The 288,358-nt window shown below is 41.1% G+C and overlaps 11 protein-coding genes and 1 long non-coding RNA gene across 22 annotated transcripts; 6 read left to right on the top strand and 6 right to left on the bottom strand.

Moving 5' to 3' along the window:
* Positions 1 to 9,477: 9,477 nt before the first annotated feature.
* On the top strand, positions 9,478 to 36,927 carry LOC146560973 (gamma-adducin-like). 2 transcript variants are annotated; one of them, XM_085296620.1, is made up of 15 exons: positions 9,478 to 9,956; positions 20,112 to 20,342; positions 21,485 to 21,629; positions 22,289 to 22,440; positions 23,688 to 23,768; positions 25,703 to 25,852; positions 26,189 to 26,332; positions 27,519 to 27,617; positions 28,241 to 28,414; positions 30,050 to 30,310; positions 30,521 to 30,637; positions 30,810 to 30,899; positions 32,701 to 32,824; positions 34,959 to 35,054; positions 35,176 to 36,927. In XM_085296620.1, the coding sequence occupies exons 2-15, from the start codon at positions 20,142 to 20,144 to the stop codon at positions 35,424 to 35,426; spliced, it is 2,085 nt and encodes a 694-aa protein (XP_085152746.1). In that variant the 5' UTR covers positions 9,478 to 9,956; positions 20,112 to 20,141; the 3' UTR covers positions 35,427 to 36,927. The 2 variants fall into 2 exon arrangements, with proteins under 2 accessions (XP_085152746.1, XP_085152745.1); XM_085296619.1 differs by lacking the exon at positions 9,478 to 9,956 and adding an exon at positions 15,118 to 15,347.
* Positions 36,928 to 41,612: 4,685 nt separating this feature from the next.
* LOC146560972 (max-interacting protein 1-like) lies at positions 41,613 to 49,353 on the top strand. Its single transcript, XM_085296617.1, has 6 exons — positions 41,613 to 42,018; positions 43,033 to 43,135; positions 43,239 to 43,268; positions 44,507 to 44,621; positions 47,197 to 47,368; positions 47,464 to 49,353. The coding sequence occupies exons 1-6, from the start codon at positions 41,790 to 41,792 to the stop codon at positions 47,625 to 47,627; spliced, it is 813 nt and encodes a 270-aa protein (XP_085152743.1). The 5' UTR covers positions 41,613 to 41,789; the 3' UTR covers positions 47,628 to 49,353.
* A 306-nt stretch (positions 49,354 to 49,659) lies between these two features.
* On the bottom strand, positions 49,660 to 55,522 carry LOC146560971 (survival of motor neuron-related-splicing factor 30-like). The gene is made up of 6 exons (XM_085296618.1): positions 55,375 to 55,522; positions 54,902 to 55,021; positions 53,794 to 53,936; positions 53,171 to 53,332; positions 50,472 to 50,625; positions 49,660 to 50,296 (listed from the first exon to the last, which is right to left on the bottom strand). Exons 2-6 carry the CDS (start codon positions 55,019 to 55,021, stop codon positions 50,159 to 50,161), a joined length of 717 nt encoding a protein of 238 aa, XP_085152744.1. The 5' UTR covers positions 55,375 to 55,522; the 3' UTR covers positions 49,660 to 50,158.
* A 4,011-nt stretch (positions 55,523 to 59,533) lies between these two features.
* Positions 59,534 to 71,585, top strand: LOC146560970 (uncharacterized). Of its 2 annotated transcripts, XM_085243211.1 has the most exons (3): positions 59,534 to 59,577; positions 59,895 to 61,199; positions 70,135 to 71,585. In XM_085243211.1, exon 2 carries the CDS (start codon positions 60,320 to 60,322, stop codon positions 61,154 to 61,156), a length of 837 nt encoding a protein of 278 aa, XP_085099337.1. In that variant the 5' UTR covers positions 59,534 to 59,577; positions 59,895 to 60,319; the 3' UTR covers positions 61,157 to 61,199; positions 70,135 to 71,585. The 2 variants fall into 2 exon arrangements, with proteins under 2 accessions (XP_085099337.1, XP_085099336.1); XM_085243210.1 differs by lacking the exon at positions 70,135 to 71,585 and having other exon boundaries at positions 59,895 to 61,934.
* A 1,255-nt stretch (positions 71,586 to 72,840) lies between these two features.
* LOC146560969 (alpha-2A adrenergic receptor-like) lies at positions 72,841 to 78,059 on the top strand. The gene is made up of 2 exons (XM_085243209.1): positions 72,841 to 73,308; positions 73,501 to 78,059. Exons 1-2 carry the CDS (start codon positions 73,219 to 73,221, stop codon positions 74,413 to 74,415), a joined length of 1,005 nt encoding a protein of 334 aa, XP_085099335.1. The 5' UTR covers positions 72,841 to 73,218; the 3' UTR covers positions 74,416 to 78,059.
* A 4,026-nt stretch (positions 78,060 to 82,085) lies between these two features.
* bnip3 (BCL2 interacting protein 3) lies at positions 82,086 to 85,711 on the top strand. Its single transcript, XM_085296616.1, has 6 exons — positions 82,086 to 82,283; positions 82,684 to 82,855; positions 82,992 to 83,052; positions 83,321 to 83,427; positions 83,621 to 83,770; positions 85,195 to 85,711. Exons 1-6 carry the CDS (start codon positions 82,241 to 82,243, stop codon positions 85,229 to 85,231), a joined length of 570 nt encoding a protein of 189 aa, XP_085152742.1. The 5' UTR covers positions 82,086 to 82,240; the 3' UTR covers positions 85,232 to 85,711.
* Positions 85,712 to 86,515: 804 nt separating this feature from the next.
* LOC146560967 (serine/threonine-protein phosphatase 2A 55 kDa regulatory subunit B delta isoform) lies at positions 86,516 to 91,934 on the bottom strand. Its single transcript, XM_085296614.1, has 10 exons — positions 91,751 to 91,934; positions 91,479 to 91,553; positions 90,874 to 90,971; positions 89,191 to 89,356; positions 88,993 to 89,105; positions 88,728 to 88,905; positions 88,445 to 88,609; positions 88,025 to 88,194; positions 87,604 to 87,695; positions 86,516 to 87,445 (listed from the first exon to the last, which is right to left on the bottom strand). The coding sequence occupies exons 1-10, from the start codon at positions 91,755 to 91,757 to the stop codon at positions 87,166 to 87,168; spliced, it is 1,344 nt and encodes a 447-aa protein (XP_085152740.1). The 5' UTR covers positions 91,758 to 91,934; the 3' UTR covers positions 86,516 to 87,165.
* Positions 91,935 to 97,294: 5,360 nt separating this feature from the next.
* Positions 97,295 to 104,041, bottom strand: LOC146560966 (uncharacterized). The gene is made up of 3 exons (XR_014894825.1): positions 103,821 to 104,041; positions 102,082 to 102,217; positions 97,295 to 99,592 (listed from the first exon to the last, which is right to left on the bottom strand). It is a non-coding gene; the product is annotated as an uncharacterized LOC146560966 (long non-coding RNA).
* A 578-nt stretch (positions 104,042 to 104,619) lies between these two features.
* Positions 104,620 to 171,641, top strand: LOC146560965 (transcription factor COE3). Of its 8 annotated transcripts, none has more exons than XM_085296612.1 (16): positions 104,620 to 104,750; positions 105,040 to 105,196; positions 105,506 to 105,569; positions 105,841 to 105,896; positions 107,798 to 107,871; positions 109,549 to 109,617; positions 143,764 to 143,845; positions 145,847 to 145,964; positions 150,725 to 150,855; positions 151,000 to 151,126; positions 161,592 to 161,680; positions 166,716 to 166,781; positions 167,009 to 167,180; positions 167,549 to 167,734; positions 168,157 to 168,246; positions 169,590 to 171,641. In XM_085296612.1, the coding sequence occupies exons 1-16, from the start codon at positions 104,620 to 104,622 to the stop codon at positions 169,619 to 169,621; spliced, it is 1,644 nt and encodes a 547-aa protein (XP_085152738.1). In that variant the 3' UTR covers positions 169,622 to 171,641. The 8 variants fall into 8 exon arrangements, with proteins under 8 accessions (XP_085152738.1, XP_085152735.1, XP_085152737.1 ...); XM_085296609.1 differs by having other exon boundaries at positions 168,157 to 168,324; XM_085296611.1 differs by having other exon boundaries at positions 150,722 to 150,855.
* Positions 171,642 to 179,167: 7,526 nt separating this feature from the next.
* LOC146560964 (methylated-DNA--protein-cysteine methyltransferase-like) lies at positions 179,168 to 198,467 on the bottom strand. Of its 2 annotated transcripts, none has more exons than XM_085296604.1 (6): positions 198,373 to 198,467; positions 195,983 to 196,131; positions 187,027 to 187,187; positions 182,468 to 182,607; positions 179,850 to 180,005; positions 179,168 to 179,745 (listed from the first exon to the last, which is right to left on the bottom strand). In XM_085296604.1, the coding sequence occupies exons 1-5, from the start codon at positions 198,388 to 198,390 to the stop codon at positions 179,877 to 179,879; spliced, it is 597 nt and encodes a 198-aa protein (XP_085152730.1). In that variant the 5' UTR covers positions 198,391 to 198,467; the 3' UTR covers positions 179,168 to 179,745; positions 179,850 to 179,876. The 2 variants fall into 2 exon arrangements, with proteins under 2 accessions (XP_085152730.1, XP_085152731.1); XM_085296605.1 differs by having other exon boundaries at positions 195,983 to 196,128; positions 198,373 to 198,462.
* Positions 198,468 to 261,526: 63,059 nt separating this feature from the next.
* gnrh3 (gonadotropin-releasing hormone 3) lies at positions 261,527 to 262,625 on the bottom strand. Its single transcript, XM_085243208.1, has 4 exons — positions 262,618 to 262,625; positions 262,273 to 262,415; positions 262,054 to 262,134; positions 261,527 to 261,719 (listed from the first exon to the last, which is right to left on the bottom strand). Exons 2-4 carry the CDS (start codon positions 262,408 to 262,410, stop codon positions 261,666 to 261,668), a joined length of 273 nt encoding a protein of 90 aa, XP_085099334.1. The 5' UTR covers positions 262,411 to 262,415; positions 262,618 to 262,625; the 3' UTR covers positions 261,527 to 261,665.
* Positions 262,626 to 264,377: 1,752 nt separating this feature from the next.
* On the bottom strand, positions 264,378 to 287,915 carry LOC146560962 (receptor-type tyrosine-protein phosphatase epsilon-like). The gene is made up of 21 exons (XM_085296603.1): positions 287,662 to 287,915; positions 281,549 to 281,780; positions 274,482 to 274,553; positions 273,132 to 273,228; positions 272,646 to 272,719; positions 272,090 to 272,226; positions 271,847 to 271,937; positions 271,613 to 271,689; positions 271,488 to 271,524; positions 271,307 to 271,404; positions 270,612 to 270,731; positions 269,057 to 269,220; positions 268,228 to 268,363; positions 267,893 to 268,042; positions 267,336 to 267,429; positions 266,888 to 266,964; positions 266,615 to 266,749; positions 266,265 to 266,390; positions 265,935 to 266,086; positions 264,883 to 265,018; positions 264,378 to 264,785 (listed from the first exon to the last, which is right to left on the bottom strand). The coding sequence occupies exons 3-21, from the start codon at positions 274,546 to 274,548 to the stop codon at positions 264,711 to 264,713; spliced, it is 2,043 nt and encodes a 680-aa protein (XP_085152729.1). The 5' UTR covers positions 274,549 to 274,553; positions 281,549 to 281,780; positions 287,662 to 287,915; the 3' UTR covers positions 264,378 to 264,710.
* Between the last annotated feature and the right edge of the window lie 443 nt (positions 287,916 to 288,358).

Below are 288,358 nucleotides of genomic sequence, written 5' to 3'. Positions count from 1 at the left end.
GAGTATTTTTGGAAGTCTCAGTTTTGGCTGTTAGGGTGATAACACCGATGCTTTATTTAACTCCATGACTTCATCATTATTTGTTGTGAAAAGACTGAAATAAGAAACATGTCACAAATGAGGTACAAGCGTCTCACATGGGAGACTATCAGAGTTCAGTGGCTGCTCAGAACATTTTTGATGTGACAGCATTGGAAATATTGCTGGCATCAAAGCTCCAAATTTTGGGGCAAACTCTTCCTAACGATGAATTCCAGCATTATGTTTTCATAATTCTCTTCAGCTTCATACAGCATTTGTGGACAGTGGGGGGACAAAAAGCACATGTGATTTAAAAAAAAAGTGCATCTCCTCATAACAAATTCACAAGCATGCATCTGTTTCAATTTACTCCCTAATTCCAGGAGCTCTAATCTGATCTTTAATCCAGTTGCATGTCCTCAGAGATCTGTTAGCAGCGGGTTTTTATAAAAGAAAGTACTGCAGAGTGTGACTTTGAAGAAGCCATTTGCCCCTGCAGTGAAAACACTACTATTTTTTTCCCCTTTTGCAGGAAATGTACTTTGTTGGAGGGGAGGAAAAGTTAGCATTTCATAACTTAGCTTGTATCTAATAAAGCAAGAATGAAAACCAAAAGAAAAGCCAGACTGATATAGTTGCTGGAGAACTGCCAGTCTTTCTCATATGTTTTATGAATGGGGTTAGAAGGTCTGGAAGGGGACATACCCTCAGAATGCACCAAGAAATATCCCCATTTTTGGACACGGAGCGAATGTTTTAAAACTTTTAATGTGAAATGAAATAATTGAAGACAACATGTCTGAACTCTCCACGCTGAAAGGAGCTGAAACTTTTATGAGCGCCATCCAGTTTTTTTGAAGCCTGACGTAGCAAGCTGAGCCTTCTCTGTGGCACACTTTTCAGACTTTATGAATAAAATATGACATTCACATGGGTGTGCTTAAGCAACAAAAAGAAATACTCTCTGGGTTGTTCTACAGTGATTTCAAGAAGATCTTTTGTGAGGGGGGTGGGGGGCGGTGAGAGGCACAAACAAACCCACTGTCACTTTCAAAGTATGTAGCCTTTTGATGATCAAAGCATCTGCAGGCATATTACCCTCATGTAAAGAAATGAATAAAAAGTGAAGATTTATATGGTTCTTGTGCTTTTGCATATTAGAGCCAGAGCAGTGGTTTAGGAAGACTTGATTCACTTGTTAGATTCGAGGCATGTGGTGATTTATAGGACATGAATTATGCTCATAGATATTTCGGTCATAGCGGCCTTCAGACATTATAATAATTGCATGACTAGCATGAGGCTAACTGAGTGCTGCTTAAGGACCAGTTTTTGTTAACTATGATTAAGATTAAATCCTGCTATCACAATCAAAGCTGACATGGTAAAACACTAAATGATAAACATCAGCACTACTGTGCCTAACAACAGCCTCACAGATCCATTAGCTCTAACGCATTATTCAAATGAAGGGACAATAGGTACACCCTGCTGAAACTGCTTGTCAGATAGTACCTCCCCTTTCCCTCCCTCTCTTTTTGAGACTTGTGGCGACCCAACATTCAGACCCGCTTCACGCAGTGATTAGTCAGCTGTGCAGAGGTGGAAAAAGAGCCAGGTTTTGATCACTATTCTCATCCGGAGACACAATTACTTCTGTCACTTTTTATGTGAACAACGGAGTCTGATGCGATCAATCGGACCAGGAGAGAGTGTGTATGAGAGGATCTATTTAACCAATATCACATCTGCACTGCATCAGCTGGGTTTTTTTCACTCCTTCTTTTAAACAGGCACCAGTTAAACATCATCTCACAGAAGCTACTACTGCACCAGGCCTTAGTCTTGTTATGGACACATGACTGTTAAACACGATTGATTGAAAACCATCATTTTCGCTAACCTCAACTGAAGTACTTTTGTTGCGTAAACCCACATGCAAGCCATGTGCTGTGTTTGTGCCGCACAGCCACCACCCTGAGAGGAAGCTTTAACTGTGTTGGAAAATCTGTTGTGTGTAAACATGACTCAAATGCAGCGTGAACCGTTCTTAAAAACATGTTTAACCAAACAAAGTGGCTATAGGTATAAATTTAATTCTAGGAACCCTGCTTTTACAGACTTTTAGACTATGCTGAGCCCATGTAACATACGATTTACTCCACATAAGTTCATTGTTGAGGGCATTATCGTACATACCTCCACTGACCTTTTCCCCCCCACCTTTTCACCCAGTAGAGCTGTGTGGTGTTTGAGTACCACTGGGGATCCTGCAGAATATCTGTCAAGTTTTGATTGCCTCTGAGGAGCAGGGAGGAGACGTGCCTCGTTAAAAATGAATGTATCAGAGGAGAAAAATCGATGGTTACAACAACGGAATATATTTAGTGGAGACCCCACCATGACATCAGGGACATCTCAGTCTGCAATGATATGATGAACTCATTAAAATGATTGAAGCTGGTCTTCAAAGAGCCACCTTTCAAATCCCTGATCAGCAGGCTAACATGAATCAGAGCCAAGATACTGAAATCATGACCTTAATTCTTTCATTTAACAGTGTTCTTCTTTGATAACGGCAATGCTGAGCAGCAGCACCTGATATGGCTCCCAACCCTTGGTTATATTTCATGAACCTAAAGGACTTTAATTTAACCTGTTACATTAATTATGGTGAATTATAGGTTAACAAATATATCGTCTGGTTCTTGTAGGGTCTTTTTTCTTTTTCACTTTTCCTTTTTCTGGAGAGCTCCAAGCACAGAATGGCAAGGTGGAAGGCAAGCAGAGAGGCGAGGTAAATATAAAGTTTAATTCATTTCTGCAGCACCTTTCTAAGGATAGTCAATAAAAAAACAAGAGACACACTGCACACAGTGATGCACACAATGTCAATGAAAGTCCAGCTGGTACAAGCAGGGTTTCAAATGTCGATTAAAAAGTATTTACCCCGTTGACCAGCCCAATATCAATCGGAAAACTTGCTCAAGGTCTGAAACTTTCCCTTCTTTAAACCTGAACTTTAACCGCCTGTAGTATTTCTCATATCACAAATGAGGAAAAGAATCCAAGCAAGTGTTAAGTGGTTTGAAGGTATGGAAATTAGCAAATGTAAGAAAAGTTCATTTGTGTGGCACCTTTTGCTACAACCCAAGTGACATTTTGTTTTTAAAAAGAGGAAAACAGGGCTGAAAGCAGCGGCAAAAGAAAAGTAATTTAAAAATGGAGAGTTGGAGTGAGGCTCAGGCTTTCTGGAAGTTTATCCCAGTCTGTGATTCACAGAAACTAAACTCAGCTTCATGTTTTCTTTTCACTTTGGGAACTGTCAGCAGGCCTGGATGGTGCATAAAATATCAGCAGACCCGAAACTTATTTTGGCCCTAAACCATTTAGTGCTTTACAAAACCAGTAGCACTGTTTGAAAAATCAATTCACAGGAAGTCAGTACAAAGGAGCGAGAAGTGGAGTTAGAGTAAGTATTGCACTTGTCTTTTAAGACTCCAGCAGCAGCGTTTTGAACAAGCTGCAGCTGTGTGATCGACTTGTTTTTGAAAGACCTGTGGCAAAGCTATCCGACTTACAGCTTGTAGTTTTTGTTGAATGCGCTTGTACACCGAGCATCCCTAATTTAATAGTAGAATAAGCAGCAGATTTGTAGACATTCTCTTAAGTATAACAGTATAGCTGACAAATATTCACGACACACAGCAGTGCATACAGCCGGGACAGAATTTCATTACAAGTTGAAATGATGGAAAACAATTTTAAAAGTGTATTTTCTTCAAATACAATATCTGAAACACCGACATGCACAAAAAGACTGGTAATGTGCCGCAAGGCAGATAGGTGTTGTTAAAAGATGATTGAGCTTTGTGTGATAATGCACCTCAAACATCTATTCACAGTTGGTTTAAATAGATTCTCTGTGTTTGGGGGGAAAAAAGTACCTCACGATATATTTTGCCACAGTAAAAATAACCTCATGTCCACTTCTTTATATTGTTTGAAAAGGCAGTTCTTTCACCTCAGCAGCTGCTTTGTGAATAATGAAAATCTCCCGAATATTGATATTGAATGGTTTCGCACTAGGTTTAACAAACCTTTCAAAAGTTGGGGGGGGGGGGAAAATCAAATTAAGCATGTTCTATATTTTCCACTCGAGTGTGAATACTGCGCAGCCAGAGATGAATTGTATCTGCAAATCTGAACTGTCAGTTAAGCCCGAGACTCTGGCTTTTGCTGCATTCTGCAATGATGGGCCTATTCTCTGCTCGAAAAAGTATACGACTCTCTCTTCCTCCTTTCATCATTAAAGTTTCATAAGCAATAACAGCACACTAGACAGTCAGTCAGCGGATCAAAAATTTCACTTTCCTACTGAAATATCTTTATTCAGTGAACATGATGGATTGGCACGCACTATTTTCTTAATTTAATTTAGTCTGGTAACTTTTCCTCTAAAGGCACAATTTGATTCACGTTTTAGTTTTTAATTAAATGTCAAATGTTGAATGGATCGGCCCTGAAATTTGGCAGATATTCATGCATCCTGCTGAGTAAATTCTAACTGTTAGTGCTAATTAAATGTTTGCACAAGCGCACGTGAAATTCAAATGAGAAACTTGGTGTAACTGCGTTGCGACCTAACGTGTTGGTTGCATTTACCTCAAAGAACCTCATAGAAAACTCTCACTAAATGCCAGAACAAGGGGTGGCGAAGCTAAAATTTAGATAAGCTTTATGTGCCTATGCTCCCTCACGAAATCCAAACCAGATGCTCTTCCAGTAATATTATTTCCTCTAGCACTGTTAAAAGCTTGAAGTATTCAATAACAATTAGATCGAGGGCCACGCTGGGATCAAGTTTAGGCGCAAATCACACGCACTGTGATTAGCTGGATGGTCTGAACTCCATCTTCAAGGACTTTGGAGAGAAAATAAGCAATTGCAGAGAGAAATGCGCTCGTGTCATTGCTTCTGCAAGAACTTTAATCTAATCTAAGAAGAACGGATGTGTTTATTGGAATCTTAGGAGAACTTTGTGCTCCAAAGAAGTCTAAAATATTCTTTTTTTTTCTCCCTGTCAGTCGAAACTCATCAAAAAGGATTTTTTTGATCTCTTAGATCTAAATCCAGATGACCGGGTTTGTTATATGAATAACACAGCATGGAATTTAAGATCACAAATACTTTTGTTCCTTTGAAAAAGCCCATGAAGATCAAACAAATAATCGAGCTCTCTGGGGATAGCGAAAAGGTAACAAATGATGCTGTCTGTGAGGGGGAAACCGGCTTTTCGCGTCCTAACATTAAATTTCTTTTTGACATTGTTTTACATTAGAAAGTTCTTGTACCACTCTTACGGCAAACTTATATAACATATCCGAGCATTACAGCTCTCAGTGGACTCATCATCCACATCATCATCGCAGTCATTAAAAGTCAGTGAAAGTAACTTTTAATGACATGTTCCCTTGTTATTCTACAAGAAATAACCAGAAATAATTATGTTTTAAAAGCAAATGGTAGAAACTGACCTAGAAAATAGGCAAAGTTTTTCAGCAAGTGCTCTCAAATCAACTCTCCCATCACCTGCGCTAACAAGGTTATGTCTTTGCCTCTTCTTATTACCATTATCATGTTCTGTCTGATATCTTAAAAGATATGAATGGATATATGTGATATTAGTTGGGGAGGTGAGCATTGAGCCAAAGAACAATTGATTACATCTTGGGAGTGCTCCAGGTCTGGGATTTCCATCATTAGACAGTTATTATTTTTAATCCATAACTATGCGTTTAAGGTAGATAGAGGATTGATTCCAAATTCAGAGGGTGTCAGGGTCAAAGAACCAATTTATAAACAATGTGATAGTACCGATGTCTTTAGCAGGCAGGTTTTGGCTTAGCTTCAGTCTTAAGTTTTATTGTGCTAAATCTGATGTTTCTGCAAACCTGGGCTTCAGCCAGGTTTAGAGAACCGCAGGACAAGAAAATGATGATCACAGGAGGGGATATGCCTTTAATGCTTTTCATTTTAATGAAGTTTGCTTTCCTTTCTTTACTTCTGTCTACTTATTCTTTGCAGAAGTAGTAATTGCCTTACAGGGATTCTGAGGCAGCGCGGTACTCAGTAAGACGTTGTCTTAGATATCCATCTATGCCTCTGTTCCTGGGGTAATTAAGGTTTGGAGTCACCTAAGGAGATATTGTGGCTCCTCAAACTAGCTAGCACGGGCAATCTGTGTCACAGCGTGGGGAGTAATATATGCATGAGAATATGTGTGTGTGTGTGTGTGTGTGTGTGTGTGTGTGTGTGTGTGTGTGTGTGTGTGTTGTGAAGGTAAGGCCTTCTATTAAATGAGGGGAGTTTGAGGGCAGCTCCTGATGTGAAGTGGGTGATAAAATGAAGAGCCATTTTTACAAAGTTCAACAACAGGCTAAACCTGGAAGGCTAGACTGAGGTAAAGTGCCTCATTTCCCTTTGAGTGAGTCTGTTTGTGTCCTTTGCTATTGTTTGGCATGACTGAGACATAATTGTTTAACGAATGGAAACAGCACTGTCTTTATTATGGTGCTGTGGAAGGAAACAACTCTATATACTGAACAGCTTATAGCCTACTTTGGGTCACTTTAGTGGATCCCCCACTATTATATACATATTGATGTAATAAGCCTACCCATTGTCAAGCAAATTACCTGAATACAAACGTAATGAATCCCATTACACAAGTGACTGAAAGAGATTTTTGTTTTCCCAAATATTTCAAGATAATCATGAAAGAAGCAGCAAAAAAGAAAAAGAGGCTGAGCATTGTGCCACCAGTTATGATTATATCAATAAAGAATAAAATCCATCTATAATTAAGGAAGCAGCGCATCCCCAGTTGGCTCCATCACAACCACAGCAACAGTTAATTGCTTTGTGCCTGAGACAGCTTCTTCAAGTACTTGGGAATCTGGTCTGACAGCACCCTGTCCTTCTTCCAACATAAAGTGAAGCCCCAGCTGGGGCTTTGCCTTTAAGATCAGAGCTATTCTTCTTTGCCTCCGCGGTGAGCCAGGCAGGCACTGAGCTCTGGTTAGGAGGTGCAGAGAGCCAAGATCGGTCCACCCAATCGATACGGGGGAGTGTGCTTAACATTTTTATCCCGTCTGCATTTCCTTCGAAGGAGCTGTTGATGTAAATTACCAAAGCAAACTTTGTGGCGAGCGCTCGACTCGACTAGAGCGTAGAATGGCACGCTGCAAAGATTCTTGAATACAAAGACCCACAACTCCGTAGCCCCAAGAGAGAAGCTTTGATTTATTTCCAAACTGTTGGGCTCTGTGATAAGTAACAGCAGCTGAGTCAAAAACTGGTGGTGCACGCTCATGTTGGTGCCAAACTGAAAGCTCAGGAAACAACCAGAACTCTCATCTTTGATGTTTTATTTTTCTCTTGACACCAAACAGCTCATTTGTCCCAGACTTTTCCTGCCACTGCCATCAGATGATCATCCACTCACTGCTAGATCAAGGCTTTTCAAAGTGTGTGTGTGATTGGGTACATATTTTGAGGTGATGCCAAGGTTTCTGATGCCAGTGTTTCTGAAAAGTCAGAGTTACAAGTACAAATGTTTTCCTCTGTAAAGAATTTCCTAAAAAATACTGTCTTGCACTCGTCTGTTAACTCCTCCTTCCTTTCTTTTGTTTTAGTAATGCAGCACTGTGCATTTTGCCAGTAATAATACCTCAGTGCAGCATTATTCAGAAAAATCTCCTTTCCATTTAAAGCTTTGGGATTCAGCTTTATAACAGTCTGTTAACTAGAAACTGATTTAAACTTAAGCCACTTTTAACATTTCTTTCAGGCACGTCAGTGTCTGTGGGAGATGAAAACTATCTGGTTTTGTTTTTGCCATTCAGTCAGCGTACCTGACATGTGCAAGTATATCTCCATAATTTTCTGTTCTAGTTCATTTTTGTGATCATGTCACCACTTTTTTCTATGACCTGAAGACGATCCTTCAAATACTGAAGTCATGTTTACGCTGAAATACTCATGAATGTGATATTGAGTGAAAGGTTGCTGCAGAAAAAGCTTCCAGCTTCCTTTTTTATCAGCTAAATCAACCACCGTAATCACCTTTTTTTATATACACACACACATACAAATATATATACATATATATCCTTTTTAAATTGGTCGCAATTTCTCGAGCAACCTCACAACACAAACACTGTTCTACAAACATCAAGGTGTTTCACCCAAATCTGAAGCACAAATCTCAGAGCCCAGAGCTACCAGCTACAGAGTGATGTTTTATTTTCTTCCACCGCTTTCAGTTTCTTGTTTTCTTGATTTTCCAGATAGCTGGTTTAACATGCACCAAAAAAAGAGCACGAGAGAGAGAGAGAAATACACCGTGTGTCACTAGAAAACAGGGGAGGAGAGGAGACGTATATTACTGTCATTATGTTTGCCAAGTCTTCACTAGATGGCAGTGTAGTGTAGCGATATTGCTTGACAAGTTTTATCACACATGGAATCATTTTAGAAACTTTCTAGGGCCTCCTTTCTCCCTTTTCCTTAGTCTCTCTGTTTCAGTGTCTCCATGAGTGTGTCTGTGCAGGTAGGATAGAAAATCAATGACTCCTCTGAAGGAACTTTCTGAGCCGCACAATATAGATGTTTATTTTAATAACTTGCTTACTTCATCCGACTGCGACCTTTGACTGGGGCCGTCCTGTGGGTGTGGCTCTGCGATTGCAGAAAGCTCAGGAAATTAATGTTTTATCAGCCTGCGCAAAGACAACAACAGCAGCGTAGTGGGTGGGAAAGAGAAACGTCTAAATTTAACTCATCAGCTGATGCCAAGCCAAATAAAATAAAAAGCGGACAGTTTCCTCTTGGTTTCTCTTCCAAAACATCTGGAATTTCATTGGGGCAGATCATATCAATGTTTGGTGGGAGTGTAAAAGTTATAAATGCCATGTTATTGCTATCACAGCAGAGGCTTGTTGACATTCTAGAAAATGGATTTTTGCACATGAAGTTAACATATTTCACGCTCCTTGTGTTTCGTGATGTGTTCCTAGTGTTCTTATCATTTTGATAAGATAAACTGTACCCAGACCCACAGATCACAGGCATGCATGGTTCGCTGTCTACCACATACGCTGTTTGATCGTCTGCCATCACGGTGCATTTGTTGCTCAGTCAAAACGGTTATTCGCAGTCTAAAGCTTGTAATTACCTTGCATTTCTACCTTCTTCACAGCGATAGAATGCACTCTTCAAATGCCTGATGTATTCAGGTGGTGGTGCAGTACAGAGGGAGAGCAACACATCCTACTCACTCACTGTGAGAGAGTATGTGGGAGGAGGTGAAAGCATGCAGGCAAGAATTCACTGTGTGCAATGCCCTCCTCGAAAGCAAAATTTAGAACATGAGGCACACTCAATATGCAGAGGAAAAATATGCCTGGCAGGAGATTGCTGCAGTTTTTCTCCATTTATGGTTAGATACAAATGCAACATGTAATTCCTGCATGATAAAAAAGCCTTTAAAAATAATGAAGAAAATCATACGTACTTTAGAGAAACTAGTTGGTGTAATATACAGATATAGATATATATATATATCTATATATGTATGCCGGGGTGGAAGCTTGTCCCTCCCATTTTTTTTTTCAGTGCAGTCCAGTCCATTCAAAATGCTTGGTCAAGTTTTCTTCCATTCCTTTTGAGAATAGACAGCCGCTGTGACAAGAGGAGCCGAGGGAGTTCAGGAGATCAGAGGCAAAGCAGCAGTTTCCTCTCTTCTGGGAAACCAGATGACCTTCTTCAAAGTGATAATGTAAACAGCTATCCAACAACGGCTGGAATCGTGGGAGTTTGAAATAAAACGTGAAGAATTCTGCTGCAGGATAAGTGTAGAGACAGCAATCAATGTAAGTTGTGTTCATTTACTTTTTCCTTTTTTTTTTTTTTTTTACCTTTTTATCCATGAGAGCAGGCATTTACTAGAGCTAAGATCAAAGCAAATAAGTTACATGGCAGGATGATTTTTTTTTAATTATTTTTTTTCTATGCAAGCTTTGAAGCTTTTGGAAAGGAAAGTGTATGTTTTTAGTACACTAATAACAGATAAAGGACACCTTATGGCCCAGGAGAATGGGATTTCTTACAGCAACAGATTGTGATACATCCTTTGTGGAGTGATTTTTTTGTAAAAACCATATGAAATTTCAGTTACAGCAAACCTGTAAATAGTTTCTGAGTTGCTGCTTTTTACAGAGAGACTGTGTTGCATCTCTATTTACTGCTTTTTCTAGATTTAACATGGTAGTCGTCTGTCACTGCCTAACTGGCCTGTTTGCTGCGGCAGGGTTACCTCCAGCTGCAGAGGCTTCAAACAGATGTTTTCAATTAGCATCACTCTCCAGAAACATTACTCCGAACAAGCATTTGTTGACTTTAGATGTGGAGCTAGGGCAGCACGGGATTTCATAATGTGTGTGCCTGGTGATGCGAGTTATAGACGGCCATAAAACCCAAAAGCAGGTCATGACCCAAACCCTATCAACCATGCAATCAATTGTTCCTGTTGCCGTTTACACTTAGACACAGTTTTCATTTTATGACGTTTTCACGTTAGATTAAGTTTTACGCTGTCATCATCTCCTTGCTAAATTAATTTGATAATAAATGGCTTTTACTGCACTGCATGTAGGTACTTTGTCAGTTTATAGTAAATGTCAGGTTTTTGCACAAATGTGAGAGGTTTATGGAAAATTTACCACATTACCACCTCATTTTTTCGTAGTTGTGATTTGAATGTGACAACATGCAAGGATCTGTTAGCCAGGCCACCACCTCAGCCTCAATTAAAGTGAACCACACAAAACCGCTAGATCTCCAACATGGAGGCCATCCAAAGACAACCGCAGTAGGGACTACAGCCAGCTCTTCCCCTTAGGTAAACAAAGTCTGTCTCTTTCCATAGTGCTGCGACGTGTGTGTGTTTGAATATGTCTCCGGCAGTGTGTGATCATGCGTGTGCCGACGCAGTTCTACACGTAAATGCAGCGAAGGCACCGATCCAACTATAACAATGTAAATTGTTTCAGGTTCAAAGTGCGCTCTGTTGTTGCCACCCACCCTGCTGAGTGGGAGTAGCACGACCAATTTTAGCAAGACGTGGAGTGATATATATTTATGTGAAGTTACCAAAACAATGGCATTGTTTTGTAGTAGAAATTTTAAAGAAAATTTAAAAGGTTTCCTCTCCAAAACGTCTGTGTCTGAGTTTTTCTACAAACTAAGGTGTATTTTATTTATCAGAAAGATGTCAGTAGGAATGTTCTTGTTTCTATTTGGGACCTTTCATTTGATCAAAGTTTAAAGGACCTTGTTTAAAGGAATATGTTTTAGAAACTGACCATTTAAAGAAGTCACTGACATAAAGAAGGCTCTGATGAGTCTCTCAGCTTAAAAAATGTGAATTAAATAGAGTGCAGGACACTGGCTATCTTTCTGGCAACCAGTGCAGGTAGTACTCAACCTTTTGCCCTATGACAGCTGGGATAGGCTCCAGCATCCTTGCAACATTGAATTAGATAAGTGAAAGAAAATGAATGAAAGGATGGAGAGAGGGATGGATGGAGTTAATTCAGACAGGCCGTGAAGTCAAGTAGTAGCAGAACTCATTAATCCCTATTTACTGATCTCAGTGACAGCCCATATCAATGCATCTAGTTGGCAAATCTCAAAGAGCACCTGCTTTACTTTGCCTGTAGATGTTTCCCATCTGTAAGCCACTTTGCAACCCACTTTCATCCCATCTCCTCCTCTTCATGTTGTATCTGATTTAATGCCATGTGCAGTGGTCATAAAACAGAGCCATACCATGCAAATAGACAAAACTGAAAGAAATTAGACACAAATAAATTAAAAAAAAAAATTCTTATTCATAATGTCTGCAAAACAGAATCACAAAATAGAAAGGGGGAAATAAGCAAAACTCTCTATAGTGTGTGCCTCTGTGTTCAGAGGCTAAATGTCTGGCTGAGTGAGTGCAACGTAATGGTTACGACTAATATTTCAAACATGTCTGAAAGTCAGAGCTATGATTTAAGTCTTCAAGGTAATCAGCACAGAATGCTTTTGGCTAAAAGAGAAATACAACAGGTCTTTACCCTGTGGCTTAATTATAAAGAAGATCCATCAGTCATGCAGACGGGGTAATCAGGGTTATATTTATGAGATGATTAGTTCGACTCTGTGTATTTCTGTGAAACGGTACAGTTTGTGTCGATTTCTAATCTTTCTTCTTGATGCCATGTTATCTGGCACCCATTCTCTCTTTCCCTTACTAATTTTGCCTCACACAGCATAAGCATTGGTTACCAAGGCAACCATGCTTGCAAGGACCTGAAATAAAGTTGACATCTCTCTCTCTCTCGATCGAAATTAGTCATCATGATAATGTTCAGTGCTAAATACTAGCAGTTTCTGACTGCTAAGGAAAAAGAAAACACTGATGATGACTTGAAAAAATAAGGAAGGAATGCTCTAAAAAATAGCACAGCAGTTGCATTATGGGAAATGTATTATCTCATATTTTTGGCATTTGATATACAGAAACTCGAGATATTTTTACCTCATGTTGATCTAACTGTTTGGAAGAATTTTACAGGCATTAATTATTAAATTTTTAATCAACATATTAGTCATTTATTAATCATAAATCAGACTTCATTGATGAATTTGGTTTGAATAATTGCTTGCACACTTAAACACTCAGCATTCAAACTATATATATATATATATATATATATATATATATATAATTTCACAATAGCAGAAATTGTTCTTTGTTGTGTAATAAGTAGTTTCTTACCTTTTCTGTCATCTATAGGAAACTATTTAAACTACAACTCTACGTGATGCCTATACTGAACAATCTCCATGCTGTGTTACGTACCTGTTAAAGAACAGAGATCCCTCTGTCAGCTTTTCCCTACAGAGAAAAGAGATAAAGCACTAGCACTGGTGTGATCATAACCCCCCAAGAAACCCATCAAGGGCAGAGATAAAAGATAAATCCACAGGTCAAAAGGTGGCTACACACATCCCAACACGCTGTGCCTTCCACAGGGCCAGATATCTTTCTTAAGTTCAACCATGACATGACACTGATCACCATTCCCTGTGCCTATGTCTCCCGGGTTTTACTTTGGGTTTACTCCAGTTCACACGCTGGTCCCTCATCTAGCATGACACCCTGAAAGCTTTCGCCTACTCTTCTCTAAGCCTTTAGAAAAGAAAGTCAGCTGTGACTTTTTGGTGTCATGCTTTGCAGTTTTTCTTGAGTTTATTGTTCACTCTGAAATGGAGTTTGCTGTGTTTGCTTTACTTTCTGAGTTTTATTTTATTTTTCACTTTTCACCACACAGTTAGTGGTTATAACTTAACTCTAACTATACCAAATCTCACCAATATGTTCTGCAGGAATGGTTTTACTTAGAGCAACAATTCTGCATCGGTATTTATATTGCATCTCTTTGATTAATCTTATAAGGAATTATACGATTATTTCCCAGAGTTTTACTCTACTGTAGGCTACATGCTTTCATTTGATCTATCCAGGCAGTATTTGTGTGTCTGATTTCAATGTCACATCCAGCAGAGCAGTAGTAGGTTTTTGACAAGAAAAAGGTGGGATTCCAGTAGCGGACATCAGTATCCTCAACAGTAATCTGTATGAATGAGTCGTCAAGTAATAACACCTGACATTTGGTGAGTTGCTTTCAGGATAGGCTGGCCTCACTGAAAAGTTTAAATAGCCAGCAAGAATGTGGTGCTTGGAAGGTGGGAGGATGTTGTGCGCAGACATTTAAGCTTGCTTGTGGTTTCTGGTGGGAACCCTGCCAGTAACAGGGAGGCAGGGTTCCGAGCGGAGGGGGGAGTTTAGGGGGTCACGCTGCTCCAGAGTGAGAAAGTTCTGCTTTTCATTACATCAACCCATATGTCCACATATCTGCCCCGCCTCCAAGACTCCACTGTGTTTCCTGCAATTGTTGTGTCAGTCAGTGATCTAATCCTTCTCTCTCTTACATCTCAAAATCAAGATTTTGGTACGAGTGTGCCCGATTGTGCGTGAATAAAAGCGGTAATACATCTGTGGGCTGACGGAAGCCGTACTGAGAAAATTGGAAATTCCAGACTTGCATTCATTTAACAAGGAGTGCATTTGAATATTGCTACACTACAGCTCGTAGAGGGTGACCAGCAAAGCAGAAAAGAGTAGAGAGGTGGCTGCTCTTTTTAACACAAATCTGCACAGCCTTGCATTCAGTTGTACTTTGATCTTATTCCTTATTTCTGTTGAGAGAACCATCTTATTTCACTTAAAGAAAAGCAGCGTGTCTAAAAGAACCTTGCACAACAATGTGGCCGTTCAAAAAATATGATTTGTGCAGCCAGCACATTAAGTGGTGGTCTTTTTTTACTTTACAAGTGAAGTGGGCATGCTGTGCTTGTGAATTCGGGAAAAGTAAGTGTGATGTGAATAAAATAATGAGAATTGTTATAGTTTCTCGTCTTTGAGACACTTTATGAATTGCTTTCTGTAAGCAAATATGCTATATTGTGGAAAACTTTTTTTTTTTTTGGGGGGGGGGGGGCACTTATTCTGGCTTTGAAATATTCTGTTTTTGTATGATTGAGGCATACAGCTTTGATGTAAACCTCCTCGGAGCTGCAGTTGGATCACAGGCGTCTCAGTTATTTATGATATGAAGTGGCAGGAGTTAATGAATCACACACTGAGAGACAGAGAGCAGGAGAGAAGAGTAATTTAAAAAACACACACAGACACACAAACTTTACTTCAAATCCTCACCAAAAATTATTGCAAGCCTGTAAGATATTCCCTGGGGGGGATTTTAAGAATAAGGTTTATTAAGTAATATTACAGGAAAGCTACAGTGTGGTTGTGAAAAACTAAGCTCTGAGTGGCCATGCTTTTGTCCCGCTCAATACAAACGCTCTAGTGGGTGGATAAGTGAAGTCACATGGTCACTTTTCCTCTTTCCCACACCAACACACCCACACCCTCCTCCATGCAGCCAATCTTCACTCTTCAACTCACTACTTACCCGCAGCGGGCAGCCTGCTGCTTCGTCTGGATACTGTAGCAGCACAAGTTGCAAGCCTGTTTTCCCCCAAAACCATGCATCCGAACTGGGAATAATATCCGCGTGGCTCACCTTTATCCACGTTTCAGGAGATATTCGACGTCACGTCGCCCGGAGGTAGTTAGGAGAACTTTGCTTCAGGTAATTTTCAACTTGCAGTAACAGTTTTACTTTTGGGTTCATGTGCTCGCTTTGATTTTTTTTCTTCTTCAGCTCGTACCTCTAGCTTTGGCTAATACATCCCCCTCTGCGTTACTTTTCGTTGCAGTAACGGTTAAAAGTTGTAATTTGATGCCACGCATCGAGTGGTTGATTACAGGCTGCCATGAAAACAGCTGTGAGAGTGTTATTTCTGCTTTAGTGGAGTGAAATTGTTGCGTTTCCCGGCCTAATGTGAAGTAGACCTAGCTGTATCTCCCTCCACCCCCACATCAGGTAACACTGCAGCATCAAAGGCGCACGCTGCTTTTCAAAATATCTCATTTGCATGAGGCGACCAGGGCCGGCTGTAGCCTTTGGATTCGGTGCCCCTCGCCCCCCCCCCCCCTCTTTTTTTTTAACAAAAAAAATGTTTTGGTTGAACGGCCTGCTCTTTTCTCCCAAAACAGCTAAGATTATTATAATTAATTATAAACTCAAATCTACTGCCTGTCTTTACAAAAATGTTTAATTAGTAGATTCATTATTTTAGACTTAACTACGTCTGTGTGCATTTCCAATGCTTCTGGGCTATTTGCTGTCATATTTCAAGTTAGTTACTTTATCAATAGTAAAGTTGCATCCTATGTAGTTATTGGAACTGTCAATAATGATGACTTAAATGTAGGCGGGTACATGACAAGAATGTTTAAATAAAGCTGTTTGACTGTTTTTGATTTGAATAAACCAGTCACATTTGTATTAACAGTAAAATAAAAATGTCTGGAAGGCAGATGTCAACAGTTGATTGAACAGTAAAGCCGGGGCTCTCTGTGTGACACCTCATTTGTTTGAGGTTAGGAAAAACAGATTTATTTAGTTATTTACGTGTCTTTTAAACAAACAAAGATACCACTGTGGTGTAAATTTGCCTGCAACTTTCTGCCTGTGGGGACACAAGTAGATGCTGTAGGTAACCCTGTGAAAGTTAATAAACTCAGAGGAAAGACAAACACAACTTTAGCTCCTGTTTGTTTTGTTAAATCGAGATTATTGGCAAACCTCTGTAACATCTTACGAACAAGTGCGTGTGCATAACTTTGGAAATTTGTAAGTAGGGCTGGGCGATATGACCCAAAATTCATATCTCGATATTTTTTAGCTGGATGGCGATATAAGATATATATCTCGATATATTTTTTTAAAGCCATAAAGTAAGAACAAAAAGAGAGTTCTTAGTCAAAGCTGTGTCCCAGATGTCACACTGGCACTTTTATTAACATAGAGCAGATGTACATAAAATTTACTCAAAAATAAATTATGAGCATTTATTAAATAATAATGCTCCATAAATAAAAGAAAACAATGTTGTTTTTGTGCATAACAAAAAGCTCACAATTGTGCAGTCAAAATGTAAACTAAAAGACGCTGAGCACAATAACAAAGACAGATTTCACAGCTGCTCTGTTCCCGACTTGTACTGCGTGACTGACAGCCTGGAGTTTGAAATCCGCTTCGCAACCACGTCTCTTAACAGGTGCCATTTATGGTCCTTATACACAGTAGGGTAATATTACGTTGAAGCAGAGTACGTATCACTCCGCGAGGCTCAGCCGTAATGCTCCGACAATCCATCAAGCTGTGCAGCTCCGTAGCTTACTAAAGTCGTACTAAAACATTTTTTGACAGATTGCTGAGCGCTGTGTTCCACATAAAATCGGTTCGCGGCCATCAAGCACAACCAGAATTCATACATAAGGCGCGCTGTCAACTTTTGAGAAAATGAAAGGATTTTAGTCCGTGCAGCCCCTCTGGGCTGCATGGCGTTAGCGTGGTTAGCTCGTTAGCGTGGTTAGCTAGCTAACACGTTGAAGCCGTCCAGCCCCACGCACGGGGCGATGCGCAGTAACTCGTTAACGGAGATTTGCCGTGTCCATCTTGTCGCTTCCTGCAGGTGAAGCGATGGGGGAGGAGGGGGAGTTGTGTTCAGTGAAGGAGAGGCGAGGCCGAGTAACGTTGCGTAAAGACGAAAGTGGACGAAAGAGAGGCAAACTTGCGGCTCCACAAGTATAATTATAACGTAACATAGACTATATCGATATAAAGGATATTGTCACATCTTATATCTCGTATAAAAATATATCGATATTTTTTAAAAACTCGATATATCGCCCAGCTCTATTTCTAAGTATGTAGATTGGTTCTGTTGCTGAAATCTTATCATCTTATCATAAAGTCTTATTATTTAGATTTCGTCCTGTCGACGAAAAAGGCTGTTCACCGATATCATTCTTTTCATAAACAAGGAGCTTTAAGGCTTCCTCTAATTTGGCCTGAGATTAGTTTGGGCAGTTTGGATTGTAGGGATGCTATCATGCACTGGTTACATGGATGGTTACCTCATGATGTCAGCCGCTGTTTATTCCATCATCTTGTCAACAGTTCAGGGGATGGAGTTTGTGTTATTGTAGTTAAAAGACTGTTTTTGTTAATAAACTTGTTGCTGTAATCATGATTTAACCCAAAAAAAAAGAAAAAGAAAAGAAAGCCTGGCGTGCCAGTTCCCCCCTGATATTATGCACCCTAGGCAACCACCTAAGCCCTTCATGCCTGGCTCTGCTGCTGGCCATGCTTTATAGCTTCTTGATGAACAGAAGAGTTGAAGCTGTTGCTACTTTCCTCTCACAGTGTATAAATTGGCCTCAGTCTGTGTGGAGAGGAAGGAGATGTTGAAGTTTGGTGCTGAAACCCACTAAGTAACAGAAAACTGGAAATACTGCCTTTCAGTTGTATTTGTCTGCCAACCCGTAAGGCTGCAGTTTATATCCATGTCTGTCCGGACTTATACAACATTCGTTGTGAAGAATCTGAAAGAATCCACAATGGTGTCACCAATTTAATATCAAACCAAATGTGAAATAGTCACAATGTTGTCTGTTCTTTAGACATGGTGTTGAATAATTGTCTCTGTTAAAAATGCTAATGACACAGTGAAGATGACCTAACTTAACCAAAAACTCCTTTTATCCCTGCACCGCAGCATTTCGCGCCTTTCAGGTTGTTGCGTGCTGTGTCAACCTGACGTGTAGTTACATTTCTCGGGCTGTGCACGTCAGGTTACGTAGAAGGTTACGGCGAACAGTTAAAAGGAGATCCCGGTAACAACACAAGTTACCGAGTGATTTCCTGCTGAAATGAAATTCATGCCTAAGGCTTAGAATAACTTGATGGTTAGATAAACTGTCGTTTCTGTCAGCAAACAATAAAACAGTGTTTACCTAAGTGTGAATCAATGGATTGTAAACAATCTGTAAGTATTATTTAGCTGTTTAACAGTAAAGTTGCAACAAATATTTCTAAAACTTTGGTAAGTACTGTTTTGTTATGCAAACGAATGACCAGTTGACATAAACATTATTACCGTAATTGTCGGGCTGTAAGCCGCTACTTTTTGCACAAGCTTTGAACCCTGCGGCTTTTAGTCAGGTGCGGCTTTTCTATGGATTGTCCATGATTTTTGTGATATCATAAGACGATTTGTTTTGTTTGTTCCGCTGTTGTACGGCACTACGTTGCCTGGCGGAAGGATCGGGGTTCAAGAGTGGTATGTTAGTCACATGTCCGTCCGCCAGGCAACGTAGTGCCGTACGAACTAGCGCGAAAAACAAACTTCAAAGTAGCGCTACGCATTCAGCGGGAGGCGTGGATGACGAGCGGCGATAAACTTGCGAAAAGCAAGTTATGCCCAACTCCACCGGTGGATTCTGACAGCGTGGAAAAGTGCGAAAACATCCACGATCACCAACGGATTTTGAAGGGCTGGACTGCTGCATGATGGAGAGGAGGACACCGCCACGGCCCTTCTGAGGGTGTTCGACTCTGACACTGACAACGAGGATTTCTTTGGTTTTGAAAGTGACAACGAAGGAGAGAAGCGGAGAGTGGATGACGAAGCCATCCTGAGCCTGTTCGTATCCGACACTGGAGAAGAGGACTTTGGTGGTTTTAGTGCGCAGGAAGAAGAGAAAGATGGTGAATGACTGACTTTTCTTCTTGTTAAAGCCGTGTCACTGCACCTGAGCCTAAAAGGTAGTCCGAATCTATTTTTCTGGTGTGCTGTAGGTTACTGTTATGTACTACATGTGCAAATATAACTTGTTTTTCAAAATATTAATAAAAGGGGTGTGTCTCCAAACAGCCATCTCTTTCCTGACAATTCCCTTTGTGCATATTCTCTTACATATGATAAGTCAACATTGAAACACCTGCGGCTTTTAGTCAGGTGCGGCTAATGTATGTACAAAACAGGATTTTCCCCTGATTTTAGCTTGTGCGGCTAATATTCAGGTGCGCTTTGTAGTCCGGGAAATACGGTAATCATTTACTGTTGGCAGTGATTATTACAAAGTGTTGCCAGTGTTCTCTGATAAAACATAATATACCGCTGAGGAATGATAGAGACAGAAATGTGTTGGTTCTGTGCGTGTTTGTGGGGAAAAGTAAGTAAAATGTACTGATCGCAATAAAACAAAAATGCTATTATATTCACAGTAGCTGTGACTAACTTGTCATTTTTTCAAAGCACCAGCTTTTGTCCTTTCCAAGCAGCACCAGTCACATAACAATAATCACCTCTCTTTTATCTCCTTCTCTGTAATTACATTAGTCACTATTGAACCCATCCAGCATCTTTTCTGTTAAAACAACATCAGTTGCCTTGACAGCCTGAATGCGAAATGAGCTGTGATGTTTTCTCCTTTCTTCCAGAGGAAGAGTGGGAGGCCTTGCGGTGAGGATATGAGTTTGGTGGATGTGAGGCAGACGGTGGGGTCTCTGACCCTGGCCTTGTCCAGCAACGACTCCAAGGAGCGCTACTTTGACCGCGTGGATGAGAGCGACCCTGAGTATCTCCGGAGCAAGAATATGTCACCGGACCTGAGGCAGGACTTTAACATGATGGAGCAGAAGAAGAGGGTCACCCAGATCCTGCAGAGTCCAGTATGTAGCAAGAGGCTTCATACAAATAGCCTCCTACACACAAGCTTTCACTGTGTATGAGTAATAAACAGAGCTTTAAACCCCAGAGAGATACACTCTACCCTTTACTCAATGCTGATTGTAGTGCATGTATTTTTTACTTGTTTATGTGCACATCATTTAATATACTGCATTCTATTTTAATATGGGTTAGCTTTAGCTTACAGAATTAAGTGTAAATGGTTCTACCATTGTTACTGTCCAGATTATTAATATTATTATTATCATCATTACTTTACAAAGGGGGTTAGTGTTAGTCTGCTTCTTTTTCTGTGTATCAGTGACTCATTTTTAAAGTTAAACTACACTTGGAGGCATTTTTCACTATTTTCCTTAAAATCCTAATTGTAGCACTTCTTGTTGTCCTTAAGCCTGTGTCAGTTTATTAGGTACATTTCAGTTAAGTTAATAATAAGACAGCACAGCAAAAACTCAGCCTAAATAATGTAGAGATTCACCCTAGGATATAATTTGCATCATTTAGAGATCTGTTCTATTATGCGATCTGCTCTCGTTGACAAAAGACAGAATAATATAAACACCAGTGCATATAATACACAGTACTGCTTCAGTAAAAAATTGATAAAATGGAGAGCAAATGGAGGAGACAGCACACAGTCAGTGTAAGTACAGGGATGTGAAATAAGTACACACCAATGAAGTGCATGGAAATAAGACGAGCCCACACTCATCTGTGATTGCATAACCCACCAAACAAGTGGAGCTCATCACATCACCATGGGAACCGTGGTCGGATGAAGCAGAATGCCTGAGCTTAGTTGCAGCTCAGGAGAAAATGATGTCGTTTCAAGATTCACAGGCTACACTTGACGCAGAAATTGATGGTCAAGTTTAATGCCAGCTCCTTCTTCTAGTGAACCCCCTTTTCACAGATGTACACAAAGAGCTTTTTTTTAGTGGTCTGGTGATTTGTGTATAGTTGTTATAAGGAGCATCTGAAAGCTCGCTGTGCTTCCCCACACATCCTGTGAAGGTGTTGGAAGTAGGACAAAGATAGGCTGCGTGTACATGAGTTGCTAGGTTTTAGCTTCTTTGTACCACATCTCCTACTATAAAAAAGTTTTATTTGGTTTTGTTTGCAGGTGTTTAAAGATGAATTAGAAGGTCTGATTCAGGACCAGCTGACTAAGGGCAACAACCCTACAGGTCTCATGGCACTGAGGCAGATTGCTGACCTGGTCATGGCCAGCACCACGGGAGGGGCAGGCCCCTTGACTGCTCCCATCAGTGAGTGGCCTCGTGTGCTCGTGTGTGCGTCTGAATGTATCCATTTATGTCCCTTTCGGCCTGTTTGTCATTCAACGTGTATCCTGCGTCAGTGTGCATCAGCCAGACTGAATATCTTCATTGTTGGAGGCTGAATTCCCCAACTCCTGTGACACTCAACAACCCTGAAACAGCATAAAATGCTCAATAGTGCTTTTATTAAGTAACTCTCATGACCAGTCTGAGTAATCAAGTATAGCAGTTTGCAGTGTTCATTATACTGGCCTGACCTTTTACCCCTGTGTTTCAGTGGGAGGTCACAGAGCTGACACTGGGAAGTTATAGTTTTAGACAGTTTAATGATCAAAACTGTAAATGTTTGGAAAATGTAAGAACATGCTTTGAAGAGTTGAGGCAGACCTGCGCCTTTAAAAAGCCAAAGTGGCTATAAAAGTTAATGCCCTGTATCATTAATGGCCTTATATGGTATTACATCCCCAAAATACCCTCAGATACACTTTGGGAATTCTGAGTAGGGCCCTTTTTTCAATCTTCAGCTGAGGAGACTCATGTTCCCCGGGATGTTTGACTTTACATACTGTGGAAACAAATCATGTAAACATGCTTGTACATTTTTCGGATGCACTGCAATGTACAGATGATGTTATGTGCTGTGGCAGGCATCGGGATGGTGACCCCAGTCAATGACTTGTATGGCGTAGAGTCTCCCTCCTTTGCCAAAGGGGAGAAACAGAGTCGCTGCAAGCTGGCCAGCCTCTACAGGCTCGTTGACCTCTTCAGCTGGGCTCGCTTTACAAGCTCCTACATTACTGTGAGTACAACTTCACAATCATGCTCCAGTGCACACCTGCTTATGTATGCAGCACGAGGTTTGTGTTTCTTTATGTGTGCTCCTTGTTCTCTGGCACCTGGAAGGCTTAAAGGGGAATACCACTTTATTTTCAGAAACTATATATTATTTATGGCATAGAAAAGTAAGGTTTGTGAATATGAAGCAAGAATTCACAACCATACATCTGATGTACACCTTGGAGAACATCAGAATGTTAGGTTCTGATATTCCCCAAAGACAAAGCAAAGACAGACACATTTTTGAGTTTTTCTAAGTTAAAAAAAAAGCTTTTGTCTGTGGTTCAGAGTTTCTTTACCCTTGACTTGGGAAAATGTGTCTTCCTTCTCTTAGACAGTGTTAACCCCTATTGAAAAGAAAAAAAAAACATTGTAAATGTAGAGATTTCATTCCTCATGGCAGCAGCAGTGGTGGTTGTTTTTTTTTTTTACTCAGACAAATGTTTAAAAATGCTGCCTCAAAGCTTTTACATCAGTTAATTTATATTAAAGGATAGTCACAGGATATGCAGTGTATAAAGCCTCCGTCACATGGGCCTGGTCACCAGTGGACAATGCTTTTCCAACCATCAGTTGCTAGGAAAAAATGTGTATTCCCCAACGGTTTGGAAAAGGCTGCTGAGGTTTGCTGGCAGTAGGTAGGTGAGACTGGTTGCAAAGAGTCGTATGGTGCTACATAAAAAAACCATTGTCACCTATAGTTTGTATGGAAGATGATGATTTGACTGCCCCGCCACTCAGTGAGCAGTGGCGAAACCGAAAAGTGTGATAAATACAAAGGTGAAGCACCCTCTGTGTGACTGATTTCACCCAGTAACAGCCAGCAAGCACTTACCAACCAGCTGGGGAATACACATTCTTACCTGGCAACTTGAGGTTGCCAAGCGGTCAATGATTTGTATCACCTGGGTCTGTGTGAGTGAGGCTTTATCTCTCACTGCTAACATTTATCTGCAAAACAAAACCAAAGCAATTTTTAAGCATTTTCTGCCAGTGAGTTTGAAATATTCCAAAGAGTAATGAAACCAGAAAGGGCAGCCACATTGATGCTACATGAAGATACATGTAGACTATATAAAAACAGACATAGCTCTTTTTGGGACTCTTGTTCTGAAGCCCCTGTTTTGCATTTAAGCCACTGTCCTCTTGATTTTTGTACATCAAACTTGAGCTTTTCGCCACTTTACTCATGTGTTCATTTTGTCATAGGTACGTGTCAGTAAAGAGCAGGACCACATTCTCATCAGTCCACGAGGTCTTTCTTTTGCTGAAGTGACGGCAGCAAATTTGGTAAGGAAAGTAGTTGAGTGTGTTATTTTTAGTTGGGAATATAGTTTTAGTACTACAGATGGCAGTTTATTTGGCCAATTCTGATTCCCATTTATTTGTAATACCAGTTTCTGTTGATTTCGATTTTCTTTCTGAGAACTAACTAAAAGCATATACAGACAAAAAAGTAACTTTTCATTAACGCCAAATATTATTTTCATGATTAAAAGAAATGATTAAACTTTACAATTTTCCTCAAACTATAAGTTTCAGGATCTTATTTAGAACAAGTGAAAATAAAGTGCTTTGCTACTGGAAAGCGGGACAAATAGTTAACTGAAAATTAGTTGCTGCTCACTCACCTTTACCATATACATATTTTGCCTTCCAAACAAAAGCAGTTGCATCAGCTTCATATAACAAAACAAACATCCGGTACTTAAATCGTTTCTAGTATTCCAGTATTTTATTGTAGGATCTCTACCTTAAAATATAAAACGTCTTGAGGCAACTGCAGTAAAACTGTACTGAATTAGCAGGATATTGACTATTTTCTTTTGTTCACTTATCTCCATTTTCCTCACGAATGCTTTGATCTGTTGCTCACGCCAGGCTGAGATCTGATTAGCTTTAGCTTTAGCCACTTGGCCTTTGTTAGCTTCTTTAAAATGTCCATGTTCAGCTGGGTGAAAATGATTTAAGTGCCTCATTAAGACCAACCGTGGTTTATTTTGGTGAACCTTGTGTCTTCACTCACAGTGATGTGTTTCCACACTAACATCATTTTAGTGTGTGGCTGTGAGTGTGCTGCATGTTGTATATGCATGAAACGGACCAGTTTGTAATTGAACATATGGTAGGCTGACCGGCTTTTCACTGGTCAATACGTACATCTCTATTTACGACATGTACCTGGCAACAGATGTGAATTAATAATGATTGGACTGAATGTAAAGTACACAAAATCATTCTGCAGTCACAAGAAAGGGCATTCACACACTCCTCCTGCAGCTGACAGGTGAACAGGTACCACCCCAATAATGTGACCAGCCGTAAAGTTTTACAAAATGATTTTAAGCAGATACACAGACGCTTTAAACATCAGAAATCACACAGTTAACAACAGCATAAAATCTGTGTTTGTGTTCTGTTATGACCGGAAGGGTCAGTCAGCTGTAAATTTACATTATTGCCAGTTGGCTCGTTCTCTTTCATGCAGTGGTCTTACACTTCCTGACAGCTGACGCACTCTAAAAGCATACGTTTTTCCTTAATGTTAGCTTTTGGTTTTTGCAGTTGTCATTCTAAAAATGAAAAATCGTCAAGAGCTCAGATCCTAATAGGATTTTTATTTGATTTACTTAAAGTAAACCAGTGTTAAATGAAGTCAAGTTCATTAAAAATGAATCCGAAACCAGTCGCAGTCTTGGGGAAATTTGTTAATTTAATTAACTGTTTGATTTTGAGACAATGGCATATCAAAGAAAGGATATGAAAAGTATCCGACACACAAGTGTGGTTCTGTGCTGTTTGCTGTCATCCACCTCACACTGTTTCACTGCTCGACAGGTTACAGAAGTAGTCATATTGCCCCCGCAAAAATAAAGGAAAGAAAAACAACACTGCATATTCTATATACTATTAAAAGAAATGCACTTCTAAGGAGAAGAAAACATTCTGCTAGACCTTAAGCATGCACATAATGTGTACTTGTAATTAACAATTGTAAACATGACCTTGTTTAGACACAAACTCCACAGGGTACCTTTAATGGTTCAGTCACGCTGCAGGCAATTATTACCTTAAGGTTTATAGTGTTATTAAAAAAAAGCAAACCAGAGTTGGGTATTCTTTTAAAGTACTACGCCTACAACTACTGCTGACAATACTAAACAGCCAGCTCCCATTTCTCACAAATCTCTGCTTGTTGTTTGTTTGTTTTCTCCAATATTTAGGTGAAGGTCAACATAATTGGTGAGGTTGTAGACCAGGGTTCTACTGATCTGGGCATCGACCAGTTTGGATTTGCTCCCCATTCTGCCATTTATTCAATGCGCCCTGATGTGAGATGCATCATCCATGCACACACCGCAGTTACAGCCGCTGTAAGTACGCTCGGGGCAAATATTAAATGAGCTTCATTTTAATCAAAGCTGCTGCTAAATACTACTTTGGTATCACACGAAGAAGGCTGAGTTAAAGGCAGCCCCCTGCATGTCTAGTTATTTTAGATGCTGGCAGTCTGTAATGCAGTTTCTGTTTTCTCTCTCTCTTTTTTCTTTTTTTTCTTTTTTTTTTTTTAACCATTTTCTTTGAAGCTTTGCTATAAAATGCACAGCACATGATGTGTGCACCATTTTAATTGTGCCCGACAGCGAAAAAGGCGCCTCTGTTTATGCTGGTGTGTCACACGCTTAGTTGTTTTTATCCCATGCTAACAGGTGTCCTCGATGAAATGTGGAATCTTGCCCATTTCCCAAGAGGCTTTGCTTCTGGGAGACGTGAGGTGCTTTGGTTACCATGGCAGCCTGGATGATAAAGAGACAAAGGTGGAGTTTCAGAAAGCTTTGGGCCCGACTGCCAAGGTACTGTCAAAGCAAGGCACTCCATTAGTGGCAAGCTCACGTTCACGTGGGACAGAGTGGGCTTATTATGTTGTACTGTATGCACATGTGCTGGGGGTATTTGTACCACTGGTTGGTAACTGTAAATAGCTGAGTACACTAGAATATTTAGTTTGTTTAGATATGGAGTGTAGGTACAACAAATAGTCTTAAGCAGTTTGTTTAGCGTGTTTACCCATTTTAATAATAAATAAATAAAATAATAAAAATTAATAAATATTAGAACCACCTATTTAGGGACTACTCTGACATTTAAAGTAAAGTTAGATGAGACGATACCGCTCTCATGTCTGCCACGCAATCATTGCAAGCAGATGAGCAAATTTAAAGAGGTAGAGGCTGCTTAAACCAGCTGATCTAAGATTGTTCTAGGGCTCCCAGCCCAGAAATAGTCTGGTCTACCAAAGTGTTTTTCCTTGAAGCCTGCTTATTTATTCTTTTTTTCACCCCCAGTGGTAGTCCCATATATTTAGACTATGCTGAAAACTACAGCTCTGTGACTCATTTTTATTTATTTCTTTATTTTGGATCTCTGATAGCTGAAGAATGCTGCATATCACTGCCATTTTTTTCACCCACCATCTAGAGTTAGGCAGTTTTATAAATATATCACCAAATGTTAAATCATTACTCAAAAACAACACAAACTGAATCGTCACCACCAGCTTCTTAATGTGCTGAACAATGACTACAAAGAGAGAAAGTTAGAAATGCTTTAATATCCTTGTCTGTACCAGATGGCATCCCTGGATTGCCACAATATTAGTGTGAAATGTAATGCTGAGAGCAATATTTGACTTGGGTCGACCAGCTAAGCAGCAGTCACAACATATTAATACTGCAGATATCTCATATATTAGTAACAAAAGATCCATAATGTGCATGAACGTAAACTCTAAAAGTGCAAAAAGAAGCTTTAATAGGCAGATTTGTTACTGTTGGACAGAACGAGGCTACTGTACTGCAGTCGTTATTTTATTTTAGCTGTAGCCTTGTATGGAACAGACAAATGTGAGAATGTCATTGAGCTTCTGGTCTAATAAATGCGTTCTTAAAAGAAATGTCTAATTAAACTTTTAATCATAGCCATATATTTTTCATTAATGCACATTCAGGATGTACTAATGTGGCAGTTTGTGTTTTTCAGCTGATGATCCTGAGGAATCACGGGCTTCTGGCTTTGGGAGAAACAGTAGAAGAAGCTTTCCACTATATGTACCACTCACAGCTCGCCTGTGAGATCCAGGTATAAAAATCGTTATTCTTGATCCTACCTGCCCTTGGTAATGGAGTGTAATTGCGCCATTCCGGTCAAAGCAATTGGTTAACTTCGATGTGGCCTTTCTTCACACTTCATAAGTCAGTTTTATGCGTGTGAGTCACTGATATTATTTTCCAGCTTTTATTTGTTGAAATGTTTTTCCCCTCTGTCTACAAATGAGTCAGACACATAAAACAGAGCAGTGCCTGAAATGGAGGCAAAGCTAATATCAAGCGTGCTGCTTGCTTGAGTAAAGCTGATTCAAATATGTGTCAGTGATCTCTGTTTACAGACAGGTGGAACCCTGCAGTGTTCCTGAAACACTCCTGTTGCTTTGTGCAAGAGATCCTTTTGCAGCGATTTTTTTGTTTTCTCGACTGTGTTGGTTTTTCCGTCGTTTTTGACGTGTTCAGAGTTCACCTCACTTGCAATTGTTTAATTATATAATTCTATGATGGATTGTTTTGAAATTAAAATGATGTGTCTCAGAAAAGAAAGTTTTAGAATTAATCTCCAATTTTTATGAGTGAAATCCTCAGTAACTGCACCAAATGCCAAGTGAAAATTGTATTAACACAATCTTCGATGGTACAAATGGCTTTGTTTAGGTGAACGCTATGAGATGTTCAGGCGGCGCGGACAACCTCGTTCTCCTGGACAGGGATAAGTTTAAGCCCCTGACCCAGGGAGTGGCCGCTGCCGGTGTCGTCATAGACAACGAGGTCAAGTGGAAAATAGGCGAGGCAGAGTTCGAGTCTCTTATGAGGATGCTAGACAACCTGGTGAGTGAACCCTGACCTGTGCCTTTTACCCACGATGCTTTGAGTTTCCTGTCTCACATGCTTCCTCGGGAAGTTGCTGACTAGAGGACACAATGAAACTTCATGTGTTTTTTTGTTTATCTAATCTTAAATTGATTTTTTTGTAATTGGCTCATATTGTTTTATGATATTTGCAGATTTCATTTCCTAATATTCAGGATACTGTTGTTCTAGCTGTGAGAACAGAACTCCTTCTGCTGGGCTTTGTAAAAGCATACACCCTGATTTTTATTTTATTTTTTTTAAGCCTCGCTGATAATGCCCAGGCCCTGACATGTTTTGTGGACACAGAAGATGTCAGACTGTCTGCTCGAGTCGCCTTCCTGCTAACAGCTCCGGCTGGAACAGACTGCAGCTGTGTTAGCTCTGTGTGATCAGAGATCGCCCACCCTCTCAAACATAGCTTCCAGATGGTGAGCCGTGCTGCGGGCAGTTACAGCCACACGGACCACACAGCCACTTAGTGCAATAACTCCCGTGTACTCAATTTGGAAATAGGATTTGGCATTTTCTTCCAGACTGTTGAGTATACCACAGGGCGAAAATGCCAGCGCAGTCGTTGCAACTGGACGCCTGACCTTCCCTGACAGAGGGTGGAGTTTGATTGTTGCCGTGTCAGAGATGATTCCCAAACAAAGACAACAAAAAAGCTGAGCTGCGCTAAAGGTCACAGCTAATGATGAAGGAATGGTATCTGACAGAAGGTGATTTAGAAATTGCATTGCATGGTTTTAAAAACGATTTAAAAAGAAAAATGCTCAAAGGAAAGACTTCTCTAAACCAAGCAATGAGATGGAAAGGTGAAACAGATTAGGGGTGTGGATGAGGAGTTGGCCTTTTAAAGTACCTGCTTAATTAAAAATATCCTCCTATCTGTCCGTTCACCTTTTCATTATATTAGATTCTGTCACACATGTTGGCAATAGTTACTGTAGCTCTTGCACTCCTTTGTACAGTTTGTGCAGAAATTTATGATGATGAATGCTACGACTGATACGCCCTGAATTGTATTTGTTTACTGTGTTTCAGTCACACTTAAAGCATTTTGAAACTGAGCTTTAGTTTCCACTGAACGGCTCTGTGAAAAATGGCTTGCTGGCACTGCGACGATCAAAGCTCAATGCAGAGGGGATTTTTATTTTTTTTGTGGCAAACTTGTCAAATTGCCTGTGCAGAAATGCCAGTTTTGATTGTTTTTAATGTAGCGTTACACTGCTTTTCTTCAGACCACACTTTTCTACATACTGCAAGGACCCATCACTAGTTTTCTAGTTGTCTCTCTCCGTCTTTGATGTATTGTTAACAACACACTCCTTCAAACCAAAGTTGTGTCTTCTCCCTTTCAAACTGGAGGCGTCTGCAAAAATGCTGTTTGTATATATTGCGTTTAAATATTTAAAAGTATTGTGTAAGTGGATTCTGGGTGGCCTGTGAATCATTTGAATTGTGGGGGGTTTGGAGTTTTGGGTTAATATTTCTTATTTATCCCATGAGCAGAGAAGAATAGTGCAAAATATTTCAAAGACTAACTTCTGGCAAAGGGAAACTCTCGGTGCGTGTGCCGCAATAATATTTTCTCCTTGTGTAACGTGCTAGGGATACAGAACGGGCCATTCTTACCGGAACCCCATTGTCCGTGAAAAACCCCGGTCTAAGAACGACGTCGAAATCCCCGCCACAGTGTCGGCTATGCCGCCAGAAGACTGTGAGCTTGGCCTGCGGAGCCCCTTCAAGTTTATGGCGCAGAAACAACAGAGAGAAAGGACCCGGTGGCTTAATTCACCCAACAGCTACTTGAAGGTCAATGTTCCTGAACAGTCACCCAGCGGGGACGTGAGCCCGAGGACAAAAACCATGGTGTGTTGATTTTATTGTCAAAGTGTAAGAGGAAATGAAACGATTTGATCCTATCGGCTTTGGTGTCCTGAGCAAGCTCGTCTTTTGAGGTGCCCATTTTTATCTGTGTTAGCCTGCCCTCTTGTGGCAAGTTTTTTAAATGCACTTTTTTATATTCTGAATTCTTGCTATTAATCTATGTGTGTGTTTGCTTCATTTAAATTCTCTCAGTGGATGAAGTCCTCGCAGCCAGGCTACAGCGTTGGCACCCCAATAAAGATTGAAGACCCTAACCAGTTTGTCCCACTCAACACTGACCCCACTGAGGTTTTGGATAAGAGGAACCGGGTCAGTTGAAAAATGATCACATTTTCCACAAGATTGGTCCCAGATGTTACAAACCTGGGCGGTAGAAATGCACAAAGATTGGAACAGCTACACTGTCATTTGAATGTCAGTCATAGCATCTAATAACCAAAATCCTAAAGCTGAGATTCCTTTGTTGAATATGTTTGTTCAGATAAAAGAGCAACACAGAGGTGACCAGATGACCCCGGGACCTAAATCTCAGTTACTGGCAGGCATTGTTGTGGACACCATACCAGGACCAGTAAGTTTATGTATCATTTGTAAAAAAAAAAAAATTGCAACATTAGCAGCCGGATTTCATGATGCAGTGTGTGTTATGGTATTTTAGTGTGTTTTGCATTTGCCTAAGCACGTCTGAAAATAACGCACAACTCAACCCACATACTAAATTGCTGCTCAACTCATGAAGACATTTTTCTTACAAATGTGTCTTTCCAACGGACGGGATTTATTGCTAACAATCATTGTTAAAACAAAGATAATTAACTAAACACAAATTTGTGGCCTTGGAGTGAAGTCCATATACAAGGTCTAACATTAGATTATAGCTTGTTGTTTACACACCTATGTTTCTTAAACCGTTCAGTTACGAGTTGGTGATCCAGGAATTTTGAATCAGTCATCTCTCCACAAATTAGTATCAGGTGTAGTTCCCCTGGTCTTACTTAGTTTAAACAGTGTTTCAGACTGCAACACACACAGCAGCATTGTTCATCAGGATCATGTGACACGACTAAAACAAGAGTTGTTCAGGAATGGTTTGAGGAATTTGAGTCCATTGATCTACAGATCTTTCAGCTTTGGAGGCTGATAAATGTCAAGATTACAAAAAAAATATGTAGCCAAAAAGCCCGAACACACAGAAGTAAAAGCATAGCACACTAAAATATTCTGTCTGTCGTGTTTATTGAAATTTGAAAAAGGTCACACATTCTTGTAGATTTTGATTGCGGAGGTTAACGCAGTGTTTACATTTATTTCCTTATGAAAGCAACCAAAAATGCAAATATAAAGAGGAACTAGATTTTTAATTATGTAGATTGTGCCAATTAAACACATGTAGCAACAGTCATGATCCTTCCATAAATCCTAATTGGAACACCTTCACAAAAAGACTGTGATTATTTGTTATTTTATTTTGTAAGTAAATAAAATATAATGCAAAGAAAGTTTCTAGCTATAAACATGCAAAGAATTTGAAGATTTTACCATCTATGGTATGCGATAGGATTAAAAGATTCAGGAAATCCACAGAAATCTCTGCATGCTAGCAGCAGTGCTGAAAGCCAGTAATAAATCATATCTTGATCTTTACATCCTCAGGCAGTAGTTGTGTAGTGGAAACGAGTGCACGGGCTTAGGAGCACATCAGAAAACCACTCCGTTGCATTCAGAAATGGAAGCTGAATGGAGTTGGTGCAACTTGCTCATGTGAAGGCACCATTAATAATGAATGATATTTGGGTTTTAGAGCAACATGTACTGCTATCCAGATGCTGCATTTGGTTTTTTTTTTGTTTCATAAGGGACGCCTTTCCTTATTTAAGCAAGAGATTTCTGTGCGTGTGATATCAGCGTGGCTCCATCATGAAAGGGTCTGGGTGCTAAACAGCCATGTCTGCAGTTCAGTCGGTTACCAGTTGAACATTTGTCACTTAACGAAAAAACAAAGTAGAAAAAAGAAGTCCTTCTATATTGGAGCAGCTGAAATCCTTCACCATGTAAGAAGGGGGGTGGGGGGAGGTGTTGTGCTTTGATAACTGTACAACAATTTATGTCAGAGCTCAAATGTTTACAGACGGTTTTAAAAGAAGAGGTGATGCAACACTGTGGTAAACATTCCCCTGACCCATTTTTGCTTTTAAGAAAAGGAGTTACCATTATTACATTTATAAAGCCCCAATATATTAAAATAAATAAATAAAACAAACAAAAGTTTTTACTTTCAACATTTGACATTCAACAAACTGTTTCAACCTTTTGGAAATAATATTGTGCATCAGCTGACTGCAACGGCATCTTATGTTTTCCCGTGTCTTTAGGCTTTCATCATTGAGGATGAAGAACAGACCCGCTCTCTTCCTCCCAATCCTTTCAATGATCTCACAGAGAAGGCGCTGGAAGAATACAAGAGCATGGTAGAAAGAAAGCAGCAAGGCCAAGAAGGTACTGTTCCCTATCCTTTATACATTAGTCAGACGCTTTACTGAGTTTGCTGTGGTTATTGTTGCCACACAAGAATTGTGCCATTAGGTTACGCTCAAGGCAGTTAATTAGCGCCAGCTTGTCCTGGGTGGAGGAAAGTTTGTACAGGAGGAAAGTTTCCTACTACTTCCTACTGGTGAGAGATGAGCTGTAGAGACACTCGCCGTGTCAAACTCCTTTTGTCTCATTGTGACTGTAAACAAAGGGAAATCTGTGTATAGGAAGGAAACATCTGTGCATCAAAGTAACTCCTTTGTTATTCTCCATCACAGAAATGCTTTACTATTGGAACATGTGAGCTAAGAAACCTATGGAATAAAGTTGTTAAAATGTGCTTGTGTTCAATACTTTTAGTTTGCATTTTGCATGCTGGCAGCATGAGTGTAGTGAGGTTTTTGGTAGAGTTGGGGATGTAAGTATTTGGTATACATGGTTAAGCAATGCTATGGCATAAACATGTATGGTTGCCAGTGGAACTGGGCCACTAGTGTTTAATGATGATGTAACTGCTGATAGAAGCGGTAGGATGACTTCTGAAGTGTACAGGGCTGAACTCTGCTTAGATTCAGCCAAATGCTGTAAAACTAATCGAAGCGTGCTTCACAGTGCAAATGGATAACGACCCATAGCATACTGCAAAAGCAACCCGAGAGTTTATAAAGGTAAAGAAATGAGATGTTCTTCAATGGCCGAGTCAGCCAGCTGATATAAACTAAATAGGGCGTGCTTTTCAGTTACTGAAGACCAAGCTGAATGCAGAAAGACCCACAAACAAGGAGCAACTGAACGTGGTTGCAGTGAGGCCCTGGCAGAGCATCTCAAGGGAGAAAACACAGGATTTAGTGATGTCCACGAGATCTAGACTTCGGGCAGTCATTGACTGCACACGAGTTTCATCATTGGTTTGTCCAATTATGTTTGACCCGTATTGTGTATAAAAATGATGGCAATTTTCAAACAGTTAATGCAATACTTTAGTTAAACCCCTTGCCTTAAAGATCAAAGTCTGCAATTAAATCACATACTGAATGTTTGAGTTAAAATCCACTCGGGTAGTATACGGAAACAAAATTACAAAGGTTTTGTCAGTGCCTAAATAATTATGGGAATGCTGGGATGCTATCTGGTCAATCTTAACATTGACCAGACAGAAAAAGGACATCTCCTAACCTTTAAGCTTGTGCTACCATAAGATTTTACAAACACTTTTCATGGTAGATATTAGTGGCGTCCCTGCTAATTCCTAACACAGTTGAAAATGATGACCAATCAGGTGCACTGTTCATACCTTTGTATGTGGAAAGAGGGGTAGAGCTAGTTGCTTTTAAAAATACTACAGAGGAAGGATACAAATATTATCTGGGCTAGTAATATGGCGTAATTGTCGTTGAAGGTAAAACCAGTATAACCAGTCATGGTGGTAGAAAACAAAACAAATATTGCAAGATATTTGAGCGGTCCCCAGGGCGTTATCCATCACTAGAAACAGCTGTGGTGATGAGGAAGGAGAGCCCAAACAGAAAAGATAAAGTCATAACAGGTATAATAGCTTACTTTTATAACTGATACGGTCTGATCAAGAAGTCAGTGTGGTTTTCTGCCTCATTGATTCCACAGCCTCAACATCCACACAGTACAATAAAGCCTGGTATTAGATATTTCAAGTTTTCAAACTAAAACTGGGTCGGCAGCATTTCCAAAAGTCTCTCTTTTTGGTTTCCTAAAACGTGGGAATGTTGTGGACATCGAGATGTTGCTAAAGTAAAAGATATTAGTGTAGATGTGCTTTTGATCTTGGCTCTGGATGCATAAAGGGAAGTCTGAAGAGTGCAGTGCTGTTGTCAGTTATACATCCATACCTTCTTTGCTGTAAGATTGCAAAATGTGTGCTGCCGGGGAAAATTTCTACTGATTGATTCCTGGGACATTTGTTCCAACATTCCCGTTCTCCCTCTGAATGAATTGTGTAACCCTGTTAGCTGTTTGTAGAGTGCCGACATCAGCTTGGGATTTTATTTGTTCATATAATAGCCTAAGCTGACTCATACCTGCTTTGTTAGATGACTGACCCCTATGAGCTTCAATCCTTTTACAGAAGATGATGATGCCACTGATGCAGATGAGATGACCACATTTGATGGCTCGACTATCTCCCTCTCCCTCTCTCCCATAATGACGCCAGCTAAACAAGGTAATTAGCAAGTGAATGGGTGTTTCAGTTAGTGAAAAAGGACAAGAAATGCCTCAAATGAAATGGATAATTTAACGTGTTTTTATTCGCATCCCTCTCCGTTGGCTTCATCTCATGACAGACACAATACCCAATGGGAAAGACCACTTGGCAGAGATGGAGGAGGATCTGAGCATCGAGGTATCCAAGCTGAGCGTGAGCACTTCAGAAACGGTGGAAATCTCCATAACAACGAAGGAAAAGACGGGGGAGCCTCAGACCCCGGAGAGCCAAACCAAGTCTCCCAAGAAAAAGAAAAAGAAGTTCCGCACACCTTCATTCTTGAAGAAGAGCAAGAAAAAGAAGGAGGAGAAAGAGAAACTAGAAGCATGAGCGAATGAACCCGAAAAGCAATGAAAACGTCTGAATTGCCTTCCTAATTTTCAGTTTGTTGAAGGGAAGTGAAATAAGCCCCCCAGGACATTGTTGTATTTGAACACCCAGTTCCCCACATTCACAGCTATTATTCAATGTGAAAGTTTTTCAGAGATGTGCCAGTAGATGGTAATGCGGAAGGTTTAATTTCCTGTGAGATTTCATTTGACCACTGAGGGCTCAGCGGAGTTTCATCAAATCAAAATGCAATGCAGGACTGTTTTTGTTTTGGTTCTTTGTTCTCACCCATATTTTTTAACGAGTTTTAGAAATGGGTATCAAAGGAGACGGGGGTGACTCAGAGCCCTGGAGAGCCAAACGCAGGCCAAAGCTTTGAAGTTAATGCATCCGATCGGACGTGTTACATATTTGTGAATTTTTTTTTTTCCCCCCTTTTTGCACAAGTTCATTGTTGAATGTATACTGACAGCTAAGAAAATTGTTTAGCAATTTAAAAAAAATGTAACTTCCATACCAGTAGTGTAACAGCGGCTGAAGATATTCAAATTATATGACGGTTAGACTTATAAGAAGTACGAGTTGTAACTGAACATAGTCATAGTTCTACTACCTTGTAATAATATATGTCGGTTTATATTATAGGTATTAACATTATAGTGTTTGAGAGATGATTTCTTTGTCTATTTACATACTAACTCTTATACTTAACACGCAGTGATTGATAATTCAGTAATAATTCATGTAGTTTTTAACACGTGATATTGTTCCCATGGTTGCTGCTTTATTGTAATTGTGACAAGGAATTGACTGTGACTATCAGAAAGAGCTCAGCAAAGCGAGGATTGCCGCACGTTGTTTAGGAGTAACAAAGAGTGACTTTTTACAGAACTGACGGGGAAATCGCTTCATTGGATGAAAGTGGCACGTCTGCGCTGCAGAAAGTGAAATGAATGTGACGGATGCTGATGGCAGATTTTGGCTAAGTAGCTGGCTGATGGAAAGCTTTTCTTTGTAGCCACTGTTAGTTTGATATAAAGTATATTAGAGGGCCATATATTTACATCCCAGTCAATAATGTGAATGATTTGTTTAAACCCAAAGGGAGTGAATTCTTTGCCTTTGTAAATAGTTTTCTTTTTTCTTTTTTTTGTGAAGTTCTTTTGTTACGCTAAACCAAATGTTAAACAATGAAATATAGAGATGTGACAGTACAATCAAATAACAATATTTTAACACTTCCTCTGTTGTTTTTGGGGGTTTTTACCCACCTTAATTAAGCTCCTTATTTACTGAACATGCAGAGCGCTTTGTGTTTACAAACTGTATTACTTGTGTAATTAGTGTGCTTAATGCTGTTCTTCCTCTGTTGTTTACATTGCTGTTTGTATCACCTTTTTTTTTTTTTTTTTTCTTCAGTCGCCTTGCTTCAAAGTCAGCCTTTTAACAATGCCTTGATTTAATGACCTGATTTAATAAAAGCTGGGATATGTTTCCATAACTGTTCTGTTTCTGTCTCGGTTATTAGCTGAAGGATGCTCGATCATTTAAAGCAGTGGTTCCCGATCTTTTTGCACGCAGAATTGTTATACAGTCAAAATTTTACATGAACTGTTTTCGTCATTAAATCGCTTTATTTGAACTCATCTTAAACTAGATCTGTTTGATGTTTAAACTGAGATATCTACAACTTTAAACTATTCACCAACTGCATTTAGCTATGACTGTTTAACAGTCATTTATTTCATGACTTGGTGACAAATTTAAACGGTTAATCCGCTTTGTAACATTTTACACACACTTGTGGTAAAAGGTGCACCATTTGCCACTTCTAAAGTATTACATATCAGGACATTATCTAGTCCTTATTAGACCTTAAAATTAAGTAAATGCAACTTCAAATGAGCAACAACATGAGATTTATTATACTGCATCACTATTTTTTTTTTTTAACTGAGCAAAATGCAGAAGCAGTGTGTGCAAAAGTAAGTACTTCCTATGATTCAACGCCTTCAGCAGCAAAACTTGTAATTGTTTCCTGCATGACTTTAGTCTCTGAAATTGCTGAGGAATTTAAGCGTACTCTTCTTTGGGTCTGCAGCCATTCTGTTGTAGATTTGCTGCAGTGGGATCATTGTCCTGTTGTACGACTCTGAGTTTTAGCAGTTGAACAGATGGCCTCACATTTGACTCTAGAATATTTTGGTATACAAAGGAGTCCATGGCTGACACAATGACTGTAAGGTGCCCAGATCATCTGACTTCAAAACAAGCCCCGATCATCACCCCTCCACCACCTTGCTGTTTTGGTTCTCTCCAAGTGTCGAGCTGCGCAATAACCACATAACTCCACCTTGTTGTTGTGTATCCAAAAGCCATTGTTCCAGACATCTTATGAGTTGCTGACATGCAACTTTTTTAAAGGGTAGAGGCGTTCTCCTGGGAACTCCATAGCTTTTCATACAAACCACACTTTCATTTGTTTTCTTTTTGTACTTTCATGATCTTTAACATTTAACATGCTAACTGAAGCCTGCAGTGTAACTGAGTCCGAAATACACCTCTTGGGTTTTTGTTAGTTGTCTTGAAATTGTCTTATAACCCATCGGAGATTGTTCAGCGGCAACAATTGCTTCTCTAAGATCGTTAGCAACACAACCGACTGCTCCAGACCGTCAAACTGCCAAAACCGACTGTTTTTAGTGGAGGTGTTCATACTTACTAATTAGCAGCAGATAGCTCCTACTTTTAATTCCTATGGAAGAAGTAGGGGTGTGTTTAGTTTTTCATCAGTGCTAAATTTCAGCTCAGTTTTTGATAAATAAATAATTACAAGCCATAATATGTAATGTGTTGTTGTTCATGTGAGACTACATTGATCACATTATAAGATCTGTTAAAAGCCAAGATATTTTCATGTCTCATTTAAAAGAGGTTGTACTTTCTTAATATGATTACTGCAGTTTATACTGTTAGCCAATTCTTCAAAAGTTAATCCATGTCTTTATACATCTGTTATCCATACTATTGGCTAACAATTTTAACTGTTTATCAATACTCTTATTCAAACTGTGACTCTATAGCATTTAGCTAGCACTATAGAGTTTTGTTTTTATTATTTTATTTAGCCACATATGATTTTTATGTATTTATATTTTTGTTTATTAATTGCTCTAATAAAAGTATTTTCTAAATTTTGGATAAAGCATTTCTTTCTTTTAACTTTACTTTCACAGTTTCAACAGTTTATCCATGCTAATATTTTGCTATTTTAACTGGTTAGCCAAGATTTTTAGCAAACCATTTTAAATGCCTGGTTTACTTTTGGGAAACAATGTCAGGAACTTATTTATACTAGTGAACAATCTTAGCTAGTTATCCATAGTTTTAGCTTGCCATTTCATTTTTAAAAAATGTATTACTTATTTGTTTTTATGATTTCAGTCTTACTTTTAGCTGTTTCCTGGTTGCTTTTGTTAATTATGACCTTGATGCACAAACTTGTCTAGATCTACTTAATTCTATGATTAAATTGTAATTTTATGTTGTCTTTTAGTTAGCTGATCGCCTCTTCACAAACCTACTGGCTACTGCAGAAGTATGCACAAATACCCTGTGGAGTACTTACATGGGAATCAGTTAAACATGAGGAGATTTTTGATGTTGTTGGACAGTGATGCATCACAAAACTTGAACCATTTTCACCAGATGGAGTAACACCTCTTATATTAAATACATCTTGGGAACTGTTTACACAGCCTCTGCATCTAATTTCAAAAAACAAAAAGCGAGCTCCCCTAAAACAATATATTCTATTCAGAGATAATTGTGTGAAGCTGTATAATCAGCATTCAGCCATGATATGAATGGGCGTTGTCATAGTAATCCACTGAGAGGGGGGAGATGCAGAGACAAAGAGAGGATTTGGTGTCTCCAACAGGTGTTCATGTTGGGGGGGAGTGACAGGATCTGAACCTCCACCAAACCCCAAACCACACACACACACATCTCACCTTCTATGAGATGTAATAGGGAGAAAAGTTTTAAGGCAGTGCATTTAACTGTGTAAAACCACCAACAACAACAATAAAATTAGATAATTAAGAAAACATAAACATGATTTTAAGTTTAATGTAAAAACAAAGACTGATGGTTATTAAGAATAAATAAGGGGGGGAAAAGCTTGCCGCTGACCTCATCCACATCCCGACAGTGCTAAGGAGAGGACGGAGCAGGTGACACACGTCTGGTCTGCTTTATTGTCCTACTGTGACCTCGGGGCAAAGTGCAGCTATTGTTTTGAAACAACGGGAGACTGCTGTGGTACAATGGATAGTCTGAAAACATCATCTTAGCAGGGTAACATCAAATAGAGTCCCCTGCATTTAAAAAAAATATATATATATATTTGCCTTTTTGACAACACCCAGAATGGATTATTCTCCCTTATGTGTGATTTTTGTCATGTTCTTTTTCATAAAAGCAAGCCTATACACACTCCAGCACTGTGTGACTTTGCCTCCTCTGTGACAACTGAGCCACTGGTGTAATCCTCAGGCTTTTCAGATTACTCCAGTTGGGGTCACATTCTACACCAACCTACAGCGGGTCAGCTTTCCACAGTCGCTATCAGTGTGCAGCACGCAGAATCAGTCTGCACACAAGCCTCACAGCACAGATGAGTCTTTTCCTGGTAAAATGCTGTCAGTTTCCATCCCCCACTGAACTCTCTGTCCATGTCTCACTCTATTTGTGTGTCCTTTTGAGCATGTGCGTAGCAGTAGATGATGTCTGAGTGCACACTGGCGTTGTTGTTTTATATGCTAAACATGCTCCAGTAACAAAAGCCTTATTGCATATTAGGAGAGAAATATGCAGTGCCTATGAGTCAAAACAGACCTGTATTTGCAAGAATATGTGTCCCTGAAGTGTGCGTCACTGTTTCAGTGTCTATGTGAGAGGCCTCGCCAGGCTTATTAAAGCCTCTATGGGATGGTGTACTCTCTCACAGGCGTCCGTTACAGGCCAGACCACATCTGCAGCGGGCCAGCCATCTGCACCCATTGTCTCAGAGGCACAACACAGCCCTGCACGCATGGCTGGCCTTGTAAAGGCAGTCCCTTTCCCCCCTCTGTTCTCTTCCATTCCTCCCAGTGTGGGGCAAAATGACTTCTTAATCTCTCAAAAGGGACAACAGAAGTGGAGCATCAAGCTCGAAAAAGGTTCAATTTCAAGGTTAATTTTTGAAAATGGCAGATAACTTTAAAGTTTAGTAAAGTAAAGACATTTCTACACAAGGATTGGCTGTGCCTGTTCCTAAAAATCCTTTCACTTGTTTGCAACTTTCCTTTTAATCTCGATGTGAGTTTAGACTGCTTTGGAACCAGGAAAAGACACACAGAGGGGCTGAGGGGGGCAAACAATGAGATTATTAAATGCAAATAATGGCAAACAAACTGCACCTGAACTAATATGAGTTCATTTGATTTACGCCAAGAATCCCCCTCCCCACCTGCACTCCCCTGACAAAACTCAATTTTCCAATCCAGCAGGAAGTAAACGAATCACCTAAAATTATCACATCAAACACCTGAGTTGTACTGCATTCAATCGGCTTTCAAATGTCGCACAGGTATCTGTTTTTTGTGAGGATGGGATGACAACGCGGTGCAACATGAAAGCGACACAAGTAGCTCTCTAAACTGCTATCCCAGTGTACAAATGTGTAAAGATGTTAATTACAGAGCACATTTAAAAGCATGTGGGAATAGAGTGCGGTTCCAGCATTGAAGCAGGACCATGTGGGGCCCTTTAACAACACAAAAGCCCCAAGTGATTACATATTTATAACCAAGACCAACCCTGGCAGTTGTCCCCGGTATCCAGGTTGAACTATTGATTAGATCTGCCGTTTGATCTTAATGCTTTTTCACTTTTAAACTCTGTTCACATACATATTTAGAGATAACTGAATGCACATGGGAAAAGGAGCATTCGTCATAATTATCCAGTTTATGGCAGCTAAAATAATGCAGCTTTATTACAAATGAAAGCAGTCATTATTGCAGAATGTCACTGGACACAAGTGTGCTATTTGTTACTCTCTTGCAGTATTGATAATGAGGATTTATTATGGCACGGTTGACAATGAATGCAATGTGCATGCGTTAGTGGGAGGGATTATCCACCAAGTAGGGCAAGTGGCTGAGGCTAAGGACTGCAATTCCATCCAGCCTAGTTCATTTCAGTCATCCGCTCAGCGCACAGACGGAACAAGGAGAGCAATTTCAGCGCTGCGTATTTGTCAAAGCCCCCCCAAAAGCCTAAAGTTTAAAAAAAAGAAACAAAGAAAGAACAGAAAAAATGGTAAAGTACATGAGACATCACAGCGAGCTGAAACCCGAAGAGGTCATGTCGGAGTCTGATGCGTCCATGGACCAGCAGGATTTCGGAGAGATGTCCGACTATTCTTTCAGCGACGTTATATACTCCAAATGTTCCGCAATGGACCAAATCGGCACTTTTATGAAGAACGTGCAAGTGCTGCTCGATGCAGCCAATTACATTGAAAACATTGAGAAGAACAACGGAAGTAAGTAAACACGGGCTGCAGGGGATATTAACACGTAATGCGCCGAGCAGACAACAATAGAGGCGAAGGCGACAAAAGACGCGCAGCCCGACAGCAGCCCGTCATGTTTTACCTGCTACTGGGAAACCGTGCCGTCTCAATCGGCCTCACTCTTATCCTGCGTAATATGACCACTCGAAGAACTCCAGAAATCACCGAAATTTGGAAGTCGGGAAACAATCGCATAGCGGAGACAGCCTCGCAACAATAGCCTTGCAGCGATCCGCTCCCATTAAAACCGGTGTTTTTGCAGACCGTGGGAGACGCAGCCCGGCTCATAACGCACGGTTCAGTGTATTCATTATATGAACTAGCACAGCCATGCATGTGTGCGCATTTACGTTCATACATGTAGACGTTTATGACACGAGACATCCAGTTTATACTTCTTTTTTTCTATCATTCCCTCACAGCTAATTTTAAGATTGCGCTCCTAAAATATCATATCCACTCGGAAATCTCGCATTTACGCCCTCTCTGATCTAGACTGCAATGTGGGTTTTTTAATTTCCAATGAAAATTCCTAATTCGAAATCCAACTGCGGGTTTGCTCGGCCAGCATCTGCTTCCTTGTATGTGTTGTTCACATGGTTTCCACATGGAACAAATTGCAAAGTTCTCATTGGTCAGGATCCATGTTTCCAACGCGAGTGTCACTGCAGTTGACCAATCGCGTGCAGGATTTTGTCTGGCGAGGTTTCTGGGAACAGTAGTTCTTGTGTGATTTGTTAAATTCTTCTCGCTTGAGAGCTGTTTCCAAGCGTTTGCTCTTCAGTCTGGACTGTTCTTGATAAGTTTAAATTGACTTGCTCTAAATGAAACTATATGTATATATGCATGGACATTTTTTAAGGTGTGCTTGTGCATTGCACCGAATTTTAGTCATTCCAAGGATGTGTTGCCATTGCTCAAATCCAACCATCTTCTTCCTTGTAGCATATTTAATCCTCTTTATCTTTTTTCTTCTATCACCAGAATGTGAGCACGGGTATGCTTCAACATACCCCGCAACCCAGATTTCACTTCAACAGAAACAACGCAAATTAAAGAACAGGAAACTGGACAATATTCACAATAGGTAGGTTAAAGTCTGGAAATATATTTATATGCATATGCTGTATTTTGCATATTTAAGCCATGTGACCGTTCTGGTTATATATTTATATACCTATTTTCAACAGGTCGGCACACAATGAACTGGAAAAGAACAGGTGAGTGAAAAATCACAGAGGAGGTCACTTATATGCATGTTTAGGTTATAAACACATAATGCAGACAGGTGAAGACTGCACTAAAGAGGGTAAAATAAAGACAATGAAATATTGCGAGTCATACTTCCTTCGTTGCTACCTATGCATAACAAGTTGACTGTGAGGATGAAGGATGGAAAAAAACTCAACAACACGCCCATAGTTGTTAATCGTCTGTGGCAGTTTATCTCAACAGTCGGTTGTTTCGAAATGGAGCTTCAAACTGTTTGCATATCTAAGTCATATGCTAAATATGTTGGCCATGCATTTTCAACATGACTCGCACCAGAGTTCTATAAGTCAGCATGGTATCATCATGGGATTATAAAAAAAGACCTTTTTATCAACAACTCTGATATTTCATGAGTTGTGTGTGATAGGAGAGTGCGTTTTGCGAGGCAAATATAAGGGAGATGTAAGCAGCACTGTTCCTAGAGGACGTGCAGACATTTCCCCAGTCAGCAAATGGGAACCGTCTGTTTCCAGACAACAGGGCTCCTTCGTGAGAGATTCTCAGCTGCAGGTCTAACTGCAGCTTGCGTCTGTAGCTCCAGGATGAGGCAGCCTCTGCTCTGAAACAAATGTCAGGACACATTTATCCTAAAATTAAATGCCCAGCCATGTGTGACATATTCTCACTTTAAATGATAAATGAAAAGAGGAAGAGAGCATCTTCAAGAAGGCTCATAAAGGACTGTTTTCTATTACAAAATGGTGGCCAATGCAGAAGAAAAGAGATGACATCATGACTTGACCTACATTTTACACCATTTTTTTGAAAGGATAGTGAGTGTCCTTTGCCAGTTTTTGCATTCATTCAGACCACAGGCTCAGAGGCTTTGGTGGATCAGAAATAGAATATCAGGCTGACCTCGGCAGTTTTTAAATCTGGGACCAGACAGATCCATATTTAATTGTAAGGGAGTCAGATGGCATAGCTTATGAGCAAAAGGGATAAACAGATAAAGTGCCAGGATCCATTAACACTTACATCACTCATCATCCTGAATAGAATTGATGAGGAACAATCAAGTAGTTTTTGCTTTTTCTAATAAGATACAAATCAAATTGGATGAGGAGGTAATAATCTGACCGGATGAGGATCAGTGCAAATGAATAGATTACTGTGCAAATTCATCAGTCAGTTTTCTGTTCATGTATTATGTTGAATAATGCAGATTGCTCTATGTCATTTACAGGCGAGCACATCTTCGTCTGTGCTTGGAGAGGTTGAAGTCCCTCATTCCTCTGGGACCAGACTGCAGTCGGCATACCACTCTGGGACTGCTCAACAAGGCCAAAGCACATATCAAGGTGTGGTAGTCTAAGGGAGGAGTGTGGCGCTGTAATGGGACTAAGAGCTGATTTCCTCTCAAAAGTAGTAATGCAACCATACTGACATCAAGCTTTTTCTGCCTGACTGCCGACGTGTTAATAGTTTGGTTAATATCGTTTTGGGAAAGCAGCAGCAACAAGATAACCGTTTAGTCAACATGCCGAAAAAGGCCTTATTCACAGCAGGGGCTTTGACTTGTCGTAGCACGAAAAACACAGGTGATACTAATAACATAATGTGTCCCAGCAAGCCATAGCGGTGTGACGGCGAGCCAGCATGAACTGGCCTGAAATCAAACAGAACTGTCTGCTGTGTTTCTGCAAAGTGGTGAGATTCAAAGGCCTGGATACAGGCAAAGCGTGACTAAGAGCAGGACCCTGAAACCAAAGCAACTAAATTCAGTCATGGGTAATTATCAGTAAAAAAAAAGAATAATAAAAGAAAAAGAAAAGGCCTGTTGCTGTCAACAGCAGTGCCGGCATTCTGTTTACAGCAAATTGCTTTGTATATTGGCTCAAACAGGGGGAGAGAGCTGTGTTATTTCCAGCAGCCGCTGCAGGATGAAAAGGTTTGATTTTAATTGTAACTGACTCAGTTCAAACACTAGGAAAGGAGAAGATACGACTAGATAAACACAACATTTATCATAAACTGGCAATAAAGCAACGCTAAATGCTTGCGCGCTTATGGTTTACATGTAAAGTAGGGATTTTTCAAGCAGAGTCACTTTTCCCAGAACCCCGAGATGATTGGACCTTAAGGCAGCTGCTGTGTGGTTGTTTGAGTTTTTCTTCCCCTTTGAAAAAATCTCCCTGGGGATGTTTGCAGGGCTCACTTTTGCAAGGTTTTGAGCCTTGGTAAGTCTTTGATTAGAACTTGTGTCTTTAACACTGCAGGATAACATCAGAATGGGACACTTAACCTTGGACTTAGGAGCACTGCAGCTATCCTGCTATTAAAACTAGTTGACTGACTGAACTAAAAGAGACTTAAAGATTTCAAACATTCAATGCAATGGCTCCCCTGAGTACAGCAAGCAAACTCAGATCAAACTTTGGTGGAAAGATTGGTGCTGTTTTTTTGCCCCGTCTGTACAGTTTCCAGCTGTGAGCAACAGCTAAAGAATGACTAAAGGCTACAATATGAAAGCAATCCTGGCTTGGCAACAGACTCTGAGAGTTTATCACAGTCGGGGTTAGTGAGTAAAGTACCTAAGATGTCAGCTGTTGACTTTGGACTTGCCTGTTTCACATCCAGGAAATGAGGCTTTTGAATGCTGCTGCTTTGTATTTTTGGAACCAGGGGTTGTGCAGTACAATAAAAGGTGGAGCAGGTGCAGCCAATAATAAGCTCTGTTGAGCTGCAGAGAGAAAGGCTAGCACTACTGTCACTTATGTGGAGGCTCCATTATACCAAATTCAATTATACAAACACACAAGTCTATTTAAACGTTACTCAGAACTAGCAGGTCAAAAGTCTTACCCTTCATAATATAATACCACAAATACATTTTTGTCATATTTATGTAAAATGAAGCAGGTGTCACAGCCAAATAAATCTTTATTTATATTTCAAGCTAATATGTCCCAAATGCTTATTATCTTAACAATATAATAGGGGACATTACATGAAATGTAATACACAGCTTTTGCCAATAGGAAAAGCAGTCCTTTTTCAATGAATTACTTTCCCCCAAAATCACTGTTCATTTTACACATTCTGCCACTTGGAACTATAAATGTGCAGCTGTGGAGAAATTACATTAGTTTCAATGTACACATAAGCAGCAAATCTTGTTCAACTGCTGGTTTGTGTGCAAATTATCCAGACTGTGCTGCTATAGTTCCATACATGAGCTTTGATTCATGGGACAACTGGGCGTAATGACCGGGATTATGTGATCTTATATCCGTATAATTACAGAGGTTCATAATTGAATTTCAGGACTTTGGTTATTTCTTAGCTTAACAGCTACAATTGCAGTAAACAACTTAAAGTACACACATCCAACAAAAACTACTGGAAATCATAAGTGGACCTAAACTGGACTGGAGTCCAAGTTGGCGAAGGTTAAATGCATAAATTAAAACTAAGAGGGCCAAAAGCAAAACACTCTTGTCCAAAGCAGGACGGGGTGACCTTTAGATTCATTTGTATAGCGAAGCTCATAAAATGAATTCTCTTCCTTCTCCATCCAGCCATATTTCACTTTTATCCACCACACACAGGCACCATCTATTCCCTTAGATCCCATCCAGCAACTTGCTGTCACTGTGTTAAATAATTTATTGGAAATATCGCATTTTACAGCAGCCATATATATGTACATATTACCACATTATCAACTCGCTGCATACATGAGAATTCTGCCATGCTTTCCATATTATGTTAAACATGAGGAACATTTACAGAGGTGTAGTGATAACGATATCTTTGAAAATGCTTTTTGAAAACACTGACTGGGATGGTTAAGAACCTCACAGATCGCCTGACATTGTTGTTAGGTTTCTGCATAATGCAGTGCTTTTAATTCTTACTCGTGCCACTTTTTAGAAACTTGAAGAGATAGACCGGAGGAGTCAGCACCAGCTGGAGACCTTAGAGAGGGAGCAAAGGCACCTGCAGAGGCAGCTAGCTCTGCTGCAGACCCACGGAGAGTGGGAGCGCGTTCGTACGGACAGCCTGGGTTCCCGCATGGACTCTGATCGCTCAGAGTCTGACAGAGGTTAGTACTTGCACTAAAGGCTTCATTTCATTTCAAATGCAGAGACTGATTTGTATTCATTGGCTTTTTTTATGTGTCTGTGTGTGTTTGAGCAGAGGAAATTGAAGTTGATGTGGAAAGCACTGAGTTCTCCCATGGAGAAATGGACAGTGTAAGCACCAGTGGTGCAAGCGACCTGGATGACCATAGCAGCCGGCAGAGCTCCGCCAGTGATGAGGGCTACTCCACTTGCAGCCTGAAACTGGCCTTTTCTGCTTAAAGCACCAGCCTATACTTTCATTAAGCTGCAGTCTTTTATGGCTTTTACCTGTCAAAGTACCAGCCTACAGCTCCAGTCTCCCTTACCGTTTAGCTAATCTGTCATCAGAAGAACCAGCCCCTATCCTATCTTTACCTGACAAATGAAACATCTCCACCCAAGAACCAGCCTTAAGTTCAGCTCAAGTCTGAAAGTCTAAAACAGTCTCCTTCCAAAAACCAAGCGGCTCCAATTTACACAACCACAAATCTCCAGCAATATACGGTTTCCTTACTTTAAAAGATGACTTAATCAATCACCCGAATGTCCCTTTACCCATTACCAGCTTGAAGCCGCCATACCTGCACTTGATAGTGATCCTTTAGAGGACCCATGAATGCACCTGTGTCAAACACTAAAGGCTAAACTGTACCTTTAGTGAAGTTGATCCTCAGAAACCAGCAAAACAGACAAAAAATCCCAAATACCAGCTAGAAACTCACCATTGGGAACGTTCGCTCCATTGCCTTGTAAAAACAAAAAAAACATGGCCCTTTTTCTTTGGATAATGTATCCAGATAGCACTTCTTGTCAGTGTCCAAGTCAGAGGAAAGGGCTAAAATGTCTGCATTCCAAAATGTTTATCATACTTCTATAACCTCTGCTTTAGGACCCACCAACATCATCGATCCATGTGGCGTCCCTCTTCTTAAGTGACATACAGTCAGATACAGAGAGGTGGTGCAGTCCACCCTTGTTATTCTAATTTATTTTGCATATAATATTTATTTTTGGTATATTTAATTGTACTGTAGCTAGGTCTTGGTCATGCTTGAATGGGAAAAAAAACCCTTGCTGTTAAATTCTTTTATTATTTTCTGTTTCTAAATGTTTACCAAACTTACATGATGTAAAATCCCCACTGAAGCAGTGCTAGTTTAATGCATTACTCGAAATGCTTTCACACTGTGCGTGAATTAAATTTTTTTTAGACAGTAATAAGCTATCCCGCACTTGTCCAAGCACAAAGCTCAAGCAATAATGCCTCTAGTTTTAATAGATCTTCAGTGTTGGCTGGGTTTAGCACATTATTCTGTCCGTCCAACTCCAAATTATAGTTTTCCACTTGCTCCAGCGGTAGTACCAGCTATTCATAATCAACAGTGAAATGATTGTAATGGACTCGAAACGCTATGGTGCATGTGTATTTGAATGTAGCCTTTCTAATCATGTTGTAATGTGCTTTGGATTGAGTCTTACAACCATGTGTGTAGCATGAACCACATAAACACCACAGATTTTGGTTTGTACTTCATTGTTTAACTTTTTTGTTTGTATCGTAGCAGAAAAAGCTAAAATCCTTGAAATCTGGAGACTTGATAATTTGATGTGTATTTGACGCAAAGAATTGCACTGCTGAGCTATTCAAATCCATGAAACCAAATGAGACCATTTATCTGCATTCTTCTGATCCAGTTTCTAAGTAGATCACCACCAAATTGTGTCTTAAAGTGGGTATATGACTCTTGCACCTGTAACCCCCAACATGTTTGGGAAACTATAAAATGCACTATGAAAATGACTTTTGTTAAGGAAGTACGTTGAAGCACACCCCCAGAATGTTTTTCTTGTGCTTAATCAGCCATCCAAGGTGACTTTTTTGCAAAACATGTGCTGCTGGTCCCCTGCTTTGTTACAGTTCCTGATAACTACCCTTGAAATCTTAATAAACCTCTACACAGAAAAACCCCAATCCTGTCTATTTTAATCCCTACTTTTAACGTTCAATAAAGTCATAAGAGTTGTATTAGAACAGAGCAAGTTTCACATGCAAGTCAGGTCTGTGGTGTAGCCAGTTTGCCAATGTTGAGCATCTAACATGAGAAAAGAGAAAAAAATAAAAAAAAATCATGTTACTCAAATGAGAAAATCGGTTGTATTCACAGCTGCAACCTGATGTTGACGACATCGCTTTGCCACCACCTACAGGACCTGACGGGGCCACGACTAAAATACACTGCTGAGATGGTGAAATGATGTAAAGGATCAAATCTTTAAAAACTGAAAACAATGTTTATTTCACTGTTATATGTACATGAGGGAAAACTTAAATTCAGCCAACTCAAAATCAACACCATTATTAATTCAGACTTTCCTAGAACACGTTAATGTTTAAAATCCAGCCTCAAATGCAAAAACCACATCTACAGGCGCATGTTTATAAATAAAACAGATGGTATTTGGCCTCAGTGGACAAACCGCAAACTCTATGGCTTTTCTAAAACACCATTTCCTTTTCTTACATAATAGATGACCTTGCTCCAATGGAGGGCAAGTCCCTCATATGGATTGTATTTGTTGTGCCTAACAATAATAATAATAATAATAATAATATATATATATGAAACTACAACAATATTTCAAAACATTGGTGTGCAAGCACTTACTTTCAAAGCTTACTTTACTCGAGAAACTTAAATCATGTATAAACACAATGGAAAGCACTGATACAGCTAGTATACAGTGGACTATTATGTACAGGTCATATCAGGTCATTGTGGCATTAGATGTCTGACATTGTATTTGGACGTGTCATGGTACTGGGTCATAGGCTTGTCTGCAATACCACACGTTCCCACTCCCACCTTGCCGTTGACGCTTTCTGGAGATGCAAATATGCTCCTCTTCACCTAGAATAAACAAAAGCACATGGAAATCAACATTAGTAGCTGTTGCAACAATGTAGTACTGGAAAATTTGTATTAATTATGCATTACAAAGAACTTAACAGTAACCTATGGACACATGTCACTAGTTTCAAGCCGATATCTTGGTTTTCTAACACTAGCCTTAAAAATAACTTACCTGGCCTTTCTTGTTCTTTGAGTAGGCTTTGTTGTTGAACTGCTGCCACTTTGACTTTTGCTCCTCTCGTTCTTGCTCCAGCTCCTTCATCCTCTGTACCTTCTTCTGAGCTTTCTTCTTTTTATACTCCCTCTGCTCTGCTATCTGCTCTTTCCTAGAGAGAGAGAGAGAGAGAGAGAGAGAGAGAGAGAGAGAGAGAGAGAGAGAGAGAGAGTCTAATTTTCTTTCTCAGAATTGTAACTGACAGCATTTACACAGCTTATTAGATGGGGAGAATTTTCCTTTAACTGCTGTAAATTAAGGGTTGTTTTCTCACTTTATTGAAAATAAAGTGCTCTGCTACTGGAAAGCGGTACAAAAAGAATTAACTGTGTGTTGCTGTACACCCAACTGAATCTGACAGATTTTACCTTACCAGCCAAAAGCAGGTGCAGCAGATCTATTCAGCAAAAGACTTTCAGATACTTGCATCATTTTACAATGTGCCTATAAATTTGCCTGGTAGCAGGACACTGTCCCTTTTCTTGTTTATATTCATCTCCACCATTTTCCTTTTAACAGCTTAAATCCCTTGCTCTTGCTGAGACTGCTGTCTTGTGGCTGGCTTTGAGTCCTTGATACTTTGAGCTACTTTCCCTCTGTTAATTTCTTTAGTGTCCACATTTAGCTGTCTGATTAGGTTTGTTGTTACAAAGGTTTTCACAGCGGTCTTTGGCAAACTTACTTCCAAGCTTTGTTAGCATATGGCTGTGACTGCAGAAGTGACTATTTGTCTGCGCTGCTGTGCGCAAGTTGTGTATGATTGAAGCAGACCAGTTCTTAATCAGCCATATGACCAATTAATGACGACTCCAGAACAAGAATACTGGAAATTTGCCAGTTCCGGTCCCTCGAATTTTAGCCCTCGTTTATAGAAACAATCTTATTTTTCTACTTTCTTCTTTATTAGTAGAGATTGATGTGTTTCTACTAATAAAGCTAATTGCTACAGATATATGCACTGTTTTAAACTGATGGTTAAATAAGAAACTTTTTTTCATGGATAATAGTAGAATTTCCTATTGTCTTCTTATAATAATAATAATGATAATAATAATAATAATAATAATGGTTTGCATTTATATAGCGCTTCTCTAGACACTCAAAGTGCTTTACAATTCCACTATTCATTCACTCTCACATTCACACACTGATGGAGGCAAACCACAGTTGTAGCCACAGCTGCCCTGGGGCAGACTGACAGAAGTGAGGCTGCTATATCGCGTCATCGGCCCCTCTGGCCAACACCAGTAGGCGGTAGGGTGAAGTGTCTTGCCCAAGGACACAACAACCAGCTACAGACAGAGTTTGGGATCGAACCGGCAACCTTCCGGTTACAAGATGAGCTTCCAGACCCAACCCCCTGAACCACGGTCATTATCAGGGAATGATAATTCCCTGAACCACGGTCACCCCCGTCATCATCATCATCATCATCATCATTATTATCATCATCATCATCATCAATAATTAATTTTATCTGAAAAGGTAACATGTACAATATTAACAAAATGTTGCCATTCCAGGCATTGTACCAGAGTTAGCTTAAGCTAATTTGCATATGTAGTCCCACTTTACCCATTTTATAGACTAATTAGTGTGCGCAGGCCTCTGCTACCGATTTGTACTTGCACTTGTTTCTCATCCTGCCTTCAAAAACAACTGACTGGACCGCTTCAGTCCCACGGTCCAGTCAAGCGTCAACACTAATTGCCGCAGCTGCTTTAGGGCTGCTAAGCTATCATTTTAGGTTCCTATAATTTACTGTTAGCAGTTTGCTGCCCTTTTTCATTGCTCTGTACGGTTGATGCAAAAGTTACCCATAGCTTGATAGTAAAATTCTATTTTGTTTTTTCCTAACAAACTTTTTTTCTAATGGCGCTACATCCTTTTGTGTTAAGTAGCATGCAGTTAAGTTTAATTTTGTTATTTTCTTTTAATAAGATTAGCTAAACCAGACCTTCCCAAAGTGTGGGGCCCGGCGTGGTATGAAAAGGAAAAAAAACAAAACAACGCTTGGACACTGCTAGTACGGGGCGCCCACAGAAACGCAAAGCAGGAGATGAAGCATCGCTGAATATGTTTCCAAACCAACTTCATTCTTAGCCAAAGACTAGAAAATATGGTGAAGCATATCTACCCTTTCGTTTCACCTGCACAAGTGCTAAGGTAGGTCTCAACGGCAGAATTGGTTTCCCTTGCGTCGGGAGCACGCGCTGGGCTCTTCAAATCACAGACAAACAGTATCCCACATTCTTGATTTTTAGTTCACAAACACTTGTTGTAATGACTAACTACTCTGGACATTTTGGAGATGTTAGCTCTTTATACAGTAAAGTTACAGCGGGATACAAATAATATCAGGCTCATCCTGCCACAATTTGTTCCCCCTGTCTATTCTTGTAAAACAAAGGGGGGCCCAGCAAAAAAAAGTTTGGGAACCACTGAGCTAAGCTAAGTTCGGCTTCAATCACTTTGAGTTATGCAGCACCAATTCTTCAAAGTTCTTGTGTTGTTAGTTCTAAAGCTTTAAATCATTTAATTGTGTCTCAATTGTCCGTATGGTTGATTACAGTTGTTCCCATTCCTGTCCTTGATTTAAGTTCAGTTTTATATGCACAGAGTTTCATTGAGTGAGTTAGAGAAGAGTTTGTTCATACCTCGACTTTGGCTTCATACTCCCATCCTCCTCCAAAAGCTTTCCTTCCTCTACTGCCTTGAGGTTCTGTAGAGGAATCACTTCAGCATTCCCATATCCAGTGAAGGTAACGGCTGCAGTGCCGTTGTCTCGGTCTATCTCCTCAATCTCCGCTTCATAAATCCTGCAAAAAAATCCCGTCTGTAAGCAGGTGAGTATGAGCCAAATACGCCAGGTCTACTTTATAAGTAAAGCCTAAAACTAACATATAATCTGTCTGTTAAATACAACTACACATCTTACACCATTTTCCATTTTTACAATATATATTTATAAAAAAAAACTGTACACTTGTTTCCTTGAACATGGCTAAATGTGTGGATTTAAATCTAAAATTGTTGCTTATAATATTGTTTTTACAATGCTGTCCCATATCAGTATAAATAATCTCATTTCCTTGACTCACTGAACAAGTACAGTTGGAAATGTAGGTATTTGACATGTGCGACTAACATGCATCTACAAAAATAATAAAGTAAATAATAAAACAGCTACTACAAATCAGATGAGGGTTTAAATTGCAGCGCTATAAAAAGTATGTGGACACACATAATGTTTTCATTTAAAGAGGCTGCTGACACTCACTGTCCGTCCTGACTCCACATAGCCAGACACTTGTCTCCCACTTTCCAGCCATGCTTCACAGGAACTGTGTCCGAGCCACTTGTTTTGGCAACAGTCTCTGCCGGCTGTGAGGTCAGGAGGTCTTTTGTCAAATCAATGACTTCCTGCAAAATACATAAAAGGAAATCAGATTTTCATTCTCCATCAGAAAATATAGTTAACAGTAACAAGTCGCTGCAGTTGTAACAATAAAAAGAGAGTGACAGAAAGTGCAAAAGTATCATAATATAAATCACTGTGGCACGCCCCACAATTAAGGTTTAAAACATTAATCAGTTAAGGAAATCAAGCTCAACTGTAAAGACAGTCAGACAGAACTTTAAAACATTAAAATAGGAATAACACAAAATATTGTCTTTTGAAACATTTCAGTTTCCTACAAGTTGGAATGCATGCTATTGGTGTAATTTGTTAAATGGGATATTCTCCACATAGGATAAAACCTTATCAGGAGATCATCGGTTCTTTTCCACAACACAACATCAGTCCACACACTAGGGAGCGTCAAATTATTTTATATATATATCCGATGTTATTCCCGGGATCTGCTGGAGCCACTCGCCTAGCTTGGGAGTATGTATGTATGTGTATATATATATGTATATATATATATATATATATATATATATATATATATATATATATATATATATATGTATGTATGTGTGTGTATGTATGTATGTATGTATATATATATATATATATATATATATGTGTGTGTGTGTGTGTGTGTGTGTGTGTGTATGTATGTATGTATGTATGTGTGTATGTGTGTGTGTGTGTGTATATATATAGTAAGTATTATTGTAAGTATTTAAACTGTTGTAAATGACTTGTTGAACTATAATCTGTGAAACATCTCTCCTGAATGATAGCAAATAATTTTGAGTCAGAAACAACATTATATAAATTATTTTTTTTACACAGTGTTTTTTTTTTTCATTTATTCAAAACTTATAAATAATTCATTTATGTTTTCGTTGTGTTACTTTAAAAGTAACAGCAACACATCACTTGCTCACCTTGCTTTAAAAGAAGCAATTGTCTACTATGAGTAAATTAAACAAACCTGTAAGTCTTTTTGGAGTTTAAGAAGGTCTTCATTGTCTGGATCAGTAGATAGAGCGACTTCAACTTGCTGCAGCTGGGCTTTGTAGTTGCTCAACTGTTTAACCAAGTCCTCCGACATCTGTGTTGACAAAACAGGGAAAATGGCTACTTGCGTTAGCACAAATCCTATAATTCAGTGACAAACGGAATAAATATGCGTGCTAGCCTGGATTAGGCATATGCCGAATGTACAAACTTCTAACGTAGGCTGTGTAAAACCCGTAACGAGTGAAAGCTGTGTCACAAAAATACTAAAGACCATGATTTACGTTTTGTCTCATATAGCATCCGCGCTAACATGGCGCTAAACGATTAGCAAGCAGGGTTCCCTTGGCCCTAAAATTGCGTAAATTTAACGTACGTCGGCTAATGCTAACTATAAGCGGCACACTGGTTGAGAGACAAAAATAACAGATTACTGTGTAATCTTACCTCAATATCAATACTCTTTGCCGATAAATATAGTAAGCATTCAACTCTAAACCTGATATCTTTGTTCAAAATGCCTGCTTAAAAAGAAAGAACAGTCCACTCTCTGTACTTCCGTCGCGGACAACCAGCCGGAAACACATTGAACACGCTCTCGCGATAACAGATGGGCTCTGATGTCGCCAGCGCCCCTGACGGTGGTAATAATATTGTCTCTTTGCATATTACAAGTGAACCATACCCTTATCCTATAGGATGAAGATTATAAAATAAAAGCTTAAATATTTTGGAGACTCCAAGGGTAAAACGATAAATCAAAAGATTGTTTAATTCAAATACGAATCAGGTCCACAACAGAAAAACTGAACTTCCTACAACTCACATACTATGTATTATGTAGGGATGCATTTTTGTAAAAAGTTTATATATGCTCATAATGGGCATGAATGTCACGATAATTTGTGGCTTTAAATCTTTGATATCTTTGATCAGTCCTTTTTCCAGAGTGGAATGATTCTGTTGATCCTAAAGACTTTAAAAAACAAAAACAATAATTGGCTGCACAAGTTTGAATTTCTCACATTCTTACAGCATTTCTCTAAACCAAATGGGGTCAAGATTATACACCCAGATTCAAAAATACAAGCAAACTCATTTAAATCCTTTAATAAGTGGTGCTCTGTTCTACAATATATTTTAACTTGACAAGGCCAAGCCCTATTAACCTTTTATTAGTGATCATGATTGACTAAAACTTGGTAGTTTCTGTTTGCCAGCATAAAAAGGATTTGTTTGACAGCATTCATTGGACAGAGCAATACTCAGAACAATGGTAAAGTCCAAGAAACTCAGTAAAGATCTAAGAAGGAGAATTGTAGATTTTTGCAAGTTGGGAAAGTCTCTTGGAGCCATTTGTAAATAACTGCAGATTTCAAGATCATCAATTCAGACAATTTTACAATTTTAAGTACAAGTTATTCAGCTCATGACCACTTTGCCAAGGTGTGGAAAATGGTTCAAATTGTCACCTCAGATGAGAGGAAATTGGTTAGACTGTTCAGGAATGACCCAGGAATCACCAAAGTTCAAGCCATGAGGTCAAACCTAAGAAAACTGTACCAGCTGTCAAGCATGGTGGTGTTACCATCATGCTCTGGGATAGTTTTGCTGCCAGTGGTAATGGTATATTGTGACTGGAATAATAAAAATGGGGACTACTTCCAAATTCTACAACTTTACCTCAAACCAACAGCTAGAGCGTTGAAACTTGGGCACAATTTGAGGGTTCCAAAAGGACAATGATCCCAAATACACATCAAAACTGGTTTAGATTGAGAATAGAATAGAATAGAATAGAATAGAATAGAATAGAATAGTCATTGAAGATGTACAACAAAATTGTGGGTGCTTTACACCAACTCTGATGAAACAAAATAAAGCTGGCTTCATTATTCTGACCTTCCCAAAGCCTATGGCTTTGGCTACTAAAAGCATCTGGTCGAGGTGCAACATCCTAAGAGACATTTAACCAGATATTAGACCATCATAGACGTTATGACGATGCAGATGTTAAATATTAATATTAACAATAATTCAGTGTCCAACAACCCTGTTAACAACCCTCAGGTCAGTGGATCAGAGTTTAATGGCCCATGTACATATTTATTGGCTTTTGAAAAAAAAGCTTGTATTTCTATATTTTTAAATATGAATGCAGTTTAGTTAACACAATATTTGATACTATTTCACTTTCATTGTGAGAAATGTTATGAACGCCTTGAGATTAATATGGTCTAATACAGTGGTTCTCAAACTGGTGGTGCTTGGGCTCTCTCTAATGGTATGCGGAAAAATCTCCAAAAAGAATTTTAAGATTAATTAAGGCATTGCACAACACACAAGAGTTCCTGAGGCTCTTCTGGGAGTCGACCAGAAAAACGTCTCCCCTCCCAGAGCGTGAGTCCTCTGTGAAGAGCACCCTTTCCTTATTGCCAGTGATCGTCTCTGCTACAGAGCGCTGGCAGGCTCATTTCCCTGTTTTAACCATCATTTTTAAATGGACAAAACTTCAGTCAAGAGAACTACTGATATAATCCATCCACAACACGAGGTTAATCATTAATATACTGCTGCATGGGCTGTAGTTACATTACAGGTTTTAAAAACTGAGCTTTAAAATGAATAGTGGTAATAAAAACCGAGAGAGGCCGACAGTGATCACTGATTGTTCAGATTAAATAGAAAAAGATACAAAGCATTAAAACATGTTAAAAACACAACAGCCTTAATAAACACAGAGCAGCTCGGACCCGCAAGCAGGTTTCATCACGTCATTGCTTAAAGATTGGATAACCCACCTGCTGTGAATGTTTTAATATTGTTGTTATTATTATCACTTGTCACGTCCTGTTTATGAAGGTTAAAATAATAACATTCATATAAGAAATATAACTGTCTCGTGTAAACTGTATATGGTGATAAATAAATAGGTCTATACTACTATACTACATATATTTTATGAGGTGGTACTCATTGTGAAAAGTTTGAGAACCACTGGTCTAATACACCCCATGCCCCCCTTTAGACTTACCCCTGTTTGCTGCAGGTATTGCTTCCATGGAAAATAGGAAGGCTACTGTATCATTTAAGCACCAGCCTGTTATCAGACTAAGTTAACAGTTCATGTGCATATTTTAATAACTGGAGGCTGCAGATTTTTCTCAGTGTAAAACAAAAGGAGCAGCTTTAAGTTTGTTGCTTTAAGTTTGTGCTTTGATGAAAGACTCCCGCTAGCTTTTTCCCAGTAAACGTTTTTATTGGTGATTACAGGAACTGCGTCGCTGTTTTGCAACTTTACAAACACGTTTTCTTTCACTCGACCTGAGCTCACCGTCTTGGTACCGGCCCCGCCCCTTTGCTCTTCGCGGTGTGTAAACAAACGCCAGCTCCACGTTCAACACGTTAAACTGTGCCAACGTCATCGTCACTGCTGCCGTTGTGTTATGAGTGTTTCGGTTAAAAACTGGCGGTTGTGTGGGCTTAATGCAGTCAGACCTTTTATTCACACGCTGCTCTTAACTACGTTTCTATTACAGCTCTGTTTTTAGTTACAAATGTCCCTGAAACGTTCGCGGTCGAGTTCCCATGGTAACAGTGGCGCGCTACCGAGCCGTGCATTAAACGAAGCAAAGAATTTGTGTGGACATTTCTTTACAATCGAATTATTCGAATTACTCGATGGACCGTTGCAGCCATAGTTCTTTTGTTTGCCATTTAACCGTCATTGAGTGGATTTTGTTTTTGTTGCACAATTCAGATCAGCTATGGTTGCAGACCATCTCCCTACAGTTGTATTTTTCAAAATCAAATCAAAATCAAATCACTTTTATTGTCACAGCACATGTGGAGGTACACTGGTACAGTACATGTGAGTGAAATTCTTGTGTGCGAGCTTCACCAGCAACAGAGGTGTGCAAAAACACAATAACATAAGAACAATCGAAATATAAGAATGGCCAAATATGAGAGTAATATGAATAAATATATGTAGCCCTGGCTATATAAGTAGCTCATTATTTAAATTTGTTCATTAATATTGATAGTTAATTGCAAATGTTTAATGTGTTCAAGAATGTATACAAATGCCTGCAAAGTATGTGATGTGTGTTAGTTAAATGCACAACCTTTTTATTTGTATTTTGAGGTTTATGTCATTATTTTTGATATGGTATTGATATGTACTACAGCTCCAGTGAACCCTGAAGTAGTCTCAGATAGAGGGGTGGAAGTAAGTGGGGAGCCTTGTGCACTCTGCAGGAAGCGAGAGAGACGAGAGCTGAACAGTGTCGAGTGAACGCGGAGTTTAACAAAACACCATATTTCTGTCATTATTTTAAGGATGTGGAAATGTACATACATTCAATATCAGACTCCACCAAAAAAAAAAGGCTCTCAAAACAATTTATGTATGTGAATTTTTGCGTGTATTCTTATAATTGTTACCTTTTTCTTTTACCCCTGGTTTTGTGTGTTCATGTTCTGTTGTTTTGTATACTTCATCTGTTCGTATGTTGTATACTCATTGTTTGTTAAATAAAATTTATAAAAAAAAAAAACTGAACGCAGAGTTCATAGAAGGGCGACCGACGTATTTTCGGGTTGACGGATAGTTAACCGGAGTCGAGAACTGTTGTACCCTACTGTGAGGTAAATGTGAATTTTGTCTGACACTTGAACCCAATGTTATTGTGTAAAACGGGCTAACTGCTAACCGCGACTAGCCGCTAACACAGCCACTAGCACAACTGCTAACATAGCCGCTAGCGTAGCCTAGCATATTCGCTAAGCTCTTGTTCTGCTCATCTAGGGTTTGAGAGTAACGAAATTTCTATTCTCTGTATGTCCTGTACATGTGGCAGAATTGACAAATAAAGTTGACTTGCTCTGTTTTTATTTATTAAGCTAATGCTAAGATTGAATGTTATCGCATGTGAACTGGCATTTAGCGGGGTTGTGTGATTCAGTAGGAGGAGACGGACGTCTTGCTGGCGTGTCAGAGAGGTCCCTTCTGCTGGTGTGCTGAAGTTATGTGTTCACGTGGGAGCACGTGGAAAGGACGACTGTGAGTGCTGCTGCCGCGGCCTGCTGGTAGCCGTGACCCAGTTTCCCCGCTATCCCCTTGAACTGCCTGGAGGTGTGAGTACTGTTGTTTGCACGTGCTTTTTATTTTTACTGCTTGGCAACAAGTGAAGCGACCGGGGAGAGAAAGATGGCGGAATAAGCGGTTGTACAATCTGCGGGTCTGATTAAGAAACGTGATTTTGATGTCCTGTAAAATACTTTACTGACAAACTGTTACTCCAAAGGAAGTAGAACGCAAGCGAAACCCCCTGGAAGTTACTTTGACAGACCTTCAGGCAGACACAAAGATAAACTTAGAGCGATAAAAATGGCTAACCCCAAGCTAACAGGTAGCCTCTCCGACCATGATTACAACCTTGCTGCTATGCGGGAAGCATGTGAGGATGAAGATATAGAAGAGATGGAACTTCAGAAAGAGATCGGAAGACCCATAGGTGACCACACTCCGTTACCAAGTCCCAATCCCAAAAAAATGAAAAGCAAAATAACTGAGAAGCAGGTGAGCATCAAGAATGTATATGAAGTTTTACTTGGCTTCACAAAGAGATGCGAGGAAAGGTTTGATTCGCTTGAAAAGAAGTTGGAAGCCTTCGAACAACGCATTGAAGTAAATACACAGGCGACCCACAAAAACAGAGAGGAAATTGACAAGCTGACGACGAAGGTGGAGTCGCTGATGAAGGAAAACAAAGAATTAAAGGAGAGCTGTCGGGAGAGTGCACGTTACCGCAGAAGATGGGACCTCAGAATTTTAGGTCTGACAGAGAAGGACAACGAGAATACACGTGAAACAGTGATCGGCATTCTAACAAGAGTGGTTCCTGTATCAGTGGAAAAACTACAGCTCATGGTTGATACAGTACACCGACTGGGGAAGAAAGACAATGCAGTGAGCAACAAGGTGCCAAGACCAATCACCATACAGTTCAGCATGAGGACGGCAAGGGATGAAGTATGGAGGAAATCCAAAGAGGCCAGGGTCTGCAAAGAACTGAACATAAAATTTAAAGAAGACTTCTCCAAAGAAGACCGTGAAGCTCGGATCAAGCTGTGGCCCAAGGTGCAGGAAGCTCGAAACAACGGCAAAAGAGCATTCCTAAAGGAGGGTTATGCAATAATAGACGGTAAAAGGATCGATCTGTGAGATGCACTTGAAGAAGTCACTACAAGTTAACCATAAAATGTGGGTATGTATGTGTGTATATATATGTTTATATATACATATCTGTTAAAAATACACAAATAAAAAATAGGAGAGGGTCAAAAAGCAAAGTCGTAGTTAAATGTGAGCTATACAGAGCTAAATTGCCGCATATAGAAAGGGGTAGTACTGTGATAGGGTCGGAGTACTGTTATGATTACATAGGTAGGACACTAGGCTTATTCCCGCTTCAAGCACTTTTTTTTCTTCTAGTAAGTGCCAAGGAAGCCGTTACTGTTCTTGTTTTGTATTTTGTTCTTGCGTTTTTTGTTTTTGTTTTTTGTTTATCTTATAGATGGCTGTTCTATTAAGTTCCTTAAATGTTCGAGGCTTAAAAAACAATGTCAAACGTAAGGCCATGTTTTTATTCTGCAAGGAAATTAAGGCAAACATTTTGTTTTTACAAGAAACACATTCTGGTAAGGAAGAGGAAACATTTTGGAAACATCAATGGGGAGATAGTATTCTTTATTCACATGGTACTACTCACTCAGCAGGAGTAATGATCTTATTCAACAAATTTGCAGGGAGAGTTATTGATCATAAAAGCGACGGAATGGGGCATTGGATCATGGTGTTGGTAGAAGTCTGTGAACAGAAAATTATTCTTATTAACGTGTATGGATACAATAACAGGTCGCTAAATAGAAATATGATGTCTAACTTAAGTAAATTAATTGCAAAGTGGAGTACTACATATGGTTCTACCCAGGTGATAATTGGAGGCGATTTTAACCTGGCTCCTAACTCATGGCTTGACAGACAACCACAAAGAGGAAATCAACCAGAACACGAAAGCATTATTTGTGACTTATGTACGACAACCAATATGATCGATTATTGGAGGATGACAAACCCAAATACGAAGAAATATACTTGGTTTAGTCCATCAAATAAAAACGTATGTTCAAGATTAGATTATTGGCTTGTCTCCCAAACAGTATCATCATATGTTACGAAATGTGAGACCCAGTCAACCCTGATCATTGTCTGATAAGTCTCTTATTATCTCTACGTAAACAACAATGATCTGACAACATATGGAAATTTAACAATAGTTTATTATAAAACGAAGACTTCTGTAAACAAGTTAAAGAACTTAAATCAGAAATTAACAATATGAGCATGACTAATGTCAGTAAATGGGAATGGTTTAAATATAGTGTGAAACAATTAGCTATAGAAACGGGAAAGAAAGTGTCTGCCCTACGCGTATGTGAACAGAAAAATCTAATTGAACAAATTCATTTATTATGTGGTAAACCCTGTATGACTGCGGAAGAGTCAGAACGCTTACAATCTTTACAAAATAAGCTAGATGAGGTGTACTTGATTAAAGCTAAAGGAGCATATGTAAGGTCTAGAGCCAAGTGGATTGAGCATGGAGAAAAAAATTCATCTTATTTCTATAGTCTAGAGAAGCGTAGACAAACAAAGAAAAAAATAACTAAATTGAGTAAGGATGGTACTATAATTGAGGAACCAAACAAAATAAGTGAGGAAATTAACATGTTCTATAGTAATCTGTATAAATCAAGAACTGAAAAAGAAAATGCAGATATCTTTTTTGATATGATTAAAGATCAGGTTAAAAAATTGGAAGAGGATGATAAAACATGGTTAGAAGAAGATTTGAAAATATCCGAATTAGATACAGCTCTAAAACAAATGAAAAATGGAAAATCGCCTGGAATTGATGGTTTAACGATTGAATTTTATAAAACCTTTTGGCAAGACATTAAAGATTTGTTATTTAATGGCTTTTTGGATTGTTTAAAAAATGAAGAACTATCCCCAACAATGAAAACAGGATTAATAACCTTATTACCCAAACCAAACAAAGATTTACAAATGCTAGACAATTGGAGACCCATAACACTTTTATGTAACGACTACAAATTATTAGCCTATGCAAATAGGCTTAAAAGCGTCTTAACCAAATTGATTGATGAGTGCCAATCAGCGTTTATCAAAGGAAGGCAGATTTATAATAACATAAGATTAATATTAGATATGATTGACTATCGATCCTTTATTAATTCAGAAAGTTTAATACTATTTATTGACTTTTTTAAAGCATTTGATTCAATAGACCATAATTTTTGATTTAGATCTTTAGAACTTTTTGGATTTGGAAACAAATTTTGCAAAGTGATCAAACTGTTCTACAAGCAAATTTATAGTTATGTTTCGCTCAATCCAGGCATAACATCTAGGATAGACATATTCTGTGGAATTCGACAGGGTTGCCCAATTTCTCCAAAATTATTTATTCTTTGCACTCAATTAATGGCTTACCTCATTGTGAACCATTCAGACATCGAAGGAATAAACATTTTTGATATTGAACTGAAAATAAGTCAGTTTGCAGACGACACAGTAATATTTTTAAAGGATAAATCAATACTCGAGAAAGCATTGAATGTCATTTCAATTTTTTCTAAAGCTTCAGGCTTGTGTCTGAACCTAAAGAAGTGTGAACTTTTGCCACTTTATGATTGTTTGGAAAATAGCATGAGGACGATTCCAGTGAAAAATGAAGTTAAGTATCTAGGCATCTATTTAGACAAAGACATCAACACTAGAGAATCAAAAAACCTGAAAGACAAAATTGATGGCATGTCCAAAACACTAAATCATTGGTTGACGAGAGATATTAAAATTTTTGGACGCAATCTATTATCCAAATCAGAGGGCGTCTCAAAGATGGTTTATCCAGCATACTCACTATACATTACCCCGAAAAGTATTAAAAAGATTAACTCTATAATCTATCAATTCATTTGGCGCAATAAAACACATTACATTAAAAAATCACAACTTGTCAAAGATTACGCTAAAGGTGGTATAAAGTCAACTGATTTTCAATCAATGGTTGGAGTATTTAAAATAAACTGGATAAAAGCCTTCCTCTTGAAACCTGACTCCATATGGTTCCATATCCCAAAAAATATTTTCAAAAAGGTGGGAGGGTTGGATTTTCTCCTGAAATGTGATTTTGATATATTGAAGTTGCCTGTGAAACTGTCAGAATATCATAAGCAGGTCTTGTCTTATTGGAAGATGGTGTTTGCCCATAACTTTTCACCACATTGCTCCACCTTGTGGAATAACAGAACAATTACAATTAATAAGAAGTCATTGTTTATTAAAGAGTGGTTTGAAAAAAACACAATCTTCATAACAGACTTACTTGATGAAAGGGGTCAGTTTCTCTCAGTGGGTGTTTTTAAGGCTAAGTTTAACATTCAGTGTTCCCTTAGAGAATATGACAAGGTTTGTAAGGCAATCCCCTTACCTCTGTTGAGTTTGATTCAAGGTTATTTGTATTACTCTAAGGCACGAATTAGTCTACCTTCTTTACATCTAAACCAGATTCTTTTGCCGGATAAAAACTGTAATAATAAAACCATGAACAAGATATTTAAAAACAAATTATTTCACGACTTTAACAGTAACACAAAACTAAAAGGGAGTAATATTAAAATAACGAACAAATATACGCACTTTTTAAAATGGCCTATCCCCCCCAAAGTCAAAGAAATGCAATTTAAAATAATTAATGGATATTACCCAGCAGCTGAAATGCTTAAAAAAAGGTTTGGGTTTGAGGTAGAGCCATGTGGATTTTGTTCACAAAATGTGGAAAGTATTGATCATTTGTTTTTTTCCTGCTCAGTAACAACTGACTTTTGGCAAGATCTAGTAGACTGGTCGAGTATAAGAATAGAGGGGATGACCCCACTGACTCTAACACAAGTTTTATATAATAATGGTGATCCATCTAAGGAACTGTCCATGCTACACAAGGTGGTGATAATTATGGGCAAATACCACATACACAAATGCAAATGGCAAAGTAAAAGACCTTCCCTAACTGTATTGAAAATTGAATTAAAATCTTTTTTGTCATCTTTAGAATTACTGAGGGATTCATGTAAAGAGGCTGCTTTGATATGCGACAATGGGACTCAATCTCTATCCTTTTAATGATTGTGTTTTTGGTGTACTAAGTAAGCCACATGTATGTTAAAGTGTTCGCAGAAAGGAAACTGTTATATGTCATAAAAATGGCCTTCATATATTTATGTATATGTATATATGTGTTTTTTTGTTTTTTTTTTTGTTTTTTTCCGTTTGGTTTCTTATTCAACCTTTTCAAGATGTTGTTGCACTAATGTTGTCTCCCAATGAGAGATTGTAATATGTGCATAAATTTAATTAAAGTATGAAAAAACAAAACAAACAAAAAAAAAACAAAAAAACAAGTGAAGCGACCATATTGTTTTAGGTCCAAACGCACCCTGTCACTACCCGATCCGTACCGGAAACCCGATCCGTACCCCGCATGCGCGAAAGGTCTCTACTTCCGGTCGTAGCGTTTTACGATAGTTATGGGTCAGAGTATCTGTTAAGATGTTAAGAATAACAAGTATATCTTAAAATGTTTGCAATAATGAAGCATTTCAGTACAATGTAGACAAAAACGAAAAATAAAAAGAAAGTTACGGATCAGGACTCTCCGATCCTTACTGCGCATGTGTAAAGTCTGACCGTACAAATCGGGTCTACCCGATCCGTACCGCGCATGTGCAGATGTTTTCTTCTTCTTCTGTATTTAGTATTTATTTATTTATTGTCATTGTCAAGAACAATGAAATTGCGTTTGGGGCTTCCATACAACCCAAAAAAAAGAAGAAAATAATAAATACCCCTTAAAACCCAAGTGTACATATTTAACCCAGTGTGACTCCAATGCAATAAGACAATCCTTAGCAATAATGTTCGTAGAAATTCAGACAAAGACCTGAGAAACATGACAAAATACAACAATGCAACCCATTCAATATTATTGTACTGTGAGATATGATATCAGATATGATAGTTATCTATTTAAGAAAGAGGGGGGGGGGGGGGGCAGGAGGGGGAAGAGAATAAAGATATGATGCACCAATGCAGACCAGTTCATTGCTATTAAGAAGTTGGATATGGTTATTGTCCGTGAGAGGGGGGCAGAGAGTTCAGGAGCCTCACAGCCTGTGGATACAGGCTGTTGGCCAGTCTGGATGTTCTGGCCTGTATAGACCTGTACCTTCTCCCTGAGGGCAGCAGATGGAAAAGGTGGCGCGCAGGGTGATGTTGGTCCCGCAGGATACTGTGCACCCTCCTCAGACAGCGAGTGGGGAAGATATTACTGATCTCTGGCAGACTTGTTCCAATAATTCTGCCAGCTTCTTTCACCACCCGCTGGAGTGCTTGCTGATCGGCCTTGGTGCAGCTGGGGAACCACACTAGAAATCCATACGTCAGAACGCTGCTGATGGCACAGTTGTAGAAGTTCAACATCAGAGATCTGGGAATGTGTGCGCTCCGCAGTCTCCTCAGGTAGTAGAGGCGCTGTTGGGCCTTCCGTACAACTGAGGTGATATGGTTGCCCCAGGACAGGTCCTCGGTCACAATTACCCCCAAGAATTTAAAACTGCTCACCCTCTCCACCGCCTCACTGCCAATGAAGAGAGGCAGATGGTTGTTATGACCCCTCTTCTGGAAATCTACAATGATCTCCTTGGTCTTTTTGGTGTTTAAGACCAAGTTATTGTCATGGCACCATGACTCTAGTTGTTGCACCTCTGTCCTATAGTTTGTCTCATCATTGTTGGATATAAGTCCGAGCACTGTGGTGTCATCTGCAAACTTAACAATGAGATTGGACGCGCAGGAGGAAATACAGTCATGGGTGAAGAGAGTGTATAGCAGAGGGCTCAGAACACACCCCTGAGGGGCACCGGTGTTGACCACAAGGGTGGAAGAGGTGTTCTTACCCACTCTGACACTCTGTCTACGGTTAGTGAGGAAGTCCACAATCCAGTTGCACAGAGAGGAGTTAAGTCCCAGTTGGTGGAGTTTGGGACGGAGTTTGTATGGCCGGATGGTATTAAAAGCCGAGCTGTAGTCTACAAAGAGGAGCCGTGCATAGGTGTTCCTGTGTTCCAAGTGCTTCAGTAATGTGTGCAGCACTGTGGCGATCGCATCCTCGGTTGACCGGTTCTCCCTGTATGCAAACTGGTGCGAGTCCAGGGATGGTGGAAAAGCAGCTCTGATGTGTTTAATGACCAGTCTCTCCAGGCATTTGGCGGGAATGGGGGTGAGTGCCACAGGTCTGAAATCGTTCAGACATGTGACATTTGACTGTTTTGGGATGGGAACGATGGTTGCTGCTTTGAAACAGGATGGTACCAGTGAACAGGACAGCGAGGTGTTATATATAGAGGTGAAGACGTCCGCCAGGTCCGCAGCACAGTCTTTTAGCACCCGGCCCAGCACTCCATCCGGCCCGGCCGCCTTCCTGGTGTTAATGCTCCGGAACACACGCCTCAGCTCATGAGTGCTCAGGACCGGAGCAGGGTCGGTTGAGGGGAGAGGGGACAGGACAGGGTCGGTGTTCTCCCTATCAAAACGGGCATAAAAGAGATTTAGATCCTCAGCCAGAGTAGAACTGTCGGCTGAGGGTGATGGTGTTCTTCTTTTGTAGTCCGTGATAGCCCTGATGCCCTCCCAGACCTGCCTTGGGTTTGTGTTGTTCTCAAACCTGGCCTCGATACGCCTCCTGTGCTGCTGCTTGGCAGTCTTGATGCCTCTTCTCAGGTTGGCCCTGGCAGCAGTGTATGCCTCCTGGTCCCCGGATTTGAAAGCGTTGTTCCTTGTTCGAATAAGTTGTTGAACTCCGTGTGTCATCCAGGGTGGATTATTAGGGAACACACGGAATCGTTTCCAAGTTGTTACATTGTCCACACAGAAACAGATGTAGTCCAAGACAGTGGAGGTGTAACTGTCCAATGCGACACGATTGTCAGTGTCCTGCACCTTGAATACATCCCAGTCTGTGCAGTGGAAACAGTCCTGAAGCATCGGAATAGCATCCTGCGGCCATGTTCTCACGGTTTTGGTTGTAATCCCAGTGCTCTTGATCTTTTGTGTGTATATTGGGTGTAGCAGAAGGGAGAGATGGTCTGACAGACCCAGGTGGGGATAAGCCTGGGCTCTGTACGCATTCGCCATGTTGGTGTACACCTGGTCCAACGTTCTATCTCCTCTGGTAGCACACTTCACATTACGGTGGAAATTGTGAAGTACAGATTTCAGGTCCGCGTGGTTAAAATCCCCAGCCGCAATAAAGACACTGTCCGGGTGTGCTACCAGGCTGTTATTGATGCTGCTGCTCAATTGTGCTAACGCTAGCTTAGCATTAGCATCTGGTGGAATGTAAACAGCGCAGATGTAAACGGCAGAAAATTCCCGAGGGAGATAGAATGGACGGCACTTTAACACCAACAGTTCTACCTCTGTACTGCACAGTCTTTCCGTTACCGTGACGTTCGTGCACCAAAGGTTGTTAATATAGATGCACAGCCCCCCGCCAGTCTTCTTACCCGAGTCCGCAGACCTGTCGGCTCGATAGGCGGTGCGGCCTGCTAGATCGATAGCCGCATCGGGAATGGCGCTGTCCAGCCAGGTTTCAGTGAAAATCATGCACGAACAGTTATTAAAAGTCCGTCGAGTGGCGATCTGCAGTCGTATTTCATCCAGTTTGTAACGGATTGAACGGGCGTTGGAGAGGAATATGATCGGGAGTGGTGGTTTAAACGGACTAGTCTTTAGCCGTGCCCACAGGCCTCCCCGCTTGCCTCTCTTCTGCCTCCGATCGCAACGTCTCCTCCTGCGGCTTGCTGTTGCGGGTAGCCCCGGGGGTTGCTTAACGATCTCCGGGGGGATGAGATACTCGGATGTTAGTTGAAGATCTCCACGGCTTAGTTGTAGTAGATCATCTCTGTTGTATTGAAGTAACCCCAGACTGTGTGAAATAATACACAGTACCACCAAAAGTGCAAAAGTGTAGGAGCTCCGGGCCGCTGCGTCTGTGCGCGCCGCCATCTTAAGCAATCTGTTCGTTTAATGGCAGTTTACTCCCCAGTGTACGAGGATACCGCCACCTGCTGACCGAGCGAATAAACCCTATTATAAACTGAATTATCGTCATTACAAACGTGTGTTAAATCTGATTTAGCGATAGTCGAGTGTGTTTATGCTTGTCTGTGAGGAGAGGATTGTTGGAATAGTGATGATGATGTGCGCTATCACTGTCAGTAAACACTTAATCTGGCTGATGAATCTACACGTGAGATATTACAAAGTCTGCATTATTAACTCTGTAATTAGGCGCCATTCTTCTTATTTTACGGCGCTGTTGCTCAATCGGGGGACGCTCTCTGTTGAGGAGAAAAGCATGAATTTCTTTGTATACGGATTATCCATTGTTTAAATGTCCCGGGCAGTCGAAAAGAAGGCAGAGCTGTTGAGAAATGCTAGGAGCTAACTGGGCGCTAACCGCATCATTCAAATATATTGAATGTCGCAAAGAGAGGAAGTGACGTAAGATTTGCGCATGCGGGGTACCGATCGGGTTTCCGGTACGGATCGGGTAGTGACACACCCGAGCCACGACTGCAACGAGGGGTTTGCTAGCAGAAAGACTGTAGCACTTGAGGTGTGTGTGTGTGTTTGGTGAGAGTGCGTGTGGGCCCACAATATTAGTTGATTATTTTGTTTCTGTTGAGGTAGATACCTTACCATTGTTTAACAAACTTTATTGATTTTACTTATTTTCTTTTGTGTTGTTAATTAAGCATTCACTAAAGTGGAGTTAACTTTATAATTGACCTGCTTGTGTGTGATTTATTTCCATATAGTGTAGTTTTATTGCATATTTAATACCATAAGCATTAAAAAGGGAGTATCAATAGGAAAGTAACAACAGGAACCCAGGGCCCCTCTCAATAGAACGTGGGAGGGGTGTTACATATATGTACATTATAAGAGTGTATGCATTACTAAATGTGTATATGTATATCTACGTGTGTCAGCAGTCTGATGGCCTGATGGAAAAAGCTGTCTCTCAGTCTGCTGGTTCGGGACCGGATGCTGCAGAACCTCCTTCCCAATGGAAGTAGTCTGAACTGAAGGGAAGGGACCTTTGAGAAGACTTTCTGAGTGTGACATTTGACACTTTTGGAGCAAAATGGCAAGATGAGACAGTGGAAAACACAGGACAAAGCTGGAAGAGAACTGACTGCCACTGGTCTGACAATGAGTGGGGAGAGGAGTCCATAGTGGGGCAGGAGGATGCATGGAGGAAGGCTGTTTTAGTGTGGGAAACTGAAATTTGGGTTTAGGAAACTGGGAAGAAAAAACGACTGCCTTGCGTGGAGAATTGAAAAGTGTCTGGAGCACTGCAAAGAGGAGAGCAGGCCTGTACGATTGGAATTGAAAGCGCTACACAACACTTCGTCGGGAAACGATTGCAAGTGAGCTTCTCCACATTAAATGGGCTCTGGAAAAAGCCACTCATTTGGGACACAAAAGGTTCAGCGAGGTAATCCAGTCTAAATTCTTCTTTTTCTTTTTTTTGAAATGGCATCATATTGCTGGCACTAGAAACTTAATGTGACATGAGAGGTTCTGCTATCAGCAATTAAAAGAAAAAAAGGGGAACTGACTGGACTGACAAAAGCTTGACTGACTTGACACCAATGTGCAAGATTGCACCTCCACCCAGACAGTGACAATAGGGTGGATGTATGTATGTATGTTTCTTTTTCACAGGAGCAGAACTGTGACAGCAACATCCTTGGTAAATCCTAGGAACTCTGGGCCATGCCGACTTAACCTTTTAAATGCCACTTTCTGTGTCTTTGTGAATTTATCAGCAGTGTGTTATTCATGACCTTGTATTGCTTGCAATGCAGAGGTCACTGTGAGAAAGTGTGCATACAGATGCGCAGAGGAAGATCAGGGTTGGAATTAGGACTCTGTAAATGGCACAGACACCAGGAGCCATGACCGTGACTGGGGAATGACTGACAACAAAATGCTGTTTCACTCTGCCATGCATACTTTGATATTCTGGAGAGGGCCTTTCCTCTGTATCATTGTTGTTTCCATTTGCATGTGAGAGCTTAGATTGTGAGCATGATTAAAGATGACCAAAGGGTGGTGAGAGAACAGTGAAGTGAGGATACACAGTGTGAAACTCCTTTAAGTGTACAATAATGTTGATGTGATATACAGAATGTCAGGAAAGAAATTCTGTTATTAATGTGATTCTTAAGGTTTGATTTAAGAATCAAAGGGTGGGATTGTATACGAATTTCGTTTATTTATGTGTTAATCACATTATTTTTATTGTATAATGCCTTGGTGCCACTGAAATTTAGCATGTCTCACACTCGTGCAGTTAGACAGGGAGTGGGGGTCTGGTAAGGAAGTTGGGGGAAGCAGACAACTCCATGGGAAGAGTCTTTTGTCCCCTGTGGACTGTGGGAGGTAGCAAGGGAGTGTGAACCTTAAGGTGTGAAACAGCTGTGTACTGCCTTTTGTTCCTGAAGAAGGAGAGAGCAGTGGCTGACCGTCTGCCCCGCGATGATGCAGGTTCTCCACCAAGCTTGGTTTTCTATTCTTTGTGTTGATTAAAGAATGTTAGCTACCACTCACCGCTTGTCTGCAGGCTTTATTTAAATGGAAAAACTTCCACAACACCCCTCAACATTCAAACACATTTTAAATGTCTTCCTGAAAGCCTGACGAGCTAATCTTGAAGACTGCTTAAAGAAGAAAATTTGGAGAAAGTTTATTTTGTGTTGAAGAGCAAAAGTGGTCATACCAAAGATTGATTTTCATGCTCTTTAATTTATCTGTTTTTCCTTTAATGTTTTATTTTCATTTATAGCTACATGTTTCATTAAATGTCTGCATCTATTTCCCAAGCAAAACATCAGGAAGTGAGTGATGGCTCAAGACTTATCCATATCACAGGATAAAGAATTTAGCTGACAAACCTGCTTTTTGACATTTAACTATTGAAGCTGTTTAATCCAATCTAATGCCATGAATTACCTTGGGTTTGTGTGCACTTTTGTTTTCGAAAAACATAGCGAACTAAAAGTGAAACAAGTAATGCAGCTTGGTGAGCATGCTTGTGACTTAGTAAAGTAGTGCATACAGGTAGTGGGTAAAACCTGAACATAATCATCACATCAGTGTATCCTACCTGGTACACATAGGTTTAATAATTTATTAGACTGGGCTTGAAAATGTAGTGCTATTAGAAGAAAGTTACAAAAGGTTAAGCATTTAAGCTTTTTTCCTCAGCTCATTCACTCTGATTTTGATATCTTGTCATTATATATTTGAAAAAGAAAAAAAAAGATTCTATAAGCAGCTTTAATCGTCTCTAACAATCCAGATATTTTTCCTTTAAAACATCTCACCATCTGTTCATGGAACAGAAATGAAAAACCCAGTGTGTACTTTTAATCCATTCTAATTTAATTTAATAGACTACATATATTGTTTCTATAAATCAACAATATTATTATTGTCACGATCAGCCAGTGGTTTCATGGTCTTAGAACAACCCCCAATCTCTTGTTAAATGTCCAGTGTGAGATGAGCCCCGCCCATTCCAGCATCACAGATCCCCAGCGTCAGATAAGCCTATATAAAAGATGAGCTCCTCTTCAGCAGCACTAGACGAAAAGATCTGCCTGCAATATAAGTCTGTTTTACAAAACCTTCCAGGGGATTTAGCAGAAGCTTTTATTCTTGAAGGTTAGTGGATAAAGATTTTTTTTTAGTACTCTTAAAACTATCTTATGTGAAAAACGGAATAAATAGGTTCCCTTTATTTCTTTTACTGCTTGTTTGTCTTTTTAGTTTATATTAAAAAAAAAACCCAATTCTTGCTTTTTTTGGTCTCTATTTTTTAATTGACAAAGAGAAAAGAAGAATAGATATCTTTGAAGGAAACTCTTCCAGTGAACAAAATGAAAAGCCTCAACTCTGTGCCGTGTTCTTGAATGGATGCAATTAATAGACTGCTGGAGCACAGCTTCCAAGCCTCCTGACAGAGCCCCGTTCAGACCATACCATCGACACCACAGCTCACTCTGATGGGTTGTTTTATCTTCAACAGTGGAAATGTGACTTTGCCTGGGAGGAACCCTTATACTGTGCAGACCTCTGTGCCTCTAACAATCCTGGTGGGTATCCTTATCCTGCTAACACTGTTTGGTAATGTCATGGTAGTAATTGCTGTGATGACAAGCCGTGTCCTGAGAGCACCTCAGAACTTATTTTTAGTCTCTCTAGCATGTGCAGACATCCTGGTTGCCACTTTAGTGATGCCATTCTCTTTAGCGAATGAACTAATGGGTTATTGGTTCTTTGGGAAGGTATGGTGTGGAATCTACCTGGCTTTGGATGTTCTTTTCTGCACATCATCCATTGTTCATCTGTGTGCAATAAGCCTGGACAGATACTGGTCTGTCACACAAGCCATTGAGTATAACCTGAGAAGGACACCACTCAGGATTAAAGGCAAAGTCTGCTTAGTTTGGATACTGGCAGCTCTCATTTCATTTCCTCCGCTTATCACAGCGAAAAAGGACAAAACAGACAGTCTTGAATGTGACATTAATGGTGAGAAATGGTACATCATATTCTCCAGTTGTGCCTCCTTCTTTGTACCCTGTGTCATTATGATTACGGTGTATGTTAGAATCTACCAGATTGCCAAGAAAAGAACAAGAGCCCCACCTGGAGAAAGGCAAAGACACAATGGGAACTCAGAAGACCCAAAGTTCGGTTTGGACACGCTGGAGAGAAAAGACAGAGAACAGAGGGAGGTGAGAGGAGAAGACGGTAAAGAGGCTAATGAGCTTGATGTGGAGGAAGAACCCTCCTCTTCCGATGGGAATGAAACAATCCTATGTTCACTTACAAAGAAGAAGGCTATGAAAACAGCAAAAGTGACTCAGGTGAATCCCGGAGAAAGCGCTTCAAAACCACAGCCGGAGTCCCGCGAGAGAGGGAGAAGGTGGAAAGGAAGGCAGTACAGAGAGAGGCGCTTTACATTTGTTCTGGCTGTAGTCATGGGAGTGTTTGTTCTCTGCTGGTTCCCCTTTTTTTTCACATACACGCTCACCGCTGTGTGTGACAAGTGCTGTGTGCCAGAGACCCTGTTCAAAATGTTCTTCTGGTTAGGTTACTGCAATAGCTCACTAAACCCCGTCATATACACTGTATTCAATAATGACTTCAGGAAATCTTTTAAAAAGATCCTTTGTAAAAGGGACAGAAGAGTGTAATAAATAGTTTTATGCATTCATTTCGAACACTAAAGGGCGTTTGGTCATACATTTATCTGTAATTGTAACCTTTGAAAATATTAGACAATATTGAATATTTGAAAAAGAAAAGGGCATTTTTTCTGTTATATATTAATGTTTTATTGATACTAAGTGTTAGTTTTTGCGATATTAAATCATACTTAAATCCATGATGTGCATTTGCTACACAGCTCGTATTATATTTGGACAACCTGTGAGTTAAAGCTTTGATATTGTGAAGTTGTATCAATGTTGATGATGCACATTTTCTACGTGTGTATGCTGGTATACAGTATTTAAACTGATATCCTGTGTTTGTTTTTAGCTTCAAAGTTAATAGCTTGTAGAAGACAGCAGAAGCATATTGCAACAGAGTCTGCTCAACATATGCAAAATTGTCCATGTTGGTAATACAAAGGCAGACATTTGGCTTAGACGTTACCACAATAAACATGCCACGGCTTCATCAACGTGACTGTTCATGGAGTAGCTGAAGAAAATGATTACTAGTGAAAATTATACATTACTGTAAATCCACAAGAATGTCAAAGGAGTTTAAATAAGCATATAAGTATTATGTTTGAACCTTAGTGATGCGCTCACAGCAGGCTGAAGGAATGCCACATCGATGCACATAAGCTTCTCTGTCTATGCCAATTGAATTAAAAACATAAACACATTTAAGAAATGTAGATAACTGTAAATGCTACAATATTGCCAATAAAAAAATGCATACTTTGTATAGTGCAATCAATAGCAGGAAGTCATAATAACAAGTTGCACCCAAAGGACGCTATCCCCACAGCACCAACTATTCTCAAACAACAAATGCATGAACAAGACAATTATATGAAGAGAAAATGATGCCTTGGAGGTACGGGTGGCAAAACAATATCTAATTCAGTTCATTGTGAATTATAGTCCTTCATATCAGGATATCATTAAATCCTTCCCCTGAGTCAAACAGAAGTCATGGAGCAATAGAAATATGATTGGCTCCTGCAAACACTGTGAAGTTAATATCCACACATGCTTATCAATGCGTTGTTATCCTACTTGGTGTGTTATCACCATTCATTGTCTTGTCGCTATTTAACCACACTTTTCAGAACAGTAAAACCTTTATTTATAGTTCTAATTCCAAGCCACTATCAGCCTGTGAACCTGACATAAAGTAAATAAGCCATCCATAATTGTTTTAACTTAGCAAACATTTCCACCCCCAGCCACCTCTCATACAACAGAGTGATTCCCATGGCTTGTTCTTTGGGACTCTGGTGTTTTGAGATTCCTGTGGTACACATGTGTGGGTTCAGCCATGTCTCAGAGTCTTAAAATACAGCATCCATTAGGAATGGCAAACTATCGACCTGACTGTCGAATGTTCCCACGAACAATTTGTCAAAAGGAATAAAATAAAAATACACTGTAATGGAAGCTTTGTGGTAATGAGGGTTTATTCGATATAAATCATAATTTCTAAAGGGTCTGCTATAACAGCCCTAATAAGAATAGATTATCTTTTGAAACATTTTGACAGGTATCTGCTTGTATTAGTAATACAAATAAACATAAAAAACTATTTAGTACTATAAAGTATTCAAAACAAATATTTCTACTGCTGCACATCAGTATGGTTTGAACGATGAAACTGCAGTGATTGCCGTCTGAATTCATCCTTTAATTAAAATAACAATTCTCCTGGAGTCTGCTGCTATGCTTGAGCAGCAGGATGCATAAATTACATTTTTAACACACTCACCAAGCAACAGAGAAATTAAATGCCAAGAGGCCCATAACATTACTAGGCCAAAAGATTAATGCAAAAGTAGAAGTCGTGAAGTATAACAAGAGTTATATGTAAATCACAAAAATACAGACAAATGTTGACTGCGTCAAATATATCTGGATGTTTTTTCAACGTGCTGTGGGACTGACGGTTGGTTAGATAAATAAGCACTTACATTAGCTAATCTCAGTGTATGCACACAGAAGACCACTTGCACGGTCTGCAGAGAGAATGATTTATTTCCCTCTCTACAGGCCACAGAGCACCGCGATTTATGCATCTGACATCCTTTATAAGCTGCTTCTGGCGAAAGTTCTTACAACTTTCACGCAGCTCTCTGCTCAGCTTCCATCATTTTATTCTAATTTCTCCCCACTTACAACTCAATAAGTGCTCTTTAAAGCTGCTGGCCATGTATCTCAAAGGGGTCTAACTTAGAGACAATTAAAGAGCACTGAGAAAAGTGTGCATCTTGGATAAACAAGGACTGCCAAGGCAGGATTGCACAGAGTCAGAGAAACATCAAGGTCACACTAACAAGTTTAAATCATAGCTGGTGATGAATAGAGTGTTTTTAATTGAATGTTGGGTCATTCATTATGGTTTGAGCACAATGCATCATGCACACTGGGGCATATAATACTTCCTCCCCCCTGAATTGATAAGGATGCAAGACAATCAAATTAGATTCTCTGGGATGTAAGCAGCAGGAGCCTCCTGTTTAATTTGCCTCATGATCTCACTGTGCTCACATTGCATCCAAAATAAATATTTCAGTCCCTAGTTTTCTGAATGTGTTTAATATTTTTAAGCATAATATTTCTAGCTGTCTAATTATGCAGAAGATGGCTGCATTTTTCTTTGCGAGAAATTATAAAATGATAACCCAACATAGTAGGAGGAAAATCAAAAATATGGACGTTTCTGCAATAGCTTTGCAGCCCAGTGTTTTCTGTTTTCCAAGACTGGTGTAATTAGAGACTATTTTTGATCTCCAGAAGAAAACCCCAGGGAAAAGAGGACCTCAACGAGGAATAAAGACAGCCAAAGTGCATGGATAATGTGAAGTTGAATAAATATTTCAAATATGGCAACAAATCAAAGTTCATTCTTTAGGTCGGCCAGCACAGTCTTTACTAATTCATGCTTTACTTTAATCATATTTACCTCCTGTTTGTATTGAGCTGCAGCAGAAAATCCCTGCTTAATTATTCATCAAAACCATCAGCAAATTCAGTTAATGCGAGTTTATTTCACAGTACCTGATGGTTAGATTGTAGTTACACAAAAGATACCTTATGCAAGTGCTACTTGAATGAGAAATATGAAAGCAGTCCTGCTTTTAACATTTATCTATTCAATTCAATTCAGTTTTATTTATACTGCGCCAAAAAACAACAACAGTTATCTCAAGGTCATTTATATTTTACAACAACGCAAATAAAACAGAGAAAACCCCAACAATCATGTGACCCCCTATGAGCAAATGATTTGGCGACAGTGGGAAGTGCTCTTTAACAGGACGAAACCTTCAATAGAACCAGGCTCAAGAAGTGGCCCCTATGTTAGCATTTATCTCTGCATAAATGCTAAAAGCAGAGTATAGGTGAACACTTACTGCCAACACAATATGATGAGTAGAACTGTAGTTATACAGCAGTTTGTAAATGAGTCACATTTTTTGGGTCAACTCTTTGTCTTTCTTGGATAATAAAGAGCAACTTATTTTATTTTATGAACAACATGTGCTTGAAAGTACACTCTGAAGGAACTCTTTGGGTATGAGTGCGTGTGTGTGAGAGAGGATAAGAAGGGCAAATTGATGGAAAAGGTGAAAGAGTGAGCTTTTTAGGTCCTATTGTTCTGACAAATTTGTGACCTCATAAATGAGAAATAATTTAATAAAAGTCTGAGTCTGAAAACAAGTTTGATTCTTTTGGTCAAGTCAAGCTGCTCTGCCTGCTGGGAAAGTGCCATCACCGTCTGCAGCACACCTTCATTGATACCGAGTGTAGCTCTTGCAAATTTCCTACTCCGGACATCATAATTCTTCCTGAGGCATCTTGTCCTGTCTGTAGTATTGATTGTATTCAATCCTTGTCTTCCGCCAGCACCATCATATGCTCCCGGATGATGTCATCAAACACACCCACAAACATATAAGTGAACTATGCAAACACCAACTCCCGATCAAGCTTGCAATAATTTCTGTCCTCATCACTCAGACACCCAACAATTAATCTCTGAATATGCTTCCAGTTACCATACACCAATACACTGGCATAACAAGGTGGATAGATGTGTGGCTTTATAGGCAAAGTCTCAGTCTCTACCTCATCTCTTTTTAAAAGGCTCTAAGACGACGAAGCAAACTGGCCACTTTATTACTTACACCTTACCAGTACTTGACTGGAGCCCCTTTTTGCCTTAAATCATTGTGGCACAGATTCAGCAAGGTGTTGTAAAGATTCCTCAGAATATTTGAGTTAATTTTGAAATTAGAGCATTGGGCAGTTGCTACAAATTTGCTAACTGGACATCCATGCTACAAATTTCCCACATAATTTCCGCCACATCCTAAAGCCACTCTTTTGGAGATCTGGTGACAGTGGAGGCCATTTGAGCAGTGTAAACAAATTGTCATGTTCAGGAAACCAGTCTAAGATGATATGAGCATTGTGACATGATGCATTATCCTGTTGGAAGCAGTCATTAGAAAATGAATGCACTGTGGTCATAAAGTGATGGACATTGTCACAAACAATACGCAGATATTCTTTGGTGTCACTGACAAGGCATTTTCACTCAGAAAACTAAAGCTCACTGGGAATTTTCTCTTTCAGACAATTCTCTGTGACCCTTAGAGATGGTTGTGTTGGAAAATCCCAGGAGATCAACCTGTTTCTGAAACACTCAGCTCAGCTGTCTTGCAACTTTCTCTGTTCAGTGTCACTTAAATCACCCTTCTTCCCCATCCTGATGCTTGGTTTAAGTTTAAGAGTTGCTTGATTTGCTACCTAGATAAAGAGCCATTGAGCGGGTGCACCTAATTGTTTAGTCTAAGTAAGTAATTTAGTGTAAATTACAGTATCTAATTGTGAAATAAAAACATGACAACATGCAGACAGAATGATGGCAATATCAGACAATAAAAATAATTGCCAAGGATCTCACGTAATATTTGAAGATTAGGTCCAAGTTCAATCCAGTTAAATATTAATGTCATTTACTAAAAATATTTTAAAGATAAAGCAAGAATAAAGCAAAATTTAATTCCAATTAGCTGAAATGTTTTTCCAGATGCTTTTTTCAAAATGTAACATTTATATGAAAAATAATGAATCTCTTCAACAGGATGTTGGAGTGGTCCATGCCTCGTCCAGTTATGAAGAGCTACTTTAATCTGTCTAAAAAGAACATCATTGCTTTACTTTGACTGCTGCATAACAACACATTTGTAGTAAGTTATTACCACTGCAGTAATTTGTTAATACCATGTGACGTGGAATCAAATGAGCTAGTCTACTGGTCCCAGAGTAACTCCTGAGGATATTGAGATGAGTTTCATTCTCATTTCTCAAGCTTGGAAAAATCTAGACTGTACACTAAATATCTCTTAGATTCCAGAAAAGGTAAGGCATTGTGTTGAAGTATGTTTGGGAATTTTTAATATATATATACAAAATAACAAACAAAAAACAGTTAGAGTGGTGTTAGACGCAGCTGAACTCTTATGCTAACTAAGTAGCTAGCTAAATGCTGTGCGTAATGTAGGTATTTGGCTACAGCCTAAGATTTATAATGGGATATTTGTAAGTGCAAATCTGATACGAATGGATAAAGAAAATTATAGTTTCAGTCTGTAAAAAGCATGCATGGCTAACTCAATGAAAAGGCTTGTCTGTTTTGTTGTTGTTGTTGTTTTTTTTCAATTAAAGGATAACATAATATGCTATCTATATTAGATGCAATAGTTTTATTAATGTTTATAAATGTTTGCAATGCAAAGTATTGATTACAGAAAACTGTTTGGATAGTTTACATGGCAAAATTAGAAAAAAATGAACACACATTTATTTATTTATTTATTTATATGAAGTACAGTGTCTCACATTTTCAGGTCTCTTTAGTCTCTGAAAACGTTGCTTTGGCTTGTACAGCCTTAGAGTCTAATACAGTGTCTGTGGCCTGCAGTGTTGATAGCTGCTCTCCTTGATGGCAACAGTGGATCTCACAGGTACGTCTACAATAAACAGTTGTGTAGAGACTGTCTATTGGCTTGCAACCTGAGTGGAACGATGTGTTCCCTGTTTTTGTGCCACCAGGTATTATTGTTCATGCACTAGTGATAGGTTTTCTTATACCACAATTTATTAATACATTTGCAGTCTAGTTAATGCAAACAGGAATTTGGCTTTCTTCTACCCGGAAAGCAGTCCGTCTGATAGAAATGGCAGATTATCTACACAGATTAGTGATAGGTTTCCAGATACAAATTTCTGGTTTAATCGAATACCCAAAATTGGGACTTCCTTCCTCGGCTCTTTTGTGAATATTCCTTATATCTGTCTGTACACATTAGCTGATAAATCCAATTTATGCACTTTAATTTGGAAATATGTTTGAACTGAGTTTGAGGTTTGAGATATTTTTCTGTACTTTTAGCTGACATCTACATCTAGTAGAGCTCAATGTTAAAAAGATAAAAGGTGGAACATCACGAGCACCACAAACTGAAGCACCACTCACTGCATGCTTTTGCAAACTTCATTTCTCATAAGATATCAACTGTTTGGTAACATTTTTTAACAAAGTATTTTATCCGTGTTTTAAAATGATGTGGTAAACTGTGTAAACCTTTGCCTGCGAGGAAGCAGTACACTACCCATAATAATAAGCCCCCACAGTAATGCAATTTAGGAAGAATAATGAGCCAAACTAATTTCCATGTCCACAAACATAATTGTATTTGCAAGTCCCAAATTTGAGATTACAGATTTGGACTAGCCGGTTGAAGAAATTGTGAACAATACAGTATAATATATGTCTAGCTGTTCCCAAACAGCATGTTGTTATTCAGTTCTTGGTTGAAAGAAAAACTGTACAAACGAGTAAGCATTAATTTAATTAGGTTGCTAGACTATGGAACTGACACATAGTCATGCAAGAGTAAAGATCATTGATTATGAGTTTTACACTATGAAGTTGTGTAACTTTCAAGTTAGAATCTGACAACCTCCTACGAGCAGGTTAGCGACAGTGGGAAGGAAAAACTCCCATTTGGCAGGAACCGGCTGAGGGAGGGGGAGTCATCTGCCACGAGCAGTAGAGGGTGAGGGAAGGGAGACAAAACAAAAGGCATCCTATAGAAGAAAGCCGTAGACTAATTATAAAATGCAGATTGGTGTAGAAACACCTTCTGCAAAGCATGTGACTTTTTGGTGACTTGTAATTTTCCCTTTTGAGTATGGCATTATACCAGATGACCTTCTTCTGACTATAATAAAAAAGCCTTCACTTCATATACAAAGGGTAAAAGCCAGACTTTAGAAAAGTGCATATCCTGCAGAACAAGTCAAAATGTGGGACATTGTCTGAAGCTGTGGGATGGGGGGGGGGATCTGGTCATCCTAGTTATGACTGCCCTCTGCAGACAGATGTGTATAACTGCTGCAGTGAAGGTTAAACCAAAAATGTGAGACACAGTCAGCTGACATAAGCACATTTTCTCTGTAGCGCTGCTTGCATAACATTTTCACAAATAACTCGGATACGTGTTTATCGTGGTGGGTCATAAATCGTGTCCTTGTATGCGGGCGTGAACGCGCATGAGCAACACGCAGGGAGAGCATGGCGCGCGTGCTCTCCTTTCCAAGCCAATCACATTTTAGATAAACACAATGTTGCGTCATTGTTATTGTGGTAGTTGGAGCTCCAGCTGCTTGCAGGCATTTCGCCACCATTTCGCTGATATATAGGCCTTTAAATCTGCGGAGACTGCATTATACCGCTGCAATGTCACTACCGGTGGACGCTTCCTCTGACGAAAGTCTGCAAGGTGAAGTATTTACGTCAAATATATATTTGCCAGTGTTGTTGTTAGCGGTAGACGATAGTTAAACACCACGACTAAAAACGTCACCTAGCCTGACCACGTGAAAAGCCAGTCGATAGGGGTGTTTGGCTAAATAGCGAGATTGAATCTCAACTCCACATTGATTTATATACCTATAAGACGTGTAGACACAGCTATACAGGGTAGGCCATGGTTCTAGTTAGTTATTAAGGCTAATCTGCAGTGTTGCCACGATGAAAATGCCTTCAAGCTAAAAACAGTCCTCATTTGTTTATTGTTCCTCTATGCGCAGAGACTGCATTCCTATCCTAGCCGAGATTGGCCTGTGATGTAGTACTGGATAACCAGGATTCATGTTTAAAGACTTTGCATTTGATTTAAGGTTCCTGGGTTGAGCTGCATTTCAGTGGGAATGGCTCCCAAAGTGCCAGTCAACAAGGAAGCCAGGAGCAAATTCCCTCATCCAGCCTGGCAGCTGACATGGAGAAAATGTTGCTAGAAGCACAGCACGAATCAGGCAGGAGCAGCTCCAGAGGAAGCTCTCAGTGCAACAGGTTGGTGGGGGTGGGCAGAAGGGGGAAGAGCAGTTCATGTTTTTCCTCTGTTTGTTGAGTAATATGAAGAAGTCGTGAGCTGAGTTTCCCTTATGTGTTTTCTTCTCCTTCTCCTTCTTGTTCTTCTTCACAACAGCCCACGCAGAGCACAGACCCCGCTTCTTCTGTGGAAAGGCTCAGAGGGGAATAGCTCACAGGTACATTAAGCCTTTCTCACAGCAGAAATTTGGACATGTTATAGCAGGCAAGGGAAAGTATTCTTAATTATTAAGGTCGTTCCACTTGAAGAGGTCCTTACTTAACAGCTGAGTCGGGCTTTTCCTGCTTAGACAAGTTGAAAACAATCTGTTTTCTTTATATATAGTTTTATGTTTATGCATTATTCATAACCTTGTTAAAGCTAAATGTATTGTGACATAATTTTATTATTATTATTATTTTAAATTATTTTTTCCCCCCTTTTAGTCAGATGAAGATTTCCAAGAGAGAATACGGGAAGTTGAGAACCTGATGAAGAAAAATGCTGACTGGATCTGGGACTGGTCTAGCCGACCTGAGAACAGTCCACCAAAGTAAGTAGTCATTTCACAATTAGAGATAATCTTTTACCCCAACTATAATTATTACATGCCATGATTTGTAATTGTGATTCATAGAATTTGGAATGATGTCTGTGTGAGCAAAGGTGCTGGTGTGACATTAAACTGGCACTCACTTGATTTTAATGTATTCAGAACAATGAAAAATTAATGTGTCGCTCTGTAGGGAGTTCCTGCTGAAGCACCCTAAGCGCTCAACCTCTCTCAGCATCAGGAAAAGCAGCGTCATGAAGAAGGGAGGCTTTCTCTCTTCTGACTTTCTGAAGCTTTTCCTTCCATCATTTATCATTTCCCACATACTCGCTGTTGGCTTAGGGTAAGCAGCATCATTTAATCTTTAACTCAGGCAGTATGCAAAAACTAAAAACACTGTACGGGAACCTCTTGAGTTGCTGCAGAAACTGTTGACCCACTAGACCTGATGTTTTCTATTTTCACATAAATATTGGGATGATTTTACATGCACTTAAAAATGGTATTTGTAAATTAAATAATGACCAATCAATAATCTCTTAACATTTGCAGGATTTGCAGGGTAGAAAAACGACAGTGTCCTCACAACAAAACACTGAAATATATGTAAAAATAAAACAAACATAATGATGTTTAGAACAATGCCTGACTGGATAAACAGCAGTCCTGTTCAGTGTCTGACATTTAATAGGTTTAGGTAAGATACTCCCTGAAGTATATCAACTTCAGAATGACAGAGAATATAATTGTCTTTATTTAGGAGCCTGTGGTTATTATTCTATAGAGCATTATTTCAACACATCTTATTTTGGACTTTTATATTTAAAAAACGACCACATAAACTCACTGGCCACCTCATTAGTTACACCTTAAACAAATTGGTGGAAATGTTCTTCAGAGATTTTGGTCCATATCAGTGATGCTTCGCTGGTATGAAGGGGCCCAAAGTGTGCCAAGAAAATATCCACCATGCCATCACACTGCCACCACCACCAGCCTGAAAACTACAGGGTGGATCTTTCATGTTGTTTATAGCAAATTCTGTTTTATAACAAATGTTTTTCCAATTTCATTTTAATGTCCAGTTTTGATGAGCAAATGCAAATTAGCTGGAGAAGCAGCGCTTCTGCATACCTTGCTTGTAATGAGTTGCTATTTGAGTTACTGTTGCCTCGCCATCAGCTTGAGGCAGTTTGGCCATACTCCTCTGGCATCAATAAGGCATATTCAACCAGAGAACTGCTGTTCAAGTTTCTCTTTTTCAGGCCGTTTTCTGTAAACCCTAGAGATGGCTGTGTTGGAAAATCCTACTTGATCAGCAGAATATGAAACATTTAGATCAGCCTATCTGGCACCAATAGCCATGCCACGTTCAAATTCCTTTGAGTCACCTTCTCCATTCTGTTGCTCGATTTGAAATTCAGCAGGTCATCTGGACCATGTCTGCATGCCTTAAGCTAATCTGATGAACTCAGACTGCAATTCTAAAGTAAAAAAATAAATAAATGTTTGGAAAGTTTGGCTATATTCTATTCAACACAGTGAAAATGGCTTGAAATTAAAAAACGCTGTGGATGAAAAATGGCTCCAGGTAGCCCAGAGGGTTAATGCTTTGAGTTGCTGCCATTGGCTGAAAAGTTGTACCTAATTTGGTGGTCATTGAGTTTGCATTTTACCCGGTTAAAAAACTATTTCAGTAGATACATCTAGTTGTGTTTATGTTTTAAAGCAGCATCTTAATTTCTCTGTTTTCTTCTTTCCTGGTAGGATATATATTGGAAGGCGCCTAACACATCCTAAATAGGATCGTGGCGCTTGGCACTACCACATCAACGTCATGCAACCATCTTGGCATGAAAACGGGACCTTCTAATGATCAAAGGAAATATAGTAGCCATGTGACGTGGTCCTGTTGAATTCAGTGTTCCACATTTCCCACAGCAGTGTGGAGAGTTGAGGGATCAGTTATTGCTGTTTTTTGGGTGTAAAGCTCTGAACACAGCAGTGGCGTTTTCTTTTGATTGAACTCAAATCACTTTTTAAAATAAATAAATAAATAAATAAATAATGCAAGCAGTTTTTTAGAGGCAGATGGCTCAAAGAAATTTAACTTGACTGTTTTATTTGTTTTGGGGAATCTTTAGATTAGTTGATGGCACTCGTTACTGATTGCTTAGTTGTGCAATGATAAATTGTGATTTTCAAAAAAGAACAAACAGCATAGAAATGGCACATGTTCATCATCAAAAAACATTAAAAGTGTGAAACGTATGCATGACCTTAACTGTGTTACAGTTGATTTAATTCACAATGATGCAGAGCAGGCGAACAGCAGATGAACACAATTAAAATTTTATTGAACTTTGGTCAAAATAATAAACAAGTGAATACATTGCCACCATGTTAGGAATCAATGGACAAAGACAATGCATTATGTGTTTGTTTTAATTCATCAGTATATTTTGTGTAGTCAACCTTCATTTCTGCGTTCACAACTACAGAGATAAGATCCACATTTGCAATATGCAGTTCAAATTTGGGTGACATCCCTAATAAATGAGTAAGGGCACATGTATGAGGCCTGTCTTAATGTCCTACTTATCTCATGATCCGGAGGCACTATCACAAACTGTATGGTGTGCAATTTCCTCCTCGGTGTTTTCATAGACAGCCACGTGTAGCAGCAGTATATGAGGACATAACTATAAAATAGGATTTACAAATAATGCACATGAGGTTTGTAAAACATTGGGGGACATAACTTGTAGCTGTCACTGATAGAAGTAGGTATTAAGGCTGCAGATTCCCTTTGTCCTGGACCCCATCTTGTGCAGTGTAGTTTCCAGCCTGCATCCTAAACATGAGCAAAAACTAGAACTTGAATCTCTTGACACAAACACGTTATAGGTTGTCTCCAACAGTGGTTCTCAAACTGGTAGCCCCGAATGGTATTTCCTTAACAAGGTTTTCTTGAGATCTGCTCAATAGACAGTGGTGTGACTGGAGATTTTTCCACCTCTCTACAACATAAAAACATGCAAAGCAATAAACATGTTTTAATACATACTTCTAAATTTAAAAACACGTCTGTAGATTTAGTTTCTTTTATTATGTGGATGACAAGGTGTACTTGAGTAGATACAGTCAGTGAAATTATGTCACCGTATTGACTGGGGTAAAATAAGAGAAGGGGGTGGGGTTTGGGGGGAGAAACATGTCCACTTTTCCAAATTCATGGCCTTTTCCACCAGTTGTGTGGCCTGAATACATGACCAATGGGGGAATGTTACAGTTAGGCTTATTGGCCATTCATCCGTGCTTCAGAGGGCCCAAAAACTTTGAATTGATGATACAACCTTGACAAGACGTCATTTTTAAGTACTTCCAAGAGTTCTGTCATTAAATTGTGAAATGAAGGCTTAAAATGTCAACACAAACACCAACGTTCAAGAGTTTGACCTCTAGGGAGTGCCGTTCTGTCAATTAGACCCGAACTGGGCTTTCTGGGTCAGGGGGGCATGTCGATTGCCCTGGTGCCAAAGGCAAAAACAACCTAAGCTCAGACTCAAAATAAAACAGGCCTATGGATCAACCTCCTGTGGCAAAAAAAGTAGACACGTGCTTTCAAATTCTTCACCAGGAGGACAACAAGGCTGTTTCTTCTTATACAGATAGACAAGTAGTAGGCTTAACTACACAGGTACGGTAAAAGCCCTATCCTCTGGAGCCCCAAATCTTCTAGTTGATTTTGTCCTGGAAAATGTACAAGTTGTTGGTGGCTGCCACAGCTATCACGTTATCTTTGGGGTGCCAGGCAGTGTGGAGGATCTTCTTGTTGAAGTCCAGGCTGTCCACGCTGATCTCGTCCTTCTTCCTCTTGCCACCGGTGGACACTTTACGTGGTTTAAGTGTGGCCCGTGGTTTGCTGCTCTCTCGGGATGCCTCCAGTGTGATGTCCCGCCGGGTGTTCCGGTCAAACATTCGAAAGAAGTTGTTGTAGGAGCCTGTCATGATGGCACTGCCGAAGAGAGTAAAAAAATAAACTCAATGTTTGAATTTGTTGCAGTAACACCAAAAGTTTGACCACCGATTGATATAACTTATAAGCCGGGAACAACATTTATAAAAACAGTAGTGAGTGAAATGCTTGTTCTTTGCAGCAGGAAGGATACATACCTGTCACTGCCATTCCAGCAGCACTCAAACTTGTCAAAGATGCAGTCGTTTTCATACAAAGAGCAAAGCTTACTGCGAAGATATTCATGGACCTGAAATGAAACAATGTAAAGGGAACTGTTCAAATCTTTATCTTACATAAAACATAGCCTTCTGCATATTTAATCCATGTTGCGAGGCTAACCGGTACCTATCAGCCTCCATTAGGAGTTTGCCTGTCATTTCTTGATAGACCATATCCCTATTTGGTTATTACTGACTTTAGGAAGTCTGAGTAAAATTCTGACGTATATCTGAAAAAGCACTATTTCAAGCCTTAATCAAAGTTGACTTTAAAAAAAAATAAAAACCAAGTCCCAGAAAAGATCACAAGTGTTAATGTGATTTAAAATTGAATCCCCAGAAAAGCATGTTTAAGCACCTGATACGTCTCCACTGGCCTGTTCTCCATGTTGAGGTCCCAAACTTTGACGGAGAGGTAGTCACGTGTCATCATATAGCGTCCGCTGTGACTGAACTTCACGTCTGAGATGGAGGAGATGATCTCAGAAAAAAAGGATCGGCTGCTGGGATCCTCTGGTTCCTCAAAGACTTAGAAAATAAAGGGAAAGGGCAAAGGGGGAAATCCTCAAATTCTTGTATAAATCTTATTAGCTCTTAATTGAATTACAGATCACGACAAAGAAATTAGATTAACAGGTAACAGATGCATCTTTGAAAAAACAAAAAAAACCTAGACAAATTGTCAGACTAAGGTTAATTTCAGAAATCGCTGCACTTTCGAATTCTCTATTTTCCAGACAGACCGATGGCTTCACTACAATACGGTAGAAGTACTTACACTTTGAGTGCCTATCACAGAGCGCTGCCGCTCGCATGTCACACAGGCGGATGGTTCCTTTGCTACTGCTGTACACAAATACATTGCATTGATGTGGATGGCACTCAGCAGCTGTGATTACTTCTGTCAGTTCCTCCATGTTGGCGGGCTTGATGTCTACAATATCTGTTAGCACACTGTTAAGGAGCTAGCAGTCTTATATTTTACATTGATGCAATGCTATTAAAACTTTAAGACACATCTAAAAATCAGCTTTCTGATATATATATAAAAAAAAGGATACTAAAACTTCTGTCTGTGATTTCCAAGTGCCATAGATTTATTCTTAGGTCATCTGCAGAGAGGTAAGTTTCATGATCACTATTTACAGAAATGGAATTAATGTGATAGGTGTGCGCATTTGCAAAGATCCTCCGTGGGCTTGCTTCTACCATGAGATCCATTGGCATCAGTACTGGTACCTGAAATGTACAACAATCAATTTTAGAAAAGTTATCACATAGAGTCATGCTCAGAATGAGGCAGGTCTGAGGGACGGCTAAACACACCCGTAAAGAGGTGATTCTAAAGGGGTCTCTGAGTCGTCCGTCTTCGTCTTTCAGATTGTAACCTTCTGCTCGTTTATCTCTTTCACTAATTTTCCACAATTTGATAGTTTTATCTGGGGGGAAAAAGGAAAGGCTTTAGGAGAGGGAACATAGCGCTTCATTATCAACAAATAAGAAAAACAGAAAAAAAGCTCTTACCGTTTGTTGAAAGTAGAAAGTGAGCAGCATTTTGTTGTGGTAGCCATCTTATTTTATTAATTTTTTCCTCGATTTCTAAACTTTTCAAATAATCAAATTCTGGCTCGTGACTCTGAAAAGTGCTATAGACGTTGTACTCCCCACGCAGGTGTGGACGATTCTTAGACTGAGGGGGAAAAGGCAACAAAAACAACACTGTAATCATGGTATTGTTTCTGGCATTAAAAAAATCCCCAAAACAACAGCAAAAAACCAAAAACAAACAAGATTTCATCATTACCTGTTCATATTTTTGCATAAATATGTAAAAGAAAGCTCATTACAGAAAATAGCACAATCAACAACAAGCAAAATAAATAAACAAAAAATACATTTTCGGCCACTCAGTTATTTACAAGTGGGTAACTCCTTATATTTGATTCTGCATAGTAGACATTAGTTGGTCTTCCTGAGACAACCCCAAAAACCCATAGACCAAGTACATGTATAAACTACTACACTGTGGAGCCACATGTAGATTTTTCACAACAGTTCCATTATGGAGTACTGATGTAAAACACTATGATCATGGCATTGTGCTTTTTGAAATGCCCTAAACAATGTTTAATAGCACATTTTCATTGTAACTTTACCATATTTTCCATAAATGTACACTCATCCCCCCTCCGATGCTGACGGTGGATCAAGGAGACCAGCGCTTATGCTGCAGGCCTGGATGTACTGTCTACATTGGCTGTCTCTCACCCTTTACCCACCCCTGTTGCTTGTCATGTGTTTCTTTGGTGTATTAAGAGTTTTTTCATGTGCTATGTGCAGAGGTGTTTTTTTCTGTTCTCAAACTGATCTCCCTGTTGGAGCTCAGTCTGGGGGGAGTTATTTTTTTCTCCTTATCTTTCCTTGTGTTGTGCATTTTCCATTGTTATACCTCTCTGGCCTATCTTCCCCATGTGATGTTTGTGTAATGTATGTATGGTCAGAAGGGTAAGACGGCGCTGGCAAAGGTCGTCAGCCTTAACCCAATTTCCTTCGGGGTCAACCTTCAGGATCAATAAAATCAATTCAATTTTATTGAATTGAATAAATATATGATTAAACTGAGAAAAACTAAGATAACACCTTCCCATGATAGTCTAGTACCTTAATATTTAACCTTAAAACCAAAATAAATATAATATCCAGTTTGAATACCACTCACACTTTGTTCCTAGCCAGTGTTTCTGCCAACTGTTTACTTCCTAAAATATGCATGCAGCCTTCAGTTCTTACATGTAGTTTTATTCCACATTACATTGTTCTGTGCTGTACGATGATGAATGCATCTTATGGTAAATGTGAGCATAACAAGACAAATTCATAGAAATTGTATTGTTGAAATGGATACAATAAACTTGGTCTTTTAGATGTAGTGTATCCCAGAGAGCTCATTCTGCTCATTTGGATGTTGCGTTTTCAGTGGGAGGCATTCATCCAAATGACTTCCTCAGTCTTAGCTGAGTGCAGGTTTCCCCAACCTTACAAACACTACATTTGCATGATGATCTAAACTGGTGCCACTGACTAACAATCCGCTGTAAGGTCAGTTTTATGATCATTAATATGCAAATACTGCTCAGAGAATATTTAATATCTATATACAACAACAGCTTCACTTCTGGAATGGTGTTACTGCTGTGTGATCCTTACCTCTTGTTCATGCTGAAATATCACTACTCTGCCTCCCTTGTCTCCAGTTGCCAGTAGCTCTCCAGAATAGTTGAACTCAACTGTTGAGATTATGTCAGCTGAAAAGACACAAATCGGTGTGAATCAGACCTCACAGCTCAGCTTCCGCACTGTAGTTGGGATGGCAGCTAGAATGCTACTGTGATGGGCTGCAGGCTAAGTCTGGTCCCACTGTTCTTATAGAAAATGTAAAATACCGATAACCACATAATATCACGTAGACCCATTAAGGTATGAATGAAAACAAGCATGATGTCACTCGACAATTTATGGACGCAGCACATTGACGTCACGGGCACGGTCGCTCCCCCTTTAATAGTTTAGCCACCAGCTAGCTCATAGCGAGCTAGCGACACACAGCAATCTACAAGGAAAGGGCGTTTGTGCAACTGATCCACAAACAGGTCTACACTAATCACGAGAGCAGTCTTGCAAAAAAGCACGCGCGTCCATCCGCCGTCAGCTCTCGTGCACCTCAAGTGAATCCCACAGAGAACCATCATCAGACCACCTAGCTAGCTGCCCACCACTGTAGCCTAGCCGCCGAGCTAACGTTAGCCACATACCTTCCGCAACATCTTCATCTATCGCTCCTTTTACTTGAGAGAAACACCACTGAAAATCATTTCCTCCTGCAACTCCTGCAAAAAGAAACCAGGGTTAGTGTGATTCCGGCTCGCCCTTCATCGGGCGGTAATAATGACCTGACAGTGACACAGTTTGACAACTAGCAACTTAGCTTGCCAGCGCTAACGCTGGTTAGCCAAGTTGCAGATTCAGGCCATCACACACACCAAGTGAGGTGGATCCTTTTCCCTTCCTTTAAAAAGTAGCTTACCCGCCATTGCTTCATTTAGCAGCTCTTGTTGTACACAGCTTCCAATGCCTTATCAACCAGTGCGGCGCGCTCGGGGAGATAGATAGCATCCACAATCAGTGTGAAGACTCGGGTCCAGATCTGTCAAGACCACGGAAATTATCCGTGATTTTTTTTCTTCCAAAATGGCGCACAGTACATGGAGAAATGACGTCATGCACACATGCCACATCCTGACTCCATCCATCCTCCTGAGCATCATATCAGTAAATGTGCATTTTCACTGGATTTTATATCCACCCAGCTTTGTTTCGATGAATTGCATGTTTTACATATATGGTTATTGAGGAGTTTAAATTCTATTTAGCTGCCCACTAATAAGCAGGACAAATACAATTTACACATCCCCGCCTGGTTATTTTCACTGTGACTGAAATAAACAGCTACACATGCAAAAACAACTAAGAAAATCTACATTTTTTTCAGGCATATATCCACAGAGCAAATATGTTTAATTAAAATGATTTGCATAGCAGCCCATGAATAAGAGTTAAACACATTTTGTTTGCATGTTAAACGTTTTTTGACATTTAAATTTTTTTTTTAATTTTTCATATTTTACATGCAAAGTGTGATTTTGAGTAAAGCGTCACTTTGAATTATAGTGACAACATGTAGCACCTCAGCCTGTATTGGATGGTCAATCGGTGACATCTAGCGGCAAAACTGAGAAAATTCAGTTTACTTCGCATCCACTATATAGTTTTCAGTCTTTATTTTAGTCTGTATCCTTTTCTATTGTTATATTTCTTCACGAAGATAAAGGTAAAAAGAGTCTGACAAGTCCAGTGAAAACAAATGCAAGCCAGTGTTATTAGAAAGAAGCCTGCCACTCAAAGAATCCAGAATTTAAATCTATGAGAGAATTTCACAACAATGTAAGTGAGCTTTTAAAATTAGTTTTATTGGCTAAAACTGGTAATTCTGCACATGCAATTTCAGTTTTCTATGACCAAACAAAGGTAACTTAGATAATGGTTCAAAGTATATTAGGTTAATTTGATATTATTTCAAATACTCAGTGTGATTTTTTCAAGCTACAAAATAATGTTTTAGGTATTTTACACAGAACCAACAAAAAAATATGCTGTGTATTTATTTTTTAAATAGATTGTCTGCAGTGTGATGTAGTGCATACAGAAAAAACTGCCGTAGATGATGTATTTTTTTTTTAATTAAATACATATGGTGATATATATACACAGTTCAGTGGATAAATGCCAATAAGCAGATATGAAAAAGCATAGTCTAAAGCTTGTTTTTATTCAGCTATCATAGCGTGTGTTTTTGAAGCCAACTCATCACTTGCACTGACTTGAAGTTTGATTATATATATATATATATATGTATTTTCCCCATAGTTTATATTTGGTTTTTGCAGCTGCACATTGTCCAGGAGGTGGCAAGAGAATAAAAACGATGTACCCTCGAAGACCTGGGCCAAATCCCACCAAAACCTTCTCCCAAGCTACACATCGTCTCATCACTCACGCAGAGTCCCACGGGAAGAAGCAGAGCAGAGGCCTGGAGGTTAGGAAGACTCTCTCACTCCCTCACTCTCTTTCTCAGTACACCTATATATCTATATTTAACTATCTATACAGGTACAGACATATCTATATATTTGTCTGTAGAGATATTTATACAGATATAGCATAAAATTAAATGTTCTTATAAGGTGTTGGGTCAACACCTGCCACCAGAACAACTGCAGTACTCCTTGGCATTGATTCTGAAAGTTTCTGGAACGCTACCAGAGGAAATACTTTGATCTATCTATCTATCTATCTATCTATCTATCTATCTATCTATCTATCTATCTATCTATCTATCTATCTATCTATCTATCTATCTATCTATCTATCTATCTATCTATCTATCTATCTATCTATCTATCTATCTATCTATCTATCTATCTATCTATCTATCTATCTATCTATCTATCTATCTATCTACAAGGACTGCATTGCACTTTTCTTGCTCACTCAGTTTAACATTATTCATACATATGAATACATAATGGGTGTAATTTATGCATTTTCTGAAAGTGCTGTCTGAAATGCAGTTGACTAATGTCAGTTTACCAGAGAAACTCTACAGCACCAGCTTGTGTATTGATCTCATTTGCAGTTAGTAGATGTGAGGGCATTTAGCTTTAAATTAACAAAAGATGGTCCACCAGTGTTTCATAAAACCATCATTATTTTAACAACCGCTTAAACCTTTTAAAACACCCTTGACTTCTACGTGTCGAGCCCTGTGCACCAAATGGGTTTGTTGTGTTTTGTACTTTGATTGCTTAAATGTTTGACTAAGTGGACCACTGTGTCAGTCATTACTTTGTGAATACAGTACAAACACATCATGATTTGAAAGCAGTAGGTGTTTGGGTGTAGACGCCACACTGATGTCCAAATCAGAATGAAAAATAGGGCTTTTAAAAAATTAAAGAAAATGCTGAATGGCGATTTTTCGTTAATTTAAAATGTCTCTTTATAACGTGTTATACATTGAATTAAACAAAACTGCTGTCCCGATAAGACTGCATTATTAAAAGCAAGCAGTTTCTGTTCACCATCATTGCGTGAACATGTAATGCCCGAATGCAGCCTAATTTATGATTTAATAAACTGTACAGCTTAATCGTTGTGTGCATTCGAAATGTTCACGTTTGTACGAGTCGAGCGTTGTGGCTGTGACTATGTGTGTGAGTGTGCTGCCGTGCCGTAGCTTCATCAGGTATAAGGAGAGGTGTTGACTTTATTCCGAGCCTCCAGTAACACCACTGACTCTGATAGTTCCCCATCCCTGTGGGAATTCATTATAAGACAGCTAGAGGCTGCTTGTGGATGGTTACTGTGCTGCCCGTATGTTAACTTGTCGCTATCGCGCAAGGCAAACATGTGGTGCAGCTGCTTTCTCTGGCTGTGGGCAACCTGGAGAGATTGATTGGTGAGCCTTCTGTTTTATCCAGGATCAGGGCCACATTCAGTAGACATGGTGCCTCCGGAGAAGCAGCCATTTTCCCCAGAAAATATGGCTCATTACCAGCACAGACAAAATGAAGGTATATTGACTTTTTAACATCTTACAACACACCTATTCCTGGCCCGTTTAACAAAAAGCGTTTGTTATCCTGGAAATCTTTACTTCATCTTATTCCCATGTTACTGAATACAAAACCAGCGCTGATTTCAACATGAGCTAATCATGCCCAGGTTTAGTTTGCCAAAAATCACACACATCGCAGCTACTATCCTCACCTATTTCTCTTTGAATTTACACACACAGTCATGAACATAAATACCCATGCACATTCATTTTTGCCCGGCACGCACAAACATACCCTTCCCCCACATTTGGTCAATCAGACAGTTTTTAACACAAACCATTGGCCAGTGGATGTGTCTGCTCTGCTCAGGGGCATAAGCTCTGTCCAGACCCTGAGTCCTAACACACACACACTCTCGCTCTCACTCAAACACACACTCTCACACACAAACAGCAAAAGACAAACACAATCAATTATTCAAGACTCTTGTTTTGGCTCATGTGTTTTTTCTTATTATTTCTGTTCTGTTGTCTCTATAGTATCCTCTGGCAACCTAACAGCCAGGAGGCCAGATGAGTGAGATATGTGGCCTGATGACTTGAGGTCTGTGTATGTCTTTGTAATTTAGATGGCAGAGTATAATTTGCATGCACAGCCTTCAACATCGTCTCATTGTCTGAAGGAGATTATCCTTGCGGCTTGCCACAGCCGCGGGTTGTCAAAGACCTGGCTTCTAAGACAAACCTTTGTCTCCTTGTTTATTTCCCCTATGAGTGGAAATTTTCAGTGTGGTCATTTAGTGTAGCTGAAACTCACACTGAAGCACACAAGCGATCAGTGAAAACAGTACACCATCCTTTATCATAATCACAAGTAGCCCTTAAGCCCTGTACCTTTGCATGTACGCTGCAGTATGTAGTGTATGTTTTACATACAGGGACTGTCATTCTTCAGTGTGCAAATTTGTGCACTAGATGGCACTATGGCACTTATTATTCAGTGCCAACAGATCATTTCCATTTTGGAGGGGGTGTGTGTGCGTGTGCGTTGGTGACAAAAGTGATGATCACAAACAGCTTGTTTTCCCAGACACGATGTTAATGCTATCATTAAGAACCCCATACCCACTCTTTTTTATTTATTAACTCTTTTGACCTTTAAGCAGAAAACACTTGTTGTTGTGCATAAATCTTATGTGAAGTATTTTTGAAAAATACAAAACCGGACTAGTGTTGTTGACTAAAGTTTGTGTCTGCTCTAACTTGACACATTCAGAGATTTTTTTTCTTCTTAGGGCTCAATTGAGCGTCAAACAACTCTCCTGAAACAATCAAAACAGGAAAGAAGCACATTGTAGAGATGTATTATATGTGAATCCTTGCTGCGATGATGTCCTTGTAAGAGATCGTATTGTAAATAAGATGGGTTAAATTGCACTTGTAGCTTCCTTTCAAATAGTCAGGCTACTCTCGAGGGGAGACAAGAGAGCGCTGCAGACTCTACCTCTAATAACGCTAGACAATGAGATCCCAGCTCATAACATAGGCCTCCACTATATAGAACAAGTAGTGGGGGCTTAGCAGCTAATAAAGTGGCAAGTCTTCAAATCCATGTCAGAAGAGCAGAGTGCCACGGGGACCTTTCATAACACTTGTATGTGCAGGTTCCAGTGCAGTGTAAAGGTTACACATCCACATTGTACTGATCTAACCTGATGAATTGCCTTAAGCCTCACAAATTTCAAGGCTGTGTTTTTTATTTAAAGAAGCAGAACTGAATAATTCTCCCACTCTCTAAAAGCTGACAGGTGAAGACAAGAGTGCGGAATGAATGTTTGAGATGCAATACAAAATCGACTGTGTGCACTCTTCCTTATTAAAGCGCACGAAGCAGCAACACATTTAAAACTGTTCAGTTTAATTTGAATTTGCTTTTGTTTTATATCTGATAAGCGTGTTGTCGACAGAGGTAATTTTGCTTTTCAGAATTATAATACACATCGGTTTTGTTAATTGAATCATGCTGCCCTTTGAGTTCACAAAACACGGGCTCAGTAATTAGCCTTGATTGCCTGGTCTGTGTTTCAGAAATTGTCGCTCCCGCTTTCTCTCTAGTGAACCTGTCCTTCACTTGAGCACAGACACTCCTTCAGCATTTCCACCCACTTTGTTTGTGAGTCTTTGATCCACAGTATTCCAGTTAAAGTTACACCCATGTGCTGCAAGTTGAAACTTTCAGTATTGTTGCTCAGGGGAACCTTATACCCGTGGCGCCTTCTGCTTTTGTCCTTCCCTTTAGCAACAGAACTCTCCTATGGTCCTGGACAAAAGACTACTCACGACACCATTTTATGATCTCTGTGATGATACTGTTTCCTTCTCCTGCTTGCACGTTGGCTTGGTCTGCGCATTATAATCCAAAATGTTTATGTCAGGAAACATCATTTGGGACTCTCCCGAGAGACAATTGTTGATTTGGAGTAAGGGATGAGAAACTATAAAAGAGACGCCCTTTATTCTGAGATGCGACAAGAAAACCAATCAGTATTTTCTCCATATTCACAATAACATAAAAGTATGAAAAAACAGATGCTGCCAAGTTCATAATTGAATCATAAAACCAAAACTCTAATTTATGTTTTTCTCTTTTTTCCAATTATATTGCTTCAGCTGGACTACACTATACAGCAATTATCAGACTGAGGATGATTGCGTTTGTGCACATACGTAGCATGCATATGAATTTACTTTTGTGTCGAGTTACACATGCATGCTAAGTATAATTGACGCAACATTAAAAAACATTTTCCATAACAACAACACAATCTGGCGCGTGAAACACTTAAAGGCAAGACCAACAAATACAGTATATGAAAGTAGAGAGTAAAGTGCTGCGATGTCTTGCCTCTCCAGTCTGTCTAATCACTATGTGAGTGAAACATTCATGGTACACTAGATCAGTTCAATATTTAATTTCTCAACAAAGACTACATGATGGAACAGATGCTCAAACTTTGTATGTTTCTCAGGAGAGCAAAACTCACTTTCATGCAGCTATTGAGTACAGAGATTCTGATTGTGTACAGGCTTTGTGTTGACTTCTTTTGGGCTCTTCACCTATGCACTAAATGTACAGTGATGGCTAAGAAGATGCTCAAACATATTAAGTGTGCACAGTGAGTCAGTGTTCAAACCACAGACTGAATACATCAATTGTTTACATCCAGGGGCACTGGAAAACTCATGCGTGGAAGCACATTAGCGATGCACCAAGGTTGCCCTTTGCCTTTATGTCACATTTCAAGTGAAAATTTGACTTGGCATGTTTACATAGGATTTCTTCATCTCCCTTTTAAACCCCTATGGGCAAGCTGAAGGTGAGGGGAACTAAGATTATTATCCCCCGTTTCTCTGAGGAGCTTTTCTTTATGCACACCCTCACAGATGTCGACATTTGGTTAGGCGGTGTACATAGAAGCCCCAGATTATCTAGCGCTCCAGGAAGTCTGTTTAGCTAAAGTTAGGAGTGGTTACTTTCCTGCACCTTTTTAATTTGCTCTGGTGTTTTGTAAGCTAGAGACCCCGCTACTTAGTCATACATCTGTGTTAAACGGGATTCAGGAGAAAAATATCGGTGATTGAAAATTGCTGTCCATTCAAAAACCAGGTCTTAGTTGTACTGATGTTCACATCAATAAGCTCCACTTGTGCAGATGTAGACCTAGTCACGGGAAGCGTAACAGATGGTGTACTATATGTCATAATGCTATAAAATCCAACAGGAATTGACAATTGAAATCCCACCCCAGAGTTTGCCTCTTTTAGCTTTGGCATAATCTTCTCAGGATTTCAATTGCAAAGTCAAAGAGAATAGTCTAGCACATGGGGACTAGTTATCTGGGGCAAATACGGTCTAAGGTTGACAATGCAAAGGCTATGTTTATGTGCATCACACTTGCTATACTGAATGTTTCCCAGAGTGCAAGAACATCCTCCCCTGAATTCTATTCCTCTTCCCACGTCCCAGTGCTGCCGTGGAAAGTAGGCCAAGTGAGCACCAGGGCGTTGCTTTTTTAAGATGATCAGTTTGTCAGTGTGTTTTTGTGTGTGCTCAGGACGGCTATTCATGTGGCTTGACTCTGTAGAACAAAGACCAGCATTATACAATTTGCAGCACTTCCAATAGCAAGGAAAAGGGAGAGGTTGGAAAATAGGGACAGGACAAGTGTGGATGAAACAAAGACAAAATCTGGCTTGTACTCTAATTCATTTACTTCCTCTTTTCCACCTCTTTGTTGCAGCAAAAAGGTCCCTTGCCAGTAACACTCCTCTGCAGGATCATACTGTACTCTGGCTGGCATGGATTATTTTTAGCTATTGCTGTGCAGCTTTCACCTTGACTCCCTCTGTCTTGACATCATAATTAACATTTCTGTTAATAGTAACACAGTCCGATATTAATAATCTGACTAAAATCAAAATGCATTTGTAGACTTGCCAGTTGCCATCAAATATGTATCTCCTTTATAATGGCAGCCCCTAAAGGAGAAAAACGAATTAGAGGCACTGATGCAACATGTTGAAAATATATATTTTGATGTAAGTAACTTGAGAATTATTAGTCTCTTGTGGGTGAGGTAGTATCACTGTGAGTTGGCAACACCTCCATCCTGGGGTCAACAGGCAAATTAAAGGTCTCTGGAGTACTGAGGGAAAGGCTGCTGCCTCTTTGGTCATGCATGCACAGGCGCTCTAAAAAAAATAAGAAAAAAAAGGAACAAGGTTAAAGCTGATGCCTCCTCTTTTGGAGGCCACTTTCCCCGATGCAACATGTGCCCACATCATACTTACTGATGAGGGTTTTTTTTTTTTAAACTGACCTTTAAAGTCGGATTTTTGCACCCATTTTTCTGAGTGTCACAGTCTGTTTGGCAGTAGGGCGCCTATATATTAAGTTAATATGTTCCGATTTAGAGCTGAATAATCAAATTTGCCTCACTTCCATCATCGCCACTGAGAAATGTGAGGCGGCGTGATAACTTTTTTTTTTTAAATAAAGAATTTTAGATAGGCCTACAAAACAGTGATGGACACAATCAAGACCAGGGCTGTGTTAAGAGCGAAGGTATCCTGGGTATTTGGTCATGTGTATTTTGGTCTAAATTTCCAGGGGATATTTTAGATGTTAATAGCCCTGAAGTGGTCTCGGTTTCTTATTTAATTTCTCTCGCCTTCTTTAAATGTAATTCGCCCACAGACTGCGCCGCGAGGCTCTAAACCGCGCAGAAACTCTCTCATCATTTCCACAGCAGAATGGAAATGCAAATTGTGCGCACGGGCAATGCCCTTGACAGAACTCACCACTGCACACAATTAACATGAACACTCTGACAGAAGTTAGTGACGAAACGTGAGGTCACACCAGCACATTGTCAAATAATGTTTATTTCAGACACACAATAAACACATCAGAAATAATAATAATAATAATAATAATAATAATAATAATAATAATAATAATAATAATACATAAAAAACGTTCTTTCCTTAATTTTTTTAGCCCTTCAAATATCTGTTATTTTTTCTTATTCTAGTGTGCGAGATGACAAAGAAAAATAAAAAAATTTTTTTTTATTATTTTAAAAATAATTCTGTTGCTTTTTAAAATAGTACCTGAATTTGAAAAAAGAAAATGTAGCTCGTGGGGCAGTGGGGAAGCAGTTACATATAAACCAAACTTGAGATTTTGCTATCTTGTCACTGAACAACACAGCTGCCTCATATCGACTCCATGATCTCAAGTGTAACCAACGAGGGGCGCTGTCCGTCTATTAGCTCCAACTTGACACGAACAGCCTTCATGATTGATCTCATCACTCTTGGCCGTTTGATTTTTTTTCTAACTACAATAATTAAAAAATATCGTGAAAACCATGTTTTAATATGAGATATCGAATTTTAGGCGTGCATTTATTAGGCCGATAAGTTGTAATAACTAAAGTTTGCACTGAAGGTTTTTTTTTTATATATATATGTGATGCGGAATCAAGCTATTTGGTAATTTAATTAAAACTGATGGGGGAAACTGATATAAGTGATGTGTATTTTTTTCCTCCCTACTCATGAGAAAATTGTCAACGCACAAGCATCAGCTGGAGTTAATCTTTTCTAATTCAGCTACAAGTGACAGAAATTTTAAACAAAGGCTGTAGGCTGAAGCTCCCTAAATTAGTTTTCTTTGCGCGGTGTAACTTAAATTTCAACTTCAAATATTTTCACAAAATATTGTAGCTCTAAACAACGGAACAGGCGATGTTAGCTGTAAACAGTAAGTGGGCTGATTGCCTATTTGTTCCGTATGGAATTTGGAATAATGCCTAACTGTGGGCGTACTTGATAAATATTTAATCGAAAAAAAGAAGAAGAAGGAGAAGGGGGAAAAAGATCACTTTAAAACAACCTCTGCGATAAAGCCGTGAGGAAACTTGCTTGGTGGGTGCTAATAAAATTTCCTTCACTTCGCTTTTTACCAATCAATCCATTAGGAAACAATGCAGGTGAGCATAATGAAAGTGTTGTCCCAATAAAGTGCATCGATGGACAGCTGGGCAGCGGCCGGCTGATTGACTTTGCCTTGACATCTGGGAGGCCCGCTGGCCCCTGGCACGCGTATAGGCTGATGTCGCCATTTACATGCAAATTTAAGGAGATCATGAGGGCCTCGCCCCGTAAATTCACACACACACACATAGACACACGCACACAAAAAAGAAGACGTCACCCTCGTCCCGTCGAGACGGGAGGTCTTCTAAAGTCACCCTGTAACATTTTTTTTTGAGTGGAAACCACGCGTCCCGAGGAGTTTGGTTTTATATCAGTGGTCAGGTCCAAATCTTTGGGGGTTCACTCATTGTGATCACTGAATAGAAAGAGTGAGATAACAGGGCCCCCGTGTTATCAGCCGGTCATTTATACGAGCATTCAGGCTGGCTTAATGCGGCCAAGATGAAATAGTTTGCAATTGTTTCCCCTTCTCTGTCACCCATCACTTACCTCTAGCACGCTGTTGAAAAAAGTGGATTTAAAAAAAATCTCTTAAGGAGAGTGGGGGAGGGGGTGGGTAATAAAAAGAAAATGTGACTGAGATGGTCTAATTCCACGCCCGTGCAAAGTTTTCATGCATGCAACCACTAAAACAAACGGGGATCAACATTTCTTTTATTTTGATGCTAACATTTCACCTAATGATGGAGAGCGCATTTTCCACGGTGTAAGCCCACCACGCAGATGATCCCACAGAATGAGCTGAGACGGATTCAGGCTCCGCGCCTCAGTGTGTGGAGCAGCTGACTCCCTCTCTCCACGTCCAGATGGCTCCTGCACACAGATTTGCATTCATTTTCCTTTAATATCTTCTGAAATAGCGGGGCAGCTGCATTTGTTGTCAAATACGGTTTAAAACTCCCTTTCAGGACAGCATCGTTACCTACGTGACGGGTGTGGAGATCCATTTTCCCTCTCCAGTCAACAGTATCAGATCTAAGAGGATTTGTCTCAAAGTCTCCTAATTTGATAATCAGATTTAAATCGCCTCGGTGCGTGTAATCAGGGGTTAAGTTCTAATAAGCGACTTGAAACTGTGCAAAAAGCACAGTGAGTTCTGTGCAAAAAAGATATTTGCAATCTCGGTAGAACAGACAAAACATTTGCAGCACGCGTCTCGATTTGTTTCATCTAAGGGGGAAAAATACAATTAACAAAGAGCACCCATTTGATTTCATTCTCATATCCTCCCCTCCCCACAAATTTAAACTTTGAGTTCTCTAAAAAAAATAAAAAATAAAAACAAAAATAAAAAGTTTAAAAAAAAATCTACAACCTGGTTTTGTAACTGGGCAATTTGGCAATAGATTGTGTAGAGGTGAAAGCAACAGCTTATAATTCACTTATCTTTGGCAGCAGCTATTAACCCTCTGCACCAGCTAGATAGATTGCTCAGGATATAGCACACATCTCTCTTCCTCGCACCCTCCCCTCTCTCCTTCATCCTCTCCCCCCTTTCACCACTAATGAACCGAATTGCTTGCTTGTCCCTCTCGGACGGACTCGGACATGTAGGCAGTTGGCTCTTTAAAAATGATTAAGATGTTTCTGATTATTAGGTACATGGCGTGCATTAAATGCGGAAGACATAGAACCATGGATTTCCCGAAGTTTGTTTAATGTCATGAGACACCGACTCTGATTTTTAATCTATAAAAGAGGTCAAAAGACCTGACTTTATCTGCAGTAAATGGTACCGCGATGTGACTGATTTGTTTTGACATTAATAACAAAGATGCTGAAAAACTCCGTCTGATTTCCAAACTTTGCTCCCTTTTTTGGATTTTGTGCGCAAAAACTAAAACATAAAAAAAAAAAAACCCTGCCCGACTGCCCCAGCGAAACAAATGAGTCAAATACCTGTTGTTAAAAAAAATGATCAATGAAAAGTTAATGTAAATTAAAATATTTATAATCATGTGTGATTTTATGATTTCCGCGTTGTGTTAATTACACCTTAATTACAATAACATAACCCACAGCACGCGATCACAATACGAAATAGAATATATATCAATTTTATGAAGAAACATAATCTGCTCTTATTGAAATATGATTTATGGCCTTTAATCTCACAGACACTGAGATGCTTTCGATACGTCAGTGAACAAACAGTCTCATCAAGTCAATTTGTAATGGTGTTAACAAATTTAATCGAATAAATATATGAAATGCTATTAATTTTAATCCATTATAATAAAACTAATCACGGAAATTGCAATCGGTAGGCCAGCTAAAAATAATAAGCACTGAATTCCGAATAATTGTTATGTATTATTATTATGATTCTTTTATTATTATTATTATTTTCCTCCTCATTATGTGTGATGGTTACACCCGGTTGAATTTTCCATATCATTAAAAAAATCAAACTCACCACATATAGGGCCTAAGCAAGAGGAAAAGTGGAGCGAATGAGTGTTCTCAAGCTGCTGCACTATAGGGCTGTACCCGTACAGTGGAGCGCCACTGCCTGACAGGAACCGTCAGAGCTCCATATATGGTCAAAACCACGCCCCTTCAGCGTCATATTCTGACAGCGCCTCTCCCGTGGGTTTAGAGTTTTGGCTCCCGGGAAAGATTTCAGTCCTCGGGGAAAGAGGGCTTAGTTTTGCATGTTCCCATCCATCCTGCACGACGCGAAAGGGCCCCTTATCCACCTCTCCTGTGTACTAGGAACACCTCCACTGGTGATCAGCCTTTGCCTGTGTTTGTCTTGTGGAGAAGCAGCAGCACCTTTTCAGGAGTGGGTTTTTTATTCAACAAGAAGTCCTGAAGGTTTTGGATGCGGTGCTTCAGGGATGTGGGCACTTTGAGAGCAGCATCACCCACAAACACAAACAACTGCCATCGATTTTTCTGTGAATAGCACAAAAAAAAAAAGAAAAAGAAAAAAAAACAGAGGAACAATAGCAACACAAAAAAATCTTGTCTATTGAACAATTCACTTTTCCAGTCTGTGGATACCGCTCTAACTAAGTACAGCACTTTGAGAATTGTTCACATCGGACGGACTGAAGAGGGAGGCAAGACCTGTGGACCGGGTTTTCCCTCGCAAGTCTGAATCGGCTCTCGCTACTTATCCCGTGAAAAAAAAAAAACCCTGAAGGATAACACGCTTGGACGTTTATTTGCCTAATTTCGCAGGAGGCTCTTTTTCACGCAAATTGTCCTAAATGTTTGGGATTCAGGAAACTATACCGCGGGGTGGGACGACGATGAAGGAGGAACCGCTGGGTGGACTGAACTCGGTCCGCTCCTGGATGCACACAGCTGGGGTGGTGGATGCAAACACAGCCGCCCAAAGGTACGCATGCCAAAAAGCATCTGATTTTTCTCACGCATTCCCTCCTCATCATATCGACCCCTCAATCCCCTGAATACTCTGTATCAATTACGGTCTCCCAATAAATGCCCCCCCTTCGGCTTTCCCTTCTTTCATTACATCAGATTACCCATTATTGTGACAAATCAAGAAATCTCCCCCGTACTCAAGCGTGCTTCTGCATCTCCAATGTTTCCATCAGCTTCTCCATCATCTAGTATCCCCGGTGTCCGGTGCTTAACCGAGATGGTCTCTTGTTTTCTCCCCGCAGCGGTGTCGGCTTGGCACGGGCACATTATGAAAAGCAGCCCCCTTCCAACCTCAGAAAATCCAATTTTTTCCATTTCGTCCTGGCGCTGTATGACAGACAGGGTCAGCCCGTGGAGATCGAAAGGACAGCTTTTGTGGACTTTGTGGAGAAAGAAAAAGTAAGCGGTGTATTTTAGAATACATGCACCTCTCTACATAATCAGCACATGTATCGAAATTATGTACTCAGAAATGGGCAATGGGTTACTAAGGGGAAGTCACGTGTAATATTGATTTTCTTTAAAAAGAAAAAAAGGAAAAAAGGAAAAATTCAATTCCTTGATGACAGAGGGTCATTTTAGCATCTAAAGCCGTTTCTCTTCTTTAGCACCAAAACTCTGAATTTATTTTTAAACGCATAGACATGTGGTGGTGATGGGCAGTTGTTTTTCTGATTGCTGATTTTCACAAACTGTCGTTTTCTGCAGGAACCAACCAGTGAAAAAACTAACAATGGGATACATTACAAACTACAGTTATTGTACAGTAACGGTGAGTGAAACTGTCTTTAATATTTTTAAAAACATGTGAAAATCTATCAGTGAGTTTGTCTGTGTGCGTAAAACCACATGTAATAATAATAATAATAATAATAATAATAATATTATAAAATTATAATCACTATCTGAACTCTTAGATTTTAATGAAAAGTTTTTTTTTCTTTTTTCTCTTTTTTTGAGGGTTTTATTATTATTTATTTTCATAAATTCATTACCCACAATTCCTTAAAAATGTAAAAGTGCTCCTCTTTTTCTCTCCCCAGGCGTCAGAACAGAACAGGATCTTTACATACGGTTAATCGATTCCATGACGAAGCAGGTAAGCTGCTGCTGTTACACTTGTTTCTGCGCACAGTGCAAACTCCACGGTTCACAAGTGGGGGAGGAAAAAAACATTTAAAAAAAAGCCAAACAAAATCTTAACATGGCGTGTAAATCGTCACCCCTGAGATACATAGACACACTTCTCGGTTTTCTAAAAAGAAAAAAGAAAAAAAATCTGCTTGCAAAATGCAGTTGTGGCACAAAATAAAAATCAAATTACAGATGGAATCAGAAGAGACAGCTTCCATTTTGACTGTTTACGTTTGACCATATCATATTGCAAGACCCTAAAGTCAATTTCTCTTCGCCAGAGTTGAGTCTTTTTTTTTGTAGGTTCAGTTTGTCCAGCATTAAAATTTAAACACTACCTCTGCTCCATATGATCCGATTTGACTTTTCCTGCAAAGAGTCAGAGGTGACGGTCTAAACATTTTTTTAAAAAAAAATTGCTTTAAATGTTATATTTATAAAAATAGACATTTAAAAAATTCTGCTCAGGTGTAAACACGTGAATGGCTTTCATAGCGTAAAAATAAACCCCCAAAAATGCTTATGATTATTTTTTTTGTTTTTTTTTAGATTACCGAACTTAATTATGATTAGGGAAAATAAAATTAGACGCCACGCTTTCGTCTCTCCATATCGTGTTTTATTATTAAACAGAGGATTTAGCTAGAGCCTCAGCCTCCTGAATAGAGCCGTGAAGCCTGGACCACTGGTCACAGACAACATTCCTGTGCGAATGATCCGAGTCAATGACGCAGAACAAGCAATTTATGGATTTCTGTTTCTACAGCTGCAAATAGCTACATAAATCAAACCAATATAGATAATCGCCTGGTTCCCCCGAAAAAAAGAAGAGAGGGGAGGAAAAAAACCCCACAGCAGGTCAAGTAGGACAGCTTTTAGAAGCGAGAGAGAGTGATGCGACCTGGTTCAGATATGTCACTTTTTCAAAGTCATTCTTTCCTGTTGGCATAAAGAGAGTCAGGGGCAAAAAATACAAATTTCATTCTAGGCAAACAGAACGTAAAAATTAAATGCAACCTATCAGGTTTTTTTATTATATATATATATATATATATGTAGATTTTTTTGGCATTATGTGCAATATTTTCTTTATAATTTGTTGCTTTGCTTTGCATTTACACTCGGTGCCGGTTCAGCGTACGAGGGAGTAAAGTGTCTATCCTTAGAAATGGTAGAAGGAGGGAGGGATCGAGGGAGGGAGAGAAGAGCGGCAGAACTGATAGCTCCACGCCATCTGTTTCAGCCAATGCTCAAAAATTACTCAACCGTACCGCCAGACACCGCTTTTTATCCACAGAAAGATCATTGTTAGCGGCTCAAAATAAACAACAGATTGCCCATTAACACTTTCCCCCAAATATCCCCAGATTATAAGCATATTGATGACACTTCTATTGGATCTCTCCTTATGAAAATCCCTCTGTCTCCCCCCCCCTCTCTCTTCCTCTGTCTGTCTGTGCCACATATTATCCAGATTAATAAAAAATACAGTTTATGATTATTATTAAATATATGGATTGCTACTTTTATTTTTATATAAATTTTTACTATTGCTGCCACAAAAATGTAGAAGCAGTTGATATTTGTGCATTTTTTAAGAGTTAAATTTAGACAGTCATTTATGTTTATAGAAATCAGTATAATTTACAGCACAGGGGAATGCTGGGATTATTTGAACCACATTTCCTATTCAGTATTTGGTCTCATCTGTTATATTGTGTTGCTCTAACATCACGTGTGTTCATGCCCTGATTTATTTTGTTAAACAGTAGCCTAATTATTTGCCAGTTCAAGAGTTTTCTTGATGTGTGTGTTGAAAACGACGGCTGTGTTTTCACTTTATTTCCATCTCATTTTGTTTCAAAGGCCATAGTTTATGAGGGTCAAGACAAGAATCCAGAAATGTGCAGAGTTCTTCTTACTCATGAAATTATGTGCAGGTAAGCGTTATTTTCCTGCTCTGTCCATTTTGCAGATTCAAGCAAAAAGTAATTCCCTCCCCTTCAATAAGTTTTGACACTCATGATGTGATGCAGCGAGCCAAAACTGTCCTGTGGTCCTTCAGCAGCCACAGAGCGAGAGAGAGCTGCTGTCATTTCTAACTTTGATATGATGTGATTCAACTTTGATATGAATATGACAGTGAAAATGAACTGTCTTTTCCAGTGAAGGGGAACTGAATGTGTAATAAACACTCAGTGACAAAGTACATAAGTTGTGGTTTTGTTTTTTTTAATCTTTTAGTTTGTTTTTATATTTTAAGAATTATATATCAGCATGCCAGGGACAATGTGTCTTCTGTTATGCATTAATGCTGCATGCTATGCATCTTTTTTTTTTTTGTACTCAATTCTCAGTTGATCCCACCTGTCAACAATGATCAGCAAGCCTTTTAGTGTCATTTAACCACATAAATCTCCACTCATATTGCGCTGCTATTCAGCGGTGTCATTGATACTAAAAGGAAAAACGCCTTTTGTTGTTATTGTTGAGCTCAGCATGAGCTTTGTGAACATTGAATTCGGATACTGTCGGTTAACCGCTCCTTTGTTGCACCGGTGCATTGTTCAAGTTACTGGTTGAGAGCAAGTGCAGCATGAGAGCTGAGAATGATTTGTCTTTTTCCATGCATAAACTCATCACTCACGCTCAATTTATACAAGCATCCATCACTTATTTGTGACACATTGAATATGGTCGTGCTCGAGAGGTAATATATTTTTTTTTCCAAAGGGAAGTGCATTTTGCTGCTGAATAAAACAACTACTACAACTGCTGCCTATTATCACATAAGAAGATATACATAACGAGAATATTCTTTTGATATATTATCTAATTAAAGCATATTTTATTTTAGCCGTGTAATAAACTAGTTTTTGAATTATATATTTTTTCTCAGTACTTTGCAGCCATAAAACACTTTTTTATTATTGCTTCTAGAAAGTCATGTAAATCAGGGATATTTAAATAGCGTGTGCTTGACTGACAGTAGCTTTGCACAAAATCTTTGTTTTCCCTTTCTGCACCATATGGCATAAATCAATCTTATTCACATATGTTTATATGTTTTCATTTCAAATGGAAGCTGGGATGATGTATTTGTTTATTTTTGCTGTTTTTTTTTTATTCCAGTCCCAATCAAAGAAGTGAAAGGCAGCTAGCTATAGGCTTAGGGAGGAGATGGTTGAAACATGTGGTGGAAGATAGATTAGTGCTTTTGAGGCCATAATTGATAAATGCCCCGCAGAAATATTGGTTGAGGGTGGCACCTTGCATCTCCCTCAGAAATAGCAGCTTGGCAATTAGAGGTAAACAAAAGCTGAAGCTGTGAAAAGTGACTCCCCTGCCTCCTGGCCCAATCCCCACTCCCCTCCCCTCCAACACTAAGCCAAACAACACAACATGTTGTTTTCACCATTTTTATCAGCCATCAGCATCAATGGAAAGGATAGATTGAGTGAAGGAAATCTCATGGTAATTTTTACCCCCCATATCAAAAGCACTCAGATACGCGTAATACATGCATGTTTTTTTTTTTTTTGTGCATTATTTATTTATTTGTATTTATTGTGCAAAGTATCGCTTGCCCTGTAACACACTTTTCTATGTTTTTGTAGCCGATGCTGTGACAAGAAAAGCTGTGGAAACAGGAACGAGACTCCCTCAGACCCAGTGATCATTGACAGGTAGGCCGTGTGCAGCTTTTTCCTTTTCTGTGTTTGCGAACAGGGAATGAGTAAGTGAATGAGTGAGCGTCAGACTGACTAAATGCATGAGTGACTGAGTGGATGAGCAGGCACACGGATGAGCTAGTGAACAAATTAGTCCCCTCCCGCTGTACCAGACGGCCCAGTTGGGCTGACTTGCATCTTACAGCCCACAGTGTGGGAACTGTGGGTGACTCTGTGTGAGTGGCTGAGGGGTGTCTTTCCCAAGTACCTGTGCACTGAGGGGCGGTCACCACCTGGATAGGGTTTGTTCAGTCACAGGTGGTTCAATCACTAGAGGATCATGCTGGGAATACACCTAATTAGCTTAGGCAACTTCGCATTTATTTGGCTGGCTTCCTTTCTTTGTTTATGACAGTGATGCTTACACTGTCAATAGTTGTTTTTCATTGACTGTTTCCTTCGTTCAAGTTAGCTGTGAGCTAGGTGCCATTAAAGCTTTGTTTTAGGAGGGATAAACATTTTATGTCTGCTGTTTTGTTCTGCACCTTCAGGCTAGTTATCTGCCACTTTTATATTACCTTCATCACTTTATAAAGTGGGAGAATAAATGGCCTTCTTCCAGGCGTTGACATTTTCCCTCACACTGTGAAACTATAGGTCTTGGTCAATGTGAATATGTTTAGGTTGGTGGTACGAGGGTGTGCGCGCTTATGTGCTTATGTGTGTTCGGTGGCTATAGAGGTGAGGTAGGGGGTGTAGTTTGAGCGTCGATCTCAATGTAACTCTCACCACGTAGTAGGGAGAGACAGCAATGCTAATGTTTGACTAGCTGGAATCACTGTTTGCTTAGTGGAGAATGCCTGGTATCTGACAGAGGGGACAACTCTCTTATTAGTAATCAAATAGGGCTGAGCAGTTGTTGCTGCCACTCCACTCCAGCGGCTTCTCATGCATCAGGAAGTAGGAGCTGGCTGCCCTGGGAGCCTGGATGGATTACCAGAGCTACTGCTGTCTGAAGTCAAGCTCACAAAGACACACATGTAGATAAACGCAGATGCACACTCAGACAAGGACACAAACGCAGACAGACAGACACCCACACACACGCATGCACATCCTCAAACACACACGCGTGCTGCTTGTATGTCGTTCATGCTGTTGCTGTGGCTGAATGTATCTCAATGCAAGTACAAGAAAACTATTGAGGGTTTTTTTAGGGCATCGTAAGAGTATAGCTTTTTCCTCTTTTTTTCTCGCCGGATTGCAAGGATTTCTTAATTCATTAGTCAGGTGCATTTGTTCCTTACAATAGTGACAGCGATAGTGCAAACATTAACATATAACTTGAGACGTCTACGTCTCCTGATTTCCGCCGCTTTCATGTTTGCTTTGTGCTGCTCTGCTGCCTTTTACTGTTTAGAGTTTCGCACGCCATTGTTCTTCAATCTGCGGGACAAAACATGTAACTTAAGTACAATAAGCAAAATGAATGCATGGAGAATTAAAGTCAAGAAGAGGGGTGGGAAAAAAAGAACAGGGAAGAAAGAAGCGGATGGATATTGTAAGCTCAACTGGCTCAGGGAGGGCTCGGATTTTCATTGTGACGAGTCTGAATAGGAGTAGAGTATCCCTTTCCTTGCACAATGAGCAGCTCTGTTGAAACACAAAAGCATATGTTCCTCATTAGACCCTCCCATTGTCTCCATGTCGTAACTATGAGCCCGTCAGCTCACCCTAACAGACCCACACAGGTTCCCAGTGACTGAAGGAGGCTCGCAGAGAGGGGTGCTTGTGAAAGGTTGCAGGGTTTAGCAAGAGTTACGGACACGGCCAGAGCACACTGTAGGCTTGCTATGTAAGCTTATTTACTGCAATTACTTGACTTTTCCCGCTGTGCATATGGGTAAGCTTTTCTGTTAAAGCTTCCATGTTTTACAGCCATTTCTGTTACATCTGTCATTTTCTCATGCACATCATTACAGGCACCTGTGCTGCGGTCGCTGCTGGCAGAAACTGATTATTTCCAATTGAGTAGAACATAGTTGAGTGACATAAACCTAGAGGAGAGGTTTGATTGTTGAATCAGGCACGTCTCATCTGTCTACAATTACAGTATGAAAACCAGCTAGCACTGCCACATTTCCCAGAGAAACAGTAGCATGGCCGAACCTTAAGAAACAGATTTGGAGTGAATCATTGATGGCGTTCATTCTCTGTAACATTTTCCCAGATGGTAAGAGGGGAAAGCGCACACAGCTAGCTGGCATCTAGCAAGACATTAACTGGCATTCCCATGGATCTGGCATATCCAACGGAGTTTGGGAAACTTATCATTCCAAATGTGTCCTATTTTCCTGCGGTCAAGCCAGACATCTGTTTACCCTATTTTCTCTCAGAGTTTTGATACAGATTTTCACTCAGATTTTTGAAGAGGAAGGATTCTCTTTAAAAAAAAAAAAAAAAGTTGGTTAGATATAGGCCCAACAGCTGTCACAAAGTTTCAGCACTGCTTGGTCTTTAAATATTTCAGCACTTACATTTGATGCCCTTGCATAATTCATATTAATTTTTGGATGAAGAAAGGCCCTATTTTTGCTGCATTTGGGTGGGTTTATATGTGCTACTAAAGTTTCAGTGTCTTTTGCAAAAGTCAGTTTGTATTTTGCTCTACAAAAAAGTCGATTCACTGTTAAGAGCATGAGCACTCTTTTTCCTTTCTTCAGACATCAAACCAGAAACTAAAAAAAAAAAAAAAAGTAAGTCAGTCCGTGCTTGTTAAATAAAGGAAACAGCCACTAATTGTAGCATTGTTGCTATGATTGCATAGCTGTACACTTTGCTATGTCTCATTTATAAATCCAGCAGTGCTACAGTTGTCACATTTATAAGTTAATGGTCCTTTAAAGTAAGTGGGAGTGTAGGCTGATTTAACTGGTAATTTAAGTCTTTAGAAATATAGTGATGAGGCACCCAATATCTGATTAGATGGTTTTCCCATTTACAGTACACATATAGCCAAACATAACTCAATTTACGGTGACTCCTCTGGTTGGGTATCTGCCTTCACTCTCTTGCATATTGACTTTGTCCTCTCTTGTGTGAAAGATTAGATACATTGTTCCGGCTTACACATGGATTTTGTAATAAGACGGCACATGTTGTTGAAAGAGGAGAGAAAATGACTCATTCTGACTGTCAGGGTTCAAAGGTCACATTTTACACAGGGATCTCGAGCAATTTATGCAAGTAGCATTGAAACAGACAAGCGGCAAATGTGTGTATGAATTTGGATTTTTTTTAAGGTGTGTGAGTTTACGCTGCCATTCACCAACAGATTCTGGACCATATCTAAACATGTCAGCTTCATTTATTCCAGCGGCTACGGCCCTCCCTTTCACTTCCTGTCACAAAGGTCAAAGAGCACTGACCTTTGGAGTGCAGCCCAGCCACTGAATAATTCATGACATTGACTTGTTTTTTCCCCTTATTTTTCCCCTTGTCTCTTTCTTTCTCTCTCTTTTTTTTTTGGTCAGCACACATGGTTGTGCTGTGGGAGGCTTTTATTCATTTAGCTCATTTATAAAGGCCTCACCGCACCTGTTCGTGTGTTAATGCAATTAAATTTTTGCCTAATGTAGATTTTGCTTAGCTTTCTGTTATGTCCCTCATTAGTGAGCCTGTATTTTCTAAATGACTTTGCGTTATCGTTCATTTGTGGAACACCTACGAGGTCATTTCCCAGAGTGCACTTGACTTGTTGTCAAGTTGTTTACCAGAAACAAAAGACCGCAGCCTTAGAACGTCTCGCATGTGGTTCCCTCGGCCTTCTAAGAAACAAATCGGAAAATTTGTGCGCTCCCATCTGGTTTGTGCAAAACCGTGATTACCTCCAAAAGCTGAACAAATGCCAGTATTTATAAGGTCAGCCCTTTATGTGGAAATGTGATGTAAATGAGAATCAGCGAAAGGGGACATTAAGCAAAATTAAATTCATTGTCTCCTTTAATGTCATTTACATTTTTGGCTAAGCCCTGGACTGTCAAAGAGGATTTCTAAAACCATTTTAATTGCACATCAGCATTGGAAAAGAGGGTGTGTTTTCACTGAGCGGCTGACTTGATAACCTGCAAAGAGAAGTCTGTTTATGAAGTGCCTAAATGACATGTTTTCACTGCATCTGCAGAGGGGCAATTAAGATGGCACTCGGTAGGTAGTGTTAATCTAACACCATCCCACCATCCATAATGAAAATGATGCAGTGGATAGGGTCACTGTTGTTTTGATTTAGAGTTGATTGCTGCAGGTGTTACTTTTATTTCTCTTTTTAACATTATACCACTGAGCTGTGGGCTCTTTAGATTTTACAGTGAGTCATTTAAAGCTGTTAACATGTATAGGAAATGCTCTGTTATTATATTTACACACGCATGCAAACACCTGCAAATGTCTTAGTATTTGCGGCTTAATAAAATATCCATCTTGCTGTTGGATTTATGGCTGTGTTTGGTGTAATTCGTGTGACAGATGTGAGTTTTTCACGCCCATTGAGAAATGGGAGAATAAACTGGCCACCCCTGCCTAAGTCGACGTGATGTTTGAGTGAAGCCTGTCTCCTCCCGAGCCAGAGTAGGAAGAGCAGGAAGTGTTGAGAGTGAAAGCTGTACTTGGCAGCCCTCCTTTGGCTTGCACTTGCCGAGAAATGAAACCCAGACCCTCTCTGCAGCCCCAGAGCCAGAACCTCCTTCCCAGTGCTCCAACATCCAGGATTGGGTAATACTGTTCACTAAGCAAAACATTACCTCAAATTATACTCGCCCTGTTTTCTATTCCCTCCTCCCTCATGTCGGTTTTATCGCAGTTTGTAAATGTCAAGACACGTACAAAGACGCACAGTATAAATGATATTTTCCAAATTATGCTCACATGTTTGGGTTCACATGAGTGGCGGCTGAATGTAACGTGGTGCCTGACGTTCCCGAGGGAGACCCACCTCACTAGGGTAGGATTCCCCAGTGGCATCAGCTAATGGCAAGACTTGACAACAGCAGAGAAGCCGGGGGTGTTGTGTTTTACTAGCGCTGAGCAGGGGTGATGACTTTAACATGTGTGCAGAGAAAGACGGAGATGTTTGTGTGGCGTGTGTGCATGTGTTTTGTGTGTGTACCTGCATCTCTGAGTGTGTGCACACACTCGCGTGTGTGTGTGTGTGTGTGTGTGTGTGTGTGCTGTGCTAAAGAGAGAGGTGTGCAGTACGAAAGTGGCGCGGGCCAACAGAGCGACGGATTCGGCTCCAGCTTGACGGCAGTGAAAGACGAAACATGGTTCCACATGTGTTGAGAAAGAGCAGTCCATCTGTCCATTGAGACAACCCCTCCCCCCCTCCAACCCCACCCCCCTTCTCTTTCCCTCTTTCCTTCTCTTCCTCTCTCCTTCTCTAGCTGCCCGAACCACCCACCCCCTCCACTTTTTACTCCCCTGGTTCACTGCTGACAGAAACAAGGCCAGAGCTGGGGTGATGGGATGAATGCTGGGCCAAGAGCAACACTGGACCTTGTATACACACAGTTACACACACACACACACACACACACACACACACACACACACACACACAAGCCGAAGAGGAGTAAGAAAAGGTTATCAAAGATTTTATATTTATTTATTCACTTGTTTTTTTGTTTTTTTTTTGGTGTATGTCTTTATATGTTGTTAAAGTTTGCCATCTTTATTCGCCGACTTGTTTTTCCATAGTTTTCATGTCCAGCTGCGGAGCGATCATTTATTTTGATATTATGAGCGAAAACACTCTATCGAGATTTATTCACTGTTCCCCGACACACTGCTGCAATAAGCCACCGTGGTGAAAATCCTACATTATTGAAATTAAATCTGAGGTAAATAAAACATGCCACTCTTTCTCAAATATTTAGCAGCTCTCCTTTATAATTAAACTTTGTAGCTGTTGTGATGATGTTGTTTGGTTCCTTAAAGCATTAATGACGCAAGATCTTTGTCGAACAGCTCCCGATTCTGTGAATCACATTTAGGTCACTCAGACCTATGTGTGTGTGTTTTTTTTTCTTTTTCCTTTTTTGTGCTATTTTTTCAGTTGAAAAAGAGTCTCCTTTCTTTCTCTTGGCATGTTCTTACTCCCATTCAATCCTTATTAGGTTTCCCCTAATTGTCAAACAAACTGTTGGGTCAACCTCAGTCGTATCTGGCCGTAAAACAGCACATTAGGCCCTGGTGAGGGATATATGTGGTATTTCATTGGAGACGGAGTAATGCTGGGGTTTTATGGTTAAGTACCAGTTCACGCCCACGCCATTTGTTTCGCATTAGAGTGGAGGTTTTGTAAATCAGATCAATATGTTCGCTGAGATGTGATTCCATGTTGGGATCTCCCGAGTCGTTCTTTCCTCAAGTATTTTTCTTAGGGGACTGGTTGTCGATGCACACTCCTCTGCTCCCCCTCCCTGCCCATCCTTCCTTTTTTCCCTACCTCTGTCAGTCCCTCCCTCCACCACCGCCGCAATCTTTTTCCATTTTCTGAATGTAGCAATTTGTAGTGTGACACAGGCTAGATTAGGATGGGAAGCAGTCTGAAGATTTCATCGGACATGGTCCTGCTCCCGCTGGTGTGAGGTCACAGGACAAAGATGGGGGGAATTCAGGGATAGGGTCATCAGTTACCTCGGGGAAACGAGCTGGTCTGCTGGCTGCTCTGTTGGCCCCAGGGGTGCCTGGGATGTATCGGAGGAGAAGCCCCAGAGAAAGAACCCTGAACCAGTGTCATTTATTAAAAGTGACAAGTTATTTCTAACTATAGCTCTGTTTTTATTGTTTTACAATGCTGTCATTTGGAACAGTGCCTCTCTGTTCAGGAATCACAAACAAGTGATGAATGAACCAGGTGACCAGCTTTTTTACCATACACACATGCTCGATGCTCCTCTGCAACACACGCGCGCTGTTAAATGATATTTTGTGTCTCATTTCTGTGGTAAATTAAACAAATGTGCAGGTTTAATAAAGATCGACCCCGTGATAAGTGTACTAAAAACATTTCACCATGCACCAGATTTTCCTGCAGGACATTTGTTCAGTAAATTAATAACAGCTTACAGTATGCATCTCAGCTTGACCTCTGCATAATCAGTACCAGGAGTTCTGCAGAATATGACCACACTGTGGTGTGTGTGTGTGCACAGAGAGTAGATATTCAGCTTTTACTGTTTCAGTTGTTTTTCTATTCTGGGTTTTATTTATAAAAATCATAAAGTTCACAGTAATAATGGCATATTTTTTTAGTGTTTGACCAAAGCTCTTCATTGAGGGTCACTGAGGTACTCTGCTCCCCATCTTTTTTTTTACTGCCTGCCCCAACTGCGTTAATGATATATGACAGAAATTTCCTTGTGCTGGTTCAGTGGCAAGAAAGGTCCTGGCTAGTCTATATCAATCCATCTGACTTATGTTCCCATGTCTTGAATTACCGCTTGATGGAAACCTGCTGTGGGCTTCTCTTGCCAATTGAAATCAGATCTCCTCCACAGCCTGGTGTGATATTGATCCATATTCAACACCCAGGCTGCAGATCGATCAGTATTGATTTACAATAAAAAACACTCCTCTGCTTGTTCAGCACTGCGATCGATACTTTAAAGTAAAGGGGGGGAAAAAAATTTAAAAAGAAGAAAAACAGGGCTGTTCTTTCTACCATGCAGCGACCAGCTGGAATATATTAAAAAATATATATGAAGAGATGTTTCATTTCATTAGAGGAGTGCGAGTTTAAGTGACCAAACCTTGACCACGCCAGCAACCGGCAACCACGTCTGCAGTGAACAATGATCCTCTCCTGCTCATGTGAGACAAACCAATAAAAATGGTTTAACAGGATGACACTTCTATAAGGACTCATTTATTGAAGGAGGTGTGTCTGTTTCTGAATTAGTGGCACATCTGCACTGCAGTGGGGAGTGCTAAAACTGTCATATCAAATCTTTCAGAAAATTGAAATGGAATGCTAAAAGTGGTGGATCGCTTGAGCTTGATTTCAGCGTGTTAACACGATGACATGATTTCCTGCGGTTTGATATTAATTCATGTCTCATTCTCTATCCCACCCGCACACACACGCTGGGCCCCTGCCTTCCACACGGTCATCATTAGGACCCAATACAACACCGAACACACTGGAACAGACTAACAGGACCTATTGAGCTCCATCCAGATCCACTTTCCTCCCTGTCACATCTTAGTCCTAATCTCTCGGACTTCCTCTTCTCTGCCAAATAACTGTTCCCATCCAGCAGGTCCCAGCTTTGGCCCGGGCTGCCAACATCTGAAAGTTATTATCCCCAATCTCTGACATCCAGGAGTTTACAGTTATATAATGATGGGGAAAACCACATGTCCCCAGAGGCAGAGAACATTTTTGAGATGCCTCCCCATCTGTTTTGGGGGAGCTGCCCATTTTGGGCCAAACTCAGAATGGCAAGCAGGCAGATATTTTTTGTAATCTTTTATTTTCGACCACTGGAACAGGCCAGTCTGGGAGTCATTATATGGGGTGATAAAGCAAATCCAATTGGGTCAGGTTCCCCTCCACACAGTGCTGGTGGCACCAGCTCTCCCTGCCTCACTGCTCGTCTGACTGTGTAAGTGGTGGTTGTTTGTTTGTCCTAGGGAGGCTGGGCTGGGGACTAATGCAAGCCCCGGGGCCAGCCAGGTCGGAGGCGACGGTAAACCCGAGCTGCCTGGTGCAGCAGTGCTCCCTCGCTGCTGGCTCGGCCTTGTTTGGACTGCAGCTCCGGTTTGCTTTCTTAGAGGGAAGTTGAGCCTCCGTAATCACTGAACCTTTCGCTCGGGTGGGGAGTGTAGCTGAGACCAGAGGGAGCGATGACATAGGTCCACAGAGGCCCGGCCTGGTCCACCCCTGCTGCTCTTAGCATATTTATTTTCTCTTCTCATTGTATGGTTTAAGTCACACATATTATGTTCGGACTTTATGCACGTGCATAGGCACTCAGATGGGATAAGGTGCATAGTGCAAAGCTGTAGGCTTTGTTTTTACTAATAATGCCAGGGATTAGTGACTTGCTGACCTCAGTGTAATCTTTATTAGTCTATTAACCGCATAGTCTAGCTATGAAGCCTGATTGGAGAAGAGCCGTACTGACATACAGCTCAGGCTAGCAAGAATCACCTGCTATTCTTAAGTTGACACTATTTTAGATTATAGCTACATAAATGTATGTGTCTGCTAAAGTGTTTCAAAATTTTACAGATTTAGCTCATTTAAGACCTCCACACTGCCCCCTGGGCACCCCTCAAAAATGTTTTATTCAGCATCACCACTCTGTTCTGTTTTGTTACGTTATTGAAATGGGTTGTCGAGTCGAATAGAGTCAACCTGGTGCGCCAATCTCATTGTAGCCAGTGGAGAGTGAAAGCCATCTCTGCAGCGTAGGCTCACCAGAACACACACAGAGATTGGACAAGGGGGGCAGCGAGAGCGAGAGTGCGTCCTCCAGATGGAGATCCCAGATATGGGGGAAAATGTCCGGGCCATTTTCCAGGGTTTCCATAATGGGAATCTACCCCTTGCTTGGTTATTAAGTTGTGCACACAAGGCAGAGAGAGATGGAGAGGAGAGGAGATAAGGGCAGGCGAGACGAGAGATGGACAACCTGCGTGCCGTCACCTCTCTATTGTAAGTGTCAAGCAGACCCTGTTGGAGAAATCGCAGGTCATGTGGACAGATGATTGTCAAAGCTCCACGTTGATATAAAGCTTTGCGATTTTCTTTGAGCAGCTAAGGTGCATTAGATTTGTTTTTGTTTTTTGGGGGGGGAGAGGGAGAAAGTACGAGGTTCAGGTCAGGAAGGTCAGATCTGGGGGTCAAAGGGTCACAGCCTGTTTGGTACCTGAGTAACCTCACATGGCTAAGCCATTTCTCAAGCTCCCTGAAATGATGGCGGGGTGCAGAGAGGAGGGGTAAGTTGAAGGGGTGGGCAGGAGAGTGATCTATCAGCGGCAGCAGGAGACATGCAGACAGCATGGCAGCTACTGCAGCTAAACAGAGTGAGACAGATAGGCAGAAGTCTCTCATACGTAACACCAGGAGCTTTAAGAAGACAGCACTGAGTGTTATGGATGCTTGACATTGACCTCTTATACACAGAGTGTGTATTTATCAAGGTTGTAGGACAACGGTGTATTTGTTTGTAAATTATTTAGTTCACTGGGTGAAATGCTGTTTTCCTCACATAAAACTTGCCACTTTTGTAAGATAAGAACAATCGGTTTCTAGCCTCCCTTTTGTGCTTCTTGTCAACCTTTTTTTCTACAAGGCTTAGAATTTAGGTGATCATATTTTGAACACTGTCACTTCTATCAAGTCAAATCTACTTTAAAAAGAGGGGAGGAGAAAAAAAAAAGCTCTGAAGCTTACATTTTTCTCGAAGAGAAATATTTGTGTACAGATAGGCCTGTCATTCTGTGAAACAGCATTCATGATTCTTTTATTGGTGCTCAGCCATCACCCCCTCTCTTCCTCAGTGGAAAAAAGGCTAGTCTACAAAGTGGCTTTTTGTCGTTTGAGAGAAGTAAACTTCATCAGGTCGACGGCGAGGTGTGCTTCACATGTCACTCAGTCGAGCTCCCTCCTAATGAAATGCTGCATACAGATTTCTGCCTGCGGGCTCAGGGGGATAAGACCGTGGTAACAGAATGAAACAAACCCCTTCCCATTCCCTTCACTCACACACAAACACAGACACACATGCAAAACACACATCCGCAAACACACATTCATGCCGTCGTATACACACACACACACTCTTGCTGGAGAGCATCCATGTGAGGAGATCCAAATCTGCAATTTATTCAAATATTGATATTTCTACTTGTCAGGAGAAAGGTGCCTTGAAATTTCCTCTGAGTACTCCTGTCAAAAAAATAGCAGGAAATATGTCAGATAATTCATAAATGGAGTTCAGCGCTGCAAAGTCAGTTGGGAACAGCAAAATATATATATGCTTGTCAATGAAGAATAGGAGCAATATTACAGAGCCTGCTGCTCATTCTTCCATCATGTCAAGCAAACAGCTTTTGCAGGCCCAAGTGTATGTTTCACAGTCTGTGTGTGTATTTGTGTATATGCATGTATATTTGTATATGTCCTCGTGTACGTACATGTGTATGTATATTTATGCATGTGAATGTGTTTGTGCTTAGGCTGTGTTGTGACTCCCACTTAGATCTGTTTGTTATCTTTTTCCATCAAGACACTCCATTTCCCGCCCTGATGCAGCCAATGGGAATATGTCCTTTTTTTTCTCTCGCAGAGGTCCGTAACCGGACGCTGGCCTCCATGTGGTTTGAATTAGGGCCCCCGAAACTGTGAAGGACGCCTCGAATGACGTGAGGCACTTGCAGACCAAATTCCATTCTGCTGAATGGTGGAGAAAAGAACTCTCCGGAATCCTCCGAGATTTTTTGGCTCGGGCACGTCAGCGATTAAAACAGGGCGGAAACCAATAACTCAATGAATCATGGGGCAACGTCCCATGAAATCTTTCACTGCTCTGTCACACCCTCGTGCAAACCCGAATCAACTCAAACTCTGCTGATTAGTCGTTTTTTTTTCTTAAGTGGAAAAAAAAATAGACAAAAGTCTTGTTCTTTTCTTCTGCTCACTGAACAGAACTTCGACAGTTTGAGCAGAAAAGGCACGTCTCTCCCTTGCCTCCCTTTTTTCCTTCACCTTCGTCCCATTTTTTGACAAAGTGTGTGCTCACCGATGATGCATCGCTTGACCACGTTGTGCCAAGGCAAGACAGAATAGGACTCCACATATCTCCTGTGGTCATGTGATGCCATAGTTCATAGCAGTTGATGAGATGCAGTTTGGCACAGCTTGGGACCCATCTGGGAGATGCAGATACGCAGACATGAGAAGTATTTTACAGCAATGCATCTGCGCGCTTGAAGAGCTATTTAGCATATGCTGCTATACAAGAGAATTTGCTTTGCTGTTGCCAGCTGCAGATTAGTCCTCATTTCTCAAAAATCCGACAGAACAGCTGATCCGTAGTCACAAACAGCATTGAGTGCTGTCCAAAAACTAATACATGTTAATATTTTGCTTAACTACATCAGTGCTGTCTCCAATCATAAAATAAATCAAGGAAAAGCAAAGTGTAATTTCGGTTTTCCTCGTATCAACAATAACAGTGTCAAGCGGTGCAGTAGTGCTGCTGCCTGCACTGGCCGTTTTGTTTCTGTTAGCTCCAGCAGAAGTCAGAGCCCATGCTGCTGCTCTAACTCAAGTGGCTGATATGTTAGGCCATCTAGGGCATGGCAGGCGGTTGACAGTCCATGCAGCCTGTCTACCCACAGGACATCTCCACATAGTGTGTCCACAGTGGGGCCAGTGCTGTCATCTGGGCCCACTATGGACCACTGCTCTGCTGACAGTGAGAGGGTAAACGTTTACCACCTCAATCCCCCATTAACTCGGTGAAGGCACTTCGATCCTCTGTGAAAATAATGATATTGATTGGAGCTTGGCTCTACAAACGAAACGGTTGCAACTAAAAGAGGGATGGGCCCTTGCATTAGAATATGGGATTTTCGAGGATAAAAGAGTGTTTGGATCTTGTTATATTTTTCCTCTCCTCCATCTCCCTCAAGCTTTCCCCCCACCTCCTCGTCTCCTCTCTTTCTGCATTTTTATGTGTGTGCATGTAGTGTGAGAGCCTGTGCGTCTCCTAAGATTACCCTCCGCTATCCCCGCAATCAAACAACAAATGACAACATCATTGCTCAGGCCTTTCAAAATACAACACAAAAAGTGTGTTGTAGCTACATTAACTTGCAACAACCCCCTAATAGACCCTTGTGGGTTTTGTATCTCTCCCCCTTCTCTCTCCTCTCTTCTCTCTGCTAGGCTGTCACATATCCACCCCCCTCACAGTGTGAGCCTCCGAGCCCCGGTGGAGATCAGGAGCTCCCTGTCGGAGGTGCTTTGTCACGTAGCCCAGGGAGCGTGGAACTCACCCAGAGCTGTTGAACAAACACAAGCACAGGGGCTGTCAATAGCAGCTCCGCAAACTAATTGCCTGTCAAATGAACCACCCTCGTTAAGCTGCCCTCACACACACACACGCATATGCACACACTTGCGTGCGCTGTGACATTCATGCGCTCACACACGCATGCACACACACCCGCACACAAAGCCGATTTGATTCAAAGAGTAGTGATACCTTGTTAGAAGAAAAGACACACGAGTGGCACTTCTCTGTTTGCCGTCTTGTTTCTTCAATCGTTACCAGCGTGTGTAGTGCAGTCACCGTGAGATTGCCTTTTTGTTATTATTAAAGGGAACATAGCATTGTATAGTATAGCTGATGTAATCCGAAGGCATTCCACGCACCCTACAGTATATCAGCTGGTGTAATATTTCTGTTTTTTAAACCACTCATTAGATGGTAGCAGAGCTCCATACGCCAAATGTTATTGTTTTTGTGTTTGTTTTGCTTCTTTTTTTTTTTTTTTTCTGTAGTCATTAGGCGGTAGCAGTGGAGTGCCCAGCGCCTTGTCTGGGTGCCTGTAACAGTGCTGTCGGATTGACACAGCTGGGGAGAGCAGCTTGAGGCTGCACGCTCAGGAATACACAGGGGTGTTCAAAGCCCCTCTCTGAATCCTGATCAGAGCGCTGCCCCGGCCAACTGATGGCCTATTAAATATACATGCGCAGAGGTCAGAGCTGGAGGTCCCGGCTTCCTCCCAGCCATGTGCACTTAAGCGGAAGGGCTGGGCAACAATAAAAACCTCCTCTCTCTCCAGCGAGCTCTCCCCTGACACCCTCACCTCCAGTGTGTACGTCAAGTACAGTGCTCACCTAGCGCTATATTACAACTGCCTTTGTGAAAAGGCCAAATGATGCATTTTTTACATGGTTATTATATATTTATATTCAATAACACCAAGGACCACTCTTGTGTCTGTCTGTCTCCTGTTATTTTTCCATTGTCACTGATAAATAGCCTTGCTCACTACAAGCATACAGACAGTCGGAAGTGATTCCATATCCACGGTCTTTGTAGACTGAGACAAGGAGGTAGAGGGAAGAGCCCCGTAATGGCTAGTCATGATTAACATATTCAGAGTGACACTCTCTCTGTGTTCGTTCGTTAAGCCTGGTCTGTCTGACTAATGAAGTGGAGCGGCAGTTTATCAATTAATCCAGCGCTGAGCCATTTGTGCTGGGGATATTGCTCGTGCTGGGCGTCACAGTGATCCAGTTTGGTGCCCTTTAACCCCTGTGAGTGTCCAACAAGGCAGGACTGCGCGACAATGACAGCAAGACACACAAGTCCACAACTGGAGGTCTTCTAAACAGGATTTGTGCCTGCTGCTTGTCAGCAAAATGCAGAGGAGCGAGTGTGGATTTATTGGGTAATAGGATCATGAAAACAGATCTCTACAAACTAACAGTGGAGGTTTTCAGCATTCTCAGACTTCGCATAGATCATAGCAAACAACTTAGTGCTGTCTCTATTAAAGCAAGCCCTCCCCTGCCATTATCTTTCCCCCCACTGCTCCTTCCTCCATTTCACATTGTTTGTGTTCATTAAGACATGGGCGACCTGCCTTATCCACACATCAGACCAAGCTCTCAAGAGTAATTGCAATGGTCTCGCAGAGGATAATGTGGTTTAAACTCAGTATAGCCTGTCTATTAGGAGAGACATGATGGCAACCACAAATAATAAAGAACTATTTATTCCTCTCTCTGTGACGCTAACTAGGTAACATATCAAGCCAGCGCCGCTAAGGGTCTCTCTTACTGTCAGAAATGGCACCCTTCATCCATTCCCAGTGGCCCTCGCCTCGACATCTCTGCTCTTCATTTTCTACATGAGCTTGGTCATAAATGCACACACACCTCATATATATTTGATAGTTAATATTTATCCTCACTAGGGAAGTGCACTTTACATGTGGTAACATACGATTACCTGCAATTCTTATAGCAAAGCAACAAAATCGATATGGATATATAATTCATGACACAGAGGCTATCAGTTTTTATGGCTCTCTATCCAGGCTCATTAAAGTTTTATCGTAATTGACTGCAAGCAAGAGTTTTTAAGGCATGTTTCTCCCTCACTTTCTAACTTTAATAATTAAGTAAAGTTTAATTGGTTGTATTTTGAAGCACCTAGTGGATGATAGGAGTCTCCCAAATTCAGAAGCATGAATTATAGAGTGATATGTTATGCATTAACCTGTCAGTTAGTTCATTTGTTAAGGCAGAAAAGTATGGTCCCAACCCCCCGAATCACATCCAGAAATCGAATAACTGGCTGGGCCCTTCAAAAAATTCCTTTTTATGTCTCTCATTGCTGTGTTAATGTAGTGACATGATGCTGTCACTCAGAATGCTCCCATCAACCGCCAGCCCCGAATCGACTCCCCTGATTGGTGGTCAACTTGTTCTCTTGAAGGGAGATTGACAGACGGAAAATTGCACTCTCAGATTTCACCCTTCATTCGTTGCAGTTGTTCTTCCACTCGTCAACTCTCCGCCATGCCTGAGACAGACAGAGGCTTTATCCATTAGCTGCTGGCTTGGCGGGTGGGTGGGCAGATTGAGGCGGGATGGAGGAGGAGATGGGGGTAGGAAGACAATCCTACATTTGAGCACTCTGAGGGAAAATCAATCATGTCATCATAAGTGAGAAGTATGGATGAATTTCATCAGCTGGTTCCTGTCCTGTTCACGCCGCTGGCTTTCTGACTGGCCTGTCCCTCTGATTGGCTTTCTCAGTGACCCTTAAATCCGAAAAGGGAGAAGATTTTGAAAACACTTTAATAAGAGAAATCGGACAGCAGTTTCAGGGTTACAATTTCCCACTTTGCCTGCTGCTACACTGTGGGAAACCTCAAGTGGTTTCTCTTGACAAAGTGGTAATAGATTTACCATATGATTCTGGGCCAAACCAGCATTAGGCAGTTGTGTAAGAAAATGTTTCTCAACTATTTTCCGTCCACAGCAGATATGATGAAGTGTTACAAAGGGCACCGTCACTCTGCCACTGAAAATGTATTTTATAATTTCCCCCATCATCTCGCAAGGTCACCGATGAGCACTAAAAGCACCATAGGTACAGGGTGTGAAGCAATCAAAAATGGATGAAAATGAAGACATGGGAATCACAGATGAGAAATTGACAGCCGTTTACAGCCTTGTTGTTGATGTGAGTGACAGAGTGAGGGAGAAAGTGAGAGGGAAAGAGTGAGAAGGAGTGAGGGGGGAAAGGGAGAGTTAAAGTGGTGATAAATTTAATGGAAAAATCAAATACAAAACAAATTCATTCCTCTAAACTTGATGCTTCACTCGTTCTTTTCTTGGCCTGTGCTAAGCCTTAGAATAAACTGTCACTCCTTATCGATCGCATCTGAATTGTTACCGAGATTTCTGAAAAGTAGTCTTGACACACACCCCGCGAATAGTAATCTTGGGAGATGAGAACATCCAGAGTGAACAGCTAACACCCCTGACTTAAAATAAAAGAGGCTTTTCTTTTCTCCCCTCTTCAAATCCGAGCTAATACACTTTGGTGAATTACAAATTCAGTGATAAATATGCTCCGGTGAAAGAGGTGCCCTTACTGGATTTTATTGTCTTTGCCGGTAACTCGGAATGCCAGGGGTAGAGGGGGCGGGGTAGGGGGGGGTGGAGGCTTGCTATTTTGTCATGGGGGTTGTTTATGAACAGCAACTGAGCATGAAATGTTTGTACACGATTTGTTTGCCATTTGTGATGGAGATGACATGATCAAAAAATCAATTCACTTCACATTTGATTTCCAGCGCGCGGTTAAATGACTGCTGTCGACAGCATCCACTGAAATTCATGTATCATGGTATGGTTCATTATATTCTGATGGTGTATTAATTATGGCTATAGATAGAGAGCTCTGCTGTGAGCGGTAGCCTAGCTGCTGTGTGCCAGGGGGAGCTAGCCTGAGGAGGAAAGCTACGCTTGTATCCACTCATCCCTCAGCTGACAGGCCTGCTCCAGGAGAAAAGGATTTCTCCGGATTGAGTGCCATTTTCTCTTCTTTAACAAGGAAATTAGTGTGTAAAGGAGATCTGTCAGGATAAAGTGCAGCTTGACTGCTGCCGCCCTCCCCTCCTCTCTGTCTTCCTTTCGCGCCCTCCTCTCTCTTTTTCCTCCATCCTGTAGCTTGCTCTCCACCTCTCTCTTGCTTTCCCTCTTTCTTTCTGCCTCAATCCCGTCTTTCTTTTTCTTTTCCTTCTCCCCCACTCAATGGCTCCCTCAGGGGATCTTCCTTGAGCATTAGCAGAACACATCCAATGTCCCAGCTACATGATTTCATGATATGATTTGTACCGGGGATTTGCAATAATCCGCAAATAAAGTTGAAAGTGAATGACTCAATAAGAGACGCAGACAAGCAAAACCAAACCTTTTAAGATTTTCTTTATCTTTAATGGCATGAAAAATGAATTTGTTTTACATTAGATCACAACAATTTAGCAGTGGCCCGGGTATATTGTTTTGTCTTTGGCTTTTATGATCATGATTAATTCCCGCGCAGAAATCTCAGTGATATACAGAATACATTATTCGCTCATTTAAATGTGCAGCTCCTCTGCAGCTGCAGAAAACTCGGTAGCTCATTACACATTACCAATGTATGCCTGGGAGTTGGAGTAGGCATGTTTCTCACTTGTAGTCAAAGATGTGGTATCTGGCGCTTCAGCGGGATGTCATGAATTGACGATGCGAATAAACTCTGGTGTCATCTCCACAACACCTGCTTCATTCAACTCTTGTTAGTCCATTCGACATTAGTGAGAACTAACTTTTTTACCTTGAGTAGATGGACAGGGATGAGCCCCACTGGCACATTTTAATAAGTCTGCTTCAAAGGTGTAGGGTGTGAAAAAAAATCAAAACATCCTGGGTTAATTTGAAATGTATTCTGCATCTGTGATGGGAAACAGCCTCACAGGTAAGTAAGGGAGACAATTAGGGAATATCCGTAAGTGCAGGCGCTGCATACTAAAAAACGCAAATCACTATTTCCCCATCTGGCCCCTACTGTGCCGAGAACTGCAGCTGAGGTCCGATTTCACCCGTCAATCACGGCCTCCTCGCTGTGGGGTGTGTGTCCTGGTGAGAGAGCCTACCCCCAAGTCATTAGCACACACAGTCAAACTGTACTGAGAACTGCCCTGCACCGCTCTGCTCTGCACCACGGTTTAAATATCCCCAGCCTGTGACAGGATCAGTTTAGCGATCTGTAGGATTGATCTCCTCTTTAAAGTTTTGCCTGAGGCGACTCTAATTGGGAACGAGGCTGCCTCCCACTCCCCTCACTCCCTTAACTGTCAGTCTTGGCTTTGTTTACTGAGGACATGCCCAAACCTATTTACTCAATAATGAGGAGACGTGGTGGGGATGCTGCTGATCACATTGAGGCCCCCAGCGGGACTTCTGCATGCTGGGAAGGGCGGGAACATCAGTTTAGACTTTTTGAGCTAGTAAAAGTTAGCCTACGCCGTCACTATAATGTAGTATAGTGGATATTTTTTCATCTCTTGTTTTCTCATCTGGCGCTCATTCCTTGATTTGCAAAGCACTTGTCTACCTTTGGGAATTTATTGTTTTTTCCCTGTCATGCCATGCAGATAGCTAAAATAGAACTGCATTTAAAAGGCCTGAGCACATAAGTGGTACCATTTCAGACTTATATAGTGATCACCATATGTTTTCTGCCATCTAGAAAGGATTAAAGCAGGCCAAAAGCCCACTCGAAACATATGAGGTATCGCCTGTGTCTTACCGTGGCGGAGACTATTCATGATTGGAGTGCTCTGGCCCATTGGGCCTTTTCCCCATCTCTTGTAGTGGATTCCTTAGATTCTCTCTCTCATTTAGGTTGTTTTCATTTGCAATGAATGACAAAGGCTTTGGTGTGGATGGCGAGGCCATGGAGTCCATTGATGCCCATTGGGATTATGAATGATGAAGTGGAGAAGCTGCCGCTATCAGAGGGACACAACACTGCTCTTAATAGAAAAGCATTTAGAAAGGCAGCAGGGAGGAGGTGGTGGTGCTGGGGGCTTTCTGACACTCCACTGATAAGAGGCAGCTCTTCAGAGGTGGTAGTGTGTACAATGAAACACGCTGATGGGGATACAATGACACACATGTTGCGTCTGACAGGCGCATGATTTAGACGTGGTACTAAGAGGAAAAAACAAACAAACCCCGGACCACACAACAGAGAGTTTCATGACGTGACACCGGCGGCACAGACTTTTCTTGCGAGTCTGCCTGTGCGTGTTTCTACTTATTGGTTTGATTTGAGAGAAAACGCATTGTCATTACTCATAGCCGAACTTGACAGATTGAAGAGGGACATGGAAAGGAAGAGAGGAGTTAGTAGTGTAGTGGCACGGGAGTGAAAGAGAGATATGCAGAAAGGGAGAGCTGTCAGTTTGAGGAATGAGCTTGATAAGAGGAAGGGACTCGGCAGATGGGCAGAAGAAACCAGCAGCACACTTCTCAATTAAACATGTAAATACCAAAAGCAGGCAGCGACGGAGAAGGGAAAGTTAAATAAACACAGCACCGTGCTGTGATTACAAGCTCAAAACACCACCACCTTTGCCACTTTTTCAGTTCTTGCAACTCCAGGGAACTCTTTAATCCCGCTAAACTTCTGCTTTAACATGTTATATATTTCCTCCTTCTCCCCCCCCCCCCCCCCCTCCTTTTCGGTTTTATCACCTCCTGTGGCTAAATTGATTCATGCAGAGTCAAATTCTTTGGGAAGTTGCACGCCCACCAGGAAATCATGATATAGATCTAATTGAGCTATTCATCCATTTACTTTGCCCTTTGTTATAATTTCTCTATTTTAATATTTTTCTAATAATCTTTGTCCATTATTTTTACATACATGCCCCCCTCTCCAACTCCTCCCCCGGTGCGCACCCTGCTGCGAACTACAGGGAGTATTTTAAATACTTCTGTAGGCAGTGTCCCTGACATTAATAACAATGAGCTTGGCATAACCACAGTACATTCTTAGGGTAGATTCACAGTTTGACATTCAGTCCAGATGCTATCGCGGGAGCCTTAGTGTTTAAGACCGCAGCAAAGACAGACATCTGTCACTTGTTACCTTTGAAGTGAATAAGAGAGGGATGCAGAAAAACACAGTGGACAAAAGGCCATTCTGACCACAGACCCTCAGTGTTTACAAACGGAAAGAGAGAGTGACAGGAGAAACTCAAGATGAATGGATCACTGCTGTTGATCTCTCCTCCTCATTCCATGTGCTAAGTTATTCCGTGGCTGCTACCCCAGTGGGGGGTGTAGGGAAACAGGAAGTTGAGAGAGGCAGGCAGAGGCAGACAGAATGCCTCAAGGACTCTGGAGGAGCAGAGCTCTTCTGCCTGCATGGGAAAAAAAACTCCCTAACAACTTACTGTACACTTCTCTAACCTGAGGTACCTAACATTACAAATGTGAACATAATCCACATTTTAATGAGTAGATGATGCTATATTAAGGCAATATTTGCAATAGTGTTGATGTTGAAACAAGCACGTCTATTGCATTAGCTGTTACTTGTGTTGGGGCTAAGATTTAAAGTGTAAAGAAATGTATTTCTACAATTATTAGAACAATGGCCGTATTCATTTATCTTCTGTCATGTCTCCTTAGACCTGTTTCTATTTCAGGTTGCACGTCAAGTGAGAGCAGCTATATCTGGCTGGCAATTAAGCTGGTCCTGCCTCCCCTTGATGCTTGATTAGTCCGATTGATGGAGGAGGCCATATGTGGCGGTGTCAAAACTTGGCAGCCGGTCTCCATCCTCTCAAATGAGAGGCAGGCAATAAAGAGGCAGGCTGCCCAGAGTGGGTGCATGTATGCGAGGCCTGCAGCGCCATGATTTGGGCCCCCTGATATGTAGTATTTTCTCCGGAGGTCTTCGGGGCGCTGACCACTCCAGCCAAGTTCTCGTCGGGGCAGAGGTGGCCACCGGCTAGGCGTGTCACTGTACCGAGCCCTCTGGGGGCACAAGCTCCAGGCAAAGTGTGGGGGGTGTTGTGTGTGGGGTGGAGAGGAGTGGTAGATTGTGGGGGGGTTAGAAAGCTGAAAGATATGGCCCTCTTCCCAATCTCGCTCGGAGACAACAAAAAGGGAATGCTTGAGAAGGGGAAGCAGCGGGAGGAGAGCACAAAGACAAAGGCGCGGGCAAGGTCAGTCTAGCTAATGGGCCTGAGCCGTAGGCTGCCTGGGGCTAGGCACACTTCTGTTCTCTCTCACACACTGGGCCTTCAAAGACCCTTCAGTCCACCCCTCTCCTTCTCTCCTCTCCCTTCCCTCCATCTCTTCCACTCCTCTTTTTCTCGTTTCCCCACTTCCACTGGTGACAATTCCTCCCTTCAAAAGGTTCTGCACAGGTGCCTTTTAAGACACATTATCCACGAAACACCTCGGAAATACTCGCTTACATGCCGTATCAACAATTGTGATGTTAATGAGTGACATTTCCCCAATTAGAAATAATTTCACAAGGCCAATCCAAAATGACGGAGAAGGCGTTTTCTTTGTAAGCTAAGAAGATGCGTAATTCTCCGAGTGTATCCGCTGTCACCGGGCGTCATTAGATCCAAGGTGGGTCCCTGGAAGTGCTAAGAGGAACTGTTGGAAATGAGGAGGAGGTGGAGTGTTGTTGTCAGGTTGGCTGGCTGGCGTTGCTTGGCTCCACTCGAGGGCTCCTTTAATGTGCAGCGGAGTAGAATAAGTGAGTGGCTGTGGGCACCAGCTGAGCTCACTCTCGTCTTCGCCTGGTAGCTGAGGGGTGAGCCGCTGCCACCTGACACTGGGCACACGGCTCAGGGCTCCTCTTGGCAACGTGGCACAGCACACATGTCCCCTCATTTGGATGGAGATTCAGACACAACACACAAAAGCTTTACCCCCCCGGCCCTCCTCCTCCTCCTCCCTTCCCTCCCTCGCTCACTCACACAGTCTCTCTTTTCCCCTCCTGTTTTTTTTTCTCCCCTTCCTTTAGTTTTTGACAGCATCGTAATAATCTGGGTATCTTCTTGATCATGCCCCATGTTTTTTTTTCCCTTTCCTCCTCATCTTCTCAGAGACGAGTTTGAAATTGCCTGCGTCAGGACTTTGCTAATTAAAGTCATACTTTCAAAAATGCCATAATAACTGTTAATTAGCTTGATGCTATTTTCAGCATAATTTGCTAATTAGTGGAAAACCTGTACAGCGTTTCTCTCTAATTACAGTATGGCTCCGCACGGCGCATCTGTGCCTTGACTCCAAATGATACCATTACAAAGTCCCGTATTACGCATTCTCTCAAAACAGTTAATTGCCTCCACAGATAGTGAGATACTTCAGTCAGCTGATTTTTATGGTAATAAATGGACAGGCACAGACACAAACCACCCTGGTTCATATTTATGAAATATGAAAAAGGAAAACAACCTCCTTATGAGATGCATGGTGTTACTTTGGAATATAATCTGGCTGGTTCTGTGATGATTTTGTGCGCTCATGCGTTGAGTTGCTGAGACTTTTAATGAAGTTTGATTTATTCTTTATTATAATCTTGTGAACAAGTAAGTCATAACATTGTCATTAAAGCAAAATATGTAGCGGGTAACAGCATAAACAATATGTAAGGTAATGACAATGGCTCTGATGGATTGTACTTTCCATGTAAATACTAGAAGCAACATAATGTGGCCATGCCACAGCTTATTACTGAGAATGTAAGTACCTTGTCGTCCCGCCACTTATTTTCATGTAGCCTAGCAAGGGGAGAGAATTATGGACATGACCACAGGTTGACCCTAATACATGTGTATACCAGACACAAATTATGACTCATTAAGTGTGGTGAGGAGCATGATTGGCATGACCTCTGAACTCAGGACGTCAGCTGTGCCCATCCTCCGCTTTGCCCTGCTTTTGACAGCCACCAGTCTGACAGGGCTAGCAGCGGAGCTGGCTAATTAATGCACCACTTCAGAGACCCTTTCATTTATGGCTTCTGAAAGGCATTATTAAATTAATTAAACCACCAAGAGTTAGTCATTATGAAATCAGGAGGTTTACATGGATGACAGCGTTTATGAATTAAACATCCCCAAAGTTCCTCGCAGGAGATACCCCGAGCTGCATGCGGGTACCTAGCGCGACAGATGTTTGCCCCCCTTCTCCTCAAGCTAACCTGTATTGCAAGCGATTTAGGTCTCATTTGGGGGTTTGAAAACTAAAGGCAGGAGAGAAAGAGGTTCAGGATAGCTAATGAGCAGAGAAAGAGAGGGGAAAAGGAGGTCACTAGCTCTGTTCATCTGTAGACAGTACAGATGGTTGTTTTTTATACAATACAACAATGGCGTACATCAATTTGTTGATCGCTAATAGATAGCTACTCTCAGATGAATTGCAGACTGGAATCAGTTGTCTGTGGGCTTTAGCTGTGAACTCAACATTTATAGCCTCAAAACATTTAGAAAAGCTGTATGCTGTTTTTAACTCATCATGTGATGTGAAAACTACAAATGGTTCACGAGATAAATCCCATAAACTTGGGCTTAGCTGGAGAGCAGAGGGCAGAGATGAGTAGCTCACTCAGGAGCCTTGACGATAGACTCCTTTTCATCTGCGGACTGAGATTCACAGATTATCTCAAGAGGCTCTCTATCTCTGTCCTCGTCTCTATTTCTCTTTTTCTGTTGCACCCTCCCCTTCTCGCCCCTCGATTCAGGAAGTTTGCCAGCTACTGTCTTTGTTTACAATGCCAAGGGAAAATGTCAGAGCCGTTGAGAAAAATATCCTTAGAATCTTTTTTTTTTCATCTTCTTAATCTAACAGTTTACTGAACTTGATAAGTGTCCTATCAACATGCTAATCAAATTACTTCGGAACCAAAATTGACAGTTTTCATTAATTATACAAGATTATTCTAATTGCAATTCAAATTTATTCATTCCGAACAGAAGGTATTCAGTAATATTTTACAAAATTTGCATATTAAATGGAGGGAGTTGTGCATTATGCATGGTAATGTATGCACAGTTTCTTATTTTTAACTTCACGGCCATATGTGGTGTCGTTGTAGGAGCAGGTGAAAAGTCTAAGTGTGTTTAATTTGCTTGACAAACATTCGGCTGGAGCTTGTCAAGGGGAGTATTGTGAATGCCAATCTTTATTCCCTCTTTATTGATTACCCCAAACTCTAAACATCTGGAGGTAAATGGCACTGAGAGAGATGAACTGAATCATGGGATTAGTACCTTCAATGACTGAATCACTATCAATTACTTCAATAGCATAATTCAAGTGTACTGCATAAAAGCCACAGTACCTTGGTTTGAGCCAGGATTAATATTGCAATTTAACGTAACAATGGAAGCATGGGAATGATATGGATGGCATCCAACTTTTTTACATTGATGTCATAAAGCTAATGCCGTTATCTAAATACCAATGTATTTAATTCCTAATTTAGGCTTTGTTTGTAGAATGAAAAGGCTCAACGCATTAGGCGCATGTTTTAAAAAGGTAATGGATTCTGTGAGTAAAACAACCTTATTTATTCACTGAGACGCAAAACCCCCAATTTGCTCTTTGTTTTTATTTCCTAGAGCGGGCAGTGAAGTGCAAACAGCTTACTGGGAAGCTGTTTACTACTGTATATGACAAAGAGTGCGTGTGCATGTGTGTGCGCGCGAGCGTGTGTGTGTGTTAGTTTACGGGGAAGGGGGTGGCTCTTCCAACTCCACAGGCAAGGTCTTGTGTTGTAATGTAAGCGTAATAATTATCAAACAGCATCGGGGGCTCTGGGTATGGGCTTTAGCAGGGGGAGAGCATGTTTGATATGTAGAATCAGCTCATAGTGCATCCATAGAGGGTGACTAAATCGCACGGTTCATGGATCACATTAGTATTGCTCTGCATCCACCCTCGCACTATAGGTGATTTCCATTTAGACACACATTTCCACATGAAGATAAATATGACTTGAATCGTAATTTCCCTGAAGTAAATATAATACAAATACAACATAATACAGTGTCAGGCCAGGCAGGCTAATAGATTACTAGCGTGTTTTCCATTTGTATGGTAAGTGGTGAACCTAGGTGGTGGTCTGGCGAGTAACAAATTGAATGTTTAATCCATCTCAGTGCAGATTGAGGGTATCAGAAAGATCGGTAGTCGTGCGAGTTCTCTCGTGACTGCTAGTATATTAGATATTTTTACTCTTTAGGGGTTTTAGGAATGTTGTTGGATTAACAAAAGGTGTAAAGTGGTAGATAAATTCAATTTCTTATCTTTTCTGAAGTCATCTGTTATTTTTCAAACGGGTATTTGGATTTGACATGCAGTCTTGCAGTCACTCACTGGTGTAATCTCTGATGTTGGATTGCAATAACACTAGCTCTGTTTGAGTTAAATACTTATACGCTTTTTTATGACTTTCAATTACAGAATTTAATATTGCACTTTATGTGGAGCATTGAATTATTAACTGAAACCTCTCTTACCACTTGACACTCACTATTCAGGCTTCTTCCTTATATGCTATCGAGATCTTTGCGGGGAAACCGTGACAAATATGTGAAAGATACACGCCCTTAATGTTACCAAACATTCTCTGAGTACATATTTAATTCTTTAATAAATGTTTGCTCTGGCATTTTGGAGAAGCTAGATTAGCGTCGACTGCACGGCGTCTCATATAAGTGTGACAAATTGATATTTTTATATAGCTTAATCTGTTTACTATGATGTTTATGCGAGGAATTATTACAAACTAATTAAAGAAATCACTTTGATATAATTAGTCAGATTTCAGGAAGCTCATTAGTAGTAATTTGCATGAAAAATAAGCCCTGTAGTGGTGCTTAGACCCAGCTATCCGATCTGTGTTTTATCTGGTTACACATCAACCCCCATTGTTTGTTGTTTGAGGCTGTCTGAAGTGGCCCACAATATTTTCAGTCATTGCCCTGAGAAGCGGTGGGGTATCTTTCAACAAATTCCTCCCCTAAAGCAAGTCAACCTGTATGTGGAAGCAGACACACGCCTCTGTGTACATAAGGCAGGAGGAGTGAGCGGCAAAACACTGTCTATTTATCTGTCAGGTTCCTGACAAAGAACTGAGCTGACAAGTATGGGTTTCCCTCAGCAGAGCAGGGGGGCTTTATTCACCGTACTTACATGCCCAGTCTATGCCCAGAGACTCATGTTATTTGCAAATCACACTCTTTGAAAATTCACAAACGGGGCGAGACATGCCACGCTATGAGTTTGTCAGCTGCCTTCACAACAGCTAGCTATATCGCTAACAGTGTGCGTTTCGGTAAGGAAGCAGCTTTCTCTTAGCATTTGCCTCGCTGTCACTTTTTCCAACACATGCGTTCCTTGTGTCTTCATGCTTGGGGTCTCTCCTCCCTCAGAGGGTTGCCATCTTCCCTTTGGACTGACAAAACGCCCACGCTGAAATATGAAAAAAAAAAGAGAGGGAGGAAAAAGGAAAAGAGATTCCTGGAATTACATCATTTTCTGCTGAAGCAGTTTCTCCACAAACCTGTGTGCAGATTTCCTCACATTTAAAGGATGATTAAGAAAAAAAAGTTGCCTTAATTTTTTCTTCCTCCTTTAAAAGATACCTGGCCTATCTTAGGCTTTGGGGTTGAAAATGCTGATACAAAAACAGGACCTGTTTATTCTTTATACCCTTTTCCCACCATCGGCGAAATCCTTCCCTAAACATCCGGACAGAGAAGCACTTGTGTGGCGCTGATGTCACAGACCTACCTGGCCTCCCTCTCACAAAAGCTAAGGTATCATTAGCTAGGCCCACACAATGGCCATTCAACCAAGCCACTGTGGTCCTCAGGACTCTGGAACAATGTTATTTTTTGTCTCAGAATTATAAGGACAGAGTTTTGCAGGAAACCTGACAGACAAAACCTTTTAGAGGTAAATGCTCCAGGCGGCTTTTGGGTTTAATCTTTTTCCATTAGCATTTTACCCCCCCCCCCCCCCCCACACACACTCACACACACACACACATACACACCACCACCACCACCTCCACCCCCTCTATGCTCACACACAAAGACCATATTTACAGGGTCAAAAGTAAAGGCTCTGGGTCTCTGGAGACTGCTTTTTCTGTAGATCTTTCCTATATATTTGCAACACTTTTTAGAATTTATTTAGCTAATGGATTTTACTCGGGCTCCTGGGTAGCTCACTAAAATCTTAAATGTGTATTTGTTTGTGGTGAATTGTTTTTTTCTTTTCCATAACAGAATAAGAACACGGATAAATGAATATAACACACCCCTTAACTAAATATCGTGCCAAATTTTACACATGCGCACGAGAATATTAAAAATTATTAAGCCATAAAAGCGGGGGTTTATATAATAGAATTGTTTTTTGTCAACAATGCAACAGCTATGCCATGGGTTCATATGTGCTACCTTTGTGTGTGTGTGTGTTTGGTCTCATGTGTGCGCGTGTGCACATTCACTTACGCTCGTGTGTGCACGTGTGAGTGTGTATGTGTGTGTGACTCCATGTGTGTGATTCATTCCAGGGCAGTTTTAGTCCTTATAAAATATTCATTTTGGTTGTGCAGGGCCCTGTAATTGCCATCTCTCACCCTGAATTATTTATACCTCGCACAGACTGACAAAGCTTTGCCATACGGCCCCAGATGAATCAGAAAGCAGCCATCTCTGCTGCCAACAGCACTGGGCTTTCACACAAATATGGCAGCCACGTCTCTCTGCCTGGCCTCTCTTAATTTGACATTTTCTTTTTCCCCCTGCCTTTGTCCTAGGTGCACAGAAAGGTTACCTGTTAGCTTTAAGCACCGACCCGCTCTCTGTCTTTCTATCTTTATACCCCCCACCACCTACATGACAGTCCACAGTGGGTGTTTTTTTTTAAACTCTTCTGAGAATGCGTTAATGTGGTGCCGATGTCGCAGCCTCATGTTTCATGATGGCTTACCAGTTTTGACAGCCACTTTAGATGTATGTATTATACATTAGTAATAATACAATGCCGAAATACACTTGCATACATTTGAGCATGCATGGGCAGACAGCAAAACCACTGACTCACTGACCTATATGTTACACACAAACAAACGCTCATATACATACGCATGCAAATTAGCCCCTGCTGGCCTGCTGGGTCCAGCAAGGCTTTCTGTAAATGGTCAAAGCCCCCCTGCCGGCCTTGCCTGTACAGATGTGTTCCTCTCCGTCTTGCCTGGGTCTGATCACTCCAAGGTGCCACAGGAGAGAGACGGCGGCGGTGTATGGCTCTCATTGTAAACCCGCTCTGGGGCCTTCCAGAACCCCACGTCCAACACCCTAAATACTACTATTCACCCTGGCCAGTTACTCCAACATATGCTTATCTTCCATCTCACTAGTGCAGGGAGGTGCTGACTGGTATTTCCTCAAGGCCTCAAGCTCCAACGCTGACCAGTAATCAAAGCACCATATTTCTCCTCCTGCAGAAAAATAACCTGGAGATACCTCTATGCCGTCCAGCTGGTGAGCAGAGTAAATATTCCTCAGGGCTGTATTGTGGATGTACGTGATTATTTTTGTAATGTCAGCCACCTCATGAGGAACACTCAGACTGTCACGGTCATTATCAGTAATCATCATCACATTTCTGTGGTGCTTATGATTAAGTAAAATCTAGGAGTTCCAGTTTGGATGTAGATGATGCCGGCACTATAGCAGCAACCAGTGTTTTATTCGTTTTTACAACAGGGCCGTGCAAGACAAAACAACGCAGAATTATTTATGTTTTGTGTCTTATTATATTGTGTTCAAAGTCCTAGTAGAGAAAAAGCTGTATTCAGAGTAAAACAAAGAACAGCGTGCAACAGTACACAGCCTCAGCAGTATCTTGATGTGAGGGGATGGGAGAGGCAGAGAGAAAGCTTGGGGCTAAACATGCAGTATGTGGCGGGCTGGAGCTAAAAGCTGCATAAAGCACACAGCCTTAGTCCACTGTTAGCAAGTGATGGATAGTTAGCAGGAGCTTCGAGTCTTCGTCTAATCTGTTACAGTAAACCTGTGCCAAAGCCTGAAGGGAATCAGTGGGGGCTGGCTAGGAGTGGGTTTGACGTGAAACCATTTGTGAAGACGAGCGATTCTCTTAAGTAAGAAACTAACAGTGTCCAGTGAGGGAGAGGGATAGTTAGAGAGCGAGAGAGACAGGAGGTGAGGAGAATGAGTGAGAGTGCGAGAGAGGGAGAGAAGGAGGAAGAGATACAATAATGAGTCCTGTAGCCATGGAGTAAATGAAGAGGGATTGACAGAGTGAGGGATCCTCAAGTGAAATAATGTCAATGCCACTCTGCCCATTAGAGAGAAAGGGGGATGGTGGAGGAGAGGGTAAAGAGGGATGAATGGAGGGACACAGCTACATCTTACGGTGCAGAGGAAGCACATAAATTATTTGTGACACCCTCACAACACACATACCACCAACAAAAATATGAAATATGAAACAACAAAATGAACTGACAATAGCAGCAGGAAAAAATAAAGAAATGAAAACAAAAAAGGCCTTGGAAATACCCAATAAATTCTTTGAGACACGTTGTTGGGATATTTGATGCCGAACAATAATAATCACAGTGACATCTGCCTTGCTGCTCTCGGAGGAGACGGGCAGAGCCCGTGAGTGGAAGGGGTTAATCTTCCAAACCCAATAAGGTTGGATAGTGAGGCACTTGTTCCCCGATAAAGAAGTGATAGGATCTGTGGGTCTGGTCCCTTGGCGCTTGTACAGGGGTAGAGCAAATATTGTTAATGTGCTGTGGTTTACTTCAGCTAAGGCGAGAAAAACAGCTCTGCTTGACGAGAGAAGACAGTGGCAAACATGAATACGACGGGAATGGCCACGGAGCTCAGTTCACCCTCCCAGGGACTTAACTGGCACATATATCCAAGCCCACTCAGTTGCATAAATAAGTGTTCGGGAAGATTAAGATCTATAAGTGTCTCTATTTCTCGTTTTACCTGCTCCGCCTTGTCACAACAGGGATCTGAATGCAGTTCAGTGAAGTGCCTAATAACTGGAGCAGTAGGTAGGGAAGGCAGGAGGCTTGACATTAAGACCCTGGCGTTTTGGAAATCCGATACGCTATTGACCCGTGTACTACTATCTCAGCGTAGAGATCTGGTGTCAGCAGATTGTAGTCTGGTGTTGGGAACCGTTTTCTTACAGGGCTCCTGTAACAGGGGCCCATTGAGTCTGGGAGGCAGCTGGGGCCTGATGGGCTGGAGCTGGGTGGTGATCGATACTCACCGCCCTGCAACGGATGACCTCACTGTCATGGCTGCCGGCTGTGGACACTGCATGCTAGTCATTAGTGCCGGGGCACCAATCAGGAGCTTAGAGTTGTCAATACCTGACTCTTACAGAAACCATGGCCATCTGTCAGTGTATTGTGTAGCAGCCTAAGTAAATATGGGCAAGCTCTTTTGAACAATAAGAACAAGGTGTACTATTAGAGAACGGAAAATATATCCTCATGTAAGCAACTAAAGAAACTGGTGGGTGAAAACACGTTTTAAAAAAAGCTGACTTTTTTTTGTAAGTCATAAAAAAATCCGAAAAAGAAATGGATGAAAAAAATGTGAATGAAATTGACAGGACAGCGAGCCTCCACTGTCGATAGAGCCTTCTTAATAATATAACATTATCCTTATTTGCCCTCTTCACTCAAATCAAAGGAATGGACATTTATGCATGAGTGACATCAACCCGGCAATTAAGTTGGTCATTTAAACGAGAGAGGGCCTTCCTCACCTCGCCTGTTTGTTTTTTTCCCCCCTCTCCCTCTCTTCTTTTTTTCCTATTCCTCTTCTGTTTGATGATGGGAGAGGGTGAGCTAGAATTAGGGCGATGGGTCTTCCTTTGAGTGTCAGCCTAAAATGATCAGAGTAAAGATAAGAGGGTCTAGCAGCCCTCAAATCAGTCAAAGTGCCAAAGTCGGCCTTTTTCTCCTCAATTACCGGGTCTGTGAAGCCAGGGAGTGGAAGGCGCAGAGCCTGCTGCATTACTAAAGAGACAATCTATTTCCCCTTTGACCAGAGGGAGAGAAATCATTATGGCATGATTAGTAGCTTCAGCAGTGGGCGAGCATGGAGGTACTACAGGAGAATCGTATTAATTGCCTTAGACCAAGGCATGAGCAGGATTGTTTTAATGTTGATTTGTGGACCTGTATGACTAGCTGTCGGAGATAAAAGCTGATGTCAGGTCTTAGTTATACTGGCAGACTTCGAGCATGCAGACAGAGAGGGTTGATGTCAGAATGAGCTTCTGTGGCTACACTGAAAGTCTTTCTCTATATGCCTGTCAATGTCTTCCTCTTTGTCTTCCTTCACACTTCGCAGTTTTCCTCTACGCCTCCCTCTTTCCTTCCCTCTACTCCTCTCTTTCTCTCAGATGGACTACACCCCAGCCCACCCCACCCCTTCCCATACACCCTTTCTCTCTCTCGCTCTCCTCCAACTGATAGCTGCCTTGGCCGATTATTTCATCCAGTGCGGTCCACTGAGAGCCTCCTCTCCCGGCTTTGGAAGAGCTTTAATTAGCCATGTTAATATCCCCTTCATTGGCCTTAATATCACTCAACACCTTCCTCCATCTCAGCGGCCACCAGGGTCCCCCTGTCCTGTCAGAACAGCTGATTATTGAGAAGGATAGCTTTAATCAAACCTAATTGCAGTTCATTCTTTCTCTCTATCCCCCTTTGCCCTCCATTGCCAACATCTAATGGCAGCGACGACTTGATATCCCATTAAAAAACAATTAAACAACCTCCTTTTGTCTCTGTGCGTGCCAAAACACCAGCACAAACTTCTGTAGATATTTAAGAAGTAAAAGAGAGAGAGAGGGGCCTTGTCTTAATTGCTCTCCTTTTCACCAAGGACCAATTTGCACTGTGCTCATGGAGAATCTTAACCAACTCAAATGTAATGGATGCTATAGCGCTGCCACTGCTGTGGACTATGAAAATTAAGCTTATCTTTTTAGGAGAGAAATTGTGCTTAATTGCCTTCATAACAGTAAACATAAAGGAGCTACTTTATGATAGCGTGGGCACTCAATTTCTTGTGTTTATTGTTTCTTAACTTTTGGTTTTGCTGTAGTGGGAACAGTATGTAAAAGCATTAAAGTATCCCAGAAAAGAGACAAGACTAACTCTGAAAGTAATGTGTTTCTTTTATGAAGTCAATGCATTGCTTGGGAAATATATTCTATCTCTTGCTTTGACATAAATTGTTTACCAACCGGTGATGGATGTACGTGCGCATGCCTGCACGCACATATGCATGTAGATGTGTGCACACGCGCACACAAATATGCACCACCCGCCTTGCCCAATCTATATGAGAGGCGACAGACAAATAAAAGTCGTATTTCAGGTCTGCTTTCCGCAGATGTCTGCTGCTCTACATTATGGCTCTTTGGGGAAATAAAAACAGGGTCAGGGAATTAGAGTACATAATGGTCATTTTGATGATCAGCCAACAGATGCAACCCGAAAACACAGTGAACACAATCAAGCGAAATGCACTAATGACAAGTCAGGTTTTTTATGGCCTCACCACACACCGACAGGCAATCAGCATTCTGGCATGGGTTAAAACGTCTTTTATTGATGTCCAAGCCAAAGCTTCTTGGATGTGGAGTGAAAATATTTTCTCACCTCTCCTCTCCCTCCTGGGCCCTCCGCGAAGCACAAGGTATAGGAGTCTATCGAAGAACGCTTCTAAATGACCAGTGCATGTGTTAATGTGGCCGGGGTTAGAAGGGTCATTTCAGACTCTGATTTATGGCTTGGCCAGGATCCCACTGGGCGAACGAGAAGTCTTAAGTGTTGTGAAAGCGTCCTCGCAGGCCACACAAGCCACTGTATTTAGCTGAATGAAATGTCCGTGCAATCTATGGTGCAATCTATGGTAATCCAATGAGCTGCTGCAATTCTGTGAGTCAAGTTAGTATTACAATGAAAACCGCAGTATTGCATATAGTAATGCTAGTGCAATGTGATGAAAAATAAATATCACAGCACTGTATTTATAAAGAATCGGAGAAAGCAAAGGCGCAATCAGTCATGATTCTGTGGGGAGAATTTGCAAAAACAACAAGTCGATTTCATTGTTTATTCTGTGTGGTTGTGTGGGATTTTACACAATGGGCTACATCTGAGATAATTTCTCTTATTGGTCTTGTTTTTAGTTTTCCTCTCTTTAACTATTTGATGTCTGTAAAGCCTCATCTGATATAGAACTCTCAGTACGAGGGCTTATCAATAAATTCAGCAAGACCTGAGAAGGCGGCTTACAAACTAAGCAAGCCCAGATCTCACTCAGACGTGACATTTGTTCAGAGACGATTAGCCAGGTTGTAATTTGTGGCATAATTGCCTCACCCACCCACAAGAACATGGGTGTGTGTATGCGTTATGTGTGTGTATGTGTGTCTGTCTGTGCGCGTGTGTGTGTGTGTGGCATACGGTGGTCCCAGGAGTGTCCGCCTAATTGCCTGACAGGACTATAAGTTTTGTGGCGCGCTCTCACCTTGTTAGGTCCTTTATCCCTGATGCTCTTCAAACAAGACCTGGTCACAGGTGGGCCTCATTTGCTTCCCTATTGAACAGGAGAACTTTAATTGCACAGGGGGTGTCCTGGGATTAAAGCGGTGGGTGGAATATCAAGTGACTTCCTATATGTTAGTGGCAGATGGGAGTTGGGAAAGACCCGTGAACTCAGGTGAGAGGATGAGATCACAAACAGCTCTAGATTTTGAAAGAATAATAAAGAGTGCGACTTCTCAAACCGAGATACCGTGATGCTCACACGGTGAATGAATGAATGTGGAAAATGGGTGTGCTTGAGAAATCCTGTTGAAATATTCTGTCACCTCGCCAGCTAAAATTCCAGCTTCAAAAGTATAATTAATATTTTTGCTTTTTCTTTTCTGCTCTCTCACAGATTCTTCCTAAAGTTCTTTCTCAAGTGCAATCAGAACTGTCTGAAGAATGCAGGGAATCCACGAGACATGCGCAGATTCCAGGTGACTGAAATCTATTTCACACATATGCTCTATTTCTGTCCCTGTCTTTCACTGTCTCGCTCTCTTTTTGCAGACACGCACGCTCTCACACACACAGGTGTGCAAATGCACAGCCACAGCTGCTCCACTATACTAAGTCACACTGACACAGATTCACATATGAATACATTTTTATTATTGGCACTGAAGGAGGCAAAAACCAGGCAAAGAGAGAGAGAGAGGGATTTTGTGTCCTGTGTGCTCTTGGACAGAATATTTATTAGGGAATACCATCTGACACAAATAAGGATATAGGATTTAAGAGTGCCATCAATTGTGTCCCTGACAGCTTTCTGAGCCTCTGCACAGAGGGGAGGACGATCCAACCAAATGTAACAACAGTGTTAACTCACGAACTGTCTGGCAGCGGAAACGCATACCTTCTTGCACACGCATATCTGCAAGCACGCCCACAGGCAGACACACACACATAGACATATAGATAGATAGATGGGATACACGCTAGGAACCCTTGCATATATGTTTATCCACATATGCATGTACTTTATGTCAAAACCATGCTTTTAAAAAAAATAAGAAAACATTATTGTAAGCTAACAAAATACTGCCAGTTAAAATACATTTTTACCATCTCTTAACTCAGTCTTATCTAAAGTGTCAAATAGTTAAGCCTTCAAATGATTGACTCCCTGTTGTTCCATTTGTCTACCTATCCTACTCAGCAGCCCACATCACCACAAGCAGCCCACTAGGTCAAGGTGAGACAGTGAGAGTTTAGTGTGATTTGTCCTATCAGGGTAACGACAGCCTACAGGAGGGCGGCCGTCACTGGCAGCACTGTTTTGTGATAGACACATAAGCCAGCATCCTCCAGGAGGAAGCCCAGATATGAAACAGACAAGACAGGGTGTCCCCTCCTGATGTCACTACCATCAGACCTCCCCTGCCTCTTCAAATCTTCCCTCAGGCTGAATGTGGACTGATGCGTGACAGCCACCAAGGGCTTTCACCTCTCACTCCTATATGTCAAAAGGAATGCAAGAACTTTTTGCATCACTCTTTTTGTGTAACTATATTATTTTCCCAAAACAGAAGATGTTTTTACTTTTTATTATCATCGATTGCCTTTATTCCAGCAGTTAGTATGTCATTTGCCCTAAATAGATTTCCCAGATGTGCCACCGTAGGTGTTTCTCTGGCTAAAGTTGTGTATTCTGCATGCCTTCCACTCTTCTTATTACCCCAAAACCAGCTGGAGGCCAGAAAGGGCCCAATCCATCATCCTCAGCTTGGCCCAGCTCTGAACCTGCTCACAAGAATGGAGCTCTTTCACTTCCCCTTCTCTCCCCTCCTCTCCCTATACCCCCACCTACCCCAAACCAACCAAAAAAAGCACCCCCCTAAATTCCACTGCTACACCGAGGTCACTTACCGGCGAAGCAAACCTGAGAGGGGCTCTCTGTTTCCGGCTCAAAAACACTTTGGCCATTCACATGTGGCTCACTGTTTGGAATGTGGTAGCCAAAAAAACAACAACAAAAATAAGCATTATGAAATATGGAGTATGGCTTGGAATTTGATCCTAGTAAAATGTTTGCTGAGAGATGGGATAGAGCACTGTTCAGTTGCTAATGACTCCAGTAATATTTTAAAAGGGAGGCCTTCCATCCTCAAAGAGATGGACAAGCTGATCAATAATACCGAGCTTCGCCTATGATGACAGTTGGTAGAGTGGGTAAACGGAAATGGTATTTTAGTGATTGAAATGTCAATTAGCTGTACACAAATGCACGACAGTAAAAAGAAAAAAGGAAATGGCAGGGAGGGGAGGTTGATGTAATGTGATCTGTCCAAAGAGGACAACCAATTCATGAGCTTTAGCACCTGGACACAACAAACTATTCATACATCCCTCAGAATGTCCCTAAACCTTTACCAAAATGTACTATTATCACCTTCAAACTTGCTCAATGACATGTTTTGCTTTAATTCCTCTCGCAGGTTGTCGTATCGACGACCGTCAATGTGGACGGCCATGTCTTGGCTGTCTCTGACAACATGTTTGTACACAACAATTCCAAGCATGGGCGAAGGGCTCGCAGACTCGACCCTTCAGAAGGTACGCCTCCTTATCTGGAGAATGGTAGGCACATTTTTACATCTTATAATTTGCTACGCTCCTTTTTCTCATAGTTTCTTTCAGACATCCTCCCATTTTTTTCCTCCCAGATCACACACCTAGTTGCTTCTAGTTGCTTAGAAGCTTTCGTTCCTCCATCACTTTCATTTTTTTTCACTTTTTAAGTTGCTTTTGGCCTCACTCATACCTGCTGTTATGTCTTGATTGGAAGCAACATGCATTAGTCAGTGTTTATCATTTCAGTATCGCCAGCGAAGATGATAATACTCGGACTAATTCACTCTTTTAAAATGTTATACTACTTCCAGTCTCCTTATGCACCTACATTTGTCTTAAAAGCCAATGTGAAACATGATCAAATTGCTGAAGAATTTGGCTGTGAGGTCAATTTCCTGCCACTGGGTTCTGCAGTTTTAGCTGTGAGAGAACTGAAACAGGGGGAGGAAGGAGAAAGACAGAAAAGAGGGGGGAGGTAAGGGGGGTTGCTTGTGTGTGTGTGTGTGTGTGTGTGTGTGTGTGTGTGTGTGTGTGTGTGTGTGTGTGAAACAGAGAGAAAGAGAGAGAAGGAGAGAAGGGGTGTGGGGGGTGGCCTATGAGAAAAACAGAACTTACTGTTTTTCTTCCAACTGATTCCATATGATAGACTGATTGCCTTCTCAGCCAAAAGAGAGAAAAGTAGGACCACCAAACCATGGGAAATCCAAAAAGTAAAATGCACTAAACATAACCTTCTGACCCTTGTGGCCTCCGCTTGCAGATGGGAGCACACACAGCTGAAAGACTGCAAGGAAAAGAAAGAAAGAAAAGTTAACTGACTTAGCCCAATTGTGCAAATTGCTTATTTTCAGATTTCAAGGGCCAATTATGGCTGGGCAAACAGTTTATATACACCACTGACTAAAACAAGCTTCTCTACACATTAATGGGCATTAATGGTTCTATCACCAAAAGCAAATGTAATGTTTAATACAACAACGACTAATACAAAAAAAAAAGAAAAAAAAAAAGACCAGACAATTAATATATCTCAGTGCTCTCCAGTCCTAGTGGGGGAAAAGCTAATCTATTTGTTTTTGTCTTTATTAATGACTCCTCTACTGGAGAACAAAATCAAATAATTAAAGTCCTGCCCGGAGCACCAAAGTCATTATGTTCGCTGACGTTCTGTTTGTGTGTTTCACGTTTATGACACGATAGGTGTGGATCGCCTAGCAACCAGTTTCTTAATGAGGAGAGCAATTAAAGAGGTTGAGCCCTCGCCTCCATGTTCCCCCGCTCCCATGGGACCCCCTGCGTTGTGTGTGTGTGTGCGTGTGTGCACGCTCGTGTTCTTTACAGGTTACCCTAACCCATCCTTTTTTATTCTACCCTTCACCACACTCTTCAAAGCAGCAGAGTGACGCCCCGTAAAGCAAGAAAAGAAGCCATTGTCAACCGCCCAGTTGAACATGTCTTTGTCTAATAACTTTAATACACCTTCCCTCTGCTTAACTGTGTGTGCTCACACAAGTTGAGATTTGTTTTTTCTCTTTTTTCCCCCCTCCCTCCCTCTTAGGCTCGGCTCCATAACAAACTAATTTAACATGCATCAACTGCGATTGCTCACTTTGTTTGCGTCACCTTTAACAAACAGAAATGTGACACATGAGAAAAGGAGAGCCGGTCATAAAATGTAATTCCAGCCATGTCCTCCACACTGCTTTGACAACTAGCAGGCAGACAGCATGCTTTAAATTAGCAACACATTCTTCCTTGGGAGTTCACTGGGCGAGAAGCCTTAGATATGTGACTGGCTGACTGACTGTGTGGCTGAAACACAGAGGCATCCTTCCTCTCGGCTCACACCGCACTTGCACGACTGCCTCGCATTGATCAAGAAGTGCTGCCCCCTGTTGGCACAGAGGGGCCACAGCCTGTGGATGACAGACTGAATCTCGCCATGTGACATTTTTGTTCACTTGTGTGTACTGTCACACAACAAGCATATTATGCATTCAGACATGGATGTTCTTTGTGGCTGCCTGTCACTCAAACATGTATAGATTCAGGCTCAAAGGTGCATAAACATGCTCACAAATAGCTGAGTCTTTCACACAGAGCACCCCCCCCCCCCCACACACACACACAGACACACACGAACAACCAGCACTGACACACACAGAATTTCTCTCTCTCTTTCTCACTTACTCAGACACACTCGCGCACACACACGTTCCTTAGCTCAGTTCCACCATTATAGAGCCCCAGACAATATAGGAGACTCAGCATAGAGCCTGCAGCGCCTGCCTCATTTGCATGCCAAGTGGCTGTAATGCTGTTAGGGTTTATGCAATAAAGACAAGTGAATCCAGACTGCTGGGCCTAAGAGGAAGAAAGAGAAGGAGAAAAGAAGGGGGGAAAAAGGAGAGGAGGAAAGGAGAAAGAGAAGGAGAGAGTATGAGAGAGAGAGGCTGAGAGTGAGCGAGAGAGAAAGAGAGAGAGAGAGAGTCAAAGGGAACAGATGGCCCAGGGAGAGGTAAAAGGTATAATCCCATCAGCTGCACTATCAACCGACCATCTGGACATCCCACAGCACAATTACAACACATTTCAGCAGGCAGAACAAAGGACGGCTTCACGGGGCCACATCAGACCTGTTTGAGTGTCACAATACTAGAGCTAGGACCTCCTCCGCTCAGATCTTGGATCCGTTTTGACGTCCTCCGCGGCTAACCCTAACCAGAAACGACAAAGATTAGAGCAGATCCCAGATCAGCACCCCGCGATCAATTCACAGCGAAGGCGATCTTGGAAAAAAAAAAGTCAAGCAAACAAACAAAAATGGACAAGGGTAACGTTTTAGCAAACAGAGAGAGAGAGACAAAAGAGCCCCCAAAACAAGCCATGACATATGAATTCAAATTCAGTGAATTTCCTCAGCTGTAGCCCAAAGTTTGCAAAAGACTTAGTGGTGCAACACTCAGAGCGGCAGGGCGGCTCTTTGCATCCTCATCCGTCCACTCCTCATGATGCCTATCATCTGCTGAGGGGGCATTGTGCGTGTCTGTCATCAGATCGCCTGCGCTGACTGTGTAATCCACTTCGCCACGGTCCCCATTCAGCACATGCTTCCCTCTCTGTCTGTGCATTGAGACATATGCAAATTTTTAGGCAGAAGGGTGGACGGCTTAGGGCCTCAGTCGCTGCCTCACCATGGGTCCTTCTGCGTGTGGGAGGGGGCACTGGGATTTCCGAGGTAGTGCGTCTGCGTGTGTGTGGTTTTGTGTGCGTGCGTGCGTGCGTGATTGTGTGTGCGTGTCGCAGGTTCCAGGCTGCAGCTGCCCCCCAACAGTCACCGTCACCATCAGGCCCTCTTCTTGCCTCCTCCTCCTTCCTGCCCCCCTCGCTCTCTCATCCCCAAAGTCAATTTGTTTACAGTAATTTTGAAGGGTGAATTATTTGCTGTAATCGTCCGCACTGATGAAGGTCAGGCCCTTAGAGGGGGCCCAGCATGCCCATAGAGGGTTGGTCCTCTTTCAGACGCTCTGCTTCGCAATTAAGGAAAGCAAATGTCACTCCTCCAGGCCTCACAAATGAAAATCTGTACGAGGTGATTAGCATGAAGTCAACAGCGCCTGTTAAAGTCAGATTCCCTGTAGTACCAATGTGTGTGTGTGCACTTTATGGGCACGGAGAGAGAGCAAACATGACCTGAACAGACCCAACAGCAAGGCAAACAAAGGGAGATGTCTTGTCTGAGGTGATCCATACAACAATGGCTGACTGTGATTTACTTACTGGATGGAAAGGATAATAGAGGTTTAGAAGTGAGCTTGTAAAGGGGAGAGAAAAAAAAGGAACTTGCAAAATAGTTGCTCGTATTTTGAGGAAAAGGGAAAACATGCACAATTCATAGTGTGTTAAAAGATATTGATGGAAATAGATTAAATTTGATATTGCTATTTTATGGCTAGCTGTCATGCTATTTCTGTTGTAAACACAGTGTTGTGCTGAGCACCATATTAAGGTAATGCATCAAATGACAGTGAATGTGAGGCACCAGATCACTCAAATTAGATTATAATAACAACCCAGACTGTTGATGAATGGCAGAGCTACGTAGCAGAAGTCATGCCAGATGAAAAGCATTGTAATAAACAATATGAAATGGATTGAATCGATCACAAAAAGAGAGAAAAAAAAAACACAATCTGAATAATTCATGAGTGCATTTCACGTTATGAAACCTGAAACTACGCTCACCGCCTGCACTGTACTGCACATGAAGAACAAAGGTAATGAAATAACATGAACCAGCAAAGCTTTAGCTTGTCATTTCCACTTTAACAGCCTGTATTCTTGACTCATTTAAGATGTGTTCAACTTTGAAATTTTACTGTACATGCGGGTGCATGCTTAATCAATTCTGATAGCTACATTTGCCCTGACACATAATTTGCTCCATCAAATCATTTTCCTGGTGAGCCTGGCGTTTAGCCTTTGTGAAGTGGACCATTTGAAGGGTCTGCTTAACTACATCACTCCAGCGCACTGATAAATGATTTTGATTCTCGTGCCTTAAAGGACAAATCCATCATTTTTTTTCCAGGGGCAATTTCCATGATATGTCTTTTGTGAGAGAGATATGGAGGGCTCAACGTAGAGGTGGCGCAGTAATGTGTCTGAGTGGAAGGAGACGTGAGGCCTAGTGCTGAAGCTTAGGTGCTGAATTTGCTCTTCTCTTTGTCTTGGATAAGCAGCCACCCCATGCATCAAGGCTATCAGTCCCAGTGAGGGATGGACCACTGGAGGTGCCACTGTCATCCTCATAGGGGACAACTTCTTCGATGGCCTACAAGTTGTGTTCGGCACCATGCTTGTATGGAGTGAGGTACGATGTAGAATTTCACATTTTATACTCAATTGAAACCCATCCACAATATTAGAATAATAATTATTAAGACAAACTTTCTAGCAAGTAATGACCGCTTATACCCCTTTTTTCTTTTGCTTTTTTTAAATCTCTGTGATCCAGCTCATAACTCCCCACGCCATCCGCGTCCAGACTCCACCTCGGCACATTCCCGGTGTTGTGGAAGTAACGCTGTCCTACAAGTCCAAGCAGTTCTGCAAAGGCGCCCCTGGAAGATTCGTCTATACCGGTGAGTCAAAACTTCCTCCACCCTGCTCTCCCTTTTTCTACAGGCTTATTCATGTACCCCCGCTTTTCCCCCTTCCTTCTGGATGGAGCCCCCAGCCTTAAGTCCAGGCACTAATAATGAACTAACCGTCCGACTTGCTGAATGTTGAATGTGTGAGATTTGCACTGCTCGTGAAAAGCTGTTGTGGAGGGGGGCGACTACAAGTGCAACTCGATCCCTCTCTGACCTGCCACCATACAAGGTCGTTGCCAAGCTCTGTTAGAATCAAGCTGTCAGGAAAGTTATTTCTGCCAGTTCTCTTTATCTGTTATTTAGTGAGACAGATAATGCTTTCTGCTAATGAGCCAATTTTTTATAAGCCAAAATGTGATTTCTTTTTTTTTCTTACAATAAATCAGATTAGAAAAGCCATATCTACTGTAGGTTAAGTGCACACATATATCTGGTTATTCTCATGTATGCTGAACATGAATTCATAGGAGAGAATTAACGGCAAAGAGGGAGAGATATGTACGTGAGAGAGAAGGGGAGTGTGTGTGTCACACTCTAAGTAAAGGATCTGATTATCTTGGCTAACAGAAGGAAGTGGTGGTCTTATCTGTCATCATTGGTGAGGAGACAGAGGTTCTGGGGGTCAGAGCCTGTCTGACCTGGAAGCCTCTGACTGTTCCAACTCTGATGGGCAGAATGAAATGGGGGTGCGTCAAGGCACTCACACTTCCCCCTGCACTCCCAAGCCTCAAAGCACAACCCTGGCCTTGCTACGCTCAAGGCCAGGGTTGTGCAGCCCCCCCCCAACTCCCTCACCCAAAATCCCCATCCAGACCCCTCCATCCTGGGGCAGCTGTTTCTCATCAAGTCCCCCCTCCCACTTCTAAAATCTCCAGCACCACCACCTCCACCACCACCCCCAACCACCCGTCCCCTTCTCCTCCAACCATGCAGTCTGGCCCAGCTCTCCTGCATTTAACCTCCCTAGCAGGAGCAGAGCAGAGGCCAACAAGGCACTGGGATAATGAAAGTGTATGTGTGTATTTGTATGAGAGTGAGTGAGGGGGAAATGTGTGTGTATGTGTGTACATGTGTTACTGTGCAGCCCTGAGAAGGTGTATAAGTTAAGACATTAATGGCTTCTATAGCACCCTAGTGAAAGTGCCAGGTCCCTTAAGAACAGACCCCATTAGTCACAGAGGCTAAGCGGATTGGGATGATTACCATCAGGTTTTACTGGGGAAACGTGTCCCCTTCTCCCTATCTTTGTTGTTTTTTTTCCCACCATTCTTCTTCTCTGTCTTCCCTGGGTTCCTACTCACTTCCAGTTAGTATAAAGATACAATTACCCCTCGAGGCAACGGTGGTACAATTGATTAGTGTGGTGAATTAAAAGAGAAAGTCACCAATAGACAGGTCTGGCTCCTCTGCTCTGCTATTCCCTATGTGGCTTACCCTGATTGTACAGGGGTTGACGCTTGAGAGAACGAAACCGTTATAAGAGCAGAATGCATAACGCTAGAAAAAGATATCACTGCTTCCACACGTACAGTAGGTAAAAGGATGTTAGCTACATCTCTCGGACATTAAAATGACAATTGGCTGATGCATTGAGTGTAAGAGAGCAGATATTGTATTTAAGAATGAAACTCATTTCCAGCTATAGCTTTTCTTTCTGTTTCTGACTCTTGAGCAAATGGCACTTCATTTGCAAATAGATTTGGAGTTATAATAGCACATTACATGGGCTGAAAAGGGCATGTAGTGACACAGTGCTGTCTAAAAGGCACAGAAAGGCACGGTGTCATATTGGAGAGCACCGTGTGCATATCAAAGGACTAGTTATCAAAGCATATGGCTTCGAGCATGACTTGAGAGCACGGCTTGAGAGGAGTGCCTTTTTAGACTTTTTTTTTATGTTGACTCTTCTTGCACCACCACCCTAATTGTGGAAATTTAACTCGCTCAATTTAAGAAATTATCACAAATTACCAAGAGTCAACACAGAGGAGACTGCAGTCAATTCGAACAGCAGAGGGACATGTCCTCACTCGGGTTAGCACCCTGGAACGGCTCCAAAACTCACAATCCATTCTCAGAAAGAGAGCACGGTGTAGTATATGTCAAATAATCCTGTTGGCATCGACTCTTGAATGTTTAAAACACTAATGAGACAAACAGACATACTATATAAAACTTGAGAAGCCTGCAGTTTACCGACTGCTTTAAATAGCTTATATCCGTTCTTTAAGTGGCACATTTTTAAAGGAATGACTTGTTGCCTATTTTGATGTTTTACAGTCTATACCTTTTACCTTCTAAAAAGCTTGTCGTCCCTTGGAGCTTGCTGATTTGTCCTCTGTCTAATCCATATATTGGTTATCTATTGGTCAGGACAGGACTGGTAGAACCAGCTGTCAGCAAGGTTGTAGAAAATCAAAAGGAGAAAGTCCTGGCTGTATCTGAGTCAATACTGTATTATACTTTTCACTTTATTAAACCCTAAAACCTGTACGTGCGGGCCAGATTAAATATTTCTAAACCAAAAGGTCTCAATTTTCTGGCCTCATTTGCAGCATTTTCACCTTTTTATTGCATACTTACATAAGTGTATGAAAGAGTAAATCATAAATAAAAACTTGAGTGTACAATTCATCCAATTTAAGCTCCTAATTGCATCAGAGCTTTTGGTTTTCTATCTTGGCCAAGTTTCCACGAGTGCTCCCCTCCAGGGGCAACGATGCGGGCTCTTGGTAATATGGTTCTGCAAGCAGTCCTAACACACTCAGCCACTATTTATCCTAATCAGTGACATCCACATAACCAGGATTGCTTAAAATGAACCCCTTCCGCGCCCCAGAAAACGCACATTTACCGGGACCCCATTTGTCATGGGTAAATTGAGGGTCAGTAAACTTCGCCTGTATCCTCCAGTGGGGATCCAGGACATGCATCATAACGTTAGGAGAGAATGATTGGCGAAGGCGAGCTGTCACACATTTGTCAGGGGGAAGGGAACATTATTTGCTAATTTCCCAAGCTGGGCACTGACAGGGTGCTTCGTCTTCAGACCTTTGGTGACCAGCATGGCTTCGCAGCTATTAGTACAAGTCAAGTGTTTTTTCTTTTTCTTTTTTCTCCCTTCACTGTAAAGCGGCAGTAATAAGAGCCATTCGTTCGACCTCACAAGACTGCAGCACACACTGGGTGAAGGATTTTTGGATGAAGCGGATGCCCCCATACAGTGTTCTGTTCTTGCCAGGCCTTAGTTGTGGCCAGACAGCCTTGAGGGCTGATGGATCACAAACTTTCCTCGTCAAGGTGACGCTATCGACTCCACTGCACCAAAATCTGACAAAATGGGTATGAGGCAGTCATTCATCAACATAAGGACAAAGGGGTCATGTGTGCTTCACTCAATACTGGTGGAGCTCAAGAAATGTCAACCTTGTAAGGGATGGAAAAGGGAGATGTTGATAGTGCAGAAGTAAGGGTTCTTTGTAAATACACTTCCACTAAAGCTTCCTGCTTTATGAAAGTCAAACTATTTAATGCCAGTCTCCAACATGTATGCACCCACACTGAGCTGACAACCTCTATGCACAAATCAGAGATATAAATAGTGAAGTCCACTTCTCAAATCCAAAATTAAACCCACTTAATGTTCTGCTCTTAGAAAGAGGAACACAGTGTTACAGCGGTGGACCCTAAAAAAAAGGGAAAAATTAAACAAACAAATGCAGACGTCTTTATCAAAGCACATCAGATAGGGTCCTGTGCTGACCAGCTCGTGAATTGTCCCTATCCTTGCGTCTCCTCTCCGCCCTGCCGTCACTTTGAAGTTCCAGACTTAGAAGCTGATCAGATGAGGCGCTTCCTTTTCATTTCCTGTCCTGATGGGTTGGGTTTGGTACTCGGTTGGTTGCTGGTCAGCGACGGGGTGTGGCCTACAGCAAAGATATGCTATAATCAAAGGCATTCAAGGAGGTATGTAAACAGATCTGCTTTTGAGGAGCTCTTTGAAACACACACGCCAAATGACTTCATATTTCCGCACCCTTTAAAGCCACTCCGCACAACATTTGTGATATTTCTAAAAAAGGCTGATTTAAAGGAGGAAAAAGAAAATCCCCCTGCAGTATGAACTGCTACAATGAGAAAAGATGACATAGGCATTTATAAATGTCACTGCCACAGTCACGTGGGTTGTAACCAGTTGGCACAACAGTTTTAGCATGTGTCAAAGCATGTTATCCACTAGCCATATCCCCATACCTACCTGTCTCATTACAACTCTGGTATTTAGCACCAGCTCCACGGGAGTGGAGCAGACACTCATTGCCAAGTTAGATGGGCCTGGTTTGAAGGCCTTGTGAGCTTGTGTGGAGCACGACAAGGTTCCACGGAGGAAGGTCCTTGTGTCCAATTAGAGGGCTGACGTGACACGTGCTCGCACTCCCCCACTGTCAGGCAGCTTGTCAGGTAGGCTTTGAGAAGCACACTGTGGCATTATTCCACAGCGTGTTATCAGCAAGTGACCTGTGAAATCCAGCTCCAGGAAATTGATTGAAATAAGCACTTGCAGTTGAGCATGTATTTTCCCCCATTACATCTCTCTGTGAAATGCATTGTGGTTATCTTTCATGAGAAAAATGAAAGCATAGGTGCGTGCTTTTTTTCCTCCCAGTAAGGATGGTATTCATTGATTTAATTTTAATTGGACCCACTTTTTGTCCCACAGTATCGTTAGAGGTCTGTTTTGTAATAGCTCTTAAAATGGATTGTCCTCACGAAGTCACAGCATCAGTCCTCTGCCACGGGAAAGATAGACACAGGAGGCAGGGAGGGGGGCTCTTGATAGACGAGGATCTTTCCCTCCTCCTCTTTTTTTCTCTACCTCCTCTTCTTGCCCCATTTTCAGTATGATCTGCACCCAACGGGCTTTAAAAGAACTCCAGCCTCCCGCCCCCTCCTCTGCCGCATTTTGATTGAAATTCATCGGCAAGTTTATTGAGAAATGAATGAGGGAGGCAGCACGGTATTGACTTTGAGAGGAAAACACAACTCATCTTGAATGAGGGGGAAAATGCGGCCGTAATTTAGCCGTCATCGATCTGTGCCCCGTCCATGTATTGATCTTCATTTTACAATATTAATTTGCGCTTGCAATCAGCTGTGAAGGGAACCCATTTGATTTCTGTTGGCCGGTAATGTGTGAAAGTCCACTGACGTCCTCAGAGAAGTACTTTAGATGTCATCTAAGAGGATTGAACAGGTGTCTTCGGCCCTTTCTAATAATACCACCGATATGAAGGGAGTCTGGAATTATGGATGGGCAATCTGTAACATTGCTCCCTTTTAAGCGTGTTAATTACATTTTATCTGTTGCAGGAGCAATATCTGCTGGAGACTGTAACTGTCTGGGTTTTTTTCATCTGTATTGGCTCAAAGTTCATGAAATTTCAATGAACATTGATCTGTCTCCATTGATTTATCTTAACTGCAGATCTTTGAAATTTTAATTTCCTGTTCATCTTGAGACTGCTGGAGATGGAATCACTGAGTGATAACTGGCTGCAGTGGATGGAGATGATATGGTCAGTGTTAACACAGATGAGGTTTGCTTTGCGTGGGTTTGCTGTGAAAATTTCAATTTGCCTTGGTTTGGTGTTGGTTGATTTTTTTTTTTAAGATGGTCTGCATGCGTATTTTCTGCTCTCAACACTGGAACACATTTATACTGAGGAGCAGCAGCATGACTTCTGAATATCACGCCTTCCTTGTACGCACAGGAGTCCGTTTTAATTCCTTAACGCAACGCTGTGAAGATATACGCTCGTCCTACGTCCGCAGCTGTTGAATATTGACGAGAAGAGGTCGTTATGTGTGTTGATGCTGTTGTGAACTGCATCCATCTAACAGACTGCAGGTGCCTAGAAGGCTTCAGTTAGACTGTTTGACAAGTCACAAATGCAATAACACTTGAATGAACTTCTGCCTGTGCTGTTTATCTGTCTCCCCCTTTCCAACTCCCACTCCACCTCTAATTTGTGTTAAGGGGAAAGAAAAAAATAACTGCTCAATGGTGTAGGAGGAGTGGAGATAAGCTCGAAGCAGTTAAGTATAATTAGCGAAAGTAATAGCTGGCAAATGGCAACAAGGCTAGGTTTTTATCTCCTGGAAAGATAGAGTTATCGTAATAAGCTGTAATGGCTGGCAGGAATGCTAGTACACTGTGCGAGCTTCCATTCAGGCTCATAGACTTAACAAGGAACAATTTCCTTTAAATTTACTGCTTTGCTCAAACATTTCCCTATGTTTTTACCTCGATACTGTAAGCCAATACAAGTGTTCAATCCGCTTTCATATGGACTGTGGGCACACTGTGCTGTATCGCCATGTAAGCACTTCTGGCTGCCAGAGACGGCCATGTTACAGTGTTCTTGTAGAGCGGTTACTCATGTCCTATTTCTAGAGAACATGGAGAAGGAGCAGCGGACCACACTCAGATGCCATGTACACGCCATCCACTCTACATTTTAAGTAAAGTGGCTCGACTGAGGCGGCTAAAGGAGCTCTCAGAGAAAATGTGTTAGTGGCATGAAAGGGTGGCAGATTAAGGCATCAGATCAAAATAAGATTGGGAATTGCACATTCCAGGCAGAGGAATCTCACTGAAGGCCTGCCATGCATGCCCATGCGCATGCGTGATATTCAAAATTGGAAATGATATGGTCACAGCTGCACACCGAGTCATGCATTCCATTTCTTCATATTCTGAAACATGATCATTCACTCTCTGGAGAGAGAAAATTACTGAAATATTCATAAAAATGTTCTTCCAAACCTTCGTGAAGGGGAAGCACACTCTTTATCACGTCTGTTCTTTCGTCACTTACCATGCTAATTTTGCTCACATATGGCAATAAATCCTTTTGTTATCAGCTGTTTAACTTGAAACGTATTCGCCGTCGCTTTGTTGTCTCATTATATTTGTAAAATTTGTATCACGACAGAAATTAAACCCCGGGCCATCGCTGTGTATATAAGACAGGCAGGGAAAGAGAAAAAAAGAGATATAATTGAACAAAACACGTAACCTGTCTAAATCTGAGCCGAAAATGAGAGAAAATGAAAATTCTATTAGTCTCTAATGTTCCCTCTGCCACCTCCCAACATCCCCCCCGCATGTGCTCTTCATCTCTCCTGCAAAGTATTCAAATGCAAGCCCTGCCTTACCTCCCCGTGTCTCTTTTTCTCTAATTATCCATGAGGTCAGTAAGCAAAATGGGGAAGAAGCCAGGAGATCAATACAAATTATCCCTGAGCAAACCAGTGCTGACAGTTTGAATTGCAGCATATGTTTACCCAAAATCAGGCAATTTATCTTAATATCAGGCGAGTAATGCAGCAGGGGTGAGAGGTCACACAATCTCTCCACCTCATAATTACCCGCCTCTAAAACAGGAAAGTGGTATTGATTGGCCGCGGGCCGGGAAGCGGGCGTGACTGGAACGTGCCAGCGACACCCCCCCCCACCCGTATCATACCTCCTCCAGTCCCCCCCCCCCCCCCCCCCCCGCCGCCCCCCCCCCCTCCCCTCGGCTAGACTCCCCACCCAATTCAGGATTTATGGGATGTGTGTGGAGGGTTTCATGTTTCCTTGCAGCGATTGAGAAGCCTTACAAGGAGGGGTAAGGAGGAGGTTAGGGGGAGGGGGGCATGCTTTGTCCACACCCTCATCCCACCTCTCTCTCCATATTGTACTGGAAGGAGCAAACAAATTCTGGCATGCATCGAGTCATGCCGGGGCATCACAGAGCTGCTCTTTAGAAGAGAGTAAAGTTTACGACAGAGTGTGAAGTTGGAACATAATGATGTGTCAAGGATTAAAAAAGACATGAGGTGAAGAGGTGGGGCTGCTGTCAATGTGTGTGGTGTGAGGAAAAGTAAGGCGAGTAGTCCCAATGATTCTTGTAAAAGCTCAGCACATGAAAGAAAATCTTTGCCTGAAAGAAAAAATGTGAGGCGCAATGCAACGACTGCACTCATAACACATTTATTGTCTAGATTGAATATAAGTGCTCAGTATATATCATCAGCAGCTCTTACAGGATTATTGACATTGTCTGTGTCTGTCTGCACTAGTGTACATGCTATGACTACAAAACTGTCAACTCATCAACTGACAGCACCGTTTAGCGCTAATGCAAGTCTCCATCAGCTGTCAAAAGCATTTGCATGAAATCAATAGCAGATGGCGGTCCGTGTCACCAATTTCATTATGCCGGGGTTGTTACAAAGATCATCTCCATGATAGATGAGATGGTGACATGTCGACATGTAGAGATCATGCCTGACGCTTGGACGACAACTGCAGGCGATTCTGCCAGGAGTTAAACCATGACGGAGAAAACTTTACATCTAATATCGGTTTAGTTCGAGGCGTTTCGATTCCTCCATATTTAGAAGTGTAATAAACTGTGAAAGCTGTCGACAAAATCCAGCATAAACCACATTTCAAGGATTAAGGAGACCCTACCCTCCAAAACATGCATTTACAGGAGGGCATCATTATCATTGGAGAGGCACATCAAACAGAACACCTCTCCCAACCTAGGTCTTGTCCTGTACTGTACGTCTCTCCGGCTGTGTTCCCAGCATGCCTGGCGGGTTGTGTAGGCCCCAACTGAGGCAGAGGACAGGAGAGCGTGATGTATCACCCTGAGAGAGCCCACTGACAGCCTCTGATGATGGATGGCCTGATTATGGAGTGCTTTTTACACATACACAATTTACATCACACTGAGCAGCAGGGTCTGGCAGGGCTGCCGTGCACATACACTCTCTCTCTGCCGGCCATATGCACTCACATCTACACACTCGTGTGTGTACACATGCACACATGTACAGGACTGCCAGAGTGCATAGATAAGAAGGGGAAGGGGGGTGGAAATAACAAAAGAAAGGGGGCAAATTCCTTGCTATAGCCTTGTCATGTACGATCAATACGGCAGATCAATCCTTTATTAAGGAGAAGATGGCTTTCCCCCACATTCCATGGCAGACCTTTGTCGTTTCGGGACGCATGATGACATGTCAAATCAGATTTCCAGCAGTGTATGTTGTTGTGGCATGGGTTTATTCAGGTGTGTCCAGCCTATGAGGCTGAATATCACTGTATTTGTAAGCCAGATCCTTGCTATCGATTATCACCCTGCATTGTCCATGCTTGAACACATAACTGCTCCACTTGAGCACGGTTGAGCTAGCAATTACCGTATTTGAGTTTTAGCACAAGTGGTGTGTTCGATTATAAGTATGTGTGTGAGTAACATAAGTATGCGTGAGTAGGTGCAGTATGCCTTATGGGTGTGTTTCGGGGTTGTGCATGTGTATCTGATGTACAAAAGAAAGAATGAGAAACATAAATGTTCCTTTTCCTGCCCTGACTCCCTGGCTTGTGCTCCAGTGGCCCTGCCTGCCTCTATGTGCGTGTGTGTGTTTGTGTGTGGGGGGGGGGGGGGGGGGGTTGCTTGCTTTCACATTCTCTGGTGTTCAGCGGGTTCAGCGAGCTGTGCGGTGTTAATGCTGAAATTACATGCTGAGTAATGAGTGATGGGCCAAATTACAGGCTGAACAATGAATAGAGGCAGGCAGCTCTTATTAGTCTCCATAGAAAGCCATTGATTTATGAAGCGCCTTGCTCGGTGGAGTTACTCTCCTGAAAATGATATCTACATTGAGAAGTGATGTTCTCTATTAAGTCGTTCCTTCCCCCTTTACACTGCTCTCCTCCTTTCTTCCACTCCTCCCCTCCTTCTCTCCTCTGCCCTGCCTCCCTCGCCTTGTCCTGCCTATGAGTGTACACATGATTGTTTAGAATCAGGCGGAGCTGTAAGGAAACCTTCAATTACCCATTAGGACTGTCAGACATAAAACGCCCTGCTCTCACCAAAGTCTGGGTTATGATTCATTTACTTTGTGCCTCTGATTCATCGCCCAATATGCTTCATGCCCCAGATTACTATTTGAGGGGTGGGAGAGATTAATGGCTCCATGGGATCTGCTGCCGTATTTCACACGGCCAGTGTTGCAGTACAGTTGGTGCAGAAGGGTGAAATGACGGCAACTTACACTAGATCAATGTGTGGACAGCCTTTCACAGATTATTAAGGCTCTGTTAGATTAAAAGACCGCCGTTATGTAGTTTGCTTTAGTCAATATTCTCAAGCAGATAAAAAGGGGGAGGGCCCCTCTGAAGAATCCTCAGACTGATGTAGGTCATCATGGCTTTTAATGGAATAGCACTTAGTGGCACAAGTGTCAGAGGAACTTGTGTCGTATAAAACACTGTCTGGCCCTTGAGGTTTGGATTTGGAAATGACTATTTTACTGTAAACTCTAACTCATTTCTCAATTAGTTTAGCCCCCACAACGCTCTAATTTTCACCTTCTCTCGTCTTTTTTTCAGCCCTGAATGAGCCAACCATCGACTATGGGTTCCAGAGGCTGCAGAAAGTCATCCCCAGACACCCCGGCGACCCTGAGAGGTTACCAAAGGTCAGTACAGTGTCTCTGCTGCACTGAAAACCAAAAGAACCATAATGACACAGAGCGGTCTGGGTTATAATTCTTCGACAAATAAACAAAACAACATTACAACCAAGCAGAGCAGTATGACCCAAAACTCTAACAGATTTTCTTCACATATGTGGCTTACCCACTAACCAGCGTGGTAATGCTATTGGTTTTGTGTGTGGAGAGAGGCGTAAACTCTCTGTGTGGTAAAATAGCTCAATCAGGCGTTTTCCTCTCCAGTAGTCTGTGGAGATGGTAATCTGGTCAGAAACGACGTCTGCACCCTCATTACCCCACTCATGTTTTCCTTTCATTTTCTGCAGCTCGATTTGGTTTAATCTTTTGTTTACAGAACCCTGTGCCGTAAACCCCCTAGTCTTACTGCGGCTAATAGACAAAGACTGCATGTTATTATGCTTTGGCTTTCTTATTGTTTTCTTTTGAACCTTGGTGAAGGAGTTGAAAGCCACATCAGTTTTATACACACCGGTGTGGCACATAAAGACGCTGGCATATTGAAAGACCTGAGCACGAAAACTTGGGTGCAAACAGTGAGAAAAAAACCCTCCCCTGCAGAACCGCTTTGATTCTTTTATTCTTTTTCTCCCCTTTGATTCTTGCGCTCTTTCCATTTCCGATTGATAAAATCTATCTGTGTGTTTTCACTAATTGCTACCCTGCCAGTAACCATTTTGATGACTGACGTTCCAGATGTGTCAAGTGTAATAATATGACTGATTAGTACTTTCAAAACCCCTCGGCACGCAGTAAAGTGGAGGCCACCTCAGAGTTTTAATAATACTGTAAAACCTTTAAAGACCTTATCTATTAAATCCCAGCATGCTACACCGCAATATCATTAATGTCCAACGGACAATTTAATAAAGAACAGACTGTGTGGTAGCTATAGACATTTGACCAAGGCAATGTGGAGAAATGGAACATCACAGCTAGTCCCTGGTTCAGTATATGAAGTGTTTCAATTAGACCCAGTCCCTGTGGAGACAGGAAACAACACCTAGACATGAAATGTTACTCTAATTTCAACTGTAAACGTAGACCAAAAGGTAAAGTACACTTACCCTTTCATATCCACATGACTCGTTCTATCTCCGCAGGCATCACAGGTCAGTCTAGCTGCACTGTTTTTATTTTATAAAGTCACCCAGTGTCTTTGTGAAATCCACATCTTGTGAACAAAGAGAGCAACAGTGTTTAACACAGCTTTATTACAGAGAAACCCTCCTCCCTTTTTCCCTTTCTTTTCTTTCGCTTCTTTTTTTCCTTGAATACAAAGTGTTGTTGGCTCTGAGACAGATTTTGACACTGAACCCAAGATTAGTTTCCTGGGTGTGCGCATACTTAATATAGCATGGTCTCCCAGCCTTTGCATGAAACAATCACAGAGTGAGATGAAACCCTGCACTTCCAATAAACAACATAAATATTTGATTTGCTCTCTAATGGACCCAAATATGGGGTTCAGGGGGCATGTAAATGATCCCACCAAGTGATTCGTCATTGTTAAGCTTGCCATCTGAGGGTCAGCTCTCGGGGTCAAAAGCACATTCCCAATAAAACAGCCCGCGGCGGGCCGAGGCTGGCATGTACATTTGGAATGAGAACAGAAACGGCATATAGAGAACAGCCATTACAGGGTGCAGGTGAGGTAGGGAGACTCTATAAAAAGAAGATAAAGCTGGAGGACGCGCGGTGTGCATTAGCAGAAAGGCAAATCGACACCAAGCCCACTCACCACCTCTACTCCCCCCTCCCATGACTTCACCCTCCAGTTGATAATATTACTCCACTATTGATTTCCACCAGCCTTCTCCCTGGGACCAGTAAGACACGTGGTAATTGTAAGGAGACAGAAAGCCAATATGGGAGTGCTCATGGATAGCAAGGGATGCACGCTAATATTGTTGCTACACAGAGAAAAAAGGGGGGAAGCTGCCTCTGATTGAAGTTTACCTCGTAATTCTAAGACAACATCGTAGATGACAGTCTGACCCTGTGGGAGGAGTGGAGATATAAAAATTCAATGCAAAGTCCAGGGTGAATATGAAAGTAATAAGTGTGAGCAGTCAAGTGATGAGAAAGGAGATTGGTTTGCGGGCATTGCGTTAAGTGAAGAGAGACTTTGGAATTCACCCTCCCTTTTAAGATCTTGTTATAAAACAATTTTCTATTCATAATATAAAAAAGACAATTTATAATACCATTTTGTGCCCTCTGGCAGTAATGGACAAATAGACTGGATATCACATTATATCACACTCAATTTCTCTCTTCTGTAACAAATTAGATTCATTATGAAATTAAAAGTGGAAACTCAATATTGTTTTATTATTAAGCTGATTGCTTTGGATTCTTTTCTTTCCTCCCAAAATGAGCATAAGCCCATTCTTTTCCAATTCTTTGTGTAATCCACAAGGAGAAAATATTACAAATGTGTTCATGTCAAGCAATTACCCATGTATTTAAATGAATCTCTCTTCCTGTGCTCTTTGAAGTACCTTCATCTAATGGCCCTATGCTTCTAAATGCATTCATTACCTCAGGCTAGAGCTAACAGAGTAATTGCCTTACAGTTTTATAATGGCATTAGCACTCCAAGCTACATAACCTAGGCCCTTTTTTATTAACTGTGATAATATAAATACAACATCCATGTTAATCTACTGCTTGAAGAATCACATTTGGGCCATTTTAGACCACATCTCCTTATTGTTAGATATTTTTTATAACACATCATTTGATATGGCTTCCCCCCCCCCCCCCCCCCCACCCCCTGGTCGCCTTTTTTCTCAGCAATAACATAAAACGGCTCCTAAATCTTAGGTGATCTGTTATCTGAGCAGTCCCATTTAGACAGTTGCGGAACACGAGACCTTTATGCAAAGCATGGCAAACAATAGAAGGAATCTGTCACGCATTTGTCACAGAACAACAGAAATCATTTGAAGCCTTTAATTGTTTCAATTTAACATGGTGTGTTCTGATATGTCTCCATGACAAGAAAGCCAATTACACTTATGCTGGAGCAGTATTGAGATTTACATGGAAATGCCCTCAGAACACTATTCCGTGTTAATCGTATTCACAGCGTGAGCTGATACGCATGGAAGCGTCTCGTCAGAAGAAAACAAACTTCTTCCTTGATTGGGTGCAGCACTTCTCATCATCCTCGGATATGACTAGGTTGCCACTTAAGCATAGCCCTGCGAGTCAACTTGGTTAGTTAAGACACCACGCGGTAAACGACAGATTAAGGATGAGAGGCAATATCGTTTTCCTCCCTCCTTTTTCCAAGCTCTCCTTATGTCACTGCTGCAAAGTACCATATGGACAAGGAGGGAGAGGACGTTTTACAGAGAATGAAACATGGCTTGCAAACGCGACAGTCTTAATTGCTTTAATTGTTGTTTAAAATTGAGAGCCATGTAGGAGATCTTGAAATATGATAGAATAGATTATTGGTAATTATTAACTGCAGACAAAAAGAAAGAAAACCACTTTATCTCACTCAGCAAGAGAGAGAGAAATCTGTTCTGCCTGATGAGAACACATCAAGACAGCTGGTCCTCTCATTTAGTCTACCTGCCTCACGACAACCATAATTCTTTATTTGTATGCAAACTAGATGCATGCAACGTTGAGCATACACACCAATTTCAGAGGTAAATGCCCATTCTAAGAGCCACCCATCCGGTAACTTGGGGTGGATTAAGCGATATGTTTCTATAAGAGAGCATGGCATACGCTGGAAGTGGCTTCTACAGTGATTCATCTTGATAAATCAAGGACTGTGGTAGATATGCTCCTCTGGATGAAAGGGCCCATACACACGCTCCATACACACTACATACGCTGTGCCTTGGAAATGCAGGCCAAGTCTTGGAGGCCGCTGTTTGAAGGCGCGAAGGCTGTGTTTACATTCATTTATGGCAGCTGCCGTCTTAATCCCACACTGCTATTGCCAAGTGATGGAACACTTCAGACAAATTACCGGGGCCCGCAAAAGAAAACACAGCGAATGTGGGAAGAAAACAAGCGCCATCTGAGATGTTTCTGGTGACAGATTTGCATTGCTTTTAACCAGGGTTCTAACAGCACAGGCGACAAATCTCTGCTCTACAGCAGGTGACAACAAGCGAGCGTTTTAAAACACACGCGAGAGCCGTGTCTGCAACTTGCCTTTGTCAGATTATATGCACTCTAAAAGGAGGAGAGGATTTTTCATTGAGCATATTGCCTTCTGTATTATAGAAAACAAAGAGAGTAGCCTGGTTGCTTGAGAGGGATTTAATTGTAAGTGCTGAATTCAAAGAGCAGATAAAGATACACAAACGGGCCAAACCCCACCTTGCTGAAAGCCCGAAAGAGAGTGGGGGGGAACGGGATCCGGGGCCAACTCATTTTCAGTGTTAAGAGCCAAAGCAACACAGCTAATCCGCATTGTCAAGCGGGGGCAAGCATGCAGACATGGATAAGACCACATCCTGAGCATCCGTGTCCCCAAGGCACAAGCACCCAGCTCTTGCTGGATGGGAAGTCATTTGTGAAGTCCTTTGCAACAGCCAGTCAAAGAGGTTAATTGAAAAATTCCTTAATGTCATTACAACAGAACTAGATTAACCCAGAGCTAATTCACTTTATTGTTCTGAAGAGAGGGGACTCAGCGGTGAACTCTGGAGCAAACGTGAAGCCCAGAATCAGGGGTGAGGTGTTGTTTTTAAAGGACTATGCCAGTTTAATTAAGATAGGGAACATTATTCACTGCTCTGCATGGTTGGAAGGAGTAAAATGGTAGTGCCATATAAATGCAGCTCTAGTGCCTCTTAAATCAAGGTGGCTTTTATTTAGTGTTTGAATATGTAAACATTTCTAAAGCTCCCCGCGACCCTGCTGCGCAATGTTGCTTTTGATATTTTCTGTTACTGTACGTACCACTGGGCTCTCCAATGTAATCTCTTTAGGTTTTAACATTTACTCCCACTGCTTTCCTCATCAGGAGGTGTTACTGAAGAGGGCGGCTGATCTCGTTGAAGCCCTGTATGGAATGCCTCACAACAATCAGGTCCGTGTCCACACAGCTAATTTAAGCATGCTTGTACCTCTGCTAAGTAAGAAACAATTTAGTATCACCAAAGGGTATTTTTACCACTATATCTGGAACAATGTAAGCTACGTGCATTGTGAGTTAACCATATAGTCATGAACCATGCATCAAAGAAAAAGCACAGCTATAAAGAAAAAGCAAAAAACAACAACATAAATAACAAAACCTTCCCCTGTGCTTCTCAGGAGATCATTCTGAAGAGGGCAGCTGACATCGCAGAGGCCCTGTACAGCGTTCCCCGCAACCACAACCAGATCCCCTCTCTCGCTAACACAGCCTCCCACGGCATGATGGGAGTCAACTCCTTCAGCAGCCAACTAGCAGTCAATGTGTCTGAGTCACAAGGAAATGACCAAGGTATGAGATTTTGGATACGGCTCTGCAATTCAGGTGGGTTTCCAAAGTGGGGTGCGGGGACCTGGAGGTGGGCCCTTGAGGGTATTCCAAGGGGTTTGCAGGAAAATGAGAAATAGTTACATTTCCCTCCTTTTTCTTATTAAAGTAAGAAAATTGAACAGGAGTTATGTCTGAACGCTGGGTTTTTTTAAAAAAAGGGTCCAATTAACATGTCAAGTTCTCTTCTTATTAAACTAGCATCCGCAGCATGCGTTAATATAAAAATTTTACTGCAACAGCAAAACTCCATTGTTTTTTTTTACTGTAATTAGCAAACACTCCACATACATTAAAAAAATATCCCTCTCCTTTTTTCTTGTGTTGTTCAGTGGGTTACAGCCGGAACACCAGCAGCGTGTCCCCCAGGGGCTACATCTCCAGCAGCACCCCACAGCAGTCGAGCTACAACACCGTCAGCAACAGCATGAATGGCTACGGCAATGCCGGTATGAACCTGGGAGTGCCAAGCTCCCCTGGGTTCCTCAACGGATCCTCTGCCAACTCCCCATATGGAAGTGAGTAGCTTGCCACTATCGCACGCTGTAGTAGCACTAAGCTGCTGCTGATTTAATTCCAGCTCCCACATTCGTTTTCACTTCTATGAATCATTTCTGACGGGGGTTTATAAAATTACCGATGGTGATAATATATTACCGGTTATTCACGGGGGCTTGTTTAGTTTTAGCACTTTGGAGAACACGCGCGCAGCTTAGAATCAAAGAAATATTCATTTTGTCTTTCACCGTTTGCCACCTGTGTTTGTTCAACTGGGCAAGATGTTGATGGTAGGGGCCTGTGAGTACTGATCGTGTATCCCCCCTGGCAGTAATACTATCCCAGCCTTACCTTAACTGCCCTCTCCCTCTTGAGCACTACTCACAGCACGTTCTCACTCTTACCCTCCCTCCTTTCCTTTCCTTCCCTATCGTCTCCACAGTTAAACAAAAGAGCGCCTTCGCCCCTGTGGTCCGACCCCAGGCCTCCCCACCCCCCTCCTGCACCAGCGCCAACGGCAACGGACTGCAAGGTGAGCCCCCCTCACCCCCTCATCCCTTCCCTACGGACTACTGGTCAGATACCGCTGCTCAGGCCTCTGTCCGGTTTGGTGAGGGATTAATCATTACAAATATATGCATTTTGACAGGCCAATTTACACCTTTCAGTTTACATTCAGACGCACACACTCACACAGAGCATGCCTTTGCACACACGCACAAGCGTAGGAGCGCAAGCTTCATCCCGCGTCTTCGCCAACATTCACACAAACATACATCCTTGTTGCCCTTTCATACAAATGATCCCCTCTGATGTCGCAGGAAAAGACCTTCCCAGAATTGTTTTAGTAATTATGTTTATTAGGTTTTGTGCATGTGTCATGACCAACATGATTGCTTTGAAAACAAGCTTAGCCGTAGTGTGTGCCCCAAGATTAATAACATTGGGCTTAATGAAGTGGGAAATTAAAGTTCATCTTGCTACACGTTCATACTTATTAATACATGTTGTGCAGAAATTAATGAGCAATGCCTTGCCATCATCTGCGCTGGCAAACTTAAAAGCATTTCAACCATGACTCTACAAATATACTCAGAGCAATATAATAATATATCATCCCAGCACTTCACTAGTCGCCTAATTGTTAAAACGTGTGAAAATACTGAATATATAAACTCTCAGGGTGAGGTACAGTTGCTAATGATATCCTAAGCAGATGGTCTCGGTAAAATAACGGAAGCTACCTTTGATCTTGCCTAATCTCTCTTGGATAATGACGCAGAGGCATAACTTGGGGAATGGGGAAACGTAGGACTAATGTGCCGCTCGGTGTTGGAGAGTCAAGGATAAAGAAGAGATGACGGGAGGAAAGGAAGTGATAGGACTGAATTTGCGGAGAGGAGAGTCTGGGTGTCTGGTACTGTAGCATTGTGGCATTGTGGGAAGTGACCGTGTTGTTGCTCTGCCGTCACCACGGCTGTGTCTCCTGGGAGTCTGGGCCAGTGTTTGCTATTACCCCAATGCCAGGAGAAATATCACACATAGCAGGACTGGCGTGCTGGGGGCTGAAATGTCAGAGCAGGAGGGAGGTTTTCAAACTCTCCCCGTTAGGAGGACACGCAGCAGCAGGCTGGCGGACACGGCAAACACTCACAGGCTCATACGCAAACAGGCACATTAAGGCTTACATTCACGCACTTGCGCACTGTCAGATGGCCACACACACACACACACACACACACACACACACACACACACACACACGCCATGCATGCACTAAATTACAACACTTTAATAGTTTTTCATACTTATATCCATACCTGCTTTAGCCTAATAAACTAATCTCCGTTACCTTTCTCTCTTTTTTGTCCCCAGCCATGTCCGGCCTAGTTGTCCCTCCAATGTAAATGCACTTTCGTCATCTCAAGCACCAGTCTACCCACTACCACTTCACAGGGCACCCCCTCAGCACACTGCAAAAGGCTGGTGCAATGTATAGTCCACCGCTTGTTCTGTTTTTGAAGACGAAGAAAAAAAAAAAAGAAAGAAAAGAAAGACTTTTTTTTTTTAAATTTTCATTGACTTTCACAGCCTGCAGAAAAAAAAGGATTTCATGATGAACAATATTTTTTTTCTGTGGGATTTTTTTTTGTTTATTCCCCCACCCTCCTCCCATTTTATCACCCTTGAAGAGGACACAGGATGATGAAGTGTTTATTTTGTATACCTGTCGGGTTGCGCTTCGGTCTCGGATTTGTCCAATCAACCACACGCTCAATACTGGAAGGGACTCTGTGGACTCACCATCTGGTTGTAAAGTAAAAACACTGATGTACAGTACATTTGCCAATGAACTTGTTTGCCTCAGAAATTGTTTTCTGTTTCAACTCTCTTTTAATAGATTCACAACAGTTGTGTGTCTTTATAATGTGACTTTTTTGTATTTTTATGTGTGAGAAAAATACACAGGGGCCAAGACAGTTTGAATTTCAACTGGAAAATATATGAGATATATAATGTAGAAAATCGATCATAAAAGTACAACAAATACGAGTAAAAAGGGGCAGGGCTGGGTGGGTAACGTTGTATCATGTTTCATTCCTGCATTTTAACTTAAATTTTGTAATTTATTGTAGCTAGAAATCATCTTCAAAAGTAAAAAAAAATCCTCTTTGATTCAACAAGCACACTGATGTGTACAAAACACTGCTCTGTTGATGAATATGATGTACTTCCATGTCTAGAGCTTCCTTTTAAGCAAGTGTGTTTTGCCATGTTTTTCAACTTTTTTGCTAGCACTGTATATTAATGCATTCCTAGGCTACTGTGAAGTCTGTTTCTTGTTGATGAGGAGCAGTCTCCCCCCCCTAGCTCCAACTCCCTTATGTGTTTTATATGTGGTAAAAAAAAAAATTGTAGACTATTGTGATATTGCCAAACGTGTGCTAAATATTTATACATCTGTCTTTTTCATGTTCTTTTAGATCAACAAAAATGAAAAAAAAAAAGAAAAAAAAACCCAAAACTAAATTACAATCCATTGACAATGTAGGACTATAGTAGTTCATTGTCATATTTCTGTTCCAATACACACTTGCGCTCACTGAGGGAAATTTTGTAACATATCAACTATAAATAATGTATTTATCTCTGAAATTTTGTATATTGCTTTTCATTATGTATGTATTAATCGTCATGCCCTTAATATAGTGATGCAGCACAGATAATTCAGCCAAGAACTGTTGCCTTCATTTGTTTTTCTTTTTGTATTTGATGAAATGCAATGTGCATATATTTCATGTGTATCCTCAAAATTTGTGTTACTCCGTCAAGACTCTCTGTCCATTTTTTAAAGGGGAAGTCAAACTTCATTGTTTATTTTTGTATTGATTTTAAATTATCTATACAGACCATTTTGGAGAAAACTTTGTTGGTTGTATTGTCAAATAAATTGTTTGTGACCCATATGATAGTTGTTAAGATCCAATAGAGACTAATGTGCATGAGGGACAACCTTGGAGATAAAAAAAAAACACTCCATCTGTGGTTGTATTTTTTTCTGTTTTGTAGAATGTATAGAAGTCATTTTTACTCACCACTTATGACTCTGCCACATAGCTTACTTGTGTTTACAGGGAAGACAAATTTAAAACTGTTCAACATTTGGAATGGAAACAGAAATGAATAAGCGATGTTTTATTAAAATTTTCAGTAAAAACACAATAGCTACTCAACTGTGGACTTCTTCAGTTTGAAGTACAGTTTGGCTGGCAGACAAACTGACAATCAGGAACAAGAAAAAGACAGTAGAAACTTCTGAGGACAAACCTGTGATTCGTCTGTAAGATGTAGTGTTTAGACATTGCTATAGAGATAATTGTTTGACACCTGTGGAAAAAGTGTAACATCCATAAAAGATGAAAACTGCTCTTTACTCATATTCTTTCAGCAAAGCACTCTGACATTGTGACATATTCCTACTGGTCTTTGTATCAGCATATCCTGCATCTGTGGTGCTTCAAAGGTTCATTGTAGCCATTCATAAACAGTGCAAGCTTTTTATTCAAAACACCCCAAATGGGGCTCATTCAAATCCCTCATTTCATTGCATTAAGCCACCTAGTTAATAAAGAATCAATACATTGAAAGAGCAAGGTTATCCTTTGTCTATAAGGGCTGGTATCGTTTTGAACCTCTTATAGTTAGAGCGTTGAAAGGGGGCCGTGGTGAAATCTATACTCATCAAGTGGGTCAAACAGAAGGATAGAAGTGTTTGAGGGAAGAATAGTGGTTCTCCTTAAAAACAACTGAGCATCTTATCTGCCATCCTGAGTGGTCGCGGGGAGCAGGTCGCAAAATGTCAATTTCTCATCAAGGCAACATTGTCCGAGGCCACCTCTGCCATAAATGCACAATTAAGCGCCAATCAGCATATCGCAGCTTATTATGTCAAACAGCATGCGCAGATCTGGCAGCACCGGAGATAGCCCAGGAGCTGCTGATAGCGCAAAGGACAGATACGCTAAAAAGAGCTATTTAATTTTCAGCCGCCTTGTTCTTTAAATCATTCCCTCGATAATCCAGCGCGTCTGATAACAACAGCCACACAGATACACAGGTTTGGATCCATCTCCTGCGCACCGCCGTGTCTTATTATTTTAAAAAAATGTTAGGACAAACAGCACATTTCTTTAGAAACCAAACCAAGCAAAAACAGCCAAAGAAAGAAAAATACTGAGGGTAAAAGTGCAATCAAAGAAAAAAAAAAAAGACAAGTTTAGTTTTGAGCGCTCTGAAGCCTGGCAGGCGAGCTCGAGGTACAGTATATTGTCTCAGCAGGTTTCCCTGTACCCAACAATCAGCCACTGGCTCTGCCACAACATTCAATCATCGTGAGAGCCTCTTTTATTGGAGAACTCTAATGGCTACCCTCCACCATGATCTTAATGTGTGCATTAAATATTTATAAATCCTGGGTCAATAATGCCCCACATCCAAAGCCTGACAGACCCCCACCATACCATGTGGCTGCCTCGCTCTCAAACACAAGCAAAGGTGAAGGGGTCACGCAATCAAAAGAGAGCGAGGTTCACCGCATCCATATGTTGCCACTCTTATCAAGACTTTCCTCGGTACTGGTTATCTGTCAAAGGAAAGAAATATTGAAAGCAATATCGATCTTAACTGGCCTCGTGTTGCCGAGGGCCACTCTTCAAACATCTGCTTGTGCATTGTTATATTTCAAAAAAAAAACCTCCTTTCGATAATATAAGCCTGAGCAGTAATATTGAACATCTCTTTGTGACGCGGGCCGCTCAAGCGTGACTAATAACTGCGTTATTAACAAGCATCACTTGAGATTTTTACAAGTTGATACGCAGTATACGTACTAAACATTTCTTCACTGGCGTGGGGTTAATTGCGCCGCCTGGCAACTACACGAGTGACTCAGTTTGTTTTGTTTTTTTCCCCTCTCTCTCTCTCCTTCCTTTTCTTTTTAACGTGACTATATCCAGGCTGCGCTCCTGTGCTGTTCAGGTGAAAGATTGTGCTCTGGTGATAGCGCACACAAAAGAGCGACCGGACAATAAGCCAGTCAATGGAGAGCTCCAGTTGAAAGAGCCACAATGGCCGTGCATGCTGGGAATTGGGCTGGATGATATAAAGGAATGAAACCTTCACTGAGGCCGTGGAGGACAAGCTTTCAGAAAAGAGGTTTTGTTTGCTCTTTATCAATCTGCCGTTTCCCATGAGAAAAAACAATTCAAACTGACCTTAAAAAGGGAATATTACCTTACGTATCCGCTCTCTATGTAACTCTTATTGAGGCTTATACGTTCACTCTTAATGCATTATCCCACATTGATGTGGTAATGCGAACATGGGCACAGTACCCGGACGGGTCGTAAAACAAAAAGCTGGACGCTAGATTTTTTTGCTTTGTTTTATCTTCTCTGCTTGATGGGCAGTGCTGAGAAGTACTTTTTTAAGGATTTGCTCTTGGACAGACAGGATTTGTGAAGCCGCTGAGTGATGTGTTTTGTGGAGGGGAAAAAAAAGTCTCTGCAACTCCCGTGAAGTTCACACATGAGTGGGAAGCTGCCTCTTCCACTCATAAAAGCCGCACTACTGCAGATCACAACTCGGAGATGACAATAACTCAAAATAGGGAGTGTGACCTTTTATGAACGATTTGAAATTTGAATCAAAACTGGGAATCTGACCCACATTAGCGCCGTCTCCCGTCTGTAAATCTGTACATCAGATAAGACACTGCTCCCCTGCTACTGTACACTGGGAGTCAGCTTTGGAAGGAAAACTCTAGATCCTCACAAAGATTTCCACTTCACTCACTGCAGTCAAGAAGGATGAGCAAAGTATCCCAGTGCTTCAAAATCCATTAAACTTGTATTTGGGTGTCATTTGATACTTCATCAATGTTTCAGTACATTTCAAACCCACAAATGCAGGATTTACCCGCGGTAGAAATAGAGCATTCACCGTACTTTCCTTCCATGAACTTCACCTAGCCCAAAAATTACACTATAAAGATTGCCTGGTCAGGGAGTGCTAGGCTGCAGTGATAAAATAATATCACTTGAACAGTATTTTTCTGCCACAGTCTCCACCACATAGAGCTCCTTTCATAGCACTCCTCTGTAGTGCTTTGTCCAGTAGTTCTGGATATGATATCATCTATTAATAATGTATTGGCAATGGATTACATAAAAAGGGAGCAGAAATAACATCCAATATTCATGCCCCCTGAGCTTGACTGTGTCCAATCCGTTTGGCCCATAAAACCTTAGCCCCATTTCCATATCCGCTGTGGGTCACAACAGGTCTGCCGCACAAAGGCTCACAGAACAGCTCGACTCAGGAAAAGGGCAGTAAAAATCGGGTAGATTTCTGAACCCTTATGAAACAGCCACCCTTTGGAAAAAAACGTGAAAAAAGCCCTTTTCCGATTTCAGCGGCTGTGAAAAACCTGGTACTGTATTTCCCTCTTTAATTGTCCCACTTGAGAAATTGACGTGCCTCTGAAACATGGCATGAATCTCACAGTTATTGCAGTCCCCTTGGCAGGGAATGTTGATACAACATCTGCATGCTATAGAAAGTAATGGAAGTAGCAGAGGTGGCAGCTGCAACTCTACAGGAAGTGTGCCATTTTCAGGCAGCGCTGCTGTGAGAACCACTAACTGCCAGCCTGGTCTTGCAGGCAGCTCTGATTGCCAGGACACTATGACAAACACGCAGGGGCTGGGAGTGTTGCATCCTGGGGGATGACAGCTTCTGTTTGATTGTCAATAAGGCTCATTAGCAGAAAAAATGGAGAATGTGAAAAGAGATTAAATGACTTGAGACAGGGTCCCCCTCATGTTTCATTACAGAGGATTTATCAGAGCCTTTATTTCATCAATTGAACCAAAAAAAAGGGAAAAAAGGAAAGAATATCACTCACTTCTTCCCTCCGAAAAAAAGCAGCGAGTAGTTAAATTTATATTGATAAAAATTTGGTCATTTCAGATATTGTAACAGACTCGACGAATGCTAATGAAGCCCTTCCGCACCTTACATAAACCTCTTTCCTCCTGCTCTGAGCGCCTCTCATCTTAAGAACAGTGGCGGATGTTTCCCTCCATCTTAGGGAGGAACGGCCAACAAAGCAGCGTGTAAGGGCCTTTCCCTGAAGAGTCCTTGTCACGCCGCGCCAAACCTCTGTGATTATCGTTGTTTTTGCAGAGAGTGTCCATGCCTGCCAATACCGCTGTTCCATAAATGAATTTGGCCCCTCGTCAACGAATTACCTAACACGCAGAACTGTGTATGTGTCACATCCAATTCCAACTCACCGGCTTTGGTGGTGTGTGTCAGCTGGAGGACTTAATCATCAATCGTCAATCATAATAAGCGAAGCACATTGATAGGGATTCTTTTTTCCCGCAACTACACAGTTAAATAAAAGTGTAAAGGGAGAAGTTAAAGCTGACCTTGTTAAATTGGGACCGCGATTTATATTCCTAATTTAGTGTATGGATTAATTAGTCTTGGCAAGTGTGTGTATATCAGTTTTCATGTGGCACAGCTTAGAGTTATATCTACTTGATCAAATCATTGCTCGCTTTCATAGGAAAGTCTGGAATGATATCTATCAGTCTTATCTTGATGTTTTTACTCAGAACAGGCTTCGCATATTTTTTCGTGGCGTACTTTTAATTAATACTTAATCGGACAGTTTTTAAAAAGGACTTTTTCAGCATTAGTCGCTAATCAATACCCCCCATCTCACATAATACAAATTTAATCACTGTGACCTGTTATAAGGCCTTAACGCAGCCACACATGCGTCCACGTGTTACATGCAAACTGGCAACGCGGGTTTTTCTCATAAGTCGAGGAATCTGGCTCATATTTTCCCTCTCGCTGATCCAATGCACTCCTCTCCCTCGTCATATAGATCGGAGTCTGCAGGGGCCAGAGGCGCTGACAGAGCCCAGATGCTCCCAGTCTGTCTGGGGGACTGGGGAGACTGGTGCCATGGGGTCCTGGAGCCTCTGAAGTGCCGCCCCCTCCGTCAACATGACCAAGGCTAGACCTGCACTTTCTCCAGGCTGAGACACTCTCCTTACCACTCTGACAGCCACCCGGCACAGTCACAGATTGATACATAGAGGGATACACGCTCACAGGCCCCCGCTCTCACGTAATGTATGGCCGTTCATCAGCCGTTCCTAATTAGAGACCCCCAGACCGACGCTCGAGTTCACGAGGTTACGATGACATGCTGATACAAGGTTACAAACGCGCGCGCACTCGCATGCTGATACCGCTCAGGGTTTCTTTTACGTTCTCATTTAATCCGGCTCCATCTCATCAACACTGTTTTAAACTTGCTCGTGTTGAGAGGAGTCTCTTTGTTCTAAAGAAACGAGAAAGAAAGAAAAAAAAAATAGACGGCGCACCATACGAATCCTCTGTCCCCTCGCTTTCTCTCTCAAAACACAAAGATCATTACAAGAGCATCAAAGTATGCCATGTTTGAAACGATATTTCTCTTTGTAGTCGTGGCATAGCATGGAGTGTGTTGGTATTAGATGCTGCTGTGGCAGCTGTCGTGGCTGGCTGTGTGGTGCCTCGGTGTCAGGGCCTCTGAGGCCAGGCTGTCCCGGCAGACAGACAGAGGGGGAGGAAACCTGATAGTGCAGCCAAGCCCCAGTCTAATGTCTGTCTATCCAGCTATCTATCCCTGCGTCTATCTCTGACTCACTGTTGGACATTGCCTATCTGCATGCCGGATACTCCTTCTGTGTTCCCAGGAACAGAGCACGGCTGGCAGCTGAGTTACACATTCCAAAAAGTCTTACTTTTATTCATTTTAAACATACAAACTTCTCTGGAAGGATAAAAGCAGCTGTTTATCGATCACCGAAGCGGCTGCAGAATTAACTTGCGCAGAGTCCCCACTAAGCTTGCGCCTCGTACCAAGGGGTGCAGGTTGCGATAACATTAGAATTATGAGCCGACATGTATGAAGAGAAGGAGATGGAAGCACAGAGTGTGTTTGTATTTGATGTGGGGGCAGAAAATTGTTCTATAATGAGGAGGGGTGCCAGGATATGAGATGGGAAGTAGGGAGTTGGAGACAGGATATAAGTTATGAGAGGGAAACTAATGTTAGGAAATGCAGAGGCTGTTGTTGTTGTGGTGCTATAAGCCAAAATGTACCTTACCACTATTGGCCATGATTAATACAGCCCGGCCAGGTCAAAACCCTGCGCTACCGCTACGGATGCCACCAACCATATCCTCGCTCTTTCTGGGGCTCAAATGAGTGTGTGTCGTATCTGAGGGAGAGAGTGTGTGTGAGGGGGTTAATAAATGTTGAATCAAACGCCGCACGAGACACTCACACTCCTTAAGGGTTGCCCATTAGCGGTGTGTGGGTGCATGGGGAGTTTATCAGTGTCTGGGTGATTTATGAAGTCAGACTCAATATCATCCACTTCACCCACACACATATGGACATACACATGTGCGCACACCAACATGCAAGGCCACATGCTCACGCACACATGCACTTATATAGTCTTTCTCTATGAAATGGAGGCAGATATTAGGCCAAAATTAAAGGTTTCACAGAGATTAACAGTGCGGATGATGAGATCGTCTCAGCGTCTTTTAATCTAATTCCTTTTTATCTCTGAGCCAGCGTGATGTGGAAGAGGTATGCAAGGTGAAAGCACAACAACAAAACAATACAGACGTAATAATAACAACACTGTTACCGATAAATGCTAAAATATCTCAAAAGTGTAAAACTGGACAAAATAAAAGGTGCGAATTATTTTTAGGAGACTCCGTAGGTACCTCCGCAAATTACACGGCCAATTACTGGCAGCATGTCAGAAGCTTTGATGCTGGACTTGTTTTTTAACATCAACCACAGCACTCTACAGACATCAGTATCTCTGGTTGCTAAATTCATAGCATTCCATAGAATTTACTTAGCCACAAGCAAAAAAAGGAGGGTGCTTACAGTGCACTTCAGAGTGCGCCTGGCTTAAATGGGACCCCTTGTGGCTGTGTCACAGCTCCCTTCGTTAGGGGGCTGACTGTAGCCTGTAGTCACCACAGGCATCATTAGCCCTCTGTGAAACCACAGACTGAGTCTCATTCTTCATCTGCCTGTCTGCTGCCTCAACATTTACGCTGAGATGGTGCTCCAATGGCAGAGTAAGTGAGTCCAGCAGCACGGCAAGACAGCCACACGGAGCTGATCGGATAAGAAATTCAAAAATGCAGCAAAGTTCAAATGTATTCAGTGAGAGGGCCACTTGAATTGGTTCTGCAAAGGTTAGAGCTGAGGTTATTTTTGGAGGGTGGATTATTAGGCTACCTGGGCTGAACAGAAGAGGAATAACTATGGGCAAGTAAGGGTCACTCTGGAGTTTCACCAGAGAGTGAGGAGAATCACGAATTTAAGGGGAAAAGGATAAACTGTCACTGTTACAAATATCACTGCGAGAAAACGCCGAAAATAAAACTAAAGGGCAAATTCAATTAAAGTAACAGATTTTTCTAAATGCACCTCCGCTGCTGCTGCCCTCTCCATATGGTGTTTTTTTTTTAAGAAGGAAAAAAGATATCCCAAAGGGGTGAAATAACGTTGTGGTGAAATTTGTATTTTTTTAAAGAAAGGATATAAACATTTAAATTACAGTTTAAACGCTCAGGATGAATTCAAGGTTGAAATGTTGATTTCTGTTTCCCGTTCTGTACTGCCCTCTAATGGAAAACACCCCTCAGAAATAAAAAAGAAGGAGCTGTGACATACAGAGCAGCAGCAAGGAGAGAGACGTACAGCATAATTAATCATGAGCTGAACTGAGTGAATGCTACATGAAATCACTTTTTAAATTAAACGCAATTAAAATGATGAAAAGACGGGATTTTGTCAGTTTGAGACAGATTTATTTAAACATGTCTAACGCAACAAAAGTACAGTATAAAATGCATAGGACAACTCTCCACTCGAGGTGGATTATAAGGCGAGAGCAAACAATGAGATCTAAATGAAGACAAAACAAATGCCTCACTACAAAGCTTTGTAGCCGTAAAATTCAGAGCCTTTATCACTGGATGTTGAACAAAGCATTCACTTGGCAGGAAATTAAAAAACCAACGAGAGGTACAAAGACTAATTCTGCTTAGGAAAAAAAATAACAACAACAACAATGCAAGAGACATATTTTTAAGGGAATAATAATTCTTTAGAAAAACCATTCCAAGCACTATCTGGCAAACGCAACGGAGACCCACGGGAGCATATGTTTGTAATTCCTACTGTTCTCTGTTTAAGTTATTTTTGTACATTCTAATTCTGCAACAACTCTGTATCACATTAACTATGCAGCATCTCTATTCTTAGATTAAAAAAAAAGGATTATAAACTGAATATTTACAAGTTACTCCAGTTGTTCCACGGTGTGTGCCAAGCAAGGAAAACTTTATGGCCCTGTTTTGTGTTCTGAAAAGAAAAGAAAAAAAAGAGACAAGAATAATAATAAAAAAAACCCTGGCCTTGTGAGTGTGTATATATATATGTGTGTGTGTGTGCGTGTGTGCACTGACTGAAGGACAGTTGGGCTCTGTCATGCTTTAGCCTTCCCCTCCCTGCCTCTCATGGGTGAGCAGCCATTGTTTGAGATGGTTGCCCTTGCCGCTCATGTACGGCCCACTCTGTCCACTGCTAGAAATGACTCTGTGACAAGGAATGAGGAGAGGAACCTGGCACAGACAGAGAGAGAGACGGGGATTTAATAAACATGTGCAATTTTACAAATATTAGAATTTGTAGGACCAAGTCCCACTTTTAAAATGTGTTTTTTTAATAAAAAGTAACTACTTCATTTTTACATTTGGTCAGAATTATGGGGAAAAAAGGACATTTTTCACTAAACTTTAGAAATTTAAATACCTAAAAGCTATGATGTGGAGGAACAAAAAGTAATATATGAGTAAGACAGGAACGCAGATTAGACCGCTGGAAAAAAATCAAATACTTATTCTCAGGTTGACATTTATTGTCACAGCACCACAATAGTTGCAAGTGCTGATAGTAGATATGTATTATGTATGAAAGAATCTCTGATTTAGCACATAAACGATGTGACTTAAAAGTAACCAACGTGCAGGAAATATGAACTGCTTTTGTTTTTGTAGCACTTTTTATATTCATGCACTGCATGAAAACAAAGTGCCACACCAGAAGTGTCTGGTTTGATCCTGCACAAATCCACATTCAGGGTGATGGCTCAGTCTTTGGGTATAAATGTTTGTTACTCTTTAATAGTGAAAAGCAAAGAAGCAATCAAAAATTAATGGGCAAAAACACCAGCAGGATGAATATTCAATCGAGAGGGTGTCAACATTAAGATCTGATAACCCTGTGATCATTAAAAAGAGGAAGTCGGTGGAGCGTTTACTCTTGTTGCAGACGACTGCCAGGGGGGTCCCGAGTTCTTTGTAAACTAAATGGCTGGAGAAAGATTAAACAAGCAAGCCTAAAACACTTCGATCATTGTGAATTCAGAACAAGAAGAGTGGCAATGGTTGGGAATGAATCACAGCAATTATTTCTTTTAAAATATTCTTAATGTTGCCCTCATTTTGTTCTTGTTATACTAACCGGAAAGGCAACACAACCGTCGCTGCATTGCGACTGTATTTCTCCAATGTAACTGTGTTAGGCTGACGTGACGGTTGCACCTCCAGCCTTTTATATGAAAACTGAACAATCCATCATTAAACCCACTCCCATATCAACAGCAATAAAACTTTCCGAGCCCCAGATTAACCTTGCAGACAGAGAAATACTGCTCGAGTATTCAGATCAATACTGTTCCCCGGGTTTGGAGGGAGAGCAGGGTACCCTCAAGGCCTTCGGATCTGCCTCTTCACTTGGGGGGGAAAAGAGCACTACACCAGGCTTATCAATACTCAAATCCTGGTGAAGAAGAAGTGCCACAGAGAGGGGAGGATCGATTGAGCACACTGAGCTTTTCACAGCTGAAGCCTGAGTGGAGCAGTGCTACTGACAAGTAATTGACACTGACAATCTGACTCTGGATCTGAATCAGGAGCTGATGGCTCAGGCTCCCAGCCTCCTGGACGAGAGGAAAGAAATGTCTGTAAAACATACTGATGCTAAATCGGAGCGGTATTATACAGCCATCTAGCAGCAATGCCACTGGCTAATGCAATGTATAAAGTACACAGAGAATCCAGAGGACACTATTAATTAGTTTATCTACATTTTATTCTGGGTTATAAATTGAGCGCTCTCATTATAAATAACTTTTTGTCCCCACCCAACATCAATTACAACATGCTGGGAGACCCAGCACTAAGACGAGGATGCACACAAGCACATATGAGGGAGAACATCTCACTGGCTGCACTGCTGCTGTACAAGAAGTGCTCTCTGCCTCACAGAGCACACCGGTGGTGCCCACAGCACTACATGGGCAGAGTTAAACAGGCTTTGATCAAAGGGTTTGATCAAAAGAAGACACACCACTTGCCCTCTAGCCCTCCATTTTGTACACAGTGGATTCATGGGCAAAATGATGCAGGCCAGGTTTCTTACAAGAAGCGGAGATTTGCAGCGAACATCTACAGTAAAGACTTGAGAGAACAGGAACAAAAGGTGTGGGCTTAAAATTGTGCTGTAGGTAGACTTTCCCTCCTCAGCTGTGCTCAGAGGGAGGTGTTTATTTCGCCATCGCACGTACTCGAACACGCCTACAGTTTAGATTACATATCATGCATCGGGGAAAACTTTTTAAAATGCATTTTACTGGAAAACTTCAGTCGTGCACACGAGTTAGGAAACTAGGAGAGACAATACCTCACCAGGAAATGACCTCAAATGTGATCTTTGCCTATTTTATGTATTCTGTCATTTTTTCATGCATTTGTACAAAATGAATTACTACCCAATAAATATTATAGTTCACAGCAATCTGCTTCCACGTATTAATACAACATATAAACTAAGAATAATTTAAAATTACTTTTCTGTTAAAGGGCAAATTCACCGAAAAACTAATCATAATTAATCTTGCATGTGTTAAATATTGAAGTCGCTAATAAAGTTAAAAAAAAAAAATACAAACCGTTACTTTACCTGTCTGACTAAATAAAGTAAGCAAGACAGAAGCCTGTCAATCAATGTCAATCATACTCACCGGATTCTTCCTCATAGCCCCTCCCACCGCCCGCACCGCTCTGGGGTTTCCCGCCATCTCGGCAAGGCGTTTGTATGAAACCGTCTTTCCGAACGTCACATCTCTCAGAAGTACCTGCAGCACGCGGCTGGTGAATGAATCTTTGCCAGAAAGCAAGAGGACGGAAGAGTGACAGAAAGACGGGAAAGGAGAAGGGGGGAAGAGAGAGTTCCTCATTTAATCAATCAAACTCAAACAGCCAGCCGAGAGGCTGATAACATGAAGGAACTTTAAACATGTGTTATATTTTTTTAAACTCTCTGCTGTTTTTAATTAAAAAGCCAACGTTTGACTCATTAATGCATTTTCACCTATTGGTGAACACTATAATGTCCATCCTGGCTCCCTACAATTCCATCTTTTTTCTTCTTTCCATCTTTACACTGCTCATTATGCACCTAAACACAGAGAAGTCCCTCAATTTGACCTTAGAACTAGTATTAACATGCTACAGAAGCTGACGTGAGAAAATTATTCCTATGGCAGAAAAATCTAGGTTATGCTTTGAAAGGTCACAGCTAAAATTAAAAAAGTTCGCTCCTTCATTTAAAAGGATTAAGAGAGGCCAAAAAGACTGCAAATCTGCTCCAGATTTTTAATAATAATAATTTGAATGTTGCACACCATTTGTGGCAGCGGGATGACTTTGAGGTTAATCAGACCAATTTGTCCTTTTAATTGCTTTCTATTCAGAGTAGATTCATTATATCATCTTCACTTAAATGGCAGAATTCTTCAAATCATCCACAGCTTAACCAACCACATTAACGGCTTTGATTTCATTAGCACTTTAGCAGTAGCATTATCTTTTCTTCTTTTTTTTTCTGGATTACCAGGCGGTGACTGAGAGGCATGTTTGTCTAGCTCTGATTGCTGAAGAAAAGTATTTGAGGCATCTCAAAAACCTTAAGACGCCGATGCACCGAGGTTGTGCAGAAAGCACAAAACACTCTTTTTCTGCACTGAGAACAAGATGAGGAACAATGGTCTCGTTATCAAGAGGGGGTGAATTTCTTCTAGTATATACATGTACTCAGTCATGAAAATTCAATTAGTGATCTCCCATTCTCTCTCATTTATATGGTCTAAGAGAGCACATGACAAGTGATCTATGTGAAATCCTTCTAAATTGGCATTGTGTGAAAACATGTCACACCCCTGTCTCTCTTCTACAGAGTGAACATCCTTTGCTCCCCAGGCTCCCTCGCTACCTTATAGTCACTCTCTGCTACACAAAGCCACGCGAACAAGGCAATTTGCCTAAACTGGGGGGAATAAGTGTAAAACCTAAAGGGGATACATTTGATTGATGCACACCCATGTGAGTTCTTTGTCTTGAACAAGGCCCGTAGGTACTGTTTAATAATTTTTCAGGTAATAATCACACTGTCAACGAGATGACGGGCTCTTATGCAGACAGACTTAATGTTATGAGGAGATGAGATACACCCCTGAAATTCCTTTCATGCATTACTCTCCCTCATAAAGCTCGGATTTGGCCACATGATGTGTGTGATACATAAGGATTTCGCTTTTGTCACCGGCGGGGTAGATGACAACTTGCCCAGACTGCAGCTACGACAAATCCACAGTGATGCAAACGTTATTGACAAACAACCAAAGTCACACCGGCAGACGCAGACGGGAACTTTAGCCTACAAACAGACCGAGCAACAAGCTATGGCGCTGTGTACACCTTTGACTAATCCTGAGCAGCTGTTTCTCCTGGAAGCTTTCACATCTCCTACAGTTCTGGACAAAAAGTGTCTGTACTTTTATCTGCAGGGCACAAAGGTTAAAGAACTTTGCCCTCATCAGTGGCTGTGACAGAGACTTCAGGCAGGTCACTCGAGGGGACCAGCAATGACTTGGAGAGCAGTCCCCTAGCCCCATACTTCATAAAGAGCCTAATACGGTGTGTCTGGGGTCAGGACCCTCTTTAGATCGAGGAGCACTGGTGTCAATTGTTTAAATAAAAGTTGAGAGGAACCACTTACATGTTTACAGACATCCCCATAATTATGTCACAGGTCATTACCTGCCATGAGGCCAGGTGACAGAGCCACTGCGGCTGCGATGGATTTACCCGGAGTAAAATCGAACACGTTCGGCAGTTATGATGGTATTGACATATATGATTGATTTGCTCATAATTCTGTGTATGGGAGCAATTTGAAAGCCAAAAAAAGGAAAACAATAAACTGAAATCCATCAGCCCTGCTAATGATAGATTTGGAGAGACGACTTCCAGCTGACAGTCACCTCGTACATAGTGGTGAGAATAAAAAGACAATAGTGGAAATGCAGCTACCTCATTATCCTTTGTGTCTAATGGGAGGGAAGACTTTGACTCCCAGTCAAAGTGTCTCTTGAGTCTTGAGGGATCCATACTTTTGAAGGCTGACGGGGTGCTGATGATTCTCTGATTATTCGATATTCTGAAAACGTTCATTTCCCTAATTCCTCTCCACATCACAGGGGCGAGTCCTGGTGAGTGTCTCATCTCGCCCTGCGCTGTGCACAGGGGGAGGTTCAGACTCCTGCAGGAACACAGTCATTTGGGCTTTGAAGAGCGCCCTTCCCCCCCTTTGCACGGCCCCCTCCCCGCACATTCCCCGCGCCGCTTACCGAGACTAAGATCCTCTCGTCTGTTACATATGGATGTATAATTAATGAGATAAGAATATGCATCGTTTTAAGAACCCACGTTGGTGTCTGTGTTTTTCTGAGGCAGCCAGCGCACATACACAGGCGCAAACACAAGCTAACTGAGCATAACGCACGCGAGCGCTCGCCATTCCCTTACCCCCGCCGACCAAACTTGCGTGTGATGTTGTGCATGACAACCAGTCGAGACGGTATAGAAAACTGCACCTTGCATCTCCTTTCATGTCACCTCTGTTTCTCAGGTATATCGTGACAGCTAATATGAAAAGTGGCTTGTTTTGTCAGAAATGTGTAAATAAACATGGCAACACTTCAAGTGAAGGTCACAACTCAATATTACATGACAAGTGCTGCGAGAGCGCTGTTGCGCTCAGGTTCTCCCACAAGATAACTGAGCAAACAAAAGTTGGTTGTCACAGATTGTAATGACCTGATTAAACTTGTATCTTTTTTTTTCCCAGGCAGGCAGAGGCTGCACGACTAGATCGAGGAGGAATTTTTACAGCAATAAGGCAAAAAGAAAAGATACTTAATATTTGTGAATCAACAAGCAAGAAAAAAAGAACCTTCCATTTCCCCCCCTGAAAAGACAAATACTCTTGATGCTCACATTTAACATTTTTATACTGGCATGGCCTATGGTTCTGACTACTGAGAGCAATCCAAGCCTAAACCCTGTATTTACGGAGCCCCAAAACAACAGGCGAGGGAGAGAGGTGGAACACAGCACAATCACCTATTCAGATCAGGTACTAATGAAGAATTCCATCTATCCTGAAATTTAATTAAAACCCCAAAGACTTCAGATGAGATGCGATTTGAAAGAGCCTGGGGCTGGTACACAAGCACTTGGTGGCGAAGGGAATCACACTGAAAGTTGATATCGTAATTGGTCCTGATGTATTTCTGCATTGCCTTTGCGGGAGCGTGGGACTCATAGCTGTATACAGGGTCTCGATGGAGTACCTGCTCATTGAAAATGCCATCACTCAAGCACTGCAGATCTGCATGAAATTAGAGAGCAACTAAGGCCTGATTGCAGGGGAAGAGAGGCACAATTGTTAAATGCATATATTAAAGTCATTTTTTTTCCTGTGTAGGTGTGCTTCTGTGTCTAAATGAGAGCTTCTGAAAATCTTTCAGTTAAAATGCGATGAGCATCTCAGTGTGACAAAGGAGCAGCCCGCAATTGTTTTGAAAACAAATTTCTGTTTACGATCTCAAAAATGAGTCGTCGGGCTACGATATTATTTATTTCCTCGAAACGAAACCACGGTTGGCAATCAAATATTCATTTTGTTTGCTTTTGTTTTCTTGTTTTCCTCTGCATCTTTAGTCGTTCGCCTCGCCGAAGCTACCGATGGAAAGGACACTAATTGTCCATTTTTGGGGGGGTGCTTTCATTTCACTCACAGTAGGTGACTGATCAAGCCAACAATAAGCTCATTCAAACTTTACCACCATTCACATGTTCTCATTAAAAAAAAAAAAAAAAAAAAAAAAAAAAAAGCTTCCTGTCTGAAAATGTCAAGAGTGGAATTCGATCAGTTTCAAAGAATGTGCCAAGAATCATGGAAAAGCTTGCCAAGACTAACACGCGTGGTAAGAGCTGCCACAGATTACTGAACCAAGTTACAGCTCTGTGTTCTGTTCTCTCTCCTTTCACTCACCCACTCACTCACTTTTCCTCTGCTCTCGCTCTCTTCCTCGCACACTCGCTCTCGCTCTCTCTCTCAGCCATAAAATACTTCATTATAACACACTGAGCCAGTGAGTGTAAGTGATGTAACTGACAATTAAGAGTGAAAGCCTGATCCCAGTCATGGCTCTGCAAATATTTATCCATGACAGACCTCCTTGCAGGGCGGGGTGGTGAAAGCCAGGGAGCGGGAGACTCCCAGTGGTCTGCGGCTCACTGAAGTACGCCTGGAGCCATTCAACGCAGCGCTGCAACTCAGGGCTCGTTTCTGCCAGGCTATCGTTGACCACACAGCTCAGGGGGCCCCCGCTGCTCCTGTGAGGGATATAAGGCAGGATGGGGAGGTGAGGTGGGGATCAGAGGAGCAATCATAATACCCAATTCTTGCTTGAACAGTGCTAAATATGTCACAAGAGTGTAATAACATGCCACGAGTGACAAAGATGCAAGATGACATAATTTGCTGAGTGTCACTGAAGTTGTAAATTAAGACGTGTTTAAAATCTGAACTTGTACATTTTTGCATGTCGCTCGGCTTTGACGGATACCAGAGCTTTGGAAGACAGAATAAACCTCAGGAAGATAAAAAGGCAAAATCCAGAATTTTCTCAAGAGTAGATATAATAGAGTACGAAAGGGAAAAAAAGACAAAAAAAAACAACAACCGTCAGGTCATAAGAAACCGCTAACAGTTCGTTTCAAACTACTTTAAGGGAGAAAAAACGGTTTCTTAAAACAGAAAAGTAGCAGACAAAAGTTAAGAGCACAGCATTAACAACAGTTTCAACTCTGCTTGGGTCTAGTTTATAGTTCATGACAAGAATAAATGGATTTTTTTGGCCAGAGCGATGTTGGCCAGAAAAGCGCCGCACTTGGACATGCATCTTAGCTTGAGTAGATGCTTGGAGGAATTTGCCGACGGTTGAGTTGGCATCACTTAACAGCTGAATTTCTCTCTGCTGCTGACCACCCCCCAGGTCAATGCAAGCAGACTGACCCATATTTGACACTTAAAGACCCTACTGGGAAAGTCCTCTCTTAGCATGTGCATTACTCCAAAGTGGACCTCAAGCTGTGTTGTGGATCTAAAGCAGGCCCGCCAATTCCATTAACTGGTGTACAGGACTTATAAATAAATAATACCACCATTTAAGTGCCCCCTTTTTTCAAAATTGGCTTGTCCTGTACGGTATTAATAATAGACATTTACTTTGTTAAACACACAGACCGTCTCTCTCCTGCACGCCGTAACAGCGTGGCCCTAAAGTGTTTTTACACTTGTGCAGGTCACAGTTTGAGCTGCGTTTTATATTGGACATGTGAAGCTGAGGTTTACTGGAGTGTTATGACTGAGCAGGTCAGTTTTCAGAGAAACCACTCTGCTTGCTAGTTTGTGGCTGTGTGATAAAAATCTCCCGGGTGCCGTTTAACAGTGGGTGTAAATACAGTAAAAGGTGTAAATACTCTCATTTCTAAATAAACCACACAGCAGTTTATAGTTGAGTGGTGAAAACTTGGAAACCCACCAGCGGGTTCTGTGCTGAGACCCGCTCAAACAATGGCCATGGCTCATGGCAATCTCTGTCGGCATGGGTGAGTGCCCAGCCAGCCCCTACTTGTCATTGTCTCTCCTTTCTATCCCCTCCCTCCCCTCCCTCCCCCAGCTCTCCCTCCTCATTTCCCCCTCTCTATTGCTCTATCCTCCCACTCCAGCTCTTTTGGCTCCCCACCACCTACACCCCGACATACACACACACACACCATCCCCCAACTTCTCTTTCTCTCAGCAAGGATCTTCAGGCCACTGTTCCCTCTCTACACACCCTCAACCCCCCCACAACACGCATCCTCACACCACCACCTCCTCTGCCCCTCCACACCCTCTCTTTCTCTCCGAGAGGATGTTCCAGCCGCTGCACACTGACAGCTCGGGGATATTGTGTGTGGAAATGTTCCTGTTGGACCCGCAGGCCCTTACAATCTACCGGACAAAGGCTAGTGCACCTTTGCTTAAGGCTTGGCACCTTTGACCTTGTGCTTACACTTCAGACTTGTCACTGTGGCTAATTTTCCTCTCCTCCCAGCTTACGGATGCGCCCGTTTTTAAAAGGTGTTTGACTGATACAACATTGACAGTAGTAAAAGTTAATGCAATGCAGTACATGTTATGGCTGGCAAACAACAAGGAAATAAATAAATAAAAGGGGGGGAACAACATCAGTTGAGCTGAAGTCTGTCACCTCTAGGTGCAATGGGGGATTGTTTTTAAAAGAGCATGTGGGCAGTGGAGATGTAGCACTTGTGCTTGCAACATTTCCAGCCGCTTCAGTGAATCAGAAATCAGGCAGCATCATGTGATCTTTATGGAGTCCAGACTGGCACATTAGAAGCTGTGCCCTTCAAATGAGAGATTAGAGATGTCTAATAAATGTCGGACTAATTACAACAAAACTCTCCAAGGGGAAACAATCTTTATATTGTACTAAAGTAACTGCCAACGCTCTATGAAAACCAAGAATTATAATTAGCAGTGATTATAAAGAGTATTTTAATAAACGTGTGTAGCGAGTGTGTTGACGTTAGAACAAACAATTCAAATTGGGTTAAAGAAGAATTGTTATTTTATTATCTTTTGACTACATAAATCATATTATTTTCCATGTCCTTCAGCCATTTACTATTTCATCACAGGTAAAGAAATCAGAAACTAATTCCAAACTAGCCGAGGATCTGCTGCACTAAAAAGAATATTTCCCTTGATAGAAGATTGCGATTTGAGAAATTTTCTAATATTGTGCTCCTGTCACAATCAATTTCCAATTACCATAAATCATTGTTGCGTAAAGTGGGACTCATTTGGAGTTCTACCCGTTTTCCAACTCTAATATAAAGAATGAATTGAGCATTTATACAATGTTGGAGGCTATTTTGTTCATCCTGGAAGAAACAATCAAAGGAGACAAAGGGAAAAAAAAAGAAAAGAATAGCTGACATTAAATTAGTCTTTTTCTGTATCTCTAGTTGCACAAGACTTCAGTAAGACTTTTTCTATCAGCTGCAGACGTAAGAATGAAACAGGTTAACCACAGAATCTAATTGAAAGGAATCTGGCGAAGGGTGTAATGGTATATTGCACTAAAAGGGGAAAAACTCAGAACTCATGCCTCCATCCTGTGAAGCGTGATGGCGCTCATCCTGACTCGATCGGCTGTCACTTTTGACACAGCCTGCCAGAGTTCTCCTTCACCGATCATGGGTAACATGGCGGGTCAGAGGATGAAATAGAAAAGGCCAAGAGCAGTCCAATATTTTCCTCAGCCTTATAGCTGCAGATACTTAACTCAGAGACGTCAAAGACTCAAGAGAGCATGAAAAAAGCCTAAAATGACTGTCTAAAAAGGGAAAAAAATACAGCATGTCTCTATGAATGTCAAGATCCTGATGGTCTCTGAGCCAAAGGCTGTGATACAATTGTAAGCCACTTGCTCAATGCAGCTCGTTCAACCATCGGAAGATCATTCAGATGCCTATCTAGGCAGTGCAGCACTAAACTCGAGAGCTTTTGAAGTGGGAAGCTGTTAGGAATGCTTCCTACTCTGTTCTGGGGTGCACGTTTTGTGCTCCGCTGTTTCAAAATAAAAACAACTGGGCCGGATAAACTGCTCTCTAGATATCCCGCAACTCTTATTAGTGAATGTCCGCCAAAGAGGCTACAACACTCAATCCAATACATAAAGGTGGTGGTAAAATACTGCAGAGTAGGCAACAAAGCACACAACAATTAGGTCTTCTCCCAACTGGCTAGCCACAGGAGTCAGTGAAGGCATGTATTACCAGAGCCTTAACTCTTACTCCATTATGTAGTGTATCCACACCCCGACGCCGCAATGTTTATCTACAACAGACTACTGAGCAGTTTCAAATAGCGTTTTTAGCCTCTATTCTCAAGTGCCACAGTAAGAGACTCCAATTACCCGAATGGTAAGGAGCCAGTGAGGGAGGCATAAAGTACATTAGGGATCCCCTGTAACTGCAGGGACCTTTTAGAGCCTCAACTGAAGAGGGCCGGGAGACTGGGGGGACAGTGACCCTGCATGGATAGCCTCTGTCAAAATTTGACCACGTCAAGCACAAAGGCATTATGGGAATCCAGTGTCACCAAGTCCTAATTACTGTCTGTGTTCAGAGCAAATTACTGCCTTGTTCCTCTGATTAGCGAGGAGGCTAATCTTCACCTGTGTACGCCAGCACTGCTGAGGGCCCTTGAGTGTTAGCGCTTCGTCTTCTGTAATTTATTTTTAAATCAGTGCCCGCTCCCAAGAGTTTTGAGTGTTTTGTTGTGAACCGCTTACCATGATCCCCACCACCGCCCCCTCACCCCTAAATCCTTGACTAAATCCTTGTTTGGTGCCGCAGGAAGATAAGCAAGAACAACACTTGGGCATAATTGACTCGTACTCCTCTCCAAGATGTCAGAGCGGAATCATCTCTCTGCATATTGCCTTAGTATGTCACACACTGTACACTTCTGCATGTTGCAGATATAGAATCCAATCAAGTTCTAAAACAAACTAGCGCAACCCTTATGCTGGAAAAAGTTCCCGGTCGACAGCAGGGAAAGGGGAGGGAAACAAAAAAACTGCAGGAGCTGCTTTTAGCTGCATCTCCACAGTGAGCAGCAACTCTCATTCAACTCAAAACCTCACCCTGGAGGCTCCGCTTTAGAAACCACAACATTTGCAGATTTTCATCTGAGTGAATGTCAGTGTCTCGTCTGTGTGGGGCGGTTTACAGGTAGTGTGTTACACAGGTGTTGGTTTACACAGGAAATGGCACATGCAGCCTGATTGGGACGGTCCCGGGAGATGGAGGCATAAACATAGAGCACAGATGGGTCCAAGGGCCAGTGGGAGCAGCACCTTAATGAATACGCAGCTGAGTACTACACTTCACAACATGCAAAACAATATTCTAAGGCCGCAGCAAAAAATAGAACAAAAATCATCAGAATATCATTACACAATGAATTATTCATACCGTTTCTAAAGGGACTCCGTCAAAAAATCTCTCCTTGCTTTATTGATGATTTCATTCAATATCTCAGCAGTTCATGGTTTGTATGACAAAGCATTTTAGTTACAAATGTAAGCAGTTTATTTAGCACACAGCAGTGTCTATATATATGTATGTATGTATATATCTACATATCAAGCAAAATTATAATTTAAATGAACAAAATCCTACGTTAGATGAAATACACCATAGATGGAGAAGCGGAGAGAAAAATTACAGTGGAATAAAAAGAGTTGTTATATTTCCCGGTGTGTGAGCACATCATGTAAACAGGCCCCTCAGAATAAGGAACACATTTGCCATACTGCTATTCAGCGTGAACCAGGACATTGATTCACAACACTACATGAGTGTGAGAAGAAAAAAAAAACAAAAAACGATAAATGCATCACCTCAGATATTTCACACTAGCGTTGGTAGTGTGTAAAAGCTGTTGTGACAGCTTGGGTATTAGGGATAGATAGATGGAAAATGTCTGGATGCTTATGAATGCCAATGTGAGTGGGGTGGCAGATTTGACACAAAAACACTCCACCTCAGAACAATTAGGCTGTTCTCAGGCCCCATCCAGTGTTGTCAGTGATAATGGAAAGCTGTGAGGATAACTGGTGATAAATAGACTTTAACACCCTCCTCCTTAAGAGCAATGCAGTCCTGCAGTCCTCTCATATGCTTAACTAATCATGACCATGGCCAGCAAATTCATACAAAAGACTAATTACTGTTGTACTTCACTTCAGTCTCAAAGGCCTCTTATATAAGGACTTGGGGGTTCTCTTGCCTCTTTTCTCCTCTTGATGGGTATTTTTTTACAAGTAGGCCTCATGCTAGACAAAAGCGTTTAAAAATCGGTGATTGCTTTCATCCGCTTTAATTACATTCAGAAATGGCATTTCTGCCACATAATACACCCCTATTGTTTCAGAATTATCTGGCTTGGGGAGTAAAATCTACAATATTTGACGATGCTCCCGAGCTAAATCGCCTCTTGAAATTGAAATATGCAGCCGAAATACAAAATAAAAAGCCAGCCTTTGCTGCTGATATACTGGAAGCTCCTTGGCTTTCTCCAGAATGCTATTATTATGCATATCCAGGTAGAAAGTTAATTAACCCAAAGCTTAAGCTAATTATGGTAGCAGAATGCTATCAACCAAACGCTTTCAGTCAGACAGCTGTCCAGAATTTCATTTGCTAATCATTTGTCTTTTGCCGGAGCATATGGTACATTTCCCCGCTATCACAGCAACAACAAACAGATGAAAATCATTAACTAAAAACAATGTGCAATGTGAAAAATCAGACACAGATTTATAAGGCTTTGTGTCAGAGAAAAAAAACGGGGAGGGGGGGGGGGGGGGGGGGGGGGGATTTATGGCCTGGGAAGTATAATGATAATTTTTGGTTTTAGCCACTTAGGATTTTAGGCAGATCACGTGACCCGAGTGTGCTGGGAATTCAGACGCACGAATATATTGTTTATATCTATATGCAAATGAGACAGAAGTGTTTATCCGTGTAAAATTAATTACAATTTTCTATAGGAGCATATGCGAAAAGATCTTGTTCCTAACAATTTTTAGCTCCTAGCACATTTTGTGCATGTTTTTACCAACACAATATTTTTTGTTGTTAAAAGTAGAAATCCCTCAGCTCTGAATTAAATCAATTATTTTCCAAAAAATGTTTCATGCATTATTTCAGTTTTTTTTTTTCTTTTTTCATAAAAACACATCACACTGGCTGTTAAAGGGTGATTGATATCAGCATTGCCTTGCAACATTATCAGGCAATAAAGGCTACTCAGGTTCTAATGCAACATGTCATACACAGGCTCCTGTAGTACATTTCTATTGAGGACCTCACAAGCTAAATTGCTTTTTTCCTGCTCCCCCACATCTCAGCCAGCTTGACAGACAAATTGATCAAAGCATTGTAAAATAATATGCTCACAAAATGTCTCGGGGCAGGAGTCCAGCCCTTTTTTTTCATTTTTCACCCTAATAAAAAAGTGCTCTATGATTTCCTCTGTATTATGTGTCTGTGCTCTGTGTGAAAGAGGCAAGAAGCATCATATTTCAGATAATAGTAATCTCCTGTAAACAAAATGCGTATCATTTTTCTGTGAACGCTGAGGCCATGCTAAAAACTAAAGGGGGGGGAAACTGGTTAACAGGGAGGCTGGTGCGTAGGGCCCCAACAGGGGTTGTTGAGATGTAATGAATTTGTTCATCTGATGGTGCCTTCAGGGCTGTCGTTAGACTGGCAGAGGAGGTTGATTTCAGGAAATGTTCCTAAGATCAGTTAGGAAGCAAAAGGGGCTTGAGACGTTTCTATTAGAAAGAGCTGACGGTCATGGTGTGTAAGCAATACTTCAAGGGCGTTTATGTAGCTATAATGGCATTTATCAATAACTATCTATCAATGCCACAAATGCTTCTGTTGCTGGCCCAGCTGTTCAACGCCAAGCAATAGTGAAGTCTGAGAAACGCAGGAGGCAAACGCAGCCGTGTAAGCCTTCAAAGCTCTGGCTCGTTGGCAAATATCTGCTATAGGTCTGAGTTTATGCTATGAATGGACATTATCTATTTCCCATATCTAAAATATGCTCTTAGAGATCATTTATCACAGTGACTTTCTAAGCCTGTACCACAACACATCCGAAGCTGGAAAGAGCCTTGTTTAGTATGTCATAAATAAATCAATAGAAATGGCTGATCTGAACTATTACTGCTACAGGCGGGCTTTGGTGAGATCTACATGTAAAGCCGGTTGCAAAGATAAGCCTGTATTTTGTCACTTTATCTCGCCTCCCTTAATGCCTGTTTACATTGCGTTACTACATATATCTAAGGTGGCTCTAGTTTCCCCGTCCTGTGACAATAACAATATATTCAACCGGTTGAGATAAAATCTAAACATTTTTACTAGTAATTTTTTCTTGGGTGGGGGTGGTGGGAGGCTCACACCTTTGCAAACATACAGCGATGTGATCAGAGCTTCACTTATGACCGACATAGCAAATGATATTAAAGTGAGAAATGATCTAGTGATGCGAATCATTAAATTCATTTGCATATTCCTACTGAACCTGAACACACAAATTAAACCCTGTTCACAAGGAGACGGAGAAAGGTGCTTGTGCATGGTTACAGGACATCTTCCATAATCAAAATTCCATATTATTAATTTTCTCACTTCAACTCATTAACAACAAGTGGAATGTTTTTTACTGCTTGATGAATTTTAGGAAATAGCAGACAGTCGAGAAGGAAACACATGTTGAGGTATAATATACAAGGTCATTAATGGGTTTCCATAAATTAGAATTTGAACATACATTTTCAAAAGGATAACTTCCTATCCGGGTGCATTTGGAAATCGTTTAATTTCCCCGACCATTCAAGTTTATCAAATGCGAATCTGCGATACATGGATATTTAATTTCAATCTAATCAAAACTAATCTGAGCTGTAGGATATGGACCTGTAAAAATAAGGAAGAGGCACTTATTAATGCTGCCTTTAATCAGTTTCAATCGCTTCAGTAAGACTGTCAACGTTCCTGACACTTTTGAGGGATGGGCAGGCCGAGAAATGCAATCACATATTACATTTCTGAGTGTCAGTCGACACTCAGAACTACTGCATACAACTTGAAGGAAACATAAATAAACAGGAGAGAACAGTCCATGCTCCCCGTGGCCTTTGCTGACCCTACAGACATCAGTTCTAATCAACTCCCTTGTGGGTAATAAACAAGTTATTTTTCTGAAATTTCAAATATACTGCAGGAAGAATCACAACCACATGCCATCAGAAATCTAATTTCAAGCCCAACTGTATTCTAGTGCCCCTCATATTTCTAGTGCCTGCTCATATTTGCCCAACTTTCTCCAGGATATTTCTTGTGGGATCTACAAAAATGCCCTGCTTCCAATGAGGAATGGTGGCACTCCATCACAGGAGTGGATTCTGTCTGCCTGTAAATTTCACACCTTTGTTTATCACGTCACCAGCCCGGCTGTTGTACAGTACCTTTCAGCAGGTGCGACATCCATTAGGATCTGGATGGTGTGCACACCATTCTCACATCCACTGACTTGGATCGTCCCCAGGGGGCTCAGCAATGAGATGGTCTTCTGAGTGCACTGGCTCTCCCCCTGCTTCTTCATCTTGCTGCCCTGCTGAGGAAGTACAAATTACACTACGTTCATTGACATATTCATGTGGCAACTTTCACAATTTCCCACACATATTTGCATTGAATGATCTATTGAAAACCTAGCGGGCCACCAACGGAAGATGACTTACATATTTGAACACCTTGCCTCCAAACAATGTCATGATGTGACTTGATCCCCACATTACTATCCAATATTTCTTCTGTGTATGGAAAAGAATACGCCTATCTAACCAATAAATCGCCCATTTTTTCCCCTCTTTCTGTTCTATATATCACATAAATGAGAAAAACAATGCAGTCTGTTCCCTTGTCTGGTGGGGGATTCCCAAGATAGCTCGACATTATTTTCAATCCGTCATTTTTGGTTGATGGCCGGGATGTTTTTCTAGCATTAAATTTGTTCCTTAGGGTGCAACTCCGATGGGATTCTGGTTTCCAGCCCTTAACAACAGCAAAAACGTGCAGCTTTTCTGACGACTGAGATGGATACTGGCAATAACCAGACAGCAGTTCCTTTTTTATTTTTACTTTGAGGGAAGGAGAGATGATTGACTATGTTATATGTGAGTTTTTGAGAGATGGGGGTTATAATAAATAAAGGTCACATTGATTGTAAGTTTCAAACAAGTAACCTTTCCTTCCCAGAACGATGATCTGAAAAGTTTAAAGTGCACAAATGCAATATCTCCATTTTTGCTTTCAATATTACACATACCACGTGTTTTTAAATGGTTAACTCGCACGTGTGTGTACATTGATGGGAGCTGTGCACTGCTTTGACTAGACTTTATTTTCATTATGAATTATTATTTGTTGCATTTAATTAAAATAAAAATGACACATGACAATTAAAGTTTCAAGACAGACTATAAAGAGGGAATGATATTAAAAAAGGAATAACAATTTTTTTTTAATGACTAACTAATTGTTTTAATTTTTGCAGGCCTGGCATATTGACAGATGTGAAACTCTTTCTCTGCTAAACTGACTTTTATAACATTTTTAAGTCCCATAATCAAATTTTCAATGCTCACCACGTGAAATCTTCTGCACTAGTTATTTAAGGAAGCAACAAAACAAACTACAGATGAAACAATTAACCACAACTGGTAACTACTTCAATAATTAATCCTTTTATTTGATTTTTTTTTTTTTTACTAAAAATAAAAGTATTCAACAATCCAGCTTCTCAAATTAAGAGCACTTTCTTCTTTCCTTTGTCTTCATTGCTCGTAAACTGAATTTTGGGGAGCTGTGGAGTGGAGAAAATGACACCTTGAGCTTCAGAAAATTACAGACTGTTTAATAAAACAATAATCACAAGCTGTAGCCCTTAAACAAAGCAAAACAAAAACACTTCACTGCTCATTGCACACTCTACTTTTAATTTAAGAATGGATATCTTTTATTTTTAGATTACTCCCGTATCCACCCCCCCATCCGCACTTCACACACGCATACTACCAACACCACCACCACCACCACCACATCTGTCATGGTATGTGATCACAAATGCGTCTGCTTCAACTTTCTTGTTTCTACTCTTGCAGCTCTCACTGTATTCATCAGGGGTTTGCCTGAACTGACAATAAAGGCGAGAAATTTTCTGAGCCAAACAATGGTACAGTGCACTTTGGATAAGCGCTGCACACACTCCGTGCCATTTAGCAAGATGGTAATAGACTCATAGATAGAATAATGGACTTTGGCAATAATGGCCTTGGCTAATAGTCTGCGCTGATTAAAAATAATGCTATCATGTTTGTTCTGTGCCGTTTTCGGTGCAGTAGAGTAGTCTAAGTGAGTGCCTGGGTGTTTACCCAGCTCTTCACGGTGAGGAACAACAAACAATAAGCAGATTGTGTTGTTAAAAAGAAAAAAAAATCACTGGCGGCATCCTCATGCTCGTCAATCATTTGACTCGTTTCTCATTAGACTAGTTCCTGGTCAAACCTGCGTGATTAATTGAGTAGAAAGCGCCCCGTGACTGCGCAGGTGTAAAAATGCAACATGTGTCCTTAATGTGCTGTTTCAGATGACGGCTCCTTGGGTGAGTATCTGTTTTAATGTAAAAATATACCTATCATAATAATGAAATAAACAAGCGAGAGTTCGTGTCTGAAAGGCGTATTAGCAAACGCTAGCCCTCGTTAGCTTAAGCGTACGCGTACTTTCAGCTTTGTGTATGTTGTTAGCTTGTGTTAGAGAAAGTTTAACGCTGTAAATTAACGCCGGTGCTTACAAATTTAACCGTGTGCATCCAAACGGTGTCTCTGCGATGCCCACTCCTCTTCCCCCCTCTGCAAAACACATGTCAAAGCAGAACTCTTCCTGTTTCTCAAGGCAGCGTGGTCAAGCCGACCAATCACGAGAGGCAAAAGTCCGCTCTCGCTCTGTAATTGGTCCAGAGAAAGTCTCCGCTCCTCCCCTTTGCCAGGGACAGACTTAAGAAGAAGGCTTTTCTAATAGGTCTCAAGTTGGGATTTGGGGTCCTTCAGGGGGTCCCCAGTACGCCGAAGACTAGTAATGGTAGTGATTTAGATATTTGATTTGCTTGATGTTTTTACAGCAGGAAAAAATATGATAATGCATATTTTGAGCATTAATTTCAAACACTGTTATCTTTCCACTTATTGCTGAGACATTTATCCAATTCTGCATCTCCTGTGACAGCTTCTCAGTGAGGTCTTTAGGGTCTCAAGCGTAATGTTTGTGGATAAAAAAACACCTATGTGACTGCAGCAACCAATAACACCTTATGTATTACCAACTAATAAAGTCAGTATTATGAACAACACATGGGGCAGCACTCAATCCTTTTATTAGAGTTTTTATGCCGTTTAAAGGAGAGGGGGGTTGCCTTATGTTGCCTGGAGCAGTCATAGATTAAGTGGAAGCTTATATTTCAGTCATTATGACCAAGTGTGTGGCATCAGTCACGCATTTTTCTTTTCTTCTGTCTGTTGTCCTTTGCAGCTTTATTTTTTTGTTTCTGTGATGCCTTCAGCTCTCTGCATGCCTCCGTTTGGAATGTGTAGGCCGGCATGGGCCTGTGGCCCACACCCCATCTCAGCGGTGAGGGTGGGAGCGGGGGAGAAAACGCCACCCCTGCAGAGACCATTTTGAAATCTGTGAGGATTTCCGTGCCATCTGGACCCGCTGCCAGTCTGCCCCAGATAGTAAGGGTTGGCAACGGTACCCGACGGTGCAATATGGCTCTCTCTTTAATGAACTACTAACTGTCCCCCGTTTTAATTGATGTGACATTTGAGCCATTTATCTCTGACATTTCAATGAAGGATGATTCTCAGCCTTGCCATTTACTTTTTTGTGCTATTTTCTAAGAGTCATTTGCATTTTCTGCTCTAAACCTGCTTTTTGTCTCTCATTAGCTAATTAGAGAGCAACATGCACGATTAATAAAAATGAACATAACCTAGTTTGATATAGGCTTGATGAGGGATAATCAGAAAATCAGTGTTTTCTTAATATTCATCAAAAATGATGTGAGGGGCTACCTGTGGTAAAAGGTGACTTCGATAAAGCCTTGTAACCTTTAACCACATACCAACATGTAGCCTACAGTGTGGGACAACTTATGTTCGCAGCATGGGGAGAATCAAGCTCAATTAATCAGCATATGATTGCAGTAAGCAGCCCCCTCTGCTGGATCTTCTGAGCCATACTGTTTGAAATCATTTTAATGCTGCATTCAGTGGCCAGACAATTATCATATGTGGCAGCCACTAAAGCCGTTCCGTGTTTGCTTTATTGCATTTACTAAAAATGACAGAAATGTGCAATTTTAAATATTTTCTAAGACAGATTTTATTATTTATTAATTTTTTTGTAATGCAATTTTTGTTGTGTGCTAATTTTAATTACCACCGGCTCATCAAGGCTGCTTTACACATTTTACAATCATATACATTTATTATGAGGTGTGCAAAAATTCTAATGTTTAAAAACAGGAAGCATATTTGCCATTATGTGTTGAAATAAACAACCTAAAGTGCGTGTGAGTGACATAACAACTCGGTATACTAAAGGCTCCAGGCTCAATTGTTTTCCATAATGACACATATTTTCAATCTTTTAAAGATATCCTTTAAAAACACGGCTCCACTGATGACGACTGTTCCTTTGATTGTGAGCGGCATCATTGCCAAGGTGTGGTGCCCTGTCTGTGTTGGCAGCCGGGCTGATATCTTTTGTTTGGGACTCAAAGAGCTCCTTTTCCTGTTCAGTTTCCCTCACTATTTTTGTTTGTGTGAGGTGTTGACGGACTTATACGTTGCACAGCTTCCTTTTAGTGTACAGCACCAGATGTTTGCGAGAATAACAGCCCTAACCTTTTTTTGTAATAATGACAGCGATTGTTTATTAGCAGTTTTGTCCATCCGGTAATGTATGATTGTCATAGCTCAGTCATATACTGGCAGTCTGTGTCTTGCTCTCTTTTCCTGTGTTTGCAGCCTCACTCGCATGTTGGCGTGGGAGGAGTTGAAGTCATTTATGATATCAGATATTCTTTAGGAGAACAGGAAAGTCCTGACAGACTGAACAACCGCCATCGTCTCACACAGTGGTGTGTGTGAGTGTGCATTTTAATCAGGAAAAATGGCTCTGTGGGCCTCACATTGCACATTGAGGAGGTCTTTTGTGTACCAAGTGTACAGTAGATGTGTCTATTCCTCTAAATCAAACCACGAAGCAGACGCAGAAAAAAAAAGAAGCAACCTGTTATTTTGTTCTTTTTACTCTGACACTTTGTTATTCCACTCCTCTCAAAAGAATTAGCCTGATGATCATATAAGCAATTCCACGGCCACAAAGAGGTGACAAAATTTCCTTGTATCCTCTTGTGTCCACTTATTTAGTGTACCTGTGTGCCTCTGTCCCTCCATCTCTCGTATGATGTGGCTTCTCTATTTTACTGTTGACATAGTGCTATGAATGTCTGAGCATTTTGCAAATGAAGAGGCTTGAACTCCTGACAGGCAGTGTCGCCGGCACCATGACACACTGGCCCGCACATGCTGTGCGGCATAATGATGACATTAGGATCCAGTGATAATATCAGGACGCACTTCAGATAAATGACTGATAAACCAGGGGTTGTGCCTCTCGTATTACACGCTTGACAGAGCAGCTAATCAGTGTCCAAGTGACTGCTATTACATAAATCATGAGCTCGACTTTGATGCATATTCCATCGGTGTTCCCTATTCATCACGTCATCTGGGGGAGACTCTCTGGATGACTGGCTGCCGGGCCAACACACATTTTAAGAGCATATTATGTTTTCATTAGAATTTGATATGATCCATTCCAGTGTTGATTTGATTTTACGTGCTCGGGTCATTTGATAGGAAGCTACCGAGGAGTGGGAGTGTATTGTTACACCCTGTAAGCTGTTTTGTGTTGCTTTTACTGGTCACATTTATCGTAAAAAATGCCCGAAGGTATGCAGCACTGTTTCCTCATATAATTAAATTTGATTATAAAAATAATTTTTGTATGTATTTTTTTATTTTTAGCAGACTGAATTTATGCTCTTGGTCACTTTTGCAAAGCTGTTTTATAATATGGATTTGAATAATATTAACCTATAAGCCGAGTATCATTGTTTTATTTAGGAATAAACTCCAAATACATTCAAAGATGAAGTTGGAGGGGAGATCTGGGGTGTTGAAGTGAGTCACCATGTATGTTTTATTCTCCAGTATTGGGGTCAGAGAATGTGAAGGTGGGGGTGTTAATTTAATCCCCATTCTTACCCAGAGCATGGCCACACTCTCTAAGGAGCTTTATCTCTGACAACTGTGTCAAATTAGAGAGACCACGAGCCCCTCATAAAGAATATGTCTGTCAGACTACATTGTTCCTGGCCTCTGAAATATACGGCTGAGAGAGACAAAAATAGAAGATAACACCGTGGTCCCACTGTTGGACTCGAACATGATGAAATAATTTTCAAGCCATGTGATCCTGTCAGTGAGACAAACCACTAATAAAACTGATGTTCACATATTATTCTGTACCTTCTGCGCTTTGCTATTCATAGATTTCAATAAGCGTGGTCGTGTTAAATAAGAATACCTGTTCGGACATTATTACATTTAAAAAAAATCCTTTATGCTAATAAACTAGTTGAACGAAATTATTTAGAAAACTTTATTGGACACTAATTCATTGTAATTCAGCCTGGCCTTGTAAAATTGATGGGAGTGTTACATTCCATTAGGCATGGTACATAACTCTAGGTCAGTCCAGTCTAATAAGTGCCCATCATTTATCTCCCTGGTATCATCGCTGCACCACAGTCAAACATGTAAAACAACTCTTAATGTTCTCCCTAGTCCCCTATGGGTGTTTCTCCCTGTTATCATCATTGCCTCTATTCTAAGGGGACTTCCTCTGGAGACAACATTTTCATAGACCTTTGACCTAAACCATATTTTCCATTTGAATAGTCTGACTAGTGAATATTTACAAGCATGTTTAATGTATAATAGATCTCATCTGTAAGAATCAGGAGCCATTTTCTGCTCAGTCAGGTTCTGGTGTTGGCCTTGGCCCCTTGCTTGAGGTAATATTGACCCCTCTTAAAAACAAAATGACCTGTGCCTCATTTAGGCCAAGTAGTATGCATACGTATTGCACAATTCCTAAGGGCATACATGTTTATAACAAGGAAAGCTGGCGTCTCGAATGTAAACATCTTAGCACTGTAATATTATTGTATCAGTAAAGTCCCAGAAGGTGGTAGATTTAATAATGTGGGTGGATTATATAAGAGAGAGAAATAAAGCAGTAATTTGAAATTGTTAGGGGACCTTTTGTGTCAATGGTTATGGAGGCTAAGGGACAACTCCATTCCCTCAGGCCACTGTTAAAAAGGCAATGACTTTTCTTGTACATGCACAGCATTTTGGAATCTACATGCATTACTAGCACCACAGGCTTTTATCATGTGATTAGTAATACATAATACATTTGATTCTATTATCATGCATGGAAAAAAAAATGAATGAGAGTGGTGAAAGGAAGAACATGTTGATGAATAACGTTTGCAGTGAAGTGCTTGAATATACATTTGATAGTGAAACAGATCTCGGTTTGCTTCTCGGGTGCTTATACAACCACAGGGTTTTTAATCTCTTTCTCGCCGATGAAAGTCCCAGTAATTGCTATATTTCCCTTTTTGTTTCAAGGACCTTTGATGATCCCTTGGCTTGCATCAGAGGGCAAAGTCATTAGTGGAGAAATGAGCTCAAGTGAAGAGAAAGAGATTGCAGGGCTCCCAGCATGATTGGAAACTTTGCTTCACATTGCATCCTAATTTGAATTCAATTTTCAATGTATATTTGATAGATAAGGACAATTAGAAAATATGTACTCGGAAAAATCGGTGCCTTTAGCGTTGCATGTTTAGCATTTGGAGGCAGCACATAAGCATTTAATAGATATTTTACAGCACGCTGTAATTTAGCTGCTTGAAGATACTAGGGCAGTTTTGAAATATCCATTAGCTTACATTGTTTACAATTTCACTTAAAAATAAACATACCACTGAAAGTCTGTGTTTTACAATTGAGTTATTTATTATTTTTATACGCAAACATTCATATGGCTGTCCACAGAAGGAGTAGTAGTTGATAAATTAATAAACACTTGCAGCTAGATTGCAGTTTGTAAATAAACAATATACGGTTTGCAGACAGTAAATAGAAATTAGCGTGCTCCCGTTAGCCTCCGTAAAGCTTGACAACATTCTTAATGCATTTATAATAATTAATGTCTACACACAGCAAATACTTCACGTTAATTTCTCTGTCTGCTTGCTACTATGTTAAAGTGCAAATTTATTAAGTGTTTAATATTATGTGTCTTGTTTTTGCATGTGATTGACGTTTTAAATATAAAAAGACAAAAACAAGAGCCACTGGATACATTTTCATATTATAATTAGACCTATCATTAATTTAAATTCACACTTAGTTTATAATTTATCTTTTGGATTTTTCAGAGTGTAACAGATTTTTTTTTTTTTTCATCCGTGTTGCATACTACATGCAGAGGAGTTATAGCAGCTAAACTGGCAATATGCTTTATGATATAATGCTGCAATCATCATCAAGTTGTTTAGGGAGGGAGTAGGGGGTGCAGGGACAAGTGAAATATGAAATCCTGTCAATCAAACTGCGGTATACAACACTCTGTTGCGGTTGGGTGACAGTGGTTCTTTCATGTAAATCACAGACATTAGAAATAAAAGACAGGCCTGTTGACTTGTTTCATGCTGGGAATCGGTGGCCCAGCATGTGTTGCTCTGTCTGTGCTTCACTCTCCTGTGGAACTGCTGTCCCCTGGGTCCTAGCACTGCTCCCTGGGGTGCACTGCATATAATTACCCACAATCCACCCTGAAACAGCTCTCATTTACAGTAATCAACAGTCTGCACTTCAAAGGATTCATGTGGCATCAGATACCAAGAGCCAGTGTGTGTTATTACAAATTATTATTATTGCCTCACAGTTACCTTAATATACTGAAGCTGATGACTGTGTTAACTAAGGAGACTATGAAATTCCTGCACGCTTCTGTTTGCCCATTAAGGGCTGATGAGGGCAAAGTTGATACGCTATATGCTGTTAGGAACTTCAAAAGCAGGCTTAGTTCAATATAAGGTCTGCACAACAGCAGCAAAAGCATCAGATGTCTAATATTATACAGAAGGGGTGTGAGGAGAAATGGGGGGTACGCTTCATCAAGGGCTTAAATTTACATGACTAACAAATTCAGACCGCTGCTAAGAAATGCAAGATCATTTGATCAGTTGGCAGGCATGATAGTGGCATGTGTGATAATGGTCATTATCATAAACCGGAGCCATCATTAGGCTTGATTTCAGATAATGGTCAGCGTTGAAACCATTTTACACTAAGAAAAGCCTCTTCCCATTAAAGACATATTAAGTGAATTAACTCACATCATGAGTAGAAAAGCACTGTGTGGTATTGCCTGGAACATAATGTGCTTATAATGTGAAGTGATTTCTCCTGACTGGAGACAAGTCAGCCAGTTTGCATTCATAATAATTTACCTTAACCCCACACAAAGAAAGCAAAAGCAAAGCAAAAGAAAAAAAATGCATCTGTGTTTTTTTTTTTCATGTTTTGAAAATGAATATTATTTAACTACTAAAGTGGGGAGATTTATAAGCATGAATATACATTTTCCTTGTGTTTTTCTCACAAAAATGAAAAAGAATTTTCTTTTAAAAAATATATTACTGTAATTTTATCTATAAATTTAAAATAGTTAGTGTTAGTTAATGTGTACATAAATAATAATTGTTTAAATCTATGCATGTACATTCACAATATCATTTCCATGGATTCTTGTTTGTAATTTGGAGAAACAGTAATTCTTCTACAATTTACCTCCTGGCAAAATAGCTGCTGTGCATCCAGAGAGACCACCTTCAGACATGACATCTTCCGCTCTCTAGCGGGAAGAGCAGCGTCCTCCACAGAAGCTGCCTCTGACCCTCTGGCACTGCTGGGCCTCATCATCGCCGGTCCATTAGGGATAGTGGAGCAGGTCTCCGAACGAGCATGGCTGCACCGCATTACTCCTACCCCTCAGTGCTGGCAGGTCCCCTAGTGGCCAGGTCATGTCATGGCATGGGTGCCCTGTGAGTGAGCTTGTACCAGGTCTGCCCTTGACATGCCCCCCTCGTACTCCTCCTCCTCCTCCTCCTCCACGGAGAAGGGAGAGCAGACCGTCCGGATGGGGCACTGGGGGTGCCAGCTGGTGCCAGCTGCGAGGGGAGATATCCAAGGTGGCGGACACCTGTCCTAACTCGCGCCCCCCAGCTCCCACAATGCATCTGGTGCGGCCCTGCAGACCCATCGTGGGGAAATGAGGCGCTAACCTTGAGGAGAAATGCTCCCAGCGTCGCATTAAGAGAGGCCCTAATTGCTGAGCGCTAGCTCTGCCAAATGACATTAGGAAGTGCTGTCGTTTACTTTAACATAATGGCTCAGCGTGTTTTTTGGCTAAACTTCCTTTGCTTCTCTGAGGTGTTTCACAACAGTGGCCGCTTTGGCCCTGCCATGACCAGGACTTGAGGATGACAGCGATTCTTGAGAACAATAATTCCAAAAGCATTTGAGAGTTGGACATCCACATTTGAAATTGGACTGTACGGTGAAGAAACACACACACACACACACACACACTGCAGAAGCACACATGCTTATGTGTCTCCATGTTAGGAAATCACTATACCATGTAAATGGTTGCCATTTGTGAAAATGCAAATGCATTTACTATGCAAGTTGGTTGATTGGTTTTATTATTTATTCCTTTTTTCTTTTTTTTGTCAAACCAAATTCTTGTATGGCTTTGTCATTTCAAAGAAATACTAACACAGTCCACTCAGTGTGATTAAATTAAACAAGCATGCTCATTACATTATGCATACTGTAATAAGAATAGCCCTGACCGGTCGGTAACAGTATAGCAGGCTCCACAGAGAATGATCACATGTTTCGCTGCTGTACTAGATTTTTGGGGCACCCATTAGCAGAACAAAAATCACCTTTGATTTAATGAAAGGTCCTCATTTGCTTACCGTCTCCCCTCACTTATGGGCACATGGTTAAATTAAGCACCCGCACCCACCGCCCAACCCCCCCCACATCTTTGCCTCCATTCGAAGGAGACACCGTCCCCTCTCCTGCAGTATAATGCTGTGATGATTCTATGATCTGGTGTTTCAAGTCTGCGGGAGTGTCAGAAATCCACTGCAAGGTGCTTCTAATTGCAGATACACCTCAGCACTTGAAAGTAATGAATGTGAGCATGGTTAAACCTCCAAGGATCAAACGCTAGTAATACATCATCAGTTCTGAAAAGGGTAATTCGTTTCCCTTCGCCAAGCAAAATATTAGAAGTTCAGATAGGGGGTTTTATTATTAATTTATTCTTCCCCCAATACATGATTTTGTAATTGAAGTGCTATGAATAAAGTAACCCATATATCTTAGCAATCCACTATGCATCCGTTGACAAGACGTGGGATTTGAGTGTGTAAATATTGTCTGTAGCAAGTCGCAACAAGGATGATTCTTCCTCAAATACACTTTGGTGATATCTTTGATTGGATTTTGAGCCATGTATTTCCCTGGATCATAACAAATCACACTTTATTGTGTGTCATCTCAGATCTATAGTGTTATTTACTGAACTTCTAGCAAGCTTAACTCTGTGATTTTGTTTGAAGTTTTTCTCAGATAAAACATGAAACTGTTGGCAGGTATTTTATAATTGTTTAAGTCTTAAATCGAAGAGACTTCAAATAAAGAAAGCATTTGTAGCATTTTTTTCCTTGCTTACACTGTAATGTGCAGGCATATTATTCAAGTGTTATTTCTAAACTTTGCTTCACCTGATCCCTCAGAAGAGGAGCACCTCCAGTCACCATGGGGTAATCATGCCACAGGGACCCAGTCAAAATAAGTCCGGCAGTTTACTAGAAGACGGCTTCTTGCTGCTGGCTGACCCTTGCGGCCACCAAGCTGTTGACCCCAGGAACGTGGGGGTAAGAAGTTCAAAGCCCAGCTGTCTGTGCATGATCTCTTCGTCTAGGCCATGGTTGTGCACCACAGGGGCCACTTCCCCCGCTGCCTGAAACTGGTCTTCGCTGAAACAAAATCAGGATATGCTATGCTTCTTCAGTGGTGCTCTGAACTGCTGAAACTCAGTTGAGCGCAGAGTGTTTGTGTGTTAGCGGGATGTAATTTACAGCCTCGTGTTGAATGTGAGCTACCAACCTTGTGCAGGGACCAGTGTTGCGGCTGCTCATGGCATCTGCTCAGACGGCCACTGAGGAACAGGCATAACAATGTGCCATTCACGGGCCAGATGATGTCCAACTGCGAAGAAGAGTTTGGACAGGAAGGGCAGGAGAAGGGCGAAAAAAGACAGGGAAGGTTGATGGACTTAAGAGGAAAAAAAAAACCAAACAAAAAAATAAGCTCTAAACTGCAACAGGATCTATGCAATTCATTTCATGGTTTAGTTATCGAATACTTACCGATGAACAGCATATCACTAGATTTCTTACATAATCAGTTCTTTCTTATTTCCACGGAGAGACAAATCCGAGTTGTGGTCTGCAGTTAAAGCCAGGTCTCAGCGACCTGTCATCTGTGGTGTACAGTTAGGAGGTGGCTAACCCCTCAGGGAGGAGAGAAAGTGCTGGGGGGTCTGAGGTGTAAAAACCAAGGAATTTCAGGGGCTGATAAATGAGGCTCTTCCTAACTGCATATGGTATGTGTTTTAAACTGACTCCCCCTCGGCCCTCCTCATAGCCAGCCATCCTTCATGAAGAGTTCAGGGCCCTCTGCTGTACATGGGGGCCCTGTTTTGTTGCCAAGACAGGCCCCCTGCATAGGCTACATATGGGACTGTATGACGTCTGGCTTGGCTGGCTTTCATGGATTGTTATGGTGGTGTTATGAAGGCTTCACATTGGGTCATTGTTAATTTACACTACTTTGTAAGCTATTAGTTTTACAAAGAAAATGGTTTGTCACTCAGGATATACACCTGCTACCTGAGAATAACAGAAGTCAAAATTAGAATATTTCAAAAAGGAAAACAGTCAAACGGCATAGAAATAAGTGACATCTGTCTGACGGCTTCTTAATGTGATCTAGAAGTAAGGACAGACCTGAGAAAAGCTTTAACACCACCTTCCCTTAAAAAGCGTCCACTTATCCTCTGGGAAGTCGAATTTCCCAGAGGAACCCACCCGAGGGATTAATAAAGTTCTATCTTATCTTATCTTATCTTATCTTATCTTATCTTATCTTATCTTATCTTATCTTATCTTATCTTATCTTATCTTATCCAAGAGTGCTGCCACTCATGTACAAAATAAAAAATAAAAGCAGTCCAATAGACGTGACACTATGTTGTTTTACAACATCAACAGCAGCACAATTTTATCTAGTGACAATAATGGGACCTTTTTGGTGCAATGTGCGCTTAGTATTGGTTATTTCTGCACAATATAGCCCACTATTGGCCATGCTGGTTGTCCTGTTCAGTAGTCTTATAACCAGCCAGCTGGACATATATGCCCCCCGGTTATTCCACCGGACCTTTACCTCCTCTCTTATAATAGCGCCCCACTCTCTCAGTCTTTCGAATGTATTCTACTCATTGTTTACTGTACATGCGGGTCCAGAGTAATAATAAATAAGGAGCGTGTGTGCCGTGCCAACATGATTGATTACGACAGGGAGGCAAGGTCAGGATGGAGGAACAGGCTAGGGCTGTCCGACTCATTGAGTTAACACTGTATCCGTATTGTATGAATGTCACCAGCGATCGTGTGATTTATTACTACAGCCACTGCTCAATTCTCCTTTTCTACCTCCCCCCCCTCTTCTTTTGGTACCTGACCGAGATACAGGATATGAACAGAAGTGTAGACAAAATTTAGTCTGTCAGCGAGCACACTGCATAGGTGGAATATTTAAAGATTTTTTGCTTATATTTGTCAAACATATGCAATATTAATTAGGAAAAGCAAAAGCACTGGCCTTTTTTTTTTTTTTTACCTGTTCAAACAGATTATTTAACATCCAGTAAGATATTTTTATTGCACAATTACTAAGAAAATTCTGTTTTGGTAGTTCATCAATAAGCTTAATCTACTACATTCCATATGAAAATTTTCATATAACAAATACACACATTATTCTTGCATGCAGCATCACTTTCACAATAACAGCAACAAGGACAAAAATCTGAAAGGACTGACAGAATTGTTTATTTGCTTGAATAACACACCAAAAAAAGTCATTGTCACTTTCAACAATATATACTGAACTACTCTTTCTTTTCAGAGGATCTAACCTTTCGTCTTGGACTGAATACACAATGCCCCTCTGGACCTCTGGACTGCTCACTCTTTAGTGCATGTCAAGAAGACACCAGTCTGGACTATTTCCTCTGGGAGGTGGGTAAGCAAGCGCCACGCTCTGTCAGTTAGCGTAAAATGTTTCAGACTGAAGATGGATGGAGACGACGTGTCACTATGGCTCAACCGGGCTTTCACTGCTGCCATGGCCATGTCCTGGTCACATCAACCCAAGCGACCGAATCGCTAGGACCTGTCCTTCCTTTTGAGTTAGCATACACACTACATGACAGAGCGTGTGGCCTTCACTCACAAAAAAAAAAAAAAAAAGATTCTTCTGGCTTGGTAGGTCATGTGGATGAAATCAAATGCTTTGATTGATTTGCAATTTTTTTGGGAAACTTTTGATTACCATAACATGTAAACAGGGAGTTACTTACATTCATTCATTACGATTATGTAACTAATAATTTTGGAGCAAGTTACAATCTAAACAAAACACAAGAGAAAGAAAACTTGAAGGGTCTGACGAGTGGGACCTTGACATGGGAAGTCAAGGAAACCGCTGACCTCTGTGTTTGACCTCCTTCAATATGTTTCTACAGGCAATTCCATAACTCTCTAGCCAACGTTTAAATGCTTCCTGTTTGACAGGAAGTTCCACATCACTCCATGGGACCTGAGCTAAACTCAACTGTGCGAAACGACAGCACGCAGAACCCAGAGTTAATTTATATCGTGTCTCATCACCTTTTTGTGGAAGACTGCGCACACACATGTACACAATCAGGCAGAGACAAACATTTGAACATGGGTCTTTTTGGTCATGCATGCTTGTGAGCAAACACACACACACACACACGTGTATACACATGCTGATGTGGTAATGTACCCTACCATTTGAGTCAAAGGTACAGTATGTAGTGGTTTTACACACTTGCAGGAGTCAAAGGGTCTGTATGACAAGATATTTTTCTCACACTTTTACTCTCTCTCATTCTATGCCTCTCTCCCCGTCTGTGTCTCTTACTCACTCACTCACTATTTCACAGTGTTGTTATTGGAATCTGTGTGTGTGCTGGTGCGGACTGTGAAACTGATGAATGACCAGCCATGGCAGATTCATAGTCCGGATCCTGGTGCAGCTGGAGAGGAAACTAATGGCAAGCTGGGACTATGGAGGTCTCAGAGCTAATACCTGTCTCTTCCATCAGGAGACCTGGGGGCATTTTTTTACACCCAGCCAAATAAGAGCCACCCCTCCCAACCCCCTCCACCACCACCAGCACTCTTACTTTTAACACCTTCCAACTCCTCGCCACCACCCCCTCAACATAAACCCCCTCTCCTCATGCACATACATACACATGCATGAAGGCTGCATGCATGCACGCACACACGAGCAGTCAGGCACACGAGCATGCGGCCACACACAGATGGACACACACACCCCCGCCGAGCCCCCAAACTGTCCAAACTGCGGGGTGCTGGGGGAAGAGTTTAATAGTGAATGGGTGGCCTTACAGGTACTGGGCATCAGCTGTCTGAGAGTAAATGTGCGGCAAAAAGACAAGGATGGGCACTTTACTGGACATTGCCTTTTGCTCCCTGCTGATCAGCCACACTATGAAAAGCTTCCTTTGTGCAGAAGGTTCAGTCATGCAGCTTGAAGTTGTACCCAAAGAAATGTTGTGGTTGTTCCAATTTCCCCAGCAACCAGGTTTAATACTGAGCCCATGTCTCAGTACATATATTAATGCTTGCATTCATCTGCCTCCCAGTGTTATCCTCATTAGTGTTCTATACTATGCTCGTCCTCAGAGCAGTCTGTGAAATAAAATCAGAGCGCTAGTGGAAGTCATTAGTCAGTTTTGAGTGTGCATATGTTCAATTGACCTGCAGTATGTAAATTCCTGCAATGCTGGCCTTGCATATGGGCCTAGTGCCTCACTGGAGGCCCGTCCAGCATGGTGCCTCATTACAGAGAGGCTTTCCAGAGTCCTCTCTGTTAATTAGAGAGCCTTTGTCCATCACGTGACTCTGCTGGTCTGACACTCTGAGGTCACAGTAAGGACTTATAGATCTTCCTCCCGCAATGTCCGTTTGTCTATCTGTCTTCTTGCACAGCACTGCAAGTGCGTTCGCGTCCACATTTTTCATTTTTTGGTGCACATGGCAGACAGTTCTTCGATTGAACGTTCCAATCATCCATCAACTTTCATGGTCAAAGGCTTAAAATAATTCACCAAGTTGCAAAGTCAATGTTTTGGTTAATTAAGTCTGTATCTATGTAATCTACTGTGAAAAAGAGTCAGGCCAGAGTTGTTTTCTTGTTTGGGTCCTATTGCCAGTTTTTTCCCCTCTCTTTTCTACCTTTTCACCTGCTTGTCAGACTTGCAAGGCACTCAGTGAAATTATCTCCAGGGTAACAACAAAGCACTGTCAAGATACCCAGCATCCTGCGGCTTAATTGTTATTAATTTACTGCAATTAAAATGTGTCTCTCTGTCTGTTTTTTTTTTCATGCCTTGACAAGCATGGATATTGTTTACACGCAAAGAGAAACTGTTGAAGAACATTTCCAAGCAATGTCACTGTCTATGCATAGCTCTAAGCAATTCCGGCACACATCGCGATAAAGCCCATATTTGAATAGGAGCGGATATCAAACACATTCATTAGGTTACATGCTTCACTTGATTAATTATATCTGAAGAAAATTGCGGGCACTTCGGATCTTAGTCTGGTAGTATCGCCATGTGCCACGGATCCCTAATTTCCAAAAGAAAAGGGAGGGGGGGCTGAAGGGGATTTTTTTTTCTCCCAGTCTATCCCGGACAGCCTGCCTCTCTCCCTAAGGAAATGAACGTATTCAAATGTATCTCCATCAATGAGCACAGTAATTATGAATTCAGCACTAATTAGTAGATACACTACTTTCCTTGCATATTTGATTTCCACTGTGAGATGTTAATAAGGGAAGTGCCCATTTTTGTCCTATCTCATAAAAATTCCAGAGTGTTGGAGAGGGGAGGGGGGGGAGGTAGAGAGGGGAGCAGGAGAGGGGGTGGGGTGGGGTGAGCGAGAGGGGGGCACGGAGGGGGTGGGGGGGGGGGCAGATGGTGTGAGGGAAACAGGGGATGCATTAAGTATGCATGGAAGTCGAAAAAAATAAGTTTACAGATAATTGGCGTGGTTACTGAGGGGCTAAAACAACACTGCTTACCTTAGTTAACATTCTGCTGGCTAAACATGGCTTTTAAAAGACATACATGCATTGTATTACTCTACTCTCGTTTACAAGGCAAATAAAAGCTTTCCACCAGGAAAAAAAAGGGACCCCAAATACAATAATAACGTGTTGAATTACTAATGTCACACCCTTTTCAGGGAGAACACATTAGCATATGAATAATAGACAACCGCTGATATTTAAATTTTTTATTTTTTTTATTTTTACATATTATATATCTTTGTTCAAATGTCATGAAAAACTAAAAGCCCAAACTGTTTTGCTCCCTTACAACGCCAAGGGGTAATTACAATATTTTCCCAGAGAGAGAGAAATAAGAGAAACCCTCCCCTTCTTTGATAATGTTGCTGAAACATATTTACAGTGCACCACTGCTTGTGATTTATTAATATTAGAAGACAGCTTTTGTTGCAGTGTTTTCATAGCTAGTGATTAGCACAGCCGGCTACACTGAATAAATTCATAAGTGGATTAAATTATCAAAGTGGAATAAATCTAATAATATAAATGTTTATTGGAAGTGAAGGACTTCATATTTCCGGCGCTGTCAGATTAGGGAGCAGATGGTCACCCTTATGCCAGTGTTACTGTGTGAACGCTCATGTCAGAGGCCATACCTTTACCAATAACATGAACATATTTCTGGACAACACACAATTGCATTGGATACAGTGGATTTATCTAATTAATCCAATCATCTCTTTTGAATGGGGGATTTCTGTGCCCACTGGTCTCCTCCTTTTTGACTGAGATTGGCGTCTTTGTGCCAGGCTGCCAGGCTGCCAGCCTAAGAGGCTGGTCCCCTTCTCAAGGAGACTGTTATGACCATGTGGTGTTCGTGCCAACCTCTGGCTGTGGCGAGGAGATAGGGAGTGCGCAGGAAAAAAAAAAGGAAAAGAAAGGAAAAAAACACACACACACACAGACAGGAATACAAACACATCAGCGCACATAACTAAACAGGAATACACACATATACTCAAAAATGCACTTGTAACATTGATGTAAATACACAGATATAAATACTCTTTCCAACACACACACACACTCACACACACTCCCACAGATCATGGGCAGACGGGACTGCCACTCTACAATCTACTTAATCTGTGATCAGATAAACTACAATAAAGGCAAGACTGGCAATAGAGGGCACGGGCTATTATGAATGATCTGTATGTCACTCAACCGCGCATACACACACGCACAAACAAACAGGCATACAAACACACACATACACACAAAGGCGGCCCCCTCACACTCTTATTTGACTTTGTGTGTGCTTCGCTGGGTTTATTATGACAGGCTGAGCGGCGGGGAGGGAATTAAACTGTTAAGCAGACATCAGAGGCAGTCTAATGTTTAATGCAGGAGCCGGGGCATGTGCTGACTGATAATGAATACAAACAGGCCAACGTCTTATTTGTTGTGCTTTTCATTGGGAATGACTGGGGTGCTTGACATCCACAGCTAATGTACTGTACGGGGCTATTGTTCTAACCCCCCTCTCATCCTTCCTCCATATCTCTCTCTGTCTCAATCTCTTTTTTCATTTCACTTGTCTTCCTTTATTGTGCTGATTCTTCAAAGCTGCGCTGTCACTGCCATCACACAACAAGCCCGTCTTGGTCTAGAAGTGACAGGATAATGTTGTAATTCTCGTGGAATCACAATCTCCATCATGATAATGTGTTGATGGGATGTGGTAATAGTTGTTAAAAGGTCACCCAGTGTGCTGTAATTGGCTCTTTCATACTTCACTACGTTTACTACGACAGAAGGCATGACCTCGCTGGCAGAGACGGTAAATATGCCATCTTGAGAGTGTAATTATACAAGCCAAGCCTTCTTGGATCCCTTTCTCCCGCCTCCTTTGCCCTCTCTTGCCACTCGTTTCCTTACAGTCTCACTTTAGATGTCCAAATGTAACTGTAAGTTGGCATGATAAATGAAGCAAAGCTGCAGTACAATACTGTACGTATGCCATGATTGGCAACTGTACAGTATTGTTAGGAATGAAGATCTCATTTGAAGAGGCATCCATATTTGAAAATATTCAAATTAATCCTAAAAAGCTTTGTCCACTTGTCTACTTGTTTACTTCTACTTAAAACAAACAAAGGATAAAGTGACTGCTGCCAATAAAACAATGCAACCCAATATCTGGCGTCTTCATAGCAAAACATTTAAATATATATTTAGGGATGTACAAACAATTTAATTGCATTTGAACTGCACTGTGACAGCACAGGGAATAAATAATAAATAACAATAATGCATATTTATTTTACAATAACAACAGCAACAAAAGTGCTGTGTTTAATTAGTCCAAATGCACAATTAAATGGAAAATGTGATTTATGCTTTTTGGGCATTAGGTGTTAAGTTGCATCAATACTGCAATTAATACACTGATATAAAGGGACCATATGAAAAAGGCATAATTGGGCTAATCTCATAGAGACTGTAAACACAGGTACCTAATTAGTACATTTAGAACATCATCACTATTGTCAACTAATGCTATGATTGTGTGATTTAAAAAAAATGTAATTATTATTATTATAGATTTTAGAAATAAACTTTAACCTTAATTTCTTTAACATTTTTTTTGCAAATTTTACTCCGGCTTTTTCAGTGTCTTGCCATTCACTTGAACTTAAACTCAGTGCACAGCTGAGGGTTGAACTTACACAATTTTAAATTCAAGAAAACAGTTATTCCACACAGGCACGGTAAAGTACATTTCGGACCTGTGGTAGCATTAATTAGACATTTTTCAATTAGCAAAAATGTTTCTATTGTGTTTCGTGGGTCACTCATTTATTCACCTAATTAGTTTTTCTTCTTAAATTATTTAAGAAATTTCAAAATGTGCTTTCCCAAAAGCATAAAAACAGACAGATACAGGCAGGGCTCTAAATATTTAAATCTAAGTTTATTTATTTTTAAATGGGCTGCACTCACTGACATTTTAAAGTGTATAAAGTTAACACAATTTAATTGCATTTAAAAGGGAAATAATTTTTAATTATTCGTATATCAAGCGACTATATTTAAAGCAGTTAAAATTATTTATTGTGATTGTAATAATTTAATTATCTGGCCACTCCTTTCAGATTTTTAATAAATTAAAAAAAAAAGTTTGCAAGGTTTTGTCATGGATTTCCTGCTTTACATTAAATCTTGTCTTTTGTTAAATCAGAATAATAAAGAATGTGAGATTCAACTCATTTTGCAGACGTGCTTCAAAATTGGTAAGTGAAAAAATATATATACATATAATATATAAAATCTATAAATACAGTACATATGCTTCTTGTAATAAGGGATACAGATCCATAGCACCTCCCTGTGGTACTGACCATCTTATTGTGTGTAGTGTGATCTAGTTCCACTTTCAATATCTTATCTTACATCTCTTCAACTTATAGTCGCTTTTATGTACCACGTGAGAATTTGCTTTCCATTTTAAGATTACCCTGTTAAATTACAGCCTCATAAAACATTAAAAACGAGTGCTTCTTTTAGAAAACTTATCATCCACTCTGACAATATGCTTCATTCAGTTTAGGCAGCTATTGAAAACTGCTGCCATCATTGTAACATTGTTATGGTAACTGCATGAGTGAAGTCACCAAATCTTATTGTAAAATCTCCTACAATATCATAATAACACTTGGAAGCGGGGGCAGCAGAGTTTGACAATAATATATCTGTGGAAATCTTTCCCCCACTCTCCAGATCCTCAGTGAGAGGCACATCAGAGGAGACATTTGCGCTTTATGAAGTGCATTCATTTGGCCATTTGCCATGTTTCCTCACCAGAGGACTGCTATGATGAATGAGAGAAGAGAAGAAGCAGATTTTCTCTCCCACCTCTCGGCTCTCCCCTGTGATTACTAATACAGAGCCCTGCAACCTCCCACACTATATGAAAACTGTAGGCTTGCTCTCATATCCTGGGTAATCCTCAATTTCCCAGAATCATTAAACTGAGACTAGCATCTCTGATGGCTGGAGATACTTGACATATTATGATTATTATCATATGAATGCCTCGTTGTTACCTAGGAAGTGGCGAGGTTGCCTTAAAATCGATGTGGAAGACTGGCGCAATAGCCTTTCCTGGTTGCTGCGTTCGAAAATATAGGCCCCTGTTTATATGTATAGGACTCATCACCGGGAATTCAGCCCTCAGCCGTTGTCAAAACAAACATTTGGGAGGAATTTGATGCAGTAATGGAGAAGTTCAGAGGCGAACTTTTAAACATTTCTGTGCTCAGTTTTACAGTAACAATTTAATTTTATCGCTTTTCAATCTGCTAAAGTCACGGTTTGATTCACAGACTCGTCCATGCAACCACCTGGAATCTAAACCCATGTCCCTGAACATAAGTATCTGGAGGTGGAGACTCCCTAGCCAGCAGAGCCACTGCAGGCTTGTGGTAACACTAAAACTTTCAAATGCATCATTTACTGTACTTATAAACTCATGCTTCTGATTACAAATGCTACCCTAAGGTGAAATGGACAAAATTTATAAAGCCAAAATGCTGAATTCGGAGAATTAAAGCCGGCTGCTACTGTGTTGGGGGGGGGATACTCTGCTGTAGAGGGCGGACCAGGAAAATTTATGTGGGAGAAAAAATGTATGTTCAGCGGATCGCCTCCAAACCAAACATATTATCTTCTGGTATGCCCTCCTCTTCATAGCCTCAATCAGTTGTTCACAGTGTGTAATTCGCTGACATGTTCACCATGCAGAGACTTAGGAGAACATGCTCTCTCTCTCTACCTCTAAGGGGAAGGATACGGAGCTGATACTGCAGCTAACCTGGCACCTCTTCAAACATTCAACACAGTTTACTCATGGAAGAGAGGGCTTTTTTTTAAAGGTAGCAAAAATGTTAGAATCAAAACTGAATTGTGTTTTTTTTGTGCTGCACTTCATACCCACTTGGTCCACAACATACAGAGTGGAAGGTTTTTAAGACTTAAGGCACTGTCTTCTGCAAGTTAATGACTAAAAATGTCCAGGAGCATTCAGAAACTGGAAGTGAGCAAGAAAAACAGTGTAGCCCCGGAGGGTTACATTAGTAGATCTCTGCTCGGTCTTCTACATGAGTTCTAGTGACAATTTTGGAGGATGGGTCAGATGAAAGACAACAGAAGGAAAGCAGGATCAAAAGCCACATGCTTTCCTGTATCCCTGCTTGTTCTAAGGGGCATACATAGTGCATTGGATTCATATCAAGGTCTTTGTACAGGGAGAGTCGGCCAACATGCAGTGGCCTTATTATTCTTTACTTCAATAACAAACCCACGTCTTCCCCTCTTGCCATCAAAGGCACAGCTCTCCAGAAGTGAAAATACACATCATATATGAGTCATTCATCTTCCTTGAAATTTAAATAACTCCTTTGAACATTGTCTTTGGTAAGTTTTGGCCAACTATGTAATTCCACATGCACTGCAATGTATAACAGTCGACTGAGACAATTCGGTGACAGCAAGGCTCCCTCGTCAGTGGGAACTAACACCGGTAAGAAATGTGCCGTACTTTTCTCAGACTGCGAAACTACACCACATAACTTTTCATACCTTTCAATCGACTCCCATTCGCAACCCAGTAACGACATTCACTCCCTCGCCCTGAGTGACAATAACTAAGTTGTCCACATCCATTCCACGCAGTTATCCGCCCGTAGCCTATAAAACAGAAATAACGTGGAGGTTTACTCACAGTGAGGGGTTACTCTCAGACCGGACCTCGGCAGCCATTTGAAGTGACAGGGCCGCCCATCATGCGCCTCTAACGGGGTCAGGGGGCCTTATGGGGACTTGATCCAGAGCGAGGCCAAGGGGACCGGGCCTTTAGAGAGGATGGATGGAGCCCGAGAAAGAAGGAAGGACAGGCTGATTACATCATTTTTCAGACTCACCAAAAGGGCCTGTAAGGACCTTTGGGCAACTGGATTGACAGTTGGCCTCTCTGCTAATACATTTTGGAGTGATTTGTCAAAATGAAGAAATTGTTCTTGCTGACCTATCTCGCTCAGCTGTGAGTGACTCAGTTGGTGAGACTTGACGAGACGAGCGACGTATTGCTCATGCTCACCGCCGTCCGTGTTGAATATACGAGAGCCAAAGTCATAACAAGCATTCATCTTCAGGAAAAAAACTTACTTTAAAAAGATCATTCAAGTCTGAGGAAAATGACATTAGGGGAAACATGTCAGCAGCTGAGTTAATCACCTCTTCAGTCTGTGTTGTACTGTAGGTGGCGTTTGCGGCGTCTGTGGAAGGGAAATGTTTTGTTTTTGTGCATTTCCTGAATATCTACAAATATTCCCTAAAGGCATGCTGCAGTGCGATGTTGCGCCACCTGTTTTCAAGGCGCAGTTGTTCCCCGGGGCCCCTCAACAAATCATCTTCCTTGTTTTTCCTGCGGGGAAAGAGACACCGTCACTTCTGGGTTTTGGGTGTCATATCATAGCTGAAAGATGCTAGAGCAAATTCGACATTTCCGTATGTCCCAACAGGTAAAGTGAGAATCAAAAAACCAAGTGATTGTGAAATTACAGAAGCAGATGAAAATTTTAAGCAGGTTTTTCCCCTTTTAGAAACCCATCAGGCTGCAAAGTGGTGAACGCCTTTCCCCGAAACTTTATTGAAAACTAGATTTCGGTTTCTTCCTAACTGGTCTCGAGTGTTGAACAAAGGAGGATTTAGTCCTCACGTTTCCACTTTTCTTTTTTCTTTTTTTTTTGATGCATAAAATGGCATCACCACACCCTCAGCTTAGTCCTGTATCTTTGTCTCAGCAGTGCAGACATAATGACTGACCTGGATTCATACTACTGTTTTCAATCACCATCTCCCTCCAAGGTTATTGGCCAAAATCCAAAGGTTGTTCTGGGATTCCACTTTATCAGAGGCAGAGGCAGAGCAGCATGCGGAGTTAATAATAATTTGGTCTGTGTTTTACAGCTGTTACACAATGGACACTGTGTAAACCTCTTACAACACGGGGCCTCGGAGCTTTCCATTTTAGAAGCAGATCCGTCTTTGTAAGACAGTCAATGACAGAGAAATAACAAAAAGATAGCGGAGCAAAGACAAGAACAGGTCAATCTAATGTGTTACATTATGTTCTTTTGATGCCGTATTCAGGAGACAGCGGGTGTGAAGAAATGTTCCTTTAATAGCACTGGTGTGAAACTTTCTATAGATTTTTACTGCGGTCTCCTCATGTGGTGCGAAAGCGGAGTTAGGAAGGCAGCAAGTAGGTGCTGCCGCGCTGAACATCTGCTTTCTCCATTACAAGCTGTGCACGTTAAAAGCTACAGGTAAGTGTTACTGCAGAAACAGTATTCCTGTAAGCTTGCACATTCAATATAGATAAAACCAACATTATGATAACTAGGTTTATCTAGGCGGCAAACATCGTTAAAAATTGAAATTGGGAAGTTTCATGAATTTTCCCGCAGAAAAACAAAAGGACTTTCGTTATTTACTGGATGGCTCGGAACGCTTCTAATGATGAAGCTGACGTCTGTCAACAATGCCTTTTTCTGAGGAATAATGAATATATTTACAATGTAATTCAGAACTCCAGTTGCCTCTAGACAGTTGAGCTTCCCCTTCATGCACCCCTGTATTTTATTCAAAGCAGAACCTCACCAAAGGAAAATCTTCTATTATCCAGCCTAACACTGCAGCCTGAGGAGAAACACTGGGTAAAACAGAGACTTAATATTTCATATTGGTGAGATTATTCCTCCACACAAAGACATTTCCCTTTTTTCCTCCCTCACATTGCAACGCCCTCATTAAAAATGGGACACTGCACATTGAAACTTTTTAAAAATTCAAATATTTTCTTTCAATCTTTAAAGAGCTTATATCTAATGAACTAAGATTTAATTTGGCATGGCTTAACATCTATTTGCACTGTTCATAATTAGGAATGCAGACCTCAGTATTAAAATGAAGGGGCAAAGCCCTCAGTAAGTTCCCAAGTGAAACAAGAATTGGTTCCACTTTAAGTATTAATTGATTGGCTTTGCAGTATCCCTTACAGGAGAAGCGTGCACGCACACACATCCACTACATGCAACCACCCACCCACACACACACACACACACACACACACACACACACACACACACCACAATTTACAGAGCACTCATTTCTCATCAATCTGGTGCTGCTTCATTTGCCTGTCTTTCAGTCCCCCAGAGAGGGACAACCTATCCGCTAGCAGAGCTTAGCATTTGATCATGAGTGTCAATATCAAACTGCAAAGCAGGATTACACACTGCTGTCGTCAATAGGCGTAATGGTTTTACATGTGTTAAGGTTAACTCAGCCATTTAATGTGCATAGTACCTTAGAGATAATCACTCAAAAAGGACTTAAAAATGTCACACAAACCTCAACAGACCAGGGCTTCTGCAATGATCACACACTATACTCAGAGGGTCTTGTTGCATTTTTCTCTTTTCTAAGATTTGACAGCTTATGACTATGGAGTAGACAATTTCTACTGTATGAAACTAGTCTTCAAGGTATTTGATTCAAATTTCTTACAAGGAATATCTTCTGTGATGTGTGATCACACTGTCTGCAGAGTCACCAGAGATACTATTATTGATCATAGGCTGACCTAATATAAATTCTGTTAACTGTTTATTAAGGAAGAGCTTTAGTCCTGCACAAAGAGTTTTCTTTGTTGATCATTTTATTTCACTGCGGACCGTAATTCCTATGACTTCAGAAAGATGAATGAAATTCTGTTCTTACTTTTGCACTTTCCTGCTCAAATTTTAACTAAATGTCTGCCTTTACTTTTATAGTTCTTTATATGCAGTGTATTTTTCTTTGTGTGAGCGCTTTAAAGGATGTGTGTCCAAGTGTAGCCGTGTGCTGAAGTCTCCTACATTTATTCTCACTAAACATAACACTCTCCCAGTGTAAACCTCTGCCGGTGCAAGTGACAGCTAAAAATCCCCCACAATGCTGTGAATTAGGAACCGGTCTATTAGACACATGATCACATGATGTGGGATTAGTGGACTGAAGTCTTCAAAGCTGCTATTACAACTCCTGAGATGTGATACAGGCTCCCCCACTGCTCTCTGCAGGGGCGTGTGGCTCTTCCTCAGAGAATTACCTGACACCGTCGTGTCTGCGCTCTGGGAGACAGTGCTGTGGCTCGGAGTGGAACAGCCAACATCAGTCGGAAATGCTCCCTCCATGCTGCGCTGAGCCAACAAACCCTGCATTTAATCCCATGTGTGAGCTGCCATGATGGCTACATGAGTTGACATCAGAGAAAAGGAGTTAGGGTGCTAAGGCTGGAATGATGGGTGATAAAATGGATTACAGATGGGGAAATGCCATCATGCTTGAATAGTAAGTCAGACTCAAAATGTTAATATTAGTGATTCGCCATTTGGCGACCGCGCTTGTACAATCTGGAGTTAGTGTGATGTTGCTAGAATTAAAGGTGGAGATGTTTCACACTTTAGTTTAATTGTGTAGTAATGTAGAAGAGATAAAAATTAAATTAGCTTCAGAGAGGTATTTTTGAAACACGGCTGAAAAATAATTACATTTTAATTGCAGTACAAGTGTGGTCTCCCAAAACCATTTGCAGGGCATGATTTTAAAATTACCCAGCATGTAAGGATTTAAAAAAAACAAGTGTAGTGCCGTTACTACTATATACGCTATATCAAAACAAAGAACAAAAAAAAATGGAAGAAATAAAAGTGAAAAAGACGTAATTTGTGGAAGAAAAAAAAAAAGTGGTTGCATTCTGAACTTCAAGTTACCTTTTCTAAAGCTGAACACTGGGAATTTGGACCTCCCAGCGCAAACATTAACGGGCTGAAATGCAGCTCTGGATGTAACAAAGGAAACAATACCAGGGAAGAGAGCCAAGAAGGCAGAGCTGGCACGCCTGTTCCTGGGACCATGGGAATTTGGCTCCCAGAAATAATGGGGTTGAACAGGGCCCAGCACCACTGCTACTGTAGCTGGGAAAATGGTGCACTGCAAGCCAGGCTCCATCCGGGGAGACTTAAAACAGGGGAGGGAGGAGGAAAAAAAAGAAATGAAATATACAGTATGGGTTGCACCTCACAGTGTGAAGTGAGATGAGTAAAATAATGGAGGAAGGGGAAGCCTGTCTTATGTTTGTCCTGAGCAGGTGATTGTAAATCAAAAACACTGCCCAGCTTAGTGGCTGGATGTGAGCTAACATAATACACTGCATGGACAAACTGCTACCTGGGCAGAAAGAGGAAGAAGAGAAAATAATAACAACGGACCTAAAGCGCAAGACATAAAAGGTCTTTCATGTGTGTGCGCCTTACACTGTGTGGTCAGAAGTCGAGTGAACTATATTGCCGCAAGTGTATTTATAATATTGGTCGTGTTAATGCTAGCAGCTCCTCTCCAGCCTAATTAGGACAATAAAGGGTTATGGGCTAATGTATGACTGCCATGCCAAAGCTAATGAATGCCTGGTATACCTTGTTTCCTCCCAAGCGTCCTTGGACTGTCATCTCCAACCTTTTGATGTTGTATCTGATTATCCAGGCAGCGATTAATCATGATTAAGTAAGCACCAAGTCTCGAAGAGAGAAAGCAAAAGCAGAGAGGGTGGGTGGACAGCAGGAAAGTTGCCCAGGTTCAGGCCTTAATTCTGGGCAGCGCAGTCTCCAGTTTCTGCCAAGTGGACACTGGTAATGAGACAGCAAAGTAAAAATCATGGAGCTTTTTTTTAAGTGTTGTTAAAGGAAAGATTCATTATCCAAGCCAACCTTTATCCAAGCCATAGTTGAGGCTTCCAAAGAAACGCCTCTTGCCTTCTGTGGTAACCATCGACTTGGACACCACTGCACGTTTTCACATGCCCAGTGCTATTTGACAGTCATTTTTGCATGTTTTGTTGATACACGGACATTTCAATATACCTCCTCGCTCACCGCTTTTCCTCCTCTCCAAAAACATTTTCCTGCTTTGATATCAGTTGATGGAATATAAATGGGTTGGAGCAGACCTAAGGTAACCACCTATTGGCCTTCATGCATTTCTAATGTAACCTGTTCTGCCCATGCTCGCAGAGTAGGGCTGGCTTCATTACTCCAAGGTGCTGAGTCTTTTGCCAGAACCCTGCCTTTTCAGCGAATAGATCACCCTTGTGACCAGGGTCTCTGATACTGTATGAACCACCTGAAAGCTGTGGCTGTTTGCCCAGGTGCCAAAATAATCAAGTTCAGCTCGCATGGCAGGTTATGAAAGAATATTAACTGTGGGAATAACCCGGCTTGACATGCGTCGCCCGCATGCATGATCAAACGAGAGCCCTCTCCGAAAAGGAGTTTTCCAGGTAGGCCTACTGGCAGGGAAGTCTGGGCTCGTGATGACACCAACTCAATCATTGTTACTTTGAAGTCAGAGGGGTCAGTGTTGTAATGGGTTTGGACAAAGGTACAATGATTCTCTCTTTTTGCTTTCCGATCCTTTTCTGTTAATGCGTTTAGCATTCGGCGTCTGTAATGGGTTTACCAGTGAGGAGGGAGAGTGGAAGCTGTTGTTAAAACAGGTTTAATGACGTACCGAAGGACGTGGAGCAGAGATCCACATTATTGCCACTATCAATAATACAACTCTTTAAGTGGTCTACTTGGACTGTAGGAAAATAATACTTCCCCTTCTACCACCGTTCTGCCTCTCACTGTGAAAAGTATTTTCTCCAATAAGATTTGATGTGCAGCAATTTGTTTTGAGTGCTCATTCTGAAAACCGCACCGCCTTGTCATGGTTTTCCTGTCAGACTTTATTTCTCTTAAATAGACCTAAAATTTGATTTTACTTGGAGGATTTAAGGTTTCCACCTTCATGTTTTTTTGGCATTTCTTTCCAGAAAGTGCTCCGTTTTCCTCCCTTAAACCAGTATTTCAAGCTTAAATTATGGGAAATGATGTGTGTTCAATGTGTTGTGAAGGAAAACAAAATAACCCCTGATGACTTTAGTGCAACTTAACGTCTCCCTCACAGCCTAATGTTTAAGTGGAAAACTTCCCAACCACGAAGGCATAAATCAACCAGCCTCTCGTGTACGCTTCAATCTAGAATTGTTAGATTATCTTTCAGAGCCTTTATGAAAACATGGAAAAATAAAGAAGCATGAAGTTATGTATCTTGTAACCATCAAACACAAAGAGAAATCAAGGAGATCACCATATAATTGGTTAGAGTGTGTGTACACATGTCTCCCTCCAGTTCCAGCACAGTCCTCCGGTTCAGCACGGGCTTTGAAATGTGGATTCAAAGCTAGCGGACTTCCCTGAATCACTGAAAACCCTCAGGACGTGGTTTGGCCTTTGCGGAGGTGGAAGCCAAATATGAGTCTGAGAAGATGAAGCACCCTGGCCTATCGTCTGTTCCTGGTAGGTGTTCACTCCCAATAAATATTTCATTTTGGTACAAAACAAATAACTTGACATAATTCCTCCCCCTCTCCTCCGAGTAGAATGACAGAGTGGCTGATTTACGCATGGCGAGAGGTGTAAAAAGCATAGAGGCATGCCGCTTTTCTCTATCTACCATCTAATGGATGCAACCCGACAGGCTAACAACTGTTTGCCTTTTTTGCAGAGAGCTGCGAAGTGAGGACACACTTGGATTCATACGAATTGCTGACTGTGATTTGTGAAGAGGTCTGTGACACATAACAGTTGGTTAATGCTGCACTGAAAATATGCGAGCATAAGGCTACTATCAAAAATAGCAATAAAGTAATTCACTTGCTCGCAAATCGAAATGATAAAAGTGTTAATTACTCCTGCAGAGGCCTTTTTTTGTCAGTTCCTTCATGAGGATACAGAAGCTAAATAGTTTGACCCGAGCCAAAGTTACATTTGAGACATAAAAGGACAACTGATTTAAACTTTAAATCCACTGTGAAAGTGCATTAACCACTTAAGTATTTTCTCATTTCTTTCTTCATGAATGCTCGAGGCTGTCTCTGCTTTGTTGCATTTGTCAATCACTGTAATTTGGGCTCCATTTCCAAAAATAATTATCAGGTGAGTGGCAGCCCTTTGCCTGGAGTGCCAACTTGGAAGCGACGTGCCCAAGAGTATTAATTATGCCGCTCAAAATATGAAGTCTTTTAATAGAGAGGCTGACGTGACATCATTGTTTAGATTCTTTCTTCCCTACAAACATGACAATCACAGTTGTCCCTCTGGTCATCAGCAAAGATGAGGAGGAATTGTCAGAGGAAGTTATTAACAAGCTGTGTACCATGTGATAAAGTCAGACAGACTCTCACTGGTACTGTGTCTGTTGATTCGCGTAGAGAAGCAGAGAGCGCATGAGGAGTAAGTCAACAACTTCAGTACAGCTGTAAGAGATACAGCGCGAGGTGGAAATATGCAGAGCAAAGACTGAGGGGGAGGTATTATGCGCAAAAGCCTCAAATCTTTCAAATCCATGTACTAAAATTATTGCTGAATGTAACTGTTGACGCTGTACTCGGAGGACCATCCAGTTTCATACAGTCGCCAGCCTAAATCTCCCTCTCACACACTCGCTCTCTCTCTTGCTCATTCTGCCAATCAAGTGCTCACAAACAGTGCTGCACTGTAGTTGCGGTTCACATTCAGCAGTTGCTTCTGTGAAACCCTAAGAGGGAGAGACAGCTTCCAGGTCTCATTAGCATCCAGTAGCGGCTAATGCTGCCTCCCTATTACTGTCTGAGGAGCTGAAATTCAGTTGGAGATGAGCACAGCCCAGGGGGCTTAGGGTTGCCAGTTTAATTAGTGCCTGATAATTTCAATAATGAGTGACAATTCATTGGGGCTTTTTAGGTTGGCCCACTGTTTGAGTGCAAATCGATAATCCTCTGTTTCTTCCCCCACTCTCACGAGCAGATAAAGGGTGAGTGTGGGGTGGGGTGGGGAGGGGGGCCTCTATCCTTTGCAGGAATTAAATGAAAAGAATCAACTTAGAGAATGTCCCTTTGAAACCAAGAAAGGGAAGCCTATGTGATTTGATTTGCTGTTATTGGATGAGCAGGTGGGTCTTTAGTTGCTGTCGTGGGGTCCAGAGTAAAAACAATTTGCCTGGAGTGATACGGGATAAGTGAGTGGAGGGTGAGAGGTTTACACTTGTTGTTTTCTGCTCATCCAAATGATGCTCTCGTGTTCTGAGCAGAATCAGACTCTTATCTGTGATCATGTAGACAAGATGAATTTATTGGGATAATGTGGAAATGCCCCCCTCTAGAGCAAAAACAAGCCTGGATTCGGAATATTTCCTGCATATATATGTACAGCTTGCATACAGTGCATAACTATAAAGAAAGGGTGAGAAATGGTAATTTATTCAATTGCCCCTAAGCTCAAAAAACATGTTTACCTTGAAAGTGTTTGAACCCTCTGTAATTCAGTGACAGGCAATGCAAGCCTGTTAATGCTTTGCCACAATTCCTGTTTTCCTCTGAATGCTGTTTCACGGCTCCATGCACAAAAGAATAGGTGAGGGTGAATAAAGTTTAAACAGGCACTTTTCATATTCACTGAAATAATTAAGCAAGGTAGCATGCTGTTTTACAGCATGCTGTTTTACAGTGTTATTGGAAATGAAGAATCTGTTTTAGGTGTCGCAGATGCAGTGTATTAAAATACCAATTAACCACATAACACCCAACCTCTACCTGACACTTGCATTGTAATGACTGTTGAAGCAGGAAGTAGGAGCCCATTATTTCCTAATACACATCTTCTGTTTTGGGGAGGAAAAAAAATCCTGAGGCATGCAAAAATAAATTATCACAAAAAAAAAAAAAAAAAAATCAGTGAAGTTAACAAAACACACATAAGCAGCAGATTGACATCACACCTGCCAATATGTGGTGCAGAACCTGTGCAGCGGTGATAATGGTATAGCTTTATTGCCCTTTGCGACATGTCTGCATTTGACACGGTATATGTTCCACAATAGCCTGATACAATACTGAGTCAGCACATGAGCTGCCTCTATATTCAGACCTCACCATACAGCGGTAGAGTGAAAGTGCAGTGAGAGCACGCAGCATTTCCTCAGTCAGTTAGCCTGACATATTGTGAAGGACAGTAGCCTAATTATTCCCTGGCAGTGGCACAGACCTGCCAGTCCCTTCAGATTGAGTTGAACCACCGAGGCTGGAGTTTGATTCCTGAGTGCCTGCTATGTTTTGAGTCAGATAGGATCATGTCCACTGGAGATTTAATTTGGACATTCAGTGGTGTGAACCCAACCCTTATTACTTTAGCCCCCTCATCACCCTGACCTGTAGTCTTCCTCTATTACAGGCCCAAGAAAAACAGCAATCATCATGTTAATACAGAGAACATCAAGAGACTATTGATTGTGGTTACTTGCCGAATATTCCCTCCATGACATGTGGTTCAGTGCCCCCTTCGTGCTCGTCTGTGGCAGTCTTTTTAAATATTCATGACGAGCTTGCCTTATGGTTCTGCAGCTGAATTTCTAATTGGGCCGTCAAAAGAGATACAACATGCCCTTAAGCAGGACCGTAACAGCGGTCAGCTCAAACAAAAATTGTGTGATTCAGCCACAGGGCTAATTAGCGATTAGCATTCACTGTTTACAAGGGTTTTTACCTGTGGGCCAGGCAATGGCTGAATTGAGCTTAAATCACTCCATTCTGCCTTTGAAGCTTCAAGAGCTGCCTGTCCATATCATAATGACTGGGAGGAGAGAGGGAAGCGCTTCTACTGTGTAACAACATAATCATCAATTAAAGCAGGGAAATGGCAAGAAGTGGGGATTTTAGCTCATTAAAAAAAGCCCAGAAGAAAAAGTATTTCTGCATTTATATATATTTTCACTCTGTCTCTCCTCTGTCAATGCCTGCCATCTTCAGAATTCAAATGATTTTTGTCTTTCAAGATGAGTGGAAATCCTGAAAATATAATTCAGAGACACAGGAGCAGACATTCCTAATAAGGGCTAAAATATGAATGACATTTGCTCCGAGAAGATCCTGGATGGAAATGGAATTGCCACTGATTTCTTATTAGTTTCCCTGGTTCTAAATTATGCTTAATGGTTTTTTTTCTTTTCTTTTTTTACAGCCATTATAATGAAAATTAATGTTAGTAAATTTCAAAAACATTCTTGAAATTACTGTGGCTACTGCAGGCTTGTAATTAAGGTATAACAGTTACTACTACTCTTACATACTGCCTAGACTTAAGTTATATTTACTAGAGTATGAATAAGGCATTCATTGAGCAGTATATCAGTGTTATGGCCTGCATATTGCAGCTGTATAGAAGGGTTTTATTACCTCAGCGTAAAGCACACATGGAACTGAGGCCACCTTGTTCTTTCTAAAATGAAACTGTTAAAATATCTGTGACTAATCTCACCACATGATGTTACGGATTAGCTGCTTACGACCTGTAATTTTATATTTTATTTACTGCCCACCTGAACAAAGAGAATGAGCATTTATTTAGTCCAATATGTCACTTTTATTTGATATTTGGGGATACTCGGTGGCTAACCTGGACCATTGTAATATATCATCACAGTGGAGCCACTACAAGGACATACAGTAGTTCATGTCTTCAACAGCTTTCCAGACATTAAAAAGAATATCAGATTCCCCCAACTTCTTTGAGGATGTTCTGCCTTTGAGAGAGGACTTCTTTTGAGCATATCCAAACGTTTTCCTCTCTCATTTTTTTAAAGTCTATTTTTGCCACAAAGTAGGGACTCAACACAAACTTATTCAGGGTGATAAAAAACTGCTGGAGTGAATTTCCTGCCTAACAAAGTACAAAGATGGCTGATAAAGAGCTTATTAGAGAGCCATCATTACTTTCACTTTGGGTTGAAAACGTTGACTGAGAAGCACCATTATGTCCTGAAAATCTTTCCCTTTTTTTGTTCTTTTTTTTTTTGCTGATGTGGCTATAAGCTGAGGTGATGCTGAGGCTTTCCCCGACTGTCTGAGGGTTAGTTGAGCAGACCTGTCAATGATGATATCCAGACAGCAGGAACAGTGCAAACTCAGGGATAAGAGTCAACAGTAATTAAAATCTATCTGGGGAGGTGGAAATGCATGCACGCGCGGGCACACACACACACACACACACACACACACACACACTGCAGATTACATTTATATGGGCTCATGTATTTTAACATTACTCATATGCAGACCTTCCTCAAGAACCATTGTAATGTACGTGCTGGCATTAGAAAAAAAATAGCTAAAAATACTTGATATACACACAAAATTAGTAGAGTCATTCACGTGCAATAATATGCACACATACACACACGAGAAGCGAAGACCATGAAGATTCATCAAAGACGTGTCCTTTAGTATGGAGATTCTGGCTGTATACTCCCCTTTTCCTTAATTGCTCATTAATGAGATGGAAATATATTTCTGCCACAAAGTTTGAAAAAGATTCACTCATTGAGAAAGCCATAAATCTAAACATTTGAAAAGGAATTAGTAACAGGAGCCTCCCATTCTTGTTCTCTGAAAAATTAATGCAGCGCATGTTATATTTATTACAAGGCTGACTGTCATTCATTTTACCCGAACTAGCAGAAATTAAAAGTGACAGCAACCTCATCAAGAATGAATGCCATTGTATTCTACGCGGAGCTGAAAAGACAGGGCAAAATCACATAATAACACATGCAGGCTTCCACGGTGCCTCTGTAACAGGGAAACCCAAAGCTCAGAGAAATGCCGTGAATGAAGGAATGAGGGCAAAAGAAGGCATAAAATGCACAGCAAAATACACCCTTATAACTCTTTTTTTACTTTCTCAATTCAAGTCAAAGCACAACTGAGAATCCAAAAAAAAAAAGACATTGCAGTTATATAGATATGTTCAAGACAATAACAACAAACAATACTAAAAGCTGTATAGTGAAACACTTCAATGGCTACTCCAAATCCATTTTTTAAATATTTTCCAAGATGTGTATAATTGCTGGCTTAATTCATTAAAGGAGAAGGGTTCTGATCTGACTATGCTGCTGCTAAATGGTCAGGTTCCCATGTGAGGGAAATAAATGAAATATTAGTTTATTACATATTTAAATCTCTCTCTCCCCAGGCTGTCTTACACTCTTTTTTTCTTGGGTTGGTTTGCATTATAATGTTCACCAAACAGCTTTCCCAACTAATGGGTTGCAACAACGTGGTCCTGCTTTCCCCCTCTGCTTTTGGTCTAGATTTTCATAACAAATTACTGTGGTACGCCAGGGGAAGGGAGTATGCTCCAACTTCCTGAGGAGGCATAAGGGAAAAATTCATCTTTAAGTGGTACAAAGTTGAGCATTGCCTGTGGAACATTTTCACAGTGTGTGTCCGTTAAACATTGAGAAGACAGTCAACTGCAGATAATAAGTCAATATTGTCAGGAAGCTGACAGCAACATTTGGAAATAGAAAATCCATATTGCATGCTGCTGCTTGGTGAAAAGCTTTTTCACAAAAGCGGGCGAGATTCGGATGCACATCCCTCTGACAAACAATGGTTTTATTCCTCATATTGGCATATTAAGTCCAAGGTCATGTTTAAAATTCCAGACCGCTTTGTAAGTTCATAATCTAAGCCCTATCCATCAAAATGCTGATGTATCAAAACAAACAGAGGGCTGAAAGCACAGATACAGCACGGGATGGGCCCTCTGAATAATCGTTAAGGGCAGCCCCCTCGCTCTCCCTATCTCAGGTGTGTGATTAAAATCAATTAAATCACTCCTCTAGTGTCAACCGCCCCAAATCTCCTGACAAATGAAATGGTGCTTTAGGAAGACGAGGATGTTCCTGGTCCTGTCGTGGCTCGGCTCATATTCACAAATGAGATTAAGATTGGGCTGCTGAGGGATTTCAAAGGCCTGTTTTCCATAAGAGCATGAAACAGCCTGTGAAGCCCATGTAGGCTACATTAAGTAGACTTGAAAGTGTCTGGAGCAGAGATCAGCTCCCAGCCCACAGTGAGAGTAACTAGCTGGAAAAAAAGAAGAAGAAGAAGGCAGCGAGATTATTTACCTGCATCTACGGTGTAAGACTTTTATCAGTGCAAGTTGGGTCTGTATCGCTGTAGTCTTCCGGAAAATAATCCAATATTCCATAAATTCTTAAAAGCCCTCAATCTATTTATGACACAGTATTATGATTTGTCTGATGCATCCATTAATGAGTTATTCATCCAATATTAATATGTATTAAATCATGTGTTTTGAGTCAATACAGTTTTCACCACAACACTGCCTTTGCTGCGCATCTTCAGACAAATTAAGCCATTTACAGAGCATCAATATGGAATCATTAAATGCCCTTTGTGTATTGTTCTCTATGGTCTACGGACCACCCCTCTTTTCCTCTCTCTTCCTCTCACTCACACGCTCGCGCACGCTTGGCTCGTGCATCACATGTGAGCCGAGGTTTGAGCCCTCCGCAGGCTTCTTTATGACGACAGTCGGTGAGATCTGCTGATCCCATCTCCAATGGGCCTCTGTAAACCCCTTTGTAACATTAGGCAAAAAACGCTAAATCAAAGTGTGGAGTCAGCCCAGTGTGTGTGTTTAACGTCCCCCTGCTCTTGTCACCAATGACCAGGGGCGGGCCGCCACGTGTCCTTGCCCTATCCCCCGGTGTCCTATCACTCCTTTATCTGTCCACAGGGCATGGCCGCTCTCCCAAAGACAACCACACATGCATGCTCAAGAAGGGCCCTTTTTTATTCATCTCAACACCCACAGAGAAAATCAGACATCCCAAATTGTTCCCCTAAAGCAGTTGTTTTATTCATGGTTGCGTCTCAGAGCTGTTTTTCCACACTCACATTTAAACATATATCTACAATAATGATCATTTATATAAAGCAACGATTTAAAAAATGGATATACTTATAGTGAATTTGACAAATTTGGCAAAAACACAAACTCACGTTTAAAATATGATGCAGAAATGTTTTCGAAACTCCAGCAAACTTATGTAGGACACTGACCTGTATTTCATTTTGAAGAGCAAAAGAAAAAAATATACTTTTAAAACTCTGAAGTTCTTATGGGAAAACAATAACAGACAGTATGTTTATTTGCGATGAAGCTACACAGCACAAAGAAAGAGCATCCATACCAAGGGATTTTCCTGACTCTTGAGAAGGGTACAACCAATATTCCCAAAACCATGCCAGGACTTGTGATTTCGCTGTATACTTTCCCCCCCCCTCTCTCCTTTATGAAGAATGATCAAATCAAGCATGGAAGTGTGTTTCATCAGTCTGTTGGAGGGTAAAGAGAGACTTTCAAAATAATCCCTTAAGTAGATGAGGTTTTTTTTTTCTTATGTATTGCTTTTTATTGTACGATGATGCATGTTTCGAGATAGCAGAGGAAATGACAATTATGTCGAGATGCTATGTTCCTGAATGGCAGGACCTTTTTCTGGAACCACGCACAAGACTGGATTGCAAGTCCGCACATCTGATCTAACAGTGTTATTATTCAGTCTCTTGACAGGTCATATTTTGTCAAATGAAATGCTGAATTGCTTCATTCTCTACACGGAAGCTGAAGTGATACATGTAAGTAGAATTAAATTACTCTATAGTATATTACAGCCACAGTGGGATTGTGGCTGTTCCTCCATTTTTAATAAGTGCTTATTTCCCAGGGGGCCTTGTTGGGCACCATGGGTCAACAGTGTCCAAGAGGGCAAAGCTTGTTCACCACATTCTAGAGCCCTTTAATTGCTTGAGGTTATGTGTGCTATTATCTTCCTTTTTCTCTTTCATTATGGAGGTGCAGAGGTTCGGATTGACCCATCCTCTCAATTTTGAAAGCACTCGCTGCGTTTAGCGCACTTCAATTAAGTGTGCAGAGGAGTGCTGTGATGAGATTTATTTAATTAATTATTCCACTTCTGTTTTGGCCCATGCATATATTCCTTTTTAAATCTTTCCTTGGGTGTCCCGGGTCCGCTCTTATTTATTCTGTTGTGATAATGTTACAACTGTAACAGCAATATTTTCGGTACTCCCAGGAGTGCTTGGTCTGACTCAAACATAATAACCCACGGCAGTGTCTGTCTGACTCTCAGCCATTCTCATTCCTGCTTGCAGCTGATGCCGTAACCCTGGCCCCTTCCCTGCAGGCTGTGCTGACGGCTGGCTCGGAGCAGCCACACACGCACACACGTATATGGAAAAAGACTTGTAGACCCACATTTGCATGGACACAAATGTTCGCATGCAAACATATGCAAATATGCTCATGTACATGCCAGTGAAGGCAGTAACACACAAGCGCGCACATGTCTTGATTCCCTTCCTCTGGTTTTAAATGAAAGACCTACACTATCGTACACTGTGGAGACACCAAAGTCATTCCAAAGTTGTGCTAGGAGACCAGTTCAATGGTGGAAATTGTTGTGGTGCTCATTTAACTCCAAAGCGTAGCACTTGCGGGCAAACATTGTTCCCAAGTAAAGCATTTCACGGTACAGAGCTGTGGCTTCATAAGGGGATTTGATCACTTTTACCTGTACTGACAAGTCTTCCCTTCAGTTCAAAAGAAGCTAAAACAGATGACTGATCAATATAAATGCAGGTGTTTAGAGAGATGGGGATTGATCAGTAATAGTCCCTCAAACTGAAAAAAAGAACAAATCACAGGAAAGAAAGTGAAAAGTTAAGTAGGACACTGTCAGGGATTCCCTGGGCACGAGTCTTGGAAAAACTGCACAGCACAAATGAAAAAGAACAGAGGAGAGCTGGTTGGGGAATTCAAAAAAGAATAATTAAAAACTCAAATCGGGTTCTTAACTGTGAGAAAGAGAGAGAGAGAGGGAGCGAGAGTGGGTTTTTTAAATCCACCAACAAGAATACACTTGGATGATAACTACCTCAGCCGTAGGCTATTAAAATATTAACCACCGCTGTCCGAGCTGGGACTTTGCAAACGGTACTGAGCAGTATCCTCCCCGGATACTGGGCCTGAGAGAAAGGCTCTGCTCCTGTTCGTTGCCCTGTGGGAGGCTCGGGCTTGCATGAGGAAGTGTTTTAATGTTTCTCAGATGCCTGGCTTACTGAGAGAGCTTTGACAAGGCAACTATCCTGGGTGTGATTTAAAGGTGTGCACAGAGGGAACCAGGTACTGGAGCTGAGGGCCTGTTAAGCTACCGGGTGCCTTTCTAGAGAAAAAAAGCAAACTTAAAAAAAAAAAAAATTCCCCAGCTGCCGAGCAGACCTTGGTCCCTTAAATCCAAACCATTCACATGATATTAAACAAAAACTGTAATGCTTCTGCTATTTACGTTAATGTGCATCTGACAGTGTAATACTTACAGGATATACGTTTACAGTACATTAACTTGTTGCCAAAGATAAATATGTGAAATACCATGAAACGTTCACAAAATGAAAAGAAACCATAATATTGATATCTAAATGATTTGGGGCCAAAACTGCATTTGCATGTGTGTCTATTTCCTTGCAATTTAGTTCAATGACTGATGTTTCCAATAGCCTGCAATTGCCTGGAGCTTATTACACTCATAATGTATAAGCAGATACTTAGTGAGCGTATATCTAAATCATTTAGCAGGACTTCGTTTAGGGGGGAACACATGGCGAGGAGTGCACTCTTATCTCAAATAGTGCAATTGTAGAGGTTTTATTGACTCTAACAGATAACAGCAATTATTTCTCTGAGTGTGCTTTCTGGTGTCTGCCAAATGTGAGCTGGCAGATTATTAAAAAGACAAGTGGTCTCTTTGATACTGAGACAAAATACAAGAGTGTATTTTTAGCAACTATAAAAGGTTGCCAGCTTTGTTCAGGTGAAATCTCTTCACAGAATGTAATATACGTTCATGTGCCGCTTGTAGCAAAGAGTCGCAGATTGAGATAGGGTGATTGAAAAGTTGTTGAATATTCAGAGTGGCAGGTTCTTTGAATGTTTTATGAGATTACAGAGCCACGGCATGTATCGTGGCATTGACTTAAATTGTTAAAGTAACCTGAAGATCATTGAAATGGTCAAATCTCTAATTTTTTATTCCCCAGCTGTGGTCCACCTAGCTGTCTATCCCACTCTCGTCTTGCCGTCCCGTGCCTGACACCCACCCATTCTTCGGTCCGGCTTTGCTCCCACTCCAGCATCAACCTGTGTCGTTCTGCCTCGTCTCAGTTCTCCACACTTTCCCCCGTTCGCTCCTGCTGTCTCCTCTGTTGTCTCACATCCCCTTCTCCCCACTTCTCCCAGTAATGTCCCGTCTCTCCCTGGAATCAGAAGCTTGGCTGCTTGGCAAGCAGATGGGACAGATGAGGATGGCAGGGATTGGCTAATCCCTAATCTGCTGTCTCCTTGCCATTCTGGACCACAGAGGAGAGAGGGAAGCAAGTGAGAGAGAGAGAGCGAGAGAGAAAGAGACGGAGAGGGTGATGGAGCCAGCTAGATGGAGCCAGCTGTCAGATGGAGAGTCTTTCATGGTCCTGCGCACACAACAGCTGCACAGGGCCCGCCTGCACGGCTCTGCATTATTAAGCATCTTTTTAGTTGGTTCCAGATGCAGACCTAGCTGTGTTTACCCAGGCTTTGTGCTTTCTTGCTCCCCCACCCCACTCTCCACCTCCTCTTCCTACTTCACTGTCCTGTCATTTCCTCATTCCCTTGTTGCTTTGTTGCTTGATGTGGTCAAAATCATTGGACTTTTCCTACATGTTTTTTTTTTGTTCTTAAAAAGTAATGTGATGTTCAAGCCCGTGACCCCCGTGCATGAAGGTAGTATTAGCGCCTCAATAGTTTAGCCCCGTTAGATATTTCCATTTAGAAGCTTTTGAATCATTTAAACATGTGGGGACTTTTTTGGGTCGATGTGTTTTCCTTCTTTCGTTGAATTGATGAAAGTTAAGCTGTGGTGCAGCCCTGCGAAATAGTTGCAATGAAATCTAATGACATCAAATGAAAAAGAAATCTTTGCTGTCGACACATATGGTAATGGCAGAGAAGTAAAATGTAATTACAACATAATTAAATGGTTTCATCGCTGTAATTACATACCGTTTAATGTGCGGCTGTCATTATGACTGTACATGTCTGCATATAGTATGTGCAAACAGGCAAACTTGTTTAAACGCAAATGCACAGGCACACACTCACACACGCGCCACTTCACACCAATGTTCGCATATTCACAGCAACCTTTTGCAAAAGCCAGCTTTGAGAGGCTAATCTGTGCCTCAGTCCTGTCTCTTGTCAAGTTCAAGAGGGTTAACAAATCTTTACCTCCAGAACAGCCCTCCTCTTCCCCCTTTCATGTCCACATTTGTTCGCTGTATGTCCAAAAATCTACAGAGGCCCGTCCCGACTCAGTTGGGATTGGTTTAGCTGAAGAGCTGGAGGCTTTTCAGTTGCTGGCATCTGTTGTTCCTCTTCCCAGAGCTGCTGGCAGTCAGTTAATGGCCATGCTTGGGACCCAGAGAGAGAGAACAGTGGCTGATTTCCCCATTGCCATCGCACCAATCCCGGCACACCACCAACTGCAGATGAGCCACCAGCAGCTAGAAACATTCAGGCTAATGCTCCGCTTCTCTGAGAGTTCGGGGCAGATGTTCCACACTTTTTGTGTTTTGTCACATAACTTAACACTGTCAAGTTTGTCTTTTCATTTAGAGTGTTCGCAGATTTTTTTCTCTTTTTTTGGTTGATCTAGTAAAAATAGCATCGTGATTAAAAGAACATTTGAAATCTTTATACCCCGTACGTTTTTGCTAACCACAGCGATACCGACCGACCTCCCCGGAGTTTAAAGTTTAATGACAAAATCAACAAGTTGTATTTTCTCTGCCTTTCGTTCCTATGACCAATACATGGTTAATTTTGACTCAGTGTGGATCATGCATCTTATTATTACAGGCACTCTGGGCTTACTGCTCTGCATCTGCATAATACTGAAGGAGGTTGCTACAGTTTAATCAGTATCTTGTTACTCTAGAGAGTAAGGCTGGATATGTTATCACTAAGGAGGAAGTTCAAATGAAGCTCGATAAATAAATTAATGCCTTGATGATTAGCTGTCACATAAGCAATTAAAATGACTTCAAATTATTCATTTTCAAACAGGTGCAGTGAAAGGAGGGTGTGATTGTTGTAGTAATTGTCAAAATCAAACAATTTGTTTTGATGAACCTTCCATATGCACCTCTTTTGAAGAATTTAACACGGTGTGCATAAAATAATTCAAAGGTATAGAATAACAGATTTCCATATAGTGTTTACATCATGGTGTTTTTTAAAAAATATATATATCTGTTGTTACGGTCTTTCCTGGGCCTTTATTTTCTCTCCTCCCGCACGCTGCTGCTATAAATGTTCTGGGCTCTGAAAATCGCCACGACAAAACTGTGTATAAAACTCAATCACATTCTTTTAGCAAATTATTAATTGTGACTGTCATAGTCACAGCATCCTCCCGACAATCACACAACTGCCTCAGAAAAATACACTTGACAGCTCAGGACCCCAAATCCCACAATGAATTCGTCCTTGACACATCCTTAATGACGATCATCTTGATGATTGTAAATACATTATCATATCAGATCACGTCTGTGTTGCAATCATCACCTTCATTTCCTTTTAATTAAACAGCAAAGCTGACACCACATCTGTCAAAAAGGAAGTGAGACTTTTTTGAAATCGGTGTGAACTTCTCCTTTTTTCCTTATTCCTGTTCCACAGCAAACAATAGAGAGGGAAATAGCTTTGAAAATAACAAGCTCTATCAGTGCCTATCTCCTCCTTGCCCTCTCCGTCTTTCTTCCTTTACCCCTTTCTCCTCCCTCCCTCTTCTCCCTCTCACACACTCTCACCCTTTCTCCCATCTCTTTTCTCTCCATCTCTCCCTTTCTCCCACCACTTGAAAGGCAGGGTAATGAGACAGCTAGAGAGCAAAGGAAGGTGTCCGCGGAGCATCAGTTGTGCACAGAAGAAGTGAAAATTTACTGCAAATGAGACGATGCCAGTAAATTCATTTTTATTCAGATTACTGTCATCATACATTACGGCTTCCCTTGTAAACATTTGGCCTCGGTCTTTGTGATGAGGTGTCATTATTTGCCAGATTACGTTATTAAGCTATTAACACGTCAAGCACGGCGGGCAACAATACAGGGGCACGCTTAAACAAGCTGAAGAGAATGGAGGAGGTGTCATTGGCTTGACATATGAAGGCACTTAATAGCTACTGCTCTGAGGACAGACGAGAGAAATTAAATAGACAGCTTTCAGTGGAGAATGGAGAGCGCTATTCACAAGTACTCAGAGCTGACTGAACTGTCGTTACAAGGTGATTATTTACCAGGCCAGCAAATAAAATGCCGCAATTTAAGTCTATGGAAAACATATTTCCTTTCACATGTATGTTTATAGCACCTATTTACATGTTATTGGTGTCATTATTAAAAAGACGGCTGAGTTTGTTTGGAATTTGAAGGCCCAGGAATTCAGCTGTTGGCTTTTATTGCACTCTGAATGATGTGGAGCAATCTTTTAAAACGTAAACAGAGTTTTTTTTCTATTAATTTTGTTCAAAAAATAAAGTTAACATGAAAACGGCGGTTTTAGGTTGTGCTGTTTAAAACTGTGCAACTGACGAAAAAGTTTCTCTTTGTGTGTGTTGTTGTGTTGAACTTTAATTTTTCATCAAATCTTCTCAAAAAAAATGTCAGCGTTATGAAATAAACAGAAGTCCCACTGGTGACATGAAGAGGCTGAACACGGACAGCCAAGTCAGCGGTTTTGAGTGGATAAATCCATGGTAACCTATTGAAATGGTTCAACCACAGCCAAAATCGGCTACGACAGCCGACGGAGCCAGAGCCCCCCGTTCAGCCAGCACAGCAGCTTAGCAGTCTTAACAGAGAATCCACCACTTATCATCATCGGCATCCAGCGCCACAACACTCCACCATGAAGAGGCTTGAGTTAAGCCGGTTAAAATAACACGAGACAATACATCAACAACAGCTTCCTCTTCCCTTTTGATGCCTGCTTAATTTGAATGGTACAATGGGCTGAATCCTGTTCTGGTGCTCGACCAGAGGACCACAGAGCTCTGTCCATCTCTCCTTCACATCAGAGGCTGCTGGAGGAGCGGGGGGCCCCCTGATACTGTGTGGGGTTGGCTGATAAAGGCCTTATTTCAGGGTCTTCCAGTGAGGGGCTGGATTCTACTCCCCAGCAGGGACGGCATGGACCGTGCCGGTTAAGGGAAATGCTAGAAACTGCAGTTAGAGCTGAAACACTGAGAGGGGAGGGTGGGACAGAAAAGTAAAAGGGGAAAGCAGGAGAAGAGATTGAGGGAAGAGGCTGAGTGAAAGAGAGAGGTGTTGACTGATAATAGATGCTACCAGGAGAGTTTGCCATGCATATGACACCTTTGAGCTATAAATTGGAGAGTTTAAAAGTTCAATCTTTTCACTTTCTCTTTTGTTTTGGGAGCCTGTAAACGCGGCCTCATGGTATTTGACTTTTCTTGCAGGCGCTGACACATGACTGAGGTCCCATTACCTCCAACCCTGTTTGCTATTGAGGCAAACGATACCCATTGACCGGTACGGGCCCTGTGAAGCATTTTACCTTAGACTCATCCAGGACTTGACATGACCTTTGAACCTGAGGAGCACAGCTGTCAAATGTCTCTCCTGTCATTCCCTTTGGAGACCCACTGATTCTTCACAAGAAATGACACACACACACACACTCTGTTGCCATGAATCAACAACACACACACAATATTACCACATTTCTTTCGTTGGAGCTTCCTGCGTTGGACTAGGAAGCTCACATAAATCAAGTAGCAAAATCAAGATTAGGCATACAGTGCATATGGAGACACATTAACCATTAAAAACATGTTAATGCTGTACTGAAATTCTAAATCTGAGAATACTGAGCATACATACATTCACTTTTTCTTAATTTTGCAAAATACGCTGTAGTGGGACTTCATGAATATCTTCCATCATCTTAAACATGTACATGTAGTGGGAGGGGAAGACGTGTATCGGCTAATGAAAAGTGGGTGTGAAAGACTTCTAAAATTAGCAACAGCAAATACAAGTTTCTATTGCAAAAGAGAAGAAAGGAAAAACAATTTCTCAAACATGTCTTGCTCTAAAAATCTAAATTTGCATCATTGTGTTTTGTGTTTCCAACGCGGTTTGGAAACTGCCGAGAGTGTATTTATGCGAGTCACAGAGATATCCAAGCTTGTGAATTTACTGTGACAGGAGCACCACCAACTGGTCAAAACATGCCTCACCATTAAATACCTTACTACTCTTTCCTCTGATGTGCATTGAAAGATTAGTCACATGCATCCAGTTGCAACCTCTACATTTAAACAGTCTTGATTTATTCTTAGTGTGATCTGAAAAACAAGCAAGGTTTTTTTTGCTTCCACCTCAAAACCCCCTCGGAGAGGTTGACTTCATGGTATCCATCATCATGCATCTTTAATGACGTCAGGCCAGGAGCATGGGGTAAAATCACAGTAGTGGCCCGAGGCTAAAACCAGCTAAAATGAGGTTCCTCTTACCCCTTCCCACGCAGCGAGAGCTCCACATAGGCCGAGAGGGAGGGTACATCGCACCCATCGATCGCTGAGGCGGCTTGGCGGCTGGCGGCCACTCGGTGGGGTTGATGGATACATTTGTGCCGTAAAAACTCAGAGTTGAACGCGGTGGGCCTGAGCAACGAGCTGGGAGACAGAGGTGTGACAAACGATGGATGCCTTGATTTATGGGTGCTTCTGTGAAACTGAGAAAAGGACAATCTTCTTTCACCCAATTTGATTTAACTGTAAAGGGTCTTTGGGGACCCACGGCACAAAGCCTAAAAAGTAGAGAAACTTCTCTATATTCAAAACACATGTCAGAAACTGGAGCACTGTAGTAACACTAAGCTTTTATCCCAGCCTGAATTCTGTCACACAAACCTCCTCGTTCCCCATTAACTGTAATTCTATTAGTCACTGCAAATTCACAGACGAAAAAAACCCTACATATTTTTACGTATATATATATATATATGTATATATATATATATATATATATATATATATATATATATATATATATATATATATATATGTGTGTGTGTGTGTGTGTGTGAATGTAGTTTTTCACATTATAGAGAAAACAAATAGACTAGAGCTCAACTCAATTACATATGGTAACCCTCAAACAAATAAGTCAAATATAGCTCAGGGCCAAAATGCATTTTATATCACAGAGAGCAAAACAAAAGAGCAAGCAATAAAAAGATCTCCCACATTTCACAGCGTACAGTATTTCTAAGCTATTTCCTGTAAAACTCTATGATAGTCTGAGTGTGGCTTGGAAACATCTTTCAGTTGCCGAGCCCCCAGCCTTGACCTCAGGGGTCAAAGTCAGTCAGGCTCTTCCTGTCTGTGGCTTTTCCCAGGATCCCCTGCCTGTCGGCATGTCAGCACCTCTCCTGTCTCCTCACCAACTCAGGATGTTGCTTTTGCCTTCCAAGAGTTTCCTGAAACCGGAGGAAAAAAAAAAGATCGGTTTCCATGCAGGGGTCACTTGATGTGAAAAAAGAAACGCCATTAAATACTGCTGTTTTGTATATTTGACTCAATTTTACAAACTCACTGCCCTTTGACTTGTGCCTATTTGTGGAAGTGAGGATGTGTTAGCCTGTGGGGAATGAAATGTGAATAGAAAGAAATGTTTTTATGAAGGGTAAACACAAGATCCACCTTCCCTATTTTCATATTTTTTTTCACACAGCAGCTTCTCATTCACCTTAGCTGCTTTTTCCAACATGTAACAAGCATTGCAAATGATTTTTTTTTATCTAGTGTGGAACAAGATGTCTTTAATGTTTAAGCATGAATCTAATGGAGACCATGCAAAAAACCTCGGATGGAAGGAGCTTTGCAATACTAGTCCCTATAATAATTAAGTGAACACTAAAACAGGGTCATGTTCTGATTAGAGGGCATGATGGACAATTAAGGGTGACGCTGCTAAAAAAGTGGACTGCTTTTGAGCAGAGGTGACTGGAAATGGGGCACATTATTAAATGGGATGTAGGTGCCTCTCTCTTTCTTTCTTTCTTTCTTTCTCTCTTTCTCCAGGTACTGAGAGGAGGAATGAGGGCTAAATGACAAGGTTGCACCCCCGGCAACAGACGTCCTGATTACTTTTTGTCTCAAGCTTCACAGCAGACCCAAATAAACCAAAGGCACTAAACCTATACACTCAATTAAAAGCCATGTTTATGATGCAGAAGTTAGCTATGCACACCTTTGTCTAAACTTTGATATTAAGTCTGTCATGGATGCTTAAAAATTCTTCTTAGCCCCTCCAGTATACCCGTAACTCTTATTCCCTTGTTGAGCAGCCCAAAGAGTATGTGTGTATAAATGGAAGGCCTGTCATTTCACATTCATTAAAAGTGAAGTTCCAAAATTAATAATGTAAAAATATGGGTTTTAATTAGTCTTCTATTCTGCCCAATGTACTTAAATTGGATCATCTGGTCCCCGATGCCCTTTCACTTAATAAAGAATTAGCCTGTGATGTTCTGAGCTTGACAGGTAGGATAAAGTGGAGAAAATCACTGCTGTTATATAAAGGATATATCCGTTTGTACGTAATTTGCAGCTTAGTCAATTTGACAGGGGGGAGGTTCCCAGCCATGGATCCCATGCAGGTTTCCATTTAATGCATTTCTATCATGTTATGGCGTGACCACACCAGCGCCTTGCATCGTTCAGTTCTGCCATATAATTAGTGACATTAATCCAATTTGATTGGATATCTGCCTCAGTCTGGTAAGAGTATTACTTCTGAGTAAAAGCTGTACCTACACATAGAAGGTTACTACTAAGTGTGATCTAGTGTGTTAAAGCTCTTTTTAAAATTTTGAGTTTTCGTGTAGCATGCAAAAGAAAAAAATCCAAAACCCAACCTCATTTAATTATTTTTTATGATGCAGAAGAGAGAGAGTATGCATTTTATATACTGCAGCCGTGCTTTGAACATGCAAAAAGAAAAAAGAAAGCAGCTTCTCCTCATGATCGTCCAAAGCTTGGAGGTTGTTGTATCTTAAAGGTTAAACGGTAGAGGAGGAAGGGGGGGGGGGGGGGGGGGGGGTGTTTAAAAGGAGGCTTCAGTTGAAAGCATATGGCATCCATGAGTGAGTGATCCTTTACATTCAGTGGTCATATACTGGTGTTTGTGTACGGGTGAGTGGGTGTTGTCGCGTTATTCTCAGGCAACGAGCCCAGACAGCCTTCACCCTCTCCTTTCCTCTCTCTCTCTTTCTTACTCTCGCTCTCTCACTCCCTTGCGCGGGACAGGCACAGCTGTCAGATCAAAATCAATCGCATTTTAAAGGACGTGCGAGCTAAATATTTCATTCTTGCCTTGGGAACCAATTAAGTGCTACATATGAAGTCAGAAGGACTGGTTGAGCCGGAGTCGTACTGGTGCGTACCAGCTGCTCCATTGCTTACACCAACCCCCCTTTACCCCATGCAAATGTGTCAGTGTGAACATTCGAGTTCAATTACCTAGTGATGTTTTAAAAATGCACCAAAGCCAGACTGGCAGTCCGGAATTGGAGGGGATCCACCCCAGGTATGTTGTTTATTTAGTTGTTGTCTGTTGTGCTGGCTGTAACCCATTTGCCCTGATTGCAGATGTAAAGGATAGCAGCGATAGGAGGGACTGAGGCCTTCAAAGTGCCATGTGTCAGAGAACACCTCACACCGGATGGCAGGGAGAACTGGCATCCATTCCTCAAACCTTAACCCCTGCCTCCAGCTCCCATTACACAGCATCAAGAATCTTAAAAATTAAGTTTTTTCCAAACTTAAGCTAAGTGAACATTTCCTCTACGTGCCCTTTATATTTTTTTTTCTCATGCTCATTTTAGTCCTTTTTATTTGCTCTTTTGTCCACTTCTCCATTTCTTCTTCACTTTATTCCCTGGGCATGATAAATCACGGTCTATTTATTCCTGCTGAAGTTGGAACAACGTATCATGTCCTTCCAGAGCATCTGCTTTGTCAATTTAAAGGACAAGTAAAAAATATTTTTTTTATTTAACTAAAAGTTTGTACTAAGAGAAAAAAATAAGTCTCACTAGGAAGGTTAAAGTGTGTATATGTGAGGGAGGGGGGAGTTGAAGGCACGTACAGAATGTGACTGAAAACGAAAGAGCTGGTTGTCTAAGTGGCAAAGAGGATATCTGAGAGAGCTAAGAGAAAAAGTGAGAGGAAAAACAAAAGCAGAGAGTAGAACAGGGAAATACAGAGAATGGGGTAAAGTGAGAGACAGTGCAAAAAGGAAACAGTGTGAAAGAGAGAGTGGGAGAGAGGAAAAGTGGTAGAGAAAGAGAAAGAGAGACAGGGAGGGAGTATGATTGATAACGGTGCTGACAGAACCCCTCTGGCCATGCTCTCTGTGGCAGTTTGGGGAGACAGGGCCTCCCCGCGTGAGACCGAGCTGCCCCTCGCCACTGTCCCAGCACACACTCCACATCTGGTGGGATCGCCCACGCTAGGTCAGGGGTCACGGCACCATGGGGCTACTTTCGGACTCACATCCCCAGAATGCTTGGAGAAAAACACAAGGCCTGTCGGGTCCCTGCAATAATCAGCATTTTGAAAGTACAAGCATGAGACTAATCACTCCTCAGGAATATTTTGGCTTTGCACTGACCTGAGGAAAAGGTAGAAGGAAAAACAAAGAGAGAAAAAAATTATTATTTTTTTGTAGCTAAATCATGATGACATAGTGTATCACAAAAACAAAAGCACAGTTGAAGGTAAGCAGAGATTAATGTGCTGATGTGCGGTGTGGGTCCTGCGTGTGTGTGCATGTGTGCGCTCGCACTGAGTATGTGTGTGCATTACTGCCCGTGTGCAAGGAGAAAACACTGATGAATTAGAGATAAATAATGAAGTAGCTCAGGGACTGATTTGTGATAGCAAGTGGGCCCATCAACAGAGAACACTAATACTTTTGAATGCTATGCCGTTTGATGTTGATCAAGTTCAACTCGGCTGACAGGGCTGAGAAGACTGTGGGGAGCACAGGGACCATACTAGAGAACCTACTCAGACAGGTGAAAGAGGAGAGGGACAATACCACTCAGACACACTCACGTACGCTGCTACTCACACATACAAACACACACCCGATGACTCACACACATACACGAATGCAGAGAAACCCTTATCCAGTGTACAGTTATTTATGCATTTTAAACAGGAAAAGGTCAGCATGTCATTTGTGTACTAAAAGTTAATTTCTTCCACTGTAGAGGTTTTTTTGTTACTTTGTTAAATTCTTTAAAAAAAAACAAGCTCATATAAAATGGCATAGTCCCCTATCATTTTCTGTCCATAGACATTCATGACATGCCACTGTTCCTCCATCGCTTGGGGCATGGGTCATTTTGAAAGTGTCACCATTTAACTGGGGGGAGGGCTGGGTCTCCATACCTCCAGCATTAGCCCATGTGGGCAGAGTTCGGATGTGTGGAGAGCGTGGCCTCATTATGAAGGAGATAAAGACCGTTAAGGCTGTTTGGTCTTGGGCCGGCTCCAGCCCCTATGGTGAAACACACCTGCTCCCCTCTTTAAAAAGCCCTGCTCCAGTTTAGCTCTTGGCCACGGACGAGTAATGACCTATCCAGGGGGCCGTAACGCCCGCTTCGTTTAGCCTGTCGTTAAGACCCAGAGTCAGCAGCATACTGCGGCACAGTACCGTGCCAAAACTCAGTACAGGGTGTCCTTGCCAAAGATCTAACATCAAGCCTACTCTGTTAGAATATGGATAACTAACTAGCTAACCACATTAATGAAATGGCAGAATGAATTTGGCAGCATTACGCTCCACTTGAAGAATTTCTTTTAGACATATTGTCAGATGGGTTTGATACTTTGATAATTCAACTGAATCATCAACATGAATATAAATCAAAAAAGAGGCCCTTGTATCTCAGCCAATAGGAACACACTCAAGAATACAGTATCCACTTAGTAATTAGAGAACATAAAGTTGCAGCTTGACACTGCTTGGTTTCCCATTGTTGTCCTGTCTTTGTTGTTACGCACACGCGGGCTCTCACAGACATGCACTGTCGCACTCACTGAATGGCACATGAATGCATAGACATGCCTGAGCAGAACACGCGTGCGTGCGCACGCACACAAACGCAGACACGCGCACGCACGCATGTGCTTTTACACACACAAATGCACTCACACACATATAAAGATTTCCCAGTTTCCCAGTTATGTTTTCATCAAAGCTTTTCTTTGGCACTACAGAGCAGCGTCAGTATGGTAATGTGTTGTGCTGCCTGGAAAGCTGTCAAAAAGCTCCCACCTTGGATGAGAGACCACGGTAATTCAACTGGGCTCCTGTCTTCTGTGTGTTCAGGTCTCCTCATTATTCCGCTTTGCGGGGTAATGGCGTCTTGCACTGTTTTATCTGTCAGCTCACAGCAAACTATAGTTTTTTAGCCCTGTATATTAGATGCTAACATCAAAGGCAGCTGTCTTGACACAGGAGAGAAAGAAAAAAATTGTTGCGTAAAAAAAAATGGAAACACTCCCGGTAGGCGAAAATTGAATCTCTTTACGTCTAGGGTGATGTGTGTATTGAGAATAGATCTGCTGGTTGGCGTCTATGTGTTTGTTCTCAAGTAAACAGCAAGGCTTGTTTGGGTGTAACTGTCAGGTATATGCGTGTGCCCCGTGTGAAAATGGGTTTGTTGGCAAAGTGGGAGTTAGAAAAAAACAGCAACACAAATTCACTCTAGCTGTCTGATCAATGGGGATTTAAGTTACCAGTGACAACTGCACAGCAGATGTCAAGAGACACAGACCCTTCGCATAGCGTAGCAATGCTAGCCGCATATTCTATCTGCAGGTTTTGTGACTTGTCTCTTTTTACCCAGCTGAACGCCTCTGAAAAGTGATTTGTACAGGCACCGGTTTGATCATCTGAGCAAGTTTCAAGAAAAGTGTGCCTCCAAAACTATAGTCTGGCACCATCCTGTTATCCCCCTCCTTTGCACTCACCTCTATTTGGGCATGTGGGGCTTTTGCCCCCTTGGGTGGTGGCAGACTTGTATACAGTATGTGTGTTTATTGCAAGTGTGTGTAACATGAGGTAAGTTTATAGGAATAGATGAATGTGTGTGCATGTGTGTGTGTGTGTGTGTGTGTGTGGTGGGGGTAGGGTTCTTCAGAAGACGCGGGTAGAGCAAATTAAAACTCACCGCAGGAAATGAGCGCCCTTGGCACTCCTCTTCCCAAGCAGCTGCACACACCCCAACCATCATCTGCCATTTTGACACATCCACGGGGCGTAGCAGGGAGCGACAAGGGTGGGGTGAGGTGGGGTTGGGGGAGGCCGAGGGGTGCCGGCGCGACACCCACGGCTGCAAGCATCGCCGGGCCGCAGCCTCCAGCCAAACAGGTGTGTGACATCATGCCGCTGGTTCCTCTTCGGGGGCCCGGGGAGCTGGCTGGGGGACTGGAGCAGAGAGGGGGGTGTGGGAGGAAACAAAGGGAGGTTAGGTCTCTACCTGACAAGCTCATTGATAACGTTTGGGACAAGAGCCCTGAAGTCGATGGCAAATTGCCTCTAATGTCTCCCGGAGATCACGGGCCAAAGTCAGGTGCTGGGCGCTAAATGGGCTCATTAGTTATGATTTTTTTTCTTTCTTTTTTGGACTTTGCAAGGAGTTTTACACACACACACACATACATGCACATGCACACACATCAGAGATAGTTGAAGCCAGAGGGCTTTTGCAAACTTGGGACGTCATCATAACTCAAGACAGGGTTATAGCTGAGCCCAAGTGTTGAGACCTTTTCCTCACAGCTTTCGTAGCACTTACACGAGACATTTTTTGGTTTGGAGTTTGACTATATCAACAGCTGAGACATGCAGAGTTACACCTGGGGAATACACAAGTGAATTCACAAATGATCTGAAATCAATCCCACACAGGAGGTGAACACTGTAATTTTTTTTCCAACAAATTTGTAACCAGAACAAAACTTTACACAGAGATAAATGAAATCAGCACGTACCTATTTAGAATTCTCAGCATGTCTCCTGCATACACCCCTCTTCACACTTCAGTCGAATCCCCCAGCGACAGATCCTGTAACAGAGGAGAAGGAGGCTGTGAGTAGCCTGGGGGGTTCCTAAAGGCACCCGTCTGGGACCTGCTTCATAATCAGTGGACAGAGAGGATAGTGGTGGTACGGCTTCCCAGAGCCACTCTCTCCCCCTGGCTGCCCGAACTCTGTTAAGCACCCCAGGGCTACCTGTTAAGGTGTTCCCCCTGGTCCAGTCTCTCTTCCTGGGCAAAAAAACTCACATGTAGGCTGCTGTCGTGAACACGATCTAAGGTCTGACTGCATAAAGGTGTTTTTGCGTGAACGTAAAGGTGCATTATTTATGTGTGACCAATGCATGCATGTACAGATACACAGCAGACACACACACATTCCAAGTGTGCCTCAACACATCTTGTGTGTGATTTCTTGCGCTATTAAGAGGAGGTGTATTATTGTTAGTTGTCAAGGAGACATTGCAAGGGAGCTAGAATTACTCACCCACATGGACATAACTGCATGCCAAGAAATAGCCTGGACAATACAAGTCTCTCTGCAGACCTCTTTGGCCCATATCAACAATAATAGTTGTAAAATGGCTCTAATTAGTCTGCAGTGAAGTTAAGTGCTGTAGTCCAGTAACAAATACTCTTCTCGATAATAAGATAAAAATGCACATTAAAAAATATTAAAAAAGAAAGCAGCTAAGAAATTACAAACCCTAAACTTGGAATTTTAACTGTGGCTGTTGGATTTTTATTTTTTTAGCTTCTTAAAAAAGTACATTATGACATGTTGTCTAGGATCTGTTTTATCTGTCTGGGTTTTTATTGTAGTTACTGTAGGTATATGTAACATTGGCTGTTTCTGTTTCCATAGTCAGGTAGAATATTCCCTTGACTATGCCTCGGGGTATCTCCTCCTTTCCGCTTTTCCACAGCAGTTCTCAACATCACTGCTGTTGTAGATGCAGAAAACTGTGTAGTGGTAAGCAACCAGGGAGGCAGGTCTGGGGTTGCAGCCGTGGACTTTCTAATTCAGGCCCTGGCCAAGGGATCTGGGAGACATCGTCGATTTTAACAAACACACTGGCCATTTCCAAATCTGCCTTGTGTGCTCAGCCGTCCATGGTTCTCCAAGATATCTGGAGGAGAGGGAGGGTAGGCGTGAGGCTTCTGGGAGGAGGGGTGTACAAGGCGGAGAGAGCCAGGACTGTGCCGTCTCTCCAGTTTGGTTTGGTCCAAGCACAGAGCCAGCTGGCCTCATTAGGACTTGATGGGAGGCGGGCTGGCATGAGACGTGCACATGCATGCACACATCAACAAATGTAGTGTGAAGCGTGGCCTGATGCCCGTGAAAGACCCACACGAAAGTTTTTTTTTTCCTCCCCCCCCCCATCTTTCTTTTTTTTTATTTTTTTTATTGAGTGTACAGTGGCTTATGGGCAGAGAGAGCGCATGATGTGGGAAAACATGATCATTAGTTTATGTCTCTCTTTAAGGTGCTGTCTTTACCTGGCTCACCTGGGCGATCACAGTGCGCTTGAGTGCTTGTTTGAGAAAAGAGCGAACCATGAACAGGGGCGATGAGGGCTGGGTTGGATGGAGTGGAGTGGGTATAAAGGGACGAGAGAATATGATTCATGGTAGGGTGGGTTCATCACGAGAGACGGCCACTGACCTACAGTCTGAGGGCCATTGGACCGGAACCAAGGCCTTGTTCCGACAGAGCGAGTGTAGCGTGAGCTGTGACGGATGGCGCCGGTCTGTTTGAGAGCCCCTGAGCAGGTGTGTGTCTCGCTCACATCTGCAGGCAAGCACAGTGAACCGAGACCAAATGGCAGACGCATGGGGCCCATCGGGTACCTGTGCACTGAGACACACTAATGATTATGGATGCAGGCCTATTAACGGTCACATCTGTAAGGGAGAACAACAACCAGCGCACTGGGAGTGAGTCAGCAGTTTTAACTCCCCTCTGAAACATAGACATGCTGGTGTCAATGTTGGGATAAAAACTCAAGTCAAAATGCTGCCTTAGCCTGAGCTCAGGTACAGACCTTACCTCTGCTCGGGCTCTGCTGAAATTGAGGAGGCTCTCTGGCCTCCTTGAGAGAAGACTTCAAGAAGTTTACTTGTTGAACTTGAAAACTGACACATGCTGAAGGACACTGTAAGCAGCAAAAAAAAGGAAAGAAAGAAAAAAAAAAGACTTCCTGTTACAACTCAACACTAAATTATCTAATGAATTCATCAACTTAAAAACAACGTTAAATATTCATTCTAAGAGTATAGGTAATAAATTAAATATTACTCATTGACTCATTATTTAAAAATGCATAATATGATTTGCATAGTTTTATCCTGATAGGAAATAATAATGGGTAGTTGTCTTGTAGCGTCTTTCATGACGGATGAAGCTTGCGTCTTTTTGTTCCCTCATCATCCCTCTATCCTACTTGCTTCTCATTAAAGTTTTAACGGAGGCTGTTTTAATTGTCAATCCTTTGACAGGTTGATAAAAGCAACTTGACAATTAAGTTCATTGGCTCTGCTATGCATATTAATTAGGTCTTATTTGGGTTTCTATTGTTATTGGAAGGAGCACTCATGGTGTAGCAAAATGTCATCCATTAACTTCTCTCTTCTCAGAACTTAATGTAATTAAGCTTGCTATTGTATGACTACGAGAGGAGACTCTAGAGAGAGGAACTTTTAGTATTCATTGTATAAATGAGTAATGCCATTCCTGTGACACTGCAACAACGCTGTTTCCCCAAAAATCAGCCATTCACAACTTTATTATCTGTAACAAGTGCTGCCTGCTCTTGTTTGGTTAATGAACAAAGGGGGCTTGCTTTCATGTCGCTACATGTGTGTACGCACATGTGCGCGCGCTGCATGTGTGTGTGCGCTTGTGCGTCTGCACATGGGTTTGTTTATGCCTGTGCAAAGCAGGGATGAAGCGAGAGAGGGAGCGCGTGTCAGAGGGGAAAGCGGGGCAGGACATAAAGGGTGTGGAGAGGCTCGGCATTGGGAGGGAGGAGAAAGAAAACTGAAGTAGCGCCGCGGCTCGAGGTGGGATGGGTGTGTTCTAGCAGATTACCCAGTGCACCTTGCTCAACTCTGCAGGCCCACACACTCACATCAAAGTGGTACCCCCTATCTGCCCGAGGCTTAGTCGGCCCCTGTCCACCCCCCGTGTCACTCCATACATCCTCGTGTTCGTGTTGAATAATTGACAGTTCTGTTTTACATGCTCAGCATTTGCCAGGACATGGAAGTGTGGCTCCAAACAGGGCATGACTCTGAGAGGTGCCGCGTGTTGGTTTGACTTCATTAGAATGTGCCCTACTAATGCTCTGCACGCACCCTGAGCTGAATACCATCAAGCATAATCCACAAAGGAATGTCTGTGGAATCAACAAGGTGGTTGCGGTAATAAAGATGCGTTTTTGCTGTGCTTTTATCGCAACTTAATTGTCCACATAGCTTCAAGAGTTTCCCCTTCCCACATGTGAGCAGACAGCAGGTTTCATTTCCAAGCCAGGTTTATGAAGGGAGCAGCACCTCCCTTCATTACAATGGGACTGTTTCAGCTCCTTCTTTGAAGATACTACGTACTGTCTGGTGTGCACTTACATTCTGAATCTGCTGAACTTGTTGGACGTCACTCAAGACCGCCAGAATGGCCATGCATAGCAAAGGACAATGACTGCCATGGGTATCTGAAGGGGCTAGAGTGTTTGTGCCAGGGCGATCTCTGAAGTCAAATAAGCCATTATCAGTCTGTCAAGCCAGGTCTCATTTCAGGTCTCTTAATAACAGTTAGGCAGTTTGGTGAAGTCTCTATCAATGCCCCAGTAATTGCTTTTTACAACTACTGTAGAGAAATGAGACAAAGAACTGAAGCGATAAAGCATGGCTGCAACAGGGTGGTGAGATTATAATCTCTTCTTGTGTTTGGACTGAAATAAGTAAAAAAAATATCAAGGAATGCATGTGGTTTTGACTTTGGATCACACAGGTCTGTACGGAAACTTAACAGTAGGAGTGTAGTATGGTATAGCCTAGTACTCAAAGCAAAGGAGGGAAAGGCCTGGCTGTTCATTTGATAGTTTACCTTGACCCCTGAAGTGTGTCGCTCACACCCCGAGGGCTTGGGCTGGCAAAACCTTTCTCACTCCCCCCTGGGAATGATAATCTCAACGTGGGCGTTTACCACGGACACCAGACACAACACCATTAGCCACAGCTCCGCTGCTGCTCATTAGGACCCCCCGATCGATATAGGCGGCCACAGAAATCGCCAGCGCTGCGGAACCAGCTATCACTCTTCAGAGTTATTATCGTAAACAGCTCTGGCCAAGATTTAGGGCAGTACCCCACTTTTGCTGCTTCTATTGAAAATAGAGGGTTGGGAGGACCATAACAGAGTGACCGAGGCCCTTCTAAGGACATTATATTGTATGACTTGTTCTCAAACTTTGTGCTGTGTGGAGTCATTGCCTTGCTATAAAATTAGAAGCAGTCAGGAATCATTACAGTGTATGCTGCACTGTTCTCTGGGGCCTGGTATTATGACATGGTTGAAGCAGAAAAACACTGACACAGAGGAAGTTCACTCATTACTGCAAAGATATCTGAGCTCTGATGTCTCCCTTATTGAGTGTCAAAAATAAAGGATTCAGTTTAAGCATGGCTACACAATCTGCTGAGTTTGCAAAGCAACTTTCTTAATGGCACACACACACACACACACACATATATGTATATATATATATATATAAAAATAAAGGGTTAAAAGAGGAGCAAGTAAATGTAGGATGACTGGGTGCTTTCAAAATGTTTCTCCACACACGCTCTGTTTGATATCAACATGACAAGATAATTTAATTATTTTCCCATTCTTTCCCTTGAAACACGAGGTGTGGAGACATTAGTCACAGGAAATTGTAGATGAAAAGACAAAAAAAAGAGGATAACCCGTTGGTTTCTGGCAGTAGGAGAGAATAATATTGAGGCAAAATTGTGAAAATAAGAAAAAGGGGAGATGTATTGATTTTTGGTGGAGCCAGGGAAAGAAAAGAGAGGGAATAAAGAAGTGCTCTTTGGCCGATGTGTCCAAATGATGTCTCAGGGGAGGTTCTTAATGGTAGGGGGAGGGGTGGAGGGGGGTTAAGGGGGTGAGGTGGGGGTGACGGGGGCAGGTGCCTACCCTGACTAAGGCATGGAACTGCCCTTAGGCTAGGGCTAATGGTATTGGCTGAGCTTACTTTAAGCAGCTCTTTCCTAATGGCCAACTATGAGTGTGCCACAGGATAGACAGGTATTGATTGGTTCAAATGCTCTTGAGTTGACAAGAACTGAAAGTCCCTCAAGCATATACAATCTTGCAGCAAATTATGTCACATGGAAAGGTGATTAAAAACAGAAGCTTGGAGCAGGCACACTCATTAAAAGTGTATATAATATTTCTCTTGTTGTCCTTGTATTACTGTCTCTTGTTTGTGTTCACTCTTTTTTTCTTTTTGTTGCAGGGATGAGGGGGGGCAAAGCGTTTGTCTCCCTGGTGTTAGTATGTGTTTTCTAAGAAATGTCTGTTTGTACAATGTGGAATTCCAGTAGCAACACAGTTTTCAAGCCTATTTTCCATCATAGGGATCCACTGCATTGACGGTTGAACCTCCATCGCATCAGTCAAAGCGGTGCACACATTGTAGATATGCACTTCATCAGCTGGGCTCAAAATTGTCATTTGAGCAGAGTCAAATGGTCAGACACTCCCCCTCCTCACCATTTAAATGTATGCAGGTGTGATGGTTATATTCACTTTTAAAAAAGGTGCAGCATACGGGTATAGTATACAGAGAACAATGCCATATATTTGCTTTGTTGTCATGCCCCCCTTCCTCATACACACATACAAAAAATGCTGTGTACAAGATTTTCTCTTATTCACAAGGGGCGCTTTCTAGACTGCTTGAGGCATCTGCTTTGATTGCATAATTCCCAAGAGACGAACAACACAAAACAAAAATACTGACTGAATTCAGACTTATAATATACCGAACAAATAACATACCAGCTCCACTCTTCAAAACCATAGTTCTCTAAAGAAAAGGAATTGGAGAGTAATTCAAAGTTGAAAGCTTAGCTCTTTCGTGGTGAATGCAGGGATGAGGGTAAAAGATGAAACAAACTTTTTCTCCTGGCTGAAAATGTGCAGTATTACTAAAACAAATAGGTGATAGCATACACATTTGCGTACACTTAAACTTAAGAGGCACATATCTGAGATACTATAAAACCTTTTTAAGCCTTAAATGCTGCAGATATTTCAGGAATGGATGCCGAGGAAATGTATTATGATGCAGGGGTAACACAACAGGTCCTTTATGTCATCTGGTGCTTTGCCGAATGTAGCATGACAGTTTCAAACAAAGTAAACACTGTTGGTGAAATGAAAATTAAATTAAATGACAGGTCCATTTTCTTCAAAAAAGAAAAAAAAAGTAGGGGAGATTTTCTGCATCCAAATGATACGGCTGCTCTCAAAGCTCACAGTTTTCTTCTCTTTCGATTAAATGCTCTTTCTCTGGCTGTTTGTGCTTTACAGTGGAGTGTGCTACATCGCTACTTTCTTCTCTACAGGGGCCCCTGGGCTCCCCAAGCAATAGGAGTAAATTAGAGTGCACCTGTTCCAGCTCCAAGATAAGCCATCTCCAGAGGATTTCCTCTGAGTAAAATGAAGTGAGTGAAGAATAAACAGAATATCACAGCATTACTCCGCCAAGGTGAAGTTGCTGCTGCTCTGGGGACACGGTTCGTTTTGCACAACACCCAGCAAAATATCCTCTATAAACCTCTGGATGTAAGACTGTAGGAATGGTCTCTGCTCACAGCGGAGAGAATAGGTGCTGCACTTTTGTGTTCCAACCAAGGCAGCGCGTCTGCTTCTCAACTGTATCTACTCACAACCTTGACTTGAAATGCTGTTATTTGTGGTCTGGGTTTTGTGGTTTGTTTCCAGCATGTTTTGATTCTGTGTCAACACATCTGCGATAGTCAAACATCAAACCACATACTTTCCCTTTTTCCATTCCTGTACCGCTGCCAAACATTTCTGAAAGTATCTAATTAAGTCAACTAAGAAAATTGTCAGTACATCTTTCCCCTCTTCCCATCAGCTTAGCCACATGAGTAACTCCTTGTATGTTTCTTAGAGGAAATAAAAGCTGTAACCCCAGTGTGATGCCCAAAGACCACTGACCGTAGATGTCTAGAATGCAAAATTCACTCAGTTGGTTTACACATAAAAGGCACGGATAATTAGAGGAAAAATGTAATTCATCATACGTTTGATAATCAGTCTGATTTGGTCTCCTATCTGCACTAGGGCATTCAAATAACCCCCCTACTATTAGCACCCCTCTCTCCCTCACACCAGTAGTCTGTTTTACCCTCTCTTTGTTCCCCTACAACACATTATCATTATTGTAGCTAATTGCATGGTTTGCCTTGAAGTCGGGCTGGAGACTCATGATCTGGGGTTGAAACGTGGACAGGGATCCAGTCTTCTCCACAGCTTGCTTTACTCTGCTAATTGCTGTTACCACAGGATAAGGCGTGCTCCTCGCTGTGGCCAGCCGGACAAGGCTGGAACAAGCATGGGGTGGGATGGGTGGAGGGATACTATCACACAAGGGTGGTAAGATGTGGGAGGGAGAGCCAAGGGTGGCATAACTGACGTGGGATGGGTAGACCAGATTGGGGAGGGAAAGGATAGCAGTTGGAGGTAAGCGGGGGGGGATGGAGCTGGTGTTAGATGTAGGTCAGCAGGAGTGGAGAACCCTAAAGATTACAGTTGGTTAGTGCGACCCCTCTCTGACAGGATCTGAGACCTTATTCCCAGCAGAGGTGGAGCCTGGCATTTGGGGAACCCAGCTATTAGTGAGGCTAATAAAGCCCATGCAGAAAGTTTTGAACCTCCAGTAGCCCAGAGACATTGTCCTGACATGAGTCCAAAGGCTGAATCTTAGTTAATATAAACCTAAATGACTAAAGAGAGTCTTTAAATGACTTTTAATTAGACAGCCGAGCCGTGCTGCGGAGTAAAACACATCTATAGGCACCCATTCTCATTTACAGTCTCTCTTAATAATTGTTTTTACGAGCACCTCTTTTTATTATCGTTGTTTATTAAAGAAGAGTAATTTAAAAGATGAGTTCATCTAACTCTAAAAATCTGAAATCTCTCTGAGCGCTGACAGTTTCCTAATTCATATGGGAATGTTAGTTTTACACCACAGTATCAGCTTCCAACTTTAAAATGAGTCAGAGCTCCCCGATGGGGTTTTAGAAAAGGAAATGGAATCACAGACATAACGAGTGACAAAGCCTCCATCACCTCATATAAGATCTCATTCCATCTGTGAGAACTTTGGGTCTACCCTAGAAAAATAATAAATATCCCCCTCTCATGGCTGCCGCTCTTTTTGTTCAAAAGGTGTTTTCAAGACCAAACAAAAGAAATGGTGTCATTAATGATATATATTATGAACTAGGGCCTCTTAGAACAGTTTCCTACAAATGCATGGATAAGGGGTTGATCTCTCTCCTAACAAAGGATCTCTAAAATATGAAGTGAAAAGCTACCCAAGATGAAGCTGGTAAAGAAACAAGCGAGGAAGAGCCTATTTCCACAACACAAACAGATTTCCTGGCCTTTAGCAGTCTCTTACTGGGATACTTTGAGACATATCCATCAAAACACAGCTGTATTCATTCATATTTCATATCTCCTCCTTCTCCCAGTGCTTTAACACTGTTCTTTGATCAAAGGAGAGAAGTCGGATCACAACAGGAAGGTTCCCTGCCAGCCAAGAAGGAGAAGGAAGGCCAATTCACTACTGTACATGTTACCATATAGCTAGCTGTAGTTGAAGACTTCACTCAACGAAACAAGGGGAGAAAAGTAGAATAAAATAAATGAATGTCTTGCAAATGCAAAACTAAGAACGCTTGAGAAATTCATGACTTTCCATTGATGAAATGCGAATTTCCACATTTTACAGAGAGCTTAATTCTCGGCCGTGTGCAGGCCTACTGCAAAACTGTGCAAAATAAAACACAAACTCCATCAGACAGTGGGATCAAAAATGAGCAATTTTCGAAGAGTTTGGGATGATTGAATGAAGCCTTTGTTAGATTTAGAGGAATAACAGTTTCTCCAACTTAAGTGATGGAATTGCTGAGAGATGGGCATCCACAAGCTGATTCAAAACACACAGCTCAAGAGTGTCACCATGTGGAGATGAGGCGACATAGCAAAAAAAAGTCCCTGAGCAGCTGTCTGAACAAATGCTTTACCTCAGAACACGGCTCCAGAAAAGCATTAATATTTTCATTTCTTCTATTAACCTTTCCTTAGTCTTTAAAATACATTTTCTCCAATTAAATTTCACCTGTTTTACATTAAGCCTTCAGCCACTCTCTTTACCTGACGTCTACCATATCAATTCCAAGACACAGCCGTTCCAAAGACCCTTTTCAGTGAGGCTCTGGGAAAAAAGTGTTTGAAGACCTCCCTGACATTTAGACTCTCTCTGAAGATGACTTTGCCTTCTACTATAGCCTGCGGGAACATAGTAAGACCCACACTAAACTTCAATTGATATGCAGTGCCAGATTCCTCCAGGGGAAATTATCATTCTGTTCATAATAAGAGCCACAACAAGCACCTGGAAAATGACTTTATTATACACTCCGCTTCAATAAAAGTTTCCTATGACCCATCAGAAACACACACATGGTGCAAGGGGCATAATAGTGATGAAATGAAAACTATATTATGCATATGATAGAATGCTTATTTGATGGTAGGCAGCGCAAGGATGCACATCTGCTCGGATGTGCTTGATTGGCAGGTGTGTTAATGCTGCGCCGTAGCCTTGGATGGAGATGCTCTGAGACCCCCTTTTTCCTGAAGCCATTATCCAAATATGTTCTGTTTTTCAAACAAATGAATGGCACAAAAATCAAAGTATCAAAAATGTATTGCCCTTCATAATGGAATTCCCTCAGAGCAAGGACATGTAACAATGGGCCATTCTCAGCTTCCTGTGCTTTCCCTCTCTATGCCAATGGACGTGACCTCCACTGCTTTAACAATGGGGCATCCAGCAGCATAAGCACTTGGCTTCTCTCACCGCAGCCTCTACATGCGGTAAAGCTGCTTTTATCTTTGTTGTTATATTTAAGGATGACATCCTAGCCTGTCGGCCTCTACTATTGTCTTCACCGTGATTATTTTCTATCCGTTGTTTAGCCCCAGTTGTGGCTCTTTGATGAAAAGGTCGCCACTCAATTGGAAAACAGTCATTAAAATGCGGTGGGTACTATTCACCAGTGTGCATGGGGGAACCAACTCAACTGAGCTGGTTAATCAAAAGTTAATTATATAATTTTCATGCAGATGAGGGAAACATTCAAATGAATCCCAACTCTACAATCATTACAAAAAATAAATAAAGAAATAATTCTAAAATGCTATAAAATGTTCAGGGACCAGGAGGCTGTAAACAATATGAAGTTTAATTTGAGGTAAACAAAGTGAATATCCACCAGGGGGTCTGGGAAGGAGAAAGTGAGGTTAAATCAAATTTGGAAACATAGATACCAGCAGGTTTTGTTGTCCTGATATACGTGCAATTAGGCAGGTCCTTGATGAGGACACTGGGAGGGAGAAAGTTGGCTTTCACTGCAAATGCTTTGGGATTATTTAAAGGGAATCTATGGGATTTTATGTTTTATCTGTGAACATTAATTATCCCCACAAAAGTGTACCAAATTGAATAAAAACTGTATTTTAGGATGTGTTATAAAAGCACGATTATCTTTTATGAAGATGTTGCAAAATTACTGAAAATGCCACGAAGCATAAACTCAAGTAAATCAATTCAAGGAAGTCTCATCGTGACTTTCAGAAGAAAATACCCAGGATAATAGTTTCCCCTGTAACTTTGTCAACGGAGCTAAAGTATAATATAACACTTTTCAAAAATACTTAAGTCTTTCCTCATCAAAGGAAATGATTGTGCTATGCAAAGTACAACCATGAATATTAAACCAATGACGTGAAGTATCACAAATGAACAAGCATTGTTCTGGAAGTGCAATGGAATGTGGTTTAATTTCGCTTTAATTCTATGTGCTTTTATAATGTTCACCTTTTCCCAATTGTGCCAGCGGGTTTGGGTTCATTGGTGTGCATTACAACCACGCTCTAACAATGCCGGGCCTCCCCGGTGTCAGCACAGTTCATGAATCCTAGCCCCTTATGCACCAGGCGATTAGTATGGTGCTCTGTCTGTGGGGCTTTGCCAGAAAATGAGTTCTCTTTAAAACATATGCCCCCTGCTGATTCTTTTCCTTTCCTGATATGAAATTCCAATTTTTTTAATGAACACCAATTTCCTGTACAGAGAGGGGGGAAATAAAGTTCTACTCTTGGTCTGTTTTGGATGACTGCAGTTATCCTAAATTAGCAGAAAGCAGTTGCGGACATTAAAAGCAGAAAATATTTAGGTAGGTGTCTAATCAATATTCAAGTGTGAGCAGGAAAATCAGCTGGTGAGATTTTCCATATTGCATATGCAAGTGACTGGTGTGGCAGAAAATGGAATTACCAAAACTGTAACAAATTCAATTAAGTCATTGATTTCTAATAAATTGGCTTAATCACCAGCTGTTGTCATGCTAAGATTGTTGTGTCACAAGTTTGTCATGCTTGTCGGTCGTGTCTGCTTTACAAAGGCGGCTGAATCTGTTTAAAGACTTTAAAAGAGCATTTTATATCGTTTAATCTCCAATAACAAGATCAACAAGATCTATAAAAAACACACTGAGCAATACACAATTAGCTAATCTGGATTTTAAAGTTTATTACAGTTTTACAAGGCTTTAACCACCGATAACAAATAATTAACATCTGCGTAACAAATGATTTGCTGAAGTCACCATCTTGTTGCCGGGCGATCTTTCCCATGTGCTGCTGATAATGATGTAGCTCTTCAATTATTAGGGAACCTTTTTTTTCGGTCAAAGTGACTGGAATCATCATTAATCTGAAGAGATTAAAATTAAACATTTTAATCAGTCATTCGAGCTGCTTCTTTAAATATTTAATCTAAAAATATTTCAATTTGAATTGATATGTAGGCTCAGTAGATACCAAACAAGAGAGAAAAATTTGCAGTACATCTATCACCACTCCCAAAACTAAAAGGAGTCACACCCATATTCTTTCATGCGAAGAGGGAAAAATAAAAACAGTCACTGAGCAGTTTGTATATTGTCATTGCCGCTTTGGAACACACTGGCACACAGTGGTGTAGTGTACATTAATATTGTACAATTGAACTAGACATTGGTGATAAATTATGCATAATAGGCACTTACTATATTGTATGGTCTAAGTCTCTCTTGGATTTGGGCATTTGCCTCATCGGGAAGAGACACCACCCCTCCTGTGCCCATCATCTATGTAGAGTAAAAGAGAATTTAGAAGATGTTCCCATCTGATCCCATTAACAGCAGGTTTGAAGTGTTTTGGTCGTTCCTGTTATATTTTGCCCTTATTTAACATTTCATTCAGTTCCACATATAATAATTACTCACCCTAATGGTTGCCTCAAGCTCTCCCACACTTCTCTTTCCACCTGGTAGCCATCCATAGGACCAGTGCTGGGACAGGGTGACCTGAACCACCAACGCCAGCAACAACACCTGCATTATAACTCTGCTGCCTGCTTCCATTAGAACTGCAGGGGAAGCCAAAATTGTAGTAAAAACCCCCAAAAAGAAACAATAATGCCACAGTATCCTCACTCACAGCTCCTTGGCTTGCAGAGCAGGGACTGTAAAGCATCACCAGACACTAGTAAACATTTTAGATAGTAATTAAGGAGAGGAGTACTTTTAACTTAATGAACATTGAACAAATTTAAGTGACTACTGACTCACCTCTGTATTTGCCTTGTTAGCATGTGTCGCATTAGGCAGTGGGGGGATTTTATAGGTGTTGTACAAGGCTGCTGTCAGGATTATAATCCCCATCTGCAGGTGTGACACATTCACTGACTAATGGGACAAAATACTACTAATGGAGTTGGCTAAGTGCTCAGATATGCTGACATCACCGTGACAGTTCACACAGCATTAAAAATATAACAACAAACATCACCGCGCTTGCAGTAAAGAGGCAGACAAAAAGACAACATTAAGATGAACTCCGATGTTCCTTACCATCAAATATTTATTGGATTCAGCTTTCAGAAAACAATGTTCAAATCCATACAGATGGAAAAGGCAGAAACATCACTGAAACAAGATGCTTGTGCATTTCTAACATCTGCAGCAAGGTCTCACTGTCAATACCCTTACTTCATAATATTCCTTCTGCATGACAAAAGATTAAAGTCCACATTGCAGTAAACCTTAGTGATGATCAATGGCCACTAGTATTTATGTACATACTAAATTAACTGAAGAAAATGATCAGTGTGTCATGAATGAACCAATCTTACAAAGTTACAATAATGAAAGTACAAACACAGTAGAAAGCTCTTCACCAAAACTCCCGAGCATACTGTTGAAAAATAATTAAGTAGAAGCCTTGCAAAAATATATGCTTTGTTTTTGCCATTTAAATATGAAACCAAGACAACTGTAGCTATTACAGTCAAAAAACGCCAGCGTGTGCATGATTCATATTTTGCCCGAGCATTGTTATTTGAGATCAATGCTTTCTTCTCGCTTCTTGCTTCCTGTGAATGAAAAAGGTTTAGCTGCATCAATTATCAGCTGTTTCTACTGTGTTTTTCCTCTCTTTTCTTACACACTTACATATATAATTTAGATTCTGAGAAGTGTCTCTACAAACAGTTAGCCGATGATCCATACATGAGACCACCATTGAAAAACAATGCTTTTTTAAAAATGTATATATAATATCTAAATTAAACATACAGTATACATCTGTCTTATCTTTATTAAAATTGTGTCACTTGGTGACAAGTCTTTCACGACTAGAACTTCTAATCAGTATGGCACTGCTTTATGCAAACATGCAAAAAGGTGTATAAAAATTTTTTTTTTAAAAGTAAAATGTGACTGCAATGATACATTTGAATTCATGTAATAATACAATATTTTCTGCCTGTTCCAATGTGGGCTAATTACATTTTGCAGAGTCAGGCACGAATCCACTAAGTAATATTGCCACAGGCAAAAAGAAAGTTGGTGAAGTTGAATAATATTGCAGCAGGCAGCAGCTGTTAAGTTATTCCCAGACAGAAGTGAGGTAATTTGCAGCGTCTAACAGAATGAATTTTGTCTGAAATTTTATGTTTTACTTTGAAATAAAAGTAGATCATAAATACTAGTTACACATACTGGTCAATGTTATTTTAGAAAAAACATTATTAATTGCATCCTACTGTATTTGTGAAACACACTTTTTTGCTTTTCACACCAATTAAACATGTTAAGTGTGCGACATAAAGTACAATGTAAACTCAAGGCATTGTGCTCAGTAACTAAAATGAAAACTGTTGCACTGTACAATGCACTGGGTATTTTTGTAGGTAAGAAAATATACATACATACACACACACACACACACACACACACACATATATATATATATATATATATATATATATATATATATATATATATATATATATATATGTACACATATATATATATGTACACATATATAATGTTGATAATGTTGCAATTCAGTTAATACTCCCTTTAACAATTCTAAAATGTTGTATATTTGCATTATAATTTTTTTTTTTACAATTTATCCAAGCCATTAAGTAAAATTTGAATTACTACATTTTACAGTGGGGTACTTGAAGATCAAACATTCTCATAAGAGACAGACTTTTTTGTAGACCACATGTTTTCAGTTATATTAAAGTATATTACACCATTTAGTTTAAATCTGTACTCATGTGCAAAATACTACAATTGCTTGCTTTAGAAAACAACATTCAGAAAAAATTGCATATGTTAATTTGACACACAGCATACAGAGCATTATTACACTATTTGAAATTGGCGTAGTCTGAGAAAATGTCAACAAAATCCTGGACCACTCTGTAGCAGAAGTCGTATTGCTCCTGCAGAGAAAAGCGAAAGAAAAAGTGTCACCGTGCAGAAATGATTCCAAACATGTTTATGCACAGCAGGTTTGATGTTATGTAGTTTTTCACCTACCACGGTCTGAACCATGTGTGGTCTCTGCATGCGTAAACTCTTGACTGTCTGAAAAACGTCCAGGAGGCCTTCAGCTTTCACTCTTTCCAGAATGTTACTGAGGGCAATGAAGGTGCCCGTCCGTCCTGCACCGGCACTGAGGTCATTAGGACAAAAATATTAGAAATCTCATCATAAAATGTGAACATTAAAACTTTACAGATAATTATGAAACACACCGCAGAAGATGAACAACAAGAAAAGGAACCATTTTTTAAGAGTAAAACTGCAATGAAACTCTTGTAATCTCACCACATCCTTTTTCCATTTAACTAAAAAAAGTTAGCGGGAGAAAAAGGTGACCTCTGTGTAATGGTGCTAATAATTATCCCCACTTAAAGAGAGGCTAATCCAAACGCTAACACTAATCAGTCTAGAAGCTCAGTGTTTGACTGAGTCAATGTTTACAATGATGGTGGGATGGAGGGAGAAAGACAGAGAGAGACAAGGAGTGAGCGCGAGAGCGATGTGCGATTTGGAAGAGAAGTGTAGAGAGACGTTAGGGATTGCAGCGGGTTAGCCCCATTCCCAAGAGACAGAGAAAAAGCTTTAAAAAGCCCCTCTTAGACAAGTGGTGATGAAGGAATAGAAGAGAGTGATGACACCATTTCCTGTCGTTAGCTCATCTTATCAGATTAATCATAGTGGGAGTCAGAGGAGATTTCACTTTGAGAGGTTTTAATTGACTGTGAATCAGTGGATTGGATCAATCCCACAGGGGCATGCTGCTTTAGAATCACTTCACCTGAAGCTAGGTTCTGATCAAAGCTTTCACAGCTAAGTCTTTATAAGGGATCACATAAGTGGTTTAGGCATAGAACACCAAGCCTACCGAGGAGAGGAAAAATGTACAATTTATTGTAACAGACATTTGTAGGACCAAAAAGTAGGGAAAATGAAACGGGTTATATTAAAAAGCATGAGCGGACAGCCACAAAGTGTAATATAGTGTATATAATTTCCATCTGATGATGTGCACCACGCTGCAGAATTCTCAAATTGAAGTTCCTCACCTGCAGTGCACAATTATGGGACGGTTTCCAGACTGCTGCTGCTGCCTCTGCACAGCGGCAATAATGTCAATCATCCCTCTTCCCTCGGCTGGTATTCCGATCTCAGGCCATCCGTGGAAGTGGAAGTGTCGGACATGTTGTGACTGCTTTTCCTGGTGTTGGGCAAATCTGATTGTTATTTTCATCTAATTAAAAAATGTAAATGGAATGAAATGACATGAACTTTAATTTGCTTTGATGATAACAGCACAAAGAAAACAGGTTGGGAAATTTGTTCAAGTGAAATGTCAATTTTAATATTGTTAAGTGTTTTAATTAAACATTACGCACTGGTCTGTAGGTGAGAACCATGTCTTTGAGAGTGAAGGTTTCACACTGTGTATCTCCAGTCAGCTCCACCGTATAATCTCCAAATGTTACACTGCCCTCTGATGGCCAATACCGGTAACACTTTTCCTGGTTGAAGAGTTCAAATGGAAACGCAAACAGGCTACAGTTAACTGGTTTATATAGTGTTTGGTTATTGTAACATGAAAATTAATAAAGACAAAACCACAACACACATTGACAATTATGCAAACTGTATGGAAAATAAATATGAAAAATTGAATAATAAAACATGGTTTAAATGTTCAACTCTGCTTTTCAACCTGTACTTTTGCAAGAACACCATACTGTACCTGCTCCCTCTCTTTGAGTTCGGTGAGCATAACGATTGAATGGCATCTCCACTCCCACACCATCCTCCAGAAGTCCTCCACTGTGTGAGACAGTGGGCCCTGGGTTGCGATAAAATAGTCCTTCTGCCTGTAGCCCTGGAGGGCAGATCATCTGGTAAACAACACTTGAGAGTGCAGCAAACATAATATTTTGCATTGTTTGTAAAGGAAACAATGAGCTTTATATATACTTCTATGGGAAATCTATACAGGAGGTCGTGAGGGAGTGCTTACATCAATAAAGGAGGCATTGATGTAGTCAGTGAACTCCTGTCCTCTTTTCACTGAGAGTATTACTCGGTTGAAATCATCTGCAAACAGAAAAAAGGAAAATGAAACTTTTCACAAGTGATTCCTAATAAAATAAAACTTTGAAAGGGCTGACGAAAAAAAAAAAAATCCTAGCCGAGCTAAAACTTTAGCTGTGTTATTAAGGCCAAACGGGCTGCAGTCTATATCTGTTTTCAGTGTAAAAAGTTGTACCCAGGCTTACTTTTCCTACTCCAACTGCAACATAAAGTAAAGATAGAAGCCCAATTTAAATGTCACTGATCACAGAGACATGAGCTGATTATCCAGATATCTGTGTACGGCATCTATAAAATCACCAGCAGGGTGATACTTTGATGTTACTTAGATGTGATGTATTATGAAACTGTTCCGAGTATGAGTGAGTCCTTACACGGAATGATCTGAAGCACACGGTTCTTCTTCATGTTGGCAGGAAGGTTCCCAGTTCTCATGTTCTCCTTCATTATGCGAACGTTGGTCAGCTTCTGATGGGAGAAAACACGCACAGACGGAAATGATGAAAAAGTACATATAGAAAAGTACAATGCTAATAAAGCTGGTGAGTCTTTTTAAAAACAGATGATGCTGGAACATTTCCATACTTGTAACAAGTAAAAGCCAAGAAGCTGGACAAAAAACATTAAGGTAGAGACGAAGAAGAGGTGAAGAAGAGGCATTGGGGAATAATTCCTTCTAGTGTGTAGGGAACTGTGAAGATACTTTGTAGCAAAAATGTGAAATTTTCACAGAGCTACAGTAAATTCTATGAGGCAGATGGTGGTGCCTTATAAAGTTTAGTTGATCCAAAGCATTGTTATTTATGTTACTACTGCCAAGAGCTGCACCCTGGGCAAGTTTTCCATGAAAATATACCCATGCAGGGCGCAGGGTGATGGGCACGATTCATTACTGTCTGAAATGTTTAAGAGAGAGCTTCTTTCTTCATACCCTGAACTCCTCCTCCAGGCCCAGCCTGTCGTGGGGAGCCCTGGTGTTGTGAAGCCTCTGCAGATGGCCCTCCAGAGAGCACACATCTAGCTCTGTATCTCCATACAGATAGTACTCCAGCAGAGCCTGGTAGATAAAGGAGTACTGCATCTAAGAAAGAGGAAGACGAGACGAAGTTATAGAAGTAGTTGCTTTGGTTTGCCAAACTATTTCCCACTATTTTTGCATCACAGACATTGTTGTTTCCTATGCCCTCGCTTGTTTATGCCACAACCAGAGCAGCGAGTTGAGCTGTCAGTCCAAGGTACAACAGGTCGGAGAGGGTCAATACTTACATCTGTCTGGATCAGTTGACAGCGCTGTTCTCGTATTCTGCTCACAAACCCAAAGACATCCACTCTCTGTTCTATGTGCATCATGTCGATCATGCTGTCAATGACAATGAATGTCCCAGTCCGCCCAACCCCGGCACTGTGGAAACACAAACAAGAAGCCTCAAGGTCTTCTCTGTAACAAACAGCAAAGTGTACAGAACACCGAAAAATGTGGTTGGGAAGCGTTGAATGTAACATTCTATTTACATGTGCAAGAGCCTTCACAGGAGTGAATGTATACATACCACAAACACCTGAACATTTCATTTTCTAAGCGCTTTTTTTTTTTTGGCACAAGTTATTATATTTCTCTTAACATACAAGTCAGTTGTGAACAGCTACAACCATATGTAGAAGTACTTCACCTCTGAAGCCCAAGCACAGCCCTAATAAATTTACAGGGGTCATTTCAGCAGACGACACCTCTGGGAGCACAGAGCTTGGATTCCACGGTGGGGTGTTGAGGTCTTTTCAATGGGCCCCATTCAAGAACAACAGTTCCACCTCCCTGAGCACCTGTTGCACCAGTTGCTACAGTTGGCTGCAGATTTCTTTGGTGGGGCTTAACACTGGTTGGTCAGGGAACATATATACACCCTATGCAAGGATTTTTATTCATCCACAATGGGCTTAACTGTAGTTTTTATTAAATTTGTTACCTTTACTCATAACTATGAGCACTGAAAAAGTCTTTCCTGCATCCTAACAATGAAATGCATCAACTCACACCGGATTTATATAACTGTGCTCAGATGCCTTCTTCTGGCTTCCTTTTTACTGCACATTTTACCTGCAGTGCACAACAATAGGTCCAGCGTAGGATGGATTGACAGCTTTGACCTTCTTGAGGAATTTCAGCATGCCGATGGGTGAGAATGGCACTCCGAAGTCTGGCCAGCTGGTAAAGTGAAGCTGGGTGACCAGCCGGGGAGCTCTGGGACCATCGCTGCCCTGCTGTGAAGCAAAGACGCACAAGGTTCATATCGGTGCATAAATAATGCTTTGAAGGCACAAATAAGTCATCTGTCTTTTTATTTTTTACAAAGCCAGTCAACCACAAACTGGTACCTACTAGAAAAGGAACTTCAGTTTTATTGATTTTTTTGTCATTTTGCTTTTTGGGGTAGAATGTAATTATTAAACACTTTGCCTCACTTTCATTTCTCATCGATACTCTAGAGATCAGAATTCCATTCTCTTGAACACTTGGTTGCTTTGTGTTCTGAGAGCTGAATGTTAAAGCACCCAGTCTGTCAGCTTGTACTGAAGAGCTACAGCAGTCACAGTTTTTAGAGTCAGAGAGGATATCTGTGCTCGTCTAGCTTCAGATGGAGAGGGAACAAAGTGAATTTTGGAGTCTGAAGGCTTCGCAGTACACTGAGTTGGCATCCAACTCGACAGTCAAAAAGACAAGAAAAAATACAGATACTGTATGTGTATGAATTTCGAAAGATAAAATGACGGAGCCAAACACTGCATATTAATACAGTTCTCGCTGTATTTTAAATACACCTACATATTTATAATTTATGCTGTGTCTGTTATCTATAGCCTTTGATATTCTCTAATATGTTTCCATACTGGTTTTTCATTTATTTATTATATTTTGGATCCTATTAACGTTTGCTAAAATGCTCCAATTTCCCCATGGGGACCATTTTTGCACCATCTCACCGCGGCTTAGTTTCATCTTCAATATTTAATAAGAATCTAGCAACTACACACATAGGTTGTTACATTATTACAGTAATTAAGAAGAATATTAAGAATAACTCGTAAAATTACAGTATTACTTTTAAACCATGTGTAGATGTTTAAATAAAAGCAGCAATGTACGTTTATTTTTCCTTTCCTTACAGTACAGTGTTTAACAGCTGCAAAACCATATCACACACGCACACCAGTGTGTGAAATATACTCCTGGAAACACCTACTCTAGCAGGAATTACCACAAAGATGTTTTTCAGTACTTTTGCAGGTGTTTATGCACTATATGCACAAAAGTATTGGGTCACACCTCTTAATTTGTGAATTCAGGTGTTTTCAGTCCCATAGCCACGGCTGTATAAAATCAAGCACCTCGTCATGAATCTTTGTACAATTTCTTCCCTCCTAGATATTTCGCTATCACGTATAAGTGCTACAGTTTTACTACAAGGCAAGTGCTAAGGTGCATAGTGTGTAAAAGACTCCAGCGCTGTGCTGACTTTAAAACAAATAGTTTCTAAACCTCTGTGCACTCTGTGCTTCATGCCATGGTTTACATGGCTGAGCAGCTCCTGTAAGACTAACGTGTAGGTTGTCAGTACATTTGTAGTATGTGTAGATTCACATATTTTACTTACATATTGAACACAGAATTTTCTAATGGTGTAGTCCACTAGTACAATGACATCCTCTAACGCCACCCTGATGTTCCCGTACATCCAGCAGCCTTTTTCTGGCCAGTACTGATAACATTTTTCCTGGTAATGGAGAAAAACAATACAAATTATTTTTGTGGTACTGCAAGGAAAATGAATGCCACTAAAAATGCATAGGAGCTCATTTGTCCTTGCAATTGTTGCTATAGACATGCATCTCTTTTGTACATACTATAGCTACATATAAAACTATCTATTTGATGTGTGCCTTTTACAAATTCAAAGGCACTCACAGCGACTTTGTGCTACTCTTTCAGTCAATAAGATCTTCACAATGACGTTTCAACTCATTAAATACATTCTCAGACTAATTATCATGAAGCCTCCTAGGATCTTATCAACAATTATTTCATCATTGATCCCCATTGCCTCTATTCTGCCCCATCAAACCTGCTGTTGAGCGCTCAATTGATCATCCCTTTGAGGCTAAATTTAATGCGATGCTAAGTAATCTGCTGGGTGACACTTTGCATGGATTCTCAGTTAAGAGAGGGGGTCGAATAAATTATGTCCATGACTTTGGGTCCTGAGAACTTAAAAGGGTTTTCACTAAACGTGCATCGGAGGCACAGGGATTTTAGATTTCTTTAGAATAATGCAGTGCAGAGAGAGAATACCTCCTTCCTTTCTTTTAAATTCGTCAGCATTACTATAGTTGTTGTTTTCTGTTCCCAAATCATCCGCCAGAAGTCAGCCACTGTCTCAGGTTTTGGACCTGAAACAGAATCAAGAGATGTAGTAAAACCAAAGTGAAAATGGTTATAGACTTGGGTAAGATGAAAGAAAATGTGCATTTACCTTGAGCTGCAATGAATTTGTTCTTTTCTTTATAACCCTATGTGTGAAAAAAAAAAAACAGTAGTGAATGAACATTTTGATGAGGAATTTTATTCACTTTATAGCTTAACCTAATTACTACTCACATCTATGTAAGATGCATTTATGTAGTCTGAGCACAAGTGTCCATCGAGATGACTTAACACCACCCTTGAATGATCGTCTGTGGAACAGAGGGGAAAAAAGGTAAATAAAAGTGGTTCTTAATTTTCATTTCAGCCCACAGCACGTTTCCTTATGTTGGCTATCAATAAGTCTGCAAGCCAGAGGGCTTTTGCAGAAATACTGTCTCCAACTGCAGAATATAGATCCTCACTCACATGGTAAAATATTTGGATATCTGTTTTTCTCTCTGTTGTGCTCTCTGCTCGCCTCCTCAAAGGACCCATGGTGGTAGTAACACGGCAGTGACTATAAAGAGAGAATCCAATCCTCATGAGATAAAAATAAAGCCACGGGTACAAAGGCTGCTAACATATAATCTTAGTACTGTTTTTGTACACTTTTTGCTGTATGGTTGCAGAACAAAGATCTCAATCCACACCAAATAAATGCATGCTTACATTGAACTCTTCTCTGAAGAGCTTGCCATCATCTGCAGAGCGTATCCGGTACTCCTCCTCCAATGAGTCCAAAGGGATAGGGAAGTACCTCTTGGATGGTGAAGGAGATCTGGGGAGGAGGACCACTGTCTGCTCTCCTGTGGTTAAAAGAATATATGGTGGTCAGACTGCTAATGTCTCCCTGTAGAGAACATTACAAGCTCTTACAGCACCTGCAAAAACAAGCCTGATAGCTATTAAGATTTCCTACTTCAGGGGGTATATCATGACAGAAATGATTTCTTAAGCCATAAACATGCCCCTGCTGCACAAAACTGTCTTAACTCAGAATTTGGCCTTTCTGTTTATTTATGTCGTTTTTTTTACTTGAAGTGAAACTTCATATGGTTCCCTACAGGGTAAGAGCCTTCACAGCTACTTTGGACTCCAGATCGTGAAATCTTTCTTGTCCATAAAGAGACTGAATTTATAAACCAAATAAAAAAAAGGCTTAAAAAGCAAAAAGGTTGCTTTATATTTTCATGCAGTGGTTATATTGAGTACAGCACCAACGTACCTTGCTCCTCCAAGAAGCCGTTTGGAATTTTTTTATCCACTGAGGTAACCAGAGCTTTCCTGTGGTTTTTGAACCTACGGTAAAGACAGGGTGAGAGGTGAAGAAAAGCACAACCATCTATTAAAGAGAAAAAAAAGAGCTAAGCTTGATCTCTACAATGGTGCCACTAAGCACATAAGTAAACAACAAATACCAAAACCAATATCAACCATCTCATAGAACCACAGCTGTTCCTCCTCATGTTGTTGTCAGCTGGCTGGTCAGTGAATGAGTGTCTCTGGCGTGACTTGACCTAGCCGTCTTTGTTTATTGTCTTAGTGGAAGAGCAGCTGTTTATCCATAAGCCACTGCTGACCGCCTATTTAAAAACCACCCCACCCCGATGCCCCAACCTGATGTATTCACCCTCATGCTCGCGCACATACACGTGAAAAGGGAGCTGGAATGAGTGAGAAAGTGTTAATGTGTATGTACAGATTTATTCACCGCAGGCAGTAGATTGTCAGCAGGACAACGATGATAAGAAGAAGGGATAAAACCAGTGTTGAAGGCAACACATGCACACCCTGATGGGTGGAGTTTCCTAGATAAAAAAACAAAGTGAACAACATATATTAGTTTACAACAAAACAAGCTTTTAATCTAGATATCACATATTACGGAATTTACTATATCTGGGATGTCAAGAGCCACATGTAGTCCACTTTGATCCCTTTCTGTCAGTGTGAAGACATTTAACAACACATTTAAAATAACTGAGATTTGTTAATACAAGAAAAAGTGCAATTTCAACAGTACATCTCAGTTTTTCTACTTGATAAATAAATGTTGGTGTAGTAAATGAAATAAATGTGTCACCAAGAATAATAAATATAAGTGTAAACATTTTAAAAGTTCTGGTAGCTCATTGTCCAGACTCTCCTGTAATTTCAAAACTAAAAGTGACTTATGGATTTTTTTTTATTGTTGATTTTTTATGTTTTTTATTTTGTCTGGTTTTTTTTTATTTTTTATCTATTATTAATCTATTACTTAACTACTTGTCAATGGGGAGATCTTCATGAGTAGGAAAAGCTATAAAACTTATGAAAATACAGTCAAAAGTCCAAAATCTATGCTTGCCTTGACATTTTCCAAAGCCATCCAGCTGGCCAGATTGGAGTCTTTGCTCAGCTGATTCTGGCCCCCGGGGCTTACTGTGTGTTTGACAACCTTGGACTATAATAAAGAAATATACTGCAAATACATTATTTGCACATGAAGCAGAGCTTCGGTTGAAATCAGTTTTTTTTAACCTTTAAAGAGCACTCATTGACAATTAATTTTTTCCTTGTTTTATTTAAATTTAATTCAAATTAATTTGTAAAGTGGTTTTAAGGGCATTTCCTGGACTATTTTTTACTGGAAGTCACTAATCACTGTCTAGAAATAGTGCAATTTTGTGCTAATCTAACTGGTGCTAGTATAAGATTTGACAGACAGACGTGAAAATGTTCAGTCCATCTAACTTAAGAAAGAGCATTATTATGTGAAATGTGAATCTCTTCTTTACAGCATGACTTTGTACATTTTTTGAAAAATTGTAACTGAAGCCATAAATGACAATGGTGCATAAAATAGAGTAAAATATAGGGTAACAGAAAAGATCAGCATATATGTCTTAAGTTTGTTTATTAAATCATAAGGTACGAGATATACAAGTTCGAGTAACGTTGAATTCAAGTCAGTTTATCTGGTTTTCCTTTATATGTGAAAAGAAAAATCGTATCCTTCTAGAGTCTGGCTTTAACATTTATTTCTTAGACAATATAATTGCTCAGTTGTTTCATCAGTTACCTGCAGTTTGGTTCTCATGAGAAGAATTATTCACAGGAATTGAGATCCCAATCAGAAACAACACCATTGTCACTGTGGATAAAAGAAAAAAAAAAACCCAAAGCAGTCACTTCAACAGAAAAAAACAAAAAATAACAGAATAAATCCTGCAATTCTATACAAACTCCACTAGACGGCACCAAACCGACATGAAATGCACCTACAGCTGGATACAAAACATAGAGGGCACAAAGGGGAGCTGGGCTTTGAAGATGTCTCTCTGCTGAGCAGTTAAAGTACTTGTGGGAAATCTGCTTGCTGTCTTGTCCTGTCAGGCTGACTTGAAAGAGCAGCATCAAATAACCTAATATTCAGACATCAAACCAGAGAGGAGGCCTTAACCCACAGGTGACAGTAACCATATACCCTATGGGCCTAGAGGATTTGGCAGTGGAGCTGAGCTCAAGCAGTATTTGTTCGAGACTATCTTGTTTTGCTGTGGTCTGTTTGATGTACAGCACTATGCAAAGCTTAGCGGCAACAAGACACACGTGTGTACTCACTGTACTTTGTTTTTTTACAAAAGTAAGTTCATGTTGCACATCTAAATAGGTTACACCTCTGCCCCACTGAACCTTCTCCCATATTCTCCATCTTTCACCGTTTCTTTCTCCGCCGAACCATAATTTTACTCTAAACTATATTCTAACTCTTTCCTTTGGCTTTATAGCTGAAAGCTTTTAGTGATGTATTTGGGGCAGAGTGCCACGAGTGTCCTTGCAAAAAGGAAAACAGTATGTCAAATTCCTTACAACTTCGTCAGAATTAAATTAATTCCAACACATTATGTCTGTCTTTTTTATCTACAAAGTACCAATTTCTCCAAAATCATATCCATTTCTTCTTTCTTTCCCATCCTCCAAACGAGAGGGCATAAAAATCACAGAATAAATTGAGCAAATGGGGCAAATCTGTCTAAATGGCTTTGATGGAATAAATGGGAGAAGCAAGAATTGAGTGTCCTAATTTATCCTCTGTTCTACCTCCCCGACTTGTTATAGAGGCCACAAGACTGGATGGAATAATTCATTGTGTCAATTTAGTTCTTCTAGAAATGGGTCATCTAGGGGCCTAATTTGTGATGTTTGAGAGAATTTTTTGCACATAACCCAAGGGGGGTTTCATATAACTATGGCTCCCAAAGCTTTTGTAGAAAACTGAGCTACATAATAACCCTCTAACAATGTTCCCAAAACAAAATGTATGCCAAAACCTATAAATTACTATTGGACAACAAATAAGTGGCTGTGTTTTGTTTGTATTTCAATTTCTCTCTGCAGCAACACGCTACACAACACCTATGATCGAGACACACATTTACACAGAAAGTTGAGGCTACTGTGCATTTTTTTTACCTGAATAATCCCCAGGAAGACAAATCAAATAAATCCACCCAATCAATGGCATGACTGTGTGCAATGCACATACGCTCACTGCCTTTTCACACGTACGCATGCCTGCACATAATGTACGCCCCACAGCCAAAGGCAATGTGTTGCATATGTGCAGCACTCTGCCGAAGGAGCCACTTCTCTACCCAGTGTTAACAAGCTGACAGTGCCAGCACCTGTTCCCCGCTCTCCCCCACGAGGCAAGTCACATTCGCTCACATCGTACATCCCGCAACTAGATGTTGTAAGGCATATTGCGCGTATGGGGGTCACCGCACAGGTCATTGCATATCTGTCATATTCTGGCAGCTCCTGTATATACACCGTATAGCCAGGAAATAGGAGAAAAGAGTTTCATTGTGAAAAGATGTCAAATGCTCTGTTACCTTGAGCAAAATCGTAAAAAGAAGAAACAGTAAGTCATATCTTTTTGTATCACTAAAGGGAAAAGCAGAAGCGGAAAATAGAACAGTGTGAATGAATTTTAAGATAAGATAAGCAACTCTAGTGTGACCAACAGAGGAACAGCACAGCTTATATGCTGTACTGACACGCTGTAGCATAACAAAAACACGCTTATAACTTTTTAACCTTACGGCTGGCGGTATATATCATAATTAGTAGACCCAGTCATTTAACCCTCATAGAAAGGGGAACCTGTCCAGGGTGTACCCTGCCTCTCGCCCTATGACAGCTGGGATATGCTCCAGAACCCCCCGCGACCCTGAAAAGGATAAGCGGAAGCATGGATGGATGATTGTGTCATTCCTAGCAGGCATTGCATCGTTCACTCCAGATGCCTGCTTTTTCTCTTTAATGAAATACTTGCAGCAGTGCGATTACTTCAACCTGCAGCACCTGTTTGACATAAATGTTCCCAGGAAATAAAATTATACTGCATCACTTATGTTGGGAGTGCAGACGCAAATCATCCCATCCATGCATGATGTAATGCAACGATTCAGAACGCACGTATGCATTATTCATCAGTGATCCACTTTGCTTTGTGAGCACAGAGGAGACAATGATCAGCACATGAAAATAAATGTGTGTGGCAGCTGCAGAAACAGACCCTGCTGGATTTCAGCAGTATAAACTTCAAATCACTCCCCTCCTAGAGTTATGATATCCTAAAAGATCTATTTCCAACAATAAAACAAAGAAAACACAAAATAAAGCAAGAAAAAATGTTGCTAACCTGGGTAAGAGAATTTCCTAGTTCTGTTATCAAAATGATTGTCTTCACTCTTAATTAGTTTTGTATTTATCCTCACAGATGTGGCCAGGCAATGTCTTCTTAAATAAAACAACAGCTGTATGAAGCCACCACAAATATGTTCCCTATTGTTGCTGTTTATTTGAGCAAATGCTGGTGAAGAATTTAACATATTTTAAATAAAGCAGAGCATCACATCTCGAGGCTTACCATCTGACATCAGTTAAACACCTTTTTGTAAATAATTTATTATATTCACAGATCAGAGAGAATAAAATAATATGAAGGTTTTACAAAAATCTGATTTTCTTATTTCTATCGATTTCTGTAGATAGATACAGCAACTTCAAAATTATTTATGATAGTCCACATTTCCTAGGCATGGCTCTGGGGTGGGGCTCTTGTGGTCCTCTCATGAACAGGGTAACTTGCTCACTTTATTTGCTTTCTTTACATGGGGGTTCACTGAATTTGTCTTCTTCTGGCCCCTCACCCAGGAACAATCTGCCGTGGGAGAGCCTATCAGGAGCAAATTGCCCCAAGCGACACAGCTCCTGGGGTCACTAGCGTAAAAAACCTCCCCAAGGTGGCGATTCAGCTACGGCCACAAGCTGTGACTATAGGACTGAGGTTCCAGAAATGAACGACCTCCGAAGGGCGTCTGGGCTCAGTTCTAGTGATAGGATAAGGAGCTCGGTCATTCTGAACGGGTTAACAGTGGAGGTGCTACTCCTCCTCCAGAATGTCTCCCAGGTGCCTTCTAAGTGAGATTATATCTCTCGGTTACCTTAGGAATGCCTCAGGATCGCACCCAGATGAGCTGAAGTAGGTAGCCTTGGGAGAGGGAGGCCTGGGATTCTCTGTTTAAACTGCTGGGTCTGTGACCCAGACTCAGATAAGCAGGACAAAGATCTATCTATCTATCTATCTATCTATCTATCTATCTATCTATCTATCTATCTATCTATATATATATATATATATATATATATATATATATATATATATATATATATATATATATATATATATATATATATATATATATATATACATATATATATATCAATGGGGATGTGGCGTACAACACTAGAGGCCAACTCCAAGCCCATAGCACAAGTCACCATCAAGTGCGGGATCTACCAAGGAGATGCTCTGTCCCCACTGCTGTTCTGCATAGGCCTGAACCCCCTCAGTGAGATCATTAACAAGACTGGCTACGGATACCGACTACGGAACGGAGCAGTTGTCAGCCACCTCCTGTACATGGATGACATCAAGCTGTATGCCAAGAGTGAACGAGACATCGATTCACTGATCCACACTACCAGGCTATACAGCAATGACATTGGAATGTCGTTCGGACTGGAGAAGTGTAGTCGGATGGTAACAAAGAGAGGGAAGGTAGTCAGAACTGAGGGGATTGAACTACCAGAAGGCAACATTGCAGACATAGAGGACAGTTACAAGTACCTGGGGATCCCGCAGGCAAATGGGAACCATGAAGAGGCCGCTAGAAAGGCTGCAACCACCAAGTACCTGCAGAGGGTCAGGCAAGTCCTGAGGAGTAAGCTGAATGGTAAGAACAAGATCCGGGCCATCAACACGTACGCCCTGCCCGTGATCAGGTACCCTGCTGGGGTAATAGGCTGGCCAAAGGAGGAGATAGAAGCCACTGACATAAAGACAAGAAAGCTCCTTACCATGCATGGAGGGTTTCACCCCAAGTCCTCACATATACATATATATATATATATATATATATATATATATATATATATATATATATATATATATATATATATATATATATATATATATTTTTTTTTTTTTTTTTTTTTTATTATTATATATTGATTTGTCCTGACCCAGACCCAAATTGTAATATCTGTCAACTGTAATGCCCATTCATGCAAGCATAATGATTTTTAGATTATTTGAGTCATCCTGTTTCCATAATGTGATGCTGTGCTGCTATTCATAATTATGGGAGAGTGAGTCTACAGAAAAAAGGAGAGAAAAGGAGAAAAGATACATACAAATTAGACTGACTTGTGAGGCCACTTGTATCTCTCAAATCTTTTAAGTCAGTTTCTGAGTGTTCACACGGAAACTGAACATTTCATTCATGCACTTCCTCTGTGGTCACTGTTTTTGCTCTGTTACTTTAGTATATATACTCTCATATATACACTAGTATGAAACAAACAATAGATTTCAGCTGTTTATTTCTGTGTAATCTATTCAACATGAGCTGGCATTTACAGCAGGTTTTAACAGACAGTCTTTAATACAATGCTACTATTTAAATTTGCTGACGTCAACCATGTCTATTGTTGCACATGCAGTATGTGCTACTCAACCCTGATTCAGTATCTGCATAAATCGGTTAGTCAAACACATCTGTTTCTGCTCATACAGCTTTTCTTTTCTTTAGTAAAGTCAACACTCGACTTTCCTTTCACTTGATTTCTGTGCCGTCCATTTCAGCAGCACACTGTCGATGTCAAATGCATGCAGATAAACTGATTTTTAATGTAAATGCAGTTTACTGTGTAGTTTACCATGACCACCTGCCTAGCCACTGTGTGGTTAAAGGCTAACAGCCTAAAGCCTCTGTGACTGTACTTACATCAGCATGCTATAACATGACCAAAATGACAGCATTAACATATCTGCAGCTCTCTTTCAGGCTCGCCACAGCAGATCATCTCCCTCTATTTCACCCTATCCCTAACATCTTCATCAGTCACAGCAAACCTCTGCATTTCCTCCTTCCTTACATCCATTAATCTTCGCTGAGGTCTCCCTCATTTCCTACTTTGATCCCACTTTTGTCTTAGTTTAGTTTTGGCACTTTAACAGCCAACACAAGCCGCCCTTTTCTTTTATACCATTTGACTTCATTTCCTGCATTTGGGCTCTACACATGCTATACTGTGACAGGTTTCAAGGTATTTAATCAAATATAGTTAACTACATAATAACCAATGACAGCAAGTGCCTTTACATTGCCTCCCAATGCACTCTCCAAATGCCTCCAACTGATCCAATTAAAACCAACTGTAATGTATAGTCTGCCATTTGGAGGATAGCTAGCATGCTGGCATTTGTAATTAGTACTATGAAAGAAAATGTGAATGTCTAAAATGTATTTGATGTCAAGGACGTTGGGGCATTTCACTCATAAATGGTTCGTTTAAGCATTATTCACCCCAAATGACATTCAGATCAACATTGCCTCTGGACACTTACAAAGTATAGCACTTTCTTCTATTTCATTGGGGTTATTTACTTTTTAACTACAGTTGACACTCTATATTACAACTACGCAGTATGTATGTCTGGTTAACAAATAGCAGGTACACCGAGCTGACCCTGCTGAAAGCTTACTGCTACTGAAAACACTACTGCTTTGAAAAATGCATGCATTTGTAAATTATTCAACATGTTCCATCAATGACACTGTGTAGAGGGCATCTATGGCTGTTTGCCAGATGCAGTGCTAGAGAAGAGCAGTGCATGACTATATATATGTGCCCAACACAGCATTTAAAGAATATGGATAGTATTTACTGCAAACTTAACTTTAAAAAAAAAAGAAATATAAAAACTGTTCATAAACAAAAACAAAAAAATCCAAATAGATAGCTACATCCAATTGTGTCTCAGTTTCCTCAGATCGATAAAGATTCCAAGACAGATTCACATTGTGTGCTCAGCATGAAAGGATAAAAAGGATAAAAAGATTTTTTTGGTTTCCAGGGAACAGAAGAACAAAGGCAGTGCAAAAAAAAGAAAGAAACGAATACCAGAAACAGCCACCACTTCCGTTGTCAAGCGCCAAGGAAAAGGATGGAATGAGAGCACAAACACATGTCAGTAAAGTGTGACAGCAGAGAGGCAGGAGACATGAAAGAAGAGATGAGATGAGAAGAGGGAGGAGAGGAGTTGAGCTGCAGGAGATAAATGTCAAGATTCTGGGTTCACAGATAACAATCATAATGGAAGACATCCTTACTATACAGAGGTAGTAAAAAGAATGATGCTTCACAGGTTTGGGGAAATCACTGCCATATCTTTAAATGCAACTTTTCAAAATACACCTGTCACAGATTTTATGAAACATCATATTACAACAGCTTTTTTTTTTTTTATCAGAAAGACGTTTAACCTAACAGTGGGAATCCTATTGTATCTTTATCTCAATGTTTAAACCATGTTTACAGCTCAAATCCCTGCCTGTTGCATAGTAATGACTGAAAGAATCAATTTGGAGAAACAATTTGAAATTAAATTAGTCTCATCTACAAAGAGGACACAGTCATCATTTCATTATTTCCTATTAATGAATTGAATTGTAATTGATCCTCTAAAAGATAATTGACCTGCTCTGTGGTCAGATGCAATAAAAGACTTACACTTCCAAGCAAAGCCACACTGATCTGCTTTCAGCTGACTCGTCAGTCCATACCAACCATGTGATCCTAGTTCCTTTTCCTTTTCTCTGTTGACTTTATGGGGGTTTTCTACCCAGTCCTTCTCCTACACATCATTTAAGACACCGATAATAGTGTTGAATCAAGAGATCACAGAGGTCGTTGGCAGTGCCTGAGGTTACTCTCAGCTTTGGATCAAATCACAAGAGAAAACCTGGAAAATAAAGCAAAAATACAATAGTTAGACACGTATTAACCATCCTACTGTTATGCAAACTGTATTATATTCTGAAGCAATAATGAATGTAGCTTTTCTATGACTCATGTTTTACAGATGACTCAAACACATGAGAAATGCACGAGTGCAAAATAAAAGGCAGGGTTAATGAGTAGGGTTTGCATCTGTAAAATACGCCAGAGAAAATGAATATGCATTGCATTTAATCAGCTGAATGAGTACGTGTATCTGCAGCTCTCTTTACTGTGCATGCCCAGCATTCATATACTGTATTGTCCTCTCTTCTATAACATCCTACTGCAAGCCAAAACTGTTAAGACGTTAATGATCTCTGACCAAACATATCTTCTTCAATTCCAACAAGGTGTTGGTTACAAACAGGACTGTCCAATAAAGTTGTCACCACACACGGCCTTGTACCCGTCCACAGATGTGCCTACACAATAATAACCACCACACAAAATGTGTTGGAATTATTTCTTTACTGTTTTCACAAAGATATAAAAGTGATGATATTCTATTGTCTTGAAGTCAGAGAAAGAAAACATGGCCTTTTTGCGCACTCACTCCTACTTTACCGGTATTGCACTGCCCACAGGTGTGAGACACAAAGGCATATTGTTAACACTTGCCACTGTAACGCAGCTTAATAGAGCACAAGGAGAAGAGATGAATTAGTCACCTTATCCAGCTGGATAAGCTCACTCAGTCCGTCTGAGCTGCGGTGAGGAAAATAAATGAACAAGGTTTGGAAAACACCTCTTTTACCCCTTGAAGTAGGAGCAAGTTTTCCAAGTACTTTACAGCTGCTGGCATTTTGACCTGAGAACTGCAACGCCTTTGTATCTGAGACTTTGGTAATCAGTAATGGTTTTGAACTGCATGTCTATAAAGATGGAAGATCTTCAAGAAAAACACCATAGTTTTTCTGTTTTTTCAAGGAACACAGATACCAAATTAACCACTTAACCCCGAACAAGATAGTGTCACAAAGTAACTTAACAGTATTTTAGCTGACAGGTTTGTCATTGCAGTGAACTTATTAATTTCCCACCAAGGATATTAAATTTGTGCGTGTGCTTCTTAAAGGCTCTATAGGCCTTATATATGCCACTAAAACAATTATGTGCTATATTGTTTTAAAGTCCCAAATGGACAGACTTTTAAATCTATAAACACTGGGACAAATTAAAAAGATTTTTATTACTAAAAAGAAAGAACTGGCAAATGTAAATAATATGTCAATTAGAAGACTGTGTCCTTATAGCACTCCTAAATCTGTATTTTGTTGGCTGGCATTTCCAGAAGAAGTTCAATTCTGGAGACATTCGGTGACAATACAGCTAGAATGAGACTGACAGATCATTTCAGGTAATATGTTTTTGCCACTTTAAACCAGTTAGTAGATTTGATTTTATCCTGCCTGGTTAACACACTCGAAGCTGAGCTCCTTGGGGCTTTCTGGTAGAAATCCCAGCTGTCTATCTATAAAAAAATACTGTTTCAGAGGGTTTAAGAAAAGTGTAGTTATTAAGCAGTGGTAAAAAAAAAAAAAAAAGATATTAATGATGGATAAAAATAGGTAATGTGTTATACTGAAGTTATACACGCTAAAGAATTATGTTGGGTTTTTCACAATGTAATATATTATTATGAATGTTAAAAAGGCTGAGTTAAATTATAATAGGTATAAAAAATGTATGAAATGTGCTAAGTTATTCATACTGTATTTCATGTGTTTAAAGGTCTCTTCGGAGATAGTTAGACAATCATTTTCAACTTTTCAGCCTTAGTATTTTGGTCCTTTCAGCCCTGAACATTCAGTCCAAAGAAAAGCGAGACATGCTCAGAGCATGCAGTTTATTCCAGGCAAAAGCACTTTCTGTGCCGCCCTGTCCATTGACTAACAGAGGAAACATGCACGTCATTAAAATTTGATGTGAGTGCATCATCACCCAGCACTGTGTGATTCAATCATTAATTCATACCACAACAGGCAACCCTGGGAACCGTAGCTAAGCAGTTTTGAAGTAAATAATCTGTTCATTATTATCATTATCATCATTATTATTATTAGTAGTAGTAGTAGTAATAGTAGTAGTATTATACTGTGATGAAAATATTTATAATCCCCATTCAAAAATGATGGGTGCTTTTCACATGCTCTCGATTTTAAATGATCATGCTATTCAAATCCTGCTTTCCTAAGCCATTAATACAAAATTGATGGCTTTGATATCTGAGGCTCATGCGGTTCCCTGTTATGATGACTCCTTGATTTCATGTTTAAAGTAGGTCTTCGGAGAGCATATAATGTCTGCAGGCACCTTCATTCATAATGCTTAGTGTGGAGAGCCAGCTGAGGTTGTATTTTGCTAGTTGTCGGTTGGAAAATTTGATTTCACGCAGATCACACGGCCTTGTCTGTTTGCAAATTTGATTTCATTTGTGTGTGGGGCTGCCCACTGAAAAACTGCCAGGACGACAAGACAAAACGCTGATTTTGCAGCAAGAGAAAAAGGATGTTAGAATGCCTCCTATGTGTTTATTTAAAGCATAGCGAGTTTGAGGCTTTTCATAACCTCTCTGCTCACACTAACCATAAACCTTTAACGACTTGCTCATTGAGCATGTCAGTATGGCCTGAGCCTCAAACACCAGTGCTTTGAAATTAGCAATTAATATTATTTTAAATGTTATTTTTATACACCCATATGAGAGAATGAGCATCTCCAGCCTGCAGTTTGAGGACACTGAAAGTGACACTTCTAGGGCACACTATAGGTAAAACCAGGGACAAGCGATGATAATCACTGCAATTACAGCATCGCCACTCGTTCTTCTGCTGCTCAGCCAAGGATAACGAGTTAGCTTATTTTACTGGAGTCCACTACAAGTGGCATAAAGTGTGAGCAAACAGAGCAAAACTGCTTTAGGCTATCATATACTTAAAGCTCAACTTAGAGCGTGCGGTACATATTGCTAGACACATTGTTTTATTTCGTTTTCAGCTTCATTTTGACCCACCAAACTGCTCATCTAATTAATATGGCTCTCTTTAGATTTGCTTGATGCAGGTGTATTCTCTGACTCCGTCACCATGAGAGTTGCCTGAAAGAATCTTTGTGTTTAAGTGCAGTGTCTCATTAAAGTGAAAAATGGCTTTCTTCCCCCACTAACAGACAGACTGACAAGGCTAGCACTTCCTCTTCTCACAGCAAGCTGCACCTCAAATCATGGTTTACTTAAGAAACCCTGAGTGAGCATGGCAAGTAGCCGAGCTTGAAACAGACTCTGTGATTATATCAATTCTATAAACAAAAAACAGACTTGAGTGATGAGATAAATTTGAGCAGGCTTCTTTGTTTTAAAAATGGTCTGTCAAGATGTAGACTTCTTAATAAATAAACGTGTATAGGTGTGCCTTAAGTGCATATGTAAGAATGACAGTCACTGTCATTCGACACACTTCATCATAATCATGACTGAAGAAGGTGCGGTCATCTATACACAACTGTAATGGTTTATGAGGTTATGAGGTCTCTTGCAACCAATTGGTCCAAAAAGCATCTCATAGTGCTAAGTGCACACATGCAATCCATAGAATGAAATATAAGCTTCTTTTATCAGTATAAAATATAATGTCAACAGCAAGGTTAGCCCATTTCGATAAGAGAACAATAAAGCAGCTGCACAAGCGCCAGATAAAACGAAGTTGGACTTAAGTAAGGCAACATAGAAGGGTTGCTTTGCACAAATCCTCACTGGTTTCACTATAGATATATATATCTGCATGAATCACAGGTTTTCTCTACATTAATATATAATAGATTGTATATAATAGATTGATACAGTACCTTAAATATGATATCATTTCCAATGGTTAGCAACCTCAGCTTCTTTAATCTATGACCTCAGCTAAAGCTTTCCTGGGAGAACTTTTGAACTGGCTGTTAGTTTCAAGTCTTAATGTATCCAACATGATGGGTTTTTTTGTTTGTTTGTTTTTGTAAATTATAATTGCTAAAGTCCAAAAAAGTGACTAAAGAAAGGCATTCTTCAGTATGATAACCAACTCATTAACATACAAGCATGTAGTGTTGTTCAGTTTCTTAGTCGTCAGGACTACCCCTTGATGACCAAGATGGTGAAAATGTTCTGCTCAAGGTGTAACAATGGGACAGTCTGTAAACTATGGATACAAACCAAGTACAATCAACTTTAGGGGACATATGTGCCCACCTTTAAATAGCATATGTATGTAGGATTTTAAAATAAACAAAGTGCATATATTGTTATATATTAGCCTTATGTCCCTCCAGACTTTTTCTCTATTTTTCTTCACCAATGGTGTTCAGCACTTGTCTCACATCACATGACACCAGCGAAACCCCAAATTAGGTTTTACAAATTCCATCTGAGAGAGCATATGGCAACCACTGAATTGGTCCTCAAGGATGTCACTTTGGGCAAACAATAACAGAAAAGTGGATGATGTTGTAATATTCACTCAACAATAACATGTTTTCTACACATACAGTTGCCATATCAGTGTTCACCACTTCAGTTAATGTTCAGCTTTATAACCAGGCATCCGTTTCATCCATCCATGCAAAACACTTAACATTGGCCATTACTTTCAGCTATGCAAACCTGTTTTAAAAAGGCCAGAATCTACCATTCTTACCTTAGGATACTGAAAAGTCATCATCTGCAAATTAACTTTTTTTTTATTAACATGTGTCTAACTATAGCTCGTGTATTCCCAAGGTGAAAAAGATGTGGGCTAAGTAGCTTGATACTCACCCAACAGATGGGGAATGTGAGGTAATACCAAAATTCCCATTAGCTTTTACTGGCCCATTTAATCAGGGATGGAACAGGAGGTTAGGTTATTGTGAATGAGGTTATGGTGAATGAGGGGCATTTATAATTCATGTTTGAACACAAGGCGTTTGAATCAGAGTTCCTTAATGCAATTATAGAGACCCCATTCTCTCATTCACCCATTTAAATAGTACCATCCAAACATCTTCACCAGCTACATAGAAGCTCCCTGCCCGTACTGTGCTCACTTGTTCTTGATTCCTACTGCAGCATTTTCATATTAGCTCACAATTAGCAAAACCAGCTATTTAATTTCTAAACTGTTATTTTTTAAACTCAAAATCAGAGCACAGCATGTCCTTTCATCAAAACAGCCACATACAAATTAATTGACACATTACTCTCTTCTCACACGATATAGCAAAAACAGATCAAGCTACAGCATGATGTGCAACTGCAAAGGAGCTTAGAGGCCTGCCTACTACTGCATGTGTACTCATCCCTTTATATATATATTTTCTGTCTAGAGCAGGGAGCTGCTGCAAGTACAAAAACTGTGACTGAAGAATTACCTATACGTAAAATATCTAAATAAATGATTAAAAAAATGCAGTTCGCCGTATAATGAATATAAAAGCAATTATTTTATAAATATATATAAATCACATGGGGCATCCTGGTGGTAGCAGGGTGCATGGCATTGCTCCACTAACCCACATTTACTGTAGTCCATGTTGCCAATGTCCAGGAATGACGAAGAAATATAATGTCCAGTCTCCGTGACCTGCAATCCACTCTCTGGATTGCTGCTCTTGCAGATGCTTTTTATGATTTTTGCTTGATGGACAGTGTGATACACACGGGCAGTGGGATGCACGCAAGCTACGCTGACAACCGGGAGCAGCTGGAAAGCTTTGCTTAATAACCGAGGGTAAACAGTCGGTGTTTACGCATAAATACGCAAACGGAATTAAAAATAATAATAATAATAAGCCTGTCTGGTTTCGCTGTGTTTTTCAGCGTATCTTACCGCGGTACTGCGGTGACCTCGCCTCACACGTAGCGGCGGCTGATATCGGCTTGTGTCGTTCTGCACGGTTCGTCCGGACGCCGGTCTCTGCTTATGTCGTTTGGAGAAAAGCACAAAACGCACTCAGTTGTGGAATCATCTGACAGGATCCGAAGAATGCGTTTAGGTTCCCCTGATGATCATGTTTCCAGCAGACCTCTCTGAGGATGTGCTTCCCCCTCCTGCCTGTCTACATGCGCTGAGCCGTATTATGGCAGCCAGAGTGGAGACTGGAGACCCTCCCCCGGGCGCAGAGCAGTATCAGGTGGACGCTCAGCATCCTTCACATTCCTGCATCACTGAGGGATAAAGGGCAGGCCTTTGCATATAAATGCTCAGCCGGCCTTAGTTTGTCTCCTTCCTTATGGTACGTTTTACGGCTGGCATCTTAGGTTGATGTTTGCTTAAAAGAATGCTCAAAAAGCCTTCCTTTAGTATTCTTCTGAGGGTTTTACATTAGGAGTTCAGAAGTGACCTTATTTAACTTTATAATGTTTTCACATATTAACCTCGGCTATATGATGCTATAGATACGACGAATTTCTGACAAAAAGTTTATACATCTTAGTTTTTCTCTCATATTAGCAAGTCATCCAACACTTTATTTCAGTTTTGTGTATAAAGTAATGGAACACTCATGAATAATGCATCATATTGG

Source organism: Mchenga conophoros, linkage group LG13 (genome assembly GCF_057382185.1).
Source record: "Mchenga conophoros isolate Kocher_MC1m ecotype Shallow Benthic linkage group LG13, M_conophoros_male_GT1.1, whole genome shotgun sequence".
Taxonomy (NCBI): Eukaryota; Metazoa; Chordata; class Actinopteri; order Cichliformes; family Cichlidae; genus Mchenga; species Mchenga conophoros.
This window is presented reverse-complemented; position numbering and strand designations above follow the sequence as displayed.

Coding starts and splice junctions, on each gene's coding strand:
- LOC146560971 (XM_085296618.1), bottom strand. CDS start 55,021: ATGTCGGAGGACTTGGTTAAACAGTTGAGCAACTACAAAGCCCAGCTG. Junction 53,333..53,793: donor ATGTGGAGTCAGGACGGACA/GTGAGTGTCAGC, acceptor ATTTTTTTGCAG/GATTTATGAAGCGGAGATTG. Junction 50,297..50,471: donor CAAAGAACAAGAAAGGCCAG/GTAAGTTATTTT, acceptor TGTTTATTCTAG/GTGAAGAGGAGCATATTTGC.
- LOC146560972 (XM_085296617.1), top strand. CDS start 41,790: ATGGTAAAGTACATGAGACATCACAGCGAGCTGAAACCCGAAGAGGTC. Junction 42,019..43,032: donor CATTGAGAAGAACAACGGAA/GTAAGTAAACAC, acceptor TTCTATCACCAG/AATGTGAGCACGGGTATGCT. Junction 43,136..43,238: donor CTGGACAATATTCACAATAG/GTAGGTTAAAGT, acceptor TATTTTCAACAG/GTCGGCACACAATGAACTGG.
- LOC146560964 (XM_085296604.1), bottom strand. Junction 182,608..187,026: donor CCACCCCGCCCTGCAAGGAG/GTCTGTCATGGA, acceptor TTTCTGGCAAAG/ATTCATTCACCAGCCGCGTG. Junction 180,006..182,467: donor GGGCTATGAGGAAGAATCCG/GTGAGTATGATT, acceptor TGTCTGTGCCAG/GTTCCTCTCCTCATTCCTTG.
- LOC146560973 (XM_085296620.1), top strand. CDS start 20,142: ATGAGTTTGGTGGATGTGAGGCAGACGGTGGGGTCTCTGACCCTGGCC. Junction 30,311..30,520: donor GCCCGAGGACAAAAACCATG/GTGTGTTGATTT, acceptor AAATTCTCTCAG/TGGATGAAGTCCTCGCAGCC. Junction 35,055..35,175: donor AATGACGCCAGCTAAACAAG/GTAATTAGCAAG, acceptor ATCTCATGACAG/ACACAATACCCAATGGGAAA.
- LOC146560970 (XM_085243211.1), top strand. CDS start 60,320: ATGGCTAACCCCAAGCTAACAGGTAGCCTCTCCGACCATGATTACAAC.
- LOC146560969 (XM_085243209.1), top strand. CDS start 73,219: ATGGGTTGTTTTATCTTCAACAGTGGAAATGTGACTTTGCCTGGGAGG. Junction 73,309..73,500: donor CTGTGCCTCTAACAATCCTG/GTGGGTATCCTT, acceptor TTCTTTGGGAAG/GTATGGTGTGGAATCTACCT.
- bnip3 (XM_085296616.1), top strand. CDS start 82,241: ATGTCACTACCGGTGGACGCTTCCTCTGACGAAAGTCTGCAAG. Junction 82,284..82,683: donor CTCTGACGAAAGTCTGCAAG/GTGAAGTATTTA, acceptor ATTTGATTTAAG/GTTCCTGGGTTGAGCTGCAT. Junction 83,053..83,320: donor CAGAGGGGAATAGCTCACAG/GTACATTAAGCC, acceptor CCCCCCTTTTAG/TCAGATGAAGATTTCCAAGA.
- LOC146560967 (XM_085296614.1), bottom strand. Junction 89,357..90,873: donor TATTTCAGCATGAACAAGAG/GTAAGGATCACA, acceptor TTTCCCCCTCAG/TCTAAGAATCGTCCACACCT. Junction 88,906..88,992: donor TTAGAATCACCTCTTTACGG/GTGTGTTTAGCC, acceptor TGTACATTTCAG/GTACCAGTACTGATGCCAAT.
- gnrh3 (XM_085243208.1), bottom strand. CDS start 262,410: ATGGAAGCAGGCAGCAGAGTTATAATGCAGGTGTTGTTGCTGGCGTTG. Junction 262,135..262,272: donor AGCTTGAGGCAACCATTAGG/GTGAGTAATTAT, acceptor TACTCTACATAG/ATGATGGGCACAGGAGGGGT. Junction 261,720..262,053: donor GACTTAGACCATACAATATA/GTAAGTGCCTAT, acceptor TAATCTCTTCAG/ATTAATGATGATTCCAGTCA.
- LOC146560962 (XM_085296603.1), bottom strand. CDS start 274,548: ATGGTGTTGTTTCTGATTGGGATCTCAATTCCTGTGAATAATTCTTCT. Junction 272,720..273,131: donor CTGACAATCTACTGCCTGCG/GTGAATAAATCT, acceptor TCTTTACCGTAG/GTTCAAAAACCACAGGAAAG. Junction 270,732..271,306: donor ATTTAAAAGAAAGGAAGGAG/GTATTCTCTCTC, acceptor CTCCATTACCAG/GAAAAATGTTATCAGTACTG.
- LOC146560965 (XM_085296606.1), top strand. CDS start 104,620: ATGTTTGGGATTCAGGAAACTATACCGCGGGGTGGGACGACGATGAAG. Junction 104,751..105,039: donor GCAAACACAGCCGCCCAAAG/GTACGCATGCCA, acceptor TTCTCCCCGCAG/CGGTGTCGGCTTGGCACGGG. Junction 167,181..167,548: donor GTCACAAGGAAATGACCAAG/GTATGAGATTTT, acceptor TGTGTTGTTCAG/TGGGTTACAGCCGGAACACC.